Source organism: Loxodonta africana, chromosome 4 (assembly GCF_030014295.1).
Source record: "Loxodonta africana isolate mLoxAfr1 chromosome 4, mLoxAfr1.hap2, whole genome shotgun sequence".
Classification (NCBI taxonomy): domain Eukaryota; kingdom Metazoa; phylum Chordata; class Mammalia; order Proboscidea; family Elephantidae; genus Loxodonta; species Loxodonta africana.
Window position 1 is genome coordinate 177,641,271 of NC_087345.1, and position 288,358 is coordinate 177,929,628.

Here is a 288,358-nt window from a genome sequence, read left to right on the forward strand (position 1 = left end):
GCTCTAGAAGAGGAAAATATAGGGGGAAAACGTTTAAATAAAAAAGGCTCCCTGACATTTCTAAGCCAACTCTGCTCATTTGGTCTACTGCGATGACAGTGAAGAGAATATAAGAAGGCTCCTTCAGATACTGACACACCATAATCTTCCTTGATGTCCCCTCTTAGACACCACCCCAGGTTTAAAAAAAAAAAAGCTCCCCAGGAGAAGTTTCTGGCTCGTGGAGAACCCATGTATGTCAGAATGTCAGAACAGACCCGTGCTTCACAGGGTGTTCAATGGCTGATTTTCCAGACGTAGATCACCAGGCCTTTCTTCCGAGGCACCTCTGGGTGCCTCCAACGTTTCAGTCAGCAGCTGAGCACATTAACGTTTGCACCACCTGGGACTCCCCATCAGGCTTAGACAACGGTTTACGACTAGACCCATTTCACCACCCACAATTCCCTCCTCCAACGGGAACTGCTCTCAGCAAGGGACGGATTTGTCTTTCCCATTTTTGGTTAGAAAGCCAACTACATTCCAGAAGGTGGTCTGAAAAACAAAAACACTGCTTGCCTGGCACTGCCCCCAAGCTCCCCCCGGCCCACCTAACACAACACCAGCCTCAGGGTCCTCGGAGTCACCCGAGCGGGTTGCTCTGCTCTGCTCTGCACGAAGGGCGCCGTCCTTGCAGCTGCCACAGACCACCTGAACGTGACCGCTGGAGCGGAGAGGTGCTGCAGCCCCCGTCAGCTGGGCCAAAGGCCGAGGCACCTCTGCAGCCGAGGGTCTTTTAAGGGCAGAGCTGAGACTCAGTCTTCTGAAATCAATGCTAGTGGAGTCTTTCTGCTGCCCTCTAGTGGCAGGATGAGAGCACACCTTGGGGCTTCTACTTTGCCTTTTATGGAGTGAAAAATGACTGGAAATGACTGGAGGGCGGGGGTGGGTAGTTCTGGCTTGACGTTTCTCATCCTGAAGGTCAGACACCGAGTCACGATCTGTTTGCACTGAGAGGTAAGAAGAGGCAGTCCATGGAAATCAACTAAAGGCTATAACCTTCTAGAACTGTCCAATAGAAATCTAATGGGAATCATATACATCATTTAAAAAATGTTTTTAATCATTGGATTTAAAAAAGTAAAGTGAGACAGGTGGAATTAATTTTAGCGGTATATGTTATTTAAAAATATACACCCAACTATTATCATTTCAGCATGTAATCAATATTAAAAATTTTTAAATATGATATCTGACTTTTTTTTCCCATACTTAGCCACTCAAATCTGATGTGGAAATCTGGTGTGTATTTTATACTTAAAACCCCGTTAACCCCTTGCCGTCGAGTCGATTCCGACTCACAGCGACCCTATAGGACAGAGTAGAGCTGCCCCATAGGGTTTCCAAGGAGCACCTGGTGGATTCGAACTGCCAACCTCTTGGTTAGCAGCCGTAGCCCTTAACCACTAGGCCACCAGGGTTTCTTTATACTTACAAAAAAAAAAAAAATTTTTTTTTTTTTTTTTTATAGCATATACCAATTCAAGTTGCCAGGGCCGTTTTTATTTAACTGTTAACAATATATAACTATAAAACTGGTCATAAGCATCTTCTGCTTTTAACTTGTATATATCTATAAAGCCAAATAATCACATAAAAATAAACGTAATGAAAAACTAGCGTTAATATAATTTGACAGATGATGCTGTTTTTCCGAAACTAAATGGCCGCTCTCGACGGGACTGTGGTCCGGGCAGTTCCGCCCTAGGTTCTCTGGAGTTCCGCATACCCACACCCCCGTGCGCCGTGTGGTGACTCAGTTATCCCACTGTTTGCTCTGTAAGCCGGTACTTGTCCGGCATTCTGTGATGCCATTTGGCCTCCACCAGGCTCAAAAGAACCCGCCGCTTAGTAACCTGCCTTTGACCTGTCTTATTAGACTAGGACAATTCAAATAGTGTGACTTGGCCTCAAGGACATTAGGGGCACAAACTCCAGCACAGGAATAAAACTGAACTTGGTTATAAGGTAGGCATATGGCTGACCCACAGCATAATGATCGTTTTTTAGATTATCGTCAAAACAAAAACACAATATTGAAAAGAATTTAATTTTAAAAAACCCAAGTTAGAACTGTTCTAGCCAGATAGATGACCAGAGCCCTTCCGTGCTCTAAGAGATGAGGCCTTTAACTAAGCACCCCTCACATCTTTTTTTTTTTTTAGGAAAAGTGACCCTTTAATGACAATATGGATAAAATGTCTCTATCATGGATGACACAGGATGGTTTTTGTTGTTGTGGAGATTCCGAAATGCATTACTAGAAATCACATTCTCAGTCTGTAGTTGCCATTGTCAGCTGCCATGGAGTCAGCCCTCAGCTCATGGTGACCCCGTGCACGACGGAACAAAACATTGTCCAGGCCTATGCCATTCCCACGATCGGTTGGGAATCAGATCATTGTGCTCCATAGGGTTTTCATGGGCTGATTTTGGAAGCATATCACCGGACCTTACTTCCTAGTCTTAGTCTGGAAGCTTTGCTGAAACCTGTTCAGCATCATAGCAACGCTCAAGCCTCCAACTGACAGGTGGAGGTGGACATGAGGTGCATTGGCCAGGAATCGATTCCAGGTCTCCTGCATGGAATAAATGGTGATAAAGGAATGTTGTCACCGAGCTCCTCTGAGTGGTTTAGCAAGGAAGTACTTGAGCCCAGTAGGGCAAAAGAGAAGGCACTGGGTAGATAGCAAACTTTTCTTGGTACACGTTTTTTTATTGGTTGATTGTTGTTTGTTTGGGTGGTGGTGTTGAGCGGGGGGCTTTGGTATATGGGTGTTCATTTATTCTTGTTTTCTGATGGAGGAACTTGAGGGAGGCTTTGTGGTGAACAACAGTAAAGGGTGTTAAAGAGCTGTGACTTGAGGCAGGCCAAACCATTATACGAAGGTCCCCTCTGGGTTAGCTGAAGGGTCCTTCCCTCTTTGTACCCATGTTACAGACAGGATACACAAGGTACTTTTGTAACTACATGGTGACTCTGATGCAGTCAGGGGCCAGCAAAAACCTGTGTGGCAGGGCACTCATCCTCGTAGAAGATCTGTTGTAACTGGATCAATAAGACAGTTTGTATGGGCCGTTCGCAGGACCGAGTGAAAACTCTGCTGCGCAGAACCTGTCCCTGTAATGATGCCTCATTCGCTTAATATTAAACACGTAATTTGAGTCTTAGTGAATTATGGGTTTGTGGCTAATATTGTATAGTTTTAGAATTCATTCTTCTAGCCATTTCTCAGAACTCTCTATACGCAGTAACTAGGTCCCAGAATTTAGAGTCATCAGCCACAGGAGTAAGAAAGCATGGGCATTCCTGGTTCAATTGCTTGTTTGTACAAACCAGCAACAATGGAGCACTCTGCCCTCATTTGGGAAGGAATTAAGGTCGATTAGCAAACTATTGTGGAGTCTCCGGGTGCTATAAATGGTGAATGAGCTCAGCTGCTAACTGAAAAGGTGGAGGTTAGAGCCCACCCAGAGACACCTCAGAAGAAAAGCCAGATGATCTGCTTCCAAAAAATCAGCCATTGAAAACTCTATGGAGCACACTTCTACTCTGACACACACGAGGTCCCCATGGGTTGAAGTTGACTAGATGGCCACTGGTTTGGCTTTTTTGTTGTTACAGCACAAAGCAAACCCTCTTATTTCACATGGTAATCTTAAAATATGAAACCAGTTCCCTTGACTTTTCTCTCTTTAAGTCTCTTTTCTAGGCTTAACTCACCCAGGCCTTCCAACCAATTCAGGTGAGAGGTGATTTCAGGAGCCCTGCCTCCTCCTCTAGGGGCGCTGGAATCACACCCATATCCAGTCCACTGTGTGGAGGAAAACAAGCATCACTTGCCCAAATGTGACTCCTTACCTTCCTGCAATAGTGTCTGGCATCATCAACATACACTTATTCAAAGTCTATTACAAGTGAGGAGACCCTAGTGGTGTAATGGTTAAGAGGTATGGCTGCTAACTAAAAGGTCGGCAGTTTGAATCCACCCTGCACTGCTTGGAAACCCTATGGGACAGTTCTACTCTATCCTATAGGGTCACTATGAGTCAGAATCAACTCGAAGGTGAGTTTTTTTTTTTATTATTATTATTACAAGCAAATGTTTTAAAGAGATAGTTACAAAAATAAAACTCAAATGACATACTGGGTGAAATCAAAACATATATCCAACAAAGAACCAGTATCTAGAATATATAAAGAACTCTTACAACTCAACAATAAAAAGGCAAACAACTCAATTAAAAAATTGGTGAATTATTTGAATAGACACTTCAAAGAAGATATATGCATGGCAAATAAACACATGAAAAGATGTTCAACGATCTTAGTTGCAAGGGAAATGCAAATTAAAATCACAATAAGATTCCACTTTACACCCACTGTTGTTGTTAGTGGCCTCTGAGGTCCCGTGCACCACGGAACAAAACACTGCCCAGCCCCACTCCATGCCCATGATTGCAGACTGAACTGTTGCGCTCCATAGGGCTTTCACTGGCTGATATTTAGAAGTAGATTGCCAGCACTTTTTTCCTAGTCTTTCTCAGTCTGGAAGCTCCGCTGAAACCTGTTCAGCATCATAGCAACAAGCAGACCTTCACAGACAGACAGGCGGTGGCTGTGCAGGAGGTCATTGTTCAGGAATTGAATCGGGTCTCCCACATGGAAGGCGAGTATTCTACCACTGACCCACCAGTGCCTCTCGTTCACACTCACTAACCCCAAAAAAAAAAACCCAGGATGACTAAAATGAAAAAGGCTGACTGTACCAAGAATTGGAGAAGTGAGGAAAGAACAACTGGAATTCTCTGTTTTGCTAGTGGGAGTGTAAATAATACAGCCACTCTAGAAAACATTCTGGTAGTTTCTTAAAAAGCTAAACACACACCTATTATATAATCCAGCCACTCCACTCCTAGTTATTTACCCAAAGGAAATGAAAGCGTATGTCCACATGAAGGCTTGCCCATGAATGTTCACAGCAGCTTGTTTGTAATAGCCAAATCTGGAAACAACCCAAATATCCACCAACAAGTAGATGGATAAAGTGTTACAGAGGAACAATGGAATACTGCTTGGCAGCAGAGACAGCATGGATGAATCTGAAAATAATTATGTTGAATAAAAGAAGGCAGACCCCCAAAAAAGAGTACATCCTGTATGATTCCACTTATATAAAGTTGTAGAAATACCAACTATTCTGTAGTGACAGCAAGCAGACCATTGCCTGGTGAAGGGGTGGAAGGAGGATGGATTACAAAAGGGTGTGAGGTACCTGTGGGGATGATGGAGAGGTTCACCATCCTGAGTGTGGTGATGGTTTTGTATGCCAAAACTCATCAAACTCTATACTTCGAATGTGTGCTGTACATTATACATCAATTATACTCCAGGAAAGCTGAGAAAGAGAGAAACTGATCTGCCTAAAGTCTTAACTGGCAACAGTCTACAGAAAGTCAGGGATCTGAACCCAGGTCTGACCCAAGGTACTTGTTGATACTTCTTTCCCCTCCTATCCATTTACATTTGGTTTGGGTGGCACAAGCAATTAAGCACCTAACTACTATCTGAAAGGTTGGCGGTTGGATCCCATCTAGAGGAGCCTCAGAAGACAGGCGTGGTGATCTGCTTCTGGAAGGTCACAGCCTTGAAAACCTTATGCAGCAGTTCTACTCTGCACACATGGGTTTGCCACCAGTCAGAACTGACTCAGCGGCAGCTAACAACAACAACATTGGATTAAGCTTCTCCAGATACCCAGAGCAGATCCGGATTTCCCAGGCACGTCATCAGGAGTGCTCTGTTCCCTCTCCTCCGCCCGTCCAGATCCTACCGGCTGCAGTCTGCTTACGCCTTGCCTGGAGAGGGAATGATGGAAACATTAACTTCTGCTTCAAACGGAGCACGGTTTGTTCTTGGCTGTATCACTTAGGAGATGGGAGCTCTACCTCCATGAATTAAATCCATCTGCTAGCCCTGGGCTGCTCCACGGGCTGTTTTCCCTGGGATGGAATCCCACAAGTGTGTGGAGCTAGGTGTGGCCCTTACCGTCTGCCTAACCGCCAGTCACACTCCCCGTGCCTCTGAGGACAGCCAGGATCCTTGGCCTGGCCATAGATCTAACGGAAGATGCGTTCCACCTAACAAAAAGTCCTATCATGCCCACTTCTGGTGCTTTGTCTGAAGCATTATCCTGGTCTGTGGAGAGAACCTGGAAGAATTTCCAACAGGGAATTTTCAGCAATTGACTAACAATTGGTCTTTAAAACCAACCTTCCTGGCAATGCACTTACTAAACATTTGTTGAATAAAATTGACGGCAAATAAGTATTATTGTCCAGGCTGTGTGGGCCTGCATTTTTAAATGATCCAATTTAATCCTTGAAACAAATGCTAGCAGTACTGAGGATTAAGTTTTAAACGGGTCGGCCTAATATAAGGCATCTGGTATTGTTATATTGCTGAGTGTGGCACGGTATTACATATCTGCAATGAGCTATGCAACGATTTTGGAAAGCAGAAGTAAGGAAGAACACTAAAGTTTTCTCACAATGGGGTAAACTGGGTGGGTCTTGATGTCAAAATAACCGATCAGAAATTCAAGTGGGCCTCTGGGGCGCCCTCGGGAAAGGTTTTCCAAAGAGTGCACAAAGGTTGCTGATTAAAAAACGAAATATTCCACAGGAAATGAAGGCATAATTGCTTTGGAAGCGCAATTTTAGCATTTCTTCCCCCTTTAAACATGAACAAAAACCAGGACATCCAACCTCCTCCATCGCTGCAAACAAAGGGGAAGCCCTGGCTCTGCTTTAAATCAGTGGAAGAGCTCCCCCTGCTGCCCTGAGTCGAGTGGTTCAGTCAGCTTGGAATTAGAAAATCACCGCGTCGATACTTTCCAAATTAAGGCCATTTTGGGAGTACCGACCCAAATGAGTGCCCTCAAGGGCACTGGCCCTGCCAGGAGGAACTCAGCCAACATGTTCCAAGAACATATCAGACACCTAGGATCCTGGCCAGTCAGGGAGACATTAGCTATTTAAAAGGCAAAAGTTAAAATAAAAACACAGTTTCTCAGAACTCTGCCTAGCTCTATTAATTGTACAGAGCAAGCAGGGTCAAAGTTACAACGTCCCCAAATACATAAACAGCAACGACAATAATAGTGATAAAATAACGTGGGTTTACATCGTACACGGCTTGGAGCGCTCCATGGGACTATGAATTCAAGGTTTGAGCAGGGAGTCTCTGAGTGGGGGGCAAATGGTTAATGTGCTCAGCTGCTAACTGAAAGGTTGGCGGTTCACGTCCACTCAGAGGTGCCTGGGAAGAAAGGCCTGGCGATCTACTCCTGAAAAACCAGCCACTGAAAACTCTATGGAGCCATGAATCAGAGTTGACTCAATGGCAACTGGCTAGTTAGTTAGGCACCACTGCCCCCCATGCTCATGGGTTTGAGATGTTGGCATTCTGCACAGAGAAAGGGGCACATCCAGAGTCCAAACAACTTAGCCTAAACTACAGACCTCGAGGCACGTAAGCACTAGTTTTCTTTTTCCTAGCTCTCAGACGACACCCTCAGGAGAACAGAGTTCTCGTGTGGAAGTCTGATCTAGACCAGGGATTCTCCTCACACTATTTACACCTGCACTCTCCAACACAGCAGCGTGCACCACATGGCTACTGAGCACTTGAAACCTGATCAGTCCTCACTGAGAGATGCTGTAAATGAGAATACACAACAGATATCAAAGACCTGGTATGAAAAAAAGGTAAACTACTTCATTAATAATTGTATATTGATTACCACAACCAAACCCATCGCCATCGAGTCAACTCTGACTCAAAGCGACCCTATAGGACAGAGTAGAACTGCCCCCTAAGGTTTCCAAGGAGTGGTTCGTGGATTTGAACTGCTGACCTTTTGGTTAGCAGCCGAGCTCTTAACCACTGCGCCACCAAGGCTGTGTATATTGATTATATGTTGAAATTGTCATATGTTGAACATACTGGGTCACATAAAATATATCAAAATCCATTTTACCTGTTTCTTTTTATGCTTTTATGTAGCTACTAGAAAGTTCAAAGCTGCATATGCGGCTCCTGTTACATTTCCACTGGGTGACACTGACTTAGACCCCACGGAACTTGCTTAAAAGGGCTGGCCATATTTACTGAAAAAGAGCCTGTGCAGGTCCTTGATTATTTCTCTATGATATAAAAGCTGATCAAAATGACCAAGATGGAGGCAGGTGGAACCAAGGAGGGAGAAAGAAGAGCTGAGTTTCTCTCGTTATTCTCTCTGTCTCTTTGGGTCTCACACATACACTTGGGCTGTCAATAATGAAGCTGCTACTGAGCTTCCTGACTGTGTGGGGACAGCAAAACCACAAAAAAGATAGGATGCCCTTAACCAGAGGCTGGGTGGGACTCAGTCCACCCCCGATGGGTTATCCCCGACCATTTCCTAAAGCAGACATTAAGACCTTTGAGGGATGAGCTTTTCTCTGCGACATCCTGGAGCTTCAGCAAGAATTGACTGACCTGGTATTTCCAGCCTCTGTGTGGCATCTCTGTGAAAAGGTTGGAAATACCAGGTCAGTCAATCACACATTGTCCCTTGAAGGGCATTTGTGACTTGGGAAGTTGAAAGATGTGTGTGACAGAGAAGACACTGCAGAACCACCAGCAGATTAATCATAGTCCCAGCCTCTTTACCCTAAACCCAGCATGTCCCCTTACCCACCCCACCCGGCCATCTTGACTCTCCAGACTCCAAGATCATGTCTACTGACCTCAAATGGTAACTAAAAAAGGGTGAGAAATGTTTCCTTTCTGCTAAACTACAGAACATGAAGCTTAAGAATTTGTGGTGGTCTGGTGAACTAAGGACACGTGGGGTGAGGACTTATTTTCTTTTAGGAAATTAAAAGACCATTTCTCATGAGTAGGAGTCCTGGTGGCACAGTAGTTAAGAGGTTGGCTGTTAGTCACAAGGTCAGCAGTTTGAATTCCCCAGCTGCTCCTTGGAAACACTATGGGGCAGTTCTACTCTGTCTTATAGGGTTGCTGAGAGTCAGAATCAACTCAATGGCAACGGGTTTGTTTTTTTTGGTTTTCTCCTGAATAATTTTAAAGAAGGTGGTCAAAAAAGGAGAATCAAGGAGAGATCAGTGTGCAGACATTGTTAATGGCCACCTGGATTCCTTGGTGGCATAGTGGTTAAAAACTCAGCTGCTAACCAAAAGGTCCTCAGTTCAAACCCACCAGTCACTCCTTGGAAACCCTGTGGAACAGTTCTACTCCATCCTATAGGGTTGCTATAAGTTGGAACTGACTCGATGGCAAGGGGTTTGGTTTTTTTGGTTTGGATTCCTTGATGAGAAAGATTCATCTAGGTTGTTGTTGTTAGGTGCCATTGAGTCGGTTCTGGCTCATAGTGACCCCATGTACAACAGAACCAAACACTGCCCAGTCCTGTGGCATCCTCACAATCATTGTTATGCTTGAGCCCATTGTTGCAGCCACTGCGTCAATCCATCTCACTGAGGGTTTTCCTCTTTTTTGCTGACCTTCTGCTTTACCAACCATGATGTCCTTCTCCAGTGACTGATCCCTCCTGATAACATGTCCAAAGTATGTGAGACATGGTATGTAAATCCTCTTTTCAGCTCTTTTACTTCATCATTTTTTCGTTTTTCTTTAGCTACTCAATGTTCAAGAGCAAGTTTCAGAGTCTCTTCTGACATCCATTTTGGTCTTTTCTTTCTTTCCTGTCTTTTTAATGACCTCTTCATGTACGATGTCCTAGATGTCGTTCCACAACTCATCTGGTCTTCGGTCATTTTGTTCAATGCATCAAATTTATCCTTGAGATAGATGGTCTCTAAATTCAGGTAGGATATACTTGAGGTTATACTTGGCTCTTGTGGACTTGTTCTAATTTTCTTCAGCTTCAATTTGAACTTGCATATGAGCAATTGATAGTCTGTTCCACAGTTGGTCCCTGGATCCACAATCATCGCCCACAGAAGCACCAGTTAGGTTAGCCTTACTTAAAACTCTCTCTATCCTCATCAACATTACCTTGATTTTCTTCCAACCAGGCCACTTTTTGGAGGAAAACGCACCCATCCTCTGTTCTCTCCTAACCAACATCATTCCTACCCAGAGACCCTTATTTGCCTAATTGCTTCTATAATGCCTTTTGCAGAGATGGGGAAAATGTGCTTGACTAACTGGATCAGGTCTTAAATTAGGTGCATTTTTGCCTTTATGTGTAATTCCATAAACAGGTTCATCAGCCCCAGGCACAGAGATTTCAAGAAGATCTTTAATGGTTAAATTCCTTATTGAAAGTAAATTTGAGTGGAGGTAAATTCCAACACTCATAACGTGTTGTGTCTCTAGAGCTCTTTGCAGATGAAAATGTCCCGAGTGGGAGTGTGGTAATCAATAGTGTCCCACAGAGTGCTGCTAAAGCTTGTCAACAGCTTTAGGTGGGGTTCTCTACTCTTCTCCCTCATCTCAGGATACCCATTCTGAACTAAATACCCGTTATACTCTAGGGAGATATAAACAGTGCTTTACTGAAACAATCAGGTGATGCTTTCTATGCTGCAGAGGAGGGAGAATGGGCTTTATGTACTTGACCTAATTACCACATTCCCTTGTATGAACAAGGGTTGAAGCCTGTTGAGATCAGCGCTTCTTCAAACTACGGACCGTGGTGATTCCTGGAAGTGTATCAAGTGGTTGGCTGACAGTCTGTAGTTCAGTAAGGAGAAATAACAAAAGACTTAATTCAAGGGCATTTAACAAAATTGAAATGTCAAAATTGTGATTTTCACAGAAATATTGGTGAGAAATTTTTAAAGAATTTTACCTTCTTGAAGATGGGGCATATACTACAAACAGTGAGTTGGTCATTTCCTTTATCTCAGCTAATATTATTTTCATATCAATTATGTGTTGTTTTTTATATTTAAGCTTGAAATTTTAATTGTTACCATTAGTTTGCCATATGTCCCCGGTCCAAAAAAAGGGGTCAGTGGTACAAATGTAGTTCATCAAAGTTTAAATAGGGAAGACAAAATGTAAATACTATTGAACCACACGAAGTTACAATATTCAATCATTTTTTACCTCAAAATTGGCAATTTCATGTGGTTTAACCAAATATACTAAAAAATATGTACATCTATGTTGTCATTAGGTGCCATCGAGTTGATTCTGACTCATAGCAACCCTATATGTACAACAGAATGAAACACCGCTTGGTCCTGTGCCATCCTCAGGATTATTGGCTCTGCTTCAGCCTATTGTTGCAGCCACTGTATCAGTTCATCTCACTGAGGGTCTTCCTCTTTTTTGCCGACCTGCTACCAAGCATGATGTCCTTTTTCAGGGACTGATCTGTCCTGATAACATGTCCAAAGTATGTGAGACAAAGTCTCGCCATCCATGCTTCTTCTTCCTTTTTTTTTAATTGTATTTTAGATGAAGGTTTACAGAACAAACTAGCTTCTCATTAAACAATTAGTGCACACATTCTTTTGTGAAATTGGTTGCCAACCCCATGGCATGTCAACACTCTACCCTTCTCAACCTTGGGTTCCCTATTGCCAGCTTTCCTGTCCCCTCCTGCCTTCTTGTCCTTGCCCCTGGGCTGGTGGGCCCCTTTAGTCTCGTTTTGTTTTATGGGCCTGTCTAATCTCTGGCTAAAGGGTGAACCTCAGGAGTGACTTCATTACTGAGCTAAAAAGGTGTCCGTGGTCCATATCTCGGAGTTTCTCCAGTCTCTGTAAGACCAGTAAGTCTGGTCTTTTTTTTTTTTTTAGTTAGAATTTTGTTCTATATGTTTCTCCAGCTCTGTCAGGGACCCTATGTTGTGATCCCTTTCAGAGCACGTAATAGTGGTAGCTGGACACCATCTAGCTGTACTGGATTCATTCTGGTGGAAGCTGTGGTATTTGTGGTCCATTAGTCCTTTGGATTAATCTTTCCCTTGTGTCTTTGGTTTTCTTCATTCTTTCTGGCTCCAGACAGGGTGAGACCAGTGGAGTATCTTAGATGGCAGCTCACAAGCTTTTAAGACCTCAGATGCTACTTGCCAAAGTAGAATGTAGAACATTTTCTTTATAAACTATGTTATGTTAATTGAACTAGTTGTTCCCCGAAATCATGGCCCCACAGCCCTCAGCCCAGTAATTTGGTCCCTCAGGGAGTTGTGCTGACTTCCCCAGTGCTGCATACTATCTTACCCTTCACCAAATTTACCACTTATTTATTGTCTAGTTAGTGTTTTTGCCTCCCCACCCCTCCCCTCCATCATAACCATCAGAGGCAGGTTCTTTTTGTGTGTAAACACTTTCACGGGTTTTTATAGTAGCGATCTCATACAATATTTGTCCTTTTGTGATTGATTTATTTCACTCAGCGTAATGTCCTCCAGGTTCATCCAAGTTGTGAGATGCTTCACAGATTTATCATTGTTCGTTATCATTGCATAGTATTCCATTGTATGTATGTACTATAGTTTGTTTATCCATTCATTCGTCTGTTGATGGGCAGCTAGGTTGTTTCCATCTTTTTGCTACTGTAAACAATGTTATAACGAACATGGTTGTGCATATGTCTATTCGTGTGATGGCTCTTATTTCTCTAGGATATATTCCTAGAAGTGGGATTGCTGGATCATACGATATTTCTAATTCCAGCTTTTTGAGGAAGCCCCATATGGTTTTCCAAAAACCGTTGTATCATTTTGCATTCCCACCAGCAATGCATAAGAGTTCCAATCTCCCCGCAGGCTCTCTAACATCTGTTATTTTCTGGTTTTTGATTTGTACTAGTAATGTTGGGGTAAGGTGGCAACTCATTGTTGTTTTGATTTGCATTTCTTTAATAGTTACGGATCGCGAGCACTTCCTCAAGTGCCTGTTAGCCACTTGAATGTCTTCTTTGGTGAAGTGCCTATTCACATCCTTTGCCTGTTTTTTAACTGGATTATTTGTCTTTTTGTTGTAGAGGTGCTGGATTTTCCTCTATATTTCAGAGATTAGATTTCTGTAGGATTTCTCACAGCCAAAAAATTGTTCCCAATCTGTAGGTTCTCTTTTTACTCTTTTGGTGAAGTCTTCAATGAGCATAAGTGTTTAATTTTTAGAAGATCCCAGTTATCTAGCTTATCTTCTGAAGTTTGTGTCTTGTGAGTTATGGTTTGTATCCTGTTAATACCACGTATTAGGGGCTCTAGCATTGATCCTATTTTTTCTTCTATGATCTTTATAGTTTCTGGTTCTATATTTAGGCCTTTGATCCATTTTGAATTAGTTTTTGTGTACGGTGTGAGGTATGAGTACTGTTTCACTTTTTTGCAGATGGATATCCAGTTTTGCCACCACCATTTGTTAAAAAGACTCTTTTCCCTATTTGATGGACACTGGGCCCTTGTCAAAGATCAGGTGACCACAGGTAGGTGGATTTACATCTGGGATCTTAATTATATGTTCCATTGGTCAATGTATCTGTTGCTGTACCAGTACCAGGCTGTTGTGACTACCGTAGCGGTATAATAGGTTCTGAGGTCAGGTAGTGCGAGTCCTCCTACTTTATTCTTCTTCTTCAGTAGTGCTTTACTTATCTGGGGCCTCTTCCCTTTTCATATAAAGTTAACAATTAGTTTTTCCATCTCTTTAAAGAATGCTGTTGATATTTGGATCAGGATTGCATTGTATTTGTAGATTGCTTTGGGTAGAATTGACATTTTCACAATGATGAGTCTACCTATCTGTGAGCATAGTGCGTTTTTACTTTTATGTAGATCTGTTTTGGTTTCTTGCAGTAGTGTTTTGTAGTTTTCTTTGTATAGGTCTTGCACCTCCCTGGTTAGATTTATTCCTGTCTTTTATTTTTTTTTAGGGGCTATTATAAATGGTATGCTTTTCCTGGTTTCTTTTTCATTGTTCTTTTTGTTGGTGTACAGGAATTCAACTGATTTTTGTATGTTTATCTTATATCACGCTACTCTGCTGAATAGAAATTAGTTCCAGTAGTTTTCTTGTGGAGCCTTTTGGGTTCTCTATGTATAGTACCAGAACCCTCGTGGCGTAGTGGTTAAGCGCTACAGCTGCTAACCAAAAGGTCAGTAGTTCGAATCCGCCAGGTGCTCCTTGGAAACCTTATAGGGCAGTACTACTTTGTCCTATAGGGTCGCTATGAGTTGGAATCGACTTGATGGCAATGGGTTTTACATATAGTATCATATCATCTGCACATAGGGACAGTTTTACTTCTTTCTTACCAATTTGGATGCCCTTTATTTCTTTTTCTTGCCTTATTGCTCTAGCTAGGACTTTCAGCACAATGTTAAATAGGAGTAGTGATAAAAGGCATCCTTGTCTTGTTCCTGTTCTCAAGGGGAACGTTTTCAGCCTCTCTCCACTAAGAATGATGTTGGCTGTTGGTTTTGTATAGATGCATGCCCTTTATTATGTTGAGGAATTTCCCTTCGATACCCATTTTATTGAGAGTTTTTATCAAGAATGGGTGTTGGACTTTGTTGAATGCCTTTTCTATGTTGATTGAGACGATCATATGATTCTTTTATTTATGTGGTGGATTATGTTGATTGATTTTCTAATGTTGAAACACCCTGTATACCTGGTATGAATCCCACTTGGTCATGGTGCTTTTTTTTTTTTTTGGATACAATGCTGAATTCTATTGTCTAGAATTTTGTTGAGAATTTTTGTATCTATATTCATGAGAGATATTGGTCTGCAATTTTCTTTTTTTGTGGTGTTTTTGCCTGGTTTTGGTATCAGAGTTATGCTGGCTTTATAGAATCAATTCAGAAGTCTCCCTTCCTTTTCTATGTTCTGAAATAGTTTGAGTAGTACTGGTGTAAAGCTTTTCTTTGAATGTTTGGTAGAATTCTCCAGCGAAGCCATCTGGGCCAGGGGTTTTTTCTTTTGCCTTTTTTTTTTTTTTTTAAGCTTTTCAATCTCTTCTTTTGTTATGGGTCTGTTCACATTTTCAACTTCAGTTTGTGTTAGTTTGGGTAGGTAGTGTGTCTCTAGAAATCTGTCCATTTTCTCTTGGTTTTCAAATTTATTGGAGTATAGTTTTTCATAGTACTGTGTCCTCTCCTGTTTTTCTTTTGACAGTTTGGCCAATGGTTTGTCAATTTGTTGATCCTTTCAAAGAACCAATTTTTGGTTTTATTGATTCTTTCTATTGTTTTTCTATTCCTTGTTGCACTTATCTCTGCCCTGATGTTTATTATTTCCTTTCTTCTGGTGGTTGTGGGCTTCTTTTGCTGTTCTTTTTCTATTTGTTCGAGCTGTGTAGCTAATGTTTTGCTTTTGTCTCTTTATTCTTTTTTGATGTGTGCATCTAGTGCTATGAATTGACCTCTGAGCACTGCCTTTTCAGTATGATGTGTTTTCATTCTCATTTGACTCTAGGAATTTTTTGATTCCATCTTTGATTTCTTCTATTACCCAGTGGCTTTTAAGCACGGTGTTAGTCAGTTTCCAAGTATTTGATTTTTTTCCTTTTGTTAAGTTCTACTTTGATGACATTGTGATCAGAGAAGATACTTTGTATTATATGAATGTTTTGGATTTTGTTGAGGGCTGCTTTGTGGCCTAACATGTGGTCTATTGTGAAGAACAATCAATGTGCTTTGGAAAAGAATATGTACTTTGCAGCTGTTGGGTGGAGTGTACTATATATGTCTATGAGATCAAGTTGGCTGATTGTGGCCTTTAGCTCTTCTGTATCTTTACTGAGTTTCTTTCTGGATGTTCTGTCTTTTACTGAGAGTGGTGTGTTGAAGTCTCCTACTATTATGGTGGAACTCTCAATTTCCCTTTTCAGTGCTGTTAAGAGTTTGTTTTATGTATTTTGGAGCACTGTCATGGGGTGCATGGTATTTATTATGGTTATGTCTTCATGATGGATCATCCCTTTAATCATTATTTAATGCCCTTATCTTTTATGGTGGATTTTGTTTTAAAGTCTATTTTATCTGAGATTAGTATTGCCACTCCTGCTCTTTTCTGGTAACTGTTACCTAGATATATTTTTTTATCCTTTGATTTTTAATAAATTTATTAAAATTTGTATATATAAATTTGTTTCTAAGGTATGTCTCTTGTAGACAGCATATTGATGGATCCTTTTTTTTAATCCATTCTGTCACTCTCTGTCTCTTTATGGGTACATTTAGGCCATTTATGTTCAGTGTAATTACTGATAGGTGATAGTTTGCTGCTGTCATTTTGTAGTGCTTTATTTTGTGGTGTTGATGTTTTCTTTGTTCCTCTTACTTTCCTGTGCTGAATTCCTTTTGTTTGTGGATTTTTTGTTTGTTTCTTTCGTTTTTGTAGATTTTGTGTTTAATGAGACTTTATGATTTTCTTCTTTGTTTTGATGAGTAGATTTATTAACCTTCTTTGTGGTTACCTTGAAATTTATCTTTATCTTCTTAAGTTTGAACTAGCCTTTTATTATTTGGTATCATCTTGCCTTCCTCTCCATTTGGAAAGTTTTATCCGCGAGAGTTCGCTACTTAGGTTTGTTTATGGCTGATGTGGTCTTGTGTATTAGATTCAGGTCGTTGTCTGATGTTGTTGCTTCTCTAACTGAAGGACCCTCTTTAATAATCTTGTAAATTTGGTTTGGTTTTTACATATTCCCTTAATTTCTGTTTTTCTGGAAGTGTCCTAATTTCACCATCATATTTGAGTGAGAATTTTGCAGGATATATTATTATTGGTTGGCGATATTTTTCTTTCAAAGTTACATATATGTCATCCCATTGCCTTCTTGCCTGCATGGTTTCTGCTGAGTAATCAGAGCTTAGTCTTATTGTTTCCCCTTTGTATGTGACTTTTCATTTTTCTCAAGCTGCTCTTAGGATTCTTTCTTTGTCTTTGGTTTTAGCTATTGTGATTATGATAGTCCTTGGTGGTTTTCTTTTGGGATCTAGCCTATATGGGGTTTGTTGAGCTTCTTGGATGGTCGGCTTTTCATCTTTCAAGATATCAGGGAAGTTTTGTGTAGCAATTCTTCAATGATCCTCCCTGTGTTTTCTGTTTTCTCCCCATTCTAGGACTCTGATCACTCCCAAATTTTGGCTTTTGTTTGTATTCCACATCATTCTCAGGGTTTCTTCATTTTTCTTCATTCTGTTCTCTGGATTTTCCTCAAACTAAGTCGTATCCAAGGATTTGTCTTCAATTTTGCTGATGCTGTCTTCCATTGTTTCAACCCTGCTCCTCAAAACTTCTATGACACTGTCCCTTTCGGGACTCTTTTTGTTTATCTTTTAGATTTCTAATTGCTGTTTTTGCATGATTTCTAGTTGTGAGTTTATTTTGACATTTTGTTCCTGTATCAGAAACCCTGGTGGCATAGTGGTTAAGTGCTATGGCTGCTAACCAAAAGGTCAGCAGTTCAAATCTGCCAGGAGCTCGTTGGAAACTCTATGGGGCAGTTCTACTCTGTCCTGTAGGGCCGCTATGAGTTGGAATCAACTTGATGGCAGTGGGTTTGGTTTTGGTTTGTGTTCCTGTATTATTTTCCTGAATTCTTCCATGATTTTGTCTGTATTTTCCATGATTTTGTCTATTTTTTCTTCATTTTTGTCTGCTTTTTCCTTCATCTCTTGGGTAGCACTGAATATCAGAGATTTGAATTCCTTATCAGGTAGTTCCAGTGTGTTTTAGGCTGGGTTCTCTAGAGAAGCAAAACCAGTAAAGTGTATAAACATATATAGAGAGAGATTTATATCAATGAAACAGCTCATGGGATTGTAGAGGCTGGAATGTCCCAAGTCCATTGATCAGGAGAGAGGCTTCTCCTGATTCATGTAGTTGCAGGAGCTGGTGAACACCAGATCAGTAGGTTGGAGGGTAGGGCTGTTGTTCGCAGGCTGTGAAGATCGATGACTTCCAAGATTGGCAGGCAAGAGCACAAGGCTTCTTCTGATTCATGTAGCTGCATGGGGTGGTGAACCCAAGGTTGGCAGATCAGAGAGCAGAGCTCTTGCTCACAGGCTCTAAAGATCAACAAATCCCAAGATTGGCAGATAAGCTGCTAGCTCATCTCCCAAGAACCGGAGGTTAGATGAACAGGAGGCACTGCAGGATCCAGAGAGGGCAAAAGCCAGGACGTCCACTTATATTTGGATACAGGCCACACGCCCAAGGAAAATCCCATTGAACTGATTGGCTACTCATAGCAGATCCCATCATGGGGTTGGCCAGATACAAACACTGAGAATCATGGCCCAGTCAAGTTGACACACAATCTCAGCCATTACAATTCACCCCCTGTGAACTTGGAACCTGTACGCATCTCCCCAAATCATACATAATTTCTGAATAAAGACAATTACAAAGTCATACTTGTGCCTAACATGATACAACTAACATGTGTACAACCCAAAATGGACTAGACCCATTTATTTACATCTTATATTTTGTAAGTGAAGAAAACAAAAATATTGGGTACACATATACAAAGCAGATGTACTCATAACAATTACAGTCCTCGTTTCTGCACCTGGCCACATGGTCATAACTGGTATTTAGAACTACTGTCTTCTGCCATCCATTCTGTACTCCCTTTGCCCTCAGCAAGCACCTCAGGTGGTTGTGGTTCTTCACATGGTGGGGTGACCCAAACCTTCATTTCTGAAGGGCCTGGGCCCTTAGTACTCATGTCAGAATTGGGTTGCTGAAGTTTTCCATTGACTTTAATCACAGGGCATGGTAGTACTAAGAGACACCCTAAAGGATCTCCTGCATCTAGACATACTCTTCTTTACCTCCATTATGTAATATCAATCCTATTTCCTCTTGGTAATCAGGATCAATCATACTAGCCAGTATGGTAACTCCCTTCTTTGCCTGTTGATCCAGAGGCATAAGGATCCCAATGTAGCCAAGTGGCATTCTTAGCTTCCAGTTCAATGGAATCAGTGATGTGTCTCCAGGTGGGAGCATTCCTCCCTTTGGGACTAAGACCTCTAGGCCTGCAGAGAATAAGGGCATGGGGACAAGAAGCAAAAATCTTGCTAGTGGGTCATGAGGGGTAAAAGTGAGTGGTGCCACTCCTGTTTCCACCGCTTGATTCCTGGACTTATGAATCCTGGCTGTGGGATAAACAGCACCGTATATTGGACACTGGTTTAGAGCGTATGCAGCCTCCTGGAGAACATTGCCCTAACCCTGGAAGGTATTGCCACCTAGGAGGTGCTGTAATTGTGTTTTTAGGAGTCCACTCCATTGTTCTGTCAAGCCAGCTGCTTCAGGATGATGGGGAACATGGTAGGACAAGTGAATTCCATGAGCATGGGCCCACTGCCACACTTCATTTGCTGTGAAGTGAGTTCCTTGATCAGAGGCAATGCTGTGTGGGGTACCATGATGGTGGATAAGGCATTCTGTAAGTCCACAGATGGTAGTTTTGGCAGACGCATTGCATGCAGGGGAGGCAAATCTATATCTAGAGTAGTGTCTATCCAATAAGGACAAAATGCTACGCTTTCCATGATAGAAGTGGTCCAACGTAATCAACTTGCCACCAGGTTGCTGGCTGATCACCTTGAGGGATGGTGCTATATCGGGAACTCATTGTTGGTCTCTGCTGCTGGCAGATTGGGCACTCAGCAGTGGCTGTAGACAAGTCAGCCTTGGTGAGTGGAAGTCCATGTTGCTGGGCCCATGCATAACCTCCATCTCTGGCACCATGGCCACTTTGTTCAAGAGCCCATTGCACAATAACAGGAGTAGCTGGGGGAAGAGGATGACTTGTTTCCACAGAATATGTCATCCTATCCACTTGGTTGTTAATAGTATCCTCTGCTGAGGTCACCATTTGGAAAGCATTCACATGAGACACATGTATCTTCACTTCTTTGGCCCATTCGGAGAGGTCTATTAACACACCTCTTCCCCATAAATCCTTGTCTCCGATTTTCCAGTCTTGTTCCTTCGAAGTCCCTTACCATCCAGCCAAACCATTGCCCACAGCACACGAATCTGGCCATTTCTCCTTCCAAGCAAAGTGAACGACCAGGCGCACTGCTCGAAGTTCTGCCCATTGAGAGGATTTCCCTTTACCACTGTCCTTCAGGGAGGTCCCAGAAAGGGGCTGTAGTGCTGCCGCTGTTCGCTTTTGAGTGGTGCCTGCATATTGCACAGAACCATCTGTAAACCAGGCACGAGTTTTCTCTTCTTCAGTCAACTGATCATAAGGAACTTCCCATTAGCCCATAGGTGCAGATTGAGAGACGGAAGGTAATATGACAGGTGTGGAGACCGTGGGAATTTGGGTCTCTTCCTTGTGCAACTTATGCCTTCAGGTTGTGCTCAGGCACAATCTCGTATATACTACTTCCATTTAATGATGGAGTGCTGCTGTGCACGTCCAAGTTAATGACTCTGTGGGTCAGACAATACCCAGTTCATGATGGACAGCTCAGGCCACATGATGACTTGGTGGCCCATGGTTAAGCGTTCAGTCTCTACTAAGGCCCAGTAACAAGCAAAAGCTGTTTCTCAAAAGGAGAGTAGTTACCTGCAGAGGATGGCAGGGCTTTGCTTCAAAATCCTAAGGATCTGCTCTATGATTCACCAACAGAGACCTGCCAAAGACTCCAAACAGCATCTCTATCTGCCACGGACACTTCAAGAACCATTGGATCAGCTGGATCATGTGGCCCAAGTGGCAGAGTGGCTTGCGCAGCAGCCTAAACCTGTTGACGAGCCTTCTTTTGTTCCAGGTCTCACACAAAATTAGCAGCTTTTCAAGTCATGTGATAAATAGGCCTGAGTAGCCCACCTAAATGAGGAATATGTTGCTTCCAAAATCCAAAGAGGCCCACTAGGCATTGTGCCCCCTTTTTAATTGTGGGAGCAGCCAGATGCAATAACTTATCCTTCACTTTAGAAGGACTATCTTTGCGTGCCCCACACTACTGCCCCTAGAAATTTCACTGAGGTAGAAAAAAAAGGTGCCTGAATTTTTGTAGGATTAATTTCCCACCCTCTAGCACACAATGTTTTACCGATAAGTCCATAGTCATTGACAGTTTTTCTTTACTAGGTCCAAGCAGCATAATGTCATCAGTGTAATGGACCAGTGTGACATCTTGTGGAAGGGAAAGGCAATCAAGTTTCCTGCAGACTATATTATGTCATGGGGCTGGAGAGTTGATGTAGTTCTGAGGTAGGCAAGTGAAGGTGTGTTGCTGGCCTTGCCAGCTGAAGGGAAACTGCTTCTGATGGTCCTTCAAAACAGGTATGGAGAAAAAGGTATTAGCCAGATTGATAGCTGCACACCAGGTGCCAGGAGATGTATTCCTTTGCTCAAACAATGAAACTACATCTGGAACAGCAGCTATAATCTGAGTCAACACCTGGTTAAGTTTTCCATAATCGACTGTCATTCATTCTCCAAAATCCATCTGTTTTTTGCACAGGCCAAATAGACGAGCTGAATGGGGATGTGGCGGGAATCACTACCCCTGCATCCTTCAAGTCCTTGATGGTGGCAGTAATCTCTGCAGTCCCTCCAGAAATGCGGTATTGCTTTTGGTTTAGTATTTTCCTAGGTAGGAGCAGTTCTAATCACTTCCTCTTGGCTTTTCCTACCATAGTAGCCCTTACTCCATTTGTCAGGGATTCAATGTGGGGGTTCTGCCAGTTGCTGAGTATATCTATTCCAATTATGCATTCTGGAACTGGGGAAACCACTACAGGATGGGTTTGGAGACTCACTGGACCCTCTGTCAGATGGACATGAGCCAACACTGTATTAATAATCTGACCTCTGTATGCCCCCACTCTGACTGGTGGGCCACAGTGACGTTTTGGGTCTCCTGGAATTAGTGTCAGTTCAGAGCCACTATCTAGTAATCCCCAAAGTCTGATTAGTTTCCCCAATGAACAGTCACCTCATAAAAAGCCATAGATCCCTTTGGGGAAGGCTGGGAGATAGATTAACAGTATAAATTTTTGGCAGTGTATTGGAGTCCTTCCTCAAGGGGATCTGGCCTCCCCATCATTGAAGGGATTGTGGGTCTTTAAACTCGCTCAAGTCTGGGAATTGATTGAGGGACCGTGACTCTCTGTTCTGGCAATTCATGTTAGTCTGCTGTTCACCTCACCTAGAATTCATCCATTGTAGAGATCAAGTAAATATTTAGTAGATTTTCTATCTATTTCACTCCTAGGGACACCATGACTAAGTAGCCAACACCATAAGTCTGTACCAGTCAGACTATTCTGATGACTGCTTTGACTCTAACCTCCATTACTTTAATCATGCCCACCTTGTCTTTGTCGATTGAGTGCTACCACTTGGCTTCTACCACCAGGGGGTCCAATCAACCCCATTGTAGTTAGGTGTTAATCCAGTTAGGACAGTTCCCACTGTCAAATCTGATTTACATAAAATAGCAATCACAGCAGTCTTCAAGGATGCTGGACATCACAGTTGTGGTAAAAGCTGTGCCCTCTGGGCATTCCATGTGTGGGTCTGGGGGTCTAAACTGATAAATCCACTCTACATCACAAATTCCCCAAGCCTTTGGATACCTTCTTCTACAGTATACCAAGGCAGGTCTGGTAATGCAACATTATTTAGTATAGGCCATTATGTAATCAATGCTTCAGCTAACTTTTTGAGCTGAAACATTGAATGAAGAATCTGTGCTTAGTGGGCCCATATCAATAAACTCAGACTGATCCATCTTCATGTTCCTTGCACCATTATCCCACACCCTTAATAGCCATTACTACACATATTCCCCAGGTTTCAGTTTGTACATATTAGAAAAGTCAAGCAGTTCTTTTGGAGTGTAGCATACCTCCTCCTGGGTGACACTTTGTACTTCACCTTTTGGGGCTCACTGGGACTTAAGTCTAGTTATAGGTCTAGAAACCAGAATTAGTAGTGTGGAATTGTTTTGAGAACATTCAGCATTGTCTTGTAAAGCATCTGCCTCAGGCGATGCCTCAGGCAATGACTCAGGGAAGGGCTCTTCAGAGGCAGCTGGGCTAGGGCTAATCTCATTAGGTGGGAGTGGAGGGGCTAATGGTTTTTCTGGGCAGGGTGGTGTAGCAGACAAATATGAAGCAATCTCTTCAGATGGGAGTGGTTCTGTTGGCAAAAGTGATTCAACAGAATTTAGGGGCTTAGTGTCTCCAGCTTCCTGATTATCTTCCCATATGTCCCCAAGCCAAGTTTCAGGATCCCATTCTTCCCAATCAATGCCCTTGCTTTAACTTAAGACACCTCTTGAAGTTGGCAATTGACCTGGCATTGTAATTCAGCCACTCTTACAGTAAGACTCAGGGTTTGATTTTCAGCAATATCAGCTGTTACTACAAGAAATAAGACTTTCTTTCAAAGCACAAGTGGAAACTTTGAGGTAATTTATGTGGCCATTGAGCTTTGACTCTGAAGCCCTGAGTGTGTTACTGCAAATCACAGATTCGAGCTGCCTGCTGCAAAGCCAATACTGAGACAGGAGGAGGTAAGCAGCAAGAAGGCTTTATAGAATATCAGTGTCCAAGAGACAGAAGGGTTAAGTTCTTCCCAAATTCTGTCTAACCCTAAAGGGCTAACTGGAGGATTTTATAGGGAGAAGGTCAGGGTTTAGAGATTTCCAGGAATGTTGATTCTCCTTTGAGGTGGACATAATGATAAAGTGACCTATTATTGAAGTTTTGCAAGTCTCTTCATGCCATCCTGGAGTCTTGCAAGTCTCTTCATGCCATCCTGGTTTTGGTCACAAGATGGATCTGAGTTTTGTTCAGTTACCTCAGTCCTGTGTATTTTGCCCCCCTGGTAGAGGAACACAGTTTGATCAACAACAAAAAATTGATTACCTTATTTTTCTTTAAAGGAACAATTGTGAGACAGATTCCAGAGCAAGTAATTATGTTCCAAAGACTAGAGATTAATTATAACTTATACAACTATATTAAAACACTAGAAAATATATTTTCTCTACTTCAAGTGCAACTCTTTCACCAGTTTGTCTAGCAAAAGTAGGACAAACCAACCAGCTTCCTTATACTTCGCATTATGGAAAATTATAGAAAGGAATCATATATGCAATCACCCAGAGCCTCACCTTTCACCAACACCTGATCTGTTGGTGTTGATATTTTGCATATGTGAATTGCCACCTCACACCATGGATTAGCAGTGCCCTCTTTACTGCTGGAAGCAGAATCATCAACATCTTTTAGGCTAACCAGACTTGAGAATCAATTTAGAAACCTCATCCTTACAATTTTGTTTCTCTAGAACCACTCTCAGTACCAAATGTCTTAGGCTGGGTTCTATACAGTAGCAAAACCAGTGAAGTGTATACATAAATATATATATCGAGAGAGAGTTATATCAAGGAAATGGCTCATGCAATTGTAGAGGCTGGGACATCCCAGGACCATGGATCAGGATAAAGGCTTTTCCTGATTCACATAGCTGCAGGAGCTGGCAAACCCAAGACTGGCAGGTTGGAGAGCAGGGCTGTTGTTCACAGGCAGTGAAGTTTGATGAATCCCAAGGTCGGCAGGCAAGACCACAAGGCTTCTCCTGATCACAGCTGCAGGGGCTGGTGAACCCAAGATCAGAAGATTAGAGAGCAGGGGTCTTGCTCACGGGCTATAAAGATTGATGAATCCCAAGATCTGCACTTAAGCTGCCAGCTCACATCCCAAGAACCAGGAGTCAGATGAACAGGAGGCAGCTGCAGGACCCAGAGAGGGCAAAAGCCAGACTGTCCACTTATATTCAGATGCAGGCCACATGCCCAAGGAAACTCCCTTTGAACTGATTGGCTACTCACAGCAGATCCTATCATGGGGTGATCACACATAAACATTGAGAATCATGGCCCAGGGAAGCTGACGCACAATCTTGACCATCACATAGTGCCTTTTTTCCTACTAGAATGTCATCTTGGGTTTTCTTTTGGATGCCTACTGGAATTTTCCTGCCCTGTTTGTTTATATGTTTTGATATTTTTTGTTGTCTTTGGGACATTCAGTAATTATTTTCTTCATTTATTAATTGTAGATTTGTTTTGTCCTGCTTTTTTATTTGGTTATGTCTGAGCAGACAGGGTGTGTGTTCTTAGTTGTTTGCATGTCTGTGAGCAAAATACTTCTCATAACCTTGTCCAATGGGCGGGGCCAGTCGCTCAGCTATGGTGCAACAGGGCAGGTCCAGTGGAGAGGGAGGGGCTGGGATGGGTCTTTTGTGGCATGTACTGGGGCCGACAGGGCAGGGCCAAGGGGCAATGCAGAGCAGGTTCTGGTAGAACATGCCTTTGCTGCTCGGGAGTGCAATTCTCAGGGCACGGCACAGATAGGTGGTGGGGGGGACATGATGTATGGAGCTAAGTGGGTTTGGGAAAGAAGAGAAAGAAGAAACAAAAGCCAAAAAAAAGTGTTGAGGGAGACTGGCATTGAAGTGGTGCATGGACCCAGGGAAGTCACGTGTTGGTGGCTTTCTAGCTGAGCAGTACTACACAGCTCATCAAGAAGGAGCAGAAATGGCATGCAACGCCAGATGTTCAGGAGAAAAGAAAGGAATGATAGTAGAAAGAGAAAAGAAAAAAGAAAGCCCCATGGGAGGCCACTGGCTTGGCAGCAAACACCAGGGAAGTGCTTCCCCAGTCAAGCTGTGCTGTACAGCCCATCTAGAAGGAGCAGAGATGGCACACAGCACCAAGTATTCAGGAGAAAGGAAAAGAAGGAAGGTAGAGAGAGACAAGAAAGTGAGAAATGAAGAAAAAGAAAAAAAATGACCCCAGGGAGCCCACTGGCCTGGCAGTGCAGGCTGAGAAAGTGGCTCCCCAGCTGAGCAGTGCTGTATAGCTTGTCAAGAAGGAGCAGAGATGGTACATGGCGCCAGGTGTTCAGGAGAAAGGAAAAGAAGAAAGGTAGAGAAAGACAAGAAACCGAGAAATGAAGAAAAAGAAAAAAACAGAACAAAAATGCCCCCAGGGAGCCCACAAGCATGTCGGCACAGACTGGGGAAGTGGCTCTCTAGCTGAGTGGCACTGCACAGCCTGTGAGGAAGGAGCAGAGAAAGCACACAGAGCCAGGTTTTTGAGAGAAAGAAAAGGAAAGGAAAGAGGGGGGAGAGAGAGAGAAGAAACTGAAAGAAGCACAAAAAAAAAAAAAAAAAGCAACAACAGCAAAAAAAAAAAAAAAGGCACGCAGGCCAGTGTGGGAGCAAGGAGACAGTGTCTCCCTGAATAAAAAGGTATGAATAAGAACAATGATGCTGAATATCTGAAAACTGGACTTTATTAGCTTGGTGATGTATTCAGCTAAGACGTTTGCTATGCTATGAAACTTTATGAAATAGAGACATGAAGCCATAGGTACCCTTATGCCATTGCCAAGCAAAGTGACATCTCAAAATAATAAAACTGTGGCCATCAAGTCAATTCCAACTCAAGATAACTCCATGTGTGTCACAGTAGAGCTGTGCTCCATGGGACTTTCAATGGCTGATTTTTCAGAAGTAGACCGCTGAGCCTTTATCCTAAGGCACCTCTGGGCGAACTCAAACCTATCTTTCAGTTAGCAGGCATGTGCACTAACAATTTGCACCACCAGAGACTACTGTCTAAATAAAGGCATAGAGTTTTTCCAGATCAAGAACAAAATAAAGTTTTGCAGAATAAAATTGTAGCTTTTCATTAAAGGTGGAAGAGAGACTAAAAGTCTGAAGGCATTATTTGGAGCTGTTCTCGTAAAGCAAAAACAAGTATAAGAAGATTGTAAAACCATCCACAAAGAAAATAACAAGTATTATGTTTGAGGAGAAACAAAACAAGTGACTGGAAAATTCCTTTAACAAATGACACCACTGTATGCCACAATTCATTGGCAAAGAGTGTGGAAGCCTGTAACCTTTGCTCATGGACCCTAGGAGACATTAGATGTAGAGAGGATGAGTCAACTCTTGGCATATGTATGAGAGATGTGCTTGACAACATGTTTTGTTATCATTATAAACCTATGCTACCAGAGGATTTTCGTTCTGTTGTTTTGTGTAAATGACAATTTTGTGAGCTATAAGGGAGATTGGAAAAGTTGTTTGGACCCAAAGCTGACAAAGCCCCAGAGGTGTGCACAGAAGGAAGGCTGTTGCTACCTGGATAAAAGAAGTGGTACTTAAATGCCACACACTGCTTTAGCCACAGCATAGAGTTGGCAACAACAACGCCATTTCTGGTCTTGATACTATGTTGAAAAATTTGGTGAGAATTGTGAGAGAAATAAAATCACCACCTCTGTGTGGGCAAACAAATGGACAGCAAAGATGCTGCACCATCCTGTGAGATGCTGGCTAGCAAGGGGAAAAGTACACTTATAAGTTTTTAAAAGGAAGAATGAGATAATATATTTCCTTAGCAGTAAAGATTCCAAGGAAATACCATTTCTATGATTTTAAGGGGTTTACTCAAGTGGCAGATCTCAGTAATATCTTCACAACCTTGAATAAAATGAACCACTACTTCAAAGCTGAAACAGTAAAATTTTTCCCTGTGAGGATATGGTATAGAGATTCCAGAACACCAAACCAAAAAACCAAACCCATTGCTGTCAAGTCGATTCTGACTCATAGTCACCCTGTAGGACAGACAGACTAAAACTGCCCCATGAGTCCTGATGGTGCAGCGGTTAAACGTTTGGCTGCTAACCAAAAGGTCGGCAGTTGGAATCCACCAGCTGCTCCTTGGAAACCCTATGGGACAGTTCTACTCTGTCCTATAGGGTCACTATGAATCAGAATCGATTCAATAGCAATGAGTTTGTTTTTCTTTTTGGAATCTTTTTGCAGAAGCAGACTGCCACATCTTTCTCCCCTGGAGTGACTGGTGGGTTCAGACTGCTGACCTTTTGGTTAGCAGCTGAGCATTTTAACCACTGTGCCACCATGGCTCCTTTTCCAGAAGACAGTCACTGAGAATCTGACACCTAACCCTCCATGATCTTCTTTACTTGGAAAAAATCTTCGGTTATCCAAGACTGCTCCCATCAAGGACACCATAAAGCCTTGTATTGCCAAATTCAACAGGCCCATCTCTGTCATTAGTTTCTCTGACCACTCCACACATCCAATCCCTCTTCCTTCTCCCTTTACTTCTGTGACATCACTCATCCTGGCTTCCCCCTCACCTCATAGGATTATCCTTCTCAGTCTGTTTTCTGGATCTTCTTTGCTTGGCCTCTACATGTTTACATTTCTCAGCTCCCTCTATATTCGCTATCTACACTCCCTTCTGTGAGCTTATCAGTCCAATTTACAAAATACAATCTTTATGTTGATGACTTCCAACTTTTTATCATTTTTCAGATCTCTTCTGAGCTCTGGGCCCATGTATTGCTTGTCTGCATGACCTCTCCACTCAGTTCATAGGCATCTCAAAGCTAAAATGTTCAAAATAGAACTTGTTTCCTCCAACTCCCTTGACATGTTTCCTCCACTGGTCTTCCTCATCACAGGAAATGCAGTCACCATCCATCCATCTAGTTGCTTAGGCCAGAAATTGGTATTTATCCTTGATTACTCACTTGTCTTCCCTCCCTACCATCCACCACCAGTCAGTCCTAGATTAGGCATCAAGTCACATCTCTTCATCCCCTGTGCCCCACTCCCACCTCACCTCCACTGTCACCATGGGCTCTCCCACTCAGTCATGACCTCTCTCTCCATGTCACTCCCCGCAATGCAAGAACGATCTCCTTAAACATAAACTGATTCATTCAACATTTATCCAAACAATATTATTAAATTCTTTTGATACAGTTCCAGGTACTGGAGAACAGCATTAAACAAAATACACACACATATATAATCCTGGCCTAATGCAGTTTGCATTCTAGTGGAGGCCAATGGAACAAGATAGGTAAAACATACAGTGTATGAGATGGTGATTAATACACTGAGGGAAAAAAAAGCAGCAAAGGGGTTAAAGAGTTTCTTTCAAGGGAGGGTAGGTAGACTTTAAATAGGGTAGGCAGGAAAGGTGACCTGTAAACAAAGACTAGAAGGTCAAGAAGTAATCCATGCAGGTAAATGCAGGAAGAGTATTGTTCCAGGCAAAGACTCTGAATCAGAACTGTGTCTGGCATGTTTAAGGAACGGCAAGGAGGCCAGTGTTCGTTCCTGCAGCAGAGGGAATAACAGATTAGAGTATGATAAGAGGGGGATCATAAGGACATTTATTTTTACTCTGAGTAAGATGAGAGAACATTGATGGTTCTGAGCAGGGGAGGGATGTAAAAGGACCATTTTGGCTACTAGGTTGAGAAAAGACTGAAGAGGACCAAGGTTATGACTAGGGAGACCACTTAAAGGGTTATTTTATGACTCCAAATGAGGCAGGTCCATGTCTTGGAGAAGAAGCATGAATGATGGCTTGGGAGGTAACAGATAAGGTGATGAGAAGGGTCATAATCTCGTTATAATTTGAAGGTAGAGCTACCAAGATTTATTGATACTGGATGGGAGAGGAGTGAAGTCAAAGATAACTTCAAAGATTTGAGCATGAGGAACTCAAGAATGAAGCTGTCACCAACTCAAATGTAGGAAACTGCAGGGGGAGCAGACTTGTAAGGGAAGATCAGCTTTGGACACACCAAGTTTGGTTTACCTTTAGACATTCAAGTGGGGAGCCCAAGTAGGCAGCTGGGTATAAGCCTGAGGTTCAAGGAGAAGTCTGACTGAAGATAGAACTTTGTGGTCATCAGCCAGTAGGTTAGATAAGGTCATCAAAGGACTGAATGCAGATTGAGAAAGTTTGTTTATAAGCAGAAGATTAAGAATGTCCCCACTGTTCATCTAGAAAGGTGAGAATTGGGGATGAAGGGATTTCTTGGTCATAAAAATTCAAAACTCAGGAAGCATTATGTACAAGGGTTAACTTGTATGCCCTGCATTCCATCCATCACAGAGTTATGCTAACTTTATCCCTTAAATTTAGTAACTATTTACAAAGCCCCATGTGATTTGGCTCCTGGCTTCCACTAACAATATTCACATCCTCATGGCTCCCTCCCTTCGTTAGGTCCTCTGCTTAAATCCATCCCATTTGAGAAGCAACCAGATCATCCTTTCTAAAATAGCAGCTGTTCCTACCCCATTCCTTGCTCTCTGTCCACTTTGTCCCCCTTAAAAACCAGCCCTCGTTGATTCTGGCTCATGGCAACCCCATGTGTCAGAGTAGAGCTGTGCTCCATGAGGTTTTCAATGGCTGAGTTTTTCAAAGTAGATCACTAGCCCTTTCTTCTGAGGCACTTCTGGGTAGACTCAAACCCCGAACCTTTCAGTTAGTAGCCGAGTGCATTAACCATTTGCACCCCCCAGGAGCTCCTTGGAAACCCTGGTGGTGTAATGGTTAAGTGCTACGGCTGCTAACCAGAAGGTCAGCAGTTTGAATCCACCAAGCTCTCCTTGGAAACCATATGGGGCAGTTCTACTCTGTCCTGTAGGGTCGCTATGAGTCACAATCAACTTGATGGCAACGGTTTTTAGGAGCTCCTTATCCCCCTCACCCTGCCCTACTTTTCCCCTAGCATTTAATACAGTTACATATTTATTTCTTCCCCCACTAGAATGTGAGTTCCATGGTGGCAGGATTTCTCTGTCTTGTTCATTGCCATAATCCCAGTGCCTGGGACTGTGTGACACAAAGTCAGGACTCATTACTTAGTTGTTCAGTACTCATTATTTAGTTGTTTAATCAATACATGAGTGGGTTTATTAAAGATCCATTATATGTTATGCAGAGGGCAGTGGTGGTTCAATGGTACAATTCTCACCTTCCATGTGGGAGAGCTGGATTTGACTCCTGGCCAAACAATCTCATGAGCAGTCACTACCCATCTGTAGGTGGAGGCTTACGTGTTGCTATGATGCTGAATAGGTTTCGGTGGAGCCTCCAGAGTAAGACAGACTAGGAAGAAAGGCCTGGCAATCTACTTCCAAAAATCCACCCTATGGATCACAATGGCCCAATCCCACTGTGCATAGGGTCGCCCTGCATTGGGGCCGACTCGATGGCAGCTAACAAGAACAACATGTGTTAGGCAATGTTCTAGGCACTGAGGATATAGAGGGGTACAAGGCAGGTAAATTTGAGGAATTCAGGCCAAAAGCAAATAAATAATTTCAAGTGGTTGTAAGTGCTACGAATAAATAAGATGCGTAATATGATAGTTGCCCAGGATGGGCAGTATTAGAGGGTGGTTAAAAAAAAAAAAAAATTTTTTTTTTTCAGGGACAGTCTACCTGAAGGGTCAATATTTAAACCAAAACTTGAATGACAGGAAGGGACCAATGAAGCAGAATGTAGGGAGAAGAGTATTCCACCTTAAGGCAATAGCGGGTATAGGCTTTGAGACAGAGCAAGTTTGCCGTGTCTGAAGAACAGAAAGAAGTGTGGATGGAGTAGAGTGAGAAGGTGAGCAGCCAGAAATGAAATAAGACATGAGTAAGGGACAGCCCATGGAGGAAAGGGCTTACGCATTATGCTAACGTTTTACTGTTTCATAGGAAATGATGGGAAGATTTTAAGCAAGAGAAAAACACAATATGGCTTATATATTAAAAAGATTCCTTTGGCTGTTGCGTGAATAGGAGCAGGTCAGGGTGGAGATAAATCTGAGAGTCAATAAAGGGCAAGGTTCATTGCCCCTCCTTTCCTAACAGTCTTGATTTTGTTCATGGATCCACCCCTCTTCACAGTAACCATGTGCCTCAGGGGAAATTGGCCATATCCCAGAGCTCCTGGGGTAGACTAAACTGGTCTGGAAGCCCATCCCCCTGGACAGTGACTGGTTTGAGAATGGAAATGGGTCCAACTCTGGCGAATGAGTGGAATTTACTGGCAGCTTTTTCCTTATTCCTAAAAGTCGTACAAAGAGACTCCCACTTCTTCCTCTGGATGTCAGCACTCTGCATATGCTGCCTGAACTGCCACAGCATCCTTCACCTGTCTGAGAATGAAGCTGACCCCAGGAATGGCAGAAAAGGGGAGCAGAAAGAGCCCAGGTCCTTGACATCACTTTGTCTCTGCACTTTCTCTTCAGCGAGATAATTTTTATTGTTGTTAATCCAAGGACCGGCTTAAATTTGTTTTTCGCAGTATCTCAATTGGGACGGAATTATCAGCATTCCGAGGAAGTATAAAGTTATGGATCTGGGTGGAACTAACCAGGAAGTGTAGAATATAGAAAAGGGGATCTGGAGAAGGAGGGAAGCCAGCAATGGAGACTGAGGAATGGCCACCGCAGCAGGAAGAAAACCAATGGAAATAGAAAGGACAATTTAGGAAAGTCTGGAGAGGCCAACTATGTGAAGCTGAGAGCTGGAGTAACACGAGGACACAGACTCTTGATTTGGCATCCCTTCATCCCTGGCCCTCCATTCAAATCTTCATTCTTAATCACCGAGACTATCCTTGACAGACCTGACTGTCCTTATGTTTTATGTTAGCTCCTTGGGGGCAAGGAATAGGTTTATACAGATGCCTTAAGAAAAAGGGTGGCTACATGTGAACTGTAGCTGACGCTCAAAATGGGAAGCTGCCAGGGAGATGGCTACTCCTTTAATTTTAGCAGAGCCACTGGTTAAAGCCTGAATCTCTCGATGCTACCCAGTTTACATTCCGAGACAGGGAATACGGTTCATCCAGCTCAGCTCTTCAAACTAGAACACGTCATAGGTTGTTGGAGAACCTACAGATTGGCTGCCCTTGGGAAAGATGGCAACACTTCTAAGTGTTGCTCCCTCAAGAGGTCAAGGGTCAGAGCAGGATTATGGCCTTGAATATGCTAAGCATTGTGCTTGATATGTAAAATGCAATGTTTTGCTGTTCACAGATTTTTAATTGCAATCAAAATTTATTGGGTACTTTTGTGCCAGGTACTGTGCTAAGTATTTTACATGCATTGTCTAATTTACTCTGAAGTATCTTTTAAAAATACACTGGTTGCAAACAACAGCAAGCCTAACATAAACAGGCTTAAGCCAAAAAGAGACCTATTAGCATATGTACCTGAAAAATCCCCAGATACCTCTGGCTTTGGGCCTGGTTTGATTTACTGGTTTGTCATTGAGATTCCAGCTGTGTCTCTCTAAGCTCTGTCCTATTCCATCTATCACTTTGTCTTCAAGATGGCTCTTGTCACGGCAGCAAAAAATGGCTTCTGTCATTCTTGTTCCAGTTCTCACCCCACACTGCCCAGAGGGAGAGGATTTTTCCAAGTAATTATCGTAGAGGGAGGAAAAGAAATTCTTTCCCAGAATCTCCCAAAGTCCCCCTGCATCTTAATGATTTGAATTTGGTCATATGTCCACCCCTAAACCAAATCACAGGGACCAGGTAAATGGAATATCCTGATAGATTTTAGCCAAAAGGGGACATCCCTGTACCTGAGTGGGATCAAACTGCCCAAAATGCCTGACTGAAAATGGTAGAGGGGAAATTTCCCAAAGAACCTGGATACTGTTGGCTGGAGCATGGAGTAAAGATTCTGGGTCCAATTTACTACATCTTTGAAACAACCCTTCCGTAAATAAGCAACCAGGTTTAGAGAGATTAAACAACTTGCCCAAGGTTACCTGCAGTAGAAAGGACACCTGCATGAGAGGCTGTACTGTAGAGCCCATTCTAGCAAATGTAACATAACTGGCATGGAGAGATCTAAAAACAGTTTTTTGGTCTGGGAATTAAGAATCAAGTGACTTGTAACAGAATAGTCTTAGTTTTTTTTTTTTTTTTTTAGCCCAAGAGCATATAGTCTGTGCTGTAGCAAATACCTCTTGCTGCATTTGGATAAATAACACTGAAGTAGAACAAGATATACATAAAACTGGAGAGCAAGCTACTTCGTTACACACTGTAACACCCTTACAAGATTTATTTGGTTGGCTACCATCAGGAATAAGTACATGGGCTAGATCACTATTGCAAGAAATAGTAATATTCTTATTCTGCATAGTATTAGGCATAATAAAACTTACCTTCTATTATCTTACATACTTAAAAGGTAAAGGAAGGCCTTGGGCTAAAACGCTGATGTACATTGAGTCTGTTCACTTTGGCAATGCAACTGATGGGAACCCTGCTCTTAAGATCCTGGTGAAAAACCAGATGGTATCTGGTGGAAAACCAACATCATGAGTTTAAAGAGCCTGCCATGGCTGCCATCTAGGAGCTTGACTAAGTCCAGGTATTGATCATCAATGTCTTATCTTCAATCTCTGATCAAAAGGAGGGAATGATTTAGGAGATAATATTGGAGCCATTATTCCCTGTCCTTGAGTAAAAGAATGTGACCCAGCTGGAGCTGCACTCACAAGGACACATCAGCTAGGCCCTGAGGTATAGAAGACAACAGCTAAGACAATCTTGGAAAACATCTTTTAGGGAAGCTTTCACATAAACTAATAAAACAGAGCACAAAAGACCCACATACCTTCCACTCTTTTCCTATTAGCATTTAGTGAATACTAAGATTTGTTGGACCAATGAAGACCCTCCTGACTGTCGTTACTGAAACTTGTACCAATGATTATTAAGACAATTCAAAATGTAGGATTGGTGACTTAACAAGTTTTTAGCCAATCTGTGAAAAAGTGAACCTTTAAATGCTTTTGCCCATTTGTAATGTTAATATATACCGATCATTCTGTAATGCCCCTTGGACTCACACAGACATGGCCTTGGCAGCATGCTTGCCTGTTCTCCCACTTTGGCCTCTTTGAATATATGCCAAATAAAATCTTTCTTTTTGCTTTACTAAAAAAAAAAAAAATCAGTGACCTATAATCCACAGGAAGGCAAGAAAAATGAAATGACATAGGTTAGGTTGAAAGTAAATGAAACAAAAAGGTACATAACAAATATTAATTAAAAGAGTGGACATACTAATATCAAATAAAGTAGAACTTCAGTGGAAAACTTATTAGGGTCCAAGAGGGAGATTACATCAATAATAAAGGATCAACCCACCAAAGAAGACATAGTATCTTAAATGTGTATGCACCAAACAAAAGAGCTTCAAAATACATGAGGCAAAAACTGATTGAATGAAAAGGAGAAACAGACAAATCTCTAATGACAGTTGGGGATTTCAAATACTCCATTCCCAGCAACAGAACTACTAAAAAAATAACCACCAAGGATACAGAAGAACGAAACACCATCAATGAACAGGATCTAATTGACATTTATAGAATATTCCATTCAATAACAGAAGAATATTCTTTTCAAGCACCTCATAAAACAAACCTTAATAAATTTAAAGTAATTGAAATTACACAGAGTATGTTCTCTGACCCCAGTGGAATCAAGCTAGAAATCATAACAGAAAGACAACAGGGAAATCTCCAAACACTTCTGAATAATTCATGGGTCAGGAAAGAAATATCAAAGGAAATTTTTAAAATATATACAATAAAATTGAAAACACACATATTAAAATTTGTAGGATCCAGTTAAAGCAACAGTGAGAAATTTATAACACTAAATGGTTACATTAGAAAAGAGGTAAGATCTTAAATCAGTTACCTATTTCTTCAAGAGACCAGAAAAAGAAGAGCAAAATAAACTGAAACCAAGCAGCTCCCACAAGTCTCTTTGTATCTCAATGACCTGAGTGCGGTCACATGCCCACCCCTAAACCAATCACAGTGACCAGGGGGAATGGAATACTCCAGTTTTAGCCAACAAGAAGGCAACCTGTACCTGAGACTTCCAGTTGTAATTTGATTGAGGCATTAGGCTTGAGTTTCTGTGATAATAAAATTCCACAGAACTTTGGTGGGTTGTTTGTAATTTTTTCTCTGGTGACTCCATTGCTTACCAATCAAAACCACCTCTTGCTGCCCTCATATTGTCACACCCTCTTGACTGTTACTTACCAACAATCCCAACTGTGCTGGGTGGTCATGGACAAATTATGGATTAACTCCTCTTGGGTCAGTTCCAAGTCACAGTGATCTACAAAATCCTTCATCAGTTGCTGTAGGGTGGGGCTGTGGCCATGGCAGGCACCGTGATTGACATACCTGCTCATCATGGCCTTTAATTTATCCCAAGTGTGTCCAATCATAACAATCATTTGCGAGGCCTTAAAAACAGATTTCTAGATCCCTCAGCTGGAAATTGATTTTGTAGGTCTGGGGTGGTGCCAAAAATCTGTGTTTTTAACAAGTAGTCTGGCCACGGTGTAAGTGTGAGTACCTTCTTAGGATGCAGAAAGCGAGGAACTACTAGTCTGTTCTCCACACTGCTGCTGACTACAAGCAGCCCCAAAGTTTACCCATTTTACTTTTAAACGCCCTATGCTTTTACACAGTACAATTTGAATGTGATAGAGAGCCTTTCACATCCTGAATATGTAAGCATGTATTATTAATCTAGCTTACACATACAACTCTTTAATAAACAAATAATGAGTTTAAGCTATGCAAGGTGGCTAAAGATGAAAAAAAAACTTGGTCTTGGGTGACACTGAGTTTGGGGGCCCTTGCCCTGGCAGGGGTAAACCCACTCTCTCGGCTCCATCTCTGATCTCTTGGAATGCTCAATAATCAGTGTTCATTCTTCATCCACCATGGAAAATCCTTTCCTCACAGTCTGTTCTACAAACTCCTATTCATTCTTCAAGATCCATCTAGCAGATCACCTCCTCTCTAAGATCATCTCAAACCTCTGTGGACCAAGTTGATCATTCTTTCCTTTGTATCTCCATGATATCTTGTTTATAATTCTACTCATTCATGGTACTTCGACTCAAGTAGAGAGCAACCCAGATTTTCTAGCCCAAGTCAGGTTCCTTGTCACAGAACCTCCTGACCCTTACCATAGTTTTAATTGTACATTTGTGCAGTCAACTAACGTCTCCTCCAATAGACTGCAAACTCCATGAGGACAGCGGCTATGTCCATTTGGTTAACCATTCATTTGGAGCACCTACTGTATTAGACATTATGCTTTATGGTATCTCTAGCACCTAGCTCAATGTCCGTTACAGAATAGACATTCTATAAAATGCCTGAAAATTGAATGGTGAGGTCTTTGTACAAGTCACCTAAATACTCTTGTTGTATCCCTTCTTTGATTTAGATCCTAATTTAATTAGACCAAGAGTTTACTTGGATCAGGAACAGCCGTGCCTGATTAAACTTGGCAATGTATGACAATCTGCCAATGCTTCTTGAACTATTTTATCCATACACATATTTTAAAAATTAAAACATATGGACAGAGCAATGACCTAATTATAAGACTCAGAAAAAAAGAGGTAAAGTTTCAAGATATTGTTTTTGACAATGGATTCTTAGATATGACACCAAAAGCATGAGTAACAGAAGGAAAAATAAATTGAGCTTAAGCAAAATTAAGAAAAAAAAACTTTTGTGGACTTTATCAAGAGACAACCTATAGAATGGGAGGAAATATTTAAGAACCATATATCTGATAAGTGCTTAACATCAAGAATATATAAAGAACTCCTACAACTCAACAATAAAAAGACAAACCTAATGAAAAATGTAGAAAGGACCCGAATAGACATTTCTCCAAAAGAAGTTATACAAATGGCCAATAAACACATAAGATGTTCAATGTCATTAATCATTAGGGAAATGAAAATCAAAGCCATAATGACATACTACTTCACCCTCCACTAGAATGGCTATCATTTGAAAAATGGAAAATAACAAGTGTCAACAAGGAGGCAGAGAAATCAGAACCCTTGGCCATTGCTGGTGGGACTGTAAAATGGTGCAGGTACAGGTGCAGCTGCTGTGGAAAACAGATTGGTGGTTCCTCCAAAACTTAAACACAGAACTACCATATGACCCAGCAACTCCACTCCTGGGTATATACCCGAAGGACTTGAAAGCAGGGACTCAGATACTTGTTCACCAATGTTCATTACAGCATTATTCAGTCAGAAGGTGGAAACAACCCAAGTGTCCACCAACAGATGGATAAACAAAATGTGGCACAGACATACAATGTAGTATTATTCAGCCGTAAAGAGAAATGAAGTTCTGATACATGCCACAACATGGACAAAGCTTGAGTGTATCATGCTAAGCGAATTAAGTCTGACACAAAAGGACAAATTATGTATGAGCCCACTTATATGAAATACCTAGAAGAGCAAATGCATTGAGACAAAGTAGATTGCTGGTTACCAGTGGCTGGGGTGGGGGAGGGGAATTACTGCTTAAGGGGTACACAGTTTCTATCTGGGGTGATGAAAAACTTTAGGAAATGAATAGTGGTAATAATTGTTGCACAATACGGTGAATGTAGTTAATGTCACTGGATTGTACACTTAAATGGCGATTTTTTGCTATATATATTTTACCAGAATAAAACAAAAAGCAGAATAAAGCATGCATATACCAATGAACAGAATGCAACAATTTCAAATTTTCTGGGGAAAAACAAAGATATAAAAATTTAGGGCTTGGCTCTCGCACCTCTCCCACAGCTATAAGAACTAGCTCTGGCTAGCCTGCTGACCCAAACATATGGTGAAGAGCTGCCCCTGGGTGAACCTGGCCCAGATCAGCCGCCTACCCAGCCAACGCACAGATGTGTGAGCATGCCCAGCCAAGATCAGCAGAGCCACCTACCTGAAGCTAGCCTACAGCAGCCAATCCACAGGTATATGAGAAATAATAAATGATTACCATTTTAAGCTGCTGAGATTTGGAGTGGTTATGCAGCAAATCAATACATCGCCCTGTGTTCTGCTTCTTCCCAAATTTCCTAGGCCAGTGCTGTGTAAAGAATACATACTCAATAAACACTTCATTAATTTAACAAATATTTATTGAGCAGACAGTGTACTAAGAACAGGCAATATAATGGTGATCAAGACGGGCACCATGGAGCACACTTAATTAAACTGTAATGAGTCTTACAAAGGAAATTTTTAGCAACACAGAATTATTCATTAAATGCCATGGTCTCAGTACAGAAACAGACAGTATAGCATGGAGCCTAGATAAAGGTCCATGCAAATGTGGGAACTTTGTAAATAACAAAAGTGGCATCACAAATCAGTACTGAAATAATGAACTAGAAAGTGATACTGGAAAAAGAAACTCTCCATATGGCAAACAGTACAGATGGGTGCCTATCTCAGACCTCACACACACACATACAAATCAATTTCAGAAGGATTCAAGACCTAAATAAATATATCTATCTGTCTCTATCTATCTATATATATGTACAACCAAGGAGATTATCTTTATCACTCTGAAGTAATGAAAGACTTCTTAAACAAGACCAAAAAGCTCAAACCATAAAGGAGAAAGCTGATAAGTTTTACTATATAATAATTAAAACTGTAAGATAAAAGATACTCTAAGTAAAGTTGAGACAACTGGCGGATTGTGAGAAAATACTGTAACATATATAACAGACAAAAGATCAATAGTCAGAATATATACGAAGAATACCAATTTGTTAAGAAAAAGACAACCCAGTAGAAATTGGGAAAAGGATATGAATAGACAATTCACAGAAGAAAATTGCTCAATTAACATCTTAATCAGACCACTTGTCCACTAAATAATATACTAAGAAGTTTTATCCATTTTCAGCCTTATACTAGTGTTGCCATCACTGTTATTTATGGATAAGTCAATTTGTTTTTGAGACTCCCTCCTACCAACGTTCACCTACGATCTGAAAATCATGATGACCCAACATTAACTCCAAATGACTTACGCAGACATCTTATGAGTCTTAAGATAAATAAAAAATCTTGACACAAGTATATTTATTTCATGGTAAATCTTGGGTTTAATAAACTGTTTCCTCAGGAATACTTAATTTAAATGCTCACTCTGAATACCTTAAAACGTTACGCCGGCTGGGGAAAACTCAACTGTAATTAACTTATACATGTGGAATTCAAACAAGTTTGAGGCAACTCATTTTTTCATTCTCACGTACACTGATGGAAATAGACAAAAAAAAAGTTTTAAAAAGATGTATTCTTGAAGACAATTTTAATTAAAAAATCAAAAGAAAAACTGAACAGTGCCTAAATCTTTATTTTTCATAACCTACATTTTCAAATTAGACAGTTTTACACTGAATGACACAAAAGGAAACTTAAATTACCAAATAGTTTACATTTAAGCTTGATTCCAGTCTTAATGAAAAAAAGCGGAACAAAAACTAAAACCTTCAAGAAAACTTCCACATGACGCCCACATTTTGTGAATTGGCAGCTGTTAGCTCTTCTTAAATCTTCGATTGTCTGCTGCTTTCTGTGTAATAGGTTACAAAGCACGTAAAATCCATAACTATAGCCCAGTGAAGGGAGATACAAAGATAGGTACGCACCATTAGTCACCTGTTGCCCTTGTAAGCAATTGAACCAGTTTTTAAATGTAAACTGCAGAAACCTTGACAGATAATACAGCAACATAAAAGGTTTTTTGCCACCTGCTAGTGACAAACAGTGATGCAATTATAGGAGGGACTAATCAGAAACATCATGACATTAACTCTTAAAAAGCAACTATTCTACTTTAAATTCATTACTGGAGAAACACAGCCAGATTCTTATTCTTATATTTCCAAATAATAAGTATCATCACACAATTTTACAAGTTAAAATGTCATTTGTGATTGCTGTATCTCTGATTCTGTAACTTGAGATACTGCTGGGGGAAAGGGGAGAGTTAAATTTTAAAAAAATTTATGAAAGCCACATATTATTAGCTGTATGTAACACAGCAACAGTCTGCATGCTCCATTACAGCTTTCTATTGTGGTATCTCCCATTTTTTTGTGTGTGAGCAGAAAATCTCAAATAATATCAGAAAGGGTTTTTTTTTAATTATTATTATTTTGACATTATATAGATATTCAGCCTATCACCTTTGCTTAATTAAAAAGAATGCAAAAAAAAAAATCATATCAGAGCAAGGTTTCAACTCCTGATGCAACAGACTGTTGCTGGGTAAAGCCGTAATTACAGTGTATTGACCTAGTACAAACGGCAGCAGAATACATCAGAACAGCACAACACGCCCTGCTGGTCTCAATATATTACCTTACAATGTACCAGTCACTATAATGATCAGCTGTACACTGTTGCTACTATAAGTGACCACTTTTTTCTTTTTTTTCCTGTTTGCAGCTGTTGAGCTTTACACTTTCAGCCAACAGACAAAGCAAATAACTACAGCTGGCTTTATCCATACACAAACCAAGCTGCAATGTTCACTGCCTTCAGGGAAAAGGATTCATCATTATTAAAAACCAACACCTCAGCTCACTAGGATTTGTAACTCTGGTGATGACAACGGCTGACGACATCACGTTTCTTCTTCTAGCAAAGACGGCAACATTAGGAATTACTAGGTCTTAGAGCTCACCTTTCCAACTCTTTGTACAGTATTCATTAGTTGGGGGTTAAGAGATCAATTAATTCTGATTTTTTAGTCAGTGATTTGACAACTGCAAAGAAATAAACTCCCATGTTCCTTTACAGGTATTGGAAACAGATTAGCATGGCACATTTAAATAACGACAACGGCTCTGAAGGAAATGTGATCGTATGTATCAGGGTATGTTTTCCTCTGGCAGGTTAAATGATGCTTAGTTATGTATGATTTAATTAAGATAGTTTATTTCACTTTCATTTAAAATACTGCCAGTTTCTGCTTTCTACGTTATACTTCAAAATCCTCTCACATTAGATAAAATACACACTTTTTTAAAAGAGTATGAAAATCTTTGAAGGCTTTTAATAAGACTTCCCATTTCCCTTTTGCAGCGAAGAGGCAGAATCAGTTCCACACACCAGTATAAAAGAAAAAGGGGGGTGGGGAGGGAAACCCGAACAAAATGAAAATATTCAAACCACAACATTTAGTTTATCTACATTCAGCTCAACAGCAACAAGTATAATATATCAATAATTTTTTATCAGATTTTTCTCTTTAGGGTACCTTTTTAATATGTTCTGATTATTTACAACTGTACAAGCAAAGCACACACTTCCAAGTGCACATATTTAATACAGTATTGACTATTTGCATTTACAGGATTTTTCAACAATCTGAAAAAAGATCAACTGTTTAAGATCTTTAAGGTATATTACAAAACCTACTGCTAGTTCCTGTACTACAGTCTGCTTACTCAGTAACACTAGCAACAATAGATCTACACAGTAACTGAGTAACTGTATCCCACTCATGCCAACCCAGGGGGCCGGTCTCCAGTAACTCTAAGCTGTCTTATACAAAAGTTAAGGCAAAGTCATTTTCAAGTTTAAATAAAATTCAAGTCTTTAAATATTGGATGGAAATAATTTTTTTTAAAAAAACAAAAAACAACTCATTCTTGTTAAATAACATTTTGTGGAATAAACTGTATGGTTACAATTAGCAGGAGATATTCTTATTTTAACGTCTGCTGCTTAGAATACTTACAGAAAAATTTAGGCATTTTAAAACAAAATAATTTATATTTAACTTTATTAGAAACTTGCTAAATTTAGTGCATCCTTGTTCTTCAGAAGCGTAGCACTTCCAGAAGTGAATCAATGAGAAACCTCATCTTGGAGGTAAAGAGAGCAGGAATTTTCATCCTCCACCACCCAGAAAGGGGGGAAAAAACCACAAACACCATTCCCTCACGATTATATAACTTTGAAATCCATGTGCCAATGCAGAGGTACAGAAGACGTCAACACAGAGCTGACTAAAATATGGACTCTTTCAAAGAGTACTTGGGGGAAACGATGACAGGAATCTATACAGAGCATGAGCACTAAAACCACAAAGTACGTGGAGACTCTCTTTTATCACCTTCCTTGCCAGCACAAAAGTGTGCCAACTCACAAGTTATGAAAACGACATTATGGTACAATTTTGTGGTAACATGTCAATGGGCAAGAAAGTTTATATTTTCATTTAAATTCTATTAACAATGTGCTTTGAATTTATTTTACATAAAAGCCATTTGAAACTGGAGTGAGAAGCTGGTTACTTGCTTGCAGTACATGAAAACTCAAATGTTTCAGGTCTCTCTATGGTGCTCTCTGCAGGTTCATTTTGCTCAGAAGACCAAAAAGAAAAGTTATATTAAAAAAATATACATTCTACAATTACTTGTTAACAGTTTAAGTGGAAAGTACAGTTCTTTTGCCAGTGCCACAACCTAGTAACATTCACCCCTTTCCCAAGGTCACATTTACCAGTGTAATCTTGCACTCACAATGCCAGCTGTCATCAGTGCTCATCAGTCTGCGGACATTTTAAAGATATGTAATTGCAAACCAGTTATTTAAAAAAAAAATGAAGTAGCATAGTTCCGCTTAATTTAGAAAATCTCACTGTATTAGCTTGCATTCATAGCCATATGGAGGCTTAATAAAAAATACCAATTTGTAGGGATAAATGCATATTCTGTCCTGAAAAAAATAAGACTTATGCATCACCTCCAGTTAAGCACCAACCTAAAATAAGGTTTATATTAATTAAATCCTGAAAAATAGGTTTTTTTCACGAAGGGGAAAATGTGACTCATAGAAGAAAAATAACTTGTAGGCATTTCATATGCCTCACATATACTGCAAGCTCCTAACCAGCAACTCATTCTCTGTACTGCGTGGGAACAGTGTTTCATTTGTGGTTAAACAGAATTCTTTTGCAACCCCTCCCAACATACAATTTTCACTGAGGAGACTTGGGAGGTGTATTCTGTTCTCTATTTAAACGCTTCCCAACAGCTGGAGGAGAGGATCTGCGCCCCAACTGCCTCCTCTGATCTTTGGGTTGTCCTGGATTTGACTTCAGGGGAGGGGGTTCTCTGTATCTCTCCATTGCTTCAGTGAGTTTCTTTTCTTCTTTCCCACAACCGACAGTGTTTGGCTTTTGTTCTTTTTGGGGTTGCAACGGGGAAGAAGGAGGCTCTTTACTTGTTCTCTGACAAATCTCTGCGTAGCTAGGTTTCCGCAATTCCTGGGCAACAGACAAAATGTTGGAAATACATGCATAAAATGATCTCTCCACTGATGACACGGGAAAATGAAGTACACATGAGACAAAAGTAAAAAACAAATTCAATTTTAACTAAATTTTCCTATTCATAAGGGTTTTCCCCAGAAGCACAACTCCAAGATACTCTAGAAATACGTTTTAAGAATGAATAAAATCAGAAAACGTTTAGAGATTAAATAGTGGTGACTGAACTCTTTGCAACATTTAATATTTAAACATTCTTGAGCTCTATGGAAGCCTAAAAAGAAGCCCGAGGAAACAAAAAAGATAACCTAGAAAATGATCCAAAGCAAACATACACCGTTTTCTTACCCCACACATCCTTCGAAACATAACACCAGTCAATACAATCGCAGATCTCCTGTGAGTGCTCAATAAAAGGTAGCTATTCGTTATACGGAAACCCTGGTGGCAGAGTGGTTAAGAGCTATGGCTGCTAAACCAAAGGGCTGGCAGTTCACATACACCACTGCTCCTTGGAAACCCTATGGGGCAACTCTACTCTGTCCTATAGGGTTGCTAAGAGTCAGAATTGACTCAATGGCAGTGGGTTTCGTTTTTTTTTTTTTTTGGTTTAATCATTATACAGAGCCCTGGTGGTGCAGTGGTTAAGAGGTACAGCTGCTAACCAAAAGGTCGGCAGTTCAAACCCATCAGCCACTCCTTGGAAACCCTAAGGGGCAGTTCTGCTCTGTCCTATAGCGTCACTATGAGTCAAAATTGACTTGATGGCAACTTTTTTTTCCCCTTAATCATTGTACAAAAAAACTTTAAGAGAATCTTTGGATGAGTAAAATATGAAGGCTAAATAACAAAAGAAACGGGGAAAATTTTAAAACATTTCACCTACAAAAACCATCTTTAATTTTAACCTATATAAAGACTCAACCTTATGGATAATCAAGGTTTAAATCCCAAATCAAAATCTCACCTAAATATCAAATTGAGGACAATATCAAAAGATTAAAAAAAAAAAAAAAGCTTCATTTACCAAAAGAGGGAGATTACCAGAAAGGAAAAATAACTGGAATTTAAATCTGCTGGAATCAATAGGGTCGCTATGAGTCAGAATTGACTCGACGGCAGTGGGTGGGTGTGTGGAATCAATAGAATTGGAGGAAGAAATACATACAGAGATTTAAAAAAAAAAAATTAGTAAAAGAACGGAAACACTTTAGAAGCACTATAGCACACAGTATATAAAGATGTAATCTGTGCCTACAACATAAAACGGAGGCAGGCCTGTATAGAAAGAGAATTTTTTCTAGTGATGTTAAGGTGGTATCAATTCAAACTAGGTTGGTATGAATTAGTTAGGTGTAATTTCCATGGCAACCACAAGGAAAATATCTTAATAATTTACACAAAAGAAAATGAAGAGAATCAAAATGGTTCACAACAAAAAACCAACTAAACACAAAAGAAGGCAGTATGGGAGGAAACGTGGGACAAAAAAGGTAGAAGACATAGAGAACACAAATAGCTAGAAGTTAGCAGAAGTAAGTTGCTCCTTATCAGTAATTACTACACAGTCAAGGGATTATTTTCAGTCATAAAGAGAAATAATTCATGCTACAACATGAATCCCCCATGTGTCTGTCAAGTGTGTTGTACCGTGGGGGCTTGCGTGTTGCTGTAATGCTAGAAGCTATGCCACTGGTATTCAGATACCAGCAGGGCCATCCATGGAAGACAGGTTTCAGCTGAGCTTCCAGGCTAAGACAGACTAGGAAGAAGGGCCCGGCAGTCTACTTCTCAAAAGCATTAGCCAGTGAAAACCTTATGAATAGCAGCGGAACATCATCTGATACAGTGCTGGAAGATCAGCCCCCCAGGTTGGAAGGCACTCAAAAGATGACTGGGGAAGAGCTGCCTACCCAAAGTAGAAAAAAAAAAAAAAATTTTTTTTAGAGCCAACCTTAATGATGTGGACTGAGTAAAGCTTTCAGGACTTTCATTTGCTGATCTGGCATGACTCAAAATGAGGAGAAACAGCTGCAAACATCCATTAATAATCAGAAACTGGAATGTAAGAAGTATGAATCTAGGCAAATTGGAAATTGTCAAAAATGAAATGGAACACATAAACATCGATATCCTAGGCATTAGTGAGCTGAAATGGACTGGTATCAGCCATTCTGAGTCGGACAATCATATAGTCTACTATGCTGGGAATGATAACTTGAAGAGGAACGGTGTTGCATTCATCGTCAAAAACAACGTTTTAAGATCTATCCCCGAAGTACAACGCTGTCAGTGACAGGATAATATCCATACGCCTACAAGGAAGACAAGTTAATACGAGTATTATTCAAATTTACGCACCAACCACTAGGGCCAAAGATGAAGAAAGAGAAGATTTTAATCAGCTGCTGCAGTCTGAAATTGATTGAACATGCTATCAAGATGCATTCATAATTACTGGGGATTGGAATGTGAAAGTTGGAAACAAAGAAGAAGGATCAGTAATTGGAAAATATGGCCTTGGTAACAGAAACACTGGAGATCAAATGATAGAACTTTTCAAGACCAACGACTTCTTCATTGCAAATCTTTTTTTTCACCAATATAAACGGCGACTATACACATGGACCTCACCAGACGGAACACACAGAAATCAAACTGACTACATCTGTGGAAAGAGATGATGGAAAAGCTCATTATCATCAGTTAGAACAAGGCCAGGGGCCGACTGTGGAACAGACCATCAATTGCTCATATGCAAGTTCAAGCTGAAACTGAAGAAAATCAAAGCAAGTCCACGAGAGCCAAAATATGACCTTGAGTATATCCCACCTGAAGAACAGATTTGACGCATTGAACACTAGTGACCGAAGACCAGACGAGTTGTGGGATGACATCAAGGACATTATCCATGAAGAAAGCAAGAGGTCATTGGAAAGACAGGAAAGAAAAAAAGACCAAGATGGATGTCAGAGGAGACTCTGAAACTTGCTCTTGAACATCAGGCAGCTAAAGCAAAAGGAAGAACTGATGAAGTAAAAGAACTGAACAGAAGATTTCAAAGGGCCTCTCGAGAAGACAAAGTAAAGTATTATAATGACATGTGCAAGGAGCTGGAGATGGAAAACCACAAAGGAAGAACATGCTTGGCGTTTCTCAAGCTGAAAGAACTGAAGAAAAAATTCAAGCCTCGAGTTGCAATGGTGAAGGATTCTATGGGGAAAATATTAAACAACACAGGAAGCATCAAAAGAAAATGGAAGGAATACACAGAGTCATTATACCAAAAAGATTTAGTCGATATTGAACCATTTCAAGAGGTGGCATATGATCAGGAACCGATGGTACTGAAGGAAGAAATCCAAGCTGCTCTGAAGGCATTGGCGAAGGCTCCAGGAATTGATGGAATATTAACTGAGATGTTTCCACAAACAGATGCAGCACTGGTGGTGCTCACTCGTCTATGCCAAGAAATATGGAAGACAGCTTCCTGGCCAACTGACTGGAAGAGATCCATATTTATGCCTATTCCCAAGAAAGGTGATCCAACCGAATGTGGAAATTATAGAACAATATCATTTATATCACACGCAAGCAAAATTTTGCTGAAGATCATTCAAAAACGGCTGCAGCAGTATATCGACAGGGAACTGCCAGAAATTCGGGCCGGTTTCAGAAGAGGACGTGGAGCCAGGGATATCATTGGTGACGTCAGATGGATCCTCGCTGAAAGCAGAGAATACCAGAAGGATGTTTACCTGTGTTTTATTGACTATGCAAAGGCATTCAACTGTGTGGATCACAACAAACTATGGATAACACTGTGAAGAATGGGAATTCCAGGACACTTAATTGTGCTCATGAGGAACCTTTACATAGATCAAGAGGCAGTTGTTTGTACAGAACAAGGGGATACTGATTGGTTTAAAGTCAGGAAAGGTGTGCGTCAGGGTTGTATTCTTTCACCATACTTATTCAATCTGTATGCTGAACAAATAATACGAGAAGCAGGACTATATGAAGAAGAACGGGGCATCAGGATTGGAGAAAGACTCATTAACAACCTGCATTATGCAGATGACACAACCTTGCTTGCTGAAAGTGAAGAGGACTTGAAGCACTTACTATTGAAGATCAAAGACTACAGCCTGCAGTATGGATTACACCTCAACATAAAGAAAACAAAAATCCTCACAACTGGACCAATGAGCAACATCATGATAAACGGAGAAAAGATTGAAATTGTCAAGGATTTCATTTTACTTGGATCCACAATCAACAGCCATGGAAGCTGCAGTCGAGAAATCAACAGACGCATTGCATTGGGCAAATCTGCTGCAAAGGACCTCTTCAAAGTGTTGAAGAGCAAAGATGTCACCCTGAAGACTAAGGTGTGCCTGACCCAAGCCATGGTATTTTCAATCGCATCATATGTATGTGAAAGCTGGACAATGAATAAGGAGGACTGAAGAAGAGCTGACACCTTTGAATTGTTGTTTTGGCGAAGAATATTGAATATACCATGGACTGCCAAAAGAACGAACAAAGCTATCTTGGAAGAAGTGCAGCCAGAATGCTCCTTAGAGGCAAGGATGGCGAGACTGCGTCTTACATACTTTGGACATGTTGTCAGAAGGGATCAGTCCCTGGAGAAGGACATCATGCTTGGCAGAGTACAGGGTCAGCGGAAAAGAGGAAGACCCTCAACAAGGTGGATTAACACAGTGGCTGCAACAATGAGCTCAAGCATAACAACGACTGTAAGGATGGCGCAGGACCGGGCAGTGTTTCGTTCTGTTGTGCATAAGGTCGTTATGAGTCGGAACCGACTCGATGGCACCTAACACCACCACAACATGAATGAACCTTGAAGATGCTGCTTAAGCAGACACCAAAGGACAAATATTGTATGATCTCAACTCATAAGAACTATTAGAATAAGCAAATGCACAGACACAAAAGTAGACTGCTGGTTACCAGGGGTTGGGGGAAAGGAAGAATGGGGAATTATTCCTTAATTGATACTTTTTATCTATTCCAGGTGATGAAAAAGTTTTGGAGGTGGATGGTGGTGGTTGTACAACACTGGGAATGTAATGAAAGTCACTGAATTGGACATTTACAAACGGTCGGAGTGGCAAGTTTTGTGTTATATATATTTTACCACAATAAAATTAAAACAAAACACTGTACCTCTAAAAAACAAAAAACAACAGTGTAGAAGAAACGATCTATTTTGACTCTTATAAAGATAACTGAAGGATAATTAGGACTGAGAGTAGTGCTATCCCATCTTATTTTATTATTTCCTATATTCAGCTATTATTTTTTATATTTAATTTTTATTATAAACATGACACACAGTAAATGCTTAACTGATCACAAAGTCTATAAAAGAACAGGAATTAGAATCTTGTTCTATGGTTATAATAATGAGAAACAGAGTACTCGGTTAAAAATTATTAGCAAATGCTCATGGTATTTTGTACAGAAACCAACACATACATACATACATACATACACACACACACACCCCATCGAATTAGATTTTATTAAAAATCAGCTGATACAGAAAGGAGAACTAGGTGTCTTTCTACCATCCCTGAGAGGATCTGGACTTAAAAGACAATGAGCAGCAGTTACGTACTGTGGCAACTCCATTCACTTGCACTGATTTACACGCAGTAGTAGTCAGAGCAGAAGAAAGTCTTTCCATACTTTGCGTTTCCCTCTGCTTTTCTACAACCTTGGAATCCCTGTGAAAATATCATCCAATATTTGAATCTCATCAACAGTGACAGATAATTAAAAATTAATAAACCCAAAGCACATGTGGAATATTACTACTTACTCAGGTAAATGGGCTGGGGAAGGAGATTGTTCATATGTTGCTGATACAGCACAAGAAACTGGCACTGAAGGCTCTCTGGGGATTACTGCAGGAATAGTGTTTGTACTTGCATCCACATTTAGGTTCTAAAAATTTACAATGTAACAGGTTTATGATACGGTAAAGATATACACATCAGATCTTTTTCAACATGATCTTATACATGGGCAAAAAAGACAAAGGTTTAACTAACACAAGTTTTGGAGATGTCCTCTTTGAGATCCGCAAAGCATGCTTCTTGTCTTTTTTTTTTTTTATTGGTGAAACAAAGTTTAGCTGATCTTGTCTAGTCTAGCTGAATGGAGCTGACAGTCAGGTATGTGCCTACATTTACCATACAAGAAGTCAGAATAGTAGCATTCACTATGGAAAAACTGCCAATTTCTAGCACACATCAGTGCAAAAGGACACACTCAGGGGAAGACATTCTTCTTTAGCAAAAATGTCAAAGAGATTCCAAGTTGGTCCTTTTGCCCATGGAGTTCTCAGCAAATATATAATCATTCTCATGCCTAGGGTCCTCTACTAGCGTCCATTATAGGTATTTGTAAGCTTGTTTTCTCATATTAAAAACATCTTATTCATCTTGGATACCCCAATGCCTAGCACAGCCTGGCACATGATTAGCACTCAAATATTATATAATTCCTAACACAACTAAAAAAAAAAAATTTTATTGGGCTTTAAGCGAATCTTTACAAATAAGTCAGTTTCTCATACAAAAATTTAAATATACCTTGCTATACACTCCTATTCTGGGTTATATACTCCTAATTGCTCTCTCCCTAATGAGACAGCCCGCTCCTTCCCTCTACTCTCTCTTTTTAGTGTCCATTCTGCCAGCTTCTAACCCCCTCTGCCCTTTCATCCCCCTCCAGATAGGAGATGCCAACACAGTCTCCTGTATCTACTTGATCCAAGAAGCTCATTCTTCACCAGCATCTTTTTCTATTCCATTGTCCAGTCCAATCTCTGTCTACTATTTGGCTTTGGGAATGGTTCCTGTCCTGGGTTAACAGAAGGTCTGAGGGCCTTGACCACCAGGGTCCATCTAGTCTCAGTCAGACCATTAAGTCTGGTCTTTTTATGAGAATTTGGCATCAGCATCCCACGGCTCTCCTGCTCCCTCAGGGGTTTTCTGCTGTGTTCCCTGTCAGGGCAGTCATCAGTTGTAGCCGGGCACCATCTAGTTCTTCTGGTCTCAGGATGATGTACTCTCTGGTTTATGTGGCCCTTTCTGTCTCTCGGGCTCGTAATTACCTTGTGTCCTTGGTGTTCTTCATTCTCCTTTGATCCAGGTGGGTTGAGACCAATTGATGCATCTTAGACGGCTGCTTGCTAGCGATTAAGACCCCAGACACCACTCTCCAAAGTGGTATGCAGAATGTTTTCTTAATAGATTTTTTTATGCCAACTGACTTGAGATATCCCCTGAAACCATGGTCCCCAGACCCCTGCCCCTACTACACTGGCCTTTGAAGCATTCAGTTTATTCAGGAAACTTCTTTGCTTTTGGTTTAGTCCAGTTGTGCTGACCTCTCCTGTATTGTTTTTCCCTTTACCTAAAGTAGTTCTTATCTACTATCTAATTAGTAAATATCCCTCTCTCTCCCTCCCCCTTCTCGTAACCATCAAAGTGTATTTTCTTCTCTGTTTGAACTATTTCTCAAGTTCTTGTAATAGTGGTCTTATACAATATTTGTCCGATTGCAACTAATTTCACTCAGCATAATGCCTTCCAGATTCCTCCATGTTATGAGATGTTTCACAGATTCATCACTGTTCTTTATCGATGCACAGTATTCCCTTGTGTGAATGTACCATAATTTATTTATCTACTCATCCACTGATGGGCACCTTGGTTGCTTCCGTCTTTTTGCTATTGTAAAAAGTGCTGCAATGAACATGGGTGTGCATATATCTGTTCATGTAAAAGCTCTTATTTCTCTAGGATATATTCCAAGGAGAGGGATTGCTGGATCCTATGGTAGTTCTATTTCTAGCTTTTTAAGGAAACACCAAATTGATTTCCAAACTGGCTGTACTGTTTTACATTCCCACCAGCAGTGTACAAGTGTTCCAGTCTCTCCACAACCACTCCAACATTTATTATTTGGTGATTTTTGGATTAATGCCAGCCTTGTTGAAGAGAGATGGAATCTCATTATAGTTTTGATTTGCATTTCTCTAACGGCTAATGATCATGAGCATTTCCTCCTGTGTCTCTCAGTTACCTGAATGTCTTCTTAAGTGAAATGTCTGTTCATATCTTTTGCCCATTTTTTAATTGAGTTGACTTTTTGTAGTTGAGTTTTTGCAGTACGATGTAGATTTTAAAGGTCAGGCGCTGATCAGAAATGTCATAGCTAAAAACTTTTTCCCAGTCTGTAGATAATTCTTTTACTCTTTCGGTGAAGTCTTTGGATGAGCATAGGTGTTTGATTTTTAGGAGCTCCCAGTTATCTAGTTTTCCTTCTGCATTATTAGTAATGTTTTGTATACTGTTTATGCCATGAATTAGGGCTCCTAACATTGTCCTTATTTTTTCTTCCATGATCTTTATCGTTTTAGATTTTGTATTTAGGTCTTTGATCCATTTTGAGTTAGTTTTTGTGCATGGTGTGAGGTACGGGTCTTGTTTCATTTTTTTGCAGATGGATATATAGATACGGCAGCACCATTTGTTAAAAAGACTCTTTTTCCCCGTTTAACTGATTTGGGGCCTTTGTCAAATATCAACTGCCCATATGTGGATGGATTTATGTCTGGATTCTCAATTCTGTTCCACTGGTCTATGTATCTGTTGTTTTACAAGTACCAGGCTGTTTTGACTCCTGTGGCAGTATAAAAACCACAATTAGGTAGAGTGAGGCTTCCCACTTCGTTCTTTTTCAGTAGTGCTTTACTTATCCAGGGCCTCTGTCCCTTCCATATGAAGTTGGTGATTTGTTTCTCCATCTCATTAAAAAAATGTCATTGGAATTTGGATTGGAATTGCATCAAATCTATAGATTGTTTTTGTTAGAAAAGACATTTTTGCAATGTTAAGTGTTCCTATCCACGAGCAAGGTATGTTTTTCCACTTATGTAGGTCTCATTTTGTTTCCTCAAATAGCGTCTTGTAGTTTTCTTTGTGTAAGTCTTTTACATCTCAGGTAATTTATTCCTAAGTATCCTAACACAATTCTTATCTAGGTTCACGAAACAACTGCTGGAAGCAGGTATATTAACTCCCATAATTTAAAAGATGAGGAAACTTAAGGCTTAGAATGCATAATTTATATCAAGGTCACAAGGTTACTCTAAGCCAGTGGTTTTCCCATGCACAGCTACTATTTCACACACATAATCGTCTTCACGTTGTGTGTAACTGTCTTCACATTTTTTATTACTTGTCATGTAATAATAACAATAGAAAGCAGTAAAGCAAATAATTGGTAATGAATGTATGTGTAAAAAGACAAAATCTTCTTAGAATATTCCACTTTTCAAAGTAGATAAATTCAGAAATGAAATGGAGCAGTGAACTGAGTGCAAAGCTTGAGGAAGAGAATGACAGGACCTTATCAGCACCATTTATATACATTTGGCCCTAGGCAGGGGCTAAGACCATAGACTCTGATGTGCCTGTTAGCCAAGAACAAGAACCTTTTATGACTATTGTACTCAGGTTGAAAGTAACTAGGTTGGTAGAAACTTGAGAATGACAAGCCCCTCCTTTTTTGTAAGTGTTCATTTAAATTCAGGATATGTTGAGTCTTAATCCAACTTTAGGAAACCCTGGTGCATGGTGGTTAAGAGCTACAGCTGGTAACCAAAAGGATGGCAGTTCGAATCCACCAGGCACTCCTTGGAAACCATACGGGGCAGTTCTACTCTATAGGGTCACTATGAGTCGGAATTGAGCCGACAGCAACGGGTTTGGGTTTTTTTAGGTTAATGCAACTTAACTGGGGCCCTGGTAGCGCAGTGGTTAGCATTTGGCTGCTAACCAAAAGGTCAGCAGTTCGAATCCACCAGCTGCTCCTTGGGAACCCCACAGGGCAGTTCCACTCTGTCCCGTAGGGTTGCTATTAGTCGGAATTGACTTGTTGACAACTGTTTTTTTTTTTTTTTTAATGCAACTTAAATGTAGATACGCTCGTACTCCATTAAAAGTCAGAGTTGTCATCAGAATAACAGCCTCTAAGATCTGTGTTTAAGTGCTATGGCTGCTAACCAAAGGGTTAGCAGTTTGAATCCGCCAGGCGCTTCTTGGAAACTCTACAGGGCAGTTCTACTCTGTCCTATAGGGTCGCTATGAGTCGGAATCAACTCGACGGCACTGGGGTTTTGGTTTTTAAGATCTTCAGCAGGTTTCTTCTGCCACTGTAGGTCCTTCCACGTCAATAAGGTAAGGGGGTTGAACTAAACAACTTCTAATAGTTCCTTCCCTTCCAGATCTAAAACCTGAGTGTAAAGTTGATATGTCTCTTTAGGTTAAAAAAGCTGCTGCAGATGCTCCACAGAGAGGCAGTGACAATCAGGCTCTGACTTTTTAAAAGTAGCAAGTCTTTTTTCAAAAGGACTTCTACACGGAAGTTCAACACGTAAAAAATAATAATTGCTGTAATTAAACCAGGGTTGAGGGCCTGCTGTTCTGCTCCTCTACCTACTCCCAAGGGGATTAAGATAGTTTGAAAACTTACATGATCTTTAAAGTGCATTAATTTTCCAATACCATTCTATAAGGAGTAGTAACTCAGAAATTGTTGTTTGAAAGTTTAAGATTCAAAATAGCATACAAGACATGCCAAATTTAATATGTGATTGTTAAGTTAAAAATAGGAGCAATATTCACCTACCAAAATGAAAAGAATTAAACACTTCACATGATACAGTAGCAAAATTGAATTTCAAACTTTGCTCTAGAGAACTGAGAAATTGTAGCATACATTGTAATAGCTCTCAACTCAGGCTATGGAAAGGTATCTTCTCCCATAATCCAGGTGGAGATTCTGAATTCATCAGATCTGGGGAGCAGTAGATTGGGTGGTGGTGGCTGTATTTGTATTTGAAAAAGGCACACAGGTGAGTATGATGCAGTCAAAGTCGAGAACTGCTAGGATGAGGGATGTATGCTACCATGAGACTCCTCGACAAGTTGTTCCTGGCACTCATGTGTCATTAAGAATCATTAATCATAATAATAACCATTAATAATATAAAAAGAAGACTGCTCCTTTTTACTTTCCAGAGCTGAAAAAATTAATCCTGGCAGTAAGGCAGATCCCTCCTTCAAGTCAATTACACTGGAATCCACAAGGAGTATCGGAAACAAACACCCTTTAATTTCTAAAGCTCTAAAGGTGGCTGATTCTTGAGATTATAATAGCTACACTGATTCCTGGGACTATAATAACTGCAGAGGGATGAAAGCAACTAGTTTGGTAGCCCATGGAGTTCAGCAAAAGTCATTAACGTTAAAGTTATTTTAGACTTCTTGCTACTCATGTCATGTCATGTAGACAGCAAGGTAACTAAAAGAGACTGCGGACTTGACAGCACAACAGTCCTAGGTTCAACTCTGACCTTACTACTCAAACTCTGTGTGACCTGTGCCTATCACTTAACCTCTAAGACTCACCTGTAAACCAAAGGTAATATTACGGACATCACAGGATTCTTCTGTGTATCAAAGAAAGAATGTATGCGAAGAGCTCGGCAAAGCACCTGGTATAAAATCAGTGCTTAGTAAATGTTAGTAATTATTAGACTTATACATCTTACCCTTTCTTTTGATGATCCTATTATCAAGCTGGACAGCCTGTTTTCAAACAAGTCCTCTGCCTTTAAACTGCCTACAGCTCCGGGTAAAGGAGGAAAGTTGGAGAGCCCTAATTCAAAGCTAGGAGATGGTGGCTTTGGTGGCGTCGGAGACTGAGTTTGACTCCTCTGTAAAAAAAACAAAACAAAACAATATTCCATAAAGTTAAGACAAATGTAAAAAGTCATTACAGTTTAAGAAATACATCAAAAGAATAAGGCAAGTAATCTTTTAAAGGGTTCTGATTTTCTCATCTGTCTGAAAACCATGTCTTTAAACAGATAATTCAACCACACAAACACTTCGTCACCTTATCAAAGGTTGTTTATTATGCAACCTCCCCCCTCATCCATCTAGAACAGAGCTGTAAAACAGAACTCTCAAGACTACTAATAGCCAAGATATATGTCACACATATAAGTGCCTTAATAAAATACAAATACTTTGCTCACAGAGCTCTTCATTACCATTAGACAAAAGTCAGAATAGCCTGAGTCTAAACAACAACCATACTAATCTCCAGACGATAATTTTGTATCATTACAACATAGTGTATGTTACAAACCAATAGTTATAATCTAAGTCATAAAGGAAATATTCAAAGAAAACAAACAAGCAAAAATACCACTCTCTCCATTCCCTACAATCTATGTAAGAAAATTTTACAAAGATTTCCATTAAAAAAAAGTTTAACAAAAAAGTGAGGCTCAGCTATCTGAACATTAACTTACTGTAACACTGTACAGTTTTAAATAATTATGTAGAAAAAAGGTATAACAGATTCTTAGTCTGATTTCAAGACAGTAAACTCAGCACAATAATATCAGTGTAATTTATAAGCCCAAAATCTCACAAGAAAGACAATAATATAATTTTATTTAAAAAACAGCAATCAAATTGCTATAGCAAGCAAAAGTTACTTTGTAAAAATCCAGTTCCTTGGTTGGAAGATACCAGAAACGGGAGGGGGAAATGAGTATATATTTAGGTATAATTCAAGTATTTTTAAAGCTGAGAATGTAGTTGGCTACTTTGATGAGGAAGCAACATTTCATGGGGTTTATCTAATTTGAAAGGGCCAACGTTTCCCAGAAATTAAAACCAACAGGAAGCTTACTCCCTATGTAGAGAAAATATGTCAAAGCTCAAATGAAAGCAGGTTAAATGGATCCGAGTTGACAAAAATTCCACTCTATATTTTGGACATCCATGCCTATTTCTCTACTTTATTCTGGTAGAGGTGCTTAATCTTGACTTAATTTTACCCAGTCATGCACCCTTAGACCTAAGCTTTCAGTTATTAACCACCAGGATATTGTAGGCTCTCTCTAATCTAGTATAATGAACATAATGATACTCAAAATAATCCAGTAAAGTTCTAAACTATGGCTAGACACTATGATTTCAAACAATCTCAAAGTATCTTTCATTTTAAACATCTGTATGTTTGTGAAGTAAACCCCTGTTTTCAGAAGGTAGGCATTTTTAGAAAAAGAATTTATAAAAATTTACTAAATCTTTATTCTTAGGGACAGAGGCAGGCAACAGCTGCTTAGACATAGGAGTTACAAAATAACAGAGCCTACAGACGGTATTTGATTCTGAAGGCAGTGTTTACATTTTTCTAAGAGTTGAATGGCTACAGGTGAAATATGAACACTGCTCCTGGTCCTATGGGCTCACTCAGGCCCAATCGCTCACATACTTATGTTACCTATCTGTAAATATTTAAAGTTATGAAAATTTCTTAGCCTCATACATGCAAGTGCAACAACAGGTATACTTTCTATATGAACCACACTCCTGACTTCCAAGTGGTTCACAAGTATGAACATACGAATCAGGAAAACAGAATGACACAGAAATGGCAATGGGAAAAAGTTGCACCTTTGAAGGTGACTTAGTGACCAATTAGAATAATTCATGCAGTGTACGTAACAATGCACGGCACATTTCCTAATAGATATTCAGATGGTAGTCTTGTTTAGTTCAAATGGTTACAAGGATTCAACAATTCCAAATGGAATCAACCAACATAAACTGCCTGATTAAAGGGCTATCCAAAAACTAGGCTAAAATGACAATTAAAAGTAGAATTCTGGTTGTTTATTCATTTACTACTAATTTGTATTTTCTAAGTTCTCAACAAGAAAAAAAAACTATCTTCTGTAATGAGAATGCATCTACACGATGGCTCAGAGGGCTGGGCCAAGAATTTCATTAAGGTTTTTTTTCTAGTTCTTCGAGTGTGGAATTCTACACCTGCAAGCTCACAAAATATACTTTTTTTTTTTATGTCTTCATGCACAAGCTTGTTTTCTCAACTCTGCCTAGGATATTTTCTCATCATTGCATGTTGAAAGTCCCATACCAACCTCCATTAAAACCCAACATAAATATTATCCCATGAGAAACTTTGTTTAATCAACCCAAGCAAAAGTGACCACCTCTCATGTATTTCAACTCACATAAACTTATTACATATTTTTAGGTTTGCCCTGACCATAAGTTACAGCAGAAGGCAATACTGCTTTGTACGTAGTGGGCACATAATAAAATATATCTGAATGAAAAATACTTCTGATGAACTAACTGCTATATGAGAGAAACTTATTCTGTTTGTTAAATCTAATGATTCCAGTTATTTTAAATTATGCTATAATGCAGTCCAGATAGAACTCATCTGGGCATATGCACATAAACTACAGTATGTGCAATAACATGTCCTCAGCTGTACTTATGATACAAGAAACTGGTTAGCAATTGATATTTCTAAAAACCTTACATCTTCTCCCCTTTAGACTAGCAAAAAATGTCAGTTATTACTTAATAGACATCACTTTAAAGGAAAAATTCTTATAAAATGCTCATCCATGTCTTAATCTCAATTCAATTGTTTGTTCAGTATAAATTAGATTTAAATGCCTTATAAAAATGACATATGTTTTGTGAACTCACTGTAAACTTGTCCTCTTTTTTCTTCCGATAGCCAAAAGAATTTTTCCTAGAGGAGTGGAAAGCAAAGAACTGTTAATTTTTCCCCATTTGGAATATTTTCACTGAGCATATATATGCATATACATCTTCAAAGAAAACTATCAATTCAGTCTTTATTATTTTGTGATCTTTCAAAGATGGCTTTTGATTCTAAAATCCCAATCTTAAGTATACGCAAAACAAAAAAAAATTTTTTTATTATCAAGGACTAATAGTGATGTCTACATAGGTAAAAAAAATACAGTAAAAGAATTGACTCGATAACTGTTCAAAATTTTTCTTAAGATATGATTATCTGAATATCCATTCATAGTTGGAATGACAAGATATATAAAATGTGATACTGAAAGACAAAAATTGGTAATGAAAATTTATTAAATGCTTCTTACCCAAATTGAAAGACCCAAAATAATCTATTCCACCCTCCCTTACTACCCCTCATCCTTATATGACTACTTCAATGGCTTACCCCTTACCATTAAAATCACATGAGGATTTCTAAACCCCAAGAACTTTCTATACCTACTTGGAAGCCTTATGAAAAGTGTTCTAAATTTCTACCCTACAAAATTACACCATCTGCAAGCAGTGCTGCCATGTCATGCACTGGAGTGCTCTGAACATAAAACACACACTTATTACGTGGCTACTTCATGTCACGCACTGAGGAGACAAAGACGGCTAAGATACTTTTCATTGCCCTTGAGGGGCTTACTGGGTCTAACGATCCACCTATTAATTTCAGTTTATGGTATTTGTTTTTATTTATTTATCCCTTTGTCACTGGAACTGAATGCAAAGACGTGCCCGAAGGCCTTGTATTATATAAGCTGGAAAGAAGTTTAGAAATAATCTTGACTAATTCCTTTATTTTACAGAAAACCAAAAACTAGTCTTGTCCAAGACGGTATAACTAATTAGAATGACAACTCAGCTGTCTGTGCCAAATAGGGCTGATATATGGATCCCTCAAATTCTTTGCCAAATAAGGATGGCATATGGAGCCTCTGACTAGTCCCTACAGAAGCACAAGGCAAAATGTTAGGATTCTGGAGCAAAGCCATGCCCTCTTCTGCAGGAAACAATTCTCCTTTTGAGAAACAGCTCTTGGCCTTCCATTGAGTACCCCCTAGTAGAGACTTAAGTGCTTGACTATGGGATATCAAGTGACCATAATACTTGAACTACCTATCATGAACTGGGCATTAAATCATAAAGCTGGGCAAATATAACAGCAATTCATCATTACATAGAAACAGTGTACACGAGATTGAGCTCAAACAGGTCTACATGACAGAAGTGACCTACAAGAACAGATAGCTCAGACTCCTGAACAACTAGTCCTGCTGCATTGCCTGCTTGCTCTCCATTCACACTAGGGCCTCATCAAGAGTCCCTTATCACCATCTGACTAAGGAGAAAAAATTTGGGACCTAGATTACAGATGGTTATGCACAATACGCTAGACTGCTACAGCATTACACCTCAACCAGGAGTGCTACTGAAAATCGGTGAAGAGAAATCTTCCCAGTGGACAGAACTTCAAGCAATACATTTGACTCTCTACTTTGTTTGGACTCAGATGGGGCTGAAAGTATGGATTCACAGTGATTCATAAAAAGGGGAGCTAAAAATCTGGTTAGATGTGAGGCTTGCAAAGGATAGGATTGAAAGACTGATGACAAGGAGTTCATGGGAAGAGGTATGTGGATGGGCATCTTGGAATGGACAGAGTGTGAAGATACTTGTATTGCTAGTGACTGCCAAAAGGCATTGACTACAGAAGAGAGCCTTAGAAGGCAGGTAAAAAGATACTGTGTTCAGCCTCTTTCTCCAGACACCCCAGGTATACAGTACCCACAAAATGAAGATGATGCTATGCATGGGCTCAACACCACGGACTTTGCTTCACCAAGGCTAACCTGTTTATCACTACCGATAGTGTCTAACCTAATTAATAGCAGTGACCAACACTGAAGCTGAATGCCAGCCATTCCTCATTTCTTGATTGGCAATACAGTATAGCAAAGTCAAGCCTATGGAATCCACTGATTTATCATGCATTCCATCAAACACTGACCTAGTAAAGGCTCAGTTACAAGGTCAACAACACCCTGAAAGAATGGGGTGCCAACTTACAAGACGCAGAATATGGTTTGAATCAGTGACTAAAATATGGTGCCACAGCCAGCATATATAGTTACAGGAATATGGAGTAGATATGGGAGTGATTCTTCACTATTATACCTAATAATCCGGTACCAGAATTGTAGCCTCCTCTCCCCACAATTTTGAATTCTAGTGATTTGGGTTTGCCCTAAAAAATGTTCCACCAGGTGATATAACAGTAGTTTCACCAAAATAGAGATTGAGACAGCCACCTGATCATTTGGGGTTTCTCACTCCATTGAACCAACGGGCAAAGAAGGTTGCTCTATTGGCTGGGGTGACTAGTCTAGGGGTTGATGGTAAATCATGGCGAACCTAATGGATTCTCTTTGATTGTCTCCTACCAAAAAGAAAAAGTTAATGGAAAACTAAACCCAAACCCAAAATAAGGAGGTTGGGGTGGAGGGGAGGTGGTGGCGGGGGGTGGGGAGGGATGACGACTCTTGATTCAAGTCCTTTAGGAAGGAAGTTTGGATCACCCCACCAGCTAGAGTCCTGATCACTGAATGTCCTGTCTGAATACAAAGGAAACACAATGAACACCGAAGAATGAAGTTATAGATATCAACTATGGCTTCATGACCACGTACAGAAACAAGGACTAGAGAAGCTATGCAAATTTTTTCCTCAAGTGTTATGTATATATTGGTACACATTAACTGAATTCTTCTCAGTCTCCTTGTACTTTATTAAGGATTATGGTTGAGGACTACAGTCTTTAAGTTACAGTCTTTAGGTAGGAGCATGACTCCCTTGTTGGGGAAGATGGCGAGAGTGCTTCATTTGTACAAAATTTGCAACCTGTTGGACAAAAGCATAAACTTGTTACTGTCGTTTCAAGTCAAATATTTGGAGGTTATATATGGAGACTATAACCAAAAAGGCAAATCATGTTGGTTATTAAGATACTGTCTTACAGCTTCAGCCAGGCTCTTTTCATACTCTTTGTGATATTGTGGCTGGGATTCTGCAAACCACATTTTTCCTTTACCAGGAAACTTCTTGTTAAGGTTTTAGCAATAAAGAGTGCTAGAAACAGAGACTGAAAGGCTGTGAGAGGGAAACAGGAACTTGATCCTTCCTATTCCCACATAGTTTCTGTCAACGTCACTCTGGAAACTGATCTTCACCCCAGGGCAACAGGTGATCCCAGTTCGCAGTTTTTCTACACTGTCAAAACCAATCTCACTACATCCTCAGAAACAGCAGCAGCATCTGACTGATATCACCTCAGAGGGATCAGGACCAGCCTGGGTACTGTCCCTTCCTCAGAGGTCTGGGTCCCAGTTCTGCAGGGCCTCTCTTCCACCCAGCTTCTAGGTTCTAATAACCCCCAACTCTTTCCTTTGATCCACAGCTCTAGGGATGGTAGCTGCTTTCTGCAGTTACTATCTCTGTATTATCTCACTGTTCCCCTTTCGCCTTTTCAGTTCTCCAACACCTGCTGAACCAAATTTATATAAAATTTTCCATTAAAATAACTGGCGTGGCTTTTGTTTTCCTGACACGTCCAGTGGTAGTTCTACTTGATCATGCTGCCTTTGGCCATTCAAACTCTATCTTGTAATCCTACAAAGGTTTAACAAATGCTAATTTAATAACTACAGATTTGATTAACTGCTTCTAGGTTCCTCTCTGTATTTAATAATCCCAAATTGCACTGAAAGTATATACTGTACCAAGAAGAAAGAGAAATATTGTGCTGCATACATTATGCATAGAAAACTTCGAAATATTTTCATTGAAACTCTTCAAGATAGGTTAAAAAAAAAATGTTTAGATGGGTTAAGTATTTGGCCAGTTACTTGTGTCAGAGGCAGATTTCCTTCTGACGGTCATCAAATTAACAACTGAGCCAATGAAGCCCACACTGGCTTAGTAATGAAAGAGATAAAACCTAGCTTTAATTTATCAACATCAGATAGGATATCACTGACTGAACATAAGCCATTTGACTCACCAGCATCTTTTCTAATCTCATTTCTCTAGTGGACGTGTAAGTGGCAAAAGATAAGACAGCAAGAAGAGGACAAGTGGTATCAATAGAAAAGCAAGAAGAATATGACTATAGCCTTTTTTATGATGCAAAGAAACGGCCCTACGTAATGATAACAGACATTGTGGAACCCAGGGTGTCAGAACATTCAACCTAGGATGGAAATACGTAAAATCTGCCATAACAGTTTGTTTATAAATAAATTTAGTGGGGCTGGAATCTAAACTCTGGTTTGCCTGGCTACAAAATTCATGTTATCTGTCTACTATACCACACTGCTAGACAGAAAAAGGATGAAGTAAGGCTAGGGATTTGTGGGATTAGAGTCTGGAAGAGGGTAGAAAGGAAGGATAGGAAAAGCTGTCAAGGCATATAAACTCTAAAGAGACTGACAGCTGTCAAGCTCCAAATTCTCTGCAAATAATGACTGTGACCTAAAATATCTCAATTTCACCTACAGTTCTCATTGTAATAATTTTATATCATAAAAAAAGACAAATCATTTAAATAACTGCTCTAAAAATAATGGCTCATAGTAATTATAAAAAACCTTTGATGTCTAGTCTTCAATTTGATCTTCTGTGATATATTTGAAAATAAAGATTATTATAAAACATACCCTAAGTATAGTAATTAAAAATATTAATAGTTTATGATAGGCACATAGCACCTGTTCAACAAAATATGTGAAAAACTCACCTTCCTCTACCTAAACCAGGAGATGATTCAAGACTACTCTGTTCCACTCGCCCTGTTCCAATATCTCTCTTGGCATAATTTGAAGGGTTTTGAATCCGTGTTCTAGTTTGACCTGTTTGTCTTGTTTGTTGGCTCCGGACACCATTAATTAATCGATCAGCAGTAAAGTTAAATATTGAAGGACTTTCTAATAATCCAGGTCCTCTCTCTGCACTAGGAATTGTATGGCGTAGATGTGATTTGCTAGGATTCCTATAAATAAAATTTTTGTATATACACAGTTATAAAATGATCAAGGCATTACATATCAAGCAGACTTACAGGAATACCTAAGCTAAAATCTGCTTTCTATTTAATAAAATATAAAAAGTGTTTTTTGTTTTTTTTTTTTTAAAGAAATTAACTCATATCTGATCAATTAAGTGTCAATGTTCTACTTAGCAATTTTTAAGTCCAGGTCCAAATTAAAAAGCATACATGCACAGGTGCAAGGTGCCCCAGAAGCCTTTTTTGAAAAGAATCTATCCTTTATATAGGCAACTATCCAACAAGTCAATTCTGACTCATAGTGGACCTATATGACAGAGCAGAACTGCCCCTTAGGGTTCCCTACGCTGTAATCTTTATGGGAGCAGATTGCCAGGTGTTTTCTCCCACGGACTGGGTGGTGGGTTCGAACCACTGACCTTTTAGTTAGCAGCCAAGCACTTAACCAATGTACCACCCTAGCTCCTTTATAGGTAACTACAGCATAGATTTTAGTATTTAACCTTTACAGAATGTAATTCTATGCTTCATATAGTTTGATCTCTGATGAACATTACTGGGTGGTCAAGTATATCATTAAAAGTAGAAAACAGCTATTTTATTTAATAAATGTGACTTATGGTATGGTTAGGATTACCAAGGTTTAACAGGCTTAAAAATTTTTTTTTACAACATGGCAGCAACCTCTTGTTACAAAAATACTGGAAAAATAGTAACTTGTAACTCACAAGCATTTTAGTAACTTATGGAACTTGCCTGCTTCTAGGAGGATACTGTCTGAGTGAAGTCAGAGGAGATGTTGCAGGTTTGAAGGTTGGAGACGTAAACCCATTTATAAATCCAGTATTTGGAAATGGAGTTACCTAGATTCATTAAAAAACAGACAGACAAACCAAAAACAGACTTCAATGTGGTTAATGCTGTTATATCTTGTGGTATCTAGGTCATTCCTCGACCTTCTCAAAGATGTTATGTTCCATTTACACTTAAAAATATTCATAGGTCGAGAAAAACATTTTATAAGATTACCATTATTAATGGCTAATATTTATTGAGCACTCACAACTGCCAATATGGTGTTAAGAACTTTTTCTGCATTGTCTCGGTTAATCCCAACAACAATCCAATGAAAAAGAAACATTCATGCCTGTAGAAACTGATATTAAAGAGGAAAGGAGCTTGTTCAAAATCACACATATAGTGAACCCTTGAATACAGGTATTGTGTTTGCCTGAAAAAGACCAAATGCTTAATGTAATGAACCATTATTAGGAAGAAGTAAAAAATTCTTTTTTATTCTCAATGACTTTAATAAAATTCATAAACATTCTCAATCTTAGGAACATTTATGTATCTACTGCTACTAACTTGGTTCTAGTTCATAATCATAGCCTTTGAGTGTTTTCTTTTTTAATTTGCCTCCACACAAATCTTGTTCTAAATATCTGGATATTTTAAAAGGTATTAAGTATAATCTCAAAAAGTTAAAAAGAAAAAATTTAAGTGCAGAATTTTAAATACCAACCATTTAAGAAATCTAGACACAAGATAAAACTTGGTATCGAAATACAGTTCTTTTTTTTATAAGATGAATAGAGTGATTGCTATAGCTTTCTGGATTCTTGATATGTGGTTTCAAATACTTTCTGTATAAATGGCATTCCTAATGGATTTGAAGGCATTTTAACTTCTTGGTGCTTTCCAGTCCTGACCCTAAATTTTCACTAAATTGACAGAGATACATATAGGACCCTCCTTGTTTGAAAAAAAAAGAAAAATAAGCAATTCCCCCCTTAACTACAACTAATCGAAAGTATTATAATATAAAAAGGATATTAGAGACAGCTTAGAGCCAAAATAAAATCATTCTGATTAAAAAAAAAAAAATTAAAACTACAAAAGGAAATACTGGGAGAGAAAGATGCACTGAAAACTTTGTTAGAATCTTTAATTCATTATTTAGGAAATTCTATAGTCTGTAAACAGAGCTGTGGTGGCACAGTGGTTTAAACGTTTGACTGCTAACCGAAGGCTCAGCAGTTTGAAACCACCAAGCTGCTCCTTGGAAACCCAGTGGGGCAATTCTACTCTGTCCTATAGGGTCGCTATGGGTTGGAATCGACTTGACAACAGTGGGTTTTGGTATAGTCTATAACAATACGGCTCTATTTAAAAACAGTACCAATCACACCAAAAGCGGTATTTAATTCAGAACTCGATTTTGAAGATTACGAATCATGATGCGACCAATCAGGACTAATCTTGATTAATCTACGTAATTTCACATATGTACTTTTACAAATAGGATCCTGGTATTTGAGTAATTTTGCTTAAACCCAGTGCCGTCGAGTCGTTTCCGACTCATTTTGCTTAAGAATTAAAAATAAAATTGGTTGCTAACATAATAATCTAAAACTTCTGCAGAATTACAATGCACCACCTTTATATATGCTATAAATGATACAATATGGTCAAGAGCAAGTAAAGGGGGACGGAGGGGACTTGTCTTCACATAGGCAAACCAAGATCAAACTAACTGTCCTCAATTGTCATCTAAATGTAAAACAGAAGTCAAGGCCAGAAAACTGATTCAGGATCCCAAGAGATCTTAATCTAAAAAAAGGATAAATATGATTAGAGGAGCAACTTAGTTCAGGGAGAGCTAAACAGGACAAACATGGCAGTTAGCCAAGTCTGGAGATTATTCAACAGCAAGAGTTTATGAACTATATTTCCTCTTAAAGTTCTTTCGTGATTTTTTTTTTTTTTTTGAAAAGGTAATATATGGACATGGTGCGCTTTTACAGAATGTAGTAAATATTTTAAACATTAGGATTCACACAATATAGACAGAAACAACTCCAGCCACTTGTATGCCGAATCTTTTAATGTAGTGGGTTCTAGACTACGGGTGGGGGGAGTGGGGGTTTTGGGCCCCTTTGAAAATCTCTTCTCAGTTATTACAAAAGCCTAACTCATTTCTCCGTCCTCAGTCTGTGTCCTTAACACTGCTACAAGAGCTATTTCCTAAACGGAGTCTGGTTTCATTTCCTAGTTTAGAAACCTTAGACGACTTTCCCAATCCACCTCAGGACACCATGTAAGAACATTTACACTTTGGCCCTGATAAAGCTTCCAGCCTCACCTCTGATTTTGCTCAGAAATACTAATACATAAAGTGCTTTTGTGTATGCTGTTTATTTTCATGAAGCGTCCTTCTCTTTGATCCTTCTGATAAACTCATATTTTATCTTGAAAACCTCAACTTCGATGACAACATACCTTATAAAATCCTTAATTACTATATTTCCTGGTATTTTGTACATACCTCTCCATCTCTGCAATTACTGCCTGTTTGATACACGTGTCTTTCCAAGACTGAGGTTTTTACAAACGAGCAGCATCATTTATTTACCTTTATATTCTAGTGTGTAGTAACAGGTAATAACAATTAAAATTAAATCAATTCTCCTTTTTTTTTGAAGGTCACTCTATCCATATCAGTGGTAACAACAGAACTCCAGGTTACTTCCCCATGACTAGGTGCCTGGTTTGTACTTATCTTCTCCATTTCCTTCTATTACCCCAAGCAACATACAGGCTGATGGCCCATCCTAACTTTCTCTTCTTAGCCATATACTGGATGTGAGCCATTTTCAAAGTTACTAACTCAATTCCTGCTTTCTGACCATAACCCTGTATATACTCTATTCTTCCATCTTTCTTATTCTGATTAAACCTGGTTTGTAGCCTCATGAGAACCTTTAGTCCATTAACCCATACGCTTCTCCCTGTTAGAAGCCTAATGACCACTTCTCTTTCTAACCTAGACCTCAATTTCAAGAAGACTCTTACTCGTATTCCTGATTTTCTTGCATCCCAATCCAAATTTCTAACCCAAAATTAAGACCCACCTAATCTTTCTAGTATCTACATAGCTAGAGAAAAATGAGTGGATCCATTACAAATTTATAAACTCCGATCACAGGCCCTTAACATAGGCCAAAAATCTGTAAAATTTTCAAGTGTCAACCAACTATAAGGTTGTTGTGAGGACTGAATCAAATAAAGCTTATAAAACAGTATGTTGTCTACTTTTCCTTAACTATTAGAAGCCTATTAAAATATCTCTTTCTCCTTAAAAAAATTCCCCTATTTGTCTTCTATTTAGAACTTGCCTTCTTCTCTGAGCTCATAAATACACCATTTCAGACTACAGCTCTGATCACATTCTGTGTTTTACCATGGAATACATAGTTTGGGAAATGCCAGACAAGAAATGAGATAAACTGTGGAAACGGCCAAGATCTCAGTATTTGAATGGTTTTTATGTACATAAAAGCCAAAAACCAAACCCACTGCCATCGAGTCAATTCTGACTCATAGGGACCCTACTGGACAGAGCAGAACTACCCCATAGAGTTTCCAAGGAGCGTCTGGCAGATTCGAACTGCTGACCTCTTGGGTAGCAGCTGTAGTACTTAACCACTACGCCACCAGGGTTTCCATATTAATCTCTGAATTAAATTTAAAACCCACTATATAACTTGAAGGCTCTGGTTTACTATAGCAAACTATAAACATATTTGGCTCCTTTATTATTTTAATCCTTCAAAGTATACCTTATACAGTGTTTACAATACAAATTTCTGTTAAACTCTAAGTAAAGAAAAAGACTTACCAAGGATGGATCGAGATAGCTATGTGTTGTTGACCACGTCTGTGGAGTAATTAAGCTGTACAAAGGAAACTGCTGTTGGGGACTATACACTGGAGGTAAATAAAATGATGTTGTGTAACGCTGCTGCGTATAAAGGTTCATATCCAGAGGTCTAAATCCATTCTTTGGCAAAAACGTGTTTATAGCTATTGCCTTTGCTTTTATCCGTGCCTGTTTGAAAATATTAAATTCCTATCAGAATATTTAATTAAGAATATTGACTTGAATATAAACAAATTATAGCCAATGGCTTGCTTACCTTAATTGGTTTTCCTTGGAAAGTTTTAACTTCTTCTCGCAGATATTTGTAAGCCTAAGGGGAAAAAATCACCCAAAACACCATTGTGTTAACCTTATAAATAAGATGAGCTGGTAGTTAATTCAACAGTTTGAATAAATAATTAAATAATTATTTAGTTAAAATACAGTGAACAGGACCTAGAACAGCAATTCTTAGCCTTCTTTGGGTCACAGATCGCTTAAGAGAATCTGATAAAAACTATGGAACTGCTACCCAAAATTCTCATAAACCACTGCATACAATTTTAGACATAATAAAAAATCTGATAAAAACTATGGAACTGCTACCCAAAATTCTCATATACCACTGCATACAATTTTAGACATAATAGGTAACATAAATGTCTCCCATAGACCATGGGCTAAGAATCCTGATCTAGGGCAAAACAATAAGTACCAAGCTCCTAGTAATAATCCCAATTTGAAACTGGGATTACAAAGTGTCGGACGGGAAATGCTAGGCAGGAATGGAGATAAACTGAGGACAAGATCAGGATTCTAATATTCAAAAGTCAATATTTATGTAGCTCCTTGTTCTTCTCCAAATTAAAATTAACTTTGAAGACTCTGTAAAATCTAATTCACCCTTATCCAACAATATTTACCACGCACATCATGACAGTTAACACCCTGATTCACAAGCATGGTTATTCTTATATCCCATTCCCTTGGTCCTATTTCTTTCCTCTTCTACCCAATTAAAACTCATCTTCCAGATTTTTGTTTTTTCTTTTCAGAACACTCAATAAACATTTACACCCTTCAGCACCTTACAATATATTGGTGTCCTCTGTGCATGTTCATTTGTTCATTTGTTTCCCCCTTTAAGGGCAGGGAAACGATCTTAACTCATCACAAGTTACATAAGGAGCTACTCCTTTTAAGGTGACATAAGGAGTAAGTTGGGATGGGATCGACTCGAGGGCAACAGTTTAGTTTTTTGTTTGTTTATGTCACTTCGTAAGAGCTAATTTCTCAATGCCTTAAAAAATATCATGCAACACGCAGTGATACTTAGTGACAAGCATTAATATTAGGTTCAAATTTTCCACATTTTTTAAATATTAAAAATACTCTCTGCCTACACAGACTAACAGACATGATCTTCCTAGGCTGCTTGTCTTAAAATGTCCTTAGAAAATACTGTCACATGCTTTTTATACTGCTACAAAAAACCCAAAATTAAACCGACTGCTGTTGAGTCACCTCTGATTCACAGTGACCCCATGTGCTGTGGAGTGGAACTGCTCCATAGGGTCTTCTTGGATGTAATCTTTATGGAAGCAGATCACCAGACCTTTCTTCCACAGTACTGCTGGGTGGGTATGAACCACCAACCTTTCAGTAGCTGAGAGCAAACCACTTGTGCCACCCAGGAGCCTACTATATTGCTGCAAAAAAGGTCTAATCTAAATTTCTACAACATGGTTTCCTCTGTACTTTATATTTAAACTTTCACCACAATGCTATGTTAACATCAAAGCTGGAATTTAGTCTCACTAAAAAACCCATTGCCGTCAAGTTGATTCTGACTCACAGCAAACCCTATAAGGCAGAGTAGAACTGCCCCATAGGGTTTCCAAGGAGCACCTGGTGGATTGGAACTGCTGACCTTTTGGTTAGCAGCCCAATGCTTAACCACTATGCCACCAGGGTTTCCTTAGTCTCACTATATACTACTAATAAAATATTGGTGAATTGTGTACTCCATGGGGTGGTGGTAGAAAGAGCTTACCTGTTGTGCATCAGCTTCTGTTTCAAATGTGATAAACCAATTATCATTATAGGCAAATTCACAGTTTATAAATTTCGGTAAATTATCTCCTTTAAAAAGTGCTTCTACTTCCTGCAGAAAATAGGTTGAAAATTAATTCTCAGTTATGCCACTTTTTGCTCTCACCAAACTACAAATAAATGGATTCTTTTAGGGACCATATCCTTAGGTCTAGGAATGGTTTGTCTTCCCACCAGCTGGAGTGGAAACCCTCACAATTCACAGGACATCAGATAAAGTACTGAGGAAGGTATTGCCTCTGTAGTGGGGAAAAATCAGAGCTAAGGTAAAGCTACCCAAATCCTACCTAAGGATCAAACTGGTTCCAAGTAATTTAACTGTGTCTCAAAACAAAGCACAAGAATATTTATAAAAATACAAAAATATTCACTACACAGTAAGGTGAAATTCAAAAAGTAGGACATCTAATCAAAAATTACCAAGCATTCAAAGAAGCAGAAAAATATAACCCATAATGAGGAGAAACACGAATCAATCAAAATAGATTCAGAAATAATATGCATAATAGAATAGTAGGCAATGGCATTAAAATAGGTATTGAATATATATCCCATATGTCCACAAAGGTAAAAGACTGAGCACGTTAAATAGACATGGAAGAGTTTTACCAAAAAAAAAAAAAAAAAAAAGCCCACCCCCACCCCCCAAATTACTGGAGATGAAAAATACAATGTCTGAAATGAAAACTACACTGAGTGGAACTAACAGCAGGTTAGATGCAGAGAAAAGAGAAAAAATATTTGAATAGATGTAATGGCTCGTTGAACTTTAAGCACAAAAACTTGAAAAAAAAAAAAAAAACTAACCAAGGCACATCAAAATCAAATGGCTTAAAACCAGAGGTAAAAATCTTCCAAGCAGCTAGAGAGAAAGAAGACTCATTATAAACAGAGAAACTAAGATAAAAATAACCATTGGAAAAAGCAGTGGAATGACCTTTTTAAAACAAACACCACACACACACACACAAACCTGTCAAGCCAAAATTCTATACCCAGCAAAAATATCTGCCATAAATGAAGGTGAAATAAAGACTTTCTCACACGTACAAAAGCTGAAAAAAATTTACACCAGTAGACCGGCACCACAAGAAATTTTAAGGGAAGTCTTTCAAGGAAAAAGGAAAATGATACCAGATAGAGGTCTGGATACAAAGGAATGAAAAGCACTGTAAATGGAAAACTGACTGTTTTAAGCAACAATACATTGCGGAGATTATACCTATGCAGATTTAAAACTCATGAGAACAATAGCACAAAAGACAGAAGTGGGAAAACGAAGAAATACTGTTGTAAGGCAAAAAGAAGTGGTATACCATTAATTAATGGCAGGCTTTGATTACATTAAAGATGTCACCTATAAGCCCTAAAGCAACCACTGAAAAGCAAAGCAAAGAGTTATGCCTCACAAGCTAAAAAAAAGGAGATAAATGTAACTATTTAACCCAAAAGAAAGTGTGTGGGGTGGGGAGGGGAGAGAAGAACAAAGAACAGGAGACAAATAGAAAATAGCAGGATGGTATTTACCATGCTTGGTAAAGTAGTGGGTCAGCGAAAAAGAGGAAGACCCTCAATGAGATGGACTGACACAGTGGTTGCAACAATGGGCTCAAGCATAACAAAAACTGTGGGGACAGCACAGGACTGGACAGAGTTTCCTTCTGTTGTACATAGGGTCACTATGAGTGGGAACAGACTTGAAAACACCTAACAACAACATACTTAAACCCAACATATGAAATTTCAAAGAAGGATCTCTGTGGGAAACCTTGTCCTTTCAATCATCTGAAAAGATGAACCTTGGAAGTAATAACATAATGGTAACATTTCTATTTTGAGGGAGAACTGGCATCTTAACATTTCTATTATTAAATACTTGTAGATAAAGTACTAAAAAAGATTTATCGTATGAACAGCTTTGGCTTAAAGCATAGGACACATGACAAGCTGATCTTATTGTATTCTTTCAGGAGTCCTCAGACCAGACAGATGTGATATCGTGAAGCGGCTATGAATTAATTTGACTAGCTCAGCTCCCAGCACCTTATACCAGATTTTTCTTCATTATCTCAAAGCATAACTATCAGTGTGTTTTACTATACAATGCAACTTAGATTAAGTATTTGGACAATTTCTAACAGATTCACAGCAATGTAGTAATGGCACATTCACTTTTTGTTGTTATTAAATTATCCAATATTGTGGTTTCTTGGGATTATTGCCTAAACCAGCACTCCTCAAAATAAAAAAGGTATTTTTGCCTTTTTTACTAAGATGACATTTGCGCGGATGGTGCAAAATCACTGGTGAGTAAAAAAGCTGACACGTTAGCTCAATTCAAGCAGTAAACTACACTAATATTCACTGTATTTTTCACAAAAAATTTTGCCACATATTTTGTTTTAAAGCTTATCATAAAAATGTTCTTTATCTTAACTTGTATGTTTATTATTGCTATTTTTAAACAAATACTTTAAATTTTCCTCACTTTCAATTTCTAGACTCTGAAATAAATTAATTCTACTTCTTTAATATAAAATGTGTAAAGGAGTCTTGATACCACAAAGTTTGAGAACCACTCATATATGAATCACTTTTTAACTATCAGTGTATGTAAATTCTGGGAAAAAAAGAAGTGATACCCTAAGTATTTACTTAAAAATACACCCTCCAGAAAACCCTCAAGTAAACATAAAACAAAAAACCCAAGAGAAAATTTTCAAGTATCCTTCAGAGGAGAAATTACTTACTTCTATAGGGGTAGATTCAGATATTTCACGCAGTATTACTATGCAACGATTTTGATTTGGCCTTACTTTTTCTCCCTTCTCATCCACTTGGACTAAAGGTAATGCTATAAAGAGAAGAAAAATGAGTGGTAAAATAAAAGTAATACAAAAATCAATTATTTATATTCTATGATGATATAAATACTCCAATGGAATATTTTATATGCACTATTGTTACTGCACATGTTAAAGAAAACTATATATAACGGACAAGACAAACTATCAAAAGGTTTTAAACAAATCTTGCATGCCAAACTTTTAAAAATTAAAGAGCATGACAAATTTTAGAGTCCTATAAGAAAATAAATTTAACACTATAAAACAAAGTTCTAAACAGCTCAAACACTAAAAACAGATTAAAGATTCAGGATTGGTAATGTTCTCCTTTTTACAAGTCTCTAAAATAAAACAATTATTATAATTTTTTATTTTGAAATAGCTTATATCTTACATAACCAATGTACATTGCCAAAACAAGGAAACTAATGTTGGTTGGTACAATGCTACTAACTCAAGTACAGATCTTATTCAGCATCATCAGTTTTTACATGCACTCTTTTTTTGTTATGTTGTTTTTTGATATATATATTTCTATGAAATCGCATCACACGCTTAGATGTAGCATATTTTCATCAGCATAATCAGGACATAAAACTTTTCATCATCACAAAGATACAATTTGTCAGTATCAGGAATGAAACTCTACTAATATTAACAGAATAATAAGATAATATTACCAATAACTTCATACCAATACATTTGAAAATTTACATGAAATAGATACATTCCCAAGAGAAAGCAAATATCTCAAATAAGAAATGAAATGGGGGACATTACAACAGGCCCAACTGAAATAAAAAGGATCCTAACAGAAAAAAAAAAAGTACTATGAAAAACAAGTTTGAAAACCTAGAGGATATGGACAAATTTCTAGAAACGCATTCCCTACCTCAACTAACACAAACTGAGGTAGAAAATCTGAATAGACCCATAACAAGAGAAGAGACTGAAAATAATTAAAAACAAAACAAAACAAAAAAAAACTCCCAACAAAAAAAAAAAAGCAGTGGCCCGCATGACTTCACTGGAGAATTGTACCAAATATTCAGAAAAAAGCTCACATCAGTACTACTTAACTTATTTCTGAACATGGAAAAAGAAAGGATACTTCTCAATTCATTCTCTATAAAGCCAGCATAACTGATACCAAAACCAGGCCACAAAAAAAGAAAACTACAGACCAATATCTCTCATGAATATAGATGCAAAAATTCTAGCCAAGAGAATTCAGCATCACCTTCAAAAAATAATACGACCTGCCCAAGTGACACTCATATGAGGTATGCAAGGATGATTCAACGTTAGAAAATCAATCAACATAATCCACCACATGTTAAAAACAAAAGAATCACATGATCATCTCAATTAACACAGAAAAGGTATTCGATAAAGTCCAACACCCATTCCGGACAGAAACTTTCTATAAGATAGGAATAGAAGGGAAATTCCTCAGCATAATAAAGGGTATCTATTTTATACGTCAGAATCAACTTGATGGCAATGGGTTTGGTTTTTTTTTTTGGTTTATACAAAACCAACAGCCAACATCATTCTCAGTGAAGAGAGGCTGAAAACATTCTCCTTGAGAAAAGGAAAAAGATGAGGATACCCCTTATCATCATTCCTATTTGACCTTCCGCTCGAAGTCCTAGCTAGAGCGATAAGGCAAGAAAAAGAAATAAAGGGCATCAAAGTTGGTAAGGAAGAAGTAAAACCATCCCTGTTTGCAGATGATAAGACATTTTATACATATATATTATATATATATATTTTTATGATATTATAAAAAACACAAGAAAACTACTGAAACCAACAGAAAGATTTGGCAGAGTAACAGGATACAAGATAAACATACAAAAATCAGTTGGATTCCTATAAACCAAATAAAACGAACTCTGCAAAGAAAATAAAAGATTTAGAAATAAATCTAACCAGGGATGTAAAAGACCTATACAAAGAAAACTACAAAACACTACTGCAAGAAACCAAAAGAGACCTACATAAATGGAAAAACATACCATGCTCATGGACAGGTAGACTCAACAGTAAGAAAATGTCAATTCTACCCAAAGCAATCTACAAATACAATTCAATCCCAATCCAAATACCAACAGCATTCTTTAACAAAACGGAAAAACTAATCATTAAATTTCTTTGAACAGGAAAGAGGCCCCAGATAAATAAAGCAGTATTGAAGAAGAATAAAGTAGGAGTACTCCTGCTGCCTACCCTCAGAACCAACTACACAGCTATGGTAGTCAAAATAGCCTGGTACTTGTACAACAACAGACACATTAACCAATGGAACAGAATCGAAAGCCCAGATGTAAATCTGTCCAACTATGGTCACCTGATCTTCGACAAAACCCCAAAATCCATTAAATAGGGAAAAGACAGTATCTTGAACAAATGTTGGTGGCAAAATTGGATGTCCATCTGTAAAAAACTGAAACGGGATCCATACCTCACACCACACACAAAAACTAACTCAAAATGGATCAAAGACCTAAAAGTAAAACCTAAAAGGATAAAGATCATGGAAGAAAAATTAGGGACAAGTCTAGGTGCCCTAACACACAGTATAAACTCAATACGAACCGGAATTAACAATGCACAAACAACAGAAGATAAACTAGATAACTGGGAGTGCCTGAAAATTACTTAGGCTCATCAAAGGACTTCACCAAAAGACTAAAAACAGAACTTACAGACTGGGGAAAAATTTTCAGCTATGATATATCTGGCAAGGGTCTAACCTCTAAAATCTATAGAATACTTCAACACCTCAATAACAAAAAGACAAATAATCCAATTAAAAAATGGGCAGAGGATATAAACAGACATTTTACCAAAGAAGACATTCAGGAGGCTAACAGACACAAGAGGAAATGCTTACAATTACTAGCCATTATGCTGAGTGAAATAAGTCAATCGCCGAAGGACAAATATTGTATGAGACCACTACTATAAAAACTCATGAAAAAGTTTACAGACAGAAACAATCTATGATGGTTATGAGAGAGGTGAGGGGTAGAGAGGGAAAAAAACACTAACTAGACAATAGATAAATAGTAACTTTGGTGAAGGGTAAGACAGTGCACAACACTGGGGAAGTCAGCACAACTTGACCAAGGCAAAGTCACAGAAGCTTCATAGACACATCCAAATTCCCTGGGAGAGTGAATTACCAGGCTGAGGACTGGAGACCATGATCTTGAGGGACATCTAACTCAAACAGCATAATACAGTTTATGAAGATGTTCTACATCCCACCTCGGTGAGTAGGGTCTGGGATCTTAAAAGATTGTGATCAGCCATTGAAGATATTCCACTGGTCCCACCCCTTCTGGAGCAAGGGAGAATGAAGAAAACCAAAGGCACAAGGGAAAGATTAGTCCAAAGGACTAATGGACCACAACTACAAGCAGCCTCCACCAGACTGAATCCAGCACAACTTGATGGTGCCCGGCTACCACCAATGACTGTTCTGACGGGTTTCACAATAGAGGGTCCTGGACAGAGCTGGAGAAAAACGTAGAACAAAAACGCTAACTCAAAAAGAAAGACCAGACTTACTGGTCTAACAGAGATGGGAGAAATTCCAGGGTATGGCCCCTGGACACACTTTTAACTCAGTATTGAAGTCACTCCTGGGGTTTGCACTTCAGTTAAAGATTAGACAGGCCCATAAAACAAACAATGATACATGTAGCTCAACCATGCGCACAAGACTAAATGGGCACGCCAGCCCAGGGGCAAGGATGAGAAGGCAGGACAGGACAGAAAGCTGGACGAATGGAAATGGGAAACTCAAGGTGAAGAAAGGGAGAGTGCTGACAAGTTGTAGGGCGGCAACAAAAAAATGTGTGCATTAATAGTTTAAGGAGAAACTAATTTGCTCTGTAAACCTTCATCAAGATAGCACACACACAAAGAAAGAAAAGAAATCTTAAAAAAGAAAAAGGTAGCCTCAGTTCTGCAGTACAAACTCTTACAAAACATTCAAGAAAAGTGAATACTTCCCAAATCATTGTATGAAGCCAGCCGTACTGGTACACAACCTACACAAAGAAATACAGAACAACAGCAACAAAAATCCCCAACCAACCAAAATAAACCACTACAGCCCAATATCCCTCACCACCAGAGATGTAAAACTTCTTACCAACATTTTGGTAAACTGAATACAACAATATATAAAAATGGTACTAAGTCATGACAAGTAGGATTTTTCTCAGTAATGCGAGGTTGGTTTACCAATCCAAAATCAAGCAATGCAATTCACCACATTAATTAAATTATTGTTGTGTGCTGTCCAGTCGATTCCACAGGGTTCCCATGGCTGTAAATTTTTTGGGAAGCAGACTGCCACATCTTTCTCCCACAGAGCCGTTGGTGGATTCCAACTGCCGAACTTTCGGTCAGAAGACTAGTGCTTAATGACTGCACCAACAGGGCTCCTTAAAGAAGTGCACAGTACAGCCACTTTTAAAAAGAGTTGGGCAATTCCACAAAGTTAACACACACTTACCAAATTATCCAGATATTCCACTCCTAGGTATTTACCAAAGAGAAATGAAAGCATATATACAAGGATTTTTACATGAATGTTCATAGCAACTCTTTCTGTAATACTCAAAACCTAGCAATAACCTCAGTGTCCAACAACTAGTGAATGGATAAACAAATTATGGTATATGTATCAATGAAACACTACTCATTAATAAAAAGCAATGACCTGGAGGCAGAGCCAAGATGGTGGATTACACAGATGCTTCCAGCAAGCCCTCTTTACAACAAAGACCAGAAGAAACAAGAGAAATGAATATATTTATGACAAGCTAGGAGCCTTGAGCATCAAATGCAAGCTTAGAAAACGAACTGAGGGGTAGGGGGAGGAAGAGTCAGTTCAGAAACAGAGAGGAGTTGCTGAACCTGAATCGTGGGTAGCCCTCAGGCACCATTCCCAGAGCGGTGGTGGCAGGCTAGTACTAGCATTCGGCTGCAGTTTCCTCAGGGAGAAGCAGACAGCCACACGACCAACTCACACCTCCGGAACCAGAGCATAGCGCTCTCGGCAAAAGCTAAGTACTTGCATATATTTAACCATGCCCCCCCCCACCCCCAGCTGGCTTCAGCGGCTGAATTCTCTGGGCCTGAGAGAGGCCCTGTTGAGTGCCTACAGCCATCCCCCCCACCGCCCCCCGCCTTGGAGAAGGAAAAAATTTACAATTGGGGGAAGAAATAATTTGCCAGCTCCATTAACAGGGGGAGCTCAGGACAGAAGCGGCTCCTACCCAGGCATAAACTGTCCGAGGACTTTGAATACCTTACCCCTTGGCATGTACCTGTGTGGGCCTATTTCAGGAGAATGGGCCCTTGTTGGCACACTCCAACCGTTTCAGCTGTGCAGAGAAGAGGTGGGTGTTTGACGTCTGACATTGCTCTGCTTATTAAACAGGGTCCTCGCATACACAAATCAGGGGCCTAAGGACTGGTAGCACCACTCACGTCACCCAGCCACTCGCGACAGGGGTCCAAGGATAACTGGAACCTCCCAGTCCTTACAACCAAAAACATTCGGTGCCCGTGGTCCATCTGCAGAACCCACCCACCTGTATGCTCTAGGGATCAGGGACACTCTTTCCTCAGAGACACATGCAGGACAATTCTCAGCACCCTGCCTTATTCGGAGTGTGACCCTCGGTTGCAACAAGATACCAGTACCTACGCCAATCACCCCTGCCACTCTAAGACTGCAGGACACAGCCTGTACCACACATTTGATGATCAGCTATCTGGACATTTGAGCTGAATTCATACAAGAAAATTGAATGGACTCCTAGACTGATATACCTGATAACAGTGCTAGCCATCTGGGGACAGGACATCAGGGTTCTAAAGGCAAAAATAATCAAGCTACCTCACTTGACCAACACATTTGGGCATATCAAAACAAAACAAAGCAAAGCAAGAAGCTACGACACAGTACCCAAACATAAAATAAACTAATACAATAACTTATAGATGGCTTGGAGACAACAGTCAATATCAGGTCACATAAAGAAACAGACCACGATCACTTCAACAAGCTCTCAAAACAAAGAATCAAGGGATCGTCTAGATGAAAGTGCCTTCCTGGAATTACCAGTGGCAGAATACAAAAGAGTAATATACAGAACCCTTCGAGATATCAGGAAGGAAACAAGGCAATATGCACGACAAGCCAAGGAACACACAGATAAAGCAATGGAAGAAATTAAAAAGATTATTCAGGAACATAAAGAAAAATATAATAAGCTGGAAAAATCCAAAGACAGACAGCAACCAGAAACTCAGAAGATTAACAATAAAATTACAGAAATAGACAACTCAATACAAAGTCAGAGGAGCAGAACTGAGGAAGTGGAAGCCAGAATTTCTGAACTTGAAGATAAATCACTTGACGCTAACACATTTGAAGAAAAATGAGATAAAAGAATTTAAAAAAATGAAGAAACCTTAGGAATCATGTGGAACTCCACCAAGAGGAATAACCTACGAGTAATTGGAGTGCCAGAACAGGGAGGGTAACAGAAAATACAGACAGAATTGTTGAAGATGTGTCAGCAGAAAACTTCCCTGATATCATGAAAGATGAGAAGATATCTATCCAAGATGCCCATCAAACTCCACATAATGTAGATGTTAAAAGAAAGTCACCAAGACATATTATAATCTTACTTGCCAAAAGCAAAGGTAATGAGAGAATTTTAAGACAGGTAGGAATAAATGAAAAGTCACCTACAAAGGACAGCCAATAACAATAAACTCAGACTACTCGGCAGAAACCACGCAGGCAAGAAGGCAATGCGATGACTTATTCAAAAAAATTGAAGGAAAAAAATTGCCAGCGAAGAATCATATACCCAGCAAAACTGTCTCTCAAAAATGAAGGTGAAATTAGGACATTTCTAGATAAACACAAGTTTAGGGAATTCATAAAAACCAAACCAAAATGACAAGAAATACTAAAGGGAGTTCTTTGGTTAGAAAATCAATAATATCAGGTATCAACACAGGACTAGAACACTGGGCAGAGTAATCAGAAGTCAACCCAGACAGGGAAATCAAAAAAACAAAGCAGGATTTTAAAAGAAAAGCTCAAAACAGGGTAACAGTTATGTTATTATGTAAAAGAAGAAAACATTAAGACAGTAAAGAGAGACTAAGAAATGTAGTCATAGATACTCCATATGGAGAAAAAGATACAGTGATACAAAGAAATCAAAGTTAGGCTTAAATTTAGAAAAATAGGGGTAAATAATAAGGTAACCACAAAGCAGACAAACTATCCTACACATCAAAATAAAATACAAGAAAAAAACAGAGACTCAGCAGAAACAAAATTGACAGCAATGAATATGAGGAAAGGACAATATATAAATATAATCTACTCAGCAGATAAAATACAGTGGGGAAAAAGAAAACTGTCAAAAAGACACCAAAATCATACCACTAAATAAATTCATACCTATCCATAATTACCCTGAATGCAAATGGACTAAATGCGCCAATAAAGAGACAGAGTGTAGCAGAACGGATTAAAAAACACGATCCGTCAATATGCTGGCTAAAAGAGACACATCTTAGACTTAGAGACACAAACTTAAACTCAAAGGATCGAAAAAATATTATCAAGCAAACATCAATCAAAAAAAGAGCAGAAGAGGCAACATTAATTTCTGAAAAAATATACTTGAAAGTTAAATCCATCATAAAGGATAAGGAAGGACACTATACAATGATTAAAGGAAAAACATACCAAGAAGATATAACCATATTAAATATTTATGCATCCAATGACAGGGCTGCAAGATACATAAAACAAACTCTATCAGCACTGAAAAGTGAAATACACAGGTCAGCAATAATATTAGCAGAGCTCAACACACCACTTTACGTGAAGGACAGTAAATCCAGAAAGCAGCTCAATAAAGACGTGGAAGACCTAAATGCCACAATTAACCAAATTGGCCTCACAGACATATACTGAACACTCCACCCAACAGCAACCAAGTATACTTTCTTTTCTAGTGCACATGGAACATTCTCTAGAATAGACCACATATTAGGTAATAAAAGCAAGCTTTAGCAGAATTCAAAACACTGAAATACCACAAAGCATCTTTTCTAGCATAAGGTGATAAAAGTGGAAATCAAGAACAGAAAAAGCACGGAAAAGAAATCAAACACTTGGAAACTGAACTATACCCTGCTCAGAAAAGACAGGACTATAGAAGACATTAAGGATGGAATAAAGAAATTCATAGAATTCAATGAGAATGAAAACACTTCCTTCCTATCAGAACCTTTGGGACACAGCGAAAGCAGTGACCAGAGGTCAAATTTATATCAATAAATACACACATCCAAAAAGAAGGGCGAAAATCAAAGAATTATCCCTACAACTTGAACAAATGGAAAGAGAGCAACAAAAGAAACCCACAGGCACCAGAAGAAAACAAACAATAAAAATTAGAGCAGATCTAAATGAAAAAGAAATCAGAAAAACAACTGAAAGAATTAACAAGACCAAAAGCCGGTTTTTTGGGAAAAAAAAAAATCAACAAAATTGATAAATCACTGGCCAAACTGACAAAAGAAAAACAGGAGATGAAGCAAACAACTCAAATAAGAATTGAGATGGGCGATATTACAACAGACCCAACTGAAATTAAAAGAATCATATCAGATTACTATGAAAAATTGTACTCTTAACAAATTTGAAAACATAGAAAAAATGAATGAACTCCTAGAAACACACTACCTACCTAAACTAACACAAACAGAAGTAGAACAACTAAACAGACCCATTACAAAAGAAGAGATTGAAAAGGTAATCAAAAAACTCCCAACAAAAAAAAGCCCTGGCCCTGACAGCTTCACTGCGGAGTTCTACCAAACTTTCAGAGAAGAGTTAACACTACTACGACTAAAGGCATTTCAGACCATAGAAAAGGATGGAATGCTCCAAAACTCATTCTATGAAGCCAGCATAACCCTGATACCAAAAACAGATAAAGACACCACAAAAACAGAAAATTACAGACCTATATCCCTCATGAACTTAGATGCAAAAATCCTCAACAAAATTCTAGCCAATGGAATTCAACAACATATCAAAAAAATAATTCACTATGACCAAGTGGGATTCATACCAGGTATGCAGGGATGGTTCTACATTAGAAAAACAATTAATGTAATCCATCCATAAATAAAACGAAAGATATCAATCGATGCAGAAAAGCCATTTGACAAAGTTCAACACCCATTCGTGATAAAAACTCTCAGCAAAATAGGAATAGAAGGGGAATTCCTCAACATAATAAAGGGCATTTATACAAAGCCAACAGCCAACGTCATCCTAAATGGAGAGTCTGAAAGCATTCCCGAGATCGGGAACCAGACAAGGACGCCCTTTATCACCACTCTTACTCAGCATTGTGCTGGAGGTCCTAGTCTGAGCAACTAGGCTAGATAAAGAAATAAAGGGCATCCAGACTGGCAAGGAAGAAGTAAAATTATCTCTCTTTGCAGATGACATGATCTTATACACAGAAAACCCTAAGGAATACTCAAGAAAACTACTGAAACTAACAGAAGAGTTCAGCACAGTATTGGGATAAAAGATAAACAGACAAAAATCAGTTGGATTCCTCTACATCAACAAAAAGAACATCGAAGAGGAAATCACCAAATCAGTACCACTTACAGTAGTCCCCAGGAAGATAAAATACTTAGGAATAAATTTACCAGAGATGTAAAAGACTCATACAAAGAAGACTACAAGACACTTCTGCAAGAAACCAATAGAGACCTAAATACGTGGAAAAACATACCTCGCTCATGGACAGGAAGACTTAACATTATAAAAATGTCTATTCTACCAAAAGCTATCTATAGATTTTATGCAATTCTGATACAAATTCCAACAACATTCTTTAATGACATGGAGAAACAAATCACCAACTTCATATGGAAGGCAAAGAGGCCCTAATAAGTAAAGCATTACTGAAAAAGAAGAACAAAGTGGGAAGCCTTACCATACCCGATTTTAGAACTTACTATATCGCCACAGTAGTCAAAACAACCTGGTAGTGGTATAACAACACGTACATAGACCAATGGAACAGAATTGAGAATCCATCCACATATGAGCAGTTCATATTTGACAAAGGCCCCAAAACAGTCAAAAGGGGAAAAGACAGTCTTTTTAACAAATGGTGCTGGCATAACTGGATATCCAGCTGCTAAAAAAAAAAAATGAAAAAAGATCCATACCTCGCTCCATGCACAAAAATGAACTCAAAATGGATCAAAGACCTAAAGATAAAATCTAAAACCATAAAGATCATGGAAGAAAAAATAGAGACAATGTTAGGAGCCCTAATACATGGCATATACAGCATACAAAACATTAGTAACAATGCAGAAGAAAAACTAGATAACTGGGAGCTCCTAAAAAACAAACACCTACGCTCATCTAAGGACTTCACCAAAAGAGTAAAAACATTACCCTACAGACTGGGAAAAAGTTTTTAGCTATGTTATGCCCAATCAGCATCTGATCTCTAAAATCTACATGATACTGCAAAAACTCAACTACAAAAAGACAAATAACCCAATTAAAAAATGGGCAAAAGATATGAACAGATACTTCACTAAAGAAGACATTCAGGTAGCTAACAGATACATGAGGAAATGCTCACAATCATTAGCCATTAGAGGAATGCAAATCAAAACTACAATGAGATTCCATCTCACTCCAACTAGGCTGGCATTAATCTAAAAAACACAAAATAATAAATCTTAGATAGCCTGTGGAAAGGCTGGAACACTTATACACTGCTGGTGGGAATGTAAAATGGTATAACCACTTTGGAAATCGATTTGGGACTTCCTTAAAAAGCTAGAAACAGAACTATCATACAATCCAGCAATCCCACTCCTGGGAATATATCCTAGAGAAATAAGAGCCTTTATACGAACAGATATATGCACACCCATGTTCACTGCAGCACTGTTTACAGTAGCAAAAAGATGGAAGCAACCAAGGTGCCCATCAATGGATGAATGGATAAACAAATTACGGTATATTCACACCATGGAATACTACACATTGATAAAGAACAGTGATGAATCTGTGAAACATTTCATAACATGGAGGAATCTGGAAGGCATTATGCTGAGTGAAATTAGTTCGTTGCAGAAGGACAAATATTGTATAAGATCATTATTACAAGAACTCGAGAAATAGTTTAAACAGAGAAAAAAAATTCTTTGACAGTTACAAGAGCGGGCAGGGAGGGAGTGTGGGAGAGGGGTATTCACTAATTAGATAGTAGATAAGAACTACTTTAGGTGAAGGGAAAGACAACACACAGTACAGGAGAGGTCAGCACAACTGGACTAAACCAAAAGGAAGTTTCCTGAATAAACTGAATGCTTCGAAGGCTAACGGAGCAAGGGCGGGGGTTTGGGGACCATGGTTTCAGGGGACATCTAAGTCAACTTGCATAATAAACTCTATTAAGAAAACAGTCTGCATCCCACTTTGGAGAGTGGTGTCCGGGGTCTTAAACACTAGCAAGTGGCCATCTAAGATGCATCAATTGGTCTCAACCCACCTGGATCAAAGGAGAATGAAGAACAACAAGGACACACACACAAAAATTATGAGCCCAAGTGACAGAAAAGGCCACATAAACCACAGACTACATCAGCCTGAGATCAGAAGAGCTAGGTGGTACCCGGCTACAAGCGATGACTGCCCTGACAGGGAACACAACAGAGAACCCCTGAGGGAGCAGGAGAGTAATGGAATGCAGACCCCAAATTCTCGTAAAAAGACCAGACTTCATGGTCTGACTGTAACTAAAAGGACCTGGTGGTCACGGCCCCCAGACCTTCTGTTGGCCCAGAACAGGAACCATTCCCAAAGCCAACTCTTCAGACAGGTATTTGAGTGGACAGTGGGTTGGAGAGGGATGCTGGTGAGGAGTGAGCTTCTTGGATCAGGTGGATGCTTGAGACTATGTTGGCATCTCCTCCCTGGAGGGGAGATGAGAGGGTAGAGGGGGTTAGAAGCTTGTGAAGTGGATACGAAAAGAGAGAGTGGAGGGAGGGAGTGGGCTGTCTCATTAAGGGGAGATCAATTGCGAGTACGTAGCTAGGTGTATTTAAGTTTTTGTGTGAGAGACTGACTTCATCTGTAAACTTTCACTTAAAGCACACACACACACAAAAAAGCAATGATCTATTGATACACTCAACAACAAAATAATTATGATGAATGAAAGAAGCCAGACCAGAAAAAGAAAGGGAGGGACATACCATGACTGATTCCATTTACATAAAAATTCTAGAAAATGCAAACTGTAATGTCAGAAAGCAGATCAGTGATTGCTTGTGGAAGGGACAGAGATAGGGAACGGCAAAAGAAAACTTAAGAGGGATGATGAATGTGCTGTTTTTGTGGTAGTTTCATGGGTATACAAATATGTCAAAACTTACCAAATTGTACACTTAAAATGTCAGTAAATTTATGGTTTGTAAATTTTACCTCAATAAAGCTGTAAAAACCAAAACAGTATCATCTTGGACATGCTTGGAAACATACTTTAATAGCCTGTATTAATTTTTTGAAATGTATTCTTTTTGAGACACGAAGGCCACATTCATTACTCTGTCCTGTAGGATTGCTATAAGTCAGAATCAACTCAACGGCAACAGGTTTTTGTTTTTTTTAAATGAACATCCACATTATCCCTATAACCTAGCTTCATTAATTATCAACATTTTTTTAAACCAAAGGTCATCATTTTTCTTTGCTTTTTTATTGTACTTTAGATGAAGGTTTATAGAACAAACTAGTTTCTCGTTAAACAGTACACATTGTTTTATGACACTGATTAACAGCCCCATGGTATGTCAACACTCTCCCTTCTCAACCTGGGGTTCCCTATTACCGGTTTTCCTGTACTCTCAGGGTTTCTAGCCCTTGCCCCAGGGCTGGTATGCCCCTTTAGTCTCATTTGGTTTTATGGGCCTGTCGAATCCCTGGCTGAAGGGTAAACCTGAGGAGTGACTTCATTGCAGAGCTGAAAGGGTGTCCGGGGGCCATACTCTCAGGGTTTCTCCAGTCTCTGTCAGGCCAGCAAGTCTGGTCTTTCTTTTTGAGTTAGAATTTTATTCTACCTTTTCCTCCAACTCTGTCCAGGACCCTCTATTGTGAAACCTGTCAGAGCAGTCAGTGGTGGTAGCTGGGCACCATCTAGTTGTACTGGACTCAGTCTACTGGAGGCCATGATAGATGTGGTCCATTGGTGCTTTGGACTAATCTTTCCGTTGTATCATTACTTTTCTTCATTCTTCCTTGCTCCCGAAGGGGTGAGACCAGTGGAATACCTTAGATGACTGCTCACAGGCTTTTAAGGCACCAGACGCTACTCACCAAAATAGAATGTAGAACATTTTCTTTATAAACTATGTTATGCCAGCTGAGCTAGATGTCCTCTGAGACCACGGTCCCCATAGACCTCAGCCCAGTAATTTGGTCCCTCAGGGAGTTTCGATGTGTCTACAGAGCTTCCATGGCCTCCGCTTTCTTTTTAAGTATTCACTGTGTGAACATATCACAATGTATTTATCCATTCTCTAGTAACAAATAAGTGTTTTTTTTTTTTAAATTGGCGATTTCAAATGTATGAGATGTAAAAAACAAATCGTTTGAATCAGATATGCCATGTTCTACATGTGTATTATGATGTGAGACTTGTCTAAAATATAATTTATGCAACTCAATCAACATTAGAATTGCACCATATTGTAAAATAGAATTAAAATTAAATGTCTACTTTGTGTCTGACCCTGCTGGGCATTTTGGGGATTGGGGTAAGATTTAAACATTGGATGAGAACTCTGCCCACAGCGGCTAACTTACATTACCCTCTGAAGAACCCCAACTAATATGCTGATACCATATGTTATTACGTATATACATATATTCCCTTCTGTCCAAAAATTGAGTGAAAAAGACAACTGATACTAAAAAGCTGAATACAAACTGATAGAGGGTAACAGAATTCAAGTTGCTCCCAAAAATACATGCTGGAAACAGACAGGTGGAAATAGGATGGCGATGCGAGACAATGTCATTCACAGACGGAAACAGCTCATTTAAGCAACTACACAGAGCAATTAAATATACTTATAGTCTGCATGAATGACCTCTCGCCAGCAAGACTCAGCTGAGTATTGAATTCACTCCTGAGTTTCATTCACTCTTCTGCCAAAGATTACACAGGCATATAAAATAAAATGAGACTAAATGGGCACACCAGCCCAGGGGCAAGGACGAAAACGCAGGAAGGGACAGGAAAGCTGCTAATAGGGAACCCAACGTCGAGAAAGGGAGTGTTGACATGCTGTGTGCTTGGCAACCAATGTCACAAAATGATATGTGTATTGTTTAAAGAGAAACTAATTTGTTCTGGGAACCTTCATCTAAAGTACCAAAAAAATAAAAAAATTCAACTGAGAAATTATACTCACTGAGGCAGCAAAGTTTCCAAGATATACCTAAAAGGAATTACTAAATCTGGGATTCCTAGTAATAGCCAAAATGACTTTTAACTGAATGAAGTGTATGTATGCATGTATACGTATATATACATATATACACACACACATATATATAGGGGTGTAGGGGTGTGTGTGTGTGTACAAGAAACCTGCTGGCTTTTTTAAGTGGGTTAGATTGAACTAAACTCAATGAAAACATAATATAGATTTCTTTTCTAAATTGACTCTGTAAAAGAAAAAGACACTTAGAAGCTTATTATTATTTTGGGAAACGGTGCTACAATTTTCAGGATTCAAAGTTAATGGGTTATGATCTGCCAGTTTCTTAGATCACTGTCTGCCCCAGTAATTCTATAACCTTACCACATTTGTCTAGGAGCAGAAAAATAGAAGTGATGACTGCTATAAATACTTCAATAAATTTCCATTAAAGCACTTCCCAGGAACACAACTTTTATTTGTGAACAGAAAATCCAACTAAGTTCTAAGATAAGATGGCATCTCTTTATACAACTGTTTAGCCAAATCCACACAATAAAAAAAAACCTTCACTGACTGTGTCATCTGTACAAATAACCAGTGGGATAATATGTAAACATTTCCTATGTAAGCATAAGCAATAGATAATAACAGTAAAGAGAGAAGTGAGGCTTTTATTCAGGCATAGGAATGTCAATCACTTTAAAATATTTAGGCAGTTGCACAATCCGGGGTGGGTCTAAAACCAAAAAAAAAATCTGTTGCTGTCGAGTCAATTCCAACTCATAGTGACCCTATAGGACAGAGCAGAACTGCCCCATAGGGTTTCCAAGGAGTGCCTGGTAGATTTGAACTGCTAACCTTTTGTCAGCAGCTCTAGCTCTTAACTACTATACCACCAGGGTTTCCGGGCGCGGGGGGGGGGGGGGTGGGGGGGGTTTGGGGGGGGTGGGGGTAGGCGGCAATAATTCGGACTGTCTTCTTTGTGAAGGATGCTCACACCAGTCCTGAGGAGAGAAACTGTAAGAGTAACTCATTTGTGTTTGTAGCCCTATTATAAGAAGTGAAAAAAAAAAAAAAAAAAAAAAAAATTTTTTTTTTTTTTTTTGATTTAAGAAGAAATACAATATATACATTTAATATAAAACTATTCCCAAGTGAAGACATCTTGGATGTGAAGCAAGCATTACAAAGGGGCACAGGGAAACTGTTAGTGATGGATACCTTTATTATCTTGATTGTGGTGATGGTTTCATAGATGTTTAAGTAGGTCATAACCTATCAAATTGTATACTTGTTCATTTATTATATCTCAATTATGCCTCAGTAAAGCTATTTTCCTCTCTTTAAAAAAAACAAAAAGACTGTAGAAGACTAACTCTGCAAAGCAAACGAAGACACAATCAAACTATAGTTGTAACACAATAGGTAACACTGTAAATACCTACATTTCCTGAAATTCTTGTGGGTGTCTAATGTAATGTTTGAAGGTTCCTTTGATGTTGCTAAATTGTGAAGGAATATTTTCATTCACAATATCCTTTTAAGAAGCAATAACATTTCATCAAAACTTAAGCAGAAAATTGAAATTTGAAATAAAGGCCTTTAGCTGCTAGAAATGGTAATTAAAATATATTTCACTTTAACCACGAATACTATTAATTTTATTTAACAGCTGTCTTTGAAATGTTCATTAAAAAGATTCCTCTTCTAATCCAAATGACTCATAATTTTTAAAGCAGGCTATCTATACTTCTGAAGTTTCAATTACGGATTCAGTCAGTGCTTTCAAAGGCTATATATAAGGCACTAATGGAGCCCTGGTGGTGCAGTGGTTAAGAGCTTGGCTGCTGACCAAAAGGTCAGCAATTCAAATTCACCAGCTGCTCTTTGAAACCCTATGCGGCAGTTCTACTCTGTCCTGTTGGGTCTCTATAGTCAGAATCAACTCAATGGCAAAGCATAATGGGGAATGGTGAGAAGGCAATGTGAGGTTTGATTTACCGTCAAGCACCTTAAAATTTAATGGATAGAGATTTAAAGAGTCATTAAAAACAAAAACTCCTTGCTATCAAATTGAATCAGACTCATAGTGACCGTACAGAACAGAGCAGAATTGCTCCACAGAGTTTCTAAGGCTGTAATATTTACAGAAGTAGACTTCTCCATCTTTCTCCTGCAGTGGGGCTGGTGGGTTTGAACTGCTGATCTTTTGGTTAGCAGCTGAGCCCTTAATTACTGTGCTATCAGGGCTCCTTTAAAGATTCATACCAATGAGAAAATACTGATGAGAAAAATGCTGTAAAGATTAACTATTATTCATTTTAAATAGTCATTACTTACATCGTAGCACTTCAACAATCAAATCCACATCAGTGCTGAGTTTCTTGATATGGTCAAGGTTTGCTACTGTTGTAATTGGCACATACTGATCACTGTCCATCTGTGATATAAGGTACATATCACTAGCAAGATTCTCCCTGGTGAAAGAAAAGGGTTTCTTCTGGTTAATACTTCTTTAAAAGGAAATTTTATCCACAGCACTATTAGTTTCACACGAGGTACTAGTGTGGGATGGTATGGCTTTGGAGTTAGACTACATCTAAGTTAAAACCCCATGTTATTTACTACCTCTGTGACCTCAGATAAATTTTTTTCAGAATATGGCAAGGCGGACAGCAAATGCAAAAGTATATTGCACTTCATACAATTAAAATTAATGAGTAAATAATTATGTTTTAAAATGTAGTTACTTATAAGTTACCTTTTTTTCTAAAAAGTATTTGAGTGGCTTATAAATTTTTAGTAATTAAAAATTTTTAAGTACTAAAGAAATCCAGCGGAATGAAGAAGAAAGGCCAGGGACAAGGCTGATACCCAAAATTCATGCTGTATAGTATGGAACAGTTGCTAGAGAGCCTGCAAATCTGACTCTGCACTTCCTAGCAGCCAGCATTAAAAAGAAGGAAAACGATCAATGACATTACCCACAAGGTCATAAAAAAAAAGTAAGCCCAAAATAACCAGTAGTTTAGGTGACTATCAGGTATTTCCTGGTGTTCTGCCCTAAGATAAATGATTCTTGAGAGTTCTCATAAAAAAGACAATGTGTGATGTAGTGAACAAGTGTCTCAATAGCATCTCTAAACTAAATACAATAATGGTTTCACAGGACTTCTTACAATGTCCCTCAATCTTAAAGTTCAACAGAAGTAATTGATTTGTAGAGTGACATGCTGTTCTGTTTCCCGTATCTTGGCTAGCCATCTCTCATATACAGGGTGACTCTGGCCATACAAGGGATAGATAAGGGTTTGTGAATGGCATAGGGCTACAGTTTTCAACCTATCAACAGGATCTTTCCTTCTTAAGGAATGTCAGTATATATTAATTTGTGAATAAATATGAAAATAGAAGGAAGACCCAGAGCATGGTCCCTCACCTCCAACCTCATGCAACCCCACTATCTTTGAGGCAGTCCTCATCAGACACCTCTGTGAAAACGCCTGAAAAAATCACCATTATTGATACAAAATTTTAACACACCAATCAGTGACATATTTCTGTTATCTTCACACTCAAAGAAAATTACATTTAACCCAAGCTAACCTTTTTTGTAATCCAGTTTTGATGTCTGAACTTTAAAGGTTCTACTGCATTTTTCAAGAGAAGAGGTATTATTCAAGAAAAAAAAAAAAAAAAAAACTAACAATATCAGTATTAAAACTTATATAGTTATAAGTAAAACAATCTACTACTGTAATTGTTTGGCACATTTTGAGAAACAGTATAGGAAAATAGTTCTCAAACTTATGCTAAAGAATCTCTTTTTAAGACTGAAGATTCTAAAGCCCCTACCCTCAAAGATTCTGATTTAGTAAGTAAGGGGTGATGGTCCAGGAATCTGTATTTCAAAGAGTAACCTAGATGATACGGTGAATTTGTGGACTCAACTTGGGGAACAATGACCTGGATGACTGCGTTCAGTTCTCCAACATGTCAAAAAGTTATTATTCAAAATTCTAGATTTTTCAATTGATGTACACTCTATTTTCTTCCATGCAAAATGCCACATTCATTTAAAATAACCAACGCATAACACCATAGATATTAGGTGTTAGAAAACCCACTATCATTGTTACCTAGATAAGCAGAATTCCAATGTTTTTTTAAGCACTTCTCGGGGGTCCTCTTGGCTTTCTGGTTGAGACTCATTTCCTCCTATAAAAAAGGAACAATCAACTCAGAAAAAAAGGCTTTAAACTCACCGAGTAGATTGTTTCAATACACCAATTCTAATGCTTTATATATATATATATATACACACACACACACACACACGTAAATGCTTTCTATATGTATAGATATACATTTATAAATACACTTACTAAGTATATAGGGACTATAAGAAAAATGCTTTTATTACTAAAGAAATCACAGGCAAAAAACAAAACATAATCCCACACACAAAAAACAAAGTTTAGGAAAATAATCTGAGGAGTAAGTTGTATTAATAAAATTTAGAAGGGACTTTTAATCTCAAAATAACAGGTATAATAAATAAATGTAATATATAATTAAATAATTACTATTTAATGCCTTGCCTCATTTTACAAAGAATTTTCAGGTATCCTATAAAATCACAGACACTAAGACAATAAATAAAATTTCAGAGAAAGAATCAAAACAAGATACGACAGATACAGGCAAAAAAAACAGGATTGGGGATGATAAGGACACAGGCTATAAAAATTTATACAGTTTCTACAGCAGTCTTAAATCTGCCTCTAAATCTCCAGGTAGTCAAAGGAACAAGTGAGAAATTGCCAAGTTACAGAGTTCTTATTGGAGAATACTAAATAAACCAGATCATCAAGGGGAAACAAAAGCTACTGTTAAATTCTAAAAGAAATTTCTCATATGAAGAAACTGAATGGTAAGGTGGATGGTGGTCCTCAGTAATTTATATAAATGTAGTTCCAAGATGCATGTCTTACATATAACAACGTGTAATGGACCTGGTGCCTTCAAATAAAGTGAACTGGAGTTTACGTTAAGCACCCTCACTCTCTAAAAAAAAGACACTCTGGTTGCTGTATGAACAGGTATGTTAATAATGCTGAGCATCTCAATTCAATATGGCAACAGGAAATTAAAGACACTGAAAAGTTAAGAACTTTAAGAGGGTTATTTTCCCATATGCTTCTATATAAATTAGCATGGCACAATTATACATTTGGAATTTTCTGACAAGGGGCACATATTTTAAAAGTCAATGTTAAAAAACAAATCAAAAGGCAAAGACAAAAGTGGCACCAAACAAGGACAAGAGAGGTCATGTCTGTATTATAAAGGGTTTTAACAATATTTGCCCTCATACTCCCAACACCTGGCAAACAAAACTAAACAACCAATAAACAATGCAAAACAAACAAAACCAATGGGCCCTGACGGGACTGAAATGGCCCTTGAAAAAAACCACTCTGTGTAACGTATGTCACTAAACAATTTGTGTACATATTGTTAAATGGGAATCTAAACTGCTGTGTAAACCTTCACCAAAAACACAGGATTATTTAAAAACAAAAAAATATGTCCACACTAGAAGTTACTCATGAATGTTCATAGCAGCATTATTCACGATAGCGAATAAAGTGGAAAAAACTCAAATGTCCATCAACTGATGAACAGATAAATAAAAGGCAATGTAACCATCCAGTGGAATACTAAAAACCAGCGGCCAACAAGTTGCTCTGACTCACGGTGAGCCCATGTGTGTCAGGATAGGATTGTGCTCTATAGGGCTGTCAATGGCTGATTTTTGGAAAGTAGGTTGCCTGGCCTTTCTTCCAAGGAGCTTCTGGGTGGACTCAAACCTCCAATCTTTGGGGTAGCAGCTGAGTGTGTTCACTCTTTGCCCCACCCAGGGACTCCAAATGAATACTAAAAACCAAACCCATTTCCACTGAGTTGATTTCGACTTAGAGAGAGCCGATGTGAAATGCCCCATAGGGTTTCCAAGGCTGTAAACCTTTATAGAAGCAGACTGTCACATCTTTCTCCCATGGAGTGGCTGTGGGTTAGAGCCACTGACCTTTTGGTTATCATCCAAGCACTTCAACCACTGTGCCAGCAGGGCTCCGTAGTGGAATGCTACTGGGCTATAAAAAATAAATGAAGTACTGATACATGCTACAACATGGGTAAAACTTAAAAACATTAGGCTGAGTGAAAGAAGCCAGACAAGAAAGGCCACATATTGTATGATTCTGTTTACATGGAATGCTAAGAATCCATAGAGAGAGAGAAAGCAGATGAGTGATTGTTGAGACCTGAGGGGAACGGAGTGACTGCTAATGCATAAGGTATTTCCTTTGGGAGGAGGATGAAATAGTTCTAAAATTGTGATGATGTCTGCACACTTTTGTGAACATACTAAAAACCTAATCAAATAATAAACTGAATTATATGCTTCAAAGGGGTGAATTGCTTGGCATATGAATTAAACCTCAATAAAGCTGTTACAATTAAAAAAAAAAATCTGACTTCATTCCTTCATCCAGAAAGGCCTCTCTTAATCAATTCAGTTAAATTCATATCCTGCCCCACCAATTTTTAATAGATACTTACTAAGCAGGCATTGTTAATTCAGCCTAATAAAGCAAAGTCTCTTCTTACATGAGGCTAACATTCTAGTGAGAGAGACAGTTAATAAAGAGCTAAATAAATACAAAATGTCAGACAAAAATTGATAAAAGGAAAATAAAATAAGGTAAGGAAAGAATGCATGGTGGTTTTTTTTTTAGATGGGATGGTCAGAGAAGGTCTTGCTGTGGAGGTTAACATCTGAGCAGAGATGGAGAAGCAAGGAGGCCAGTATAGCTGAGAAGAGTGAGTGAAGGGGAAAGTAGTAAGAAGTGAGGCCACAGAGGCAGAGGAGGGAAGGAGAGTGGGGATGGTAGATCAGATCAAGTAGGGCCCTGCAGCCTATAGTAAAGGTATTAGAATTTTAACCTATATGTGATAGGAAAACAATCCAGAGTTGAGAGCAAGGGAGCTAGAGGACGTAATATACATTTTGGAACTATCTGTCTGGTTCCACATTGGACAAGACTGTAATGCCACAAGATGGAAGCAGTGAGACCAGTTAGGAAGATAATACAAAAATGTAAAATAATTTGGACTCTTCAAAGGTACAGGCGGCATTTAAAGCAACAGGGCTGATGAGATCCATCTAGAGAAGACTATATAGGTAGAGAAGTGGCCTAGGACTGAACCCTGAGGCACTCTGACATTAAGAGGTAAGGAAGAGGAAAAACAAAACTGAGAAAGTACAGGCAGTGAGATGGGAAGACAGTAGTAGAATGTTAAGTCAGTAGCCAAGAGAAGAAAGTGTTTGACAGTGGAGGAAATCATCAACCAAAAAAATGCTACAGTAAGATCAGATAAGGTGAGAACTGAGAATAAACTACTAGATCAGGCAACACTAAGGTCATTAAAGACCTTGACAAATGCAGTTCTGGATTGGACTCAAGAAAGAACAGGAGTTGAGGAAATGAAGACAGCTAATCCAAACAGCTCCTTCGAAGAGTTTTGCTAGAAGAAGACACATTGTCAAGGGCAGTTTCATTTAAGATGGGAGATGACAGAGCATTAGTGTGACAGTGGCAATGACAGAGCAAAGCAAAAATTCATGATATAGTAAATACATGGGATGATGAAGCAAAGACCTTGAGAATGTAAGAGAGGACAGGACTCGGAGCAGAGTGGACGGATTTCACTGGCACACGGATTGTTAGATTTAGTGCTGCTAGGGTGAGAAAGTTCTCTTCTGATAGCTTCAGTTTTTACAGTTAAATAAGACATGAGGTCATCAGCTTCCAGCCAAGATGGGAGTAACAGGGAGCGGATTTATCTTCCCTTTTAAAACAACCAAAAAGCTAATAAAATAAACTAAACAACATTTTTCAAAACACAGGGCATCTGGCAACAAAGAACAGTGGACCCTGAGGGACGTGAAATTTAAGAGGTAAGCCTTATGACTGCCTCAGCTTACCAGAAAGGGACTGTTGCAGAGGGTGGCGACATGGGTGGAACCCGAGACAGAAATGACCATGCAGAGAGATCATAGTGGCTACAGTGTATAGGACAGAGTAGACAGAAAACAGGGCTTCACAGAGCGAACTCTGGAGAGCAGTAGAAGATTTCCACATCAAGTCGTCAGCTGAGTTCTGATGCATCTGAAAGGATTAGAGGTAACAGTGAACATCACTCACACAGGGCTGGAAACTGCCTGTTCCCACCAGCTGGACTGGGAAACTTGGTGCCTCACAAAGCAATGGGCAGTGTGATGAAGGGTTTGCCTCAGTGGTGGGGAATAATTAGTCCTAGACTGAGCACTGCTCTGATCACGCCTAAAAGCCTTAAAAGCAAGATCTGAAAGGCTCAAACTGTTTCCAAGTAACTTAACTCCATCCCAGAACAAAGATTAAATACCAAAATACTAAGCACCCAAACAAAGTAAAATTCAATCCAATCAAAAATTACCGTGCATGGTAAGAACCAGGAAAACATGATCCATCATGAAGAGAAGTTATCAATCAACAGAAACCAAACCTGAGCTGACAAAGGGTGTTAAAATTAACTGACAACGGCATTAAAACAATTATCATAACCACATTCCATATGTTCAAAAAGTTAGGTAGAGACATGACGAATATTTTAAAAAAGACCCAAATAGAACTTCTGGAGATGAAAACTATGTCTGAAATTAAAACTACACTTGATGGAATCAATGACATATTAGACATTGTATAAGACTAACAAACTTGAAGAACCTTTCCAAAATGAAACACAGAGAGAAGCAAGAATCTACCCCCGCCCCGCCCCGCAAAAAAAAAATCCCAAGAGGAATTGCGGTATACACACAATGGAATATTCTTCCCATAAACGGAAATGAAGTTCTGATGCACACTACGACCCAGATGAACCTCGAAAACATTCACTATGTGAAATAAGTCAGCCACAAAAGGACAAATGTTGTATGATTCACTTCTCTGAAATATCTAGAAGAGGCAATTGCACAGACAAGAGTTTATTAATGGTCACCACGGGATAGGAAAAGGGAGGCATGGGGAATTATTGCTTAAGGGATACTAAGTTTGTGTTTGGGGTGATAAAAAACTTTTTAAAATAGTGGTGATGGTTGTACAACATGGTGAATATAATTAATATCTCTGAATTGTACACTTAAAAATGGCTAAAATGGCAAAGTTTTTGTTATGAGCCCTGGTGGTGCAATGGTTAGGTACTGGGCTGCTAACCAAAAGGTTCACGGTTCAAACCCACCAGCCACCTTTCAGGAGAAAAGACTTGGCCATCTGTTCCTGTAAAGACGACAGCCTTGGAAACACTACTGGGGAGTTCTACTCTGTCCTATAAGGTCAGGATGAGTCAGAATCGACAACGGCACACAACAACAACAGAGGCCCTGAAGGAGAAGAACACGGTGTGTATGTGGGGGCGAGGGGTGATTAATAGAGCATCTTGTTTTATTTGTTCTTAGATTTTCTTTCCTCCAAATCATGCCTTCACACTCTTTCAAAATTTATCTTTCCCAAATACCTTACCTTCAAGTTACTCACTCCCTACAGGGATAGTTCAAAATCCTCATAGCTTCCAAGACCCTCAAATTTGGCCTCAACTATTCTTATCTGCCACTACGCTCCCCTTTTAAATCCCTCACTTTATCCAAATTATCTTACTCCCAATTACAACATTAACGTTTCCATCTCTGTACCAACACAATTCACTCTACAAATAATCTTCTGCTTCTCCTGGTTAAATCTTATTCACTTTCAGGAGCTACTCAAGCCTTCCATTCTTTATAATGCCCTCCCTGACCAGAGCCTGAAGGGTTCTTCTCCCCTCCCTCTTACCTCCACCACACCCATATAAGAGTGAGTTTAAGGCAGAAGGAAGCAAATTAAGGTGCATATTGATTAGGGGAAGAGTTAATAAGCTAAATCAACAAAAGTAAAATAAACTCCATACTCTATATGACAATGAATTCATAAAATAGCTTTACCCATTTCGCTGTTTTCAGGCAGAGAGTCATATTCTGAGTGACCCAGAGCCAGAGTATTCACATCCGTTTGGTCTGGCTCTTGTAAATCTGGGAATGCTGCATTCTCACGGCTTCTGTTGCCATCGCCGTTGCTATCATCCAACCCTACAACTAGAAAATTTATGCCAAGTCAAAGCTTACGCTTGTAGTTATTTGAATGTTTTAATTGTTTGTTAAAAAAAACTTCCTGACCCTTAAGTACTGTCACAAACCATGACATAAAATTTTAATTATTTCTTAAAGATGGATTAAGATCAAAGACAAATACTTCAGAAGCAAAGATGCTCCTTATCAGTGATTCATATCCAAAACTTACCCTCTTTGCAGCAGTCCGGAGGATGGTCAGATATTTCTTCCCAAGTTTTATTCACACTGCCATCAGTTGTACTACTTGTTTCCAAATGTAGCATATGATTCCCCCATACTTTTGCATTAGGGTTTAGCTCTGAAACCTTGGTTGCTGGAGCCTAGAAAAAGAATATGATATATATATTTATGTCCAAATTTCAAGTAAATGCAATTCCACTTATTAAAGCAGAGTTAAAATGCACCTATGTTAAGAGAATTTAGACTAAAAAAGCTAAGCCTACCTATTTACACATACATTTGAGATGAAATTAGATTCAAAAGTAACAAAAGTTGATGCACTGAGAACTCAATTTAATTCACCATTATATTCTTAAATTCCTACCATGCACAAAGCTCTCTGAGCTGGCTAAGACACCGGGTCCCTACCCTTAAGAGATTTCAGTATCTTACAAACTGTAAAATTACTAAGTAACTGGTGACTTATCTTTTTTCCTAGACTACCTAATAAAATCCCAATTCATAGATTTACAAATTTGCTGATGACTACCACACAAATTTGAATACAATATAGATGGGCAAAGCTTTAATTATAAAGCTCCAAATATTCATATAAGCAATGGATGCAGAAAATGAAAGTTCCTCACAAAAGCAAAGATCTTCTAATTAGGTCTGTCAGAGCCATTGCAAGAAAGGAGAAGGCCAAGACATTCACTGAATAAGAGCATAAATTTTCAACAACTAGTTGTTTCCATTCCTCAAAGGGCTTTGATACTACCTTTGAAGCTTTCTCAAAACACAAACTCCCAGTCCTACTGAATCAGAATCTGCAAGGGCAGAGACTGTATAGTTTTAAAAAGTTCTCCAGGTAGTAATTCTGATGCTGCTACTCCAGTGTTTTGAATGTGCCTTTAGATGGCTGGGGCTTGAGTTCAAACTCTGCTGCTTACGGCTTTAAAATTTGGGGCTAGTTTCTTAACCTTTGAAAATCTCACCTGGAAGACGTGTTTAATAGTTTCTATCAGAAACGGTTGCTGAAAAAATTTCTGCACGGTGGCTGGCACATTATTAAGCTCTCAACAAATATTAGGTATTATTATTATAATAAAGGTGTTCCGAAAGTTAGACTACGTTAGTCCTCTGCTCCAAAGGCTTCCCATCTCATTCAGAGTGAAGAATAAAGTTCGTACCGTGGCCAAAAACCAATCTCCCATGACCTGGCCACCACTACCCCCTTCCCACTATTTCTCTGACCTTGTTTACTTCCAGTTACAATGACCTCTGTACTGTTTCTAAACACACCAGGGACTTTTGATCTTACTGTTCCCTTTGTCTGGAACACTCTTCTGCCAGACATCCATACTGCTCACAGCTTCACTTCCTCTGAGTGCTAATGAGGTTGTTCCTGATGCACCTTAATTAAATTCACAACAGTCCTCCTACCCACACTGATTCTCCTCTTACAGTCCACTTTTACCCAGGATTTTTCTATCACACTGACATATCCCTGATGTTCTGCTTATGAACCTTTAATGGCTCCCCAAGGTCTAAAGAGAAGTCAAATGCCCCAGTGGCAGTTACTCCCCAAACTCAAACTTCAGTGTCACCATCATAATCCTTCAGCAAGCCTAATCAAATTATTTATTTATTTTTTTTCCCAAATGTACTGTAAGCCTTCATACCACTTTGCAGTCAGAGCTTTCTAACTAAGGGACAAAAGTATTGGTCACAAGTGTCTTTAATGTAGCCAAGAAGGTCCTGGAGTACCCCCAGCCAACTGCTACTAGCTGAGAACAGGCTCACTAGGTTACTCTGGTTGGAGTACTACCATTTTGTATACCATAACACGTGAAAAGAATTAGGAAGCACCAGAATACACTATCAAATAAACAATGCATAAATTAACAATTTTTAAAAGAATAAAAATCTTTCATTGAGGGTTTTCGTAAAAAACTCACTGCTGTTGAGTCAAACTCACGGCAACCCTATAGGACAGACTAGGACTGCCCCATAGGGTTTCCAAGGCTGCTATAGAAGCAGACTGCCACATCTTTCTTCCACAGAGTGGCTGGTGCATTCGAAACATGAACCTTTTGGTTAACCGAGCACTTAATCAGTGTGCCACCAGAGCTCCTTCAGTAATATACAGGGCTATCTGGAAACCCTGGTGGTGTAGTGGTTAAGCACTACGGCTGCTAACCAAAGGGTCGGCAGTTTAAATCCGCCAGGCGCTCCTTGGAAACTCTATGGGGCGGTTCTACTCTGTCCTATAGGATAGCTGTGAGTAGGAATCGACTCAACGGCACTGGGTTTGGTTTTTTTTTTTTTATAGAACAGGAAATTTACTGTGTTTAGGGAGAAAATAGATTTGATGATAAACGATGATGCTATGTTTTTCAGTATGCTGTACACCACAGCTATAAATTCAAATTAGCTCGGGTGATGAGGCTTGCAATGAAAAACATAAAACCATTTTGAAATTCAGAGTAGAAGGCTGATGTAGTTAAAACTACAGAATACATTAATCTGCACCTATCTGGATTTTTTCTTTTTTAAGTATTGGTGACAGGGTAGAAAAAAATAGGGCTTTCTTTCCCCTTCAAGAATATACTCAAGAAACACTGATTGTTCAATTTCCTTTCTTACATGACATTTAAACTTCCAGCTCATTTTGGCTTCTGCTTCTGCCAAGAGTTAGTTTCTCTTCCATCCACCTACCCATCCAACTAATACCTTGTAAATGCTAAGTACCAAGCATAGTGCTAAGTAATCAGGATATGATGATTAACAAAACAGACACAACCCTTGCCCTCAGGGAGCGAACTGAGAGGTGCAGAAGACATTCCATATTTCATATACATTACTACCTTTGTCAGTATCTATACTTTTCAACCTGTTCTGGTTGTTTCTGCTTTTTTAACAACCATTTCTTTATTCCCTTTCCTACTATAATACTTTGCCTCCCTGTTCTTTAAAAAAGAGTAACAAAAATACTGTACCTCGTTCTTTCAGAAATTCTAATGGTAATCAATAAATAAGCTCAATGCACTCTCTCTCCCTTTTTTAACTGACTTCCACTTAACCAATTCACCAGATTAAGTGAAGTTCTCCATAGTCTTTCTGCATAAAAAGACATCTATACCTGATAAGGAGTCCCAGGATGGTACAAGTGGTTAAGCATTCAACTACTAAGCAAAAGGCTGGCAAATGGAACTCAACCAGAGGCACCTTGGATTTGCTTCCAAAAGGTCACAGCCTCGAAAACCCTATGGAGTGCGCAGCTCTACTCTGCACACAAAGGGTCATCATGAATTGAAATCAGCTAGACACACCTGGTTTTATATACGATAAACACTTAGGGTCTACCCTTAACTAGGCCCGACCATTTCTGCTCACACCAGGTAAGTTATATGTTTACCACATCTGTTGTATTTGTTCCCAACTATTATATTTGTTTCTATCATGATTTAATTAATTAAACATAAATGCGAAAAGAAAACCGAATACTTTGGAAAACTACATAGATCAAGTCAATAAAAAAAATCTTTTCAAGCTAAGTGTAGGTGAGATGGACAAACTATTTGGGTAGTGCCCCTCCCCCCTCATCAGACCGGTTTCTGCACTCAGGGACGGCTTCACTGGCATCTGCTCCACTTAACTGAGTGAGGTCTTGGCAAAGGGCGTGGAATGGGGAATCAGAGGCCAGAGAAGGGGGATCAGAGAGGCGCCCTGGAGATGCCACTGAATTGGGGGACTGAAGAGAGGGACAGAAGCTGAGGACGCGTATATACTTTGCTAAGTAACACGGTGTTCACATAACATCCAGATCACGTAATGTTCTATTTCACAGAACGTATTGTGGACGTTAAGCGACGCATGCCTGTATACATATTTCCTCACGGTATATACTATGTATATCAGTTTTGCTTAGTTTTGAAATAATTTCTCATTTTAAGAGATTTTCAATTAACTGCTCCTGGCTGCGTCATAAAAGGGAACCCTGGTAGTACAGTGGTTAAGAGCTCGGCTGCTAACCAAAAGGCTGGCAGTTCAAATCCATTAGCCGCTCCCTGGAAACCCTATGGGGCAGTTCTACTCTGTCCTGTAGTGTTACCAAGAGTGAGAATTGACTCGGCAGCAACAAGTTTGCCATACAAATTACTATAAAAGTTTGCAAAGCTTAAACATTTTCAAAGGCTATGTTTTACTTCTTAACAATGGAGCTCATTCTCTATCCCATTATCTATTTTCTATATCAGGAATCCAAGTGGTTGGTCTCCAAAACGTGATTAAGAGCATGGGCTTTGGTGCCACACGGCCTGGTTGTGAATCATGACTCTGCCACTTACTACCTCAGTAAGGCTCTGGACAAGTTACTTATGCTTTCTGAGCCTTTGTTTCCTCACCTGCAAATTGACTTAAAAGTACTCTCAGAGTCAGTGAAGAAAGAGTCATGGCATCATCTCTTGCCAAATGCTCACAGGAGTTCAGGAGAAATTAAAAGTAGATATACTGTCATTCTAACATAAAGAATCATTTTATACTTATGACAGCAGAATAATTCAGATCCCACTCAGTTTATACACTGATCGCTGATATTTAGAAGATTAGCTGACAAGACTTAAAACATCTGTAAATGCAATTTCATCACTCCCATGTAAATAAAAACGCACGAGAAAAAAAGAAATGTCACCAAAGCATACATATGATCAGGTCCTTTTCACATATTCTACAGTGAGTATTAGCACTTTTATATTCAAAGGAAAAGAGTAAAAACCAGGAACTATAAAATGCTTTTTGGAAAGCAGTGTAGAATTATGGAAGAGCTATAAAAAAAAAAAACAAAAAACACAAGGTATAACTCCCAGAGCTGTCTGTCTCCCCACTGTCAGATGGGCCTACAGAGTCTTCCTCTGTAACAGCTTTATTAAATCTCATCCTTCTCATGGTGAAAAGGCATTCAAGCTAGTCTTTCTGATTCTAGTCCTAAACCTCTTCAATCAAGCTCAAATAGCTTAATCTCTCCAAATCAACGTTTCTATCATATCCCCCCCTCAAGGACCTAAATGGCTGTGTGTCAAATGTAGCATAAGCCTCTTTTTTCTACTTTCCAAGAATTTTCCTAATTCCACCTTGGCCTGTGGTGTAAACCATCTACGTACTCTCATTAGACCAAATCTTTCCAATCTCTTTTTCCACCACCTCAACACACACAATCAAGTTTTTTCTACTTCAGTGCTAGTCCATCCACTGAACTGATTCCCCTTACCTCATTTATATACTAAAAAAAAAAAAAAAAACACACGTTCTTTAAATTCCTAACACTAGCTAACATTAATCTTTTCCATTTTTACCACCTTTTGCAGTTACTGTTCTTTCTTATCAATGTATTTTATACATTTTACTGATACAGATTACACATCATGCTAGAAGCTGTCTCTAAACACTCTGTGAGCTATTACAACACTACATGTTCCTTCTACCATGACATTCATATTTAAGCATTACTAGAATGTACCTTTATCTTTCTCACTAGCCTATAAAAAACTCTTTGACGGCAAGGACTTTGCCTAATTTTGCTCACGACTGTATTGATAATACCTAGCACTTAGGTATTAGTCCTGCTCTTAGTAGGGAAGTACTCAAGAAATAATGCTGAATGAATGAATGTTCAGTAAAGTAATAATACAGGAATTATATTCTCCAATATTTGACAGCTATGAAAAATTTAATGTCACAAGTGAATAGGACTCTACCCTTAAGCAATTTACTCCCTCCTCGATACTTAAGCTCAGATCAGGGATGAGGTACTTAACACAATGTTAGGCCGTTAACCAATATTCAAAAAATACCCTGATGACAAGGGATGGAAAAATGGAGACTTATAATTAAAAGTTAATGATATAACAACTAACATTTGAGAGTTTACTATGTGCCAAGCATATTCTAAGTACTTGCCAATATTTAATTATAACAACCATATGATGAAGGTATTATTCCATTTCACAAATAAGAAAATCAAGGCAGTGAAAGGTTAAGTAACTTGCCAACAGATGACAGAAAGTAAAACTCTTGCAATCATATGGAACTCTGACAGCCAAGAACTCTAGCTTCACCAGCTTGGTACTATAAATCTTATTTTTCCACTGAAAATTTATAGTTAAGCAATGATTATTAAAACCAAATATAGGATGACCTTAATAGTCACGTTCTGAAGCCATTTTACATGAGTGGCAAACATAAATTCTCTGTGACGAGAGGAGCATTCTAAAGTTCTGAAGCTCCGTAAGTAGCTAGATAAGAAACTCTTCTACTCTCCAAAGGCTATGCTCCCTTTTTTTTAAGCGTATCAATTCAAATTCTCTATTTTCTGGGCATGGGATCCCACTGACAAGTTACTGAGTAGAAACTAGAGTAACAAATATAGAAAAGGAGGAAAGGTAGGTGGAGAATATAAAACAAGTGAGATAACAGGGGAAAAGAAACATTCGAATTTTTACTCAAGCTAGCACATACTATTCCTTGATTTGCCAGTAATTAAGCTTATAATGAGAGCGATTCATTGGCTTTAAAGTCATGGAAGTTTCTGTATCTTTAGTTATTTACTTGTAAAGTGTAGCAGTAGTTGCTATAAAAGATGTAGTATACAAAGGATGTCTGTAAAAGCACTCTGAAAACTGAAGTTCTGAAAAGCAAGGCACCATTATTGTTAGCACCTAAAATTAGAACACTGTCTGGGTACAGCTCCTAAGGGAAAAGCTAATTGAGAACAGTAATCATGTACCTCACTTAAAGGTACAGATTAAAACAGCAACAAGAATCACTACACTCTACGTTGATGTACAGAACATTGACACTAGTACCCAATTGCTAATTATATCCACTTACGTAAAAGATTATATACATATTATTTTAAAGGCCTAATTTTATAGTGTTTTGCCTCCACAACTTTTTAAAGAGCAAAACTGACTAACTTGAACCTAATTCTTCCTGTTAAAACTCTGCAATATGAGTGCGGAAAGAAAAGAAGAGGTAAATGGCTAATCCCCTAAATTAAGGAGGGAGGAGTATGCACCAGATGACTTTTACTTGCTTATTCCCATATATCAGTCATTAACATTCGAGCCCTATCTATCTTATCATTAATTTTTCAAGCCTAATGTCACAAAACAAAACCCTGGCGGCGCAGCGGCTAAGTGCTATGGCTGCTAACCAAATGGTCAGCAGTTCAAGTCCGCCAGGCGCTCCTAGGAAACCCTATGGGGTTGCTATGAGTCAGAAATGACTCGATAGCACTATTTTTTTTTTAATGTCACAAAAATTATTAATAAATTAGTTGAATAAATGAGATTTTGCTATTACAAGCAGCTCTTTCAACTATACTGCTTCAAAAGATGCCCAAAAGGACTGCTTTATGAGCAAGACTAATTTCCCTTTGTTGAACAATGTTTGCATTTATTACAGAATTTCTAGAATGACACTCAACTAGCTGCCAGCGGGATCATCTGTGAAGCTTTTTACAAACTAGAGGGGCCAGCCAACCTCAGGAGGTTGGAGTTGTAGTTTGAGCACCAGTAGTTTGAAAAAGCTCCATCAAACCAAAACCAAACCCACTGCCGTCGAGTTGATTCCAACTCACAGTGACCCTATAGGACAGAGTAGAACTGCACCATAGAGTTTCCAAGGAGCACCTGTCGGACTCCAACCGCCGACCTCTTGGTTAGCAGCCCCGTAGCACTTAATCACTATGCCATCAGGGTTTCCAAAAGTTCCATAAGTGATTCTGATTGAAAGAAAACAGAACCAAGATTTTAGGGCCAGTTAAAAGCAGCAAATTTTGCCTGTCTTAGCACTCACCACACAAAAGTTGCAAAAAGCCCAGATGATATGTACCTATATTGTGCAAATGTAACTTTTTAAAAACAAGTTTAAACATTCAATGGACACTTCAAATACTTGTTAAAGCATACTACACAGCACACTTGACAAAATTCGCTAAAACAATGAGCTCATGAAAGCGAGGAAAGGAGAGAGGAACTGCTAAAGGTCAGTTTCAATGAGTAAGTGGCATGCAATATCCTCTAGTAGAAAATGGTGTGTATACATCTGCATGCTGATGATTAGCACTGCACATTTTAGTGCTAACCAGAGTTTACACACAAACTCTGGCTTCAATACATTAAACAGTGAATTTATATTGCCCAATTTGGAAAAAGTTATAACAGATGCTATAGTAATTTTTTAAATAGTAATTCATAGCCTTATATAAGCATTTAAACCACTGTCCATTGTTCAGAATAATTCTTCATTAATTTTAGGTTAAAAGCAAACAAAATGTAAAGACGAGCATATCATAGCACAATAACAAAAACTGATAATATACTTACTAACTGTCCACCTCTATTTTGCCATCCCCAAATAACACCGTCCTCTGACACTGGGCACTCGTAACAGAGCTTTTCCACTGAGAACGAAGCCATTTCTAAGTCTTGTGGTTTACTTTGTAGATTCTCAGTAATTATTTGTTCATCCTCTAATGCATCTTTTGTGATTGGATTAGTCCAGACATAGCCTATTTGATATCCGTTTGCCAGTCTTTCAGAAAATATCTGACTTACTAACCCTCCAGCTGGGTAATAGGAAAGTTCATTCAAACACTGGGAGTAGAATTCCTCTGGAAAATTCTGTAAATCTACTTTTGAGGGATTTTCAGATCTATTTAAAATATCTTCTGTGAGTGATAAAATATGATTCTCACTACTTGGTACTATTTCATTGCCATTGATTGGGGTGACAGGAATTACCTGAGGTATATCATAAGGAGTAGCTGTACATCTGTCCACCTGGGTAGTATCAATACCAATCAAACAGGAATAACCATCAAAAGTGCCACATAACTGTAGTTCTTCAAAAATCATCTTCGAATTTCCCACAAAATCCCTTTCAGCATTCAAAGTAGATTCCTGAATGGTGCACTTGGCATTTCTTTCTTTGAAATGGTATGCATGTTCATCTGCTCCACGTAGAACTAAGCAGTCAGTAACATTACGATCAATATTATCTTTCTTCAAGTAAAATCTCCCTTCCTCTTCTTTACTTGGTAGTGCTGGTTTACTTAACCCCGACACGTTATTACCAAAGGCATCAGAAATTCCTTCAGTTGATTCGGAGTAAATCTGTTTCAGTTCTGGATTTTCACCGTTGTTAATAGACTTATTCTCTTCTACTTCTGACTCCTGTATACCTGAATATGAGCTTCGGCTTAAAGGTGGTAAAATATTAAGGTCTTCGTATTTGTAGTCATTCACTCTACAGGTTTCATAATTTTTTTCCATTTGATTTGTTTCATCATCAAAGTGTTTTGTTATGTTAGAACTAACACAAGTAGGTACATCCTGACTGGGCACTTCCTTGCATTTTAGAATATCTGTTTCCCAGTCAAAGATTGTTTTAGAATCTGACTTAACATTTTCCATCTCATTTTTACTTGCTTCTCTATGATTAGCTTCTAATGTTTGAGCTTTTAGTGATTCTTTTTCAGCATCTTCTATTCGGTGAGGGTCACTCAGCTGATTGTGCAACACACTGGATGAATTCTTAACACTTATTTCATCTTCTGTTTTATAACTCAGGCCTATTTCACTTTCTTCATCAGTGCGAGTGAAAATAAATGCAGAGGAAACAGAGTTACTCATAGGAGATTTGGAATGATCAACAGACTTGTGACTGGGTGGCATTTCTTGTGAAGTTTTAAGTTTTGGGTTGTTTATTCTTTGGATTTTTCCATCTATGTTTGTTTCACATACCACACAAGTTGAATTACAGGTTTGTGCCCGAACCTCATTTGCCCTGGTATCTGTACATGTATCTACTTGACATGAAGATTTCAATTCATTAGCTCTCTTAGCAGGCCTATCATCTTCCAAAATGTTAAATTTACATTTACTTTGATAAGATGAACTATTTTTGGATTGCAAAGATAATTTGCCTTTGTTTGCCAAGTGGAGATTTCCAGTTTCCAAACTGCTATCACCTAGGTATTGATCATTATTGATCACTGTTGAATCTATGAGGTGTTTAGGTTCACTGTCATCAAGTGGTTTAGCTGCTGCTTCTCTGAAATTACAATGAATCAGAAGAGATTCATCTTCAAAGCTCACCAAAGTGATACCTTTTTTTGGACTTAAATTAATTCTATCTAGATGGACACTGTCTGCTCTGCTAAGATCTAAGTTGAAATGATCATTATCTTTTAATGGTTTTACAGAGTTATTTTCTCCTTCCTTTTGATAGTTTAAACTCTGATATACACTAACTGTTACAATCTCAGATTCGTCATTTGTTTCAATATACGCAGTGTCATTAAGTAAATCAATAGGTGAAGCAGTCATCTGATTTACTATTTCTGAACTATGGCTCTCTCTCTCTCTCTCTTCTCTCAAACATTTTAATGAGTCACTGCCTATGTTAATATTTAATTCACATAGCGTGCCAATATCATGTAATATACAACTTTCTGTGTGATCTTTAGAAAACTGGGTGTCAACTTTTGCCCTTAAAAAATCAGGCTGCATGCTATCATTATTTACTTTGTAAGGTAGATCATTATGAGTCAAGAATTCAGAACTGAATTTCATTTTCTCGTTACAAAATTCCCTTATTTCATTTGGATCTATCATGTTCTGTGGTGGCAGTTCCTTCTGGTGTGCCTTCAATCCTTCTGCCCCTTGTAGAGCATGGGGGACTAAAAATTCTTTCCCATTATCTAGAGGCCACTTCAGTTTGCTAATTCCCTCAGAGATAACAGCTGAATGACATTCTTCTACTGCAGTTGCTCCAAACATGGGAGCCCACGTTTCATTTTCAATTTTCAGACAATCAGGATCTATAACACAAATACTATAAAACTTGCTCTCTCTTGAGTTCCCATATTGCTTATAATCAACATAAATAGGTTTCTCATCTTTCACCTCTGAATCAGACATACCTAAAGAGTTATTCTCATTACTGCTGATGTGAACATTTACCATTATGTCTTTCTCTATTAATAAGTTTTTACAAGTGACTGGATAATAGCACAGATGGTTATTTGAAATACTTTCTTCCTGTACGCTCTGGTAAGAAGGCACCAGTACACATGAGAGAGACACGTGATCTTCAGAACAAAGATCTTCAGATAAGTTCAGGTTACTGTCATTACTCACACTCGGTATATCACAGACATTTTCAGAATTCTGCTCGCTAGCAGCAAAATCTGAATTCTTGTCACTCTCATCTAAATTTTCATACCTAGTTAAGAACTTATATATTGAAGAGGAAATAAAGCTAAGTGATCGCTTTGGTCTATGACCCTGTTTGTGCCCAAACTGCTCAGAAATTCTAGTCCACATCTTAACACCAGCAGCTGTCCTACTGGCTCCATTTTCAACATTGTGAAGCCCCTTAACTTCAATGGTAGCAAATAATGAAGATAGAGTTTTACTTATCTTGTTCTCTGGTTTGTTCTCCTCCACAGATTTTTGTAACAGGCCAGTTTTTTCATCTTCATTGTCACTAAATTCTTTGCTGAAGCAACAACCCATGTTTGAAAATTCAAAAACACATTACAATGCTTGTCGTTTTCAGAGCCTCCACAAATCCACCTTAAACTAACTTTCTATGGTTTCTGAGGGGAAGCCAACACCCAGACACCAAAAATAACCACTTGCACAGCAGTCACATGTCACTGCCACTCAAATCCAAAATCCCAATTACAACAGATCACCACGTAACAACCATATATGTTCCATGTACTTAAATCAAACAGCACATGGAATCGAAAGACTACAAACAGCAACAAAAAACTGTGCACATTACTTTTTCTTATTCTCATAAATGCAATAAAAAAATGATCATCCCAGCCAGAAGAAAACATTTCAGAATTCTGGCTTTTCACAGTGATTTACTCAATTTTCAGTCTTTAAAAATAATGTCTATGGGTATTTAAAAAATTATTGCTAATTTTAGTAGGTATGAAAATGGAATGTATCAATTAGAAATGCATATTGAAGTACTTACGGGTGAAATGCGAAATGTCTGAGATTTGCTATAAAATACTCCAGCAAATAAATACATACATATTTTAAGAGTGTGTATGTAGGGAGGAGGACAGTGAAACAAGAGCGGCAAAATGTGAGGATGGGTGATTGCTGAAGTCCATGATAGCATTCATTATATTATTCCACTTCCACAGATGTCTGAAAATTCCAGTTAAGAAAAAAAAAGAATGGTAAAAAAATCTATGCTCGCCAGTACAAATACTAGGAAGTCACCCAAAAGCACTTGAAGCACGAATGTACAGCATATAATCTGTCCAGAGATAACCTTATCACTCCTATACCATTTAGTCCATGATGGCTGATTCACATTATGTGTCTTATTTCAACATTTGTAATGTTCTATTCTTAGTATAAATGATTGTTTTTCTTATTATGGTTCTGTTTCTGATATGATACTTAAAAAAGAAAATGCTTCTATTAACTCCTCTATGAGAGATATTTTGCTGTTTAATCTACAAATTATGGCTGGTTTTCTATTAATGTTTTACAAAACATTAATATTTTATGATGAAGTAAGTTTACTACTACTACTTAATTAAACAAGAAGATAATAAAAACACTTCTGAATGCACTTAAATTTGGGTACTGAAACTAAAGTGAATAATAATGAAAACAGTAGCAAACACTTTCTATAGCACTCTGAGATACACCTTAAGTAATCTGGCCTTTGTCCTTGGTTCATTAAGAGATAACCCCTGGAAAAAAACAAACAAAAAACCCCTTGGGATTAATGTGTCTTTAAGAAGGACGCTAGACCACACCTAATAAGTTAGGTGAGATGATGAGGTGACTTTGGTGGGGGCTAACCAAGCCAGAAAGACCACCTCATGATACCAGCTGACCTCAGGGGAGAGGAGTTTGGCGTTTGCATTAGGTAACAAGGCCCACAATAAAAGCTCTGGACACCAAAGCTCCACGGGCTTCCGGGTTAGTGAAAGACATTCACACATGTGAGAGGGTAGTGCATCCCTTTTTAGGACATGGAAGCTTCACATTGGGAACTCTCCCAGATTATCACCCTATGTGTCTCTTGTCTGGTTTCAGACTGAACAGGAAAGTGGAAAAGTGAGGATTTGGATTCTGGGTTTGACTTATGCTGATTATTACTCACAAGCACAAAATGCTATACTCACAGCACAAAATTTTAAGTATGTAAATATTTTAATTACTTTACACATATTAATTTACACTCCCAGCAACTCTTGAGGTAGAGCGTAGATACTATTAACCCCTTTCTACAGATGAGAAAAATGAAGCACCGAAAGCTTAAGTAACTAGCTGGGGATGACACAACTAAGCTCAGGCAGTACAGTGCCAAACCTGACCACAGTGTTACAACTGCTCTCTATTATCACTAGAAAAAAATTAAATATCTTTATGACAAGAATGTTCTTCACTCAGGATATAAACTATTCACATGTGCTGTAGAGCTAAATGGAGTAGTGGTAAAGGAAGAAGGTTTAGGAGCTTGTGTTCCTGGATCTGAATCCTAGTTTCTTTGTACTACATACGTGAGCTTTGGCAAATTATTAAATCTCTCCTTGCCTCAGCTTTCTCATTTATAAAATGGGGCCAAGACCAATGCTAATTTCAAAAAGTTGCTATGAAGATTATAAGTTAGAACTGAACCCCCAAATCACATTAAAGTCCTCAGAAGCTAACTCCAACCAACCTACTCCAATATCCTCTCATTCTAAAATCCCATCCTTCCTATCTCCTCAATTTCATTCCCACCAAAAACCAATTAACTAGCACTCAGCATGCCCTGTCTTTGTTCAAACTTTTTCCTCTAGTCTCCTCTCTCCCTTTCTAAATGTTACTGTCCTTCATAAGGCCACCTCTCTCAGTTTTGTTGTTGTTAGGTACTGGTCAGTTGGTTCCAACTCATAGCGACCATTTTTACAACAGAACAAAACACTGCCCACTACTGTGCCATTCTCACAATCACTATCAATTTAAAGAGGTCTTTCGCAGATTTGCCCAACACATCATTTGATTTCTTGACCACTGTTTCCATGGCATTGATTGTGGATTCAAGTAAAACAAAATGCTTAACAACTTAAACCTTTTTCTCCATTTATCGTGATGTTGATTACTGGTCAAGTTGTAAGGATTTTAATTTCCTTTTTGTTGAGGTGTAATCCATACTGAAGGCTGTGGTCTCATCAGTAAGTGTTTCAAATCCTCATTACGTTCAGCAAGCAAGGTTGGGTTATCTATCATAGGTTGTTAATAAGTCTTCCTCCAATCCTCATGCTGCATTCTTCTCCATATAGTCCAACATCTTGGATTATGTGCTCAGCGTACAGAGTGAATAAGTATGGTGAAAGGATACAACCCTGATGCACGCTTTTCCTGGCCTTAAACCACACAGTATCCCCATGTTCTGCATGAGCACAATTAAATGTTCTGGAATTCCCATTCTTCACGATGTTATCTATAATTTGTTATGATGCAGACAGTCGAATGCCTTTGCACAGTCAATAAAACACAAGTAAACATCTTTCTGGTATTCTCTGCTTTCATCTGACATCAGTAATGATATCTCTTATTCCATGTCTTCTCCTGAATCTGGAGTGAATTTCAGGCAGTTCTGGTTGATGTACTGCTGCAACTGTTTTTGTATGTTTTTACTTTTGTGTGATACTAATATTATTGTTCCATAACTTCCACATTCAGTTGGATCACCTTTCTTTGGAATGGCCACAAATATGGATCTCTTTCAGTCGGTTGGCCAGGCAGCTGTCTTCCAAATTTCTTGGCAGAGATGAGCGAGCACCTCCAGCACGGCATCCCTTTGTGAAAACATCTCAATTAGTATTTCATCAACTCCTAGAGCCTTGTTTTTTGCCAATGCCTTCAGTGTGGCTTGGACTTCATCCTTCAGTACCATCAGTTCTTGACCATATGCTACCTCCTGATATGGCTGACCGTCAACCTATTCTTTTTGGTACAGACCATGTGTATTCCTTCCAACTTCTTTTGATGTTTCCTGTGTCGTTCAGTATTTTGCCCACAGAATCCTTCACTATTGCAACTCAAGGTTTGAATTTTTTCTTCAGTTCTTTCATCTTCAGAAATGCTGAGCATGTTCTTCCCTTTTGGTTCTCAACTCCAGGTCTTTGCACATGTCATTATAATACTTCACTGTCTTCTCAAGCTGCCCTTTGAAATTTTCTCTTTAGCTCTTTTACTTCACTTTTTCTTCCATTTGCTTTAGCTACCTGCAATAGCAAGTGTCAGAGTCTCTTCTGACATCCATTTTGGTCTTTTCTTTCTTTCCTGTCTTTTTAATGACCTTTTGCTTTCTTCATGTATGATGTCCTTGATGTCATTCCACAACTCATCTGGTCTTCAATCATTAGTGCTCAATGCACCAAATCTATTCTCGAGATGAATTTTTACCAAGCAAAAATACTCTCTCCTTTTGCCAACAGTTTCACGGCTCTTTACAACTCTAGCAAAGTATTACAATAGTAAGTCTTAGTTTTATCTCAACTGAGGTCTCTCGTCTCCTGGAAATCTGCACACTCTCTAAAAGAATTAAAAAGTGCAAACACAAAAACTAAAAGATAAGCTCATGTTTGCATATAAGTTTAAGAGTATACCAACACCATGTGATACTACTTAAATTGATCTAATCAACCGAGAGAAGAGTTGGACTTAAAATGTCATAAATTCATTCATGTCAAATGAAGGCCAGATGATATTGTGCAGTTTGCCAGAGGAACATACAAAGTACTAGAAAAACTGTCTGCGTGGCACTCAGCAGTATAGGCTGTGGTAAACGCAAAGAAATTCCATGTCAACTAGTACTGTAATCACTTGATGAACAGTGATTTAATTTCGGCAAAACATCATCTGCCAGACTAAACAAAGGTTCTTAATTTGCATTTTACATATTTTGACAATCGAGTTTTATATGTGCATAAGAATTATATGCATTAAGTATCTATCAATAGTTCTATATTATCAGAAAAACAGCTTAAGTCAACAATGATGATTTGGGAAAATTTCTCATTTAAAAACTTATTTCTCAAGTTTGAGGAACACTGCTTTAATGTAATTTAATGTCTTCATACACAGAGGGCAATACAATGTTTGCTGAATAAAATAGCAATTTTTTTTTTTTATAAAGCAAAAAAAAATCAGCTTTTACTTCTGTGAGCTCTTTCCGAACTGACAAAATACCTGGAAATCATGGTGCCCTTTGCAGAATATAGTGTCCTTTGCAGTACATCATGAAATGGTGATATATGCATAGTTTAAAAGAACTACAGGCATAAGCATGTGTTCCTTTAAAAAAATATTCTTGAGTTAAGGAACAAGTATATTAAGATTAATTTTTGTTTGCTCTGTGCTCATTCACCTAATCATGCAAAAGAAGGTTTAAAAAAAAATCAGAGAGAAAAAATTAAGAAAATTCTATTAGAAGAATTATTTTCTACTTATTGAGAAAAACCATGGTTGCTTAAATTAAGTAGCAGAATACCCAAGTTTGAATTGTGGCAGAATAGAGTATTCTGCATTAAAGAAAATGGTGTCTAGCTACTAATGTCACCATCTCCTCAATAGATTTTAATGTAAAGCATTCTTTCTCACAATATTTCAGAAAGTATTTATGTGGGCAGTGTATGTGAAAGCATGTGTGAGAAATGTGTGTAAGAGAGTATGCATACAAGACAAAGTGTTTGGGCACCAGAAACTCAGAAGAAATCTGAAATTAAAATAAATGTGTTAATCCTGGCTTTAGGATTGTACATGGTTTCTTCTATTAGAGAATTGGCACTGGTCACTGGTTGACCTTTCCTTAGGGCACTGACATCTCTAAATTTGAGGTGTCATGGTCAATTTTAAGGGAAGAAAAGGAAAAATCCTGGTGGCAAGCTACAAGGTGTAGTAGATCTGCCATAGCTGGGTCCTGAAGACTTGGAGAGCCTTTCAAATGCTTCGTGATCAACTAGGTCAAATTCTGTACAAGTCTGATGTGTGGTACAGGTTATGCTCTTTTAAGAACTATCTAAATTGGATCACATTGCCAAGAGCAACTCGAAAGATTAGATAGGAACCTTAGGGGCAGTGAATTTGTTAAAGGGGGAGGAAGAACTCAGGAAAGGAAGGTGAGAATGGATGCACAACTCAAAGAATGTAGTAAATGTCACTGAACTGTATATGTAGAAAAGGTTGAATTGGTGTATGTTTTGCTGTGTATATCCTCAACAAAAACAAAATTAATTAAATTATCTTAAAAAATAAAAAAAAGAACAAAATATAGTAGGGCAATTGTAGAAGCAAGGGGTGGTTGCAATAATCCAGGTAAAAGGCACTGGCTTCATTGAAAGAAAAGAACTTACAATTAGAAGTCTATACAAAGAAAACAAACAGCTTGACCATTTGAAATATGGTCAAATTTTGCTTTCATGACAAACTTAAGATGTCAATAGTTCTTTTGATGCGACTCCCTAATGTTGATTTATCTAATCTAATGAATTTCCCTGATTCTGATATACACATCTGTTACATTTTTACAATTTCTACAATCATGAAGTATCTTCCAATTACTGTCAAACCCACAGGGGTCTTCTGGTAATGTTCCATTTCAGGATGTAAACTGTGTTTCCCACAAGTGTTCACTTAGTGAAAATTCATTCAGTTGTATACTTATGAACTGTATACTTCATACATATATATATACACACACACATATATACATACATATAATATATACTTCAATAACTGCACATGGAAATTTTGAAGCCTAAAGTAGGATGCAAGCTGCCAGCTGCCAGGTAGAAAATAACAACACTCTGACATTTCCTATACATATGCTTTCAGCCAGGATTTACTGGACTTCAGCAATGACATCCCTTGTTCCATGTTCTCTTCTAAATCTTGCTTGAATTTCCGGCAGTTCCCTGTCGATGTACTGGTACAACTGTTTTTGAATGATCTTCAGCAAAATTTTACTTGCATGTGATATTAATGGTATTGTTTGATAATTTCCACATGCTGTTGGATCACCTTTCTTTGGGATGGCCACAAATATGGATCTCTTCCAGTTGGTTGGCCAGGTAGCTGTCCTCCAAATTTCTTGGCATAGGTGAGTGAGCACTTCCAGTGCTGCATTCATTTGCTGAAACATCTCAACTGGCATTCTGTCAATTCCTGTAGCCTTACTTTTTGCCAAAGTCTTCAGTGTGGCTTGGACTTCTTCCTTCAGTACCATCGGTTCTTGATCATATGCTACATCCTGAAATGACTGGACGTCAACCAATTCTTTTTGGTACAGTGACTCTGTATATGCCCTCCATCTTCTTTTGATGCTTCCTGCATCGTTCGGTATTTCACACATAGATTCTTCAATATTACAACTTGAGGCTTGAATTTTTTCTTTAGCTCTTTCATCCTCAGAAATGCTGAGCAGGTTCTTCCCTTTTGGTTTTCAACTCCAGGTCTTTGCACATGTCATTATAATACTTCACTGTCTTCTCAAGCCACCCTTTGAAATTTTCTGTTCAGCTCTTTTACTTATTTCTTCCATTTGCTCTGGCTACTCGATGTTCAACAGCAAGTTTCGGAGTCTCCTCTGACGTCCATTTTGGTCTTTTCGTTCTTTCCTGTATTTTTAATGACCTTTGCTTTCTTCATGTATGATGTCTTTGATTGTTATTTCACAACTCATCTGGGTCTTTGGTCATTAGTGTTCAATGCCTCAGATCCATTCTTGAGATGGTCTCCAAATTCAGGTGGGATATACTTAAGGTCGTACTTTGGTTCTTGTGGATTTGTTCTAATTTTCTTCAGCTTCAACCTGAACTTGCATATGTGCAGTTGATGTTGTTCCGCAGTCGGCCGCTGGTCTTGTTCTTACAGATGATATTGAGCTTTTCCTCATCTTTTTCCACAGAAGTAGTCAATTTGATTCCTGTGTTTTCTATCTAGTGAGGTCTGAGTGTGTAGTCGCCATTTATGTTGTTGAGAAAGGTATTTGCAATGAATAGGTCATTGGTGCCGCAAAATTCTATCACGTGATCTCCAGGGTCAGTTCTATCACTACAGATCCTGCTTCTTTGTTTCCAACCTTCCCATTCCAATCACCAGTTATTATCAATGTATCTTGATTTTGTGTTTGAGCAATTTCAGATTGTAGAAGTTGGTAAAAATCTTCAATTTCTTCATCTTTGGCATTAGTGGTTGGTACATAAATTTGAATTATATCAACTGGTCTTCCTTGTAGGTGTATAAGTATTATCCTATCACTGACAGAGCTATACTTCAGAACAGATCTTGAAATGTTCTTTTTGACAATGAATCCAATGACATTCCTTTTCAATTTGTCATTCCCAGCACGGTAGATCATATGATTGTCCAATTTCAAAAAGATGTTTACCCATGTTTTACAGACTACGCAAAGACATTTATTTGACTGTGTGGATCATAACAAATTATGGGTAACGCAGCAAAGAATGGGAATTCCAGAACACTTAATTATGCTCATGAGGAACCTGATCAAAGACCACAGCCTTCAGTATGGATTACACCTCAACATAAAGAAAACAAAAATCCTCACAACTGGATCAGTAAGTAACATCATGATAAATGGAGAAAACATTAAAGTTGTCAAGAATTTCATTTTACTTGGATCCAGAACCAACACCCATGGAAGCAGCAGTCAAGAAATCAAATGGCACACTGCACTGGCAAATCCATTAAAAAGCAAAGATGTCACCCATGCACCTGGCCCAAACCATGATGTTTTCAATCGCCTCATGTGCATGTGAAAGCTGGACAATAAATGAGGAAGACCCAAAAAAACTGGTATTTTTAATTATGGGGTTGGTGAAGAATACTGAATATACCATGGACTACAAAAGGAACAAACAAATCTGTCTTGGAAGACGTACAGCCAGAATGCTCCTTTAAAGCAAAGATGGAGACACTACGTCTCATGTACTTTGTTTGACATGTTATCAGGAGGGACCAGTCCCTGGAGAAGGACGTCATGGTTGGTAAAGTAGAGGGTCAGCAAAAAAGAGGAAGACCCTCAATAAGATGGATTGACACAGCGGCTACAACGATGAGCTCAACCATAACAATGACTGTGAGGATGGTGCAGGAACAGACAGTGTTTCAATCTGTTGTACACAGACTGGTATAAGTCAGAACCAACTCAAAAGTACCTAACAACAACTACAACATCCATATGCTTGACAATTCTCTCAGTAGAATTATTTTCACTAGCAGTATCACACGAAGTTGATTTTTGAAGTAGCTGTTGAATAAAATGCCTTAATAGAAAGTAAACTGAAGATACAGGCCTGGTTTGCAGAAAACTGATTATGTTGTATTCCAGGTGATGGAAGTATAAGTAGTACAAATACCAATTTTCTAAAGAAATTACAGAATTTTCTAAGCTGGGAGATACTGGTGTTACTGATTCCTGAGGCATGAAAAGCTATCACTCAGATGCCAAACATCTATCAAAAGTTTCTGCCTAAAACGAGAGAAATGTCTGCAATGTGTAACTCATTTATGTAAGAATAAAACTAAGAATTAAGCCAAAGAGGGAATGAGAAAAAATCTCTTTATTATGAAGTATGCCTCAAAATTATATCATCAATCCTAAAGGTGCTAAGAAGATAAAAAATCAAGGGTACATGTTATAAAAAATATTTCTTCTGTCAATGATCTAAAATGATAGACAAGCCTCTAAATTCTGAATGTGACTGATGGTGATAACTAGTGTCATCAAATTCGACAATTTCCTACATAAATAAAAAATTAGTATCCCTGCCTTGTAAGAATCTATTAGCCACCTCACCCGCGGATAGAAAGAAAAAGAAAAGACAAGGTAGCACCTGGTCAAAGGGAATCTTCAATCCTGGAGCAAGAGTTGAGAAATTACTTGGAGGCCACAGAGCCACAGTAAGGACTAACTAGAGAAATAATGTGTCGTTTTGTAACTAAATCATTCTGAGGCTAAGGCAGTTTTATATTTTCTGGTATATAAACAAACATATTCCCAAGATGTAAAAGAAAATGGATCAATGCCTTAAGTTTTGTATCTTTTATTTCAATAGATAAAGAAGTAAAACTAAGAGCCTGCTGAAAAGCTGAATGTGCATGACAAAAAAAATTTGCATAGAGATGTTACTCACCTATAGAATGAATACAGGAGCTGGATATCTTTACATAACTTCAAACTTTCTACTTGCAAATTGACATTAAACGCTAGCCTACTCTTATTCAAGATGCAGATATGTAATAATTAATTTAATTTGAATTGCTAGTCAGAAGTTACGTGATCAAAAAGCAAAGGTCATTACAAATTCGATAACTAAAAGACTAAAGTTTTCTGATGCTGTTACCTTTAAATGATTTTTAAAAATGTTCTGATACAGGTTGTGTTTTATTAAAGAATATGTAGAGACTTTAGTATGTAGAAAAGTTAGATTCTAATTTAAGTCTTCTGGTTTCATGTTATGATTAGAAAATACTCAGTACCTTTCCCCCCCGCCAGGAGGTAATTTAATGTAAGTACTTCTATCTAGTATTACTTGTCCCTTAACCCTTTCAAGGATAAATTATTTCTTTTTTGTAATTTTTTGGTGATGCTGTGCTTTTCCCTAATGGAATGGATGCTCAAATCATTGTTAGCTGGAAGTTTCTTATTACTTGAAAATATGGGGTGCCAAGTGCAAGTGGGCCATATCAGTCCCATGCTCTACGAAGTACATCATAAACGTACTACATATTGGTCCCACAGCCCAGGAAGTGCATCACACTTTCTGATTACACTTGAGCCGTAAAATATCAAGGAGGCAAGCACTTTATAGATGATGTCATCAGGGAGGTGGTTAATGCAAGCAGGTCACATTGGTCCCATATTTCATGAAGCACATCACACCCATGGTACGTATTGGTCCCATGTTCCATGAAGTACATCACACATACTGTACATACTGGTCCCATAGCCCGGGATGTGCATCACAAACTGTTTTCATCCCCAAAATAGCTCACTTAACTTGAATATTTCCAAATGCCGGTAAACATACCTTTCCAGCAACACAAAGGAAATAGTAAACATATCTGCAAGCCTTATCTCGCTGTACAGAAGCCAAAAGACACAAAAGTTTCACACAATCACCCCTCCGGGAAGCATCCCCTCATACAAATGGCTCTCAACACTCAAATGCAGTGCGGTCCAAATTCCTTCTTTTTTAGGCAGCTGCACCTGTCTTTATGCCAGAACATACTAAAATGGCTCAAATGCCTGCCAATAAACCTCTAGACAAGGAAAATGTAAAAGGGGCATATATTTCCCAGTGGCCTTACATCAAAGAGGCCTTGGCGGTGCAGTGGTTAAGCACTCTGGCCCTAACTGAAAGGTTGGCAGTTCAAACCCACCACCCACTCTACAGTACAAAGATATGGCAGTCTACTTCCATAAAGGTTTACAACCTTGGAAACTCTATGGGGCAGTTCTACTGTCCTACAAGATTGCTATGACTTGGCATCAACTCAACAACAAAAAGACAAACAACCCTATTTAAAAATGGAGGAATGGCTTGAATAGACATTTCTCCAAAGAAGATATACAGATGGCCAATATATTTATGAAATGAAAACTCAACATCTTTAGTCATTAGGAAAATGCAAATCAAAACCACAATGAGATACCACTTCAAACCCACTAGGATGGTTATTATCAGAAAAACGGAAAATTCCAAGTGTTGGCAAAGATATAGGGAAATTGTTGGTAGGAATACAAAATGGTTGCAGCTGCTGTGGAAAACACCTTGGTAGGGCTTCAAAATGTTAAACATAGAATTACTATATGGCCCAGCAATTCCATTCCTGGGTATATACCCACAAGACTACACAGCAGGGACTCAAATAGATACTTGTACACCACGAATGTTCACTGAAGCATTATTCACAATGGTCAAATGGTGGGAACAGCCCAAGCGTCTATCAAAGATGAATGGATAAATAAAATGTGGTAAATACATATAATGGGGTATTATTCATCGATAAAGAGAAATAAGTATTAACACACACAATGACATGGATGAACCTTAAAAAAAATTACACTAAGGGAAATAAGCCGAAACAAAAGAACAAATATTGATTGTATGATCCCACTTATACGAAATATCTGGAATAGGCTAAACGCATTGAGATAAAGTAGCTTAATGATTACCAGTGGCTGTGGAGAGGAAGGAATGTGGAGTTCTTGCTTAATGGGTTCTGGGTCTCTGTTTAAAGTGATGAAAAGGTTTGGAAACTGATAGCGGTAATGACTGTACAACATTGTGGATATATAGCAATGTCACATAATTGTACACTTAAAAATGGTTAAAAATGGCAAATTTTATGTTATATATATATTTTACCACAGTACATTTTTTAACCAAAAAAAAAAAAAAAAAACCCTGTATTTTGGTTATGTTTGCACAACTCAGTAAACTTACAAAAAATCACTCTACAGCACACTTAAAATGGGTATGTTTATAGCATGTATAGCTCAATAAAGTTATTTAAAAAAATAAACAGAACACAGACCCTGAAGCTTACAGTTTAGCAGGGAAAACATATATGTACACAAACTCAAATAGTTCTGACAATCAAGTCACTCATTGTAACATTCTCTGTTCTTACACGAAACAGGTAAATGATAGGCTTACAATATATTAACTACATATTGTAACCAGAAAAGATGATTTTTATGCTCACTGATTGGCTTTGCTAGGTTTATGGTTAGTTACTAGCTCAATGAGTTTTTGTTAGGGGTGGGGATCTGTATAATAATTATGATTAGTATTACCAATGGATAAATTATGAGCCTACATAAAAATGGTTAACTCTTTACAATGCTAACCAGCATCTGAATTATTTAAATATTTCTTTTGGGAATACTATGGAGAATTTCCTCCTACTCACAATATTCTCTTCCCTATTCACATTCTATCCAAATTTGGTGGAAGGACTAAATTCCAAACAGATTGGTTCCTTAGATAAGATTGCTATACATATTCCCTTAACAATCATAAAAATTGCAGACTACTGAGCGTCAATATTCAGGGTCACTAAACCAATAAAATTTCCTGAAAACCTATAAAGCAACAGCCATACTCTTAGGTGTACCATGACTAATCCTAGGTAGAAAAATGTTCACAGTAATTGTACTTATAACAGCAGGGGTAGAAAAATTGAAATATCTAACACAATCAAATTGCTAAAAAAAATGGTGGCATAACAACATGAAGAAAATACTACATGGCAAGTAAAAAGTATATAGGAATATATAGATGAAATCGCGCTCTGAGTGGAGGTTTTCTTGGCTGCAAGTTCAGTGGAAGCAGATCACCAGATCTTTTTTTCTCTGGTACTGCTGGGTGAGGTTGGGTGGGTTTAAACCACCAACCTTTAGGTTAACAGTTGCGTGCAAACCATTTGCACCACCTAGAGACCTTGTATATTGATTATAATAACATGAAAATGTGTATACTCTATACCGAGTTTTTTTCTTCTGTAAAGATGTTTAAGACTGTTACAATAAAAATTTAAAAGGTACTTAGAAGCCCAGAAGATCTCGCAATATACCTTCTAGCTCTAATATTTAAAGATCCCATAAACACCTAAAGTTTACAACACCCTGTAAAATTGGTAAATATTGTACCCATATCCAATATTGTAAGACTGAGTAGCAGAGGTGTGATTTATCCAAGTGTTACCCAGGATACCGAGTAGCTGGGATGGGATTAGAATCCAGGTCTAATGACTCACTCTATATTCTGTTATTAGGACATTAACTCTTAAAAATGCCAAAGATAGCATGTGTAGGCAGTATTGCAAGTTATTTCTCCACAGTTACATATAAAATATTGTTGTGGCCCAAGTTTTTCAATCATTTACTTGATAAGTCTTATTTCAATTCCTATCCTCTAAAGGAATTAAAAACAAAAATCCCAAAATCTGGCTCTATGTGCTCCCATAGGTTTTTTTTGTTTGTCTTTTGTGTCTGGTTTATTTCACTTAACATAATGTTTACAACGTTCACCCTTGTTGTAGAGGAAATAAGAACTTCATTTTTCTTTATTAGAAAAAAAAAAAAAAAGTCAGTTGCCGTCAATTCTGACTTATAGAAGCCCCATAGGACACAGTAGACTGCCCCATAGAGTTTCCAAGGAGCGCCTGGTGGATTCAAACTGCTGACCTTTTTAGCTCTTAACCACTATACCACCAGGGTTTCATTTCTCTTTATGGCTGAATAATATTCCACTGTATGGATATACCACATTTTGTTCATCCAATCATCTGTTTATGGACACTTGGGTTGCTTCCATCTTTTTGACTTGTGAATAATGCTGCAATGAACACTGCTGTACAAGTATCTGAGTTCCTGCCTCTAAGTCTTTTGGGTGTAAAGAATATAACTGCGGGGTCATATGGTAACTTTCTGAGGAACTGTCAAACTGTCTTCACCGTGGCTACATTTCATATTCCCACCAGCAATACAGTGTTACAATTTCTCCAAATCCTCTCCAACACTTGTTATTTTCCATTTTTCTGAAAATAGCCATCCTAGTGGGTGTGAAGTAGTATCTGATTGTGGTTTTGATCCGTATTTCGAGAATTACTAGTAACTTTGAGCATATTTTCATGGCTTATTGGCCATTTGTATAACTTCTTCGGAGAAATGTCTATTCGAGTCCTTTGCCCGTTTTTTAATTGCACTGCTTATCTTCTGTTGTTCAGTTGTAGGAGGTCTTTATATATTTGGGATGTTAAATGTTTATCAGATACGAAATATTTTCTCCCATTCTGTAAGGTTGCCCTTCACTATCTTGGTAAAGTCCTTTGATACACGAAAGTTTTTAATTTTGATCAAGTTCGTTTTATTTATTTATTTTTTCTTATGTTGCTTATGTTTTGGTGTCATATCTAAGAATCCATTATCAAAAACCAGATACCAAAGCATTAACTCTATGCTTTCTTCTAAGGGTTTTATGGTTTAGTTCTTATATTTAGGTCAATGGGCTATTTCGAGTTAATTTTTATATATGGTATGAGATATAAGTCCAACTTCATTCTTTTGCATGTGGAGAGCCAGCTGTCCCAGCACCATTTGTTGAAGAGTCTATTCTTTCCTCATTGAATGGCACCTTTTTCAACTGGCCGTAGATGCATGAGTTTATTTCTTTTCTTTTTATTGTGCTTTAAGTGAAAGTTTACAATTCAAGTCAGTTTCTCATATAAAAACTTATACACACATTGTTTATGTGGCCCTAGTTGCTCTCCCTACAATGTGACAGCACACTCCTCTCCACCCTGTACTTTCCATGTCCATTCAACCAGCTCCTGTCCCCTTTCTGCCTTCTCATCTCACCTCTGGACAGGAACTTCCCATTTAGTCTCATGTATCTACTTGAGCCAAGAAGCACACTCTTCACCAGTATCATTTTATGTCTTATAGTCCAGTCTAATCTTTGAAGAGTTGGCTTCAGGAATGGTTTTAGTTCTGGGCTAATAGAGAGTCCAGGGGCCACGTCTTCTGGGGTCCCTCCAGTCTCAGTCAGACCATCAAGTCTGGTCTTTTTACTAGAATTTGAGTTCTGAACCCCATCTCCAACAGGTTTTTAAAGACATTTGAATATTATGTTGGACTGCAAATGAACCATTGGGAAGAGGGGGGTTTGTTCTAAAAAAAAAAAAAAAAAAACACTTCAAAGATTTCTATACTCAAGGGACTTCTAATTTATTTCTTCATATAATTTCCCTCTTAGGACTACCAGGAGTCTTATATTTTAACTTCAAATGACTGAAAATATTATCATAAAAATTTTTAATAAAATCAATGTAAACAGGATACACCAAAAAACCCTACACAAATGGAAATAAAATAATGAAATATAATAGTTTGAAGCCTTTTATTTTCTAACTCTATTAAAAGTAGATTAACAATCCATCCATTTCTTTAACTTCTGCATGAACTGCTTATAACCTCTTGGGAAATAGAAGAGATTTATTACAACCCCATGATTTGTAAGATTCTCTAGAAGATTCCATGTTGAATTTAGAATAATTCTTAATACACTTTATATTCATATATGCAGACAAATGATGGAATGCAAGATTTAAAACCAATGGAGCTCCATTTTCTTATTTTCAGTCATAGCTAGAATGTGAAACCAATTTTCTTAGCAAAAGTTTAATACTTGACTCGTATGCTTTAAAGGTATATCTAAATGTAGCTATAAAAATGTAAAGTGAACCATATACATACAATAATCAGTGAGTCATTAAAAATGATGTGATGAATAGTTGAAACTGAATTAAAACATCCTATATCGATGTTTGGAAACCTTGGTGGCATAGTGGTTAAGTGCTACGGCTGCTAACCAAAGGGTCGGCAGTACGAATCCACAGGCGCTCCTTGGAAACTCTATGGGGCAGTTCTACTCTGTCCTATAGGGTTGCTATGAGTCGGAATCGACTCGACCGCACTGGGTTTGGTTTGGTTTATATCGATGTTTGTAAAATTATATATATAATACACACAAATCACACAAAGTCATACAGTATTAACATTTACAGCAACCAGGTGACGAGATGATGAATGAGTCCCCCTCCCTTTTTATAAGAAGGTCTACATTTTCTAATGTTTTTTTTACAATAAACATCTGTTGTAGGGAAATATCCCTGAACCTAGGCATGTTGGCTATGATTAAACAATCTATGATTTATCTCAGAACTGAATTACCTGATTCAAAGGTGGGATGGAACTTGTCTGAGAAGTGGCTTGAGATATAGGACCATTCATCTATAAATTGAAAATATCGAAAATACCGTCACTAAAATGTAAAGAAAACATTTTTAAATCAAAGTAATTAAGCAAAATAAAACCCACAGAAAACAGCACATTTTTATATGACAAAGAAATCCAGTAGCTATTCAAAACGATATATGAGACCTGAAATTTTTAAAATACTTTCAATTTTCTACTGAACATCATAAGCAAAATTCCTTGTAGTTTTAATGGGGAAGATTAAGAAAAATCTACTTGTTCCAAAACCATTTAGAAACTTTAAATATTACTACTTCACATGGTAAAATTTTACAGTGAATGAAGGCAGTAGAAATTAAAAAATCTTTATAAAGATCCCAATTACTTTTTTAAATACACACTACTTTTAAACTACTTAAGGTGGCTGTAATGTTATTAAAGTGTTTATATGTCACTGCATTTTTATTGGTGATGTTAAAATAAAAGCTGAAACAGAGCTAAAACTAACATTTATCTATAGGGTTGATATGAGTAGGAATCCACTCAATGGCAAGGGGTTTCGTTTTTTGGTTTGGTTTATCACCTAATAGTTGTAGTTTTCTTTACTAAACCCTGCACCAAAAAAACCCAACTGGTTGCTTTGAGTCAATTCCACTCACAGAGAACCTACAGGGCAGAGTGGAACTGCCCATCAAGATTCTAAGGCTGTAATCTAGGAGAGGTGCCCTGGTGGCACCGTGGTTAAGGAGCCTGGCTGCTAACCAAAAAGGTCAATGGTTCAAGCCCACTGGCCACTCTGTGGGAAAAAGACGTGGCAGTCTGATTCCTTAACAATCACAGCCTTGGAAACCCTGTGGGGTAGTTCTATTCTGTCCTGTAGGGTCACTATGAGTGGGATTCGACTCAATAGCAGTGGGTTTTTTTTTTTTGGTTAATCTTTCCGGAAGCAGACTGTCACATCTATCTCCTGCAGAGCAACTGGTGGGTTTGAACCACTGAACTTTTGCTTAGCAGCCAGGCAGTTAATTAACCACTGTGCCCCCAGGGTTCCTTCTTCTCTATTAAGCTACCCATAAATTTACTTCAAACACAGTATTTGTATTTAGATCATAAGATATTTTAGTGTTACTATTTTGTTCCTGAACTCTATGTAGATCTTTTATCAGAAAGAAAGAAAAGATATCTATCAAAACAATTGTAATTTTAAACAGAAAATACTTACCAGATGAGAACCGTCTTTCACTTCTTGTACTTGCTGCACCTGCGGTTCAGCCACAACTTTAGTGTCCTGGTCAGAAGTCATGAGCTGTTTACTTTTTGGCTCCACTGAGAGAAGCTTAATGTTAACCTTAGGATGCTGTAGAATGACAAAGACAGTAAATAGGTAATTTCAAGTGCATAGTATGATTGATTCTTAAAATGTAATAGAACTCCAGAAATAACATGTACTGTATAGTTTTTTAATCAATCCCAAACTATACGGTTTTGGACCAGCCCCCAATAATTTTATCACAACAGCTGTGAGGACCAAATACACAATAATTTACTTAAAAAAGAATCATTTCAGAATCCTGAGCCACAAGAAACTGAAAACAATCTGGGCACAGTGGTACAAATACTCTAAAGTAGTATTTGTGAGGCATTTACTCACCTCAACAGGTAGGCACTGAACTTCATGTGTATTATCTCAATTAATTTTCCTAACAATTAAGAAGTGCTGAGTAACTTTCATAATTTCCCATCATAAGCGGAAGAACCAGAAGTCCTAGATATCCAAGTCTGACTTTAAAGTGTTTCCTCTTTTCACTCTAAGCTACACAACAATATAAAGAAGTTAATTTAACCAAGATATCTTTTCAGCAGCTCGAAGAATAAGTAAGAACCTTAGGGGGCAGTGAGTTTATGTTAATGTAGGAGGAACAACTCAGAAAAGGAGGGTGAGGATGGCTGCAAAACTCAAAGAATGTTATCTATGTCACCGAATTGTACACGCAGAAAATGATGAATTGGTGTTATGTTTTGGTATGTATAGTCTCAATAACAATAATGTTTTCTTTTAAAGTGTATCATCAAAAACAAATGCTTGCTATCATTAGCCATTAAAAACCCAAACAAAAAAGAGAGATGTAAATCAAAACTACAATGAGATATCATCTCATCCCTACAATAATATCACTGCTTAGGAAAAAAAAAAAAAAAACAAATATTGGTGAGGTAGCAGGGAGACTGGAATCCTAACTCATGCTGACAGAATTGTAAAATGGTATAGTACAACCACTATGGAAAACAATATGGTGCTTCCTCAAAAAGCTGGAAATATAATGCCTTGTGGTGCAGCAATTCTAGGCTCTCTAGGGTATAATGCTGCAATGAACACAGGTGTGCATGTATCTATTCATGTCACCGATATTACATCTCTAGGGTATAAGGAGACTGGAATCCTAATCCACTACTGATAAGACTGTAAAATGGTACAGCCATTATGGAAAACAGAATGACGCTTCCTCAGAAAGACAGAAATAGAAATACCTTGTGGTCCAGCAATTCTCTAGGGTGTATCAGTGACATGAATAGACATATGCACACCTACATTCACTGCAACATTATTCACAATAGCAAAAAGAAACAACGTTAAGTGTCCACCAACAGATGAATGGATAAACAAAAATGTGGTACATACATACAATGGAATACTACACGGCCACAAAAAATAATGATGAGTCCTTGCAACACTGTATAATGTGGATGAATCTGAAAGACATTATGCTGAGTGAAATAAGTCAATCACAAACGGACAAATATTATATGCTCCCAATTTTACAGGAGAATAAGAATAATATATACAGAGAACAGCCTCATTGGTGGTTGCCAGGGGCTGGGGGGAAGAGGTGGGAGTACCCCGAAGACAGCAAACACTTGTTACTTTTGGTGATAGGAAAGGCAACATCAAATACACCTTGTACATATACTTTAATTGAGGTAAATGAGGTCACTACGAAGTGTGAAAGAGAAAAGATGTTTTTGGTAAAGGATATGAAGAACAACACCAACAGCAGCCAAAAATATATACGGGTAGTTACACAAATATGTATATTGCCATATAAGTATGTAAGAATGAATATATGCGTACCTCTAGGAACAATTTTTTTTTTTTAACCTTAACTTTCTTCATTTGTTGTTGTTGAGAATATGTTCGTGTTGTTGAGAATATGTTGTTGTTGTTACTAGGTGCCGTCACGTCCGTTCCGACTCATAGCGACCCTATGCACAACAGAACGAAACACTGCCCGGTCCGGAGCCATCCTTACAATCGTTGTTATGCTTGAGCTCATTGTTGCAGCCACTGTGTCAATCTGCCCTGTTGAGGGTCTTCCTCTTTACCGCTGACCCGGTACTCTGCTAGCCATGATGTCCTTCTCCAGGGACTGATCCCTCCTGACAAGTCCAAAGTGTGTAAGACGCAGTTTTGCCATCCTTGCCTCTAAGGAGCATTCTGGCCGCACTTCCTCCAAGACAGATTTGTTCATTCTTTTGGCAGTCCATGATATATTCAATATTCTTTGCCAACACTGCATTTCAAAGGCGTCAACTCTTCTTCAGTCTTCCTTATTCATTATCTGGCTTTCACATGCATGTGATGTGATTGAAAATACCATGGCTGGGGTCAGGCGCACCTTAGTCTTCAGGGTGACACCTTTGCTCTTCAACACTTTAAAGAGGTCCTTTGCAGCAGATTTGCCCAATGCAATGCGTCTGTTGATTTCTTGACTGCAGCTTCCATGGCTGTTGATTGTGAATCCAAGTAAAATGAAATTCTTGACAACTTCAATCTTTTCTCCATTTATCATGATGTTGCTCATTGGTCCAGTTGTGAGAGTTTTTGTTTTCTTTATGTTGAGGTGTAATCCATACTGAAGGCTGTGGTTTTGATCTTCATTAGTAAGTGCTTCAAGTCTTCACTTTCAGCAAGCAAGGTTGCGTCATCTGCATAATGCAGGTTGTTAATAAGTCTTCCTCCAATCTTGATGCCCCGTCGTTCTTCATGTAGTCCAGCTTCTCGTATTATTTGTTCAGCATACAGATTAAATAGGTATGGTGACGCACACCTTTCCTGACTTTAAACCAATCAGTATCCCCTTGTTCTGTCCAAACAACTGCCTCTTGATCTATGTAAAGGTTCCTCATGAGCACAATTAAGTGTTCTGGAATTTCCATTCTTCACAGTGTTATCCATAGTTTCTTATGATCCACACAGTCGAATGCCTTTGCATAGTCAATAAAACACAGGTAAACACCCTTCTGGTATTCTCTGCTTTCAGCCAGGATCCATCTGACATCACCAATGATATCCCTGGTTCCACGTCCTCTTCTGAAACCGGCCTGAATTTCTGGCATTTCCCTGTCGATATACTGTTGCAGCCGTTTTAGTGGGCCGTTTTTGGCCCACTGAGGCCAAAGATGAAGAAATAGAAGATTTTTATCAGCTGCTGCAGTCTGAAATTGATCGAACATGCAATCAAGATGCATTGATAATTACCGGCAATTGGATTCGAGAGTTGGAAACAAAGAAAATACCGCCTTGGTGATAGAAACAATGCCGGAGATCGAATGATAGAATTTTGCAAGACCAACGACTTCTTCATTGCAAATACCTTCTTTCACCAACATAAACGGCGACTATACACATGGACCTCACCAGACGGAACACGCAGAAATCAAACTGACTACATTTGTGGAAAGAGACGATGGAAAAGCTCAATATCAGTCAGAACAAGGCCAGGGGTCGACTGTGGAAAAGACCATCAATTGCTCACATGCAAGTTCAAGCTGCAACTGAAGAAAATCACAGCAAGTTCATGAGAGCCAAAATATGACCTTGAGTGTATCCCACCTGAATTTAGAGACCACCTCGAGAATAGATTTGCTGCATTGAACACTAGTGACTGCAGACGAGATGTGGAATGACATCAAGGACATCATCCATGAAGAACGCAAGAGGTCACTGAAAAGACAGGAAAGAAAGAAAAGACCAAGATGGATGTCAGAGGAGACTCTGAAACTTGCTCTCAAACGTCAAGCAGATAAAGCAAAAGGGAGAACTGATGAAGCAGAAGAAGTGAACGGAAGATTTCAAAGGGCCTCTCAAGAAGACAAAGTATTATAAGGACATGTGCAAGGAGCTGGAGATGGAAAACCAAAAGGGAAGAACACACCCGGCGTTTCTCAAGCTGAAAGAACTGAAGAAAAAACTCAAGCCTCGAGTTGCACTAGTGAAGGATCCCATGGGGTAAATATTAAACGATGCAGGAAGCATCAAAAGAAGATGGAAGGAATACACAGAGTCATTATACCAAAAAGAATTAGTCGATATTGAACCATTTCAAGAGGTAGCATATGATCAGGAACCAATGGTACTGAAGGAAGAAGTCCAAGCTGCTCTGAAGGCATTGGTGAAAAACAAGGCTCCAGGAATTGATGGAATATCAATTGAGACGTTTCAACAAACAGATGCAGCACTGGAGGTGCTCACTCGTCTATGCCAAGAAATATGGAAGACAGCTTCCTGGCCAACTGACTGGAAGAGATCCATATTTATGCCTATTCCTAAGAAAGGTGATCCAACCGAATGTGGAAATTATAGAACAATAACATTAACATCACATGCAAGTAAAATTTTGCTGAAGTTGAGAATATACACAGCAAAAATACACCATCTGTTTTTGCATGTACGATTCACTTACACTGATTACATTCTTAGAGTTGTGCAAGCATTCTCATCCTCTTTTTCTGAGTTGTTCCGCTCCATTAACATAAACTCACAGCCCTCTAAGGTTCCTACCTAATCTTTTAAGTTGCCGCTGTCACTTTGATCACAAGGGATAATTTCAGTTTAAGGTTTGAAGTGTATCTCAGGACGACAGCCTGGGGGCAATCCTCTAGTCTCAACCGATGCAGTAAGTCCAGACTTTTTAAAAATTTGAGTTTTCTCCACATCTTTCTTCCACTCTGTAAGGATCCATCCATGTGGCCCTGATCAGAACAGTGGGTGGTGGTAGTCAGACACCATCTAGTTGTTCTGGTCTCCAGGGTAGATGGGGCTGTGGGTTGTGTGGACTGTCAGTTCTGTAGACTACTTTCTTCCCTGAGTCCTTGGTGTCTGTCTTAGTTATCTATTGCTTCTATAACAGAAATACCACAAGTGGGTGGCTTTAACAAACAGAAGTTTATTTTCTCACAGTCTAAAAGGCTAGAAATCCAAATTCAGGGTGCCAGCTCCATTTGAAGGCTTTCTCTCTCTATCAGCTCTTGGGAGAGGTCTTTGTCATCAATCTTCCTCTGGCCTAGAAGCTTTTTGGTGTAGGGACGGAGTCTAAAGGGCGCGCACTCCTGGCTCTGCTTTTGTGGTGTTATGAGGTCCCCATGACTCTCTGCTGGCTTCTCTCTTTTATATCTCAAGAGATTGACTTAAAACACAACCTAATCTTCTAGGCTGAGTCTAGCCTCATTAACATAACTGCTTCTAATCCTGCCCTATTAATACTACAGAGGTAGAATTTACAACACTTTGGAAAATCAGATCAGATGACAAAATGGTAGACAATCACATTATACTGAGAATCCTGGCCTAACCAGGTTGACACATATTTTGGGGGAACATAGTTCAATCTTATGACAGTGTCCTTCTCTTTTGCTGCAGGTGAGTAGAGACCAGTATTTGTATTTTAGGTGGCTGCTCGTAATCTTTTAAGACCCCAGACGCTACTCACCATATTGGGATGTAGAACTGTATTATGCCAATTGATTGAGTTGTCCCATGAGACAATGGTCCTAAGTCTTCAAACCCTGAAAACCAACCTTGCGAGGTGTCTGGTTATGTCCAAGAAGTATCCGTACCTGTGTCCCCTATGTGGTTTGTTATGTATATGGATATACATGCATGTATACCCTTACCTGTATGTATACACACCTACAGATACTTCTGTCTGTGCATACATAGGTATCTATATATTCATTCTCATATACTTATATGCCTGTATACATGTTAGTGTATCTGTGCATACATAAACCAACCCACTGGTGACAAGTCAATTCCAACTCGTAGCAACCCTACAGGACAGAGTAGAGCTGCCCCATAGAGTTTCCAAGGAGTGCCTGGTGAATTTGAACAGCCAACCTCTTGGTTAGCAGCTGTAACACTTAACCACTATGTTAAATAACAGATTGGATCATAAAATAAAGAATATGACTTGTCTGAAAAAAAAAATCAACTATAGAAGACCAAATGATCAAAAATTACTCTAAAGGAAAGATGAGAAGCTAAGCAGGTAGGGAAAGTAGAGTACTGGAAACGGTACAACCAGAACAAATAAGAATAATGACACACTATGAAAAATGTAATCAACATCACCAAAAAATCTGTATAGAAATTGTTAAATGAGAACTTAATTTGCTGTGAGGAGCCCTGTGGCACAGTGAAGTGCTCAGCTGCTAACCAAAAAAGGTTGGTGGTTCGAACCCACTGGCCACTCTGCAGGAGAAAGATGTGGGAGTCTGCTTCCTGAAAGATTTACAGCTTGGAAACGCTTTAGGGCAGTTCTACTCTGTCCTATGAGGTCACAATGAGTTGGAATTGACTTGACGGCAATGAGTTCATTTGCTGTGTAGGTTCTCACCTTAACTAAAATACATATTTTTAAAAATTTGTTTTTAAGTGTATCATCAGGAAATGCAAACCAAAATGAAATACCATTTCAAACCCACAAGTGTTGGCAGGGATGTGGAAAAACTATAACACCTGTGCATTGCTAGTGAAAATGTATAATGGTGCAGCTCCTGTGGAAAACTTTAGCGATACATCATAAAGTTAAACACAGAATCACCATGTGACTCAACAATTCCATTCCTGGGTATATACTCAAAATATTTTAAAGCAGAGACTTAAAACTTGTATACCAATGGTTCGCTGTAGCATTATTCACAACAGTCAAAAAGTGGAAACAACCTAAGCACCTTGTCTTGTCCCTGTTCTCATGGGAAATGTTTACAGCCTCTCTCCATTAAGAATGATGCTGGCTTTTGGTTTTGTACAAACCCAGTGCCGTCAAGTCAATTCCGACTCATAGCGTATAGACGTCCTCTATTATGTTGAGGAATTTCTCTTCTATACCTATTTTATTGAGAGTTTTTTTTTTTATCAGGAATGGGTGTTGGACTTTGTTGAATGCCTTTGCTGATCATGCAATTCCTTTATTTATGTGGTGGAATACATTGGTTGATTTTCTAATGTTGAACCATCCTTGCATGCCTGATATGAATCCCACTTGGTCATGGTGTATTTTTTTTTTTACATAACAGATCAATCAATCAACAAAATGTGGTACTATGCATACAGTGGAATATTATTCAGTAATCAAAAGTAGTAAAATTTCAGTACATGCTATGACATAGATGAACTTTAAAAAATTATACGAGAATACCTCAGAGATACTGCATGTTCAGTTCCAGATGACTGCAATGAAGTGAATATTGAAATAAAGCAAGTCACACTAATTTTTTGGCTTCCCAGTGCATATAAAAGTTATGTTTATGCTACATTGTAGTCTATTAAGTGTGCAATATAGCATTATGTCTAAAAAAAAAAAGTACATACCTTAATTAAAAAATACTTTATTGCTTAAAAATGCTAACCATAATCTAAGCCTTCAGTGAGTTGTAATCTTTTTGCTGATGGAGGGTCTTGCCTCCATGTTGATGGCTGCTGACTGAATGGTGTGGTGACTGCTAAAGGTTGGTGTGGCTGCAGTAACTTCTTAAAATAAGAGTGAAGTTTGTCCAATCAATCGACTCATCCTTTCACAAAAGATTTCTCTGTAGCACATGACACTGTTTGACAGCATTTTGTTCACAGTAGAATGTCTTTCAAAATTTGAGTCAGTTCTTTCAAATCATGCCCCTGCTTTATCAACTAAGTTTACATAATATTCTAAATCCTTTGCTGTCATTTCAACAATGTACACAGCATCTTCACCAAGAGTAGACTGAACTCAATAAACCACTGTCTTCTAGAAATAGAGCTACCATACGATCCAGCAATCCCACCCCTTGGAATATATTCTGGAGAAATAAGAGCCTTTACACGAACAGATATATGCACACCCATGCTCACTGCAGCACTATTTACAATAGCAAAAAGATGGAAGCAACCAAAGTACCCATCAGTGGATGAACGGATAAATTATGGTATATTCACACAATGGAATATTACACATCAGTAGAGAACAAAGATGAATCCATAAGACATTTCATTACATGGAAGGATCTGGAAGGCATTATGCTGAGTGAAATTAGCCATTTGCAAAAGGACAAATGTTGTATAAGACCACTATCATAAGAACACAAAAAACAGTTTAAATAAAGAGAAGAAAACATTCTTTGATGGTTACGGCAGTGGGGAAGCAGGGAGGGAGAAGGGCTTCACTAATTAGATAGTAGATGAGAACTATTCTAGGTGAAGGGAAAGACAACACACAATACAGGAGAGGTCAGTACAAGTGGATTAAACCAAAAGCAAAGAAGTTTCCTTCGAAGGCCTGCGTTAACAGGGGTGGGGGTCTGGGAATCATGGTTTCAGGGGACAGCTAAGTCAATTGGCATAATAAAACCTATTAAGAAAACATTCTGCATTCCACTTTGGAGAGTGGCATCTGGGGTCTTAAACACTAGCAAGCAGCCATTCTAAGACGCATCAATTGGTCTCAACCCACCTTGGGCAAAGGAGAATGAAGAACAACAGACACAAGGTAATCATGAGCCCAAGAGACAGAAAGGGCCACATAAACCAGAGAGTACATCATCCTGAGACCAGAAGAACTAGATGGTGCCCAGTTACAACCGGTGACTGCCCTGACAGGGAACACAACAGAGAACCCATGAGGAAACAGGAGAGCAGTGGGATGCAAATTCTCGTAAAAAGACCAGACTTAAAGGTCTGACAGAGACTAGAAGGACCCCAGAGGTCATGGTCCCCAGACCTTCTGTTAGCCCAAGACAGGAACCATTCCCAAAGCCAACTCTTCAGACAGGGATTGGACTGGACAATGGGATGGAGAGGGATGCTGGTGAGGAGTGGGCTTCCTGGATCAGGTGGACACTTGAGACTGTGTTGGCATCTCCTATCTGGAGGGGAGATGAGAGGGCAGAGGGGGTTAGAAGGTGGAGGAATGGACACGAAAGGAGAGAGTGGAGGGAAGGAGTGTGCTGTCTCATTAAGGGGAGAGCAATTAGGAGTATATAGCCAAGGTGTATATAAATTTTTATATGAGAGACTGAGTTGATTTGTAAACTTTTACTTAAAGCACAATACATATTAAGAAAAAAAAAAAAAAAGAAACCACTTTCTTTGCTGATCCGTAAGAAGCAACTCCTCATCAAAGTTTTATGATGAGGCTGCCGCATTCAGTCACATCTTCAGGCTCCACTTCTAATTCTATGTCTCTTGCTATTGCCATTATCTGCAGTTACTTCCTCCACTTAAGTCTCAAACCCCTCCAAAGTCATTCACGAGGACTGGAATCAACTTCTTCCAAATCCCCGTTAATGCTGGTATTCTGACCTCCTCCCATGAACCACGAACGTTCTTAATGGCATCTAGAATGGTGAATCCTTTCTAGGTTTTCAGTTTAATTTGCCCAGAGGAATCCCTATCCATGGCAACTATAGCCCTATGAAATGTATTTCTTAAATAAGACTTGAAAGTCAAAACTGCTCCTTGATCCATGGGCTGCAGAATAGATGTTGTGTTAGCAGGCATGAAAACAACATTAATCTCCTTGTGCACCTCCATCAGAGCTCTTGAGTGACCACGTGCATTGTCAATGAGCACTGATATTTTGAAAGGAATCTTTTTTTCTGAATGGTAGGTCTGAAGAGTGGGCTTAAAATATTCAATAACGCATGTTGTAAGCAGATGTGCTGTTATCTTGGCTTTGTTGTTCCACTTATAGAGCACAGACAGAGTAGATTTAGCATAATTATTAAAAGTTCTAGGATTTTCTGAACGATCAACGAGCACTGACTTCAACTTAAAGTCACCATCTACATTAACCCATAACAGCAGTTTATAAGAGTTTCAGTCTCCTGCAGCCTTCCCAACATTTTTTATTTTCTGGTATGTGCCAGTAATGTTGGGTAAGATGGTTTCTCATTGTGGTTCTGGTTTACGTTTTTCTCATGGCTGGTATTTGAGCATTTCCTCATGTATCTGTGGTGAATCTTCTTTGGTGAAGAGTCTGTTCATTTCCTTGGCCCATTTTTTAATTGGATTGTCTTTTTGTTGTAGAACTGTTGGATTTTCCGGTAGATTTTACAGATTAGATTTTTGTTGGATTTATCATTACCAAAATTTTTTTCCCTAGTCTGTAGGTTCTCTTTTTACTCTTTTGGTGAAGTATACTGATGAGCATAAGTGTTTAATTTTTAGAAGATTCCAGTTATCTAGCTTATCTTCTAGTGTTTGGGTATTGCTACTTATGGTTTTGTATCCTGTTAATGCTGTGTTTTAGGGCCTCTGGCATTGATCCCATTTTTTTTCTTTTATTATCTTTATAGTTTTTGGTTTTATATTTAGGTCTTTGATCCATTATCTTTATAGTTTTTGGTTTTATATTTAGGTCTTTGATCCATTTTGAATTAGTTTTTGTGTATGGTGTGAGGTACAGGTCCTGTCTCAATTTTTAGCAGATGGGCATCCAGTTTTGCCACACCATTTGTTAAAAGAGACTGTCTTTTCTCCATTTTATGGATTTTGGGCCTTTGTGGAAGAACAGGTGACTGTAAGGAGATGGATTTACATCTGGGTTTTCAATTCTACTCCATTGGTCAATGTGTCTGCTGTTGTACCAGTACCAGAATGTTTTGACCACCATAGCTATATAGTATGTTCTGAGGCCAGGGAGTGGGAATTGTCCTACTTTATTCTTCAATAGTGCCTTACTTATTTGAGGCCTCTTCCCTTTCCATATAAAGTTAACAATTAGTTTTGCCATCTCTTTAAAGAATGCTGTTGGTATTTGGATGGGGTCTGCATTTGTATTTGCAGACTGCTTTGGGTAGAACTGACATTTTCACAACACTAAATCTACCTCTCCGTGAGCATGGTTATGTTTTGCCATTTATGTAGGTCTCTTTTGGTTTCTTGCAGTAGTGTTTTGTAGTATTTTTTTTTTGGCACAGGTCTTTTACATGCCGGTTTAGATTTATTCCTAAGTATTTTTTTTTTTAAGGGCTATTATAAATGGTATTTGTTTTCCTGATTTCCTCTTCGTGGTTCTCTTTATTGGTGTATAGGAATCTAACTGATTTTTATGCTGCTCTTATATCCTGCTACTCTGCTGAATCTTTTTACTAGTTCCGGTAGTTTTCTCGTGGAGTCTTTGGAGTCTTCTATGTGTAGTATCACAGTATCCACAAATAGGTACAGTTTTAGTTCTTCCTTACTGATTTTGATGCCCTTTTTCTTACCTTCTTGCTCTAGCTAGGACTGCCAGCACAATGTTAAACAGGAGTGGTGATAAAGGGCATCCTTGTCTTGTTCCTGTTCTCATGGGGAATGTTTTCAGCCTCTCTCCATTAAGAATGATGTCGGCTTTTGGTTTTCTATAGATGTCCTCTATTATGTTGAGAAATTTCTCTTCTACACCTATTTTATTGTTTTTTGTCAGGAATGGGTGTTGGACTTTGTTGAATGCCTTTTCTGATCACATGATTCTTTTATTTATGTGGTGGAATACATTGATTGATTTTCTAATGTTGAACCATCCTTACATACCTGATATGAATCCCACTGAGTCATGTTTTCTTTTTTTTTTTTTTAATAATGCTGTATTGGCTATAATTTTGTTGAGAATTTTTGCATGTATATTCATGAGAGATATTGGTCTGTAATTCTTTGTGATGGCTTAGCCTGGTTTTGGTATCAGGGTTATGATGACTTCATAGAATGAATTTGGGAGTATGCCTTCTTTTTCTATGTTCTGAAACAGTTTGAGTAGTACTGGGTTTAAGCTCTTCTTTGAATGTTTGGTACAATTCTCCAGTGAAGTCATCTGGGCCAGGGCTTTTATTTGTTGGGATTTTTTTTTTTTTTTTTAAATTACTTTTTCAATCTCTTCCCTTGTTTTAGGTCTGTTCACATTTTCAACTTCAGTTTGTCTTAGTTTAGGTAGGTAGTATGTTTCTAGGAATTTGTCCATTTCCTCTAGGTTTTCAAATTTGTTAAAGAGTACAGTTTTTCATAGTATTCTGTTATTTTCCATTTTATATCAGCTGGGTCTGTTGTAATGTTTCCTGTTTCATTTCTTATTTGGGTTATTTCATCCTCTCCTGTTTTTCTTTTGTCAATTTGGCCAATGGTTTGTCAATATTGTTGATCCTTTCAAACAGCCATTTTTTGGTTTTGTTGATTCTGTTTTTTTTTTTTTCTTTCTATTTTCATTTACTTCTGTTCTGATCTTATTTTCTTTCTTCTGGTGGCTGTGAGCTTCTTCTGCGGTTCTCTTTTCATTTGTTTGAGTTGTACAGTTAATGTTTTGATTTTGTCCCTGTCTTCTGTTTTGATATGTGCATCTATTGCCATAAATGAACATCTGAGCACTGCCTTTGCTTTGCACCAAAGGTTTTTGGTATGATGTGTTTTCATTCTCATTTGATTCTAGGAATTCATTGATTCCATCTTTGACTTCTTTTATTACTTAGTGGTTTTTAAGCAGGGTGTTATTCAGGTTCCATGTTTTTGATTTTTTTTTCCCCCTTGCTCTTCCTGTTGTTAAAGTCTACTTTGATGGCACTGTGATCAGAGAAGATACTTTGTATTTTCTCAATGTTTTGGAATTTGTTGAGCCTTGCTTCATGGCCTAAGATGTGGTCTATTCTGTAAAAAGCTCTATGTGTATTGGAAAAGAATGTGTACTTTGCTGCTGTTGGGTGGAGTGTTCTATACATGTCCGTAATATCAAGTTGGTTGATTGTGGCCTTTAGATCTTCTGTATCTTTGTTTCTATGTTCTGCCCTTTACTGAGAGTGTGTGTTTAAGTCTCCTACTATTATTGAGGAACTGTCAGTTTCTCTTCTCATTGCTGTTAAAGTTTGTCTTATGTATCTTGGAGCCCTGTCATTGAATACGTCAATATTTATTATGGTTATGGCCTTATGGTGGATTTTCCCTTTAATCATTATATAATGCCCTATCTTTTATGACAGATTTTGTTTTACAGTCTATTTTATCTGAGATTAGTATTGCCACTCCTGCTGTGTTTTGGTAGCTGCTTATTTTTTTCCTTCCTTTGATTTTTAATAAATTTGTGTCTTTGCTTCTAAGGTGTGTCTCTTATAGCTAGCGTATAGATGGGTATTGTTTTTTATCCATTCTGTCACTCTCAGTCTCTTTATGGGTATATTTAACCCATTTACGTTCAGTGTTATTATTGATGGGTGTGAGGTTATTGCTGTCATTTTATAGTGCCTTTCTTCTGTGGTGATGACATTTTCTTTGTTCCCTCCTCTCATGTGCTGAATTCCTTCCTTTTGTGGACTTCCCCCCTCCCTGTCTCATTTTTGTAGATTCTGTGTTCACTGAGACTTTGTTTTTCTTCTTTATTTTAATAAGTAGGTCTGTTAGCTTTCTTTTTCGTTACCCTGAACTTTATCCCTATCTTCCTAAGTTTGAACCAGTCTTTCACTGCTTGGTATCACCTTGACATCTTCTCCATTTGAAAGGTCTATACCTACACCATTTATTCCCTTTTATTGTTCTGATGTTGTCATTTACAGATTGACCTCTCCGGTTCCCTGTTATAAATTTTTTAGTTCTGTTTTACACTTGAGAGTTCATTACCTAGGTTGGTATCTAGCTGATGCGGTCTGGTGTCTTAGATTCAGGCTCTTGTCTTGATGTTTTTGGTTCTATAACCAGAGGGCTCCCTTTAATAATTCTTTTAAGTTTGGTTTGGCTTTTACATATTTCCTTAATTTCTGTTTATCTGGAAGTGTTCTAATTTCAGTATCATAATCGAGTGAGACTCTTGAAGGATATATTATTCTTGCTTGGCAATTATCTTTTCTTTCAAAGTTTTACATATGTTACCCCATTGCCTTCTTGCCTGCATGGTTTCTACCAAGTAATCAGACCTCAGTCTTACTGTTTCCCCTCTGCATGTGACGTTTTTTTCCTCGAGCTACTCTCAGATTCTTTGTCTTCGGCTTTACTATGTGTGATTATGATATGCCTTAGAAATTTTCTTTTGAGGTTCATCCCATATGGGACTTGTTGAGCTTCTTGAATGGTCAGCTTTTCATCTTTCATGATATTAAGAAGTTTTCTGTCGGCAATTTTTCAATGAGCCTCTCTGTGTTTTCTATTTTCTCCCCCTGTTCTGGAACTCTGATCACAAGAAAATTTTTGCTTTTGATTGTATCCCACATCGTTCTCAGGGTTTCTTCATTCTCTTCTGTTTTTTAATCTGTTTTGCTATTGTCTGCTGTCTCTGGGCCACTCAGAAATTATTTTCTTTGTTTACTGATTATAGATTTGATTGTTTCACCCTGCTTTTTTTTTTTTTTTTTATTATGTCTGGGCAGGTGGGTTGGGTGTGTTCTGCTGCCTGATCACCTTTGGGCACTATACTTCTCACTACCTTGTCTGATCACTCAGCTAAGGTGCAGCATGGCAGGGTCGGCAGTCAGGGTGGGGGTTGGGCAGTTTGCGGCACGAACTGGAGTGATGGCATGGGACTGGGGGGCAGTGCAGGGCAGATGCCGGGGGACCGCATAGGTACCACTCAGGGGCATGGCATTCTGTGCAGGGTGCAGATAAGCAGGAGTGAAAGGAGTGGATGTGATATGCAGCATGGACTGGGTGAGTGGATGAAGAGAAAGAGAAACAAAAGTAAAAGCAAAACAAAAAATGAAGTAAAAAAGTAGGATGGTGGTGTGACAGGATTCAGTGGTGTGAATGGGCAGATCCAGCAAGTCTGTGTGCTGGTGGCTCTCTAGCCGAGCACTGTGGCTCTGCCCATTGAGAAGCAGCGTGGGCTGGCATATGGGGCTAGGTGGGCAGGAGAAAGGAAAGAAGAGAGGGGAAAGAGAGAGAAGAAATCAACAAGAACAAACAGGTGATAAATAATTAAAATGGCACTGAGGGAGCCGGTTGGTGGCGGTGGTGCAGACCCATGGAGGCTGCACGCAGTGATTCTCCACCTGAGCTGTGCAGCATGGCCTCTCCAGAAAGGGTGAGGCAGTGCAGGAGGCTGAATGGGTGGGAGAAAGAAAAGGAGAGGAAGGGAAGAAACAGAAAAAAAGAACTAAGCAAACAAACCAAAAAATCACAGCCCATCTAGAAGGGGAGAGGATGGCACATGGGGTTAGCTGGACAGGAGAAAGGAAAGGAAGGAAGGGAGAGAGAGAAGCAACAGAAAAAGTCCAAAAACCAATCAAAAAACCAAACCCAGTGCCGTCGAGTTGATTCCGACTCATAGCGACCCTATAGGACAGAGTAGAACTGCCCCATAGAGTTTCCAAGGAGTGCCTGGTGGATTCGAACTGCCGACCATTCGGTTAGCAGCCGTAGCACTTAACCACTACGCCACCAGGGTTTCCAAAACCAAACACACAAATAAAGAAAAAGGCAAACAAACCAAAAATCCACAGCCCATCAAGAAGGGGAGGGAAAGGCACATAGGGCTAGCTGGGTGAGAAAGGAAACGAAGGGTGAGACAGAAGCAACAAAAAAGGCCCCCCCCCAATATATATATATATATAAAGAACAAAGCAAACAAGCCAAAAAAATCACAGCCTGTCAAGAAGGGGAGGGGATGGCACATGGGGCTAGCTGGGCAGAAGAAAGGAAAGGAAGGGCAAAAGAGAGAAGCAACAAAAAAAGCCAAAAGTACGATATCAAAAAACAAACAAAAATACAAACCAAAAAAAAGGCACTGAAGGGGCTGGCCAGTGAGGGTGGGGCACACCTCGGTGGCAGTGACCTTGACCTAGTCTCTCTCCAGCTGAGCAACTGTGGCCTGTTGGCATGTTGGAAAGGGGTGGACGTCACAAAGAGGCAAGAAGGAAAGGAGTGGAAAAGTGTGTACCCCTGGTAACCGGATGCTCTGTCTCCTACTGGGAGCTCTGTAGAGTTGCCTTCCCGTACTCTCTGTCCTCAGTCTTTGGTGACTGAGGTCCAAGATGATGAATCCAGGCGGCAGTGAGATGGCATCTCTCTGGCCGAGTGACCATGGCCTGTTAGCAAGCGGTAGAGGCCTTGTACAGGGAAAAAGGGTAGGGGGTGGTAAAGTGTGTATCCCTGGTTACCAGGCTCTGTCTAATGTCGGAAGCTACATGAAGTTACCTTTCCAAACTCCCTGCCTATGTTCTTTTGTGGCTGTAGTCCAAGATGGCGAAGCCAGCCACATTATCTGGTAGGGGACCTTTACTCCATAGGTCTCCTCGTTCTTTGTTCTCTTGTCAGTTTCTTGTTCCATCTGGTGCTTGATCGAGTTCTTTATTCCCTCATGTGGTACTTAGGGTTCCAGGATTGACGTTTTTATCTATTTTACTTAGTTTTTCAGGTCTTTGCTGCAGAGGGATAGCATGGTGCTTCGGTCTATAGGGCCCCGTTGGCCTTGATCATGTTGTCTGATTTCTTGACTGCTGCTTCCATGGGTGCTGACTGTGGATTCAAGTGAAAAGAAATCCTTAACAACTTCGATTTTTTTCTGTTTATCATGTTGCTTATTGGTCCAGTTGTGAGGATTTTTGCTTTCTTTATGTTGAGCTGTAATCCATACTGAAGGCTGTAATCTTCATCTGTAATGTCCTCTTTGCTTCCAGCAAGCAAGGCTGTGTCATCTGCTTAATGTTCCTAAAGCTTCCTCTAATCCTGATGCTGCGTTCTTCTTCATATAGTCCAGCTTCTGAAATTATTGGCTCAGCATACAGACTAAGTATGGTGAAAGGATTCAACCCTGACGCACACCTTTCCTGATTTTAAACCACGCAGTATCCCCCTGTTCCAGTCGAACGACCACCTCCTGGTCTAGGTACAGGTTCCATGTGAGTGCAATTAAGTGTTCTGCAATTCCGATTCTGCACAATGTTATCCATAATTTGTTATGACCCACACAAATGCCTCTGCACAGTCAATAAAACACAGTAAACATTTTTGTAGTATTCTCTGCTGTTCAGCCAAGATTCGTCTGATATCAGCAATGATATCTGTCATTCCATGTCCTCTTCTGAATCCATGTCTATGTACTGCTGCAACGGTTTTTAAATTATCTTCAGCAAAATTTTACTTGCATGTGATATTAATGACACTGTTCGATGATTTCCACATTCTGTTGGATCACCTTTCTTTGGAATGGGCACAAATATGGATCCCTTCCAGTAGGTCTTCCAAATTTCTTGGCACAGACGAATGAGCACTTCCAGTGCTGCATCCGTTTGTTGAAACACCTCAACCGTTATTCCATCAGTTCCTGATGCCTCGTTTTTCGCCAGCGCCTTCAGTACAGCTTAAATCTCTTCCTTCAGTACCATCAGTTCTTTGTCATATGCTACCTCCTGAAATGGTTGAATGTCAACCAATTCTTTTTGGAACAGTAAGTGTGTATTCCTTCCATTTCTCTGGATGCTTCCTGAGTTGTTCAATATTTTGCCCATAAAATCTTTCAATATTGCAACTCAAGGTTTATAATTTTTCTCCAGTTCTTTCAGCTTAAGAAATGATGAGTATCTTCCCTTTTGGTTTTCTAACTCCAAGTCTCTGCAAATTTCATTCAGTTTTTGTTTAGGGCGATGAAAAAGTTTTGTGGTCATCGTTGTACAATATTGTGAATATAACTACTGTCTGTAAATTATACACTTAAAATGGTTAAAATGGCAAGTTTTAGACACTAAATTATATACTAAAAAATGTTTTAATGGCAAATCTCAAGTTTTATATATATACATGTTACCAAAAGTAATTTTTTAAGTTTATCATCAATCACAAAAGCACAAAATCACTTAAGTGTTGGACAGATTTGGAAATGTAAAGTAGTAATAGAGAACAAATGCTGGAAAGAAATTTACTCAGTTTCACAGAAGTCAATATTCTACACAATGTGGGATGAAGGACTCTAAGTACTAGAATGACAAATATGTTAAATTTTAATAGTTACATATTTATTTTAAGATGTATGTATCTTCTGCCTATAGTCAACAAATACAATGTTTTATTATTTTTTTATCAATGTCTTCTTTTTAAAGTAAACAAAGTGAGTCCATTTAAATAAATATATTAAGGAAATAATAGTATAAATGATACTTAAATATAGCAAAATCTTGAAAGTGACAGGTGAATAACTGAAATTTGGAAAATTTAGGGGACATCTGGTCTGAAATCCTACATCAGTAGTTCTCCATCCTCAGGTGCATTGCAGAATCACCAATGGAAATAATGATGATTCTTAAACACCTGATGTATCATGCCGGGCTTTTAGCTCTGACTCCCTGTGGCTGCTGTCTACAGGAGAACAGGCAGATTTAGCATTGTAAGAAACCTCCACGTGGTTTGTCACAAAACCATTCAATCCAGTAAATAGAGAGCGAGGTTGACATCCAGACTGACAAGTCATACATAGAAGGTGGTGTGGATGCTTTCGCCACAAATCTATTAATTTCTAGATTTCTAAAGTTCTCAAGGAAAGACTGTTGTTAAGGATATCCCTTTGGTTGAAAGCATGATAGCCAAAAAGGAAAAATATTAGCTACAAGAGATATAGATATATATCCACTGGTAGATTTGAGCCACTGATCTTTTGATTAGCAGCCGAGCTCTTAACCACTGTACCATCAGGGCTCCATACATACATACACATTTTTTTTTTTTATATACACACACACACATATATATACGTACCTATATATAACAAGCCCTGGTGGCACAATGGTTAAGTGCGTGGCTGCTAACCAAAAGGTCACTGGTTCAAACCCGCCTGCAGCTCTGTGGGAGAAAAGATCTGGCAATCTGCTCCCATAAAGATTACACCCTAGGAAACCATATGGGGCAGTTCTACTCTGTCCTGTAGGGTTGCTATGAGGCAGAATCAACTCAAAGGCACACAACAACAATCTATGTGTGTGTGTATATACATGTATATACACACATAATGTATATGTCTATATATACACACATAATGTATACGCCTATATATACACACATAAATATACGTAAAATACAATCTATATTTTTCCCGAATTTCCACACATAAATCATGTGCCTCTTAATGGAAATACCAACAATGCCATGTATGAAATGGTCTCACTAAGACTTAAAAAAAATCAGAATGTGATCATGCTCTAAACCCTATTACAAATTCACGACAAATACAAGGGACAGAGGACCACCATGGTGATGTAGGCAGCAAAATCTCAACTGTCGGAAATTCTGCTGAATGAGAGCAACTTTCTTTAACAAAAAAGGACACTTAAAGAGAGACACAAGGCAAAAAAAAAAAAAAAAAAGGCAAACTATGGCCTTATTTAGATAAATGATTCAAACAAACTGTTAACACAAAAATAAAAATAAAGACAATCAGGAAAATAATATCAACAGGATATTTGATGATATTAAAGAATTATTTTTTTCCTTAGATGTGATAATGATGCTGTGGTTATGTGTAATAAAAAAGAACCCTACCTTTCAGAGATACACATTGATTATTTGCAATCAAAAATAAAAAAGATGATTGGAATTTTCCTCCAAATGGTATGTGGGGCAGAGAGATGGGGGTTCATTATTGTTGATCCTGAGAGAGGGGCATGAGGTTTCATTACAGTATTTTATTATTGTGTCTTGTATTCATCGTAGTGTCATAGTACAATACAGTGATCCTGAGTTGATCGTTCTACATATACAATGTTGTTTCTTTGGGTGCCATCGAGTGGATTTCAACTCCCCAACATCTCATTTCCTTCACAAAGCCTTAATGAACTGAACAAGAGGAGCTATTTTTCCTGATTTTATTTAAACTCTTTTTATATAAAAAGCAAAGAGAGTAAATCAAAGTACCCTCCCTCCTATCTTGTGGCCTATATGCTAGCTGTATATTTTTAATCTTATCTGCAAAGCTACAGCCTAAAAACAATTTTATCAATCTCGTCAAACAGAAAGGTATAGTTCTTTTACATCTGTTTCTTAAAAACTCATTTTACATATACCAAAGATGTTTGTCTCATAAGAAAGTATTTAGTAAGGTCTTTTTGGACACCCAAAGCAATCCTTAAAAATATAAAAAACCAAACTATATTATCAAATTGGGGGCATCTGTTGCCATCGAGTCAATTCCGACTCATGGTGACCCCATGTGTCATACAAGAGCAATGCTCCATGGGCTTTTCTTGGCTGTAATCATTATAAAAGCAGATGGCCAGTATTTCTTCAGAGGCACCACTGGACGGGTTCAAACTGGCAACTTTTAGGTTAAGTAGCCCACCGTAAACTGGTGGTGCCACCCAGAGACCTTTGGTGGCATTAACTATTCAAAGAGTTATTTTGAGAATTTAAAAGACAATATTTACACACAAAATCCTAAAAATTCACCAAGAAATCTTAAAATTCACTTAATAGGTTGTTATTTGGAGTAAATGTTGGTATTATTTTACAACTATTTTATTTTATATATCACTTTATCACTTATATATATACACTTTTTCATGCACTCATGTGTACACACACACAGACCCACACATATAACATATACAACAGGATAAAGTAAATAAGAATTACACTAATGTTACATACGTAGATTTTCAGCATAAAAAGGACATATAAATATGAAATTAAAGAAAATCTACATAATCTTAAATTGATTTGGAAATACAATTTTTTTAACTAGAGACTTTATTTGGATTTCACCAGTTTTTCCACTAATGTCTGTTTTCTATTCAACATCCAATCCCAGTTCCCATATTCCATTCAGCTGTCACTTCTCATTAGTCCCCTCACTTTTTATCTTTCGTGATCTTGACACTTTTGAAGAGTACTGGTCAATTATTTTTTGAATGCCCCTCAATTTGTGACAAACCTGAGATATCTTACTGTGAAAGCAAGGAAGCTATCAAAACCTGCTGTGGTCATGTCACAAGAACACAGGAGTCATAGGAAAGGATGGGAGAGGCTCCCAATGGCCAAAGATGAGACAATGTAAGCATAAAAAAGAAGAATGGAATGAAATAACTATATATAAACCCCTGACAGTTTATAGACCCATAAAAAATAAAAACGCTGTAACACACTGGTCACCTTTTGAGGTTGTTATGACACCAACACTAAAGGGAAACAATCAGGCATTTAGTCTGACTTTCCTAGATGAACTGTACTTTAATATAACCAAATAGTTGATCAGGGCACATTCTTTCTATGGAACAACAGCAACTAATAAAGTAACGAAGGCAAAGATCCTGAGTAGCTGCAAAATTTATTAAGAGCTGACGAGGAACTTTAACATGGTTGGATCTGATGGACAGTGACTGAACCTACTTTTCAATCTTATCACTACAAGTGAGAAAACTAGACATTACCTTCTTGATGTGATGAAAGAGTACCATCTGTGAAGTATTTTTGTCAAAAAAGAAGGTGAATTTAATCAGACCTCTAGATCTAACTCTCATGTTAAAGAAAAAGCCACCAGCTAAACCCAAAATGTGGGGCATTCTACGAATGACCTCATTTCAACAGTAAATCAAAGAAATGAAAAAAAGAGGAGAAACATTTTTATTACTACAAAATAGAGAGTTAACCAAAATAGCCAATGTAATATGAGAACCGTAACTGAATTCAGATTAAAATAAACTAAGTTTAGAATAACATTTTACCTACATGGCAAAAAATGAATCCAGACATAAACCTTAAACCTTTCACAAAAATTCACTCAGAATGGATCACAGGCCTAAACATTAAACACAAACTATTCAACTTCTAGAAGATAACACAGGAGAAAATCTAGTGGCCTTAGGTTTGGCAATGAGTTTTTAGATAGAATAAACCAAAAGCATGATCCATAAATGCAAAAATTGCTCAGTTAAGACTTCACTGAAATGTAAAACTTCTGTTCTACAAAAGAAACTGTTATGAAAACAAAAAGACAAGCCAGACTGTAAGAAAATATTGGCAAAACACATATTTGATAAATGACTTACATTCAAAATAGACAAAGAACTCTTAAAATTCAGCAATAAGTCAATTCAAAATGGGCAAAAGATCTGAACAGACACTACACCAAAGAAGATATACACATGGCAAATAAAAAGAAGCGCAACATCATATGTCATTAGGGAGCTGCAAATATGAAATGATGCTCAATATCATTTGGCATTAAAATTAAAACAACAATGGCACTACCCAAAAAACCCAGTGCCGTCGAGTCAATTCCAACTCATAGTGATCCTACAGGACAGAGCAGAACTGCCCCATAGTTTCCAAGGAGTGCCTGGCGGATTTGAACTGCCGACCCTTTGGTTAGCAGCCGTAGCACTTAACCACTACACCACCAGGGTTTCCACAATGACACTACATACATATTAATTGGCTAAAACCCAAAACAGACAACACCAAACATTGGTCAGGATGTGGAGCAACAAGAACTCTCATTCACTGCTGGTGGGAATGCAGAACGACACAGCCACTTTGGAAGGCAGTCTTGACAGTCTCTTACCAAGTTAAACATAGGCTTACCACAGGATCCAGCCATAGTGCTCCTAGGTATTTACCTAAACAAGTTGAAAACTTTGAAACCTACAAATGAATGCTTGTAGCAACTTAATTCATTAATTGTCAAAAACTGTAACCTACCAAGATATTCTTCAATAGGTGAACGGATAAAATGTGCTACGTATCTTTACCAAACCAAACCCACTGCTGTGGACTCGATTCCAACTCATGGGTCGCTACAGAACAGAGCACAACTGCCCCATAGGTTTCTAAGGCTCTAAATCTTTACAGAAGCAGACTGTCACATCTTATCTTGTTTATTTCATAGCTGCTGACATTACTGTATAATTTTTCAAATGGATACACATCTTCTCTTCCACAATAATTTGTGAGTTCTTTGGGACAGAAATGATTCTTATGTACCTTCCACAGCATTACACAGATTATATACTCGAATGTATAGGCTTGAACAGTGGGAGCATCTACAGAGCAGCAGACTGCTGTTACCAAGAAAGCTATTCTTCTGGCTTTTTTTTTTTTAAAGATTTTTGTTACCTCTCTGATACTCCATTCTTTTCACTGAGTCTTCTTACATGTGTGACTCAAAGACACTAATGGATAAAAGAAAGCCAAATCTCAGTACACTAGTTGATGTTTAATTACACGTTTAAACTGGCACACAGTATGGAAGTATTATTCCTAAACAGATGCTGTCAATAAGCTTAATTTTTTAATTTCCTTTTATACATGTATACCTGTGCCTCTATTGAAAAAGATAGTAATGGGACAAGGTGAGTTATTTTTTACAGTTTGATTTGGTTCTATTCCTAGGGAAGCCATAAAATAAGGCACAAGACACAAACACCTGTCTCTTAGCAAATTCTGTATTAGAAAAATATCTACATCAGAAGTAAACCAAAAAAAAGTTACTTCTAAAAAATCTTCCACTAATACCTTTTAACTCAGAACTTATTGAGAATGCCACAATGAAAAGGTCCTGTCCAGCTCTGAGATCTATGATTGGTTCTGACATACTGTCTTTGGCCAACAGGATGATTTTTTGAAAAGATAATTTTAACTAGGATTCTTATTAAAACACAATACAAAACAAAAAATTTAAGAGTTTAAATTGTCTCATTAACTCTACAGGTAGAAGAGAAAACAGCCACTCAAATACTTGGTTATAAGAAAGTTTTAAAAAATATAACTTGAAACAAGTGAAACAGTATCAAGGAGATCTAAAAAAATATTCTCTTATACATGCTATACCATGAATAAACTTCCAAAGCACTATGCTTAAGTGAAAGAGTCAGACACAAAAGGGTCACATATTATATAAATGTCCAGAACAGGTAGATCCACAGGGCCAGAACGCAGACTGCTGGTCTCCAGGGGTGTGTGGTGGAGGCAACCGGGGACAACTGCTTCACGGGTACAAGGTTTCCTTTTCAGCTGACATGTTTTCAAAATAGAGGTGGTGGTTGCTTCAGGGAATGTACTAAATGCCACTAATTGTTCACTTTAAAATGGTTAATTTTACATTACGTCAATTTCATTGCAACAAAAAATGCAAAAAAAGAAAAAAAACAACCAAAACCCTTATCCCTTACTTTGTATGTGGTTGTGATGCAATTTAAATGTATCACCAACATTAACATTATATGTATCATTAACGTTAACACTAACATATAACATTATATTGTAAAAGTAAATTCAAAGTTGGTGCAGAAAGGGAATCACCACCTTCAAGATGCAGCCTTTTTGTCCTTCCCTCAAAAGAAAATTTCTCCCTCTTAGTGTGTGTCCTTTCTTTTCCAACAGAAAAGCATCTTCTTTAGCAACTACGTACTTTCTCACAGGGGTAAAAAAAACAAATAAAAAAGTTAACAATATTAGCATCATCTTTACAGGAAGCAAGTTTAGCTAATTAACATATCTTCCTAGATCCCTTACTGAACACTACCAATGTTACACCCTGACTCTGCAACCTCAGCAGGCTACAATGCAGCATGCTTACCTCATTTAACCTAAAACGGAAGGAGTAAAATACAAGGAAAAGTATTTTCAATAATGATATTAAGTTTCATACTTGAAAACCTAATTCTCTTAAGTCCAGTCTGTTTAGAAGAATGTATTCTGTCCTTCAATTCTCTGCTTAACAGCCTTTTTAATTTTAATTGTTCTTCAAGTGAAAGTTTACAAATCAAATCAGTCTAAACCCAACCCAAATCGGTCTATCACACAAACATTTATATACACTTTGCTATATTCTCCTAATTGCTCTCCCCCAATGAGACAGCCCGCTCCTTCCCTCCACTCTCGCTTTTTGTGCCCATTCTGCCAGCTTCTAACCCCATTTGCCCTCTCATCTCCCCTCCAGATGCCAACATAGTCTCAAGTGTCTACTTCATCCAAGAAGGTCATTCTTCACCAGCATCTTTTTCTATCCCATTGTCCAGTCTAATCCCTGTCTGAAGAGTTGGCTTTGGGAATGGTTCCTGTCTTGGGCTAACAGAAGGACTGGGAGCCATGACCACTGGGGTCCTTCTAGTCTTCAGTCAGACCATTAAGTCTGGTCTTTTTACGAGAATTTGGGGTCTACATCCCACTGCTCTCCTGCTCCCTCAGGGGTTCTCTGTTGTGTTCCCTGTCAGGGCAGTCATTGGTTGTAGCCAGGCACCATCTAGCTTTTCTGGTCTCAGGCTGATGCAGTCTCTAGTTTATGTGGCCCTTTCTGTCTCTTGGGCTCGTAATCACATTGTGTCCTGGGTGTTCTTGATTCTCCTTTGCTCCAGGTGGGTTGAGACCAATTGATCCATCTTAGATGGCCGCTTGACAGCATTTAAGACCCCAGATGCCACTCTCCAAAGTGGGATTCAGAATGTTTTCTTAATAGATTTTATTATGTCAATTCACTTAGATGTCCCCTGAAAACATGGTTCTCAAACCCCCACCCTTACTACGCTGGCCTTCGAAGCATTCAGTTTATTCAGGAAACTTCTTTGCTTTTGGTTCAGTCCAGTTGTGCCGACCTCGCTTGTATTGTGTCTTGTCTTTCCCTGCACCTAAAGTAGTTCTTATCTACTATCTAATCAGTGAATACTCCTCTCCCTCCCCTCTCTTGTAACTGTCAAAGAATATTTTTCTCTCTGTTTAAACTATTTCTTGAGTTCTTATAATAGTGATCTAATATTTGTCCTTTTACAACTGACTAATTTCATTCAGCATAATGCCTTCCAGATTCCTCCATGTTATAAAATGGTTCACAGATTCACCACTATTCTCTATCGATGCATAGTACCCCATTGTGTGAATACACCATAATTTATTTATCCATTCACCTGCTGATGGGCACCTTGGTTGCTTCCATCTTTTTGCTATCGTAAACAGTGCTGCAATTAACATGGATGTGCATATATCTGTTCGTGTAAAGGCTCTTATTTCTCTAGGATATATTCCAAGGAGTGGGATTGCTGGATTGTATGGTAGTTCTACTTCTACCTTTTTAAGGAAGCACCAAATTGATTTCCAAAGTGGTTGTACCATCTGACATTCCCACCAGCAGTGTATGAGTCTTTCAGTTTCTCTACAACCTCCCCAAAATTTATTATTTTGTGTTTTTTTGGATTAATGCCAGCCTTGTTGGAGTGAGATGGAATCTCATGGTAGTTTTGATTTGCATTTCTCTAATGGCTAATTATCGTGAGCATTTCCTCATGTACTTGTTAGCAACCTGAATGTCTTCTTTAGTGAAGTGTCTGTTCATATCTTTTGCCCATTTTTTAATAGGGTTATCTTTTTATAGTTGAGTTTATGCAGTATCACACTGATTTTAGAGATCAGGCACTGATCAGAAATGTCATAGCTAAAAATTTTTTCCCAGTCGGTAGGTAATCTTTTGACTCTTGGTGAAGTCTTTGGATGAGTATATAGGTGGTATTTTGAGGAGCTCCCAGTTATCTAGTTTTTCTTCTGCATTGTTAGTAATGTTTTGTATACTGTTTATGCCATGTATTAGGGCTCCTAACATTGTCCCTATTTTTTCTTCCTTGATCTTTATCATTTTAGATTTTATATTTAGGTCTTTGATCCATTTTGAGGTCGTTTTTGTGCATGGAGTGAGGTATGGGTCATTATTTTTTTTGCAGATAGATATCCAGTTATGCCAGCACCATTTGTTAAAAAGACTGTCTTTCTCCTTTTGACTGTTTTGGGGCCTCTGTCAAATATCAACTGCTCATACGTGGATGAATTTATGTGTGGATTCTCAATTCTGTTCCACTGGTCTACGTATTTGTTGTTATACCAGTACCAGGCTGTGTTGACTACTGTGGCAGTATAACAGGTTCTAAAATTGGGTACAGTAAGGCCTCCCACTTTATTCTTCTTTTTCAGTAACGCTTTACTTATCCAGGTCCTCCTTCCCTTCCATATGAAGTTGGTGATTTGTTTCTCCATCTCATTAAAGAATGTTGTTGGAATTTAGATTGGAATTGCATGAAATCTATAGATCGCTTTTGGTAGAACAGGCATTTTTATAATGTTAAATCTTCCTATCCATGAGTGAGGTATGTTTTTCCACTTATGTAGGTCTCTTTTGGTTTCTTGCAAAAGTGTTTTGTAGTTTTCTTTGTATAAGTCTTTTACATCTCTAGTAAGATTTATTCTTAAGTATCTTATCTCTTGGGGGCTACTGTAAATGGTATTGATTTGGTGGTTTCCTCTTCAATGTTCTTTTTGTTGGTGTAGAGGAATTTAACTGATTTTTGTATGTTTATCTTGTATCCTGACACACTACTGAACTCTTCTATTAGTTTCAGTAGTTTTCTTGAGGATTCCTTAGGGTTTTCTGTGTATAAAATCATGTCATCTGCAAATAGAGACACTTTTACTTCTTCTTTGCCAGTTTGGATGCCCTTTATTTATCTAGCCTAATAGCTCTGGGTAGGATCTCCAGCACAATGTTGAGTAAGAGTGGTGATAAATGACATCCTTGTCTGGTTCCGGTTCTCAAGGGGAAGGCTTTCAGTCTCTCTCTGCTTAGGATAATGTTGGCTCTTGGCTTTGCATAAATGCCCTTTATTATGGTGAGGAATTTTCCTTCTATTCCTATTTTGCTGAGACTTTTTATCATGAACGGGTGTTGAGCTTTGTCGAATGCCTTTTCTGCATCAGTTGATAAAATCATGTGATTCTTGTCTTTCATTTTATTTATACAATGGATTACATTGTTTTTCTAATGTTGAACCATCCCTGCATACCTGGTATGAATCCCACTTGGTCATGGTGAATTACTCTTTTGATATGTTGTTGAATTCTGTTGGCTAGAATTTTGTTGAGGATTTTTGCATCTAAGTTCATGAGGGATATAGGTCTATAATTTTCTGTTTTTGTGGTGTCTTTATCTGTTTTTGGTATCAGGGATATGCTGGCTTCATAGAATGAGTTTTGGAGTATTCCGTCCTGTTCTATGCTCTGAAATACCACAGACCATTTATGCCTGAACAGGAGCCACTTCTGTCCTGAGTTCCCCCAGTTAGTGGAGCTGGCAAATTATCTTTTCCTCCAACTGTGCATTTATTCCTTCTCCAAGGCCGGGAAGATGGCTCTAGGCACTCAACAGGGCCTACCTCAGGCCCAGGGAGATCAACAGCCTCTGAAGCCGGCTTAGAAGCAGGGGACACGTCAAACTATACGCAGGTACTCAGCTTTTGCCGAGAGCGCCATTCTTCTCTGGTTCCGGAGATATGAGTAGGCTGCATGGCTGGCTGCTTTTGCCGCAGCAGCTCAGGGGAATGGTGCCTGAGGGCTTCCGTCGATTCAGGTCCAGTAACTCCTCTCCACTTCTGAACCATCTCTTCCTCCCCCTGCCCCTCAGTTTGTTTTGTAACTTTGCCTTTGATGTTCAGGGCTCCTAGCTTGTCATAAATATACTCGTTTCACTTGTTTTTTCGGGTCTTTGTTCTAAGAGGGCTCGCCAGGAGTGTCTGTCTATTCTGCCATCTTGGCCCCGCCTCCCAACAATCAAACATTTTTAATAAAATAGTGAAAAATGTTTAACTACTTCCTGTGATGAGACTGACAGTGCCTGACACGTTAGCAGTATGCCAGGTTTATGGTGTCTAACCTAGTAACATACTTTTACCACACTAAGAGCCCTGTTAAACCTATCTTGCCTTAGTACCCTCATTTCTACCACCTTGCCCTTCCAAGTTCTTTTTCTATCAATCTGCTCACTTGCTGCAAACGCAAACTTTTAGGTGAACCTCTGCACCAATGCTTATTTATGCTATCTCTTTACTTGGCCAAACATTAAGGCTGTCCATAGCAAGCAAAATGTAACCAGAGTTTAGGCTACAAAAAAATAAAAACAACTTAGTGCTCACATCTCATATTAATATCATGTTTTAGACAAAGAGCACAACTGCCTCATTCAACATCTTTTATAACTTATTGCTACCCTAGGGGGTTGTATATGTTAGTTCTTTTTTTACATTTTTTTTTATTCACGTTGTTAATTCCATTTTTAATTTGCAATCATTTTCTTGAGATTACAGATGCTCCATAAAATCTTCTCTTTCTTTTAAATTTGGAAAAAAAAATGCTGGTGGACAGATGTAGTGTTAGTATATGCCCATACCAAGGAAATATCAGAATCTGTGCCACAATACAGGAAGTCCTTCTAAAAATCTAGAAAAAAAAAAAAAAAAACCAACCCAAACCCGCTGCCGTCGCGTCGACTCTGACTCATAGCGACCCTACGGGACATAATAGAACTGCCCCATAGAGTTTCCAAGAAGCGCCTGGTGGATTCAAACTGCTGACCTCTTGGTTAGGAGTGGTAGCACTTAACCACTAAGCCTACCAGGCTAAGTCCTGTAACACTGCCTCGACCCTTTTGAATGGAAAAAAGCCTCTATTCCCCTCACCATTCTAAGAAGTCTTGCATTTTCCCAAGGATTATAGATCTAATTCTATCGAGCTTTCTGATTTATAATCTTAATGCCAGTTTTTTTTTTTTTTCCCACGGAAAGGGTACAATACTTAAAGAATAAGATGAGGGTGGTAGTGAGCAAACTTGGAACTCAACAGTTTAAAGAATGACAGAATGCCAGGACTGGAAAACAGCTCAGAACTAGCTTAACCGTATAATTCTCAAACTGGGGAGCCAAAGAACCACAACTAGAGTCCAAGGTTCCTGACATGCTAAAATTACAACTTTTTAAAAGGTAAAAAAGGTGCATTCAAATTTCTACAACATAAATTGTTTGAAGGCTTGAAACTACATACAAATTGAATTAGTAAAAACTGTAACACACCACTGATATTTTCGCTTCTTTAACCTATAAGAGACTAATATCTTAAAGTACTACCAAAATACAGTTGTCAAGCATATTAAATTAAAAAACTTTGCTTTGAGGAAAAGATTCTTCTGATTTACAGTAATCAATCAGCCAATAAATCAAAGCAGAGTGAGTAATTTTTCTCCAAATGAAAGATAATGAAATTCAGGAGGTCATGAAAAAATTTCAAAGGGTCTACAGAGCTATAAAGCAATAAATAGCTGTTTGATGACAACAAAACAGATGGCAGTTACAAATACGCCAAACTGTCTTCCTTAAGTCCTTACTATAGTCCTACAGGTACCCCCTCAAGTCTTGTTATCTGAACATGGAAATCATTTTCCTTAAAAATTAGAAGTCATTTAACAGCTTTATAAGTGGTAACAAAATATACCTTATTTCAAGGTCTACATTAATGTACATCCTTCCTTTCTTGAATTTAATATTCTTAAAAGATATATATTTCATAGCCTTCTGTAAAAAACCAAACCAATCCCATTGCCGTCTAGTCAATTCTGACTCATATAGCAACCCTAAAGGACAGAGCAAAACTGCCGCATAGTTTCCAAGGAACGTCTGGTGGATATGAACTGCTGACCTTCTGGTTCGCAGCCACAACTCTAAACCACTACACCACCTGGGTTTCCAGCCTTCTATAAAAGAAAGGGAATATTCCATAACAATTACAACCCAAAATAGGTCCAGAAATCAGACCTCACAAGTCAAGTCAAAGTACCTAAATATAGCCAGGACATAGGACAACTTTTAAAAACTTTATTCAAAGAATGAGGTTTTTCTCAGTAGTTTCTGCATCAAAGAAGCTACTCTAGAATCAAAGTTTGGAGAAAAACAAATTTTATTCATTGAAGGAACACTGGTCCTATCTAACGTTAGTTCCTCTACCTATCATCTCAATCCCATTCCCTCCTACCTTCTCAGTTATGCTTTTTTTTTTTCCTGTATTTTCAATCTCTTACTCCCTGGTTCCTTCCTGTCATTGTTTAAAACATGCCTGAGCCTATTTGTTATCAGAAAGAAAGTGAAGGGAAGAAGAGTGGGAAGGGGAGAGAAGCAAGGGAGGGAGGAAAAAACCTAAAGGTGCTGAGGGGAGGGGCCTACCCTAACACTACTTTTTTTTTTTTTTTGCCTCTCTTTTAGGATGCAGCTTCTCTAAAGCTTTACCCATATTTATCTCTCTCTTGGAGCCCTGGTGGCACAGCAGTTAAGAGCTTGGCTGCTAACCAAAAGGTCAGCAGTTCGACTCCACAGCTGCTCCTTGGAAACCCTATGGGGTATTTCTACTTTGTCCTACAGGGTCACGATGAGTCAGAATCAACTCAAGGGCAACGGGTTTGGTTTTGGCTTTTTTGGTTATCTCTTTCCTACCATCTCTCCAACTCCTCACTCAGCTACTCCACCACGAATTTGTTCCTGTCCGCAACCTCCACTGAAATTGTTCCTTCCAAGATCACCAATCATTGCTTGTTGCTAGATCTACTGAATCTTCCAGCTACATTTAACACTGACCATTCTCTCCTAAAAATCCTTCCTTCCTTTAACTTTGGTGATACTCACACCTACCTGGTATTTCTACTTCTTTAGCTTTTCTTTCTCAAATTCCTCGGAATGCTCTTCCTCCGAACTAAATGCAGTAAAATCTCTCTTGCCTTATGTGACTGGAAGTAACTGCAAGAGGAAATTATTAAGAGTAGGTGATGCTACAAAATCACAAATGCGTATTTAATCTTTTTAACTTAAACATAACTGTTTCTTCACTCAGGCCTTTTTCCTAGACTGAGTCAGTTGATCAGGTTTTCTTATTTCTCACTCACATAAGCCACATCTGTAACGTATAATGTAGAATTTCTTGCTGTTGTTAGTTGCTGTCAAGTCAGCTCCGGCTCACAGCAACCTTATGTACAACAGAACAAATGACACGATGCTTTCAGAATGATTATTCTTCAATTTTTTCTTAGTGACTTCCTTTTGTTGAGACATTCCAAAGTTTTCAAATGACTATTTCTGCACTACTGTCATCAGTTTATACTGAATTATGTAATTCCAATACTAAATACAACTGACATGAACAAGTCTGGGAACAAGCAAAACGGACTCTTGGTAAATATACAACTGAACTAGTAAGAAGAGAACTACAGGGGCATACGGAAGAGTAGCTCACCACCCACAAGCATTAACCATTCTATAGGTATTGCTGTTCTCACCAGCAAGCATCAAGTCTGGTGACTGGATTCCGTGAACATCTGTTTCTGAGCTTCTACCTCATTGGTCTCCTTACAGTTATCTTTTCTGCTCCGTATTTCATTGCTTCAGTTAACATACATATGCTCAATTTCAGAGCAACTATCTAAGCAAATTAATGAAGATTTTATGGCCTACAGACTCTTCTGGAAATCAGTCATTCAAAAATAAAGCCATTCCCAATCCCCACTCCTTATTTAAAACAGATGCTGACAATCAATCCCTCCTATCTCAAGGAAAGATATTAATCACTTACCCAGCTACCCAAGCCAGTAATCTGCAAAATAATTTTTAACCTCTTTTTCTCAAATGAGTTTATCTCTCTCCATTCCTCTTGTTACTAAATTGTTCAGATAACCATTATCTCTGAAACGAATTAACTACCCCAACTTTTTAAATAGTCCTCCTTTTTCTAGTCTCCCACCAACCCCACCAATTTTTCAACAGAAAGATCCTCCTAAAACGTGAAACTCGTCTCATCATTCCACAGGTTAAACCCTGTGATGGCTCGCATTCAGGATAAAGTGAAAATAAGTATAGCTAGCTCAGATACAGTGAGCTTTGGTGGCACAGTGGTTAAGCGCTAAGCTGCTAACCAAAAGGTTGGTGGTTCAAACCCACCAGTTTCGGGAGAGAGATGTGGCAGTTTGCTACCATAAAGGTTACAGCCTTGGAAACCCTATGGGGTAGTTCTACTCTGTTGTATAGGGTCGTTATAAGTCTGAATCAACTCTACGACAATGGGCTCAGCTTAAATGTTACTTCTCACCCTCCCAACAATGTCTGGGTGAGGTGTTGTATATGCTCCCACAAACCCTTTACATCTAACAACTGAGCATATCAAATTAAAAATCTCTCCAACTCAAAAAGTTTTCATCACTAGGAGTCAGAATTAACTTGACGGCAACAGGTTTTATTGGTTTTGTTTACTACTGTATTCCTAATACAGTACCTAATAAGAGTAGAATCTCAGGAAACACACTTAAATAATTTCTTCTTTCATGGCAATAAGCATGTAGGAAGAAATTCCTACCATTTACAATATAAAGCTCAGAAAATGAAATGATTCCAAGTGAACACCTCTGTTGCTACATATGCCAAATGATGTGCTAACATGGTAAAAGGCAATTATTTATACATTACGGTAAAATCATTTGGAGTTAATTTTAACTTTATTTTATTCTCTAGATTTTGTATGTCTGTAGGTGTTGTGGACACATGCATGCATGTGCATATAGAAAACATGCACTTGGGATGTTAACTATATAAAGCAACGCTGGCCTTTAAAAATTTAATTTAATTAAATTATCAAAACAAAAAATCATCAAGGAAGTTCCTAAGTGGCAAGCGCACAATAAAACAATTGCTTGTATTGGGGGAAGAGGTCAAACACCCTTTTAAAAATCTTCTAAAAGCTACGAATCCTGTCAATGGAAAAGCAGGCATACTAAAAATTTTAGATACAAATTCCCAAGCTAAAGATTTCCTGAAGTCTGCCTATGAGCAGATTAAAATGTCTAAGGAGGACTGAATGCACTAGTTAAGAGCATGGGCTCTGGAACGAAGAGTACCTGAGTCTGAATCCTGATCCCACATCTTATCAGATGGTGACTGTGGACACACCAATTTGTATCTCATTTTCTTCATCTTACAGGACTGTCGTGAGAATTTATTAGTACACATAAAGTGCATAGCACAGTGCCTAGCACAGAGCACATGCTTAAAAAATTTAGGCATTACTATTATTTCCACGACCTGGGAAAGCTATGAAATACCAACCTGTACTCAGAATGTAAGAGTCTCTTATATCAAGCACAGAATTAAACTATAATATTCAAATATTAGGTGTTACAGCTGAAGATACTTTTCAAGTTTTCCAAGATGATAGTGTAAACTACTTAATATTAAAAATGTAACAAATATCCCTGAGTATTAAAAGTAATGTTGTTGGCTGGGCGCCACTGAGTCCATTCCAGCTGTAATCTTTATGGGAGAAGATTGCCAGGTTCTTCTCCCACACAGCCACTGGGTGAGTTCAACTACCAACCTTCTGGTTAGCAGCTGAGCACTTAACTGTTACACCACCAGGGTTCCTAAAGTGGTATTACTTAAAAAAAAAAAAAATTTAATTCTAAAAGTATGAATTTGAAAGCATGTATTACTTTGGATAAACTTTCAGTTTAATATTTCAAATGATATCTATCCAACACATAATACCTTCTCCATTTTATAAACAAAGTGGATTACAACTCATAGGCCAGTTTGGATCGTGATGTATCTCTTTATTCTCATTTCAACAGACAATGTGCCTAACGCCATCATAAAAGTTTCAAGCCATCTATCAGAATCTGAATCGGCTATTTAAAATTCCAATCTGTTCAACAATTCTGAATTACTGTTCAGCAAAGTACATTAATTTCTCTCAATCGTATCGTGTGCAATAAATCTGACCTCAAAAATAATCACTATAACTTCCGTGCCCCACAGTTTCACGGGGAACATAAATATGCAATGGAAGTAAGTCATATTCCTGTAAGAGAAGTCTGAAGTGAGGGCCAATGGGAAAGTTAAAGGCTTCACCAAGAAGAGAACAGCCAATCTGTGTTTTGAAGCATGAACAGGGGCTTCCAGAGAGCAGAAGGCATTTCCTCCTCTGAGCTGCCATAGCGTACTGTTCCCACTCTACCTTATCCTGTTGGATTAAACTGTAATTACTGTATCATATTTTTACTTTTTTTTCTGTACTATTTGTTTCTTGATGGCAAGTGACATTTAATTCATCTTTGTCTCCCAAACGCTTTGCTTCAGTACCTGGCCTATTAGTGCAGTAAAACCTGTGAGAGCAAGAACTCAACAGCACTGCCTTGTTTTTCCAGGTCTCGCAAGTTTTCCACCTTTGATAGGGTGCAGTCTTAAGCCACTTTTCTATCACTCTCTATTGGTGGAAAATATTTTAGTTGTCCTCTGACAGGTCCCTGCCTTACACAGATTCCGGCTTTTGTAGGTTTTACTGTATTACTTAATAAATAACCACTGAGTGAAAAAATAAATTAAAAAGGAAATTCTTTAAAAAAAGATAATCACTATAAAAATTACTATTAAAACTTTCTGGTTAAAACTTGCCTTTCTGATGCTTAACTATGACGTAGGATTTAAGCAACAAAATATATCATGTAATTTGATCCAAAGTGTCTGGCAGAATAGCTGTACTTTCTTAGATCTAATATTATTTGCAAATGAGCCTGGAAGCAAGAAGCTAGAAAGATTCCATTTTCCACTTTTCCTTTATGGTCTGTTGTAAGGCAAAATTATTTCCAGGCCTCAGTTTCCCAAACAGTAAACAGGTGTTCCAAAGGAAAAAAAAAAAAAAAAGTATTATAAAACAAATTGGTTTTTTTACATTGCTGAGGGTGGGAACTACTGTAATTTTATTAATTTCTCACAGTTTGTAGGAGGCTGTATGTTGTTAAAAAATCTGAAACCATTACATACACAGCAAGAAGCAAGCCAAAACAGTTGCTTGAGGATGGTAAACTAAAGGGCAAGAGAAGTGGCTATACTGCTCACAGCATGTCACTTTCTCTTTAGTTTGAGGTCTTTAAAATAAAAAAGTGATGGATATGAACAAAGATGCTGACATTTCCAAAACATGAACACAGACCCCTCTGTTGGCAGAATGGATATTAAAATTAACAACTGTTTGCTTTAGGAAGAAAATAATTTATATGAATTTTTCTTAAGACTATTCCTCAAAGATAAAAATGTGAACTGCAGTTTGACTATGATTCAGAGAGTGTTGAAGATCTGTTGCCACCCTCCTATCTGGATTAAAGTTAATAAATTATCTAAATTGACAAAACCCTTAATTTTCCTGGAGTAAAAACATAATATCAACTTTTTAAAAAGTATAAGCAGAGTATAACAGCTGCTTTAAGAATCTGAACTTAAAAAACATTAAAACACTTAAAATACTACAGCATAGTTAAAATTAATGCTTCCACCAATTTCAATTTTCCTTTTGAAATTCCACTGTTTAGGATACACCTTGAAGAGTATCTTGAGTTTCAATAATTACAGTGCAGTGGAATATTGAATGAGACAAGACCAAAGTTACAGTCCTAGCTCCGCCACCAACTAATTAGTATTTCTAATTTTACCTCTATGAGCTTTGCTTTGTTTCTGAATCTTTACAGAAATCTAAAATCCTAAGACTACAACTGCAACATTACACCATTTTCTGGCAAATATTTTCAGAAGTCAGTTATCAAATCTCAGTTGATAAAATAATGTAGATCAAAACACAAAGTCTCAGAAAATGACTACCCTATTCAAAGTGTTCTTTCATTTCAGACCTAACATTATATGAATAGTCAAAAAGAATTAAAGGCTTCCTCTCAGACTTATAATTCAAGACAGGTACCAGTGGCACTGATAAAAACAAAGTATTCCATGCAACTGAACAATAACACATAAAGCTGATTAAGTGTTAATTATTATTAAAGATTTGGTAAATACATTCTTTATAAATTATCTAAAACTTACCTAATTACCCTCCTTCCAACACCAAACTGTAAATTGGGACTAATGATCCAACTTTTATTTGCTCCACTCATAAAACTATCTAGTAATAAGATCTGCAGCCACATGACTTTGGGAAAAACAACTGATGTATGGCTTTTTATCTTGAGCTGTAATCTCTGTGATTTCATGAAAAACTTACACTCAATTAAAAAAAAAAAAAAACTGCCACAATGACAATCACACTTAAATACTCTGAATTTAAAAAAGAACAGGGATTGCAACCACTGTCACATAACAATATGTATATAAATTTCTGTATGAGAAATTAACTTGAGCTGTAAACTTTCACCTAAAGCACAATTAAAAAAAAAAAAAAAAAGCACAGCCAAGCACTCCTATGGGCTTGACTGAAAGATACTAAAATATACGATCATTTAAAATTCCAAGGCACTCTTTTGCAGGAAAACGTTTTATTCTAACAGGAATTTCGCCAGGTCACAGAGACTGTTAAAGTCTACATGCCTGAATACTTTTGCAGCTTTATTTGGCAATTCTGTTTTTCTCTTTCCAGTCCTTTCACACTTGCTCTCTTGCACTGAGCCTTAAAAGATAATGAATCCAGCAGAATAGATAAAATTCATCAATATATACAAAGAAATGGGAAGAGCTCTGGAAACTAAAGTAAGTATTTATGCATAACAGCCACTGATATACTCCTTCTTTTTCTGACAACTAAGCTTCATCCTTTGGTCTTCATTAATTGCCCTCCTTTCCCTAGATATATAAGAAGTGAAGAAGCAAACACTGCTGATTTCATCAGTTACTTGTTTGTACAATGGCCTGTTGAGGGGCAACCTGAAATAGTATTTTAGTTTGATAACAAGTGTCACTGGAGGTACAGATATTAATCAAACAGAAACATGGAACTTAATTCCAAGGAAAGTTTTATTGAAAAAGATTTAAACCAAAAAAACCAAACCTATTGCTGTCGAGTTGATTCCGACTCATAGCAACCCTACAGGACAGAGCAGAACTGCCCCATAGGGTTTCCTAGAGCACCTGGTGGATTTGAACTGCCGACCTTTTGGTTAGCAGCCATAGCTCGTAATCACTATGCCACCAGGGTACTAGAGAAACACTCTAAATGACAATTGGTATGAAATGCTGTGAAGGTTTACTTCTTGAAAAATTAACTCTGCCTGAATGTTTTTACCTCAAGTAAAAACACAAGTAAGGCCTTTCTATACAGCTAGATTTTTAAAAGGTAACTTTCCATAGGGACTTCAAGTCTACTTTTAAAGCTTATTGATAGTATTCTCTGACTACAGAGAAGTACTGATAAGCTAGGCAGCAATGAATTACCAGTACTATATACAGTTTATATACACATGGGCCTGCACACATAAGACGCGTACTCACACATGCAGTTTAGATATAGCTTTCAAGTGGTAAGGCAAAAATTACATAGTAAAATCTCAACAATGAAATACAAAAGATATAATCAACAATGAAAATGAAAAATACTGTTCATAAAAATATGAAGTCTTTAAAGAAAAGGTTTTAAAAGAGTTGATTTTTTAGAAGAAAACTTGAATAGGAAAATATTTAGCGTCCCTGGGTTGTACAGGTGGTTAAGTGCTGGACAACTAACCAAGAAGTTGGCAGTTCAAACCCACCCAGTGGCACCTTGGATGTAAAGTCTGGCGATCTGCTTCCCAAAGGTCACAGCCCTGAAAACCCTATGAAGCAGTTCTCTGCACACAGAGGATCGCCATGGGTCAAGGTCGACTCAATGGCAACTAGCAACAAACAAAAACTTAATGAAAGGAAAAAAAAAAAAATGAGAAAAAGAATAAACAAACAAAAAATGTGTTAAAAAGGCAAAGGAAAAGAGAAATATTTAACACATTCACAGAAAGATAATCATTGGGGCAACTTGTAAATCTATGTCAAATTAGTCGCTATGTTTTATCCCTATATTCTGAGCTGTGACAATAAAAAAAAGTTTTTTGAAGTTTGAAAACAAAATGTTCCCATTTTTCAGAGATTTTCCTAAAACGGGAATCTGTTAACAAGTCTACCTTAATACAATTGGAAAGTAATTACGAATACGTCAAACGACTGACAAATAGTAGCAGATTTAAGGCATATATCACCTAAAAACTTTCCAAAGTATTTTTTAAACATACATGATTATGTGTAATATAAATTAAAGGGGTTCTTAGCAAGCTATTCTTCATTTATACTAGTGCAGCCTTTTCAACTATGATAGAGGCATAAACTAGAAGAGGGTTCATCACCTTCGTGATGTAATACAAAGTAATACTGATCTGTGTGCATCCATTCTTGCCCTCTTCCAACCTATTCTCTATAAAACAGAATGATTATTTCTAAAACGCAATTCTGATCATGTAATTCTCCTGTTTAAAACTCTCCAATTCCTTCCAAATGCTCTCAGGATAAAGAGCAAAATTCTCAACCTACACCAGGACCACAGACTCTATATGATCTAGCTCCCTGCCTACCTTTCCCAGCCACTTATCCCCTTCCACTACTTCAGCAACCCAAGCTTCGTTTAAATTAGTTCCTCCAAAATGCTTTGCCCCTTCCCACTTCAGAGTTTTTGCTATTCTCTCATCCTCACCTCAATCCTTCACTTAATCAACTCAAATTCAGTCTTTCGAATTTCAGCTCAACCACTGGTTCCTTAGAAAAACCTTCTTGATTCCTCAAGGTCTACACCAAGTCTCCTTGTTATATCCCATTGTACTTTTACATTTGATTATTTGTCTATCTCCCTCAGTGGGAGAAAAGCTCCAAAGGGGAATTTATCACTTTTGTTTACCATTGTAAACTTGGATTTATTCATACTTTAGTGCATGCTATGTGGCAGGTAATATTCTATGGTCTGGGTTTTTTCATCAATGAACAAAACAGCAAAAATCCCTGATCTCTCAGAGTTTACATTCAAGTAGTAGAAAACAGATCCTCCACAAAATAAGTAAACTATATAACGTATTATATGTAAAAGGTGTTATAAAGAATACTACGGCAGGGAAGAGAGATAAGAAATGCCTGACACAGGATATGCTATATGCTATGATTATAACAAGATTACAGTTAAGAGTTACCAAGATTAGAGTTAAAAGTCATCAATAAGTTTCAGGTATGGAAGCTTCAAGAGTCCAAATACCAGTTTACATTACTTTAAAACAATTCAATGTCCTAATTCCTCCTATACTATCAGCCTTAGAAAAAAGTTTTGGTATCTCTTTCATCTTTGTAGCCCTGGTGTCTGATTAGTTAAAAATATGTGCTAAAGAAAAAAATTGTTTTCTTCTATCTCAGTGACCTTCCTTCATATCACTGAGACTAGTTTTAAATGATTCTTAACAAGGAATAAAAAAATGGAAAAATCCACTTAAGTATAAAAATATTATCAAACTTTAATTGATTTTTTGGTTGATATAATTTGTTTTAATTTAGAAGAAAATAAAGCAAACAGATTTTTATGGTTATGAAAAGGGGGCATGTACTCAGCCATACGGAGAGCTGAGAGTCCTGCTGCATGCTACAACATGGATGAAACTTGAAGGCATTATGCTGGGTGGAATGGGTCAGTCAGAAAAGGACAAATACTGTATGATCCCATTTGTATGAAATGTCTGAAGTGGGTAGGTGTATACAGTGACCAAAATTTATTAATGGTTGCTATTTTTTTTTTTTTTAGGAGGAGGAGGGAGGGGGAAGGGGAAACTGCTTAGGTGACACTGAGCTTCTGTTAAGGATGGTGGAAAAACTGGAGACAGATAACAGTGATGGTTGAACAACGTAATAAACATAATGTTGCTGAAGTGCACATGTGAAAAATATTGAAATGGCAAATGTTTTGTTACATATATATTTACCACAATAAAAAAAAAAGGGGGGGTACTTTTTATAAACTGAGAAACTAATTTAGAGGTCAGTTAAATTATTCTACTGAAAACATTTTCTACATTAGAGGTTGCTATGAAAATGCCAGTTAAAATCTTATAAACTATCTTGTAAATATAATTTTTACGCACTAGAAGAAACCCTATAATAATTACCTAATATATTCTTTGAGAGTTAAGATTTTCATGTTTGTTCGCAGAAGCATGGAAATGTATGATTTGCAAATATTTTCTCTAAAACTAGGGTGGCAGATGTCTTTAGATATGTGTTTTTATCCCTGCGCCTGTTACCCAAACTCACTGCTGTCAAGTCGATTCTGACTCATAGTGACCCGACAGCAATCCTACAGGTCGGAGTAGAAGTGCCCAACAGGGTTTCCAAGGAGCAGCTGGTGGATTCAAACCACTGACCTTTTGGTTAGCAGCCAAACGCCCAACCACTGCACCATCAGCGCTCCTTTATCCCTGCAGTTGAATAAATTTTACTAAACAGCTGTAGTGTACCAGGCACAGGGCTGGGCAAAGAGGTTACAAATATAAAAACAAGATCTCCACAGCAAGGAGTGTACATTAATTTCAAAAGCATATTAAGTGCTAAAAAAGACAAAAGGTATGCTTAGCATACTATGGAAACAGAAGCACTCAGTACAATCTTTGAAAATCAAGGCAAGGATTTCTGAAGAACTTTTGAAATATCTTTTAAGAATGGGTTAAGGAGCTAAGTGGAGTCCCTGGGTTGTGGGAACGGTTAACATACTTGGCTGCTAACCGAAAGGTTAGAGGTTCAAGGCCACCAAGAGGCACCTTGGAAGAAAGATCTGGGGTTGACTCCTGGAAAATCATCCACTGAGAACCCTATTCAACAGTCCTACTCTGACACACGTGGGGTCTGCCATGAGTCAGAGTCAACTCCATGACCACTGGTTTAAGGAGCTAAATAAAAGAAAAAAAGGGTGTGTGTGTGATATTTCAGGCAAAGAAACTACCAAAGGCAACAAGGCAACAAAAAGTATGCAACACCTGGAGAGGGAGGCAGTGGTCAGTGCTGGAAGACAAAGGCGGTCCAGTTCATTACAGCCTTTTAGAAATGAGAAGAAAAAATATAGAAATATACCCAGCCACATAGGATTAGGCACATCATGTTTGGGAGCCTGAGCTTTTCATATTTAGGCAGGGGATAGTCACTGATAAGCTTTTAAAAGGGGTATAACAAACAAGACATAACTTTAAAGCAACCTCTTTGGCTGCAGTATAACTAAAATGGTGTGTGTAAATAAGACAGTATTTTGTTTTTAATCATGCAAATACCATTCTAATTTATTACTTTTAGCCAAAATTTCTGCACATCAGATTTCATAAAGAATATTTTCGGTGAAGCTAAATCTCATCTCAGTAATTATTAAACTTCCCCTAAAAAGGTAACATGCTTACAGATCTGAGTTAAATAGTAAATATTTCAATATTACACAATGCTACTTGATGGCCCAGGGTCTCACTACCAGGGGCAGCAGAGTTGACATTGAACAAAAGAACAATACTATGAAAGAAGGCACATCACTCAACTGCAAATCCTTTATGATTAAAATAGGAGCCACAACAGATTCACAGTAAAAAAGATGAAAAGACAAAGTTTATAAAGGCAATGAAGGCACAAAAGACAGGTGGGGGGGGGTTGGAGTGGAGTGGGGGGTTGGCCTGAAACTAATCTAAGTTCCTCTGTTCCTAAGGAAGACATTTATACAAGGGAAAAATAAAGTATTAGAATGTTAGGGGGGAAACACATTCCTGCTGTACAATGTAACAATTTTGGAACTATCTTCTTTTAATAAGAGAACAGAGAGCCTAATGGTTTCCTACCTTACAATTTCATATCATCTCTATCAAATTCATTTTCTAACTCCAGGAGAAGTAAAGAATCTCCAAAGATGTCAACATACACAACAATTAGGAGCAAAAGTTTAAACCAAACTGAAATCAGGCCTGATGAGTTTAACTTCCTCAGAAGGCAATGTCTCAATTACCATGCACTCAAATTTGCTCTTACAGAAAAATGAGCTTTTTAAGAAACAAGCATAAAGTTTTATCAAAAAGCATAAGCAAGCAAGCCCCTGGTGCACTGTCAATATTTAACAATATATTTTCAATAAGCAAAATTTCAGTATTCATGTTTCCCCCTCCCCATTGAGAAAAGGGTTGTTATAGGAAGAATTACAAGAATACAATCTGAGATTTTCTTGCAATTATGAAACTGAAGAAAATTCCTTAAATCTGAAAGAAACCTGCAAGGACACACACATGCATTCTGAAAGCATACTTAAAACCTGTGCCTTTACTATCAGGACTAAAACAAAAGGAATTTAAAGCGAAATATACCTACGCAGCTTTTTTACAACCTCCATACCATCATAAAGATGGCACATGATACTAAAATTGGAACGCTTGGGTTATAATCCTAACTATCAGTGTTTTACTGTTTTAATGGAAAGTATGAACTCCAGCATAAGATTCTGAAACAATCATGAAAGGAGTTCGTCAGCCACTTCTTGGTTGGTAACACTAAGTCCAAGTCTATCACTACAAAAATTTGTAAACGTTGTTGCAGATCTACATAGAGCGGAGACAGCTACTTGAAAGCACTGTGTTTTGTAATTGCCATTAACAACTTAATATCCCAAATTGCCCTTAAATATTTTAGAATTATGTTTCAGGATATGTGAAGATTTTGCTTCATAAAAACAAGTGACTGTCCCTGGGTGGTGCAAACAGTTAAGGCACTAACTCAAAGCTGGAAGTCTGAGTACAACCAGAGGCACCTCCGAAGAAAGGCCTGATGACCTACTTCCAAATATCAGCCACTGAAAACTGGACACACAATAATAGGTTGCCATGAGTTGGAATCAACTCAACAGCAAAAAGTTTTTAAGTGACTAAAATATTTGTTTCCAGAGTTTAAATATATTTGTCAAAATTTGTGATTACTTCTGGAAATCACCTTGTTCAGTAAATTCTCCAAATCTCTCTCTTTTTTTAAAGGGCAATCCCCAGGAATAGTAAATAAAATCAAATAACTCTGAAATTTTTACCACTGAATTTCTGCTACTTTTCTAAAGAATCTGTCAACATGAATGGGTTGAAGAAGAAAATTAGTAACAGATATCTTACTTTGATTTTAAGGTTTTTCTTAGTCACAAAACCAAGTAAAGCCAAAAAAACTCACTGCCATCAAGTCAATTCCAACTCACAGGGACCCTATATTAACTGTAAACAGCCTGACCCAAACTGCAAAATCCTGCCAGAAGCTGCTCTACAGAAATGTAAATTTGTCTTTTCCTCCTAGAAAAGAATGGTCAACAAAACCATTACCTCCTGATTTAAATGAAAAAAGACTCTAGGCTCTAATTTTTTTCCCCTGAAATTGAAAAAACTTTAATTTTTGTTGTTGAGAATACACAGAACATACACCAATTCAACTGTTTCTACATGTATAACTCAGTGACAGTGATTCCGTTCTTCCAGTTGTGCAATCATTCTCAGCCTCTTTTCGGAGTTACTCCTCCCCCGTTAACATAAACTCACTGCTCCCTTAATTTCCTAATTTTTCAAGTTGCTGTTGTTAATGTGGAAACCCTGGTGGTGTAGTAGTTAAGAGCTATGGCTGCTAACCAAAAGGTTGGCAGTTCAAATCTACCAGGCACTCCTTGGAAACTCTACAGGGCAGTTCTACTCTGTCCTATAGGGCCGCTATGAGTCGGAATCTTCTCGACAGCAATGGGTTTTTTGTTGTTGTCAATGTGATCTCATAGAGATAGATCTTGAAAGAGCGCAATACTCAAGGCAGACATTCTTCACTAGTTAAGCTAAACTATTTGGTTTTAAGAAGACTTTAGGGGTTATTTTTGGCTTACGGTTTAAAGATAATCTCAGGGCAATACTCTCAGGGGTTCCATCCTCTATGGCCCCAGAAAATTCTGATTCCATGGGATTTTGAAATTCTGTTCTACATTTTCGCCCCTCGATCAGGACTCTTCCACAGAATCTTTGATCAAAATGTTCAGTAATGATAGCCAAGCACCATCCAGTTCTGGTCTCATGGCAAAGGAGGCAGTTGTTCATGGAAGCAATTAGCCACACAGTCCATTTCCTCTTCCTATTCCTGACTGTCTTTCTGTGTTGTTCCAGGAGAATACAGGCCAACTGTACCTTGGATAGCTGCTTCCAAGCTTTGAAGACCCCAGGTACTACTACCCAAGAAAGCAGGAGGTAGAACAGAAGCACTAAACACATTATCAGGCCAATTAACTAAGCTTTCCTAATTTAAATCTCAAAAAGTCTCATGGCTGCAGGTGGGTGGAGGGCCAAATTTTTAGCAGCCAGGCTAGAGGCCACCTAGTAGCCAGGTTATCAGCTGATTTCAAGTTAAGGGGGGAAGGCAGGGTTCAATCAATCACATTAATATTAGCCAAGGGTTGATCATCTTCTTCTCCCTCCTCTTTATAAGCTTCATTGTAACCAGCCTGCTCTAGCAATTTAGTTTTGTTTTTTTTTTATCAGAATGTTCTCCCTATATGCATACAGAACGCTGTTTCAACTTCTTTGAGTTTTGATTAATTTTTAACAAACGCTAGGAGACGTCTGTACCCATATTATCATACATATTTTTCCTCTGGCTTTCTACTCAAATATAGTGTAACCCCTTTGTCCAAATATATTCTGTCCACGGAACCTGTTTTCTTTGCCCAGATACATGTGATCAAGTAAAAATTTCTCTCCGCTATTAAATTAAAATCAACAGCCACAATGTAATATACTTTAGAAAGTACTAAGGTAAATATCTCTCTCCTAATTCTCAACAAGAATTCAATAATAATTAAAATAGTAAAAACAGGCAACACTGATATGTTTGTATCGCAACAGCCCTTTGTGACTAAGACAACCATCCCCTTTTTACAGATGAGGAAACTGAAGCACCAAGAGAGTAAATAATTTCTAACAAATTAAGAAGCCATGACATTTCTTTCATGTCAAGTCAACTCACATCAACTTTTCAAAATACAGGAATAACTTATTTCTAACCAAACACAAGTTTTAAAGTGGAGTATACAAACCAAACATATGGTTGAATAATAAACTTTTTAATCTGATGCCTTTTTAGAAAGTATTTTACTTTAGCAACTCAAGCAAACCTCGCTTAAGTTATTTGTTGTGTAGCCTGATTACAAAACTATCTTTCAAGTATATTAAATACAGAGAAAAGTTAAAAAGCCACAACCATTTCAACTTCTGTAAATTACCCTGACTGTAAATTAGGAGGAGCCAGGCAGGTTGGGGAAGTATGGAAATTGCACATTTCACATACTATCTGACCACCAAGGAAAAGGTGAACATCACTCTCCGCCCCTGTGGTCTTTGCAACACCTATTTCAAAGGCATTTAAAATATTTAACACTACTTAAAATAAGACACCAGCACAATATTCTCAGTTCAACCAAAGCTAGAGAGTAGAAGAAAAATAACTTTCACAAGGGAAAAAATAACTAGTATGCCTACTTAAAATATTCACCTTCAAAATGATATTATCTCTACTGGAAAAAAATACTTGTTTATACTTACAAACTAATTTCACTGCACTTTCAAGGGAAGTAATTTCGTTTTGTCAGTTATTTAAAACTGCAAACTTCCACTTTAAGATAAAGGCAGGTTACAGTGAAAGCAAGTGAGAGGGTCTCAGACAGATGTCCGATAAGAGATACTCTACCCACACACAACCCACTACCATCGAGTTGATTCCGACTCATAGCGACCCTAAAGGACAGAGAACAACTGCCCCATCGAGTTTCCAAGGAGCACCTGGTGGATTCGAACTGCTGACCTCATGGTTAGCCGCTGTGGCTTTACCACTCCGCCACCAGGGTTTCCAGAGATGCTCTACAGGTAAATTTTTCAGGTTTCATCTCAGGCAAAATTTAAGACCGTTTTACATAAAAAGGAGGGAGGATCAAAAGATTACATTCACACAAAGTTGGAATACAAAATCACACCGTAGTCTGAATAACTCTTAAATGTACGTTCTGATTTTAGAGAACCACATGATAAGCGTTTCCTGATCTGTTTGAGACTGTATTTGTCTGTTTCAAACAGGGAATCTTCAGATTTGATTTCCCTTTTTCCTTCTGAATTTGTTATTGCTCAAGCCTATCAAGAGAAAAACAGGAATATTTCACACAAACACCAGAGCAACAGGATCCATACTTCCTGGTCCTAAAAGAATCCGACACCCTAACGAGCCCATCCTCAGGTGGGGCCATCAGCTAGCTGGACGACCCAGCCAGCTGTCCTAAAGGCAAACCACACGAAAAACGATTAAACAGAACTGTATAACCTCTTCGTTTCATCTAGGGCAGGCTGAAAAGAAAATGAGGGACTGGAAGGAGGGGGCAACCACAACTTGGCTTTCTGGGGGAAGGGGCAGAAACCGGGGCGGGGGTGGGGGGCCAGGCCGCGGGCCGCCGCAGTGCAGCTCCGGGAGACGCTGACAGCGCCGAGTCCAGCTGCCGCCGCCCCCGTCCGCGGCCAGGTTCAGGAAAAGGAGCAGGAACCCCGCAAGGACCCAGATCCTCGCCCCTGTTATTCAGCATTTGCCAAGGCTCTTCGAGATCCTCCGGGGGCGACCCGCCCTCCAAGGCAGTCCGGAAAGGGCCTGGGCAGGAGGAGGAGGGACTCGCCCAGGCCAAGCAGGCGCGCCCCCTCGGTGGGCGCCAATTCCCACCTCGGCCCTCTAGGGGATACAGAAAGCTGTGGAGACTTAATTGAGCAAGGCCGGGCCGGGGCCTGAGAAACCCCTACATTAAGCTGCTTCCTCCTTCCCTGCCCTGGGCCTCCACCTCCACGACTCGGGCCTGAAGGCAGCTGCTAACCAAGGGAAATCGTCGGCAGAGCCAGGAGCCGACCCAGCCAGAGCCTGGAGAGTCGCCTCCGGCGGGAAGATGGCGGCTCCGGTGACAGGCGAGAGCCGGGCGGCGGGTCCGAGCCCGGCTGGGGGAGGGGAGAGGGAGGAGTCCCCGCCCAACTCTCGGTTCCTCCCCTCCCCCAGCCCGGGCCCGGCGCTAGGGGCGGCGGCGGGGGAGGGGGCGAAGGAGAAGTGCGAGGTCTGAGGAGTAAGTGTGTGGGGAAGAGTTGCCCCGGCCTTCCCTCCGCCGACGCTCCCGCCGCGGCCTCCACACTCACCTGTCAGCGCCGTTCCAGCCACAGCCGCCGCCGCCGCCACTGCCTGACCCCGGCCACGGGCTCCTCCGCCGCAGCCCTGGCTGCCCCGGCGACCGTGCCACACGAGGGGACTAGGGCGAGAGGAGAGGGAAGGGAAGGGAAAGGGAAGGAAGAGGCGGAGCGGGCGGGCGCCGGGAAAGAGGGGGAGGGCAGGGTAGGGAGCGGCGCGGGCTGGCGGCGGCGGCGACAGCGAATTCTTCCCCTTTCGGGCCCGAAAATGTCTCAACCTCGAGACTCCAAATCCTCAACGCTCCTTCCCGTTCGCATGAGAACACACAGCCTCCCACTTCCGGGACTCTGGCGGAAATCCCGCCTTCCCGTTCCCCTCCACCCGGTCCCCTGCCTCCCTCAGTCACTGAGGCCGGGCACTGGCGCTCTCCGCGGCCCGGAGAGCCTCACGTCAATCCCAGGCGGCGCCCCCATTGGGCCAGCGCTCCCCGCCCCTGCCCGCCCCCGTCTCCACCCCCGGCTTTTCCGCGGCGAGCGTCCCTCCCAGCTGGCGCTTCTGATTGGCGCGGGTCAGCTCACTGCTGCCGCCGCCGCCGCCTCTGCGCCCGGCCCTCCAGCGAGCTGGGAAAGGGCGGCGGCGGCGGCCTGACCTGGTCGAGAGCGGCTTCCACCGTTCCTGCTCGCATCCCCGGGACTGTCTCCCTACCCGGTCCCCGCCTCTGGGCCGCGCTTGGAGCGCATGTGCTGGGGGGATGCCCTCCTGGCCTCGGCGGCTGAGCGCGGGGAGCGGCGGTCTGCTGGCGGACACCCGGGCCGGGAGCCCGCACTTCCTGGCTGCCCCCAGCTCGGGCGGCTCCCGGGCTCCTAAAGGGCTACGGAGGCGTCAGCAGGTGATGCCCGCTGCGGAGGAATGCACCTGGTGTGATCTCTGCTGTGGCCAGGCTCACCCCACCGCGGAGTCGCCGCGTTCCCCGGCGCCGGAGCCTCGCGAGCGGCGCTGAGCAAGTGCCATTGCCGGAACCAGCGACGAAGCCAAGGGATATGCACCGGTCTTTTTCAGCAGACTAGGGACTCCCAGGACTGAATCGGAGCTGTCAGAGGAAGAGGGCGTCGTGCAAATATTTGTTTTCTCGCCTAATTTACGTTCTTCTTTAGAACCATCCTCATTCTGTCACCCCCTAAAATTTTATCCCTTTTTTTGAATAGTTGCTTTTTACCGAAGTAAATAAATTGCCCAATAGTTATCAGTAGGTCCTGACTTCTAAATTATCAGACTTTTTTTGTCTCTTATCCTCTGTGATTTGAGCTACATACTATCTGTGTCTTGATGCCTTTTGATCTTAGAAATATACCTCAAAGACACTTGAGTCCCTAATGAGATAATAATGAAAGGCTGTCTTGTATAGTACAGTGTGCCTGGCACAATAGTAGGCGTCCAGTAAATGTTAGCCCCCTCTCTAGGCTTTATTTACTCAACCAAGTCTGTACCAACAGTACCTTCTTCTCCCAGTATAGTTGTCCCCTTTATCCAGCCATGCTTCATAGTGCCCCATATGTCATCTGTCCATTTTTCCCCCATTGGAGGCAGCTGTTCATTGTTAACTGGCCATTAGTGCATATTAAAAATTCACAGAATGGTTGTTATTACCTCGTTATCCTCCCTCCAGTTTCTTGATCCCTTATTAAATAAAGGGATGATATTTTCAGCACAGATAGTCTCCCAATTTCCCATGGGGATTCCGTTCCAACAGCTCCTCTTTAAGTCGCTTCTGAGGTAAATCGAAACTTCTTTTTTTTTGACTATTGCCTTTTATTATCAGTATCTTGATAATCTGATCTTTATTTTCTTTTGAGGTTGGAAACATTACATACGAATTTACAAATATATTTTAATACATACATACATAAAAAAATACACAAATCATAAAAATTTACACCAACGATGGGGAAGAGTTTGACACTGTTGGCGTTTCGTCAGTTGCATACTAACTCCATTTGTGGAAGGTTCTAAATCATCCCTGGGAATGGGGATCACATTTCTAGTGAGAGTTGTCCATATAGTCCTTTTTTTCTTCATGTATTTTGCAGTAACATCTCACTGCTTCTTGAATTTACCTTTTGACTTTAGCAAAGCAATCAGCGTTTGGGTCCATGTTTCCAAGCAACTGAAGCCTCTGATTTAGTTCAGAGAAAACTCCAGCTAATCCTTTCACTGTAAAATTTTTTTGACGACTTCTCTCCTTCCTCTTCCTCATTGTTTTTCTCCTTCCGCATTTCTTTTCTCTTCAAAATCCATTAAGTCCTGATCTGTCACTTCCCCTTCATGATCCACCTCACGATAAACCGGAAACAAAACCCATTGCCGTTGAGTCAATTCGGACTCATAACGACCCTACAGGACGGAGGGGAGCTGCCCCACAGGGTTTCCAAGGAGCACCTGGTGGATTTGAACTATGGACCTTTGGTTAGCGGCCATAGCCAGGATTTCCCCATATCAAGTTCTAAATTCAGCATTCTTGCCATATGGATGATTTTCCACCGATCTCTGCCATCATATTACCCTAGTAAAATGTTTAGAACATGTTCGCAAAACTCAGCAATTTTTTCCATTTCCCCAGCATGCATTTTCTGGTAACTTCCTCCCTGGAGATGCAACGATCCAGATACACTGACAGTCATAAGTGTGGTTCGTCATAACTGGTATATGTCATAAGTCAGGGACTACCTGTATCTCTTCAACAGGATCAATTATATTCTCTGCAATTTAAGTGAGAAGGTTGAAGACTTTATGCTAGGGTACCTTCCTCATATACAAGAATATCTTACCTATTCCCTAATCAATTTTATGGGGAAAAAAAGAAAAATCAAAGGTAAAGTATGCTACATTTCCTTTAAGTTTGCTGAATCACTTCTTTTATAACTACTCTGGTGGATTGATCATATATACACCAAAAAAACCAAACCCATTGCCGTTGAGTCCATTCCAACTCATAGTGACTCCATGTGTTATAGACTAAAACTTCTCCACAGGATTTTCATGGCTGTAATCTTTAAGGAAGCAGGTTGCCAGGCCTTACTTATATGGTGCCATGGGGTGGGTTTGAATCACCAACCTTTAGGTTAGTAGACAAGTGCAAACTGTTTCCACGATTCATTGTTTTATTTTCCTAGCATTTTCTCTGATAAATACTCCCCAGTATTTCCGTTGTGTGTATTATCCTATTAAAAAACAGATTGGAGGAGCACTAGCTTCCTAGAAGTTAAGCATGAAACTTCTTTAGAATGGACCATCTTTTTGTTCTTGAAAATTTTATGTCCTTTAAGGGTCCTTCACATATGCTATTCCTTTTGCCTAAACTGTCCTACCTCTGTCTACTTCTATTTGTGGTAAAATCTTGCTTATTTTTCAAGCTTCGGCTCAGATGTAAACCATGCAAATCTTTCCCTTTTAGATAGTTGGTCTCCCCTCTGGATTTTCTCAGCATTCTGTATTAAAATATTCATCACATTGTAATAATTTTCTATTTATGTGGTTGACACCCAACCAAATGGTCTGTTCCTCAAGGGCAGAGACAATTTCAGCGATCTGTTTAACTATGTGTGGCTCACGTTGTTGTTCATAGTTGCTGTCCAGTCAATTCTGACTCACGGCGACCCTATGTGCTCACAGTATATACTTAATAAATATCTATTGAAGTAACCAATAACCAAAGCTAGTCATTATTATGTTAGTAAAGGCATAAATTTCAGCTAGTCTTCTAAGAACATTGCTTTATTTTCTCAGCATTTCCATTGTGTATATTATCTTTGAAAACTACCTTACCTGATGTTAGCAAACTCATTCCCATTGGCTTAACCACATTACTCAAAAATTCATTTGTAATGACTTTTAGAACTATTCATTTACCCATTAATTAAACAAATATTCACTAATCACCTGCCAAACCTCAGGGATTGTGCTAAGAGCTCGGGAGATAACAGAGAGCAAGACACATTCTCTTCTCTCAAGGAGCTCTCAGTCTAGTAGCAAAATCAGACTAAAAAAATTAGGTAAACAGACAGTAAAGAATAAAGAGTAATAAGTGTTAACGGTGCACATGGAGTGCTCGGGTAGCAAGCATATGGGAGAGCACTGGGATGGTTAATGTTATGTGTCAACTTGCTTAGGCTATGATTCTTAGTGGTTTGTCAGACACTATGTAATCATGTTCCATTCTTCTGATCTGATGTAAGCAGCCAATCAGTTGAAAAGGGAGTTTCCTTGGGGGTGTGGCCTGCATCCAGCATATAAATGGATGTTCTGGCAAACTTGGCTCTCTTTCTCGAACTTGCACTCTTCTCATTGCCTGGCCTCATTCTTGGGATGTAAGCCTGCAGAAGTCTCTGGCCTGCCACTTGGCCTGCACATTTTGAATTCTCCAACCCCAGCAATCCTGTGAACCAGCAGAGGCCTCCAGCCTGTGGCCTGACCTGCAGATTTTGGGTTCATCAGCCTGCAACCACTTGAGACAGCAGAGGTCATCATGTTGTTGCCTGACCAATGGATTTGTGACTTGTCAGCTCCACCAGATTGTGTGAGCCATTTCCCTGAAGAAATTTTCTCTCGATGTATATATATATATATGCTTCACTGGTTTTGCTCCTCTAGAGAACCCGGATTAAAACAGGCACCTAACCCAGCTTGGGAAGGAAGGAGTCAGAAAGAGGGATAACTAAACCAAGGCTGAAGAGACAAAGAGAGGGTAGGGTGCTGACAAACCTTCCACACAGAAGGTACACCAGGTGGGAAGGCCTATGAGAGGCCAGGGCTACTCAGAAAACAAGAAATATTTTAACACGACCGTGTAAAGTGAAGTTGGTAAGACGGGGTGGAGGGGACAAAGAGAGATGAGCGAGGCAAGAACCAGAAGGGGTCTTGTTAGGCATTTAAGAAGTTTGGGTTTGGTTGTGAGTCAAGATTTTATTGTGAGGCAAAAGGGAGTCCTCAAAAGGTTTTAAGATGTGGAGTATCTCCAGTCCCAAAAACACCCCCCAAAGAAACAAACAAAAAAAAAGGAATCGGCCTAATCAAATTAGGTAGAATGATCAAAATGAATAATGACACTAATACGTTATAATACAGTGAGTAAGAAAGAACTCATGAGTTCATACAGACACTAAGAAATATAGATAAATAGATGAGTAAATAAATGAAAAAGGTGTCACAGGAGAAGGGAAAGCTTTCTTTACAGTAGAATGCCAGATAATGAGAAAATGATTTAAACAATCACCGTGTTACGGCTATCAGAAATACTTCATTCTCGCAAGAATCATCAAGAAATGCTGAAATTATTGGATGACAGGTTGTCAAGGAACAGGTTATGTACACAATTTTGATTCCAAAACTTATTAATTTCATGGGGAAGAAGGGTACTTTTTACAGTGGATTAATATGATGGTCACCGTCGTAAGTGATCAACGTTAACATCACCGATAATGGGACAAATTAACACCATGTGCCTCCTGATATGCAGAGAATGCAGCTTTGTTATTATTGTTAGGTGCCATTGATTTGATTCAAAATCATAGCAACGAAACACTGCCCGGTCCTGCGCCATGCTCACAATCTCTGCCATGTTTGTTGCAGCCACTGTGTCAACGCAACTCATTGAGGGTCTTCTTCTTTTCCACTGACTCTCTATTTTACCAAGGATAATGTCCTTCTCCAGCGACTGCTCCCTCCTGATAGCATGTGCAAAGTATGTGAGACTAAGGCTTGCCATCTTTGCTTCTAAGGAGCATTGAGGTTGTACTTCTTCCCAGAAAGATTTGTTCATTCTTCTGGCAGTCCGTGGTATATTCAATATTCTTCGCCAACGCCTTAATTCAAAGGCATCAATTCTTCTTTGACCTTCCTTATTCATTGTCCAGCTTTCATGTACAAATGAGGTGACTGAAAATACAATGACTTGGGTCAGGCACACCTTAGTCCTCAAAGTGACATCTTTGCCTTCCAACACTTTAAAGAGGTCTTTTGCAGCAGATTTGCCCAACGCAACACATCGTCTGATTTCTTGACTGCTGCTCCCATGGGCATTGATTGTGGATCCAAGTAAAATGAAATCCTTGACAACTTCAAACTTTCTCTGTTTATCATGATGTTGCTTATTGGTCGAGTTATGAGGATTTTTGTTTTCTTTATGTTGAGGTGCAATCCATACTGACAGCTGTAGTCTTTGATCTTTATCAGTAAGTGCTTCAAGTCCTCTTCACTTTCATTCAGTAAGCAAGGTTGTTTCAACTGCGTATCACAGGTTGTTAATGTATTTTCCTCCAATCTTGATGCTGCCTTCTTCATATAGCCCAGCTTCTCAGATTATTTGCCCTGGGGGCATAGTGGTTAAGAGCTATGGCAGTTCAAATTCACCAGGCGCTCCTTGGAAACCATATCAGGCAGTTGGAAACCTGTAGGGTTGTGGTGAGTTGAAATTAACTCAAAGGCCACGGATTTGGTTTTTGGGTTTTATATAGATTGAATAAGTATGGTGAAAGAATGCAACCCTGATGCACACCTTTCCAGACTTTAAAGCCTTTTTTCTGTTCTAATGGCTGCCTCCTGTTCTATGTACAGGTTCCTCATGAGCACAATTAAGTGTTCTGGAATTCCCATTCTTCACAATGTTATCCATAGTTTGTTATGACCCACACAGTTGAATGTCTTTGTATAGTCAATAAAACACAGGCAAACATCTTTCTGGTATTCTCTGCTTTCAGCCAAGATCCATCTGACATCACCAACCGTATCCTTCATTCCATGTCCTCTTTTGAATTCAGCTTGAATTTCTGGCAGTTTCCTGTCAATGTACTGCTGCAATCACTTTTCAATGATCTTCAGCAAAATTTTACTTGCGTATGATATTCATGATATTGTTTGATAACTTCCACAATCTGTTGAATCACCTTTCTTAGGAATGGGCAGAAATATGTGTCTTTTCCAGTTGGTTGGCCAGGTAACTGTCTGACAAATTTCTTGGCATAGACAAGAGTGCACCTCCAGAGCCCATATGGTATTCCTGCCAGATACACAACCTGAGTCTAATTGTGAGGCACAATCAAACTCAGATTGGGGGACATTCTACAATGTATTTGGCCCATACTCTACAAAAATGGCAAGATCATAAAAGACAAAGACTGAAAAACTTTTCCATACATAAGGAGACATAGGGGGCATGAAGGAGCCCTGGAGTTTCAGTGGTTAAAGAGTGTGGCTGCTAACCAAAAAGTCAGTGGTTCGAACCCACCAACTACTCTGCAGGCCAAAGATGTGGCAGTCTGCATCCATAAAGATTTACAGCCTTGGAAACCCTAGGGCAGTTCTACTCTGTCCTATAGTGTCGCTATGAGTCAGAACTCAACAGCAGTGGGTTTGATTTTTGGTTTAAGGAGGCAAGACAACTAAATGTGAAGTGTGTGATCCTGGATCGGATCTGGAATCAGGGGTAAAAATTTGCTCTAAAGAACATTACTGGAATTTGAATATGGGCTATATATTTAGTCTTACAATCAAGGTTACATTCCCTGAATTGGAAAATTATTTTATGACTGTGTAAGAGATCTTTGATTTTACAAGATACAAACTGAAGTGAGGGGTGAGGAAGAAGGACCTGGTAGTCTACTTCTGAAAAAATTGGCCAGTGAAAATCTTATGAATAGCAGTGGAACATTGTCTGATATAGTGCTGAAAGATGAGCCCCTCAGGTTGCAAGGCACTCAGAAAGAGCTGCCTCCTCAAAGTAGAGTCAACCTTAATGACGTGGATGGAGTCAAAATTTCAGAACCTTCATCTGCTGATGTGGCACAACTCAGAATGAGAAGAAACAGCTCTAAACACCCATTAAAATGAAGTGGAACACATAAATATTAATATCCTAGGCATTAGTGACCTGAAATTGACTGGTATTGGCCATTTTAGTTAGACAATCATATGGTCTACTATGCTGGAAATGATAATTTTAAGAGGAATGGCATCACATTCATCATCAAAAAGAACATTTCAAGATCTATCTTGAAGTACAAAGCTAGCAGTGACAGGATAATATCCATACGCCTACAAGGAAGAGCGTGTAATACAAACATTATTCAAATTTATGCACCAACCACTAATGCCAAAGAGGAAGAAATTGAAGTTTTTTACCAACTTCTGCAGTCTGAAATTGATCGAACAGGCAATCAAGATACATTGATAATTACTGGTGATTGTAATGCAAAAGTTGGAAACAAAGAAGAAGGATTGGTAGTTGGAAAACATAACCTTGGTGATAAACAACGCCTGAGATCACATGACAGAGTTTTGTAAGACCAACGACTTCTTCATCGCAAATACATTTTTCAACAACATAATCGGCAACTATACACATGGACCTCACTGGATGGAAAACACAGGAATCAAATCTGCTGCATCTGTGGAAAGAGATGATGGAAAAGCTCAATATCAGCAGTCACAACAAATCTAGGGGCCGACTGCAGAACAGATCATCAATTGCTCATATTCAAGTTCAAGTTGAAGCTGAAGAAAATTGAAACAAGTCCACGGGGGCCAAAATACAACCTTGAGTATATCGCACCTGCATTTGGAGACCATCTCCAGAATAGATTTGACACATTGAACACTAATGACCAAAGACCAGATGATGTGAAGACATCAAGGACATTATACATGAAGAAAGCAAGAGGTCATTAAAAAGACAGAAAAGTAAAAAAAGACCAAAATGATGTATCAGAAGAGATTCTGAAACTTGCTTTTGAACGCTGAGTACTAAAGCAAATGGAAGAAATGATGAAGTAAAAGAGCTGAACAGAAGATTTCAAAGGGCAGCTGGAAAAGACATAGTAAAATAATGAAATGTGCAAAGACCTGGAGTTAGAAAACTAAAAGGGAAGAACACGCTTGGCATTTCTCAAGCTGAAAGAACCGAAGAAAAATTCGAGCCTCGAGTTGCAATTTTGAAGGATTCCATGGGCAAAATATTGAATGATGCAGAAAGCATCAGAAGGAAATGGAAGGAATACAAAGAGTTACTATACCAAAAAGAATTGGTGGATGTTCAACCATTTCAGTAGGTAGCATGTGATCAAGAACGAATGGTCTTGAAGGAAGAAGTCCAAGCTGCACCGAAGACATTGGCAAAAAACAAGGCTCCGAGAATTGACGGAATAACAACCGAGATGTTTCAACAAATGGATGCAGCACTGCAGTTGCTCACTTGTCTATGCCAAGAAATTTGAAAGACAGCTACCTGGCCAACCAACTGGAAGAGGTCCGTATTTGTGCCCATTCCTAAGAAAGGTGATTCAACAGAATGTGGAAGATATCAAACAATATCTTGAATATCACACACAAGTAAAATTTTGCTGAAGATCATTCAAAAGCGATTGCAGCAGTACATCGACAGGGAACTGCCAGAAATTCAAGCTGAATTCAAAAGAAGGCTTGGAATGAAGGATACAATTGCTGATGTCGGCTGGATCTTGGCTGAAAGCAGAGAATACCGGAAAGATGTTTGTCTGTGTTTTATTGACTACACAAAGACATTCGACTGTATGGGTCATAACAAACTATGGATAACATTCTGAAGAATGGGAATTCCAGAACACTTAATTGTGCTCATGAGGAATCTTTATATAGACCAAAAGGCAGTTGTTCAAACAGAAAAAGGGGATACTGCCTGGTTTAAAGTCAGAAAAGGTGTGCATCAGGGTTGCATCCTTTCACCATATTTACTCAAACTTTATGCTGAACAAATAATCTGAGAAGCTGGGCTATATGAAGAAGTACGTGGCATCAGAATTAGTGGAAGACTCATTAACAACCTGCAATATGCAAATGACTCAACCTTGCTTACTGAAGGTAAAGAGGACTTGAAGCACTGAAGATGAAAGTCTACAGCCTTCAGCATGGTTTATGCCTCAACATGTAGAAAACAAACATCCTCACAACTGGACCAATAGGCAGCATCAAAATAAATGGAGAAAAGATTGACCTTGTCAAGGATTTCATCTGACTTGGATCTACAATCAACACCATGGAAATACAGTCAGAAAATCAAACAACATATTGCATTGGGTAAATCTGCTACAAAAGACCTCTATCACTTTTTAAAAAGCAAAGATATTACTTTGAGGACTAAGGTGTACTTCACCCAAGCCATGATATTTTCAATCACCTCATACGCATGCTAAACTGGACAATGAATAAGGAAGACTGAAGAAGAATTGATGGCTTTGAATTATGGTGTTGACAAAGAATATTGAATATAACATGGACTGCCAGAAGAATGAACAAATTTCTCTTGGAAGAAGTACAATCAGAGTGCTCCTTAGAAGCGAGATTGATGAGACTTCATCTCACATACTTTGGACATGTTATCAAGAGGGACCAGTCCCTGGAGAAGAACATCATGCTTGGTCAGTTAGAGGGTCATTGAAAAAGGGGAAGACCCCCGACACGATGAATTGCCACAGTGGCTGCGAAAATATGCTCAAACAACGTTTATGAGGATGGCGCAGGATCGGGCAGTGTTTCCTTCTGTTGTACATAGGGTTGCTATGAGTTGGAGCTGAATTGACAGCACCTAACAAAAACAAGACACTTCACAGTTTGGGATTGGATAGTCCAGGCAGAGAATCAGACTTAATAAGCTTTTTGTGATTTTATTTATACTAAAAAAAGTTTTAACCTACCTGACCTGCCAAAGTGGACATTATTTTTAATCCAACATCCATGGGCACTCTGCTTCTTAAATAATGAAAGCCATTCCTCTAAGGAAATAAGGCCAATGTCTAGATAGCATTCCCCATTCACAATGTTCCAGACTATGCATGGCAACCTGTGCTGGTTAAGATTGTGTGTCAATTTGTCTGGGCCGTGATTCTCGGTGTCTATATGTGATCAAGCCCATGATGGAATCTGCTGTGAGTAGCCAATCAATTGAAGGGGAGTTTCCCTGGGGGTGTGGTCTGCATTCAAATATAAGCAGATGTTCTGGCTTTTTGCTATCTCTGGATCCTGAAGCTTCCTCATGTTCCTCTGACCTCCAGTTCTTAGGACTTGAGCTATCAGCTTAGCTTACTTGCCAATCTTGGATTCACCAGCCCCTGCAGCTACGTGAATCAGGTGAGCCTTGCAGTCTTGCCTGCCAGTCCTGGAATTTGTCGAACTTCACAGCCTGTGAGCAAGAGCCCTGCTCTCTGACCTGCTGATCTTGGGTTTGCCAGCCCCTGCAGCTAAGTGAATTAAGCGAAACCTCTATCCTGATCCACAGAATTTGGGCTTTCCAGCCTCTACAATCATGGGAGCCATTTCCATGATATAAATAGCTCTCTATATTTGTTTATACACTTTGCTGGTTTTGCTCCTCTAGAGAACCCAGCCTAAGACAGTTGGTACCAAGAGTGGTTCTAGAGAAACAAAATTGTAAGAATGAGTTTTCTAAATTGGTTTTCAAGTCTGGCTAGTCTCAAAGATGTTGATGACCCTGCTTCCAGCAGTAAACAGGCTACTGCTTAAATCCATGGTGTGAGGTAGTGATACAAATATGCAAAATATCAACACCAGTAGATCAGGTATTGGTGAAAGGTGAGGCTCTGGGTGAACACGTGTGATATCTTTCTACAGTTTTGTCACAATGAGAAGAATAAGGAAGTTGGTTGATTGGTCCTACTTTTGCTAGACAAAGTGGTGAAAGAGATGCACTCACAGCTTCAGAATCAAAGCTCAAATGCTACATAAATGACCTCAAAGCTTCCACTTGTGCTTTGAAAGAAAGCCTTATTTCTTGTAGTAACAAGCTGTTATCGCTGGAAACCAAACCTGGAGTCTTTTTGTAAGAGAAGCTGAATTACAACACCAGCTCAATTGCCAGGCTCAAGAGCTGTCTGAAATTAAACTGAGGGCATTGATTGGGAAGAAATGGGATCCTGAAACTTGGGATGCGGACATATGGGCAGATAATCAGGAAGCTGGGGACCCTGAGCCCCTAAATTCCATTGAATCACTCCTGCTAGCAGAACAACTCCCATCTGAAGAGATTACTTCATGTTTCTCTGCTACACCACCCTGCCCAGAAATACCATTAGCTCCTCCACTCCCATCTAAAGAGATTAAAGCCCTAGCCCAGCTGCCTCTAAAGAGCCCTTGCCTGAGTCATTTGCCTGGGGCATCGCCTGAGGCAGATGCTTCACAAAACAATGCTGAATGTTCTCAAAACAATTCCATACTACCGATTCTGACTCCTAGACCTATAATCAGGCTTAAGTCCCAGCAAGCCCCAAAAGGTGAAGTACAAAGTGTAACCAGGAAGAAGTATTCTACACTCCAAAAGAACTGCTTGAATTTTCTAATATGTACAAACAGAAACCTGGGAAATATGTGTGGCAATGGCTATAAGGGCGAGGGATAATGGTGCAAGGAATGTAAAGATGCATCAGTCTTAGTTTATTGATATGGGTCCATTAAGCACAGATTCTTCATTCAGTGTTTCAGCTCGAGAAGTTAGGAAAAGAACTAATTGTTCGGTCGAGTTGCTGAAGCATGAATTGTGAGGTGGCCTACACTAAATCAAATTGAAGTACCAGACCTGTCTTGGTGTACTGTAGAAGAAGGTATCCAAAGGCTTACGGAAATTGGCATGCTAGAGTGGAGTTATCAGGTTGGACCCACAGACCCGCACATGGAGTGCCCAGAGGACACACCTTTTACCACAACTATGAGAAACAAATTTGTATAGGGATCTCTAGCATCCTTGAAGATGGCTTTGATTGCTATTTTATGTAAATCAGATTTGACAGTGGGAATTGCCCTAAGTGAATTAAGACACCTAACTACAATGGGGCTGATTGGATCCAGTGGTAGTAGGGGCCAAGTGATTGCACTCAATTGGCAAAGACAAGGTTGGCATGGTTACAGCAATGGACAGCGGAGTCAAAGCAGTAATCAGAATAGTCTGACTCTTATGGACTTATGGTGTTGGCTACTTAGTCGTGGTGTCCGTAGGAGTGAAGTAGATAGGTAATCTACTAAATATTTACTTGATCTGTACACATGGACGAATTCTAGGTCACATGAACAGCAGTCTAACTCAAATCACCAGAATAGAGTCAAGGTCCCTCAATCAATTCCCAGATCTGAGTCAGTTTAAAGACCCACAACTCCTTGAATGAAGGGGAGACTGGGTCCCCTTGAGGAAGGACTCCAATACACTGCCAAAGTTGTTACTATTAATCTTTTTCCCAGACTTCTCCAAAGGGATCTACAGCCTTTTATGAGAGTAACTGTTCATTGGAGAAAAGGAAAAATCAGACTTTTTGGGGATTACTGGATACTGGCTCTGAACTGACACTAATCCCAGGAGACCCAAAATGTCACTGTGGTCCACCAGTCAGAGTGGAGGCATACGGAGGTCAGGTTATTAATGAAGTCTTGGCTCATGTCCATCTCACAGTAGGTCCAGTGGGTCCCTGTACCCATCCTTAGTGATTCCCCCAGTTCCAGAATGCATAATTGGAATAAATATATTCAGCAACTAGCCGTTGCTGACAAATAGAGTAAGGGCTATTATGGTAGAAAAGCCATGTGGAAGTCTTTAGAACTGCCCCTACCTAGGAAAATAGTAAACCAAAAGCAATACCACATTCCTGGAGGGACTGCAGAGATTACTGTCACCATAAAGGACTTGAAAGATGCTGGAGTGGTGATTCCCACCACATCCCCATTCAACTTGCCTCTTTGGCCTGTGCAAAAAACGGATCTTGAAGAATGACAGTAGATTATGGAAAACTTAACCAATTGCAGCTGCCGTTTCATATGTAGTTTCATTGCATGAGCAAAGTAATTTGTCTCCTGGTACCTGGTATGTAGCTATTGATCTGGCTAATACCTTTTTCTCCATACCTGTTTCGAAGGACCATCAGAAGCAGTTTGCCTTCAGTGGGCAAGGCCAGCAATACAGGTTCATTTGTTCACTTGCCTACCTCAGGGCTATATCAACTCTCCAGCCCTATGTCATAATTGAGTCCTCAGGGACTTTGATCACCTTTCCCTTGTACAAGATGTCACACTGGTCTATTACATTGATGATATTATGCTGATTGGACCTAGTAAGGAAGAAGTGTCAATAACTCTGAACTTATTGGTAAAACATTTGCATGCTAGAGGGTGGGAAATTAATCCCTCAAAAACTCAGGCACCTTCTACTTCAGTGAAACTTCTAGGGGTACAGTGGTGTGGGGTATGTTGAGATATTCCTTCTAAAGTGAAGGATAAGTTATTGCATCTGGCTGCTCCCACAACTAAAAAGGAGGCACAACACCTAGTGGGCCTCTTTGGATTTTGGAGGCAACACATTCCTCATTTGGGCGTGCTACTTTGGCCTATTTATCAAGTGACTCAAAAAGCTGCTAGTTTTGAGTGGGGCCCAGAACAAGACAAGGCTCTGCAACAGGTTCAGGCTGCTGTGCAAGCCGCTCTGCCACTTGGGCCATATGATCCAGGTAATCCAATGGTGTTTCAAGTGTCAGTGACAGATAAAGATGTTGTTTGGAGACTTTGGCAGGCCCCTATTGGTAAATCACAGTGCAGACCCTTAGGATTTTGGAGCAAAGCCCTGCCATCCTCTGCAGATAACTACTCTCCTTTTGAAAAACAAGTTTTGGCTTGTTACTGGGCCTTAGTTCAGACTGAATGCTTAACCGTGTGCCACCAAGTTACCATGCAGCCTGAACTGCCCATCATGAATTGGGTATTGTCTGGCCACAGAGTCATTAAGTTGGACGTGCACAGCAGCACTCCATCATTAAATGGAAGTGGTGTATACGAGATCATGACCAAGCACAACCTGAAGGCACAAGTAAGTTGCACGAGGAAGCTGCCCGAATTCCCACGGTCTCCACTCCTGTCACATTACCTTCCCTCTCCCAGTCTGAACCTATGGCCTCACGGGCAGTTTCTTATGATCAGTTGACTGAAGAAGAGAAAACTCGTGCCTGGTTTACAGATGGTTCTGTGTGATACGCAGGCGCCACTCAAAATTGGATAGCAGCAATACAACAGTCCCTTTCTGGGACCTCCCTGAAGGGCAGTGGTAAAGAAGAATCCTCTCAATTGGTAGAACTTCGAATGGTGCACCTGGTCGTTCACTTTGCTTGGAAGGAGAAATGGCCAGGTGTGTGATTGTATACTGATTCATGTGCTGTGGCCAATGGTTTGGCTGGATGGTCACGGACATGGAAGGAACATGATTGGAAAATTGGAGACAAAGATTTGTGGGGAAGAGGTGTGTTGATAGACCTCTCTGAGTGGGCCAAAGAAGTGAAGATATTTGTGTCTCATGTGAATGTTCACTGAAGGGTGACCTCAGCAGAGGATGCTTTTAACAATCAAGTGAATAGGATGACACATTCTGTGGAAACCAGTCATTCTCTTTCCCCAGCTGCTCCTGTCGTTGCTCAATGGGCTCGTGAACAAAGTGGCCATGGTGGCAGGGAGGGAGTTTAGGCATGGGCCCAGCAACAAGAACTTCCATTCACCAAGGCTGACTTGGCTACAGCCACTGCTGAGTGCCCAATCTGCCAGCAGCAGAGACCAACACTGAGTTCCCAATATGGCACTATCCCTCAAGGTGATCAGCCAGCAACCTGGTGGCAAGTTGATTACATTGGACCACTTTCATCATGGAGAGGGTAGTGTTTTGTCCTTATCGGAATAGACATTTACTCTGGATATGGATTTGCCTTCCCTTCATGTAATGCTTCTTCCAAAACTACCATCCATGGACTTACAGAATGCCTTATTCACCATCGTGCTATCCCACACAGCATTCCCTTTGATCAAGGAACTCACTTCACATCAAATGAAGTGCAGCAGTGGGCCCATGCTCATGGAATTCACTGATCTTACCATGTTCCCCATCATCCTGAAGCAGCTGGCTTGATAGAATGATGGAATGGCCTTCTAAAGACACAATTATGGTGCCAGCTAGGTGGCAATACCTTGCAGGGTTGGGGCAATGTTCTCCAGAAGGCTGTACATGCTCTAAACCAGTGTCCAGTATATGGTGGTGTTTCTCCCATAGCCAGGATTCTTAGGTCCAGGAATTAAGGAGTGGAAACAGGAATGGCACCACTTACTATTACCCCTAGCGATCCACTGGCAAGATTTTTGCTTCCTGTCCCCATGACCTTATGCTCTGCAGGCCTAGAAGTCTTAGTTCCAAAGGGAGGAATGCTCCTACCTGAAGACACATCACTGATTCCATTGAACTGGAAGCTAAGAATGCTACCTGGCCACTTTGGGATCCTTAAGCCTCTGGACGAACAGAAAAAGAAGGGAGCTACCATACTGGTTGGTGTGATTGATCCTGATTACCAAGAGGGAATGGGATTGATATTACATAATGGAGGTAACAAAGAGTACGCCTGGAACGCAGGAGATCCCTTAGGGTGTCTCTTAGTACTACCATGCCCTGTGATTAAGGTCAATGGAAAACTTCAGCAACCCAATTCTGACATGACTACTAATGACCCAGACCCTTCAGGAATGAAGATTTGGGTCACCCAACCAGGTAAAGAACCATGACCAGCTGAGGTACTTGCTGAGGGCAAAGGAAATATGGTATGCATGATGGAACAAGGTAGTTCTAAATGCCAGTTATGGCCACATGACCAGTTGTAGAAACAAGGACTGTAATTTTTATTATGAGTATTTCTGCTTTGTATGTGTGCATCAGATATTTTTGTTTTCTTCACTTGTAGGATGTAAACGGGGCTAGTGCATTTTGGGTTTTACGTGTGCTAGTTGTATCATGTTAGGCACAAGTATGACTTTGTGATTGTCTTTATTCAGAGATTACATACGGTTTAAGGAGAGGTGTACATGTGCCAAGTTCACTGGGGTGGATTGTGATGGTTGAGATTGTGTGTCAGCTTGGCTGGGCCATGATTCTCAGCGTTTACATGTGATCACTCCCGTGATAGAATCTGCTATGAGTAGCCAATCAGTTGAAGAGGAGTTTCCTTGGGGGTATGGCCCGCATTCAAATATAAGCAGATGTTCTGGTTTTTTGCTTGCTCTGGGTCCTGCAACTTCCTCTGACCTCTGGTTCTTAGGACCTGAGCTATCAGCTTACCTGCCAATCTTGGGTTCACTAGCCCCTGTAGCTGTGTGAATTGAGAGAAGCCTCTATCCTGATCCACAGACTTGGGACATTCCAGCCTCTACAATCGCGTGAGCTGTTTCCTTGATATAAATCTCTCTCTATATTTTTTCCTTCCCTAGAGAACTCAGCCTAAGGCACAACCACTAAGCATTCCTCCTCTTTTTCATTCAGAATTCATTCAGCTCACTTCCTGCATGAGGTTTCCACCCTCCGACCCCTCCACCCCCACAAGGTGAAACTTGACTCCAGAGCCTCCTTTGGGCCACCAGCTTTCTATGGTACTCTAGAATAATTGGAAGAAGAAGTGGTACCAAGTTGTCTTTCCATTCAGCACCCTGTGATGGGAAACACGGAAACCTCCTGAGAAAGTGTTGTTCTCTCCCTCTGAATGCTTTTCTAGTGAATAGAATTCCCTACCTCATTGCTGTAAGAAAAGGACCTAAAAAACTAAACTGAACTAAACAAAAAGCCAGACCAGTTGCTGTGGAGCTGATTTGGCTCGTGGCGAATTCATGCATGTCAGCGTAGAACTGTGCTCCGTAGGGCTTTCAATGGCTGTGATTTTTCAGAAGTGGATCACCAGGCCTTTCTTCTGAGGCAACTCTGGGTGGATTTGAACTGGTAGCCTTTTAGTTAGCAGAGAAGTGCTTAACAATTTATGTCACACAAGGACTAAGAAATGAACACCCCTAGTCAGTATCTACCAATCAAACATGGTTCGTTTTTTTTTTTTTTTTTTTTTTTTGCTAACAGTGATAAGCTTATGAGGTCTAGGAAAAGAACCCTGAATAACAGTAACTACAATCACCTTTGGGGCCTTCAAAATTTCTCTCGAATTATGGAGTTAATTGGAGTTTCCTGATCATACTGTGCCATTTTACACCTCTGTATCTTTTCCCATCTGTTTCCTTTAGTGGACTGATGAATTCTTTCTTTTTTTGCCAGTTTCCTCATATTCTTTTCAAGACTTAACTCAGATACTACAGTCTGTTGTGGGAAGCCTTCCCTGAATATATGTCCCACCCTACCCCCTTTCTAGGCTGGATGAGGTGCCCCTCCTTGTGGCTATAGGTGGCACTTTTTCACAGTGCTTCCTGCACTGTATAGAAGCCTCAATGTATGTGTTTTTTAAAAAATCCCCTGCTCTAGTATAAATTTCTTAAAGGCAGATATTTTGTCTTATAATTTGTATTCTCATGATTTTTCACAATGACTGGCAATCAGTAAATGTTTGCTGAACTGAAATCATCCCAACACTGCTAGCTCATCCACCAGCCTCTAAAAAGTTTCTGTACATTCTTTTTTTTTTCTTTTTTATTGTACTTTAACTGAAAGTTTACAGTTCAAGTTAGTTTCTCATACAAAAATTTATACACACATTGTTATGTGACCCTAGTTGTTCTCCCTGTAATGTGACCGCACACTCCTTTCTACCCTCTGTTTCACGTGTCTATTCAACCAGCTCCTGTCCATTTCTGCCTTCTTATCTGGCCTCTGGACAGGAGCTGCCCATTTAGTCTCATGTATCTACTTGAACTAAGAAGCATACTCTTCACGTGCATCATTGTATGTCTGATACTCCAGTCTAATCTTTGTCTGAACAGTTGGCTTCAGAAATGGTTTTAGTTTTGGGCTAACAGAGAGTCCGGGGGCTATGTCTTCCGGGGTCCTTCCAGCCTCAGTCTGACCATTAAGTCTGATCTTTTTACTCGAGTTTGAGTTCTGCACCCCACTTTTCTCCTGCTCCGTCAGGGACTCTCTGTTGTGTTGCTTGTCAGGGAAATCTTTGGTGGTAGCCAGGCACCATCTAGTTCTTCTGGTCTCAGGCTGATGGAGTCTCTGGTTTATATGGCCCTTTCTGTCTCTTAGACTATTATTTTCCTTGTGTCTTTGGTGTTCTTCATTCTCATTTGCTCCAGGTGGGTTGGGACCAATTGATGCATCTTAGATGGCCACTTGCTAGCTTTTAAGACTCCAGACATCACTCATCAAAGTGGGAAGCAGAACATTTTCTTAACAAACTTTGTTATGCCAAATGACCTAGAAGTCTCCTGAAGCCACAGTCCCCAAACCCCCGCCCCTGCTACTGTGTTCCTCAGTGTTTGGTTGCATTAAGGAAACTTTTAGCTTCTGTTTAGTCCAGTTGTGCTGACTTCCCCTGTATTTTGTGTTGTCCTTCCCTTCACCTAACATAATTCTTGCCTTCCACCTACTTAGTAAATATCCCTCTCTCCCTCTCCCCACCCTCAAAATCATCAAAGAATGTTTTCTTCTGTGTCTAAACCTTTTCTTGAGTTCTGATAATAATGGTCTCATAAAATATTTGTCATTTTGCAACTGACTGATTTCACTTAGCATAATACCATCCAGATTCCTCCATGTTATGAAATGTTTCACAGATTAATCACTATTCTTTATTGATGCATAGTACTCCATTGTGTGAATATACCATAATTTATCCATTCATCCGTTGATGAGCTCCTAGGTTGTTTCCATCTTTTTTGCTATTGTGAACAGCACTACAAGGAACATGGGTGTGCATATATCTATTCCTGTGATGGCTCTTTTTTCTCTAGGATATAATCCGAGGAGTGGGATTGCTGGATTGTATTTCTAGCATTTTAAGGAATCGCCAAATTGATTTCCAAAGTGGTTGTACCATTTTACATTCCCTCCAAAGTGTATAAGTGTTCCAGTCTCTCTACAACCTCTCCAACAATATTATTTTGTGTTTTTTGGATCAATGCCTGCCTTGTTAGAGTTAGATGGAATCTCATTATGGTTTTGATTTGCATTTCTCTAATGGCTAATGATCCTGAGCATTTCCTCATATATCTATTAGCCACCTGAATGTCTTCTTTGATGAAGTGCTTGTTCATACCCTTTGCCCATTTTTAATTGGTTTATTTGTCTTTTTGTGGTTGAAGTTTTGCAGGATCTTGTAGATTTTAGAGATTAGACCCTGCTTAGATATGTCATAGCCAATTTTTTTTTCCCCAGTCTATAGGTTGTTTTTTATTCTTTTGATGAAGTCTTTATGGGGATAAGTATTTAGGAGCTTCTGGTTATCTAGTTTCTATTCTGATGTTCGTGAATTGTTAATTATGTTTTGTATTCTGTTTATGCCATGTATTAGGGCTCCTAGCTTTGTCCCTATTTTTTCTTCCATGATCTTTATTGTTTCAGATTTTATATTTAGGTCTTTGATCTATTTGGAGTAAGCTTTTGTGCCTGGTGGGTGTTGTTTCATTTTTTTCCAGATGGCTATCCAGTTATGTCAGCACCATTTGAGACTGCCTTTTCCCTGTTCATGGACTTTGGGCCTTTGTCAAATATCAGTTTCTCATAGGTGGAGGAATTTACATCTGGATTCTCAATTCTGTTCCATTGATCTGTGTATCTGTTGTACCAGGACTAGTCTGTTTTGACTACCATGGTGGTATAATAGGTTCTAAAATCAGGTAGTGCAAAGACTCCCGTTTTGCTCTTCTTCTTCAGTAATGCTTTACTTATCCAGGGCCTCTTCCCTTTCCGTATGAAGTTGGTGATTTGTTCCTCCCTCTCATCAAAAAATGCCATAGGAATTGGATTGAGATTGCATTGTATCTGTAGATCACTTTGGGTAGAATTGACATATTCACAATGTTAACTCTTCCTATCAGTGAGCAAGGTATGTTTTTCTTCTTATGTAGGTCTCTTTTGGTTTCTTGTGGTAGTGTCTTGTAGTTTCCTTTGTACCAGTCTTTTACATCTCTGGTTAGATTTATTCCTATTGATTTGGTGATTTCCTCTTTGACTTTCTCTTTGTTGGTATAGAGGAATCCAACTAATTTTTGTATGTTTATCTTGTATCCTGAAACTTTGCTGAAATTTCCCATTAGTACTAGTAATTTTCTTGTGGATTCTTTGGGATTTTCTGTGTATAAATCATATTATCTGCAAATAGAGATACTTTTACTTCTTTCTTACCAATTTGGATGCGCTTTATTTCTTTTTCTAACCTAACTCCTCTGGTTAAGACCTCCAGCACAATGTTGAATAAGAGCGGTGATAAAGGGCATCCTTGTCTACTTCCTGTTCCCTCGGGGAATGCTTTCAGACTCTCTCCATTCAGGACGGTGTTGGCTATTGGCTTTGTATAAGTGCCCTTTATTAAGCTGAGGAATTTCCCTTCTATTCCTATTTTGCTGGGAGTTTTTATCATGAATCGGTGTTGGACTTTGTCAAATGCCTTTTCTGCATCAACTATTAAGATCATGTAGGTCTTTTGTTTTATGCATATGACGGATTACATTCATTGTTTTTCTAAAGTTGAACCATCCCTGCATACTTGGTATGAATCCCATTTGGTCATGGTGAGTTTTTTTTTTTTTTGGTATATTGTTGAATTGTATTGGCTAGAATTTTGTTGAGAATTTTTGTATCTGTGTTCATGAGGGATATTGGTCTGTAATTTTCTTTGTGGTGTCTTTACCTGGTTTTGTTATCAGGGTTATGCTGCCTTCATAGAGTGAGTTTGGGAGTATTCCATCCTTTCTATGCTCTGAAATCCCTTTAATAGTGGTGTTGACTCTTCTCTGAAAGTTTCATAGAATTCTCCAGTGAAACCGTCAGGGCCAGGGCTTTTTTGTTGTTGTTTTTGGGAGTTTTAAAGTTACCTTTCCAATCTCTTCTTTTTATATAGGTTTGTTTAGTTGTTCTACCTCTGTTTCTGTTAGTTTAGGTCTAGAAATTTGTCCGTTTTTGCTAGGTTTTCAAATTTGTTGGAGTACAATTTTTCATAGTATTCTGTTATGTTTCTTTTAATTTTGGTTGGGCCTGTTGTGATATTGCCCATCTCATTTTTTATTTGGGTTATTTGCTTCCTTTCTTGTTTTTCTTTTGTCAGCTTGGCCAGTGGTTTATCAATTTTGTTAATCTTTTCAAAGAGCCAGCTTTTGGTCTTGTTAACTCTTTCAATTGTTTTTCTATTTCTATTTCATTTAATTCTGCTCTAATTTTTATTATCTGCTTTCTTCTGGTGCCTAAGGGCTTCTTTTACTGTTGTCTTTCTCCTTGCTCGAGTTATAGTGTTAATGTTTTAATTTTGGCTCTTTCTTCTTTTTGGATGTGTGCATTTATTGCTCTAAATTGACCTCTGAACACTGCTTTTGCTGTATCCCAAAGGTTCTGGAAGGTTGTGTTTTCATTCTCATTTGCTTCTGTGAATTTCTTTATTTGAGCCTTAATTTCTTCTATAACCCAGTAGTATTTGAGGAAGGTGTTGTTCAGTTTCCATGTGTTTCATTTTTTTTCCTCGCTTTTTCTGTTACTGATTTCTACTTTTATGGCTGTATGATCAGAAAAGATGCTTTGTAATGTTTTGACGATTTGGATTCTGTTAAGGCTTACTTTATAGCCTAATATGTGTTCTATTCTGGAGAATGTTCCATGTGTGTTGGAAAATAAAGTATATTGGCTGCTGTTGGGTGCAGTGTTCTGTATATGTCCATGAGGTCAAGTTGGTTGATTGTGGCCTTTAGATCCTCTGTCTTTATTGAGCTTCTTCCCGGGTGTTTTGTCCTTCACAGAAAGTGATGTGTTGAAGTCTCCCATCTTTCTATCTTTCTTTTCAGTGCTGTTAGAATTTTTTTTTTTTGCCAAGTGAGCAGAGGTTTATTAGCATGCAGAGGGTTAGTAGTAAAACTACACTTGACTAGGGAGTGTCAAGCGGGCTACTCAGATATAGAGAGAATCTGAGAGCCCTGATAGTCCTTTTCTTAGGGTTTTATACCCTTCTTGTCACTTCTCTGGCTCTGTTAACATTTAAAAGCCAGGTCAGGCCTGCCAATGGAGACTATTTCTTTTGCTTAAGGTTTAACTATGTAGGGAAGATCTTATTGAGGAATGTCACCACCCTCTGTCTCTTCCTCTTCCCAAGTGTAAGCTCTCTCCCTCCCCCTTGCATCTTTCCCCCCTCAAGTGCTGTTCTCCCAAATCTTTGGGGTTGTTGAAGGGGGGTGGTCTGTCTTCTGTAGCTACTTCTTGCTGTCACTGAAGCATACAGCTGGACCTAGGAGAGGCACTTGTTCCCTAATGGGGGGGGGGGGTTAGCCTGACTTCGGGAGCTAAGGATGGAAGCATTGGGCAGCTTGATCCACAGGGCTTTCAGGACTTGTATTAATTTGATGAAGTCTGAATTATAGCTATTTGTAATTGAAACTTTTGTAACCTGGAGGATACAAAACGAGTTAGTATTCTAAAGAGGCAGGGCCCAAATAGTAAAAGAAGAATCAAAGACACTAAAGGGCCAAGGAATGGTGTTTTCTTGGGGCCCTTGGGTGATAGTAGCCAGTTTATTGAAACTGGTAGGTTTTATTCTGTAGGCTTTTATTCTCTCAACCAGGCACACTAACATGTGGTCTCTCACCTGTCTGTCTCTTTGGGTATTATAATCCCTTCTTAGGTCTATGCCTGGGACTGTGGCAGTATCAATGGGGTAGGCCTGTTAGTTTTGTATATATAGCCCATCTGTAAATCGTCTGGCTGCCTCAGAGAGATTTAATTTTTCTCTCTGGGTGAGTGTTTGGTTACAGATTATCATTATGTCTTTCCAGCCCAAATCAAAGGTGAGTGTTAAGTTCTTAAATTTTTCTATATAGTTGTTACGGTCATCAGAGAAACTTCCTAGCTCTGTTTTTAGTTTTCCTAAGTCTTGCACTGAAAAGGGGAATCTGTATCCTGACTGGTCCATTAAGGCCAGACACTTCTTGAAGAGGGCACAGGTAAGGTGGTGAAGGTGTTGTGGGAGAGGAATTGAAGTAGGGTGGAATAGGAGGAATGGACATTTCTTTGGTATTTAAGGGTGGGGTTGCAGGATTGGTAGGGTTTGGGTCTAAGGTGTCTATTGTTTGGTTTGTAATGATGGCAAGACCTGGGGGGTCTATCTTACACTTTTTACACAGTTCTGGATTTTCCCTTAAGGCCATAAAAACCTGGACATGAGGACCTCTGTCCATTTGAGCATTTGTGGGAGCCCCTCTTCTGTCCATACCGAAGGTGGGGGGTAATCTTATTATTTTCTTGGCTCCCCCTTCCTTTTCTCTGCTGAACCAGCAAACCTGTTCCTCATGTCTGCCCCTCTCTGTACACTTTATGAATTGTCTCTGCACACTGAAAGAAGGAATCAGAGCATGGAGGGGTGTCATAAAGTAGAATCCTGTAGCCTACTTCTTTGTATACTCTCGGACATTCAGATTCTTTGTAAGGTGAGGTAACAGATATAACTTTAGTTAGCCTGATGAATAACCTTAAGATTCTTGATTCAAAGAGGCAGACTAGAGTGTCCCTATTCATTCTTTTATAGCATGAAAGCAGGAGGAGCTGATCAAGGAAAGGCCATCTGTATTTAGCTTCACAATGGCAGTATAAACAGGAAAGGGAGAGAAGTCCTTCACCGGAACAATTCCCTTAGCCTATCACAAATACAGCACTGATCCCTTTTGCAGAGCACACACAGAGTATATAGACGTAACTAGGTTAGCCAGAAGTTGGATGGGGCTGAGAGGTGCAAAAGGTAAGTGGGTCACTGGTCCCTTAAAGAGACTTGTTGACTTGGCATGACTATTGCTCAGGTTAGCGGGGTCAGGCGTTCTGGGTCGAAAATGTGCTGCTTTGTGAGCGGGACTCCTACAGGGTGTGACCTTTCTAGTCAGCTGGTGCTTCTCTTATGTGTCTTGGTTTCTCTCCTGGTTGTCTAAGACAGTCAGGGGGCTCAGAGCACTAGATGACCAATCCTTATGTGTACTCCCTGGACAAGCCTGACTGTTAATTAAGTGAAGTTGGAAGTCCCTGTGAGGTCCCTGCAAGTCTCGGGTTTGACCCAGACACCTCTGTGAAGTGGAGGGAGGAAGTGCCTCTTTCTTTGGAGCCCGAAAGAGTCAGACATTCATTATTGGTTTAAAGTCAGGAAAGGTGTGCGTTTTTCAGGGTCATATTCTTTCACCATACCTATTCAATCTGTATGCTGAGCAGATAATATGAGAAGCTGGACTATATGAAGAAGAACAGGGCATCAGGATTGGAGGAAGACTCATTAACAACCTGCGTTATGCAGATGACACAACCTTGCTTGCTGAAAGTGAGGAAGACTTGAAGCACTTACTGGTGAAGATCAAAGACCACAGCCTTCGGTATAGATTGCACCTCAACATAAAGAAAACAAAAATCCTCACAACTGGACTAATGAGCAACATCATGATAAATGGAGAAAAGATTGAAGTTGTCAAGGATTTCGTTTTACTTGGATCCACAATAACAGCTATGGGAGCAGCAGTCAAGAAATCAAAAGACACATTGTATTGGGTAAATCTGCTGCAAAGGACCTCTTTAAAGTGCTGAAGAGCAAAGATGTCACCTTGAAGACTAAGGTGTGCCTGACCCAAGCCATGGTACTTCCAATTGCATCATATGGATGTGAAAGCTGGACAATGAATAAGGAAGACCAAAGAAGAGTTGACGCCCTTGAATTGTGGTGTTGGCGAAGAATATTGAATATACCATGGACTGCCAAAAGAAGGAACAAATCTGTCTTAGGAGAAGTACAGCCAGAATGCTCCTTAAAGGCAAGGATAGCAAGACTGCGTCTTACATACTTTGGACATGTTGTCAGGAGGGATCAGTCTCTGGAGAAGGACATCATGGTTGGCAGAGTACAGGGTCAGGGGAAAAGAGAAAGACCCTCAATGAGGTGGATTGACACAGTGGCTGCAACAATGAGCTCAAGCATAGCAACGATTGTAAGGATGGCTCAGGACTGGGCAGTGTTTCGTACTGTTTCACGTAGGGTTGCTATGAGTTGGAACCGACTTGACGGCAGCTAACAACAACAACAGTGAGGCCCCTGCACATCTCGGGTTTGACCCAGACACCTCCGTGAAGCGGAGGAGGGAGTGCCTCTTTTCTTTGGAGTCTGAAAGAATCAGACACTCATCATTACTGTATTCTTGTTAATAGTCAAACCAAGTACAGACAAATCTTCCTAGCGCCTCTCAGACCTCTCGCTCAAGAAGAAACAAAACACACACACGTAGAGGTAGGGATACCTTGGCGCTGGGCTGGAAAGAAAGACAGCCCGTACTGTGAGGTGGACTCATCACTTTCCGGATGGAGGAGGAGGAAGCTTGTGATCTGAGACATGGCACCAGAAGATGTTACCGGAGAATTGACTCAGTTCTTGTCTTTGGTGTAGGAAAGAATTCAAACACTGGGACAAATAGTGCCAAATGAGCAGAGGTTTATTAGCAAGCAGAGAGTTAGTAGTAAAAGTACATTTGACTAGGGAGTGTCAAGCAGGCCTCTCAGATATAGGGAGAATCAGAGAGCCTGTTAGGGGTTTTTATAATGCTTTTTGTATCCCTGTCTTTCAGTGTGTACATATTCATCATCGTTCTTTCCTCCTGGCATATCGCCTCTTTAATCACTATGTAGTGTCCTTCCTCATCCTTTGTGGAGAATTTTACTTTAAAGTCTATTTTGTCAGAGATTAATATTGCAACTCCTCCTCTTTTTTGATTGTTGTCTGCCTGGTATATTTTTTTTCCATCTTTTGAGGTTTAAGGCTTTAAGTTTGTGTCTTTAAGTCTAAGGCATCCCTCTTGTAGGCAGCATATGGACGGATTGTGTTTTTTAATCCATTCTGCCACTCTCTCTTTATTGGTGCATTTAGTGAATTTTCCTTCAGTGTAATTATTGACAGATTTGAGTTTAGTGCTGTCATTTCGATGTATATTTTTGTGTGTTATTGACAATTTCTTTTTTCCCACTTAATTTTCTGAGCTGAGTCATTTTTCTTTGTGTATTTTCTTTTCATTGTTGTTGATTTTGTATTTGGTGAGCCTTTATGTTTTTCTTGTGTTTTAGTTTGATGTGTAGGATTACTAGTTTCCTTTGTGGTTACCTTAATATTTACCCCCATATTCCTAAGTTTTATTTAATCTTTTATTTCTTTATATTGCCTTGACTTCCTCTCTGCATGAATGATCTATGGCTACATTATTTAGTCCCTGTTTTTTTTGTTTTAATGCTGTCATTTTTTACATATTGATGTCTCTGTTTCAGTGTTTTAGGTTTGATTTATTTGTGACTTCCCTATCTGGGTTGATATCTGGTTGCTTTTTTCTGTGTTTTAATCTTGGGTTGTTATCTGATGTTATTGATTTTCTATCTGGAGGACTTCCTGTAGTATTTCTTGTAATTTTGGTTTGATTTTTGCAAATTCCTTAAACTTCTCTTTATCTGGAAATGCCCTAATTTCACCATCATATTTGAGAGACAGTTTTTCTGGGTATATAATTTTTGGCTGGCAATTTTTTTCCTTGAAGGCTTTGTATGAGTCATCCCATTGCCTTCTTTCCAGCACGGTTTCTGTTGAGTAGTCCGAACTTAGTCTTATTGACTCTCCTTTGTAGATGACTTTTCATTTATCCCTAAAAAAAAAAAAAAAAAAAAATCCCTAGGTGCTGTTAAAATTCTCTCTTTATCTTTGGTTTTGGAAATTTGATTACAATACGTCTTTGTGATTTTCTTTTTGGATATACCTTGTGTGAGGTTCAATGAGCATCTTGGATAGATATCTTCTCATCTTTCATGATATCACAGAAGTTTTCTGCCAGCAAATCTTCAATAATTCTCTCTGTATTTTCTGTTACCCCCCCCCATTCTGTTGCTCCAATCATTCATAAGTTATTCCTCTTGATAAAGTCCCATGTAATTCTTAGGGATTCTTCATTTTTTAAATTCTTTTATCTTATTTCTCCACAAATAAGTTGATGTCAAGTCCTTTACCTTCAGTCTCACTAATTCTGACTTCTGTTGCCTCAATTCTGCTCCTGTGACTTTCTATTGAGTTGTCTAATTCTGAAATTTTGTCATTAACCTTCTGGATTTCTTTTTGCTGTCTCTCTATGGGTTCTGGCAGCCTGTTAAATTTATCATTAGGTTCTTCTGTAATCTTCTTAAGTTCCTCTATTGCTTTGTCTGTGTGTTCCTTGGCTTGTTCTGTGTTTTGCCTGATCTCCCTTTCTGATCTCTTGAAGAATTCTGTATATTAATCTTTTGTATTCTGCCTCTGGTAATTCCAAGAAGTTATCTTCCTCCAGAAAATTTCCTGACTCTTTGTTTTGGTTGCTTGCTGAAGCCATCATGGTCTGCCTCTTTATGTGATTTGCTATTGACTGTTATCTCTGAGCCATCAACATGTTATTATATTTATTTTTGTTATGTTGGCTTACCGTGTCTTAGCTTCTTGTTTTGTTTTAATATGTCCAGATAGGCTGTTTGTGTGAGCTAGTTTGATTATTGGTGCCTTTTAAGATCTAATGTTCTGTCACCAGGTGGTTAGATCTGTTATGAGGTCTGTGAATCCAGGAGTCTGTTTACTTTTCTTGTACGGATTCAGCTCAGGTATCCAGGTAGTCAGTCAACAAGTGTGTTTTGCAGGCTCTCACCTATGGTCCTAGACGGGCAGGGTTGATTGGTGTAGGCACAGGTATCTGGCTGCAGTAGGGGGTTACAAGCTGAGCAAGGCAGGAGGCTGATGGCTGCCCCTGAGTGTCTGGGAGGATATCGTGTCACTGCTCCCTAGAGCACATAGGTGGATGGGTTTTGTAGCTAGACTATGAGTACCCAGTGCTGTTGGCTGTAGCGACTAGAAGGCACTACTTATTCTTGGACCTGTGTCACGGGTGGTTAGGTGGCATGGGTGGAGCCACCAGTCCTCAGGCCCCTGATGTGGGTAAGTGAGACCCTGCTTAATGGACAGGGTGGTGTCAAATGTCATCAACCTGCCACTCCACCATATAGCTGATACAGTTGAAGTTAGGCTTCAGGGATATACCCTGTTGTACTGTGCTAATGAGGGCCTATGCTGTTGAAATGGGCCCACACAGGTCTATGCAGGGGTGAATGGCATTCAAAGTCCATGGACTCCTTATGCCTGTGCCTAGGCAAAGGGGCTGTGTCTGCCCTGAGTTGCTGGCTTAGGAGAGTTAGCAGATTAGTTTTTCCTGCTTGTTAATTTATTCTCTCTTTGAGGCTGGGAGGATGGCTCAGGGTGTGTTTCACGTCCCACTTCCAGCCTAGGGTATGCGGCAATCTCTGAAGTGGGCTCTGACCTGGTGGTGCAGGGCAGGGAGGGGACAGGTGAATGGGAGAGAAATTTTTCTCAAAGGGGAGTTTTTTGATCCATGTGGTAGTTTAGATACATGTACTTATCTTTTGCTGATTGAGCACTGCTTTTCACTGGTTCTGGAGGCTTGAGTAGAGTCTCTGCCACTCGGTCTCTCCCAGTGTGGAAAATTCATCCCAAGTGCCCCTGCCTGCCTCGCTGTGCATGCTAGCTGATCCAGACTGCAGCATGCCAGTTCCTACATGGCCAGGTCTGGCAACTCCTCAGTGTTTCTGAACTGTCTCTACCTCCCCCTGCCACTCAGTCTGATTCCTCAACTTTGATGTTCAGGGCTCCTAGGTTGTTGTATATAATTGATTCACTTGTTTTTTCAGGTCTTGGTTGTATGAGGGACCACAGGAAGCTTCTGACTACTCCACCATCTTAGCCCTGCCCCTTTTGTACATTCTTAATGGCTGTTTTTATCTTTAACATCACTCCTCAAAAACACAATTCTAACAAAATTTAATTTTACTCTTCACCTCCTGCTGAAACATCATTACACCTGCTGTTGAGTTGATAGTTACTTTGTTTTACAAGTTTTGTGTCCTCTACAAGTAATTTTAAAATGTGAAGCCTCATTTTGCATAAAAAGTAGTCAGGATATTAGTAGAATTACTTAAAATATTCATTAACTTTCAAAATTATAGAATATTATAAGGAAAGAAGTATGATGATATAAGTAGATTATAATATCAATGGGCAGCCTCAAGGCTAAATGTTGAAAATAGGTTATCTGCCCCTATTATGGCCTGTAATCAGTTTACATAAATGTGAAATAATGAGACATTAGATTAGTACAATTAAATAAGTATAGCCACTCTATATTACAAAATTTATGGATTTATTTTAACAAATTCTTAGATTATTTACATACTCAATTGCAGACATGTGCCTTTACAATTAATAAAACATTGTCTTTGAGGCATCAAATAAAAATAATTCTTACCTGCTTTTGTATGCCCCAGGTAGCTCCCATTTTGGTATTTTGTAAGAAGACAGGGAAAAATAGCACTCCACCATACAGCAGGTAGGGAGACAGGGATAGACTCTGAGAAGTTGAGGCTTAGATGACAATGAAATTCTATCAAATTTTCTTTTTTGATTAAAAAAATAGCTGGGCACTTAGATTTAAATATTTAATGGTATCAGGGTGGCATCTAGCCAAAATTTAGTCCTGGCTTTGTGTATTCAAGAATTCAGTTTCATTAGCAAAGCTCATAAAATAAGAATCGGTTCCCAAATATATATTATGTCCTTCTTTAGACTTTAACCATTTTTCTACAGCTCATTAGAGACAAGGACCAAATATTATTAACCACTGATCCCTGCCCTATTACTGCCGCTTGTACTTGCCTCCCAGCTTCAGCACCAACACTGTACTCTGTGCATAGCTGGGGTTGAGAAAACGGTAGTGAATCCAGTCAAATTGGAGTTCTTATTATTTGTGTTCTTTTTTCTGGGTACCATGGTGACAGCTATTTTTGTTTCTTTGTTTTGAAAATACATGTAGCCTTAGATACCATATAAGACGGTTGAGTAAATTATAATTTTCCCTGCATCAGTTATATTCCACTCATGTTTTCCTCTTGATACATTTTAGTCACTTTGATTAGACGTAGGAAACACTGTTTCCTTGTTCCAATTTATGTAACACTTGAGTCTCATCTGTAACACACTGATGGTCACAACAGTCTGAGTCACCTCTGTAGAATGCCAGTCTAAACCAGTTTGTGTCCATTCTTCCTACCTTCAATTTCAAAGGATGACATTTTCTGATCTTGTCTCTAATTCTGGGACTTACGACCTCCAGGCATTTGTTATATGAACAAAATATGCAACACACACACACAAAGACAAATATACATTTCAAATTTTTCATTAGCTCAAATATCTGGATTTATCTTTTCCTTTAGAAGTATCTCCATAAAAGTAAAAACATTTTTGTTCTTAGGTTTGGAGTACTTCTCTAACTCTCAAGCTGTATGGAAGTCATGTAGTTGATAAATTATCTATTATTGTACATATGAGAAAAATAAGCTTTTTTTTAAACCATGACCCATAGTGATACCTTGTACATTGTAACCCACTACACACACACACACACACACACACAACTGAAGCAAAATTTTCCGAAAACAATATTTACCCTTACTTTGCACAATTCACTTTAATGTTTTCTATTCCATTTTATTATTCAAATAATATTTTATTGAATTTTTGGTGAAAGTTTACACAACAAGTTAGGTTCCCATTTGACAATTTCTACGCAAACTGTTCAGTGACATTAGTTACATTTATCACAATGTGTCAACATTCTCTTTAATTGTGTTCTGTTTGTTCCCTTTCTGGTACTCTAGTTTCCCTGTCCCCTTAAGTTCTCTTTTTTACTTTTGAGAAAATGTTCACATTTTGGTCACATGCTGCTGGTTTTTAAGAAGGGCACTGATCTTAGGGGGAATATCCTTTATTTTGTGTGCCACTCTGTTATTTTGCTAAAAGGTGACCTCAGGGGATAAGCTCAGTTCTAGGTTTAGAGTGTCTCAGGGCGATAGTTTCAGGGGGCCCTCTGTAGTTTACTGTTCCAGTTGTCTTTTTTTTTATTTTTTAATGAAGAATTTGAGTCTGCTCCATATTTTCTCCCATTCTATCAAGGATCAAATATTGTGGCCCCCGTCAGAATGGTCAGTGGTGGTAGCTGGGCACCATCTAGTTCTTCTGGTCTCAGGGTGGATGAGGTTGTAGCTCTTGTAGACTTCTTCTTAGTGTTTTGCTCTTGGTGAGTCAAGACCTGAAATTGTGTCTTAGATGGTCACTCAAAAGATTTCGAGACCCCAGATGATACTTACTTAACGAAGATGCGGATCATGATTTTTGTGAACTATGTAATGCCAATTGACTGAGTTGTCCCATGAGACTATGATCCTAAGCCTTTAAACCCAGGAAACCAATGTTGGAAGGTATTTGGTCATGTCTGTGGGATATCCGTATTTATGTGTTCAATGAATGTATGTGCCTGTACCCACGTATTTGTATTTACATGTACCTATGGATACTTCTAACGAGCCCGGGTGGTACAGCAGTTAAAATGCTCCACTGCTAACTGAAAGGTCAGTGGTGGGAGAAAGATGTGGCAGACTGATTCTGTAAAGATTTACAGCCTTGGAAACCCTATGGGGCAGTTCTGCTCTGTCCTATGGTATCTTTACGAGTTGGAATCAACTTGATAGCAGTGGGATAGATACTTCAAACTGTTCTCCCCATGTACCTATCTGAACCTACCCGTATACCAATGGAGCCCTGGTGACACAGTGGTTAAGAGCTCGGCTGCTAACCAAAAGGCTAGCAGCTCCAATCCACCAGCCGCTCCTTAGAAACCCTATGGGGCAGTTCTACTCTGTCTTATAGGGTCACTGTGAGTTGAAATTGACTCAATGGCAATGGGTTTTTGGGTATCTGGATGTTCTAAAAAGCTCATTTTTACCTTGGTTGTGCTGTGCTTACTACGTAAACAATTGGTACCACTTTTCCCATCACCAAAAATAACTGGGCTCTAAAGCATACTCAACCTTCCCCCCCCTTAAGCACCACTGAATATTGGTCTCTCTATCCACTTTTTTTTTTCTATCCACTTTATTTTTTAATGCACCTGGTGGTGCAGTGGTTAAGAGCTCTGCTGCTAACCAAAATGTCAGCAGTTCAAATCCACCAGTTGCACCTTGGAAACCCTATGGGGCAGTTCTATTCTGCCATATACGGTCACCTTGAGTCAGAATTGACTCTTTGGCAACAGGTTTGGTTTTTCAGTGTTTAATGGTCATAGCCTGTGACTGGAATTACACTGAGCTGAAGAGTGAGAAAAGTGAGGCGTGTTTACTTGATTTGCACAAAGCTAACTAGGATCTTTTTTTTTTTTTTAACTAGGATCTTAGCTTTTCTAAAGAATTTAAAATAGCATGACTAAAAAGAGTGAACAAAATCAAGCTAATAATGATGTAAGTATATGTCATTATGTATACATGTATATGTATATATAATGTACTATTTTTGAAGTTGAGTTGCAATCCATATTTAGAAATTGTGGCTTAATGACATATCAGTAAATTGTATATTAACACCTAGCACTAACTAAAGATAAAAACATTACTTGGTATATCTTTTATAGTAAATCTTTTCTTCCTTAATTTGAATATTAAGTATTGTAAGCATATGATTATACCAAGTAATGTTTTTATCTTTAGTTAGTGCTAGGTGTTACAAATTCAAATGCCTTTAAAGACTAGACAGTTAATATAAATGTGTGAACTGGCTGGGATGAGGCAGTAGAGAGTGGTGAGTCTGTGGCTAAAAGAGGAGTGCATGCCCAACCTAAAGACACTCACATTCAGTTAAAAAACAAATCCTTAAAACTGCTATGTAGACAAACAGTTTCATTTGATCCACAGTCCTGAGTTTGAGATCTGTTATAAACACTTTGTTTCAAGAAGTTTGACCGGGAAGGCCATGAAGAAGAAAGGGATGGTAGTATCAATGAGTAAACATGGGTCCAAAGGAAAGGTTTTAAGATGAGAAAGATCTGAGTATACAAAATGAGAATGTGCAAACATCACAGCAGTGTGCAAAACGGTAGTTTCTGCTTTTTAATCTAATTGCCTAACTTAAGTAATAATATTAACATTGACAAAGGTATTATTTGCAATTTCTATCAACATTTTATGATTTTATAGCACTTACCCACTAAACCAAAGCATTTTATATACCAATACTAATAATTATGAATACCTTATTTACCATTTTGAATTTATAAGATTTTTCACATACAGTAGTATTTCACAACCCGGAAATGATGCTGAAATGTAAGATTTTACTATTTCCATCTTATAAATAAGAAAAGTGAAACACAGAGAGAGGCATAATAATCTGCCCAAGGTTTTCCTGCTAGTAAGTAGAAAGGCAGACTAGAATCCAGATATTGTGTATTTTCCACCATACCACAGTGGGTTCTGTCCTCTGTCAGCCGAATAGGTGTTTCATTAGTACAGAAATTTCACTTTTTCACTCAGGAAATTTTTTTGCAACATACCTTTCTTAACACAGCAATGTAGAAAACAAATAGCTTTCTTTATAAAGGATTGATATATTACTATCTAATAAAGCTTAGTCAGATTCTGACATCCTAGCTCCAAAAGAAAATAGCTTAAATTCTTCTCAAAGGCATAAATGTGTTTCATGGGTCCAGCTTTGGTTATACAACTTTTGCTAAACTAATATATGAGTTATTTGAAATCTAATTGAAATCAGAATTCTCTCAATCTTGAGATCTTGATCCTATCACTGTATCTTAGAGGGTTTGCTTAAATTCAGGTGAATGTGGCTCATATTGATATACCCTCCCATGCCACCCTCAAGCCAGGATTATGCAATGACTATCTAGGAAGCCACTATTTATATCTGAAGCATTATGCTCTATACTAAAGGGGATTCAAAACAAATACTATATATGCTGTGGGCTGTACTCCTAAAGATGTTACAACGTTTGAAGAGAGATAGGACATACATAGGAACAAGATTATATATAATAAAATATTAAATAATCAGAAGCCAAAATGTATAATACTAAATATAAATGTTATGGATATTAGGGATAAGAAGAGGTATTTCGTTAGCAATGTTGGGACTTCAAGGACTGACAGGCTTTACCTCGGTGAAAAGAAAGGAAAGTATTCTAAACAGGAATGATAGAATAACTTGGCATTTATGGGGAACAGTGAGAACACTAGGCTAGATGGATCAGATAATACATGATGGAGGGGAAGTAAGTGAGAAATAATATGAGAAATGTAAGCTAGTTCCAGGTTGTGATGACCTTTCAACACCAAACTGAAGAATTTTGACTGTAATCCTGTAGCCAAGTGGAAGTTTTTGGAAAGATAAGTTTCGTTTTGGAACTGTTGAGTTTAAGGTGACAACTAGAGGTTGACCTAAAGACTACAGACAAATCACTGAATGTTGACTAGTAGGTTGAATAATTGGTCCAGGTGGAGAGGTTAGTGTTGGCATGGAAGAGGAGCCCAACTATCCTAAGACAGAAGAACCTCGGACCCCAGAACTTAAGTCTTGTCATTGAGGAGGTTAGGTCATTTGCAAAGAATGAGGTTGGACTAGCCAGATGGAGGAATGGTGAGGCCTGGAAAAATCGTTGTGAGGGATGTGCTTGGAAGCAAATGAAGATGACCACAGGATGTCTACTACTAAGTCACATGTCAAGTTCTCAGACATAGACCAGCCCCTTTTTCATTCCTTGTGTCAGATTTTAGGGACTCAGCTTGCTTTTTAACCCTCTTTAAAGTTGTCACATATTCTATTTATGGAAGACTTTCTTCTACCCACCACCAAGGTTGGCTGGACAAAGAGACTCCCAAGTCCCCCATAACTTTGCTGTTCATTTTCAGCGATTGTAATACCAGGTTTTTGTATTCTGACAATCCAGTATTCCATAGTATGTTTAAGCAAAACAGCAATGCTTCTGTTGTGCTTTATTGTTATCTCAGTATTTATTTTTGAAATTTGAATTTTGTATGTCTTGAACTGTACCTAGAGAATTATACACAGGTTAAAAATTATACACAGGTTAAAATTTTGAGATGAACAAATTAATTGTGGCCTACCAAGGGGATTGGTCATTTTGCCTTTAAAGAAAGCCAATTCCAGAGCAGAGAGGAGCCTACTACCAAGGAAGGAGAGACCAGCAGGAAGAGATGGCATGGTGGGCTTCCTGGCGCACAGAGAGAGAAAGCTGAGTGCCTTTGGGCAAAGACTGAGGACCAGGGAGAGGCGTGCCTGCAAGCACTGCTGGGAAGAGGCTATCCTGATGGAAGAACTGTATCTTGAGTGTTCCTGAGCCTGAATTGTAACTCTTACTCCCCTAATAAACCCCGTAATTGTGAGTATGGTCTGTGAGTTCTGTGTAGCCATTGCAATGAATTACTGAACTCAGTAGAGAGTGCTATGGGAGGGACGGTTGCTGTCAGAATTGATAAAGAGAGGAGGCATGTCTGACCACCACCTCATAGGAATCAGCCTTGAGCTGTTGATCTTGATTCTCCTTCCACCTCATGAAGTTGGAGGAGGTCACAAGCATTTTTGGAAAATGCTGTCTTTCCTCCATTGAATTCCTTTTGAACTTTCCTCAAAAATCAGTTGGGAATATCTGTATTGGTCTATTTCTGGGCTGTTTATTCTGTTACGTAGATCTTTGTGCCTATATCTCCACCAGCAACACAAACTGGACTGCTGTAAGTCTTGAAATTGGATAGGTTGATTCCTCCCATTCTATTCTTCTTTTTCAAAATTTTTAGATATTCTATTTCCTTTGTCTTTCCATATAAAATTTATAACAATCTTGCCTACATCTATAAATCTTTTTGGGGAATTTTATGGGCATGGCGTTAAATCTGTACATCAATTTGCAGAAAATTGACATCTTCACTATGTTAAATCTTCCAATTCATCAACGTGGTATGTCTCTCAATTTATTTCGATTTTCTTGATTTCTTTCACTGGTGTTCTGTAGTTTTCAGTTTACAAATTCTGCACATGTTTTGTTAGATTTATACCTAAGTGTTTTTTTTTTACTATGAATTTTATTGTATTTAATGTTGGCATCTACGTATTCATTGCCAGTACATAGAAATACAATTGATTTTTGCATGTTTACTTTGTATTCTACAACCTTTCTGAACTTATGTAGTTGTTCTAGGAGGTTTTTTTTTGGTAGATTCCCGGGATTTCATATGTAGACAATGTCATCTGCAAACAGGGACCATTTTATTTCTCTCTTTCTTATCTGTATGCCTTTTATTACCTCTTCTTTATTGCAATGGCTAAACTTTCAGAACTATGTTGAATAAGTGTGATGGGAGTGAAAAAAAATCTAGTTCCCAGTCTCACCATTAAGTATACTTTCACCATTAAGTATACTGTTTTTTATAGGTGCTCTTTTTATCAAGTTGAGGAAGTTCTCTATTTCTATTTTTCTGAGAGTCGTTTGTGTCATGAAAGGGTGTTAAATTTTGTCAAATGATTTTTCTACATCAGTTGATATGATTGTGTGATTATTTTTTAGAACAGTAATATGGCGGATTGCACTGATTTTTTTAATTTTAAGTGAGTGCTTACAAATACATATTTTATTTGATCATCATATCGGTGTCACGAAATTGATAGGCAGAACGTTATTATCACCTTTTTTTTTCCAGTTGGAGGAACAGGCTCAAAGTTTGAATGCCTGATCCAAGTTACTTAATTAGCTAGGAAACAGCAAAGACCAGCTTGACACTTAGGTCTTCTGATTCACATTTTTTTTTCATTTATTTGTTTAGATGATGAGAAAATGTGAGAATTAGATTAAAAAGCAAACTCCTAAGCTACCCTAGAAAGTTCTAGATGAACATAGAAAGTGTGATTATGAAAGCCTGTGTTTGTTATTTCATAGAAACAAATTGCCAAGGCACTGAATTCTCCAACAAGTGTTCATTTTTTAAAAATGTACTGTGAAATAGTTCTGAGGGATTTTTTTTTAATTTTATTGCGCTTTAAGTGAAAGTTTACAAATCAAGTCAGTCTCTCATATAAAAACTTATATACACCTTGCTATATATTCCTACTGCCCTCCCTCTCGTGAGACTGCACATTCCTTCTCTCCACCCTCTCTGTCCATGTCCATTCGGCCAGCTTCTGTCCCCCTCTACCTTCTCATCTCCCCTCTAGACAGGAGCTGCCCAGTACAGTCACGTGTCTACCTGATCCAAGAAGCTCACTCCTCATCAGCATCAATTTCTATCCTATAGTTCAGTTCAATCCTTGTCTGAAGAGTTGGCTTTGGGAATGATTCCTGTCTTGGGCTAGCGGAAGGTCTGGGGACCATGACCTCTGGGGTTTAAGGATTTTTTTAAAGCCCACTCTTAAGGACAATGGTGTTAAAATGTTGTTCATCTGTCACTTTTTTTGAGAGAAAAGGCCTACATCAGTCTATGCTCCAAGAAGTAACCTATTAGATTAACTCCACCTGTAACTACGCCATTATACCATGTCTGATAAACAGAATGGGCCCCTGGGGCTTGGGAAGAAGAGAGCAGAGCTTTAGAGCTTTCCATTCACTGCTTCCACTTACAGCCTGTCCTTACTACAATATCTGCATCACTTGTCAATGCCCAGAGGTAATGAAATCCAACTGGGTCATCTCTTTTTCTGAGTTAGCAGGGTGATAGAAGCACAGTCCCTCAGCCTCCTGATCTCAAATTGTAGTCGACAAGTTATCAGGAGGAGAATAAAACTCAGCATAAACAATAAAAATTGATCCCCCCTCAAAAAAAAAACAAAAACCAGATCTAGGGGTTCCTGGGTTGTATAAATGGCTAATGTGCTCAGCTGCTAACTGAAATGTTGGAGCTTCGAGTGTACCCAGAGGCACCCTGAAAGAAAAGGCTGGTGATATACTTCCAAAAAAATTAGTCATTGAAAACCCAATGGGGTTGCCATGAGTCAAAGTTGAGTCTATGACATCTGGTGGTTTTAAACAAGTTTTCATAGAGAATGAAATCCCTCCCTATCCTAGACAAGCATATGGTCTAGATCAAGAGAAAAGGTAAACATCATTTCTCAAAAATGAAGATGATAAGTAGGCAGTAGCTCTCTTTATGCTTCACAAAATGGGAGGAAAAGCAAGCGAATGGTTTACTACCTCCAACATCACACACACACATACACACACACACACTCACACATGCACATACTCTCTCTCTCTCACACACACACATTCACAGGGCTCTGCTTTCTCCTTTAGTTTATCCAAATTTTACCCATCCTTCAAAGTCTGGCTCACGTCTTATCTTTTCCAGGAAGCTTTCTACACATTTGATTCTTTCTGCCCCTGTATACTATTCATTATCATTTTTATTTACTGCTTTGTGTTGTTAAGGAAGCTCATGTGTGAGTTTTGTCTTCTTGAGTCAGTGGTAAGCTCTTTGAATCTGGAGTCCTTATCTTTGATGAGTTGATTCATTGTTCAAGCCACTGTCCTGTGCCCAGTATAGTGTAGGGTGTGTCAATCTCTTCTGAAACATAAAAGAGATTAAAGAAGCAAGAGAGGAAACAGAGATGGGGAAGGGAAATGCCAAGTCACATGAAGATCACCAAGAAGCAGAAGCTCAGAGGAGACAAGGACCTTCCTCCAGAGCTGACAGAGACAGAAAGCCTTTCCCTAGAGCCGGCACCCTGAATTCTGCCTCCTAAACTGTGAAAATATAAATTTCTGTTTGTCAAAGAAAGACCATTTGTGGTATTTCCGTTACAGCAGCACTAGGTAACTAAGACAGCATTTGGTACTGAGAGTGGGGTGCTGCTCTAACAAATATCTACAATGTGGAAGTGGTTTTAGAATTGGGTAATAGGTGGAGGCTGGAAGAATTTTAAGGTGACTCCATTTTTTTAATTTAATAGTAAAAGTGAAAACCCTGGTGGCGTAGTGGTTAAGAGCTGGGACTGCTAACCAAAAGGTTGGCAGTTCAAGTACACCAGGCACTCCTTGGAAACGCTATGGGGCAGTTCTACTCTGTCCTACAGGGTCGCTATGAGTTGGGATCGACTTGATGGCAATGGGGTTGGTTTTTTTGGTTTAATGATAAAAGCCTGGTTTGCCTTGAACAGACTGTTGGTAGAATTATGGCTGACAAAGACAATTCTAGTGAGAGCTCAGAAGGAAGTAAGGAGAGCTGTAGAGAAAGTCTCTATCATTTTAAAGAACACATATGATACCAGCAATAGAATGTTGCTAGAAATGCGGAAGTTAACTGTGCTTCTGGTGAGGCTTTAAAACCAAACGATGAACATGTGATTGGGCAATGGAGGAAGGGCGATAATTTTTATGCAGTGGCAAGAACTTGCCTGAATTATGTTCAAATGTTTGGTGGAAGGTATGTTTGATTATCTTAAGTACCTAGCTGGGGAGCTTTCTAAGCAAGATCTGAAAGGGGCTGTGTGGCTTCTCCTTGATGCTTATAGTAAAATTCTAGAGGAAAGAGGTAGACTTAAAAATGAACTGTGCAAAATGAAAACAGAACATAAAGATTTGGAAAATTCTGTTGTGCAGACTAAGGACATGTATCTTAGAATGTTCACTTAGGACGTGGCTATGCAATCTGTTGTTAAAGAGATTAAGCCTGTGACTGAAGGATCTAACCAATTACAACAGCAGAAAACCCGTCATCTTAGATTGACGGGTACAAAGAAAAAATGAAAGGATAAACATTGTCTGCCTCTTGGTATTCTACAGACAGGAAACAGACAAAAGGAGCTCCGTTTGTTGTCCTCCGTGAAAAGAAAAGAACCAACCCTGGAGCAGCTTGGAGATAAGCAGAACTTTTGGCAGGGGCACATGAAGCAGAGCTGCCTAGGTCTCAAAGGGTGGGGCCACTACCTCTAGTGTGTCAAAGAGTACAGCCTAGACCTCCTAGGTTTCAAAGAGTCAGATATTCATGAACTCAGTTCCAAAGTGTGGGGCTGCCGTACAGTTTGATCAAGAGAATGGAGCCACTGCCCAAAGCTGAGGGGGCAGGGATGACATGCCTAAGGGGCAGGAAAATGGGGCCTACCAAGCTGAGTGGGTGGGGCCACCACTTAGATTGACTAGGAGAATGGGTCCGCCCAAACCTGAAGGAGCAGAGTTGCCCTCCCAGTAGTCCTGTAAGGTGAAGCTGAAACTAAGGGACAAGGGGCCTTGACCCAGAATCTAGAGAGCATGGCCAACACTCAGAGTCTGGTGGGCAGGGCCATTGACCAGATGGCCTCAGAGAAGAGAGGATTATTTTCAAGTCTTGAGAGCTAACATAAATTGTTCTGCTGAGTTTTGGACTTGCTTAATGCCTGTTATCCCTTCTTTCCCTCCAATTTCTGCCATTTGTAATGGAAATGTTTACCTTGTGCCTGTTCCACCATTGTACTTTGGAAAGAGATGATTTGTAATCTGGATTTTATAGGTTCACAGATGAAGACGAATTTTGCCCCAGAATGGAATGGCTGACACACCCTACACTAACCTTGCTTCATTAACTGAAGTCTTACCCATATTTGATTTAGATAATTCAGAAGATGAAATTTTGGACTTGGAGTTGATTTAAGACTTTTAGGATGATGTGACGGGGTGATGTGTTTTGCATGTGGCAAGGGCATAAGTTTTTGGGCTGGTAGCCAGCTGCTCTGTAAGAGAAAGATGTAGCAGTGTGCTTCTAAAAAGATTTACAGTGTTGGAAACCCTGTGGGGGCAGTTCTACTCTGCCCTATGGGGTTCTTATGAGCTGAATTGACTCAATGGCAATGAGCTTGGTTTGATTTTTTTTTTTGGTTTGATTTTTTTAAATGGTGAAATGTCATGGATTGAATTGTGTTCCCCTAAAATACATGTTTAAAATCCTAACCTCCATGCCTGTGGCTATAATCCCATTTGGGAAAGAGTTGTCTTTCTTATGTTAATGAAGCAAGGTTAGCGTAGGGTGTGTCTTGAGTCAATCTCTTTTGAAATGTAGAAGAGATTAAAGAGCAAGAGAGCAAGAAGAGGTGAGGAACAAAATGCCAAGCCACATAAAGATTGGCCAGGAGTAGAGAAGCTCAGAAGAGACAAGGACCATACTTTAGAGCCAACAGAGAGGGAAAGCCTTCCCCTAGAGCTGGTACCTTGAATTCAGAATTCTAACCTCCTAAACTGTGAGAAAATAAAATTATGTTTGTTAAAGCCATCCATTTGTGCTATTTCTATTATAGCAGCACTAGACAACTAAAATAGGAGCAGAGATCACTTGTGCTTAAAAAATGATTGCCACTGGCAGGGAATAAGATGGAAGGGATGAGGTTTTGCAGGAGGAGGTTTATTTAGTCCGTCCTCACTTCTATACGTGAACATTTTTAAATACACAGAAAAATTGAAGGAATAGTACAATGGCATCCATATACGCTATCACCCAGATTCAACTATTTTGTTATGTCATTTTGAATGGTTTGTATTTAACTTTAAGGTCCCTGAATGGTGCAAATGGTTTGTGCTCAACTACCAAGCAAAAGTTTGGTGGTTTTAACCCACTCAGTAGCTCCATGGAAGAAAGCCCTGGCAATCAGCTTCCATAAAGATTATAGCCAACCTGCTTATGTACAACCAAAAACGTCATGGGATTTGGTTTGGAGGTTTAGGGTCATGGTTTCCTGGGACATCCCAGTTAACTGGCCTAATAACACGTTTAGTGCTTCTGTTCTGTATCCTAGGTTCATTGTGTAGTGCCTGGGAGTTTACAAGGGGCCATCCAAGACACTAAAATTGGTCTCTCTTCACCCGGAGAAACAGAGGAAGAAGGGCAGTCAGGAATAGGAAGAGGATATGAAATGTGTGGCTAATTGCCTCCATGAACAACTGCCTCCTTTGCCATGAGACTAGAAGAATTGGATGGTGCCTGGCTACCATTGCTGAACAGTGTAATCAAAAATTCCATGGAAGAATCCTGATCAAAAAGGGGAAAATGCAGAGCAGAATTTTAAATTCTGATGGACTATTTTTTTTATATACTTCCTGGCGCCATGGAGGGTGGATGGACTCCTGAAACTACTGCCCTGTGATAATTTTTAAACCTTAAACCAAAAATATTCCCTGAAGTCATCTTAAAATCGAGTAATAGTTTAGGTTAACTGGTAAAAACAGTCTGCCTTGTGCCTTATGCTCTCGTAAGAGCTATGTATATGGGATCAAATCAACAACAGCAAAGGAAAGATTAGATGGGAACCTTGAGGGGCAGTGAGTTTATGTAACGTGGGAGGAACAGCTTAGAAAAGGAGGATGAGAAGGGTTACACAACTAGAAGAATATAATCAACGTCACTAAAAGGTACATGTAGAAACTGTTGAATTGGTGTATGTTTTGCTGTGTATATTCTCAACAACAGCAAAATAAATAATAGTAGGAAAAAAACCCCATTAATCCTGGGCGGGGGCGGGGGGGGTGCGGGGGGAGATTACAGCCAAGAAAACTTTATGAAGCAGCTTTACTCTGTAACTCATGGGGTTACTATGAGCCAGAATTGAGAGCAACAAGTTTGGCATTTTGGTATTTATTTTATTTTCACAGTTCTTTTCCAATTAAAAAAAGTAAATAAAAGCACTTTTATGACAATAATTGGTTGTGCTCTGGGTCTAGGCCTGGCATCTTTAATGTGGCTGAATAAAGTGGACTCTTTAATATGTTTGTGTCCTGCTGGTTGCAGCCATTAGTCTCAACCACATGTGTTGACTCAGCTGTATGGCCAAGCTTCTATCTTAGCTTCCTGCAGAAAATAGTCTTCCCCAGAAACCTAGCCTATTTGGCTAAAGCCTTGACACCTTTTGCCAGTCATTCTCCCCTCCCTGGCCCTTCCTCTCCTTCACTTCTGTTCCTAGAACTATACTGTCACTTCCTTACAATTTTGAGTATTATCTACTGTTTAGTTTTGCTGCTATAACTCACCTTCTTGTTGCACTCTTCCAGGAAGTTAGTTTTGGTCTAAACCAAGTTTGAATACTACAATACTGGACTGGGATATACCTCCTTAGGAATCAGCCCTATCATCAGGGTCAATAGCTTCCTCTTTGGATGCTGATTTCCTCCTCTTCCTCACTGGCCCATGACTCTACAGTCCTTACACGTGTAGAAGCTTAGCCAACGTGAGTTGTCATAGTGTAAAAGTTATCTCAGCCCTCTAAGTTACTATAAATATCATTTATATGACCCTTAATCTGTCCCTTTAAATGACAGCTCTTTAAGATACCTTACTAATTTTTATCTCTAGGTGGGCATAGACAACTATATCTATATTTTTATTGAACTTTGGATGATGGTTTAGATGGAAAAACTAGTTTCTCATCAAACAGTACTCACATTGTTGTATGACATTGGTTAACAACCCCGCAACATGTCTACACACTCCCTTCTAAGCCCTGGGTTCCCTTAGACAAATTCTTATATATTTTATATCACCTATAGTACCTTTTATAAAGAGTGTCCATATATTTGCTGAATTTATTGAGTGAATTTACTGAAATGATTAAAGGAAGAGACAGTTATTATAGAGTGAATTTAGTCAGCAATATTTGAAAGAGTTGTGGTTATCTGAATCTTAAAATGAGGGACCACGATAAATAAGGAGTGAGGTAAAAGGCTCTGAGAGCAAAGGGACAGGGAGAGAGAAGTTTACTCAGGGATGGGACATGATGTATTTGGTGGAGACCAGGAGATATGCCTGACGAAAGCTGAGGTACAGTTTTGGGAAAGTTGAAAGATATGTTAGGATAGGTGTTTGGACATGGGGAGATGGAGGAGTGACAGTGACATTTCAGACACAGCTTTGAGTTAAGACTATTGTGGATGAGCATGACATGATAATTAATTATCTTGATAGCAGGACAATCAGAATAGGCAGTCTGAAAGTGAGGAAATACACAAGAATTTATAGCAAATAATAATCCCCCATCTTTGACCTTTTCACCTTTGCCTACAATCTTATCTTTTGGTTCCTTTTGGGCACAGGGGACATCCTGTCCTCACATCCTAACCTTACATTTGGCTTAGAAGATGGAAACTGTTCAACATTTAGTTTTGCAAAGAGAAGCCAGCTTATTAAATAAGAAGCTGTGTATGCGGCAAATGATCCCACAAACTTTGCCAAAGGCTAATCAAGAGAGAAACAAAAATGGAAATCAGACGAGGAAAGTCTTAAAGTAGGACCATTACTTCTTACGAGATTCCTTCCTGGAAGCTGTTAGTCAAATAATTCAAGGGAGATATATTAATTGGCTAGTTCCACCATTCTTTCCATATTTGGGAAACTTCAAGAATGTTTTTACTTACCAAATCACTGGGAAATCTGACAGCAAGTACATTGTCTAAATAATTTTTAGAGTTTTTATTATTATGTACTTTTTTGCAGGAGTCCAGAGTAAAGCCTTTCCCTCTTTTTTCCTGGGTATATTGCTATGAAGTATTCTTGATTTCTTGATACGAAGGGATGATAAATAATTTGTGTTATTTCTCATAACCTCTTATAACCCCCGATCACTTCTGCCCAAGGGGGAAAAAAAAAAAAGCCCCTTATGTTTCTTGACTTCAAAATACCTCTCTTCCTCTTCTGTGCCCAATGCCTGGAATAATCTTCAATGACATATTTTCTAATTTATTTTCTATCCTGCAAATAAAATACTCAAATTCAGCCTTTCTGGGTAGTTCACACATGGACTGGCAGAGAACATGAAGTCTAAAGTATTCAATTTTTCCAAAGTACTGCTAAGATTAGAGACTTAGTCTTAGTGTTTTCTTACCACAGAAATGACTAGTTGAGATTTCTGCTCCCTCTGAGAGCAAGTAGATTCCTCCCGCAATTCTTTTGGTCCTTTGAGTTGCAGTTTCAATGAAAGCGAATATGAAGAATAGACACTTTAACACAAATGAATCACACCCTCATTACTACACTAGTAATGTTTAAGCATAAGATAAAGCCATATTTTATACTTCTATGTTGTAAATGCCTTCAGGTACTGGGTCTCAACATATTGATGAGGTCACAGAGCTTTCTCAAAATCAGAGAAGCATGAGGGACACTTTCCCAAGAAAAATGCTCATACATTTTTGCATATTTCAGGGCAGCACACAGACAGGCATGGAGCCCCTTCCATGGAACCTCAGTGTGAATTCTGCTTTAAAGGTTGGACTATGGACCTGTTTTAATCCACACCCCAAGAGAGGCCCATAACAAAGCAAATATTAGATGGACACTCAGTGATAACTGAGTAAATAATCAAATTTATTCATCATCCTTGTCCAATAATATTCAAAATCCCAGGAATATATTGACTATTTTTTCATATTTATTTGTTATTTATCATATTCATATTTTAGTTCAAGGGAGCAGTGACTTTATATTTCACACTAGAGCAGACAAAATCTGACCCGAGTGACTTGATCCAGGCTGGCAAATCCCAGAGAGGTGAAGCTGGTTCTTGTGATGTCCTCTGAGCTTTCATGTGCAGCAAAATCTAAGATGTTGCTGCATGATCTGGCCCTGCCTCCCTGTCCATCCTCACCAAGTTCCGGCTTCACAGGCCTTTTTCTATTCCTTGAATGATCAAGCTTTTTCCTGTCACAGGACTTCCGTGCATGCTCTTGTCTCTGTCTGAAATATACTTCCCTGTCCTTTTCACCCAACCAGCACCCAAGAGCTGGAGTTTGTAGCCTGGTGGAGGAAATAAACGGACTGAAGTAAAGAAAGGAGTCTCTGGGTAGCGCAAGTGGTTAAGCATTCAACTACTAATTCAAAGGTTGGCGGTTCAAACCCACCCAGAGACACCTCGGAAAAAAGATCTGGTGATCTGTTCCCAAAAGGTCACAGCCTTGAAAATCCTATGAGGCAGTTCTATGCAGCACGGACAGGGTCACCATGAGTTGAAATCAAGTCAACGACAACTGTTTTTTTTGGATTTTGGAGATAGAGAATACTAAGTAGCTTTCAGGGGAGTATGTTGGTAACATTTATGCTGAGACTTGAAGATTGAGGAGGATTTAGCCAAATGAATATTGGGGACCAGAGCATTCCAGGCAGAGGGACCAGTATGGTTCAAAGGCCCTGAAGGAAGAAAGCTTGGCAAGGTCAAATAAACGAAAGAAGGCTAGATGAGCTGAAGATGTTGAGTGAGAGGCAGAGTGGCTTTAGATAAACTGGGGTAGTGGGCAGGTGTCTGACCGTGTGAGGCCTTAAAACTTTTATGATCAAGAGTTGGATTTTTATCCTATATCCAATAGGTAATCACTGAGCACTTTTAATCAGGAGAGTGAAATTATCTAATTAGGATTTAAGATAAATGACTATTCCATTATTTCTTCTGGATAGAAAATGAATTAGAACAGTGATTCTCAATTTGAGGTGATTTAGACGCCAAGGGATATTTGGCAATGTCTGGAGACATTTTTGGTTGTCAAAGCTGGGCGGGGGGTGGGGACAGAGGTTGTATGCATCTAGTGGGTAGAGGCCAGGGATTCTGTTAAACATCCTACAGTGTACAAGACCCTCTCACACCCCCAACAGAGAATTTTTCCAGCAGAAAATGTCAAATGTTGAAAAGTCCTGGAACAGAGCATGAGTGAAAACAAGGATAGAGGCAGCTAGGACGGCTACAGTAGCTGTCTAGGTGGATTTGGACCAAAACGGTAGGAACTGAGGTGGAGAGGTGGAGAGTTTCAAAATATAAAGATAGAAAAGCAGGACTTGCTGATGGGTTATGTGTATGGATTATGTGCATGGGGAAAGGAAGACAAATCAAGAATAACTACCAGGTTTCTGGTTTGAGCAGCCATGTTGTCTTAGGCTGGGTTCTCTAGAGAAACAATACCAGCAAAGTACATAAATATCTATATAAAGAGATTTATATCAAGGAAATGGCTCACACAGCTGTAGAGGCTGTAAGGTCTCAAATCCTTAGGTCAAACTGAAGGCTTCTCCTGATTCTCATAGCTGCAGGAGCTGTTGAAACTAAGATTGTCAGGTCAGATAGGAGGGCCCTTGCTCACAGGCTGAGGAAACCGAAGAATACCAAGATTGACAGGCAAGATGGCAGCTAAGCTGCTAGCTCAAGTCCCAAGAACTGGGGATCAGAACAGGATCTAAAACAAGCAAAAGCCCTGGAGCCTTGCCAGAGAGCCCACTTATATTCAGTGAGGCCATACCCTCAAGGAAATTCCCTTTCAACTGATTGGGCACTCACAGCAGCTCCCATCATAGAGGTGATCACATTATATCAAATCTTATCATGGAAGCGATTACAACATCATACGACTGCCAAACTACATCATAACTGCCAAATCATTTAGAATCATGGCCCATGCAAGCTGACACACAACCCTAACGATCACACATGTTGATAGGGGTAGTATTTACTAAGATGACAAAACCGAGAAACTGTGTATGGGAAGAGTCGAGATTTAAGTTTTGGATGTGTTCGGTTTGAGATAACCATGGGACACACCTGAGTGCAGATGTGCTTAAAGGAAATGTCAGAACTGAATGTAAAAATATCGGAGTCTTTAATGCATGGAAGGTTTAGAAACCATCAGAATTTAAGAGAGTGCTCAGGGAGGTTATAAAGAGAAAACCAAAAAAGGAATTCGGAAAAAGTCCAGATGTATACACTAGTGGCACAGTGGTTAAAGAGCTTGGCTGCTAACCAAAAGGTTGGCAGTTCAAATCCACTAGCTGCTCCTTAGAAATCCTATAGGACAGTTCTACTCTGTCCTATAGGATCACTATGAGTGGGAATCAACTTGACGGCAAAGTGTTTGGGCTTGGTATACCTTATACTGTTTATTAATATTTACTAGAGGTTCATTAGAGCCCTGGTGGTGAAGCGGTTAACAGCTTAGGTTGCTAACTAAAAGCTCAGCTGTTCTAATCCACTAGCCACTCCTTGGAAATCCTATGGGGCAGTTCTACTCTGTCCTATAGGGTTGCTATGAGTTGGAATCAACTTGAAAGCACACAACGACAACAAAAACAGATGTTGATTTATTTATTTTTTTTTAATAACCGGGATAACTCTTTAAACTCTAAAATCCTCAAGATGACAAAAATTAAGTTTTACTACATTAAAATGTAAGTAATCTTTATTTTTTAAAGCCGCATTGCTATGTTCTTCACCAACTTTCTAATATTTGAAACGCTGACATTTGTTTATTACCAGGATAATCAGGAGGCTTCTTTTCCAATAACCTCTAGGATACATGGCATTAATGGAATGTGTACAAAGTTGAGTTGAGCACCAGCATGGTTGGTGGAAAGGGTCTGAGTCAACAGGCTGGAACTTGAACGTAAGCTCTGCTGTTTACTAGGTCTGTGACCTCCTCAGCAACTACAGTCACAAAAAGATTTAGCAGTTGCTGATGATGGTTGCTGTTTTACGCATATGGCACTCAGAAATCTGGTGTGTGATGCATTGGTAAACAGTGGTTAAGCATTTGGCTGCTAACCAAGAGGCTGGCAGTTCGAATCTACCACCTGCTCCTTGGAAACTCTATGGGGGCGGTTCTACTCTGTCCTGTTGGAATCGACTCAATGGCAATGGATATGTATTTAAGTGAGGTGCTGGTGGTACAGTGGTAGAATTCTGCCTTCCATATTGGAGACTGGGATTCGATCCCCAGCTAATTCTTCTCATGTGCAGCCATGATTTGTCTGTCAGTGAAGGCTTACGTGTTGCTATCATGCTGAACAGGTTTCAGCAGAGCTTTAAAAAATAAGACAGACTGGGAAGAAAGGCCTGACAATCTGCTTCCAAAAATCAGCCAATGAAAACCTTATAGATCACAAAGGTCCAATTCAAAACTGATCATGGAGATGATGCAGAACTGGGCAACATTTTGTTCCGTTGTCTGTTGGGTCACCATGAAACAGGGGTCAACTTGATGAAACGGGTCGACTTGATGGCAGCTAACAACAAAAACAACAACATGTATTTAAATATATAGAACATTAATTCTGAGTGATTGCTTAAATAAACATTCTATGCGAGCATGTAGTTTTACTTTGTTGACCTGAATACTCCGGCTCTGAATACCTCAAACTCTTGCATTATAAAAAAGAAAAAAAACTTGCATTATACCCCAAAGTAAATATTTTCATGACAATAAAAGCAGTCTCTTCCATTACAACATGATATGCCCATTAAAAGATAAAAACAGCAGCTGAAAAGAGAAACGTAAACTAAACATAAATGCTCTGGTTTGAACTCTTGTTGAGAATTTGCATTTCTAACAAGTTTCCAGGTAATGCTAATACTGCTGGTTAGGGACCAATTCTGAGAAACACTAGTAGAGCAAAAAATCCAAACTCCTTGCTGTCTGTCAATTCTAACTTCCAACTTATAGCGACCCTATAAGACAGACTAGAACTGCCCCATAGGGTTTCCAAGGAGCAGCTAGTGGATTCAAACTGCTGACCTTTTAGTTAGTAGCTGTAGCTCTTAACCACTATGCCACCAGGGCTCCACGAGTAGAGCACTGGTTCTCAAAATTTATTATACTTAAGAATCACCTGAGGATCTTGTAAAAATGTAGATTCTGATTCAGTATACCTGGGGGGGGTGGAAATGCAAAGTCTCAGCAGGGGTTCAAACTGGAACAAACTGGTTTGAAGCCCTTCATAAAGAACAACAAAATGGAACTGTAGAACCCAGGCTTTGGGCTGGTAATATTAACAGCCATGTTCTGAAAAAAAGTCAGACATCCACTAACCATGATGTGGAAACATTGATCTCTAATTAGAAAATTTAATAGAACAACAAAATGTAGCTTAATTTAGAGAATTTAGGGTCTCTATTGAAAAGAAAAACATGTTACTAGGCTTTGTTAGAAATCAATTTTATCTGCAAGGTGGTCCTGTTTCTCTGGTTCGTGGTACTATTATAAAGTGAGACTCCAATTTCTTTTATAATACATAGGCAGCCTCTGGCTTATAAGTGGTGCCTTGAGTTGCCTCAGATATTGCCACTATTCTGAAGAAATTTGGTAAAGAGAATCTGTAATTTTGTAGAAGAGCATACACAACATAGTTCAAAGTAATTCTTATTTTCTCTGACTCTACCTCCCCCACCCTACCTTTATGCTGCAGGAAATTTTTCACCTTCATCCTGGCACATTGCCAGCAGTTATATATGTTAACAGGTATTCTTTTAATAAATGGAAACACTTCCAGGAAGTTTCAATCATATTGTAATTCTCTCAACACCTGTTAAGAGCAAGAATTTTTATGGAGAAAGAAAATGGAGGACTTTGGGATGTGGACAAGCCTTGGAGAGTATGGAAGGGAGGGCTTGGGGATAGCTACCATGATAGCATCTCCTGAAAGAAGTGAAAAAGGAAAGTAGAAAATTTTTGTCCAATTAAAAATTTTGCCTAAGTCCAGCTCTGCTTGAAGAAAAGGTACAAGAAATTCTCTCCCACAGCCCCTCTTCCGTTCCCTGAGTCACACAGTCCTCTGTCCACAGAACCCAGATTTTGGGCTGGTAAATATTAATAGAACATTGTGCAGTAAAGCATTATTGGAGGGAGGGGTCATCTGTCTTTTTAAAAAAAATTTTATTTATTTTGTTGTTGGTGAGAATATATACAGCAAAACATACAGCAATGCAACAGTTTCAACAAGTACCATTTAGTGACATTGATTATATTCGAGTTGTGCAATCAGTCTCACCTTCCTTTTCTGAGTTGTTCCTCCCTCATTAACGTAAACTCACTGGTGCCTAAGATTCCCATCTAATCTCCTGAGCTACTGTTGTCAATCTGACCCCATATAGATACTTCTTAAAAGAGCCTAATGCCTAAGGTAGACATTTTTTTTACTAGTTAAGCTAAAATATTATTTGATTTTAAGGAGACTTCAGGGGATATTTTTGGCTTAAGGTTTAAAAATTATCATTGGGCAATAGTTTTCGGAGTTCATCCCACCTTTATGGCTCCAGGAAGTCTGAAGTCCAAGAGAGCTTGAAATTCTGTTCTGCATTTTTCCTCTTTTGATCAGGATTCTTCTATAGAATCTTTGATCAAAATGTTCAGTAATGGGAGCTGGGCACTATCCAGTTCTGGTCTCATGGCAAAGGAGGCAGTTGCTCACGGAGGGAATTAGCCACACATTTCATTTCCTCCTCCTATTCCTGATTCTCTCTCTTTTTCTATTGCTCCAGGTGAGTAGAGACCAATTGTTGTGCCTTGGATGGCCACTTGCAAGCTTTTGAGACTCCAGCCACTATGCAATGAACAAGGAGTAAAACAGAAGCACTAAATACATTATCAGGCCAATTAACTGGGGTGTCCCATGAAACCACGACCCTAAACCTCCAAACCAGGGAACCAAGTCCCATGAGGTGTTTGGTTGTACATAAGGGAGGGGTGCGGGGTCGTCTGTCTTGATAGTCACACTGATTTGGCTTCAAATACTGTCTTGGCTACTTATCTTAATTGTGAACTTGACTGAGTTGCTTAACAATTCTTAGTCATTTAGTGCTGTTATAACAGAAATACCACAGGTGGATGGCTTTAAGAAAGAGAAGTTTATTTCCTCACAATAAAGTAGGCTAAAAGTCCAAACCCAGGGCGTCAGCTCCAGGGGAAGGCTTTCTCTATCTGTCAGCCTTCTCATCAATCTTCCCTCTGACTAGGCGCTTCTCTGAACAGACACCCCAGGTCCAAAGGATACACTGTGCTCCCTGCAGTGCTTTCTTGGTGGTCTGAGTTCCCCCCTCTCTGCTTGCTTCCCTTTCCTTTTTATCTTTTGTAAGATAAAAGGTGTTGCAGGCCACACCCCAGGGAAACTCCCTTAACATTGGATCAGGTATGTGACCTGTCTAAGGGTATTATAATTCCACCCTAATCCTCTTTAACATAAAATTACAATCACAAAATGGAGGACAACCACACAATACTGGGAATCATGGCCTAACCAAGTTGACACATACTTTTGGGAGACACAATTCAATCCATGACACTTTCCAAACCTCAGTAAAATGGGAATCATAGTATTTGTCTCACAGGGTTGTTTAGAGTTAAGCAACTGACTCATATAGTCACTCAGTAAAGTAAATAGAAGCTATCGTTTATTTGCTCAAAAACATATTATTATCATTGAATTCAAAAGTCATAATTCTTCATCACTGTATGTCATATACTTGGTATGAACATTAAAAAGATGTATGATTTGCCCTCAGTTGTATTTTGTGAGTCAGGTGGCAGTTTAAATACCATTTGTAGCATTATTCCAAATAATATACATGAATTAGCTTTGGGAATATGATATTTGTAATTTGAGGACTATCTGAGCAGCATATCAAGAAACACAACCTAAAGAGATAAAAACTAATGCCAGTGAATGACCTGACAAAGTGCCAAAGAATAATCCAGATCCTTTTGTTTATCAAAGACTGTATTCAACACTGCTGAAAATAGTTTTACATGAAACTGTTGTGCACAGTCTTCTGCCTCAGTCATGTTTATTTCTGGAGAACAGTGACTCACCAGCTGCTGAAAATATTGTTACTTTGGATTTTTGTGACTGCTACTCTAGGTTCCCTTCCTGCAATGGCATTTAATTTAATTATAGCATAATAGTAGACTGTAGCATTTAAATATATTCATATTGAGCAGATGCATTTATATTTTTACTGTCAGTGGGAATTTTTTGAAGAAAATATGTGGTATTTGCATATAGGATTCTTGCAGCTATAGAGAAACAGCCCTGCTATTTGAAGGCTCTGAATTTAGCTCCATTGCAGACAATCTTCAATCTTTCCTCTGTCACATAGTCTAGTTAATATGCACTCTTCTATCTAGGACAAAAATATGTCCAAAAAGGACTTCACAAATATTGCATGTTGTATAAATTAATTGTGATACAAAGTAAACATTTCTTCATATTTATACTTGTTAACTATGGCTATTCTTTCTAGAAGTCCCCCTAAAAAGAGAAGGAATATGCCTAGAGAGAAAGAATACAGAACTGAAACATAAACAATTTGATTAATTCATGATCCAGAAATATTTACTTCATAAATATACTGAACTCTATTTTTTTTTTTTTTTTAGTTTTTTATTCTGTCCTCTCATGCCACTGGTCTTTTTTTTTTCTATTGTGCTTTGGGTGAAAGTTTACAGAGCAAATGAGTTTCTCATTAAACAATTAATACAGATATTGTTTTGTGACGTTGGTTGCCAACCCTGCAATATGTCAACACTCTCCTCTTCTTGACCTGGGTTTCCGATTTCCATTCGTCCAGCTTTCCTGTCCCTTCCTGCTTTCTCATCCTTGCCCCTGCGCTGGTGTGCCCATTTAGTCTTACATACATGGTCGAACTACATGTGTTATTATTTGTTTTATAGGCCTGTCTAACCTTTGGCTGAAGGGTGAACCTCGGGAGTGACTTCAGTACTGAGTTAAAAGGGTGTCTGGGGCCACACTCCAGGGTTCCTCCAGTCTCTGTCAGACCAGTAAGTCTGGTCTTTTTTTGTGAGTTTGAATTTTTCTCCAGCTCTGGGACCCTCTGTTGTGATCTGTGTCAGAGCTGTCAGTGGTGGTAGGTGGGCACCATCTAATTGTACTGGACTCAGTCTGGTGGAGGCTGTGGTAGTTGTGCTCCACTAGTCCTTTGAACTAATCTTTCCCTGGTGTCTCTGGTTTTCTTCATTCTCCCTTGCTCCAGACAGGGTGGGACCAGTAGATGTACCTTAAATGGCTGCTCACAAGCTTTTAAGACCTCAGATGCTACTCACCAAAGAAGGATGTAGAACATTTTCTTTATAAACTATATTATGCCGATTGAGCTAGATGTCCCCCGTGACCATGGTTCCCAGCCCTCAGTCCAGTAACTGAGTCCCTCAGGGAGTTTGGATGTGCCTATGAAGCTTCTATGACTTTGCTGACATCCCCAGTGTTATGTACTATCTTATCCTTCACCAAAGTTACCACTTATCCATTGTCTAGTTAGTGTGAACTCTAATTTTTTCTTGGACTTTTAAAAATATATTTGTGGCTTCTTATTTGCCTGTAGTTGATTTATGGGACCAATGGAAAGTCACTCTCAAAGCTGAAGATAAGTCTTTGCGCCAGAGCAATAAGGCAAGAAAGGGAATAAAAGTTATCCAAACTAGAAAGAAAGAAATAAATCTAACCCTAAAAAAAAAAAAAAAAAAAATTTTTTTTAAATTTTTTATTCTCAGATGATATGATCCTATACATAGAAAACCCCAGAGAATCCATAAGAAAGTTACTGGAACTAACAGAAGGGTTCAGCAAAGTGGCACTGTACAAGATCAACACATGATAATGAATTGGGTTTCTCTGCTCTAACATAAACTCCAAAAAGGAAATCAAGAAAATACAATGCCATTTACTTTAGCCCCCCAAAGGATAAAATACCTAGGAATAAATCTAGCCAGGGATGTAAAAGACTTATACAAGGAAAACTACAAATCATGACTACAAGAAACCAGAAGAGACATAAATGGGAAAATATTCCATGCTCATGGACTGGAAGACTTAACACTGCAAAAACGCCAGTACTACCCAAAGTGATCTACAGATAGAATGCAATACCAATTCAAATCCCAAGAACATTCTTTAATGAAATGGAAAAACTAATCTCAAACTTCATAAGGAAAGGAAGGAGACCTTGAATAGCTAAAGCAATATTCAAGAACAAAGTAGGAGGCCTCACACTTTCAGATCGCAAAACTTAACATACAGCCACAGTAATCAAAATAGCCTGGTACGGTTCAATGATGGACACACAGACCAATGGAATAAATTGAGAACCCAGAAGTAAATCCTCCATTTATGGGCAGCTGATCTTTGACAAAGGGTTGAAGTCCATTCAATGGGGGAAGGAACAGTCTTTTAAACAAACAGTGCTGGCAAAACTGGATTCTCATTTGCAGAAAAATGAAACAGAATCCATACCTCACACCACACAGAAAAACAAACTCAAAATGGATCAAAGACCTAAATGTTAAAGCTAAAAATATATAGTTCTCAGGAGAGAACTTAGGGACAAAACTAGGGGTCCTAATTTTCAGCACAAATAGACTTTCAAACACTAAAAATGCATGAAAACAGAAGGTAAATTAGATAAGTGGGATCTCCTAAAAATTAAATATTTGTGCTCATTGAAAGACTTTACCTAGAGTAAAAAGAAAACCTACAGACTGGGAAAAAATCATTGGCAACAATATGCCAGACAAAGGTCTCATCTTTAAAATATATAGAAAACTTCAACAACTCAACAACAAAAAGACAAACAATCCAGTCAAAAAGTGGGCAAAGAACATGAACGGATACTTTATCAAAGAAGACTTTCAGATGGCAAACAAACACACGAAGAGATGCTTGCAATCAAGAGCCGTTGGAGAGATACAAATCAAAACTACAATGTGATACCGTCTTGCCCCTGTAAAAAATGACACTGATCAAAAAACAAAAAGCAAATTCTGGCAAGGTTGTGGGGAGATTAGAACTGTTATACGCTGCTGGTGGGATTGTAAAATGGTATAACCACTATGGAAAATGGTATGGTGCTTCCTCAAAAATGTACAAATAGAAATGCTTTATGATCTAGCAATCCCACTCCTAGGTATATATTCTAGAAATACAAGAACACTGTCAGGAATAGACATATGCACTCCTATGTTCATTGCAGCATTATTCACAATAGCAAAAAGATGGAAACTACCTAAGAGTCCATCAATGGATGAATGAATACACAAATTGTGGTACATATACAATGGAATATTTCACAACTATAAAGAATAATGATGAGTCTGTGAAACATCTTATAAAATGAATGAATCTGGAGGACATTATGCAGAGTGAAATAAGTCAATCACAAAAGGACAAATATTGCATGGTCTCGCTTTTATAAAAAGTCAAGAATAGGTACACACACAGACAGCAATGTTCCTTGATGGTTACCAGGGATAGGAGACGGAGGGAAGAGGAATCACCTGCTAGATAGTAGACACCTATTATTTCTAGTGATGGAAAAGGCAATACACTTTATGGGGGAAGTCAGCACAACTCCACCAAAGTAAATGAGACACTGAGAGGTACTCAAGGATAAAGGACAAATACAGTAAATGTTCTAACATATACAATTTTGCAACAACAGTAATAACAACTAAAAAATATGTGTGTGGTTACAGAGGCAGATATGTATGCTATATGTATATAGGAAGTTATATGTGACTACATGCACCTGCATATATAGGTGTATTTATGGATGTTAAGTATATACATGTTACGGTGTGCTACATATATATTTATATATATAATGAAGCATACAGGGGGCACAGTTATGGAGATCACTTAGTCACATCCAAACACTTCATGGGATTGGTTTACTGGGGAAAAGGGCTTGGGACCAAGTCTTGTGGGGCAACTCAGTCAATCGACGTAAGAGAGTTCATAAAGATAAAATTCCACATCTTAGTTCGGTGAGTAGCATCTGGGATCTTAAAAGCCTGTAAGCAGCCATCTAAGATACTCTTCATCTGGAACAAAAGAGAGTGAAGGAAACCAAAGATTCAAAGAAGAAACTAGTCCAGAAGACTAATAGCCCACATGAACCATGGCCTCTTTTAGACTGAAACCAGAAGAACTAGATGGTGCCTGGCTACCACTAACAATTGTTCTGATGAGGGACACGACAGAAGGTCCTGGATGGGAGAAAAGTGTAGTACAAAACCCAAATTCCTGAAAAATACCAGACATACTGGACCAACAGAGACTAGAGGAACCCCCAAGACTCTCGCCCTAAGATATACTTTTCACTTGGAACTGAAGCCACTCCTGGAGGTCTCCTTTCAGCCAAATAACAGATTGGTTTATAAAATTAACAATATCATCTGTGAGGAATGTACTCCCTTAAACAATCAGCTGTATAAGACCAAAAGCTCATCATTTACCCAAAAGCAAAGATGAGATGGGAAGGAGGGGCAGGGAAGCTAGAAAAATGGAAACAGAACAGAAAGAATGGAAAGAATGAGAATGGTGACACCTTGTGAAAATTGTAACTGATGTAACAAAAAAATTTGTACAAAATTGTTAAATGGGAACCTAATTTGCTATGTAAACTTTCACCTAAAACACAATATTTTTTAAAAATTACTGTTCGTGAGTAGAATTAAGAAAAATTAAAGTAGCAGATGAAACAAACAGAGCTACACACTGCGGAGCAAACTCCCATCAGCTACAAATACTAATGAACCTGGTTCTTTATTCATAAACTTGAGTAGACACCCAAAGGTTGTCAAGTATTTAAGGAAAAACTAGCATACAATAGGACCACAAAGAAGAGCTACAATAATTGACCTCAGATGTAACGGTGCTAATTCAGGAAATAAACAAGAACATAAAAAAAAGTCAAACTAAGACTAAGAGATATTCAAGACAATATTGAATCCACAAAACAAGAATAGACTGCCAATTGGAACCAAGTATATAAAAGAGTTCTAGGGAATTTAAAATATAATTTCTAAAAGAAAAAAATTCAAAACTTTAGGGGGCCAACTGAATAACAACGTATTCAAGTGTATAATTTGAAATATCTGTTTAAGAACACACCTCCTAAAACATACAGCAAAAATACAAAGATACAGAAAGTATGTGAGAATTTCTACTTTCAGCAATGTCGAACTAGGTAATTCTGACTAATCTTCTCCCTGAAAACAAGAGGCAGCATATTAAAAATCTGAAAAACATCAAAGGACTATAAGACAATGAGGAATTACTAAACAAGATCCAGGGAAAGATGAGAATTTGCTTTAGCCCCAAAGGTGTTTGCTGATTTGAAAGAGAGAACTGAGAAGATGGAGTTGTACATTTGAGCCATGAGGCCAAGGGGTAAAAAGCAGAGAGCAGGTCTGCCAGGGGTAGAGGCACTCATAAACTAATGCCTGGTGTTAACCTAAAAGGCACAAAAGACCCAGAAACAAATCAACCCTTATAAAGATTGCATTCTTGCTTTACTTTATTTGGGTGGGCCCGAAATCTCAATCGCTGAAATTGGATTAATGTGATTTCAGATGGCTAGTACCCGTCATTCGACTGTGTGGATCATAACATATTGTGGATAACATTATGAAGAATGGGAATCCAGAACACTTAACTGTGCTCATGGCGGAACCTGTACATAGATCAAGAGACAGTTGTTCAAACAAAACAAGGGGATACTGCGTGGTTTAAAATCTGGAAAAGTGTGTGTCAGGGTTGTACCTTTCATCACTTATTCAGTCTGTATGCTGAGCAAACAATCTGGGAAGCTGGACTATATGAAGAAGAATGTGGCACCAGGATTGGAGGAAGACTCATTAATAACTTGCAATACGCAGATGACACACCTTTGCTTGCTGAAACTGAAGAGGACTTGAAGCACTTACTGATGAAGATCTAAGACTACAGCCTTCATTATGGATTACATCGTAATGTAAAGAAAACAAAAATCCTCACAAGTAGACAAATAAGCAACATCATGATAAATGGAGAAAATATTGAAGTTGTCAAGGATTTCATTTTACTTGGATCCACAATGAATGCCCATGGAAGCAGTGGTCAAGAAATCAGATTACATTTGATTTCATTGCATTGGGCAAATCTGATGCAAAAGACCTCTTTAAAGTGTTGAAAAGCAAAGATGTCACTTTAAGGACTAAGGTGTACCTGACCCAAGCCATGGTGTTTCCAATCACCTCATATGTGTGCGAAAGCTGGACAATGAATAAGAAAGACTGAAGAAGAATTGACACCTTTGAATTGTGGTGTTGGCAAAGAATATTGAATATACCACTGACTACCAGAAGAACAAACAAATCTGTCTTGGAAGAAGTACAGCCAGAAAGCTCCTTAGAAGCATACTTCGTCTCACATACTTTGGACATGTTATCAGGAGGGACGAATCCCTAGAGAAGGACATCATGCTTGGTAAAATGGTGGATTCTCAAAAAAGAGGAAGACCCTCAACCTGACGGATTGACACAGTGGCTGCAACAAGCATAGCAGAGATTGTGAGGACCAGGCAGTGTTTTTTCTGTTGTACATAGGGTCACTATGAGTCAGAGCTGACTCGACAGCACCTAACAACAAGTACCCTCTGGAACACAGTCACACTCATTTATTTATGCAGTGTCTATGGTTGCTTTTGTGCTGCAAAGGTAAAGCTCAGTAATTGCAACAAAGACAGTATATAACCTACAAAGCCAAAATATTTGGCCCTTTACAGGAAAAGTTTGCCAACCCCTGGTCTACCAGATGGAAGGGTTCTGGCTTTGGGGAACTTAAAGCGGGGATAGGGGAAAGGGGAGGGCTGTAAATGATAACTAGTAAATACATAGATTAAAAGTATAATTTTAGGTAGTGATAAATGCTAAGAAAAATAAAATATAGCTGTGAGATAAAGCGATTGAAGGGGGAGGGAATTAAGTTAGGCTAGATGGTCGGCCAAGGACTCTCTGAAGAGCTGAGTAAAGAAGGAAATAAGGACACAAATGGGGGCAGAGCAAGTGAAAAGATTGCAGGGTTAAAATTAGAGTGGAGGTTCTAGAGTAACCTGCAAAGACAGTGAGTGGAATGTTTGAGTTCATGAAGAGAGTTTTGCTATTGATGAAGACATGGTTTTGGTTGGCTAAGGTAAGATATGATGTTTATCCTGATGTTGCTCATTGGTCCAGTTGTGAGGATTTTTGTTTTCTTTATATTGAGGTGCAATCCATACTGAAGGCTGTGGTCTTTGATCTTCATCAGTGAGTCCTTTTCACTTTCAGCAAGCAAGGTTGTGTCATCTGCATAACACAGGTTGTTAATGAGTCTTCTTCCAATCCTGACGCCCTGTTCTTCTTCACATAGTCCAGCTTCTCAGATTATTTGCTCAGCATACAGATTGAGTAGGTATGGTGAAAGAATACAACCCTGACGCACACCGTTCCTCACTTTAAAACAATCGGTATCCCCTTGTTCTGTCTGAATAACTGCCTCTTGATCTATGTAAAGGTTCCTCATGAGCACAATTAATGTTCTGGAATTCCCATTCTTCGCAATGTTATCCATAATTTGTTAAGATCCACACAGTCGAATGCCTTTGCATAGTCAATAAAACACAGGTAAACATCCTTCTGGTATTCTCTGCTTTCAGCCAGGATACATCTGACATCAGCAATGATATCCCTGGTTCCTTACATCCTCTTCTGAAACCGGTTTGAATTTCTGGCAGTTCCCTGTCGATATATTGCTACAGCCGTTTCTAAATGATCTTCAGCAAAATTTTGCTTGCGTGAGATATTAATGATATTGTTCTATAATTTCCACATTTGGTTGGATCACCTTTCTTGGGAATAGGCATAAACATGGATCTCTTCCAGTCAGTTGGCCAGGAAGCTGTCTTCCATATTTCTTGGCATAGACGAGTGAGCACCTCCAGTGCTGCATCTGTTTGTTGAAATGTTTCAATTGATATTCCATCAATTCCTGGAGTCTTGTTTTTCACCAATGCCTTCAGAGCAGCTTGGACTTCTTCCTTCAGTACCATTGGTTCCTGATCATATGCTACCTCTTGAAATGGTTGAACATCGACTAATTCTTTTTGGTATAATGACTCTGTGCTTTCCTTCCATCTTCTTTTGATGCTTCCTGCATCATATAATATTTTCCCCATAGAATCCTTCACAATTGCAACTCGAGGCTTGAATTTTTTCTTCAGTTCTTTCAGCATGAGAAATGCTGAGCATGGTTTTCCATCTCCAGCTCTTTGCACATATCATTAGAATACTTTACTTTGTCTTCCTGAGCCACACTTTGAAATCTTCTGTTCAGTTCTTTTACTTCATCAATTCTTCCTTTTGCTTTAGCTGCTTGATGTTTGAGAGCAAGTTTCAGAGTCTCCTCTGACATCCATCTTGGTCTTTTCTTTCTTTCCTGTCTTTTCAATGCCCTCTTGCTTTCTTCATGGATGATGTCCTTGATGTCATTCCACATCTCGTCTGGTCTTCTGTCACTAGTGTTCAATGTGTCAAATCTGTTCTTCAGATGGTCTCTAAATTCAGGTGGAATATACTCAATGTCATATTCTGGCTCTCGTGGACTTGCTCTGATTTTCTCCAGTTTCAGCTTGAACTTGCATATGAGCAACTGATGGTCGGTTCCCCAGTCGGCCTCTGGCCTTGTTCTGACTGATGATATTGAGCTTTTCCATCATCTCTTTCCACAGATGTAGTCAATTTGATTTCTGTGTGTTCCATCTGGCGAGGTCCATGTGTATATTCACCATTTGTGTTGGTAAAAGTAGATATTTGCAATGAAGAAGTCATTGGTCTTGCAAAATTTTATTATTTGATCTCTGGCATTGTTTCTATCACCAACATAAAGAAAACAAAAATCCTCACAACTGGACCAATGAGCAACATCATGATAAATGGAGAAAAGATTGAAGTTGTCAAGGATTTCATTTTACTTGGATCCACAATCAACAGCCATGGAAGCAGAAGTCATGAAATCAAACTATGCATTGCATTGGGTAAATCTGCTGCAAAGGACCTCTTTAAAGCATTGAAGAGCAAATATGTCACCTTGAAGACTAAGGTGTTCCTGACCCAAGCCATGGTATTTTCAATCGCATCATATGGATGTGAAAGGTGGATGATGAATAAGGAAGACAGAAGAAGAATTGACACCTTTGAATTGTGGTGTTGGCGAAGAATATTGAATATACCATGGACTGACAAAAGAACGAACAAATCTGTCTTAGAGGAAGTACAACCAGAAGGCTCCTCAGAGGCAAGGATGGCAAGACTGTGTCTTACATGCTTTGGACATGTTGTTAGGAGGGATCAGTCCCTGGAGAAGGACATCATGCTTGGTAAAGTACAGGGTAAGTGGAAAGGAGGAAGACCCTCAACAAGGTGGATTGACACAGTGGCTGAAACGATATAACAAAACACAACAAGGACTGTAAGGATGGTGCAGGACTGGGCAGTATTTTGTTCTGTTGTGCAGAGGCTTGCTATGAGTTGGAACTGACTCAATGGCACCTAACAACAACAACAAAGGTAAGGTAGAAGACATAACCATTGCATGAGAGGAGGTGAAAGAACTGGAAGGAATACCTATAAGAATTAAGAAAGAAGTAGTAGTGAAGAGAGTAACAGTGAACCTGAAGCTAAAATCTTCAAGTAACTAGGGGAAATAGATACATTCATTTAACAAACATTGATTGAACACACTTCCTGTGGTAGGTTTTCACCCCCTCCCCTGTTCTGCAACACTATCTCCTATCCTAGATGATCTACTTACAATGCGATTTTGAAGCTTCTCCAATAAAAAAGTCAGTCTATAGTCCTTCCCTCTTGAATCTAGGTAGGATTCTGACTATGACAAAAATAATGCTGTGACTTCTAAAGTTAGTTCATTGTATTAATTATCTAGTGCTGCTATAACAGAAATACCACAAGTGGATGGCTTTAACACAGAGAAATTTATTCTCTCACTGTCCAGGAGGCTAGAAGTCCAAATTCAGGGTGCCAGCTCCAGGATGCCAGCTCTCTCTGTCAGTTCTGTGGGAAGGTCCTTGTTATTCAACCTTCCCTTGGTCTAGGAGTTTCTCAGCACAGAAACCCCAGGTCCAAAGATGCACTCTGCTCCCAGCATTGCTTTCTTGGTGGTTTGAGGTTCCCCTGTCTTTCTGCTCACTTCTCTCTTTTATATCTCAAAAGAGATTGACTCAAGATGCAATCTAATCCTGTAGATTGAGTCCTACCTCTTTAACATAACAGCCTCTAATCCTGCCTCATTAACATCATAGAGGTAGGATTTACAGCATGTAGGAAAATCACATCAGATGACAAAATGGTGTACAATCACACAATTTTGGGAATCATGGCCTAGCCAAGTTGACACACATTTTGGGGGGACAGAATTCAATCCATAGCAGTCATAAAAGGCAATACAGCTTCTACCTAGTTCTCCTGGAATGATCGATCTTGGAATCCAGCTGCCATGCTGTGTGGAAGTCATACAAACTGTGGTGAGGTCTGCATGAAGGGGAACTGGGGCCTTCACCAATATCACTGGATGAGCTTCCAGACAGCAACCAGCATGAGAGAGAGCCTTCTTAGAAGTGGATCCTCCACCCCCCTGTTGGGCCACCCCAGCAGATACTGCCTAGAACAGTGTCCAGACATGGACCAGTAAGGTGAAATTTGCCTCCAAAGATGGAGGGTGCCAAGAGACCAAAGAAAGAGGCAGGCAACTCCAGGGTGGCAGCAAAGGAGTTTATTAGGGAGACTTACAGACAAGATGAGTCCTGGGTGGCCACAAGACCAAAGCAGAGCTCTGTGCTCCGCAGTGGGAGGGCAGAGGTTTTATAGAGGTAGCAGACAATAGTGACTATAAGCCAGGGGCTTACAAAAGAGTGACTCAGCAACTGGTAGTGAACTAGCAGAACACATTAGGGCATTCATGTTTGGCCTCAAAAAGCCTGTTTCCACTTCAGTCCTTCCTTCAAGGCTGGGTCTTACAATCTAGCATGTTCTCCCTTTTGTGCAATAGTACGAGAGACTTGTTTGCTCCCCACTGGGAACATATACAGAACTGGGGTTGGCCACGTGCTGTATGGTACCTATGTATGTGAAAGAGAAAGAAAAAGTTACTGTGTGCCCAGGACAGAAGAACAGCTTCCCTGATAATGAGAAGAACCCAGGAGAGAGAATGCAACCCAATTCCTAGCCTCCTTCTCAGAGAATGTCCTGGGCCCACAGCCTCTGCTTAGGCAGTGTTGATGAGAGGCATAGAAGCAGACCATTCCCCCAACAAACAGAGATTAGCTGTTCCAGTAGAGCCCTGCCCAAGTTGCAGACACATGAGCAAAATACATGATTGTTTTTGGTTTAAACCAATAAATTTTCAGTGGATTATTATTCAACAATAGTAACTGGAACACTTCCTATTTATTGGATACAAATATGAATGACACACTACAACTCATTAACTTATGATAGGTATGGCTTGTTGTTAGTTGCCTTAGAATTGCCTCTGACTCATTGCAACTTCATGCACAACAGAATGAAACGTTGCCTGGTACTGTACCACCATTTTCATGATTGTTGGTATGTTTGAGGATATTGTTGTGGCTATTGTGTAGTGTCTTCCAACCTACAGGACTCATTTTCCAGCACTATATTGGACAATAGCCTGTTGTGATTCACAAAGTTTTTATTGGCTAATTTTCAGAAGTAGGTATCAAGGACTTTCTTCCTAGTCTGCCTTAGTCTGGAAGCTCTGCTGAAAGCTGTTCACCATGAGTGACCCTGTTGGTATTTGAAATACCAGTGGCATAATGTCTTAGTTAGCTAGTGCTGCTATAACAGAAATACCACAAGTGAGTTTCTTTAACATTCGGAAATGTATTTTCTCACAGTTTAGGAGGCTAGAAGTCCAAATTCAGGGTGCCGACTCTAGGGAAATGTTTTCTCTCTATGTTGGCTCTGAATGAAGATTCTCATCTCTTCAGCTTCTGGTTGCTGCTTCCTTGGAGATCTCCATGTGTCAAGTTGGAGAAGATTCAACTCTTTGAAACCCCAGAGGCTGTAACCCCACCCTTTGAGATCCAGGAGACTGTGGCCCCACCCTTTGAAACCAAGAAGGCCTTGCTTCCTGTGCTCCTTCCAACTGTTCTTCTGATCTCTGAGCTGCTCCACGAATGGTCCTTTTCTTTTCTTGGAAGACAACAGATGCAGCTCCTTTGGTCTGTTTCCTGCTTGTAGAGTTCCACGAGGCAAACAGTGTCCTTTCCTTTCATTCTTTTACTGTGCCCTTCAGTCTAAGCTGATGGGTTTTCTGCTGTGGTAATTGGTTGGAGCCATCAGTTATCAGTTATAGGTTTAATCTCTTTAATAAAAGATTGTGTACTCATTTGGTGAAAATTCTAGGACACATTTCCTCAGATTATATAACAGAATTTTCCAAACCTTTAAGTTCTAGTTTCATTTTGCATAGTTCATTTTTAAGTCCATCTCTTTCTTCTTGAATTGTATTTTAAACAGCAAGGAAAAACCACGCAGCCTCTTGAAGATCTTGCTTAGAAATCTAATCAGCCAGATAATCACTTACAAGTTCTACCTTCCACCAAACATTTCAACATAATTTAGACAAATTTTTTGCCTCTGCATAAAAAGCATCACCTTTCCTCTTTTGTCCAACCACATGTTCATTGTTTTCTTTTAAAGCCTCACCAGGTGCACATTTAATGTCCACATTTCTAGCAACATTATGTTGCTGGAGCCATATGTATTTTCTAAGAGGATGGAGCCTTTCTAGCTCTCCTCACTTCCTTTTGGGTCCTCACCAGAATTGCCTTGATGTCCATAATTCTAACAACAGTTTCTTCAAGGCAACTTAGGCTTTTATCATTAAAAACTCGTCGCCATCGAGTTGATTCTGACCCATAGGGACCCTATAAGACAGAGTAGAACTGCCTTATAGGGTTTCCAAGGAGCGGCTGGTGGACTTGAACTGGTTAACAGCCAAGCTCTTAACCACAACGCCACAAACTCTTCCAGCCTCTACTCATTATCCAATTCCAAAACTGCTTCCACATTTTAGGTATCTGTTAGAACAGCAACCCACTCTTCTGGTACCAAATTCTGTCTTAGTTATCTAGTGCTGCTATAACAGAGATACCACAAATGAATGGCTTTAACAAAGAGAAATTTAGTTTCTCACAGTTTAGGATGCTAGATGTCCAAATTCAGGGTGCCAGCTTGAGGGGAAGGCTTTCTCTTTATGTCAGCTCTGGAGGAAGGTCCTTGTCTCTTTGGCTTCAGGTTGCCGGTTCCTTGGAGATCTCCACGTGTCTTGGTATCTATCTTACCCCATCTCTGCTCTGCCTACTAGTTTAATCTCTATTTTTATCTCAAAACAGACCGACTCAAGATACAACCTACATTAATCCTACCTCATTATCATAACAAAGACAGCCCATTCCCAAATGAGATTATAATCACAGGCATAGAAGTTAGTATTTACAACATACATCTTGCGGGGATGTAATTCAATTCATACCACATAGCTACCAGTATCATCATAACACACAAGGCACTACAGTACAACAAAATAAAAGATGTGTGTGAGTGGTATGAATTAAGTGAAATGAAAACATGAACGAGGAAGTAGGTGATCCTTAGAGGAGCTAAAAGAGCCAAATGAGGCTTTCAACATGGTGCATAGCTGGACCTTATGCATTCTGTTGTCCATTACAACTGAACTTGTAGAAAAGTCTGTTTCCTGAAGTGATTCTGTGAATTTCACCTTCCTTTGCCTGCTGAAAGTGGCCTCTAAGCCAAAAAACAAAAACGAAACCCTTCTATTATTATGACCGATAGTGCTCTAGCTCTGTTAAGTCTGAGAGACAAGTCAGTGCTATTGTTCTCTGCCACGTTTTAGAGATCAAAATCAGAAAAGTTAAACCACTTGCTGCTCACCATGCAAAGCAAAGCAGCAAGAATAGTTTCACAGGTGCTATAATAGTGGTATCAGTTGTCTAACTGTGGCAGGATAATTTGTTGAGATACTTGTGTTTTGAATTCACTGTTGTGGAGGAGTGAGGTAGGGCAAAGTAGGGTTGCCAAGTTTTAAAAAAAGTATATTCAGTTTAATCCGAGTTTCAGATAAACAATAAATAATTTTTAGTGTAAGTGCCGTATTTTTATGCAAATAACACATGCCTTCTGCATTTGTTTGCCAGCCAAGCCCTCCCACCGTGAAGCACCCTCTCAAGCGTCCCATGCTGATGATTTTCCACAGGTTGTTGTGTAAAAATTAGCATAGTGAACTGAGGAAAAACCTCTCAGGGGGAGGGCACAGCTGGCAAACAGACCCAGAAGGCAAATGTTATTTGCGTAAAATACAGTATGTTCCATGCAATAGTTTTTATTTTTGCTAAATCTGGCAGCCCTACATGAAGGACTAATCTGTTGAAACCAACTGCCACAGACTCATGGTGATCCCACGTATGTCAGAGTAGAACTGTGCTCCATAGTGTTTTCAACAGCTGATTTTTTCAGAAGTAGATCTCCAGGCCTTTATTCTGAAGCTCCTCTGGGGAGGGGGAAACTCGAACCTCTAACCTTTCAGTTAGCAGCCAAGTGCATTCACTGTTTGCATTACTCAGGAACTCCACATTAAGGACTAATTAAATTTATTCAAAGTTGGGGCAAAACACAGCTGAAGAATCCAGCCTGCTAAAGAAACTGCTTCCAGAGTACATACCGTGGTAGGGATATATAAAAAAAAAAAATTTTTTTTTTTTTTTGAGGGATATACAGCAGGTTCTTTATTCGTTGTCATAGTGGATTTAGTTCTATCGTGGTAAATTGAATATTTACTATGTGCCAGAACTTTAAAAGCTTGCAAATAACTGCTGATCCGCGAACCTGATTCTCATCTGCAAGTCAGAATTTGAAGGAGGGCAATGGTCAGAGAATATTCAACCCGAATTCAACAAAGCTCTGCTTACTCTGCCTTGTATCTGTCCTGAGTCCCTTGTATCTCTTTACATCAACCTGCCAGAACTGTAGTGAGCAGGAAAGTCCACGCCACAGGTGCCAGGTGTGCTTTATAACCGGAAGTTTCTGGCAGGCACCTACAAATACGCTACCAGATTATTCTTTCCTGGGCACAATCCCTCATGTACTTACAAGTGTGTTTCTAGCACTTCTGTGTTTCCTAAAAGAGAAAAATTGTAACTGAGGTGATTCCCCTTTCTGTAATTTTGATGCAAATGAATAACAATAATTGATAAACCTGTAAAATTCTATTTATGTTATCACTCTTATTGTTAGCTAAGCTTTGATTCAGGTCATTGCCTGTTTAATATTTCTTTTCTGCCCAAGCAGCATGTGTCTTTACCGGTTGCCTAGGACACGTAGCTTGTTTTCTGACTCCATTGGTTTAAGAGACCTTTTCCAACCTGCCTGACTTATCGCAGAATTTAAGGAGCTTAATACCCTTTTTGCTTCAAGTTGTAGCAGGAAATAAACGCTATCCTGTTAACTGGAATAACTTGAAGCTCCACTGTTAACTTTGCTTTTTTTTTTTTTTTTTTAACATAATGCTTTTGAAACTCTAGCAAGAAGGAAAATATATGAGGCTGTTGGAACCTCAAGTTTTGATGTCTCCCTCTTAATCCACCTGACAGAGGCTGTTGCTGGCTGCCTGAGAATTCTCTCCCTCCCCCACCCTTTTCCTCTGCGTCTCCCACTTAATATAAATCTGTACCTGCCAGCAACACCATAAGAAAGGAGGATACACACACCGCCTTCTGGGAGACAGGCTGCTTCAGGTCAATGTTTCTGTTCCACCCACCGAACTGGAAATTTCTCTATACAAGCAGGTGTAGGAGTTGACTTGGAGGAACTTTCTGCGCAGGAACTGTTAATGACCCCACGAACCCTGACTGATTGGATCAAATTATACATGCCCAACCCCTACAACTAAATGTAATGGCAGTTTAGAGTTTGATCTGTACCACAAACTGCAGAGTTATGTTCCCCAAACATTGAGAGTCCCCTGGTGAAGTGTCCAAGGCTACACCTATACCCCAGAGGCCCAAGGAACAGAGTCTGATTCAGAAAATATTTAGCTTATCATTTTGTTCAGCCTAAAGTGACAAGAACTTAAGCAGTTTCCAATTTGACTTCTTTTATCTGTGTGCTGTAGGCACCTGAACTAAGATCCAGAACGTGCTCAAGTAGGGCTGCTGCCCCTTGAGGCCAGCAGAAAAGCTCCTGTGAAACTTGGGGAGTGTGAACTGGAGCTGGACACTGAGACTAAGAGAAGACTTTTTAGGCACTATTTGGAGCAGGAAGCAAGGAAGATGGTAGAATATGGTTATAATACAGACAAATATTGAAAGATGAGCATGACATTTTCAAGGTCCTGATATTTAAATGTAGCCTGAGATGTGTTTCACATTTTGCTCCTTTATGTTCTGTCATTTGTGCAGGGAACGAACTCCAAATCAAAACAGTAGTAAGCCTAAAATTCCAAACCTAACAATCCTTTACAACTGATCATGAACATTTTGACGAGAGTGTAAAAGCTGTTCCTATAAATGAACCTGAAAAAGTTTCTTCTTGTAATCTTCTAATTCTACCCCTTCTCTCTCTTCCCTCTTTCTAAACCATTGCCTTGGTTCAGAAACTCTTCATTTCCTGAATAAATCCTACACCAGCCTCTTGACTATGGCATTTCCCCCTTTTCTTGAAAAAAAAAATTTTTTTTTAATTGTGCTGTAGATGGACGTTTACAGAGCAAATTATTTTCTCATTAAACAATTAATACACAAATTGTTTTGTGACATTGGTTGCCAACCCTAGGACCTGTCAACACTCTCCCCTTCTCGACCTTGGATTCCTCATTTCCATTTGCATCCAGCTTTCCTGCCCCCTCCTGCCTTCTTGTCCTTACCCCTGGACTGGTGTGTCTACTTGGTCTTGTATACATGGTTAAGCTACGTGTATTATTGTTTATTTTACGAGCCTGTCTAATTTTTGGCTGAGGGTGAACCTCAGGAGTGACAGCAGCACTGGGTGAAAAGGGCATCTGGGGGCCTACTCTTGGGGTTTCTCCAGTCTCTGTCAGAGCACTAAGTCTGGTATTTTTTTGTGAGTTTGAATTTTGTTCTACATTTTTCTCCAGCTCTGTCCTGGACCCTCTATTGTGATCTAGGTCAGAGCAGTCGGTGGTGGTAGCCAGGCACCATCTAGTTCTTCTGGACTCAGACTGGTGGAGGCTGTGGTAGTTGTGGTCCATTACTCATTTGGACTAATCTTGCCCTTGTGTCTTTGGTTTTCTTCATTCTCTCTTGCTCCAGAATCCAACTGATTTTTGTACGTTGATCTTGTATCCTGCTACTCTGCTGAATCTTTCTATTAGTTCCAGTAGTTTTTCAGTGAAATCTTTGGGGTTCTGTATTTATAGTATCACATCATCTGCATATATATTGAGATTTTTACTTTTTCCTTTCCAATTTGGATGCCCTTTATTTCTTCTTCTTGCCTTATTACATTACTCTAGCTAGGACATCCAGCACAATATTAAATAGGAGTGGTGATAAAGGGCATACTTGTCTTGTTCCTGTTCTCAGGGCAAAAGCATCTAGCTTCTCTCTGTTAAGAATGATGTTAGTTGTTCATTTTGAATAACCCAGTAACCCAGTGCCGTCAGTTGTGAATAGATGCTGTTTATTATGTTGAGGAATTTCCCTTCTATTTCTATTTTATTGAGAGTTTTTATCAGTAATCGGTGTTGGATTTTGTCAAGTGCCTTTTCTGCGTCAATTGAGATGGTTGTTATTCTTTTGTTTTATTTTTGTGGTAGATTATATTGATTGATTTTTCTATTGTTGAACCATCCTTGCATACCTGGTTTGAATCCTGCTTGGTTGTGGTGTATTTTTTTTTTTATAAGACGCTGAATTCTATTGGCTAGAATTTTGTTAAGAATTTTTGCATCTATTTCATGAGATATTGGTCTGTAATTTTCTTTTTTGTGGTGTCTTTGCTTGGCTTTGTTATCAGTGTTATGCTGGCTTCATAGAATGAATTTGAGAGTATTCCTTCCTTTTCTATATTCTGAAATAGTTTGACTAGTACTGGTGTGAGCTCTTCTCCGAACGTTTGGTAGAATTCTCCAGCGAAGACGTCGGGCCAGGGCTTTTTTGTTGTTGTTGGGAGGTTTTTTTTTTTTTTTTTTTCTGATTACCCTGTCAATCTCTTCTTTTGTTATGGGTCTGTTCAGATTTTCTATCTCAGTTTGTGTTAGTTTAGGTAGGTAGCTTGTTTCTAGAAATTTGCCCATTTCCTCTAGATTCTCAAATTTTTTGGAGTACAATTTTTCATAGTATTCAGTTATGATCCTTTTTAGTTCAGCTGGGTCTGTTGTACTCTTCCCCCGTCTCATTTCTTATTTGGGTTATTTGCTTCCTCTCCTGTTTTTCTTTTGTCAATTTGGACAACAGTTTGTCAATTTTGTTGATCTTTCCAAAGAACCAACTTTTGGTTTTGTTGATTCTTTCTATTGTTTTTCTGTTCTCTATTTCTGCTCTGACCATTTTTATTTCCTTTCTTGTGGTGGCTGTGGCATCTTTTGCTGTTTTCTTTCTATTTTTTTAGTTGTAAAGCTAACATTTTGATTTTACCTCTTCCATTTTTTGTTTTTTTGATGTGGGCATCTATTTTCTGTAAATTGCCTTTGCTGTGTCCCAAAGGTGCTGGTATGATGTATTTCATTCTCATTTGATTCTTGGAATTTTTTGATTCCATCTATTAGCAAGGTGTTATTCAGTTTCCATGTTTTTGATTTTTTCCGCTTGTTCTTCTTGTTATTAATCTCTACTTTTATGGTACTGTGATCACAGAATATGCTTCATCTCAATGTTTTGGATTTCGTTGAGGGTTGCTTTGTGGCCTAATATGTAGTCTATTCTTGAAAACTTTCCTTGTGTGTTGGAAAAGAATGTGTACTTTGCCGCTGTTAGGTGAGGTCAAGTTGGTTGATTGTGGCCTTTGGATCTTCTGTATCTTTGTTGAGTTTCTTTCTAGATGTTCTGTCCTTTATCAAAAGGGGTTTGTTGAAGTCTCCTACTATTACTGTGGAATTGTAAATTTCTCTTTTCAGTGCTGTTAGAGTTTGTTTTATGTATTTTGGAGTCCTGTAGCTGGGTGCGTAGATATTTATTATGATTTTGTCATTCTGTAATGTCCTTCCTAGTCTTTTACGGTTGATTTTGCTTTAAAGCCTATTTTATCTGAGATTAATATTACCACTCCTGCTTCTTTTTGGTTGCTGTTTGCTTGATTTATTTTTTTTCCATCCTTTGAATTTAAAAGGATTTGTCATTTTTGTAAGGTGTGTCTCTTGTAGACAGAATATTGATGAGTCTTTTTTTTTTTAATCCATTCTGCCACTGTAGGTCTCTTTATGGGTACATTTAAGCCATTTATGTTCAGTGTGATTATTGATAAGTGTGAGCCTATTGCTCTCATTTTGTAGTGCTTTTTTTTTCTGTAGTACCGACATTTTCTTTGTTCTTCTTACTCTCCTGTGCTGACTTCCTTTTTTTGTGAAATTTCTATTCATTTCTTTCATTTTCGTAGATTTTGTGATTACTGAGACTTAATATTTTCTTCATTTTAATAAGTAGGTTTATTATCTTTCTTTGTGGCCACATTGAAATTTACCACTATCTTGCTAAGTTTGAACCAGTCTTTTATTGCTTGATATTGCTTTGACTTCCTCTTCATTTGAAAATTCTGTACCGACACTGTTTATTCCCACTTCTTTTTATTATTGTGATGTTGTTGGCATTTACAGATTGATGTCTCTGGTTCCCTGTTGTAAATCTTTTAATTTTGTTTTATCCTTGAGATTTCATTACCTAGGATGGTACCTGGCTGATGCTGTCCTGTGTCCTAGATTCAGGTTGTTGTCTGATGTTGCTGGTTCTCTAACTGACCAAAAAAACCAAACCCAGTGCTGTCGAATTGATTCCAACTCATAGTGACCCTATAGGACAGAGTAGAACTGCCCCATAGAGTTTCCGAGGAGCACCTAGTGGATTTGAACTACTGACCTCTTGGTTAGTAGCCATAGCACTTAACCACTACGCGACCAGGGTTTCCTCTCTAACTGAAGGACTCCCTTTAATAATTTTTATAAACTTGGCTTTTTTTTTTTTTTATATTCCCTTAATTTCTGTTTGGAAATGTTCTATTTTTGCCATCATATATGAACAAGAGATTTGCAGCATATATTATTCTCGGTTCGCATTTTTTTTTTCTCTTTCAGGGTTTTACACATGTCATTCCATTGCCTTCTTGCATGCATGGTTTCTGTTGAGTAATCAGAGTTTGGTCTTATTGTTTCTGCTTCATATGCAACTTATCATTTTTGAGCTGCTCTCAAGAATCTTTCTTTGTCTTTAGTTTTGGCAAGTGTCAGTATGATGTATCTTGGTGCTTTCTTTTGGGATCTGTCCTATATGGAGTTGGTTGAGCTTCTGACATGGTCAGCTTTTCATCTTTCATGATATTAGGGAAGTTCTCTGTTAGCAAAAGTTCAATGATCCTCTCTGTGTTTTCTATTTTCCACTGCTATTCTGGAAAAAAAATAAAAAGATAAAAAAAAAAATTTTTTTCTGGAACTCCAAACATATGCACATTTTTGCTCTTGATTGTATCCCACAGAGTTCTTATGTTTTCTTCATTCTTTTCTCTGATTTTCCTTCAAAATAATATACATGTATTTGTCTTCCATTTCGCCGATCCTGTCTTCTATTGTTTCAAATTTACTCCTAAAACCTTCTATTGCCTTGTCCGTTTCTGAAATTTTGTTGTTTATATTTTGAATTTCTAATTGCTGTTTTTATATGATTTCTAATTGCTTATTTATTTTGACGTTTCGTTCTTGTCTTATTTTCCTGAATTCTTCCATTGCTCTCCCTGATTTTTTCTGTATTTTCCATGACTTAGTCTATCTTTTCCTTAGTTTTGTCTGTTTTCCTTCATCTCTTTTCTAATCTCTCGGAGAGCCCTGAATATTAGACTTTTGAATTCCCTACAGGTAGTTTCAGTGCCTTTTCTTCTGCCAGAAGGTGATTTGGTGTTTTACTTTGGTCGTTTACTGCAGTCATCCTGTCCTGTTTTTTGTTTTTTGAAATATGTTTTGGTATTGTTTACTGTCTCTGGGACATTCACTAATTATTTTCTTCCTTTACTGATTGTAGGTTTGTTTGTTTCATCCTGGTTTTTTGTTTTATTTGATTATGTCTGAATAGGCAGTCTGGGAGTGTTTTGTTGCTTGCTTGTCTGTGGGCAGAATAGTTCTCACCACCTTGTCCAGGTGGGCAGGGCTGGTGGCTCAACTGTGGTGCAGCGGGGCCTCCAGCAGGAGTGGGAGGGGTTGGAATAGGATGTTTGTTTGAGACATGAACTGAGACTGGTGGGCTAGGTCTGGAGATGGCACTGAAGGGTGGGAAAGTGGTCTGGAGATCACTGCTAGTCTTGCATTAGGTCACATGTGTGGTGGGACAAGGATGGGGGATGGCACTGGGTGAGTTCAAGTGTTGGGGGTCTATACTGGTCTTGCTTGGAGGCATGGCACTTAGCAGGGTGGGGCTAGGGGTTGGCATAGGGCAGGGGCCAGGAGTCTGGGGTCTGTGCTGGTGTTGCTTGGGGGCATGTTACTCAGTTGGGTGGGGCCGGGGAGTGATGCGTGGTGAGGCATGGAGGTCTGGAGGTCCACACCGATGTTGCTTGGGGGTGCATTGCTTGCCAGGGTTGGGTAAGGGGGCAGGGCTGGGAGGGATCTGGAGGTCCATGCTGGTGTTACTTGGGGTGTGGTGCTTGCCAGGTGATGTGAGAAGCTGGAGGAAAGGGAGAGGGTGTGGTGTGTAGAGATAGGTGGGAGGGAGACAGAAAAAAGAAGTGAGAGAAACAAAAGAAAAAAATGGCAGTGCAGTGGGAGTTGGTGGGAGGGGGCAAGGCAGACCCAGGGAGGCTGTGTGTTGGTGACTGTCTAGCTGATCATTGTGGCACAGCCTGTCAAAAAGGCAGAGGCGACACAGGGGGCTAGGTCAGGCAGGAGAAAGGAAAGGGAGAGAGAATGAAGAAACAAAAACAAATAATCGAACAAATACGGCATTGAGGGAGTTGGCTGGTGGGAAACGGGGGTGGAACCAGGGTGGTGGTGAGTTGATGTCTCTCTTGCCAGGTGGCTTAGCACAGCCTATCAGGAAGGGGCAGAGGCAGTGCAGGGGTCTAGGTAGGCGGGTGAAGGAAAAGAAAGGGAAAGATAAAAAAAAAATGACACTAAGGGAGACGGCCTGAATGGGCAGTGAGAACCCATGGAGGTAGTGAGCCAGTGTCTCTCCTGCCAAGTGACTGTGGTCCTCTGGACAAGAAACTGTGGCCCATTGGAAAGTGGCAGAGACAGCGTACAGGGCAGAAGGTGAGAGGTGGGAAAGCTTGTATTTCTGGTTACTGGCTGCCCTGTCTTCTGTTGGGAGATCTCTGAAGTTGCATTCCCATATTCCCTGTCCAGGGTCTATGTTGGCTGTGCTCCAAGAGGGTGAAAGATGTACTGCATTAACTGGCAGGGGACCTCCACTCAGTGGCTCTCTTCATTCTCTGTTCTCTGTCAGTTTCTTTTTCCATTTGGTGCTTGCTCTAGTTCTTTATATCTTCAGTTGATGCTCAGGGTTCCAGGATTGACGTTTGTATCTGTTTTACTTAGCTTTTTTGTCTTTGCTGCACCTCTCTTGAAATATTTTTGTTTGATTTTTCTATTACAAAGTAGTACTTATTTATTGCCATTAATATGGAAAATATAGAAAAGCCCAAAGTAGAAAATAAAAACTTCCCATATTTTCACCATCTAGAAATAAACACCGTTGTTGGTATAAGCCCTTCTAATGATGTATGTGTATTTATAAGAATGGATTATACTATGCATGTAATGCTTTGTAAACTGTCATTTTCACTTTCTTTTTTTATATGATAAGACCAGGAGCGCTGATAGCACATAGGTTAAGCGCACGGCTGCAAACCAAAAAGTTGGCAATTTGAACCCACCAGCCACTTCACAGGAGAAAGAAGTGGCACTCAGCTTCTGTAAAGATTACAGCCTTCAAAATCTTATGGGTCAGTTCTAACCTGTCCTACAGGATCACTATGAGTCAGAATCAACTCGACTGCATTGGGTTAGGTTTTTTTAGTTTATATGTACCATATTTTATTTTTTCATTCATTTGTTGATAGATATGCAGACTGTTTTCACCTTTTGGCTATTGTGAATAGTGCCGCTTTCAATTCTTTTGTATATACACCTAGTAATGGAATTGCTGTATCATGTGGTAATTTTATGTTTACCTTGTTGAGAAACCACCAGACTGTTTCCACAGTGCTGTACCATTTAACGTTCCCACCAGCAATGGACAAGTGTTCAAATTTTTCCACATTCTTCCCAATACCTGTTGTTTTCCCTTTAAAAAAAAAAAAAAAAGCCATCTTAGTGGGTATGGACTGCTATCTCATTGTGGTTTTTATTTGCATTTCTCTAATGACTAATTGGGGCCCTTGTGGCCCAGTGGTTAAGAGCTTGGCTCCTAACCAAAAAGTCGGCAGTTCAAATCCACCAGCTGATCCTTGGAAACTCTGTGGGGCAGTTTTACTCTGTCCTATATGGTCACTATGATTTGAATCAACTTGACGGCAATGGGTTTGGCTTATTGGTTTTAATGACTAATCATAGTGTTGGCAAAGAATATTGAATATATCTACCATGGGGTTCCAGAAGAATGAACAACTCCGTCTTGAAAGAAGTACAGTCAGAATGCTCCTTAAAAGTGAGGAGGGCGAAGCTCTGGACATGTTACCAGGAGGGACAAGTCCCTGGAGAAGGGCGTCATGCTTGGTAAAGAAAGTGTCAGCAAAAAAGGAAGACCTCAAGGAGATCGGTTGACACAGTGGTTGCAACAATGGGCTCAAAAATAGCAATGATTGTGAGGACATTGCAGAACCGGGCAGTGTTTTGTTCTGTTTAGTACATGGGCTCACTACGAGTTGGAAATAACCTGAGGGCACCTAAAAACAACAAATAACTAACGGCATTGAGCAACTTTGTTAGCCATTTTTATTTCTTCTTTGGTGAAATGTATATTCAAGGCATTTGTCTATTTTTTGGCTGGGTTTTTTGCTATTTTATTTTTACCTTGACACTTTCGAAGAGTGCTGATCAGGTATTTTGCAGAATGTGCCTAAATTTGGGTTTGTTTGATGTTTTCTCATGATAAAACTGAATTACGAATTTTAGGGTCAAATACCACACAGGTGACATGGCTTTCTTAGTGCATGATATCAGGGAGTACATGATGTGCAAAGACCTGGAGTTAGAAAATCAAAAGGGAAGAACATGCTTAGCATTTCTCAAGCTGAAAGAACTGAAGAAAAAATTCAAGACTCGAGTGAAATATTGAAGAGTTCTATGCGCAAAATCCACCATTTGTCAGTTTGTCATACTATGGTGGCTTGTGTGTTGCTGTGATGCTGGAAGCTATGCCACTGGTATTTCAAATACCAACAGGGTCACTCATGGTGGACAGATTTCAGCAGCACTTCCAGACTAAAAGACTAGGAAGGACCTAGTGATCTAGTTCTTAAAAAATTGGCCAGTGAAAACCTTATAAATAGCAGCAGAACACTATCTGATATAGTGCTGGAAAATGAGCCCCTTCGGTTGGAAGGCACTCAAAATACTACTGGGGAAGAGCTGCCTCCTCAATGTAAAGTCAACCTTAATGACATAAATGGCATAAAGCCTTTAGAACCTTCATTTACTAATGTGGCTTGCCTCAAAATGAGAAGAAACAGAAGCAAATATCCATTAATAATGAGAACATAGAATGTAAGAAGTATGAATCCAGGAAAACTGGAAGTCGTCAAAAATGAAATGTAACACATAAAGATTGATATCCGAGGTATTAGTGAGCTGAAATGGACTGTAATTGGCCATTTTGAGTTGGATAATAATATGTTCTACCATGCCGGGAATGACAAATTGAAGAGGCATGGCATCGCATTCATTGTTGAAAAATTTTTTTCAAGATCTATCTGAAAGTACAGTGCTGTCAGTGACAGGAAAATATCCATAAAATATCCATAAAAAATCCTTTTTTATAAGGAAGACCAGTTAATACAACTATTATTCAAATTTACCACCAACCACTAATGCAAAAGATGAAGAAATTGAAGATTTTTACCAACTTTTCCAGTCTGAAATAGATCAAACATGCAATCAAGATGCATTGATAATTACTGGAAATTGGAATGTGCAAGTTGGAAACAAAGAAGGGATGGTATTTGGAAAATATGGCCTTAGTGAGAAAAACGATGTCAGAGATTGAATGACAGAATTTTGTAAGACCAATGACTTATTCATTGCAAATACCTTTTTCCAACAACATAAATGGCGATTATACAGGTGCACCTTGATGGTGGGAATACACAGAAACCAAATTGACTACATCTGTGGAGAAGCTCAGTATCATCAGTCAGAACAAGGACAGGGGCCAACTTGAAACAGACCATCCATTGCTCATATGCAAGTTCAAATTGAAGCTGAAGAAAATTAGAGCAAGTCCACAAAAGCCAAAATACAAACTTGAGCATATCTCACCTAAATTTAGAGATCATCTCAAGAATACATGTCTCACATTGAACATTAATGAAAATCAGTTGAATTGTGGGATGACATCAAGGACATCATACATGAATAAAGCAAAAGGTCATTAAAAAGATCAAAATGGTTGCTAAAAGAGACACTCAAACTTGCTCTTGGATATAAAGCAGCTAAAGTGAATGGAAGAAATGAAGTAAAAGAACTGAACAGAAGATTTCAAAGGATGGCTCCAAAAGACAATGTAAAGTATTACAATGCAATGTGCAAAGACCTGGAATTAGAAAACCAAAAGAGAAGAACACAATCGGCATTTCTCAAGCTGAAAGAACTGAAGAAAAAATTCAAGTATCGAGTTGCAATATGGAAGGATTCTGTGAGCAAAATACTGAACAATGCAGGAAGTATCAAATGCCCATGGAAGGAATACACACAGTCACTGTTCCAAACAGAATTGGTTGACGTTCATTCATTTCAGGAGGTAGCATATGACCAAGAACTGATGTATTGAAGGAAGAATTCCAAGCTGTACTGAAGACACTGGTGAAAAACAAAGCTCCAGGAATCAAAGAAATACCAGCTGAGATGTTTTCACAAACTGATGCAGCGCTTGAAGTGCTCATTCACCTATGCCAAGAAATTTGGAAGACAGCTACCTGGCTAATGGACTGGAAGAGATCCATATTCATGCCCATTCCAAAGAAAGGCGATCCAAGAGAATAAGGAAATCATTGAACAATGTCATTAATATCACATGCAAGTAAAATTTTGCTGAAGATCATTCAAAAGCTTTTGCAGCAGTACATTGACAGGGTACCGCCAGAGGTTCAAGCTAGATTCAGAAGAGAATGTGGAACACTGGATATCATTACTGATGTCAGATGGATTCTGGCTGAAAGCACCGAATACCAGAAAGATGTTTACCTGTGTTTTATTAACTATGCAAAGGCATTCGACTGTGTGGATCATAACAAATTATGGATAACATTATGAAAAATGGGAATTCCAGAACACTTAATTTTGCTCATGAGGAACCTGTACATAGGCAGTTGTTTGAATAGAACAAGGGTATACTGAGTGGTTTAATAACAGGAAAGGTGTGTGTCAGGGTTGTATCCTTTCACCATACTTACTAAATCTGTATGCTGAGCAAATAATCTGAGAAGCTGGACTATATGAAGAAGCATGCAGTAGCAGGATTGGAGGAAGACTCATTAACAATCTTCAATACACAGATGACACAACTTTGCTTGCTGAAAGTGAAGAGAACTTGAGCACTTATTGATGAAGATCAAAGACCACAGCCTTCAGTAGGGATTACACTTCAACATAAAGAAAACAAAAATCCTCACAATTGGACCAATAAGCAACATCATGATAAATGGAGAAAAGACTGAAATTGTCAAGGATTTCATTTTACTTGGATTCACAATCAACTCCCATGGTAACAACAGTCAAGAAATCAAACCACATATTGCACTGGGCAAATCTGCTGCAAAAGACCTCTTTCAAGTGCTAAAAAGCAAAGATTTCACTTTGAAGACCAAGGTCTGCCTGGCTCATCATGGTATTTTCAATCTCCTCATATGCATGTAAAAGCTGGACAATGAATAAGGAAAACTGAGGAAGAATTAATGCCTTTGAATTATGGTGTTGGTGAAAAATATTGCACATATGACGGACTGCCAGAAGAATGCACAAATCTGTCTTGCAAGAAATGCAGCCAGAATGCTCCTTGGAAGCGAGGATGGTGAGACTTTGTCATGCCTACTTTGGACATGTTATTAGGAGGGGGCAATCTCTGGAGAAGGACGTCATTTGGTAAAATAGAGCATCGTTGAAAAAGATGAAGACCCTCAACGAGTTGGATTGACACAGTGGCTCAAGCATAACAATGATTGGGAGGATGGGGCATGACTGGGTAGTGTTTTGTTCTGTTGTACATGGAGTCACTATGAGTCAGGACTGGATGACACCTAACAACAACAGGATGTTGATACAGTCAGTCTCCAATTTACAAATGTCTGACTTATGTATAACACGTAGTTTTGAACTAACTCTTTTAAAGCCTGTTTATACTTAAAATTTGAGGTACACACAGTGGTTCCTATTAACAAACAGCTACTACTTTGTGACCTGCATAAAGATATTATTATTATGTTAAAGATATTTTTGTGTATCTGAGAAGTTTTTTTTAGTGTTTTTTATGCATATAAATGTACACTGTATACTAAGACAAACATTTGACTAACTGACGTTAAATACAAACCCTACCTAGCTTTCCGACTTATGCACAAATTGGACTTAAAGACAGATTTAGGGACGGAACTCGTTTGTAATCCAGGACCGTCAGTTTGCTGTATTGCTGGTAACACTAACAGTTATCACATGGATAAGATGATTCTGCCAGGTTTCTCCAGTGTAGTTACAATTTTTCCCTTTGTTTTGAGGGAGATACTTTGAGACTATGTAAATACCTATTTACAGGTTTTTCACTGCTGCAGAAAAATGATAGATGATGCCATTATCCAAAACAGAGGAAAATAGGAGTTGTCGCAGTGAGTGTTGAAATGGGGTAAGGGAGAAGGTTTAATTGTTGACTTATTAAGTTTAAGATGCCTGTGGGTCATCCTACTGGAGATGTCCACTAAAAGTTTGGCTCTCTAGTTCTGGAACTTAGGTAAGAGATCTGGGTGGGAGATAAAGAATTAAAACTAATTTATGTCTAGATTGTTTCTAAACTCATGTATCATCCAGAAAGATAGAGGGTAGATGGCTGAAGCTAGGATACTAAGAATATCAGTATTTAGGGAGAGTGCAGGATTGGTGGCAACACAGTGAAAGGGAGCTATCAGAGACTTAAGGGAAACCCAGCACAGGCTGGTGTCACAGAAAGCAGCAGAAGAAGGATTTTCCAGGATGGAACTGACGACCAAAATACCAAGTAAGGTCAGGATTACTAAGGGATCACTGGATTTGTAAGTAGGATGTTAACTGGTAAATTTGTTTAATGTAGTTTCCATGAAGTGGAAGGAATAGAAATAGATTTCAGTAGGCTGAAGGATGAATGTGGATGAAGGAAGAAGTATTAAAAAATTATAATTGAGAATTCCAGACAAATTTTAGTGTGTGAAATATAAGATTTAGTTCAGTCAGCTCCGTGATCCCCTGCCCAGTTTAAACTTACCTGGAAATAGCATCCAACTGGCTTTTTGGAAACATTGTTCCTGGTCTGTTTTTCCTCCCCCAGCCTTTTCACTGTCCATTGCAGAAACCTTTGCTTACTGTGTGTATGGGCATGGCTGAGCAGACCAATGTATGACCCAAAGTCTTGCTGTACTGTGCATAGATTTATAAAGACCACACTTTCATCTGTGACTAAGGCTGTCATCTACCTTTTTACTTCATGACTTCTGATACATTTACTTAAAGTAGCCATTCAATCTTTAGTTTCCACTCATCAGTTGATCTGTTTGCTTTTACCTTCCAGGACCCCTGAAGCAGGCCTTTTGACTTAAAAATTGCTTTTCTGAGACATTAATGCCCAAACCTCTCTTTGAAAAATTAAGTTGGAAGAGCCTGGGTTTAGAAGAGAGAAGAATATAATATAAAGAATATAAAGTGTGTTTCTCCTTGGAAGACAACTTCCTCAGTTTTGCACCATTCTATGGTGAATTATGGCCAAGAAGATGAATTAAGCATAAAACACTAAATAAAGGTATATGTTTGCATGTTGCTGTCATGCTGGAAGCTATGTCACCAGTATTTCAAATATAAACAGGGTCATCTACAGTGGACAGGTTTCAGTGGAGCTTTCCCACTAAGACAGACTAGGAAGAAAGGCCTGGCAATTTACTTCCAAAAATTACTCAGTGAAAGCTAATGAATCAAAATGGAACACTGTCCGACTCTTGCTTTGGATACATCATCAGGAGTGATCACTTGCTGGAGGATAACATCATGTTCAGTGAAGTAGAGGGCCAGTGAGGGTGAGGGAGACCCTCAGTGAGATGGACTGGCACAACAGCCTCAACGATGGACTTGAACATGCCAGCGATCCTGAGGGTGGCACACGACTGGGAAAATTTTGTTCTGTTGTACATAAGATATTCATAAGTTGAAGTCGACCTGATGGCAGCTATTTATCTATCATGTATCTCGCTATCAAATAACAGAATAATAGAAACTCTGGATTAGAATACTTTTTAGTCATCCTTATCTCTAAGGAATCAAAGGAGAAAGATGATAAGTTAAATTAACCTGTACAACAGGAATGGTGAAAAATAAGGAAATTCAGAAAGGAAGGACAAACGTGAAGGCAAACGTCAGGCTTACCAGAAATTTCTTAAGGTGGGCAAAGTACTATCTGTTCAGAGGATTCTGACAACAGAGTTTGGCAGCAACTGGTAGGCAGGCCGGTAAGCAGTAAATCCATCCAACTCTAGTCAGGATGCAGTAAGGGCCTCAAGCCCAGACTGTAGCATCATCAGCCTGAAGAGATGCCTGTCCTGAATCCTAGGCACTCAAGAACTGGTTTGGCTGCTGCCTCTACTTTTGCTCAACACCTGAGCTCCACATCAGAGTATTTGAAAGGCAGAAGAAAAGACTACTTTGAGAAAATCAGCAGAACGATCAGAAGAATCTCAATTGGAAGAACTGATTCATTTACATCCCTGAATTGTCAGAGGTATAAGAGACATAGGTCCTTCCCCCGAGGCTAATCACTGGTGGAAAATGATAGAGTTATGTGAGAAGTGTGGTGCAGAGGGGAAGAGATCAGAAAGGAAATAAAGCCACATCGACTAAAGCAGCTGGCAAAACTAACTCCAAAATTCATGAATTGAGGAAAGTCTGTCTGTTAAAATCAATGAAGTAAAAATGAAGCAATCTGCCAAACTGCCTTTTCTCTTCTATTTGTGCCTGATCTTACCACCTGACAATATTGCAATCATATATACTGAATGATTGGGCCTCAGGAGCTTAGCAATCAAGTCTCCTCATTTCGAAGGTAAGGAAACAGGGCGCAGTCAGGTTAAGTGATTGTGCATAAGGTCACAAGAGGTAGCAGATACAAGATTAGATCCCAGTTCCCTGTCTCCCTGCCCCTCGTTCTTTGTTCTGTGTCCAACTTTCTTTATTTGGCTTGTAAAATTAACCATGTCTATTAAATACTTTATGGTTTAATTCATATAATAATGACCCTCTCTTCAGTCAACAGTCCTGCCATTTGAACAGCCTATTTCAGAAATAATAAATTGAGGTTTCCCACTGACTAAAGTCTCCTGTGATATGCAGATGACACAACCTTGCTTGCTGAAAATGAAGAGGACTTGAAGCACTTACTGAGGAAGGTCAAAGGGTACAGCCTTCGGTGTGGATTACATCTCAAAATGAAGAAAACAAAAATCCTCACAACTGGACCAATAAGCAACAACATGATAAACGGACAAAAGATTGAAGTTGAAAAGGATTTCATTTTACTTGGATCCGCAATCAATGCCCATGGAAGAAGCAGTCAAGAAATCAAACACTCCATTGCATTGGGCAAATCTGCAGCAAAAGACCTCTTTAAAGTGTTGAAAAGCAAAGATGTCACTTTAATTATTGAGGTGTGCCTGACCCAAGCCACAGTGTTTTCAATTCCTTCATATGCATGTGAAAGCTGGACAATGAATAAGGAAGACAGAAAAAGAGTTGAGGCTTTTGAATTATAATGCTGGCGAAGAATACTGAATATATCATGGACTGCCAGAAGAACGAACAAATTTTTCTTGAAAGAAGTGCAACCAGAAAGAATGCTCTTTAGAGGCAAGAATGGCAAGAGTTTGTCTCACATACTTTGGATGTGTTATCAGGAGGGATCAGTCCCCGGAGAATGACATCATGCTTGGTGAAGAAGAGGGTCAGTGAAAAAGAGGAAGACTCTCAATGAGATGGATTGACACAGTGGCTGCAACAATGGGCTCAAGCATAACTACGATTGTGAGGATGGCACAGGACCAGGCAGTGTTTCAATCTGTCATAGGTGGGGTCACCATGAGTTCGAACTGGCTAGACAGTACCTAACAATGACAATAATCTTTGTGGAAGCAGACTACACTGTCTTTCTACAGTGAAGTGCCTGGTGGGTTTGAACCGCCGACCTTATAGTTAGCAGCTGAGCACTTTTACCACTGTGCCCCAGGACTCCTAAACCCTTGTTACAGCGTGAGTTATTTCAAGTCTTTTAATAGAATCCTCAGCTTCCCTGCCCTCTCATCCTGTGTCACAACTGTTTGGGAATACTTCAACCTCAGACAAATCCAACTATTCCCCTCCCTCAGTCCTATTCCAAGATGTTGCTGGTGAGAACTATTAACTTCACAGATTGAAGTGCCGTGCCTCTGGTCCATTCAACTGAACTTCAACAGTGCTGCAATTCCAGTCACGCTCTCCTATTTCCATGACAGCTATTCCAGACCATATCCATGGCCCTCAAACTACTGAGCTTCTTCCTCCTCTAGCATGCTCAGCACACGACCTTGGCTTCTATTTCACAGAGAAAATAAAAGCCATTTCACAAGAACTCTCTTTAATCCCTGCCACGAAATCTACACATTTACTTGCCTCCACCATTCCACCAGTTATTTTATTCTTTTCTTTTACTTTATTTTCTTTCTACCTCCCACCTAGCCTCATATGGCACATTCCCCCCTTTTCTGCTGGCCCCCAGTTCCACCTGGCATCCACCTGCCAGCTACTTCAAAAAATTTTTAATCTTTCTCTTTTTTTTGGTTTCTCTCCCCCACCTAGCTCCAAATGCCACCCCCTTCCTGCCTGATGTGTAGGTGCAGCTACAGCACCCACAATGATCGGGCCAGCCACCACACTGGGCCCATATTGCCCCCAACTCCCATTACCTGACCAGCTTCTGAATGGTGGGAAGTGAGCCCCACCAATCCCCATCTGGCACCCCTACCTATCTGGTGAGGAGTTTAGAGAGCTCCCACACCACTGGACCAACATCAGGAGACAGACAGCACCTTGTTGGTCTGCCTTCAGCCACCTTGCCAAACCAGTGTACACCAATGCAGGCTCACCTTGCCTGTTGCTGCCCTGCCCGCCCACACAAGGTGGTGAGAACTATCATGCCCACAGTCGAGCAAGCAGCAAAGCATGCCTGGCCCACCAACCCTGGCATATCAAAAGAAAACAAAACAAAACAAAAACAGGATGAGCAAATGAACATGCAATTAATAAGTAAAGAAAATAATACTTTTAATGTCTCGGAGACAGCAGACAATATCAAAACGTTAAAAATCAGGACAAGATGCCTCCAGCAACCAAAATAAAGAATCAGATGTACTTCTTGTAGAAGAAAAGACAGTGGAACCATCTGATATGGAATTCAAAAGACTGATATTTGGACTCTCCAGGAGATCAAAGAAAGCACAGACAAAACCAATGAAAACATAGCCAAAGTCAAGGAAAACACAAAGAAATAGAAAAATTCAGGAAAATAATACAAGAAAAAAATGTCAAAATAAACAGACAATTAGAAGTCATACAAAAACAGCAACTAGAAATCCAAAAGATAAACAACAGAATTTGAGAAATGGACAACTTAATAGAAAGTTTTAGGAGAAAATTTGAAATAATGAAAGACAGAATCAGTGAGCTTGAAGACAAATCCATGGATACCAGTTCGTTTGAAGAAAAATCAGAGAAAAGAATGAAGAAAACCTAAGAATTATGTGGGACATGATGAAGAGCAAAAATTTGCACATCATTGGAGTTACAGGACAGGAGGTGAAAGTGGAAAACACCGAGAAGATTGTTGAAGATTTTCTGGCAGAAAACTTCCCAAATATCGTGAAAGAAGAAAAGTTGACCATCCAAGAAGCTCAAAAAATCCCATACAGGATAGACTGTAAAAGAAGGTCACCAAGTCATATCATAATCACACTGCCAAAACCAAAGACAAAGAAAGAATACTGAGAGCAGCTCAAGAAAAAAGAAAATCACCTATAAATGGGAAAGAGTAAGACTAAGCTCTGATTACTCACAGAAACTATGCAAACAAAAAGAAGGCAGTGGGTGACATATACAAAACCTTGAAAAAAAAAAAAAGCTGTCAATCAAGAATAATATACCCTGCAAAACTCTCTTTCAAATATGAAGGCGAAATCAGGATATTTTCAGATAAACCAAAATTAAGGGGACTCACAAAAACCAAACCAAATTTACGAGAAATATTAAACGGAGTCCTCTGGTTAGAGAACCAACGTCAGACGAGAAACAGAGTCTAAGACACAGGACAGAATCAGCCAGATACTAAACTAGATAAAGAACTCTTATTAATAAAACAAAGTTAAAGACTTAAAACAGGGAACCAGAGACATCAATCTAAATGATAACAATGCCAGTAAAACAATAAAAGGGGGGAATAAATGGTGTAGATGTAGAACTTTCAAATGGAGAGGAAGTCAAGGTGATATCAAGTAATAAGAGACTGGTTCAAACTTAGGAAGGTAAGGGTAAATTTCAAGGCAACCACAAAGAAAGTAAACCTTCTCAGAATAAAAAAAGAAGAAAAACATAAAGATTCAGTAAACACAAAATCTACAATGATGAAAGAAAAGAAATCCACAGACAAAAGGAACTCGCACAGGAGAGTAAAGGAACAAAGATAACATCAGACCACAAAAAAAAAAAAAGCATAACAATATGGCAGCAATAAACTCATAGCCACTGATAATCACACTTAATATAAATGGTTTAAATACACTGATAAAGAGACAGAGAGTGGCAGAATGGATTAAAAAACATGACCCATCAATATGCTATCTACAAGAGACACATCTGAGACACAAAGACTTAAACTGATTAAAAATTGAAGGATGGAAAAATATATCAAGCAAATGGTAGCCATAAAAGGGCAGGAAAGGCAATACTAATCTCAGATAAAATTGATGTTAAGGCAAAATCCATGATAAAAGACAAGGAAGGACATTATATAATGACTAAAGGGACAACCCACCAAGAAGACATAACCTTAATAAATACATACACATCCAATGACAGGGCCCCAAAATACACAAAACAAACTCTAACAGCACTGAAAAGAGAAACTGACAGTTCCACAATAATTGTAGAAGACTTTAAAACACTACTCTTGCTAAAGGACAGAACATCTAGAAAGAAACTCAGCAGAGATACAGAAGATCTAAAGGCCAAAATTGAAAAACTGGATCTCACTGACATATATGGAACACTCCAACGAATAGAAGCAAAGTATATGTTATTTTCCAATACACATGAAACATTCTCCAGAATAGACCACATTTTAGGCCACAAAGCAACCCTCAGTAAAATCCAGAACATTGAAATAATACAAAACATTCTCTTTGAACACAACACTATATAAGCAGAAATCAATAAGAGAAGGAGCAAGGATAAAATATCAAATACATGGAAACTGAATAACACTTTGCTTAAAAACAGCAGACTAATAAAAAAAAAAATCAAGGACAGAATAAAAAATTTCCTAGACTGAATAACACCTTGCTTAAAAACAATTGGGTAATAGAAGAAATCAAAAAGGGAATAAAAAAATTCCTAGAATCAAATGAGAATGAAAACACATCATGCCGATGCCTTTGGGACACAGCAAAGGCAGCGCTCAGAGCTCAGGTTATAGCAATAAATGCACACAACAAAAAAGAACGGTCAAAAATCAAAACATTAGCCCTACAGTTTGAACAAATAGAAAGAGAATAGCAAAGAAGTCCACAGCCACCAGAAGAAAGGAAACAATAAAGATTAGAGCAGAAATAAATGAAATAGAGAACAGAAAAACAATAGAATCAACAAGATTAAAAGTTGTTTCTTTGAAAAGATCAACAAAATTGACAAACCATAGGCCAAACTGATAAAGAAAAACAGAAGAGGAAGCAAATAACCCAGATAAGAAGTGAGATGGGAGACATTACAACAGACCTAGCTGAAATAAAAAGGACCACAATAGAATATTATGAAAAACTGTACTCCAACAAATTTGAGAACCTAGAGGAAACGGACAAATTTCTAGAAACATACTACCTACCTAAACGAACAAACTGAGATAGAAAATCTAAGCAGACCCATAACAAGAGCAGAGATTGAACGGGTAAACAAAACAAAACAAAACAAAAACTCCTCCCACCCCCACAAACAAACAAAACCCTGGCCTGGATGACTTCCCTGGAGAATTCTATGAAACATTCAGAGAAGAGCTCACACCAGTACTACTCAAACTATTTCAGAACATAGGAAAGGAAGGAATACTCTCAAATACGTTCTATGAAGCCAGCATAACCCTGATACTAAATTCAGGCAAAGATACCACAAAAAAAAGAAAATTACAGACCAATATCTCTGATGAATATAGATGCAAAAATTCTTAACAAAATTCTAACCAATAGAATCCAGCATCTTATTACAAATTAATACACCACAACTAAGTGGGATTCGTACCAGGTATGCAAGGATGGTTCAACATTAGAAAATCAACCAATGTAATCCACCACTTAAATAGAACAAAAGAAAACAATCATGATCATCTCAATTGGTGCAGAAGAGGCATTTGATAAAATCCAACACCTGTCCCTGATAAAAACTCTCTGCAAAATAAAAATAGAAAGGAAATTCCTTAACATAATAAATGGCATCTATTCAAAACCAACAGCTAACATCATTCTCAATGGAGAGAGGCTGAAAACTTTTCCCCCGAGAACAGGAACAAGACAAGGAATGACCTTTATTACCACTTCTATTTAACACTGTGCTGGAAGACCTAGCTAGAGCAACAAGGCAAGAAAAAGAAATAAAGGGCATCTAAAATGAGTAAGTAAAAAATATCCATATTCACAGATGATATGATACTATAGATATAGAACCCCAAAGATTCCACAAGGGAACTACTGGAACTAACAGAAAGATTCAGCAGAGTAGCAGGATACAAGATCAACATACAAAAATCAGTTGGATTCCTATACACCAACAAAAAGAATGTCTAAAATGATACCAAGAAAACAGTATCATTTATAATTACCCCTAAAAAAATAAAGTACTTAGGAATAAACCTAACCAGGGACATAAGAGACCTATACAAAGAAAACTACAAAGCACTGCTGCAAGAAATCAAAAGAGACCTACATAAAGGGAAAACCATACCATGTTCATGGACAGAAAGACTCAACATTGTGAAAAAAATGTCAATTCTACCCAAAACGATCTACAGATACAATGCAATCCCAATCCAAATACAAACAGCAGTCTTTAATGAGACGGAAAAACTAATCACTAAATTTATATGGAAAGGAAAGAGGCCTCAGATCAGTAAAGCATTATTTAAAAAGAAGAAAAAAGTAGGAGGCCTCACACTACCTGATCTTAGAACCTACTGTACAGCCATGGTAGCCAAAACAACCTGGTAGTGGTACAACAACAGACACAGAGAACAATGGAACAGAATTAAGAACCTAGGCATAAATCCAGCCACCTATGGTCAGCTGATATTTGACAAAGGCCCAAAGTCCATTCAACGGGAAAAAGACAGGCTCTTTAACCAATGATGCCAGCAAAACTGGATTTCCGTCTGTAAAAAAATGAAACAGAACCCATACTTCACACCATACACAAACACCAATTCAAAATATATCAAATACCTAAATATAAGACCTAAAAGTAAAGAGATCATGAAAGAAAAAAACAGGGAAAAGGCTAGGGGCCCTGATATATGGCATAAATAAGATACAAACCATAACTAACACTGCACAAGCACCAGAAGATAAACTAGATAACTGACAGCTCCTAAAAATGATATACTTACCCTTATCAAAATACTTCAGCAAAAGGGTAAAAAGAGAACCTCCCGACCGGGAAAAATTTTTTGGCTAAGACATATCCAACAAGTGTCTAATCTCTAAAATCTACAAGATATCGCAACACCTCAACAACAAAAAGACAAATAATCCAATTAAAAATTGGGCAAAGGATATGAACAGACACTTCACTAAGAAGACGTTCAGGAGGCTAACAGACACGTGAGGAAATGCTTGAGATCATTAGCCAAATGCAAATCAAAACTACAATGAGATACCATCTCACCCCAACATTGTTGTTGTTGGGATCCGTAGAGTCTGTTCCGACTCAGAGCAACCCTACGTACAATAGAAAGAAACACTGCCCAGTCCTGCACCATCCTCACAATTGTTATGCTTGAGCACATTTTCGCAGCCACTGTGTCAGTCCATCTCTTGAGGGTCTTCCTTTTTTGCTTACCCTCTACTTTATGCCTATTGCAAAGAAAGGTGATCCAATAGAATTCAGAAATTATCGAACAATATCATTAATATCACGCGCAAGTAAAATTTTGCTGAAGATTATTCAAAAGTGGTTGCAGCAGAACATTGACAGGGAACTGCCAGATATTCAGGCTGGATTCAGAAGAGGATGTGGAACAAGGGATATCATTGCTGATGTCACATGAATCCTGGCTGAAGGCAGAGGATACCAGAAAGATGCTTACCTGTGTTTTATTGACTATACAAAGGCATTCGACTGTGTGAATCATAACAAATTATAATAATACTACGAACAATGGGAATTTCAGAGCACTTAATTGTTGCCACGTGGACTCTATACATAGATCAAGAGGCAGTCGTTGGCACAGAAGGACGTGATGTTGCTTATTGGTCTAGTTGTGAGGATTTTTGTTTTCTTTATGTTAAGGTGAAATCCGTACTGAAGGCTGTAGTCTTTGATCTTCGTCTGTAAGTACTTAAAGTCCTCTTCACTTTCAGCAAGCAAGGTTGTGTCATCTGCATATTGTAGGTTGTTAATGAGCCTTCCTCCAATCCTGACTTCGTGTTCTTCTTCATATATTCCAGCTTGTCGGATTATTTGCTCAGCATACAGATTGAATAAGTATAGAGAAAGAATACAACAGTGACATACCCCTTTCCTGATTTTAAACCATGCAGTATCCCCTTGTTCTGTTCAAATGACTGCCTCTTGGTCTATGTACAGATTCAGCATGGCATAATCACCAAAAAAAAAAAAAAAAAAAAAAAAATCCATTGCCATGGAGTTGATCCTGACTCATAGTGACCCTACAGGACAGAGTACAACTGCCGCATATGATTTCCAAGGAGTGGCTGGTGAATTTGAACTGCCAAACTTTTGGTTAGCAGCTCAACTCTTTAACCACTGAGCCACCAGTGCTCCTGAGCAGAAATAAGTGTTCTGGGATTCCCATTCTTCATAATGTAATCCATATTTTGTTATGTTGAATGCCTTTGCAAAGTCAGTAAAACACAGGTAAATGTCTTTCTGGTATTCTCTGCTTTCAGCCAAGATCCATCTGACATCAGCAATGATATCCCTTGTTCCATGTTCTCTTCTGAATCTGGCTTGAATTTCTGGCAGTTCCCTGTTGATGTACTGCTGCAACCGATTTTGAACAATCTTCAGCAAAACTTTACTTACATGTGAAACTAATGGTATTGTTTGATAATTTCCACATTCTGTTGGATCACCTTTCTTGGGAATGGGCACAAATATGGATCTCTTCCAGTCAGTAGGCCAGGTAGCTGTCTTCAAAATTTCTTGGCATAGACAAGTTAGCGCCGCCAGCACTGCATCTGCTTGTTGAAACATCTCAGTTGGTGTTCTGTCAATTCCTGGAGCCTTGTTTTTTGCCAATGCCTCAGTGCAACTTGGACTTCTTCCTTCAGTACCATTGGTTCTTGTTAATATGCTACTTCCTGACACCACTGAATGCCAACCAATTCTTCTGTGATTTCTTTCCGTCTTCTTTGACGCTTCCTGTGTTGTTCTATATTTTGCCTGTAGAATCCTCCAATATTGCAATTCGAGACTTGAATTTTCTCTTAAGTTCTTTCAGCTTGAGAAACGCCAAGTGTTCTTCCCTTTTCGTGTTCTAACTCTAGATCTTTGGACATTTCATTATAATACTTTGTCTTCTGGAGCTGCCCTTTGAAATCTTCTCTCAGGTCTTTTACTTCATCATTTCTTCTTTTTGCTTTAGCTATTCTACATTCAAGAACAACTTTCTGAGTCTCGTCTGACATCTATTTTGATCTTTTTTTTCTTTCCTGTCTTTTTAATGATCTCTTGCTTTCTTCATGTATGATGTCCTGATGTCATTCCACAACTCCTCTGGTCTTCAGTTATTGGTGTTTGATGAGTCAAATCTATTCTTGAGATGGTGTCTAAGGTGGAATATACTCAAGGTCATACTTTGGCTCTTCTGGACTTGTTTGAATTTTCCTCAGCTTCACCTTGAACTTGCATTTGAACAATTGATGGTCTGTTTCACAGTTGGCCTTTGGCCTTTTCTGACTGGTGGTATTTGAGTGTTTCCATCATCTCTTTTCACAGATGTAGTCAATTTCATTCCATCTGGCATGGTCCATGTGTATAACTGCTGTTTATCATGTTGAAAAAAGGTATTTGCAATAAAGTTGTTGGTCTTGCAAAATCCTATCATGCAATAGAATGTTTTTTCTATCACCAGGGCCATATTTTTCAACTACTGTTCCTTCTTTTTTGTTTCCAACTTTTACATTCCATCCATCAGTAATTACTAGTGCATCTTGATTACATGTTTGATCAATTTCAGACTGCAGATGTAGGTAAAAATCTTCAGTTTCCTCATCTTTGGTGTTAATGGTTGGTGCGTGTATTTGAATAATAGTTGTACTAACAAGTCTTCCTTTTAGGCATATGGATATTGTCCTATCACTGACAGGGCTGTACTTCAGGATCGATCTTGAAATCTTCTTTTTGACAAGGAGTGTAACACCATTCCTCTTTAATTTGTCACTCCTGGCATAGTATACCATATGATTGTCCAGTTCAAAATGGCCAATACCAGTCCATTTCAGCTCACTATTGCCTAGGATATCGATGTTTATGAGTTCCATTTCATTTTTGACAACTTCCAATTTTACGAGATTCATACTTCATACATTCCATGTTCCTATTATTAATGTATGTTTGCAGCTGTTTCTTTTCACTTTGAGTCATGGCATCAGCAAATGAAGGTCCTGAAAGCTTGACTCCATCCAGGTCATTAAGGTTGACCCTACTTTGAGGAGGCAGCTCTTTCCCAGTTGTATTTTGAGTGCCTTCCAAGCTGGCACTCATCAAAAGAGAAAATAACAAGTGTTGGAGATGTTGTGGGGAGTTTGGAACTCTTACACACTGCTGTTGGGAATGTGAAATGATAAAACCATTTTGGAAAACGATATGGCACTTCCTTATAACACTAGAAATAGAAATACCATAAAAAAAAAAAAAACAGCAATCCCACTACTAGGAATATATCCTAGAGAAATGAGTCATCTCATGAATAGACTTATGCACACCCATGTACCTTATATCATTATTCACAATAGCAATAAGACGGAAACAACTAAGTGCCCATCAACAGATGAATGGATAGACATATTATAGTACATACTTATAATGGAATATGCAATGATAAAGAACAATGATGAATCTGAGAAGCATCTCACAACATGGATGAATTTGGAGGGCGTTAGGCTGAGTGAAATAAGTCAATCACAAAAGGACAAATACTGTATTAGACCACTATTATAAAAACTCAAGAAAAGGTTAACACACATTAAAACAAAAATTGTTTGATGGTTATGAGGGAGGAGAACGTGGGGGAGGGAGAAATCATTAACTAGATAGTAGCTAAATCTTAACATTGTTGAAAAGAAAGGGTGCACAATATAGGGAATGTCAGCACAACTTGACCAAGGCAAAGTCATAGAAGTTTCCTAGACATATCCAAACACCCTGAGGAACTGAGTTACTGGGGCTAAGGGCTGGGGACCATGGTCACGGGGTCATCTAGGTCAACTGGCATAACAAAGTTCATAAAGAAAATGTTCTACACCCAACTTTGTTGAGTAGCATCTGGGGTCTTAAAAGCTCACAAGAGGCCATCTAAGATACATCTACTGGTCCCACCCCATCCGGTGAAAAGGAGAATGAAGAAAACCAAAGACATAAGGGAAAGAGTAGTCCAAAGGACTAAAGAGACTATGGCCTGGGGAAATCCTTTTTACTCAGAACTGAAGCCATTCCCAAAGTTCGGTCAAAGATTAGATAGCTCCATACAACAAACAATAACACATGCGAGGAATGTGCTTCTTAGTTACATCGTGTATACAAGACCAAAGGGCAACTCCTGCCCAAAAGCAATGACGAGAAAGACAGGAAAAATGAACGAATGGAAACGGGAATTGGGGTGTGAAAGGTGAGAGTGTTGACACATTGTGGGGATTGCAATCAGTGTCACAAAGCAATTTGTGTATAAATTGTTGAATGAGAAACTAAGAAAAAAAAAAGAATTTAGGAAAGGAGACACAAAATTAAGCACGGAAATGAGAGGAAATGAATTAATAAATGTGGAAGCAGTTACTAATAAATTAGAAAATAGGGAAACCATGAAACTGAGAAACATGAGAGCTGCTTCTTTGAAAAGTAATAAAACAAGGCACTAGCTAGCCTGGGCAACCGAAATGGAGACAGCACAAAATTAGAAATGAGAATAGGAAACTAACCATAGATAGACAAGTGATTTAAAAATCGTGATTATTTTTCAGAAATTTCATGCAAATGAGTGTTAAAACTTCAATGAAATCTGTGTGTTCCTAGGGGAAAAAGTTATTTTATAATTGACTCAAAAAGACAGAAAACTGAAATAGATCATAAGTGCAGAAAGTGGAAATTGGTCCCCTACCTCACTTACTCCATTCCCCCCAAAGATTAAGGATTTAAATACAGAAAATAAAAATATAAGGCTTAGGAAAAAAAAAAAAAAAAAAAGAACGTAGACTGTTTCCTGTAAGTAGTGAATGATGTCTGACAAGAAAAGTACTCTCCTTGAACCAAGCCTCCACTCTACCTCTCTGACAGTAAAGTTCGTCTACCATAATAGCGATTGCTTCTCTTCCTATTAATCTTTCCCATCTACTGAAACAGCGCTTGTACTTGTCCAAAACAGAAAATATTGCATTAAATTATATTCTTTGTGCTCTGATTATTTCATATGCTTTAATCTTAAATTCCCCACACAGTAGGCATTCAATATATCACTCGTTCATTTAATCAAGTATGTTTTGAGCATCTACATTGTGTCAAACACTGGTGAGGTTTAAGAAGTAGGGAGTGATCAGTACTCTTAACCACAGTAAGAAAGTAAGGCGAAGGCAGAAAGTGTCCTTTGGATTTAGCAATCAAGAGGTTCTTGTTGTCCTTTTTTTTTTTTTTAATGGAGCAATCCTGTGAAATAATTTTTTTTTTTACTTGTGCTTTAAGGGTAAGTTTTCAAATCAAGTTAGTTTCTCATGCAAAAATTTATACCCACGTTGTTATGTGACCCTAGTTGCTGTCTCTATAATGTGACAGACAGCACACTTCTCCTTTCCACCTTGGATTTCCTGTGTCCATTCAACCAGCTCCTGTCCCTTTCTGTCTTCTCATTTCACCTCTGTACAGGAGCTGCCCATTTAGTCTCATGTATCTACTTGGACTAAGAAGCACACTCTTCACTAGTATTATATGTCTTACAGTCCAGTCTAATCTTTGTCTGCAGAGTTGGTTTTGGGAATGGTTTTAGTTATGGGTTACCAGAGAATCCAGGGGCCATGTTTTCTGGGGTCCTCCAGTCTCAGTCAGACCGGTAAGAATGGTCTTTTTACTAGAATTTGAGTTCTGCACCCTACTTTTCTCCTGCTCCATCAGGGACTCTCTGTTGTGTTCTCTGTCAGGGGAGTCATTGGTAGTAACTGGGCACCATCTAGTTCTTCAGGTCTCAGGCTGATAGAGTCTCTGGTTTATGTGGCCCTTTCTGTCTCTTGGGCTCATATTTTCCTTGTGTCTTTGGTGTTCTTCATTCTCCTTTGCTCCAGGTGGGTTGGGACCAATTGATGAATCTTGGATGGCTGCTTGCTAGCTTTTAAGACCCCAGACGCCACTCATCAAAGTGGGATGCAGAACATTTTCTTAATAAACTTTGTTATTCCAATTGACCTAGATGTCCCCCCCAGAACAATGGTCCCCAGGCCCCCGCCCCTGCAACTCTGTTCCTCAAAGTGTTTGGTTTTATTCAGGAAACTTCTTTTGGTTTAGTCCAGTTGTGCTGACTTCCCCTGTGTTGTGTGTTGTCCTTCCCTTCACCTAAGATAATTCTTGTCTACTACCTAGTGAATTTCCGTCTCCCTCCCTCCCTACCCTCGTAGCCATCAAAGGATGTTTTCTTCTGTGTTTAAACCTTTTCTTGAATTCTTATAATAGTGGTCTTATACAATATTTGTCCTTTTGTGACTGACTAATTTCATTCAGCATAACGCCTTCCAGATTCCTCCATTTTACGAGACGTTTTGTGGATTCATCATTCTTTATTGTTGCATAGTATTCCATCGTGTGAGCATACCATAATTTGTCTATTTATTCATCCTTTGATAGACACCTAGGTCGTTTCCATCTTTTTGCTATTGTGAACAGTGCTGCAAGGAACATGCGTGTGCATGTACCTATTTGTGTGACGGTTCTTATTTCTCTAGGATATATTTCAAGGAGTGGGATTGCTGGATCGCATGGTACTTCCATTTCCAGCTTTTTAAGGAAGACGAAATGGATTTCCAAAGGGTTGTACCATTTTACATTCCCACCAGCAGTGTATGAGTGTTTCAGTTTCTCCACAACTTCTCTAATATTTATTATTTTGTGTTTTTTATATTAATGCTAGCCTTGTTGGGGTGAGATGGAATCTCACTGTAGTTTTGATTTGCATTTCTCTAATGGCTAATGATTGTGAGCATTTCTTTATGTATCTGTTAGCCACCTGAATGGGTCTTTGTCAAATATTAGCTGCTCATAAGTGGAGGAATTTACGTCAAGGAGTGGGATTGCTGGTTTGTCAGTTCTGTTCCATTGGTCTTTGTATCTGTTATTGTACAAGTATCAGGATGTTTTGACTACCATGGCAGTATAATAGGTTCTAAAATCAGGTAGTGTGAAGCTTCCCACTTTGTTCTTCTTCAGTAATGTTTTACTTATCTGTGGCCTCTTACCTTTCCATATGAAGTTTGTGATTTGTTTCTCCATCTCATTAAAAAATGCCATTGGAATTTGGATCGGGATTGCATTGTATCTGTAAATTGCTTTGGGTAGAATTGACATTTTCACAATGTTGAGTCTTCCTATCCATGAGCAAGGTATGTTTTTCCACTTATGTAGGTCTCTTTTGGTTTCTTGCAGTAGTGTTTTGTAGTTTTCTTTGCATAGGTCTTTTATGTCTCTGGTTAGATTTATTCCTAAGCGTTTTATCTTCTTGGGGACTATTGTAAATGGTATTGATTTGGTGATTTCCTCTTCAAAGTTCTCTTTGTTGGTGTAGAGGAATGAAATGATTTTTGTATGTTTACCTTGTATCCTGATACTCTGCCGAACTCTTCTATTAGTTCCAATAGTTTTCTTGTGGATTCTTTGGGGGTTTTCTGTGTATAAAATCATATCATCTGCAAACAGAGATACTTTTACTTCTTCCTTACCTGTTTTGATGCGGTTTATTTCTTTTTCTAGCCTAATTGCTTTGGCTAGGACCTCCAGCACTATGTTGAGTAAGAATGGTGGTAAAGGGCATTCTTGTCTGGTGCCCGTTCTCAAGGGGAATGCTTTCAGACTCTCTCCATTGAGTATGATATTGGCTGTTGTCTTTGTATAAATGCCCTTTATTATGTTGTGGAATTTCCCAACTATTCCTATTTTGCTGAGAGTTTTTATCATGAATGGGGGTTGGACTTTGTCAAATACCTTTTCTGCATCAATTGATAATATCATGTGGTTCTTTTGTTTAATTTATGTGATGGATTACATTGACTGCTTTTCTAATGTTGAACCCTTCCTGCATACCTGGTATGAATCCCACTTGGTCATGGTGAATTATTTTTGTGTTATGTTGTTGAATTCTATTGGCTAGAATTTTGTTGAGGATTTTTGCATCTAAGTTCATGAGGGATATGTAATTTTCTTTTTTTGTGGTGTTTTTACTGGTTTTGCTATTAGGGTTATGCTGGCTTCATAGAGTGAGTTTGAGAGTATTCTATCCTTTTCTGTGCTCTGAAATCCCTTTAGTAGTAATGGTGTTGACTCTTCTCTGAATGTTTGGTACAATTCTCCAGTGAAGCTGTCAGGGCCAGGACCTTTTTTTGGGGGGTGGGGTAGTTTTTTAATTACCTTCTGAATATCTTCTTTTGTCATAGATTTACTTAGTTGTTCTACCTCCGTTTTGTTAGATTTGGTAGGTAGTGTGTTTCTAGGCATTTCTCCATTTTCTCTAGGTTTTCAAATTTGCTGGAGTACGTAGTATTTTTTCATAGTGTTCTGGGTTATGATTCTATTAATTTCAGTTGGGTCTGTTGTGGTATTGCCCATCTTATTTCTTATTTGGGTTATTTGCTTCCTTGCCTGTTTTTCTTTTGTCAGCTTGGCCAATGGTTTATCGATATTTTTGATGCTTTCAGAGAACCAGGTTTTGGTCTTGTTAACCCTTCAATTGTTTTTCTATTCTCTATCTCATTTAATTCTGCTCTATATTTTATTATTTCCTTTCTTCTGGTGCCTGAGGGCTTCTTTTATTGCTCTCTTTCTACTTGTAGGGTTAATGTATTAATTTGGCCCTTTTTTCTTTTTTGATGTGTGCATTTTTGCTATAAATTGACCTCGGAGCACACCTTTTCTGTGGTCCAGAGGTTCTAGTAGGATGTGCTTTCATTCTCTTTTGATTCTGTGCATTTCTTTATTCTGTCCTTAATTTTTCTATAACCCAGTAGTTTTTGAGCAAGCTTTTGTTCAGTTTCCATGTGTTTGATTTTTTTTTTCCTTGCTTTATCTGTTATTGACTTCTACTTTTATGGTTTAACAGTCAGAAAAGATGCTTCGTAATATTTCAATGTTTCGGATTTTCTTAAGGCTTGCTTTGTGGCCTAATAAGAGGTCTATTCTGGAGAATATTCCATGTGTGTTGGAAAAGAAAGTATATTGGCTGCTTTTGGGTGTAGTGTTTTGTATAAGTCTATGAGATCAAGTTGATTGATTGTGGCATTTAGATCTTCTGTATCATTATTGAGCTTCTTTCTGGATGTTCTGTCCTTCACGGAAAGTGGAGTGTTGAAGTCTCCTACTACTATTGTGGAGCTATTTCTCTTTTCAATGCTGTTAAAGCTTGTTTTATGTATTTTGGAGCCCTGTCATTGAGTGTGTAAATATTTATTATGGATATGTCCTCCTGGTGTATTGATCCTTTAATCATTACATAGTGTTCTTCCTTATCCTTTGTGGTGGATTTTACTTTAAAGTCTGTTTTGTCAGAGGTTAATATTGCCACTCCTGCTCTTTTCTGATTGTTTTTTTGCTTGATATATACTTTTTCCATCCTTTGAGTTTTAGTATGTTTTTGTCTTTAAGCCTAAGGTGAGTCTCTTGTAGGCAGCATGTAGACGGATTGTGTTTTTTATGCATTCTTCCACTCTCTGTCTCTTTATTGGCACATTGAGTCCATTTACATCCAGTGTAATTATTAACAGGTATGAGTTTAAAAATTAACAGGTATGAGTTTAGTGCTGTCATTTTGATGTATTTTTTGTGTTTGTTGTTGACAGTTTCTTTTTCCCACTTAATTTTCTGTGTTTAGTTGTTTTTCTTTATGCATTTTCTTTTCATCCTTTTCATTGTTTTTGATTTTGTATTTGCTAAGTCTTTATGCTTTTCTTGTTTTTTTATTTTGGTGTGTATGATTGTTACTTTCCTTTGTGGTTACTGTAATATTTCCCTGTGTTTTTCTAAGTTTACACCAATGTTTTATTTCTTTATATTGCCTTGACTTCCTCTCCGTAGGAAAGATCTATGACTACATTATTTAGTCCCTCTTTTTTTTTGTTTTAACATTGTCTTCTTTTACATATTGATGTCTCTGTTTCCCTATTTTCAGTGTTTTAGCTTTGATTTATTTGTGACTTCCCTGTCTGGATTGATAGCTTGTTGTTCAGTCTATGTTCCAGTCTTGAGTTGTTATCTGATGTTACTGATTTTCTAACTGGGGGATTTCTTTTACTATTTCTTGTGATTTTTCTTTGGTTTCTACAAATTCCCTAAACTCCTGTTTATCTGGAAATGCTCTGTTTTCACAGTCATATTTGAGAGACAGTTTTGCTGGTTATATGACTCTTGGCTGGCAATTTTTTTCATTCAAGGCTTTATATATGGCATTGCATTGCCTTCTTGCCTGCATGGTTTCTCCTGAGTTGTCCAAGCTTAGTCTTATTGACTGTCCTTTTTAGGAGACTTTTATTTTATCCATAGCTGCTTTTTAAAATTCTCCCTTTCTTAGGTTTTGGCAAGTTTGATTATAATATGTCTTTGTGAGTTTCTTTTGGGATGTACCTTGTGTGGGATTCAATGAGCTTCTTGGATAGATGTCTTCTCATCTTTCACGATATCAGGGAATTTGTCTGCCAACAAATCTTCAACAATTGTCTCTTTATTTTGTTTTTCCCTCGTTCTGGTACTTCAATCACTCGTAGGTTATTCGTCTTGATTATTCCTCATAATTCTTTGGGTTTCTTCATTTTTTTAAATTCTTTTATCTGATTTTTGCTTATATAAGTTGGTGGCAAGTGGTTTATCTTCAGTTTCACTAATTCTGACTTCCATTGCCTCAATTCTGCTCCTTTGGCTTCCTATGGAGTTGTCTAATTCTGAAATTTTATTGTTAATCTTTTGGATTTCTGTTTGCTGTCTCTTTATTGGTTCTTGCAGCCTGTTAAATTTGTCATTATGCCCTTTTATCACCTTCTTAAGTTCCTGTATTGCTTTGTTTGTGTGTTCCTTGGCTCGTTCTTCATTTTTCCCAATCTTCTTCTTGATCTCTTGAAGAGTTCTGTATATTAATCTTTCAAATTCTACTTCTGGTAATTCCAAGAAATTATCTTCCTCCAGAAGGTTTCTTGATTCTTTATGTTGGTCTCTTGCTGAAGCCATCACAGTCTGCCTCTTTATGTGATTTGATATTGACTGTTGTCTTCGAGCCATCAATAAGCTATTATATTTATTTATTTTATGTTTGCTTACTGTGTCCTAGCTTCTTGTTTTGTTTTGTTTTGATATGCCCAAATAGGCTGAGCATGTGAACTAGTTTGATTATTGGCACCTTTGAAGAGCTAACATCCAGTCACCAGGTGGTTAGATCTGTTACTAGGTATGTAAGCTCAGGAGTCCGTTTAATTTTCTTGTATGGATTCAGCCCAGGTCACCATGTGTGTGGTGCAGTCTCACCTACAGTCCTAGATGGGCAGGGGTGATTGATGTAGGTACAGGTATCTGGCTGCTGTAGGGGGTCATGCGCTGAGCAAGGCAGTGGGTGACGGTTGCCCTGAATGTCTGGGAGGAAAGCGTGTTCCTCTTCCCTAGAGTGTGTAGGTGAGTGAGTTTTGCAGCTGGACTATGGGCATCCAATGCTGCTGGCTGTAAGGACTGGGAGGCACCATTTATTCTTGGACCTCTGTCGTGGGTGGCTAGGTGACATGGGTGGAGCCACCAGTCCTCAGGCCCCTGATGTGGGTAGGTGAAGACCTTGCGTAATGGGCAGAACAGTGTCAAATATCATCAGTCTGCCACTCCACCTTATAGCTGATACAGTTGAAAATAAGCTTCTGGTATACACCCTGTTGTACTGTGCTAACGAGGGCCTACACTGTTGAAATGGGCCCACACAGGTCTATGCAGGAGTGAAACGCATTCCAAGTCCATGGACCCCTTATGCCTGTGTCTAGGCAAAGGGGCTGTGCCTGCCCTGAGTTCCTGGCTTAGGGGAGCTAACCCATCCAAAACCCAGTGCCATCGAGTCAATTCCAACTCATAGCGACCCTATAGGATAGAGTAGAACTGCCCCATAGAGTTTCCAAGGAGCTCCTGGCGGATTCAAACTGCCTACCCTTTGTCTAGCAGCCGTAGCACTTAACCACTACGTCACCAGGGTTTCCTGGGGAGGGGGAAGCTAGCATTTTTTTTTATTGCTAGGGGAGTTAGCAATTCTTTTTTTCCTGTTTGTTCATTTGTCCCCTCTCCGAAGCTGGAAGAATGGCTCAAGGCATGTGACAGGTCCTACTTCTGGCCCAAGAAACAAGGGAATCACTGAAGCTGGCCCGGGACACAGAGCAGGGCAGGGAGGGGGCTGGTAAATGGGAGAGAGATTCTTTCCAAAAGGGGTGTTCTTTGATTCTCACTGTAGTTTAGACTCATGTACTTATGTTTTACTGACTGAGCACCACTTTTTACTGGTCCTGGAGGCTTGAGTAGACTTTCCACCACTTGGTCTCTCCCAATGTGGAAAATGAGCCCTGAGTGCCCCTGCTTGCCTCATCATGCACACCAGCTGATCCAGCCTGCATTGTCCTGATTCCTGTCAGGTCAGGTCTGGAAACTCCTTGCTCTTTCTGAACTGTTTCTCTTTTCCCCTGCCGCTCAGTTTGATTCCTCAACTTTGCCATTGATGTTCAGGGCTCCTAGATTATCATATGTAATAATTCACTTATTTTTCTGGGTCTTTGTTGTTTGAGGGAAAATAACTAAATTAGAAATCATTATACAATATATTCATTTATTTTATGTTTAAAATATTTTTGTTTTTGTTTCAAAGTAAATGAAAAAAACAAAACACACACACAGAAGTAATCAACAAAAGTAATCCATAATTTTGCCGTCCAGCAATAACCATTGTAAATGTTTTGTTATATGCCCTTCAAGATCTCAGCTATACATAAATACTGTTTTTTTAAACTAGTATCACATTGTTTATACTTTTTTCTAATAAGATAACAGCTTGAGATGTAATTCACATACAACACAATTAACCTATTTAAAATATACAATTCAGTGCTTTTTATTATATTGCACAGATATGTGCAAATGTCACCACAGTCAATTTTCCAAAATTTTTTTTTATTAACTTTTATTCAGCTTCAAGTGAACGTTTACAAATCCAATCAGTCTGTCACATATAAGTTTACATACATCTTACTCCGTACTCCCACTTGCTCTCCCCCTATTGAGTCAGCCCTTTCAGTCTCTCCTTTCGTGACAATTTTGCAGCTTCCCTCTCTCTATCCTCCCATCCCCCCTCCAGACAAGAGATGCCAACACAATCTCAAGTGTCCCCCTGATATAATTAGCTCACTCTTCATCAGCATCTCTCTCCCCCCCACTGACCAGTCCCTTTCATGTCTGATGAGTTGTCTTCGGGGATGGTTCCTGTCCTGTGCCAACAGAAGGTCTGGGGACCATGGCCGCCGGGATTCCTCTAGTCTCAGTCGGACCATTAAGTATGGTCTTTTTATGAGAATTTGGGGTCTGCATCCCACTGATCTCCTACTCCCTCAGGATTTCTCTGTTGTGCTCCCTGTCAGGGCAGTCATCGATTATGGCTGGGCACCAACTAGTTCTTCTGGTCTCAGGATGATGTAGGTCTCTGGTTCATGTGGCCCTTTCTGTCTCTTGGGCTCTTAGTTGTCGTGTGACCTTGGTGTTCTTCATTTTCCTTTGCTCCAGGTGGGTTGAGACCAATTGATGCATCTTAGATGGCCGCTTGTTAGCATTTAAGACCCCAGACGCCACATTTCGAAGTGGGATGCAGAATGTTTTCATAATAGAATTATTTTGCCAATTGACTTAGAAGTCCCCTCAAACCATGTTCCCCAGACCCCCGCGCTTGCTCCCCTGACCTTTGAAGCATTCATTTTATCCCGGAAACTTCTTTGCTTTTGGTCCAGTCCAACTGAGCTGACCTTCCATGTATTGAGTGTTGTCTTTCCCTTCACCTAAAGCATTTCTTATCTACTGATTAATCAATAAAAAACCCTCTCCCTCCCTCCCTCCCCCCCTCGTAACCACAAAAGTATGTGTTCTTCTCAGTTTTTACTATTTCTCAAGATCTTATAATAGTGGTCTTATACAATATTTGTCCTTTTGCCTCTGACTAATTTCGCTCAGCATAATGCCTTCCAGGTTCCTCCATGTTATGAAATGTTTCAGAGATTCGTCACTGTTCTTTATCGATGCGTAGTATTCCATTGTGTGAATATACCACAATTTATTTACCCATTCATCCGTTGACGAACACCTTGGTTGCTTCCAGCTTTTTGTTATTGTAAACAGAGCTGCAATAAACATGGGTGTGCATATATCTGTTTGTATGAAGGCTCTTGTATCTCTAGGGTATATTCCAAGGAGTGGGATTTCTGGGTTGTATGGTAGTTCTATTTCTAACTGTTTAAGATAACGCCAGATAGATTTCCAAAGTGGTTGTACCATTTTACATTCCCACCAGCAGTGTATGAGAGTTCCAATCTCTCCACAGCCTCTCCAACATTTATTATTTTGTGTTTTTTGGATTAATGCCAGCCTTGTTGGTGTGAGATGGAATCTCATCGTAGTTTTAATTTGCATTTCTCTAATGGCTTCCAATGGCTAATGATCGAGAGCATTTTCTCATGTATCTGTTAGCTGCCTGAATATCTTCTTTAGTGAAGTGCGTGTTCATATCCTTTGCCCACTTCTTGATTGGGTCGTTTGTCTTTTTGTGGTTGAGTTTTGACAGAATCATGTAGATTTTAGAGATCAGGCGCTGGTCGGAGATGTCATAGCTGAAAATTCTTTCCCAGTCTGTAGGTGGTCTTTTTACTCTTTTGGTGAAGTCTTTAGATGAGCATAGGTGTTTGATTTTTAGGAGCTCCCAGTTATCGGGTTTCTCTTCATCATTTTTGGTAATGTTTTGTATTCTGTTTATACCTTGTATTAGGGCTCCTAGGGTTGTCCTTATTTTTTCTTCCACGATCTTTATCGTTTTAGTCTTTATGTTTAGGTCTTTGATCCACTTGGAGTTAGTTTTTGTGCATGGTGTGAGGTATGGGTCCTGTTTCATTTTTTTGCAAATGGATATCCAGTTATGCCAGCACCATTTGTTAAAAAGACTGTCTTTTCCCCAGCTAACTGACACTGGTCCTTTGTCAAATATCAGCTGCTCATACGTGGATGGATTTATATCTGGGTTCTCAATTCTGTTCCATTGGTCTATGTGCCTGTTGTTGTACCAGTACCAGGCTGTTTTGACTACTGTGGCTGTATAATAGCTTCTGAAATCCGGTAGAGTGAGGCCTCCCACTTTCTTCTTCTTTTTCAGTAATGCTTTGCTTATCCGGGGCTTCTTTCCCTTCCATATGAAATTGGTGATTTGTTTCTCTATCCCCTTAAAATATGACATTGGAATTTGGATCGGAAGTGCGTTTAATGTATAGATGGCTTTTGGTAGAATAGACATTTTTACTATGTTAAGTCTTCCTATCCATGAGCAAGGTATGTTTTTTGCACTTAAGTATGTCCTTTTGAATTTCTTGTAGTAGAGCTTTGTAGTTTTCTTTGTATAGGTCTTTTACATCCTTGGTAAGATTTATTCCTAAGTATTTTATCTTCTTGGTGGCTACTGTGAATGGTATTGATTTGGTTATTTCCTCTTCGGTGTTCTTTTTGTTGATGTAGAGGAATCCAAGTGATTTTTGTATGTTTATTTTATAACCTGAGACTCTGCCAAACTCTTGTGTTAGTTTCAGTAGTTTTCTGGAGGATTCCTTAGGGTTTTCTGTGTATAAGATCATGTCATCTGCAAATAGTGATGACTTTACTTCCTCCTTGCCAACCCGGATACCTTTTATTTCTTTGTCTAGCCTAATTGCCCTGGCTAGGACTTCAAGTACGATGTTGAATAAGGGTGGTGATAAAGGGCATCCTTGTCTGTTTCCAGTTCTCAAGGGAAATGCTTTCAGGTTCTGTCCATTTAGAGTGATATTGGCTGTTGGCTTTGCATAAAAAAAAAAAAAAAAGATGCCCTTTATTATGTTGAGGAATTTTCCTTCGATTCCTATTTTGGTAAGAGTTTTTATCATAAATGGGTGTTGGACTTTGTCAAATGCCTTTTCTGCATCTATTGATAAGATCATGTGGTTTTTGTCTTTTGTTTTATTTATGTGATGGATTACATTAATGGTTTTTCTGATATTAAACCAGCCTTGCATACTTGGTATAAATCCCACTTGATCAGGGTGAATTATTTTTTTGATGTGTTGTTGGATTCTGTTGGCTAGAATTTTGTTGAGGATTTTTGCATCTATGTTCATGAGGGATATAGGTCTATAATTTTCTTTTTTTGTAATGTCTTTACCTGGTTTTGGTATCAGGGAGATGGTGGCTTCATAGAATGAGTTGGGTAGTATTCCGTCATTTTCTATGCTTTGGAATACCTTTAGTAGTAGTGGTGTTAACTCTTCTCTGAAAGTTTGGTAGAACTCTGCAGTGAAGCCGTCCGGGCCAGGGCTTTTTTTTGTTGGAAGTTTTTTGATTACCGTTTCAATCTCTTTTTTTGTTATGGGTCTATTTAGTTGTTCTACTTCTGAATGTGTTAGTTTAGGTAGGTAGTGTTTTTCCAGGAATTCATCCATTTCTTCTAGGTTTTCAAATTTGTTAGAGTACAATTTTTCGTAGTAATCTGAAATGATTCTTTTAATTTCATTTGGTTCTGTTGTGATGTGGTCCTTCTCGTTTCTAATTCGGGTTATTTGTTTCCTTTCCCGTATTTCTTTAGTCAGTCTAGCCAATGGTTTATCAATTTTGTTAATTTTTTCAAAGAACCAGCTTTTGGCTTTGTTAATTCTTTCAATTGTTTTTCTGTTCTCTAATTCATTTAGTTCAGCTCTAATTTTTATTATTTGTTTTCTTCTGGTGCCTGATGGATTCTTTTGTTGCTCACTTTCTATTTGTTCAAGTTGTAGGGACAGTTCTCTGCTTTTGGCTCTTTCTTCTTTTTGTATGTGTGCATGTATCGATATAAATTGACCTCTGAGCACTGCTTTTGCTGTGTCCCAGAGGTTTTGATAGGAAGTGTTTTCATTCTCATTGCATTCTATGAATTTCCTTATTCCCTCCTTAATGTCTTCTATAACCCAGTCTTTTTTTAGGAGGGTATTGTTCAGTTTCCAAGTATTTGATTTCTTTTCCCTAGTTTTTCTGTTATTGATTCCTAGTTTTATTGCCTTGTGGTCTGAGAAGATGCTTTGTAATATTTTGATGTTTTGGATTGTGCAAAGGTTTGTTTTATGACCTAATATGTGGTCTATTCTAGAGAATGTTCCGTGTGCGCTAGAAAAAAAAGTATACTTTGCAGCAGTTGGGTGGAGAGTTCTGTATAAGTCAGTGAGGTCAGGTTGGTTGATTGTTGTAAGTAGGTCTTCCGTGCCTCTATTGAGCTTCTTACTGGATGTCCTGTCCTTCTCCGAAAGTGGTGTGTTGAAGTCTCCTACTATAATTGTGGAGGTGTCTGTCTCACTTTTCAATTCTGTTAAAATTTGATTTATGTATCTTGCAGCCCTGTCATTGGGTGCATAAATTTTTAATATGGTTATGTCTTCCTGATCAATTGTCCCTTTTATCATTATATAGTGTCTTTCTTTATCCTTTGTGGTGGATTTAAGTCTAAAGTCTATTTTGTCAGAAATTAATATTGCTTCTCCTCTTCTTTTTTGCTTATTGTTTGCTTGATATATTTTGTTTCCATCCTTTCAGTTTTAGTTTGTTTGTGTCTCTAAGTCTAAGGTGTGTCTCTTGTAGGCAGCATATAGATGGATCGTGTTTGTTTATCCAGTCCGTGACTCTCTGTCTCTTTATTGGTGCATTTAGTCCATTTACATTCAGAGTAATTATAGATAAATAAGTTTTTAGTGCTGTCATTTTGATGCCTTTTTATGTGTGTTGTTGACAATTTCATTTTTCCACATACTTTTTTGTGCTGAGACGTTTTTCTTAGTAAATTGTGAGATCCTCATTTTCATAGTGTTTTCCTTTATGTTAGTTGAGTCGTTGCGTTTTTCTTGGCTTTTATCTTGAGTTAAGGAGTTGTTATACCTTTTTGTGGTTACCTTATTATTTACCCCTATTTTTCTAAGTAAAAACCTAACTTGTATTGTTCTATATCGCCTTGTATCACTCTCCATCTGGCAGTTCAATGCCTCCTGTATTGAGTCCCTCTTTTTGATTATTGTGATCTTTTACCTATTGACTTCAGTGATTCCCTGTTATGTGTATTTTTTTTTAAATTAATCTTAATTTGTTTGTTTTTGTGATTTCCCTATTTGAGTTGATATCAGGACGTTCTGTTTTGTGACCTTGTGTTGTGCTGGTATCTGATATTATTGGTTTTCTGACCAAACAATATCCTTTGGTATTTCTTGTAGCTTTGGTTTGGTTTTTGCAAATTCTCTAAGCTTGTGTTTATGTGTAAAGAACTTAATTTCGCCTTCATATTTCAGAGAGAGTTTTGCTGGATATATGATCCTTGGCTGGCAGTTTTTCTCCTTCAATGCTCTGTGTATGTCGTCCCATTCCCTTCTTGCCTGCATGGTTTCTGCTGAGTAGTCTGAACTTATTCTTATTGATTCTCCCTTGAAGGAAACCTTTCTTTTCTCCCTGGCTGCTTTTACAATTTTCTCTTTATCTTTGGTTTTGGTGAGTTTGATGATAATGTGTCTTGGTGTTTTTCTTTTTGGATCAGTCTTAAATGGGGTTCGATGAGCATCTTGGATAGATATCCTTTCGTCTTTCATGATGTCAGGGGAGTTTTGTGTCAGGAGTTCTTCAACTATTTTCTCTGTGTTTTCTGTCCCCCCTCCCTGTTCTGGGACTCCGATCACCTGCAAGTTATCCTTGATAGAGTCCCACATGATTCTTAGGGTTTCTTCATTTTTTTAAATTCTTTTATCTGATTTTTTTTCAGCTATGTTGGTGTTGATTCCCTGGTCCTCCAGATGTCCCAGTCTGCATTCTAATTGCTCGAGTCTGCTCCTAATTCTGTAATTTTGTTGTTAATCTTTTGGATTTCTACATGCTGTCTCTCTATGGATTCTTGCAACTTATTAATTTTTCCACTACGTTCTTGAATAATCTTTTTGAGTTCTTCAACGGTTTTATCGGTGTGTTCCTTGGCTTTTTCTGCAGTTTGCCTTATTTTGTTTGTGATGTCTTGAAGCATTCTGTAAATTAGTTTCTTATATTCTTTATCTGATAATTCCAGGATTGTATCTTCATTTGGGAAAGATTTTGATTCTTTTGTTTGGGGGGTTGGAGAAACTGTCATGGTCTGCTTCTTTATGTGGTTTGATATGGACTGCTGTCTCCAAGCCATCACTGGGAAACTAGTTTTTCCAGAAAATCCGCTAAAAAAAAAACGCAGTCAGATCCCTATCAGAGTTCTCCCTCTGGCTCAGGCAATTCGGATGTTAATGAAGCCACCTGGGGAGGGTGGGGGAGGGATCAGAGAGATAGGAGAGTAGCACCTCAGAATATAGCCAGAGTTGCTTGTCTTGCTTGGAATGACTACTATATCTCAGATTCCCCCGAGGCACGTCGCCTGTGTGTGCTGGCTGTGTGGAGATTGCCTCCGGGGGGTCTGGCCTGCTGAAGTCACGGCCAGATCCTCCGCTGCCAGCCCCACGCCCAACATCAAGGTTCCCCTGCTGGGACGGTGCACTCTCAACTCCAAAATCAGTCGCTGCCTCCCGGGGACTTCTCGTCCCGCCAGCTGCGTCGCCGTGCCACTCCCGCGAACTGGCTCGGCCCCCTCCCGGGGTTAGTTCAGGTGAGTGGAGCAGCTCCCCGTGCTTGTGCTGTGACCGCGTGTCCCGGCTGGGACGCTGCTCTCCCGCTCCAAGACCAGTCGCTGCCTCCCGGGGACTTCTCCCACTGGCTGCGTCGCCACACCGCCGAGAACCAGCTGGGCCCCCTCCCGGAGTGAGTCTGGGGACTAGGGCTGGGCCCCTTGTTTGTGCCATCTGCTCCCCTGGGCTCTGCCCTAAATAGGGCGAAGAAGGTTACCTGACTGGTATGCTGGCTTCAGGCTCTGAAAACATTCGCTGCTTCCCCGTATTTGTTCGTTCTCCGTCTCTAAATCTGTGTTTGTTGTTCGGGGTTCGTAGATTGTTATGTATGTGATCGATTCACTTGTTTTTCCAAGTCTTTGTTGCAAGAGGGATCTGAGGTAGCATCTACCTAGTCCGCCATCTTGGCCCTATCAATTTTCGAACATTTTTATCACGTCAGAAAGAAGCCCTGTACCCTTTAGCTATTTCTTCCCTACCCCCTATGCCTCTCAGCCCAGTGCAAACCACTAATCTATTTTCTGTCTCTATTTATAGATCTTCTTATTCTGGACATTTCGTATAAACAGAATCACATAATGTTTTCTAGGTCACCTGTGTTGTAGTATGTATCAGTACTTCATTTCTTTTTATGGCCAAATAATATTTCACTGTATGGTGGATAATAGACACTTCATTTATCCATTTATCATTTGATGAACATTTGGATTGTTTTAACCATTTGGCTATTATGAATAATGCTACTATAAACATTTGTGTACAAATTTTGTATGAATATATGTTTGCATTTCTCTAGGGTAGATACCTAGGAGTAGAATTTTTTGAGGAACTACCAAACTGTTTTCTGAGGTGGCTATACCATTTTACATTCCAACCAGCAGTATGTAAGGATACCTATTTCTCCACATTGTTACCAATCCTTGTTATTATCTGCCTTTTTAATTATCCTAGTAGGTGTGAAATAATATCTCCTTGTGGATTTGATTTGCATTTCTTTGATGCATAACGATTTTGAGCAGCCTTTCATGTGCTTGAAGATCATTTGCTTATCTTCTATGGGGAAATGTCTATTCAGATCCATTGCCCATTTTTAATTGTTTTTGTTTTTTTATTATTTAGTTGGGAAATGTTCTATATATATTCTAGATATAAGCCCCTTATCAGATGCATGATTTGTGAATATGTCCTCTCACTCTGTGTGTTGTCTTTTCACTTTCTTGATAGTATCCTTTGAAGCACAAAAGTTGTAAATTTTGGTGAAGTCCAATTTATTTTCTTTCATTGCTTATGCGTTTGATGTCATGACTGAGAATTCACTGCCAAATCCAAAGCCATGAAGATTTGCCTTTATGTTTTCTTCTAAGAGTTTTATAATTTTAGCTCTTACATTTAGGTCTTTGATCCATTTCAGGTTAATTTTTGTATATGGTGTGAAGTAAGTGTCTGTATGGATTGAATGTGTCCCACAAAAATACCTGTCAACTTGGCTAGGCCATGATTTCCAGGATTTTGTGATTATCCACCATTTTGTCATCTGATGTGATTTTCCTATGTGTTGTAAATCCTACCTCTGAGATGTTAATGAGGCAGGATTAGAGTCAGTTATGTTAATGAGGCAGGACTCAATCTACAAGATAAGTTTTTGTTATGAGTCTGTCTCTTTTGAGATATAGAAGAGAGAATCAAGTAGAGAGACAGGGGGACTTCATATCGCCAAGAAACAAGAGCCAAGAGAATACCGC

General features: G+C 39.0%; 1 protein-coding gene and 1 pseudogene across 5 annotated transcripts; one reads left to right on the forward strand and one right to left on the reverse strand.

Moving 5' to 3' along the window:
* Nucleotides 1-40,129: 40,129 nt before the first annotated feature.
* Nucleotides 40,130-175,876, reverse strand: LARP4B (La ribonucleoprotein 4B). 5 transcript variants are annotated; one of them, XM_064285070.1, is made up of 18 exons: nt 175,553-175,876; nt 127,753-127,887; nt 126,507-126,566; nt 98,653-98,803; nt 98,298-98,447; nt 92,353-92,431; nt 90,554-90,690; nt 73,508-73,611; nt 70,699-70,809; nt 68,923-68,976; nt 68,625-68,834; nt 64,700-64,806; nt 63,677-63,928; nt 58,774-58,819; nt 55,779-55,943; nt 49,971-50,095; nt 49,767-49,875; nt 40,130-44,116 (listed from the first exon to the last, which is right to left on the reverse strand). In XM_064285070.1, the coding sequence occupies exons 2-18, from the start codon at nt 127,831-127,833 to the stop codon at nt 43,829-43,831; spliced, it is 2,229 nt and encodes a 742-aa protein (XP_064141140.1). In that variant the 5' UTR covers nt 127,834-127,887; nt 175,553-175,876; the 3' UTR covers nt 40,130-43,828. The 5 variants fall into 5 exon arrangements, with proteins under 5 accessions (XP_064141140.1, XP_010588913.2, XP_064141138.1 ...); XM_010590611.3 differs by lacking the exon at nt 175,553-175,876 and adding an exon at nt 159,195-164,745; XM_064285068.1 differs by lacking the exon at nt 175,553-175,876 and adding an exon at nt 107,030-110,207 and having other exon boundaries at nt 127,753-127,806.
* Nucleotides 175,877-188,403: 12,527 nt separating this feature from the next.
* On the forward strand, nt 188,404-192,260 carry LOC135231338 (uncharacterized; annotated as a pseudogene).
* Nucleotides 192,261-288,358: the final 96,098 nt, after the last annotated feature.

Bases quoted from the DNA above. Each gene is read 5' to 3' on its own strand.
- LARP4B (XM_064285068.1), bottom strand. From the start codon at position 110,032: ATGTGGACTAGAATTTCTGAGCAGTTTGGGCACAAACAGGGTCATAGA. The intron at 90,691-92,352 runs GTAACAATGATA...TTCTTTCACCAG, and splicing joins TTGGAATTCTGCTTATCTAG to GGAGAATCTTGCTAGTGATA. The intron at 49,876-49,970 runs GTAAGTAGTAAT...ATATTTTCACAG, and splicing joins TCCCCAGCCCATTTACCTGA to GGATTCCAAGGTTGTAGAAA.